This window comes from Hyposmocoma kahamanoa, unplaced genomic scaffold (genome assembly GCF_003589595.1).
Source record: "Hyposmocoma kahamanoa isolate Upper Pololo Valley unplaced genomic scaffold, ASM358959v1 93, whole genome shotgun sequence".
Lineage (NCBI taxonomy): Eukaryota > Metazoa > Arthropoda > Insecta > Lepidoptera > Cosmopterigidae > Hyposmocoma > Hyposmocoma kahamanoa.
The window spans coordinates 8,531,698-8,820,055 of NW_020654810.1; the positions used below are offsets into that span (position 1 = coordinate 8,531,698).

The 288,358-nt window shown below is 37.3% G+C and overlaps 12 protein-coding genes and 1 pseudogene across 18 annotated transcripts in view; 5 read left to right on the plus strand and 8 right to left on the minus strand.

Annotated features, from left to right (window-relative positions):
• Positions 1-3,504: 3,504 nt before the first annotated feature.
• Positions 3,505-28,481, minus strand: LOC113237316 (sodium- and chloride-dependent GABA transporter ine-like). Its single transcript, XM_026473719.1, has 9 exons — positions 27,952-28,481; positions 16,528-16,718; positions 9,257-9,391; positions 7,826-8,039; positions 6,669-7,165; positions 6,444-6,556; positions 5,913-6,192; positions 5,088-5,320; positions 3,505-4,886 (listed from the first exon to the last, which is right to left on the minus strand). The coding sequence occupies exons 1-9, from the start codon at positions 28,362-28,364 to the stop codon at positions 4,776-4,778; spliced, it is 2,187 nt and encodes a 728-aa protein (XP_026329504.1). The 5' UTR covers positions 28,365-28,481; the 3' UTR covers positions 3,505-4,775.
• A 1,132-nt stretch (positions 28,482-29,613) lies between these two features.
• Positions 29,614-30,776, plus strand: LOC113237655 (annotated as a pseudogene).
• Positions 30,777-31,153: 377 nt separating this feature from the next.
• Positions 31,154-32,469, plus strand: LOC113237656. Its single transcript, XM_026474268.1, has one exon. It carries the CDS (start codon positions 31,303-31,305, stop codon positions 32,467-32,469), a length of 1,167 nt encoding a protein of 388 aa, XP_026330053.1. The 5' UTR covers positions 31,154-31,302.
• A 3,641-nt stretch (positions 32,470-36,110) lies between these two features.
• On the minus strand, positions 36,111-152,695 carry LOC113237325. 2 transcript variants are annotated; one of them, XM_026473736.1, is made up of 134 exons: positions 152,365-152,695; positions 115,934-115,995; positions 115,363-115,564; positions 114,730-114,834; positions 114,269-114,385; positions 113,801-113,932; positions 113,605-113,720; positions 113,280-113,520; positions 112,018-112,283; positions 111,202-111,937; positions 109,915-111,087; positions 109,625-109,831; positions 109,249-109,542; positions 106,167-109,160; positions 105,418-106,086; positions 104,601-105,311; positions 104,215-104,403; positions 103,956-104,138; positions 103,744-103,875; positions 102,906-103,626; positions 102,612-102,787; positions 101,543-102,454; positions 101,290-101,427; positions 99,893-100,666; positions 99,006-99,149; positions 98,779-98,853; positions 98,515-98,589; positions 93,146-93,361; positions 92,291-92,473; positions 92,012-92,212; positions 91,631-91,921; positions 90,395-91,546; positions 89,953-90,288; positions 88,587-89,849; positions 88,191-88,496; positions 87,791-88,105; positions 87,362-87,679; positions 86,956-87,267; positions 86,559-86,870; positions 86,159-86,470; positions 85,769-86,080; positions 85,239-85,553; positions 84,827-85,153; positions 84,424-84,735; positions 83,911-84,231; positions 83,518-83,832; positions 82,804-83,439; positions 82,382-82,714; positions 81,975-82,274; positions 81,535-81,858; positions 80,513-81,451; positions 79,467-80,414; positions 79,066-79,377; positions 78,390-78,698; positions 77,985-78,299; positions 76,930-77,250; positions 76,534-76,848; positions 76,121-76,450; positions 75,732-76,040; positions 75,333-75,635; positions 74,613-75,251; positions 74,210-74,521; positions 73,767-74,099; positions 72,854-73,459; positions 72,117-72,743; positions 71,702-72,016; positions 71,303-71,629; positions 70,922-71,221; positions 70,526-70,831; positions 69,815-70,450; positions 69,413-69,727; positions 68,980-69,306; positions 68,606-68,899; positions 68,220-68,525; positions 67,495-68,127; positions 66,950-67,267; positions 66,549-66,872; positions 66,158-66,460; positions 65,769-66,077; positions 65,035-65,661; positions 64,634-64,948; positions 64,229-64,558; positions 63,832-64,131; positions 63,453-63,758; positions 62,731-63,366; positions 62,017-62,646; positions 61,575-61,883; positions 60,543-61,472; positions 60,113-60,427; positions 59,701-60,033; positions 59,328-59,627; positions 58,932-59,237; positions 58,219-58,851; positions 57,828-58,136; positions 57,413-57,748; positions 56,568-56,867; positions 56,167-56,469; positions 55,766-56,083; positions 55,348-55,668; positions 54,920-55,222; positions 54,518-54,847; positions 53,981-54,283; positions 53,549-53,860; positions 52,826-53,467; positions 52,116-52,748; positions 51,734-52,036; positions 51,266-51,562; positions 50,524-51,177; positions 50,132-50,440; positions 49,728-50,048; positions 49,338-49,643; positions 48,688-48,999; positions 48,267-48,581; positions 47,803-48,129; positions 47,073-47,693; positions 46,678-46,986; positions 46,269-46,574; positions 45,875-46,186; positions 45,276-45,590; positions 44,894-45,190; positions 44,330-44,809; positions 43,634-43,990; positions 43,328-43,531; positions 42,641-42,823; positions 42,367-42,555; positions 41,516-42,280; positions 41,203-41,400; positions 40,866-41,060; positions 38,630-40,735; positions 38,168-38,550; positions 37,885-38,067; positions 37,256-37,526; positions 36,935-37,179; positions 36,111-36,806 (listed from the first exon to the last, which is right to left on the minus strand). In XM_026473736.1, exons 2-134 carry the CDS (start codon positions 115,988-115,990, stop codon positions 36,426-36,428), a joined length of 54,606 nt encoding a protein of 18,201 aa, XP_026329521.1. In that variant the 5' UTR covers positions 115,991-115,995; positions 152,365-152,695; the 3' UTR covers positions 36,111-36,425. The 2 variants fall into 2 exon arrangements, with proteins under 2 accessions (XP_026329521.1, XP_026329522.1); XM_026473737.1 differs by lacking the exon at positions 93,146-93,361 and having other exon boundaries at positions 68,220-68,522.
• A 41,618-nt stretch (positions 152,696-194,313) lies between these two features.
• LOC113237261 (transmembrane protein 11-A, mitochondrial) lies at positions 194,314-195,484 on the plus strand. The gene is made up of 3 exons (XM_026473648.1): positions 194,314-194,336; positions 194,503-194,723; positions 195,035-195,484. Exons 1-3 carry the CDS (start codon positions 194,314-194,316, stop codon positions 195,313-195,315), a joined length of 525 nt encoding a protein of 174 aa, XP_026329433.1. The 3' UTR covers positions 195,316-195,484.
• A 33-nt stretch (positions 195,485-195,517) lies between these two features.
• Positions 195,518-201,120, minus strand: LOC113237260 (dehydrogenase/reductase SDR family protein 7-like). Its single transcript, XM_026473647.1, has 5 exons — positions 200,635-201,120; positions 200,188-200,331; positions 198,815-199,034; positions 197,840-198,085; positions 195,518-196,064 (listed from the first exon to the last, which is right to left on the minus strand). The coding sequence occupies exons 1-5, from the start codon at positions 200,773-200,775 to the stop codon at positions 195,877-195,879; spliced, it is 939 nt and encodes a 312-aa protein (XP_026329432.1). The 5' UTR covers positions 200,776-201,120; the 3' UTR covers positions 195,518-195,876.
• Positions 201,121-204,510: 3,390 nt separating this feature from the next.
• Positions 204,511-232,983, plus strand: LOC113237049 (nipped-B-like protein). Of its 3 annotated transcripts, XM_026473295.1 has the most exons (26): positions 204,511-204,549; positions 204,908-205,020; positions 206,209-206,377; positions 207,024-207,610; positions 207,686-207,894; positions 207,980-208,214; positions 208,646-208,807; positions 210,662-210,849; positions 211,491-211,734; positions 212,533-212,780; positions 213,268-213,510; positions 217,183-217,401; positions 217,634-218,566; positions 218,652-218,972; positions 219,051-219,189; positions 219,355-219,479; positions 220,538-220,772; positions 221,267-221,421; positions 222,888-223,152; positions 223,329-223,519; positions 224,049-224,245; positions 224,494-224,617; positions 227,997-228,143; positions 229,084-229,277; positions 231,289-231,472; positions 232,200-232,983. In XM_026473295.1, exons 2-26 carry the CDS (start codon positions 204,954-204,956, stop codon positions 232,377-232,379), a joined length of 5,961 nt encoding a protein of 1,986 aa, XP_026329080.1. In that variant the 5' UTR covers positions 204,511-204,549; positions 204,908-204,953; the 3' UTR covers positions 232,380-232,983. The 3 variants fall into 3 exon arrangements, with proteins under 3 accessions (XP_026329080.1, XP_026329079.1, XP_026329081.1); XM_026473294.1 differs by having other exon boundaries at positions 204,515-205,020; XM_026473296.1 differs by having other exon boundaries at positions 204,515-205,020; positions 207,686-207,888.
• Positions 232,984-233,135: 152 nt separating this feature from the next.
• On the minus strand, positions 233,136-241,875 carry LOC113237051. Its single transcript, XM_026473297.1, has 3 exons — positions 241,699-241,875; positions 237,501-237,695; positions 233,136-233,976 (listed from the first exon to the last, which is right to left on the minus strand). The coding sequence occupies exons 2-3, from the start codon at positions 237,687-237,689 to the stop codon at positions 233,812-233,814; spliced, it is 354 nt and encodes a 117-aa protein (XP_026329082.1). The 5' UTR covers positions 237,690-237,695; positions 241,699-241,875; the 3' UTR covers positions 233,136-233,811.
• A 355-nt stretch (positions 241,876-242,230) lies between these two features.
• Positions 242,231-244,925, minus strand: LOC113237435 (claspin). Of its 2 annotated transcripts, none has more exons than XM_026473905.1 (3): positions 244,777-244,925; positions 244,588-244,693; positions 242,231-243,922 (listed from the first exon to the last, which is right to left on the minus strand). In XM_026473905.1, exons 1-3 carry the CDS (start codon positions 244,795-244,797, stop codon positions 242,544-242,546), a joined length of 1,506 nt encoding a protein of 501 aa, XP_026329690.1. In that variant the 5' UTR covers positions 244,798-244,925; the 3' UTR covers positions 242,231-242,543. The 2 variants fall into 2 exon arrangements, with proteins under 2 accessions (XP_026329690.1, XP_026329689.1); XM_026473904.1 differs by having other exon boundaries at positions 242,231-244,456.
• A 3,153-nt stretch (positions 244,926-248,078) lies between these two features.
• On the minus strand, positions 248,079-273,653 carry LOC113237308 (UPF0505 protein C16orf62 homolog). Of its 2 annotated transcripts, none has more exons than XM_026473704.1 (18): positions 273,237-273,653; positions 272,766-272,856; positions 270,830-270,934; positions 268,755-268,896; positions 267,633-267,802; positions 267,028-267,200; positions 265,142-265,484; positions 263,762-263,937; positions 262,715-262,818; positions 262,020-262,201; positions 260,509-260,655; positions 259,586-259,755; positions 258,179-258,341; positions 257,227-257,398; positions 255,863-256,002; positions 254,314-254,482; positions 249,504-249,769; positions 248,079-248,319 (listed from the first exon to the last, which is right to left on the minus strand). In XM_026473704.1, the coding sequence occupies exons 1-18, from the start codon at positions 273,254-273,256 to the stop codon at positions 248,230-248,232; spliced, it is 2,823 nt and encodes a 940-aa protein (XP_026329489.1). In that variant the 5' UTR covers positions 273,257-273,653; the 3' UTR covers positions 248,079-248,229. The 2 variants fall into 2 exon arrangements, with proteins under 2 accessions (XP_026329489.1, XP_026329490.1); XM_026473705.1 differs by having other exon boundaries at positions 267,633-267,787; positions 273,237-273,652.
• Positions 273,654-274,691: 1,038 nt separating this feature from the next.
• On the minus strand, positions 274,692-282,258 carry LOC113237388 (mpv17-like protein 2). 2 transcript variants are annotated; one of them, XM_026473819.1, is made up of 4 exons: positions 276,964-277,167; positions 276,299-276,432; positions 275,982-276,113; positions 274,692-275,859 (listed from the first exon to the last, which is right to left on the minus strand). In XM_026473819.1, exons 1-4 carry the CDS (start codon positions 277,088-277,090, stop codon positions 275,665-275,667), a joined length of 588 nt encoding a protein of 195 aa, XP_026329604.1. In that variant the 5' UTR covers positions 277,091-277,167; the 3' UTR covers positions 274,692-275,664. The 2 variants fall into 2 exon arrangements, with proteins under 2 accessions (XP_026329604.1, XP_026329605.1); XM_026473820.1 differs by lacking the exon at positions 276,964-277,167 and adding an exon at positions 282,228-282,258 and having other exon boundaries at positions 274,693-275,859.
• Positions 277,753-283,163, plus strand: LOC113237387 (tectonin beta-propeller repeat-containing protein). Its single transcript, XM_026473818.1, has 5 exons — positions 277,753-280,755; positions 280,831-281,040; positions 281,217-281,303; positions 281,409-281,730; positions 282,254-283,163. Exons 1-5 carry the CDS (start codon positions 277,753-277,755, stop codon positions 282,430-282,432), a joined length of 3,801 nt encoding a protein of 1,266 aa, XP_026329603.1. The 3' UTR covers positions 282,433-283,163.
• A 630-nt stretch (positions 283,164-283,793) lies between these two features.
• The window catches only part of LOC113237145 (splicing factor 3B subunit 1), a 37,557-nt gene continuing 32,992 nt past the window's right edge, over positions 283,794-288,358 (minus strand). The window contains exons 14-21 of the mRNA XM_026473444.1: positions 287,980-288,138; positions 287,415-287,603; positions 286,994-287,176; positions 286,548-286,726; positions 286,043-286,288; positions 285,628-285,840; positions 285,147-285,363; positions 283,794-284,055 (exon numbers count right to left, since the gene is read on the minus strand). Coding sequence (XP_026329229.1) covers positions 283,897-284,055; positions 285,147-285,363; positions 285,628-285,840; positions 286,043-286,288; positions 286,548-286,726; positions 286,994-287,176; positions 287,415-287,603; positions 287,980-288,138 — 1,545 coding nt within the window. The 3' untranslated portion in view covers positions 283,794-283,896. The remainder of the gene's footprint in view (positions 284,056-285,146; positions 285,364-285,627; positions 285,841-286,042; positions 286,289-286,547; positions 286,727-286,993; positions 287,177-287,414; positions 287,604-287,979; positions 288,139-288,358) is intronic.

Consider the following 288,358-nt stretch of genomic DNA (forward strand, 5'->3'; position numbering starts at 1 on the left):
CCTAAACTTGTCTTGGGCACCAGTCTCACATAAACCAGCGTGCCCAATTTAGTTATATTCTATATGCTACTCCTAAGCCTGTTTGTGACGAGAAAACATAATTTAATATTTCATTCATTAGGTTTTCACGATTGATACAATTTGGAAATGAACTTATACATAGGTGGTGCATTTTCGAATCTTGTATGCAAGATATTTTATTATTAAATCACATTGCAGCTATGGATGCATTGATCTACTAAAAAATGGACCTCGGGTTCGCGCTAAAAAGTGTCCGCACTTAAAGGGCGTTAAAATCGCATACAGAGTGTCAATCGCGCAACAGTCTTTGTTTGTTCGACCGACAGCGCCGTTGTCAATCAAGTGTTAAAGCAGAATTTTGTATCGTATTTTCACTAAACAAATATATTGTGTTATCATAGTTATCATTTAGAAGTGTTATTTTGTACAGATAGATAGTATCATTTAATTTACGTATAAATTAATCATAAATATAAATTACAAAAGCAAACAAAATAATCAAATAGCTAACTGTCCTTCTTCTACACATTGCATGCGCAAAAGATGGAAAGAGACCCATTACGTCAATATCAAGAAGCTTATACAATTTCTTGGTCATTTTCAATTGTTTGAACAATAGGCGATTGAAATATTTGGAGCAAAGAAACTGAGAAGACGTGTTGATTTTAATCTTATTTTTAAAATTACTTTTTATTAAACGTTAGCAATAACTAACAAAATATTGTTGTACTTATTTTACGGCTTGGGATTACCTATCAGAAGTTGGAAAATACATGTGCCCGAAATAATGCTAGTTCGAATTTTCATAACGTCAAATGTATTTTTTTTAGCAATAGTACAAAACAAAAGCTAATTTTGGCTTTGTGTGAAACACCAAAATTACTTCAAAGTGTAACGATTTTATTATAAATCGGTTTTCGGAATTACGGATATTTGAGTTTACATTTAGTTGGAATATCGGTACATTTCTTATAGTACACGCTTATTTTCACATTTGTAATATTTGTGTGTATGTATCTGCCCAACTCTTTATTATTTCTTGAAGGGAATTTGTACAAAATTTGATGTAATAATATACATAAAAATTTATTCATATGTACAATAAAGGCCATTACTCTTGCGTTCAAGTAATTTTCAGTCGAAGCTAAATATGGCGCATTTTGTTAAGTTTCCAGTAGAAGCTGAATATGGTGTTTTTGGGCCCTTTACATTGTTGCAAGCAAAATTACGCAGCACTGCAATGACGTTACAATTTAAATTAAATGTTTTAATATTTTTTATATTTCGTTACATGTCACTATGTATGTATAGGTTAACTTCGGACATTTTTTCCTGGTTTTTGTATTAGACCCGACGTCCATTTCTTGGTAGGTCAATGTGTGGATGCTATTAATGGTGTGAACCTTTTACTATGTTACACCTTGTACGCCATTGTTGAATACGATTGAATTTCGACACATGACACTATCTTTCATAGTATTAAAAATTAAATTTATTTCTAGATAACATCATGGAAATAGAACATGAAGAACAGAGTGAAGATGATGATGATGACGAAGACAATATACCAATCAGTCCGAAAAAACAGAAAAAATAAATAACTATCTAGTTTTAGGTATGAGATTTTACAAGTAATACACTGTAGTATAGCAATTCACCAGACACAATTATTATGATTACTACATACAAATGGAGTTTCACTTATTTATCAGTTTTAAATAGACAATGGACTGCTGTGACACTTTGTTCTTATGAGTTACTTTAATAATCTTTGTAGAACAAAAGCACAAAAAATAGCATATTTATTATATGGGTGGAAAAATTACCAAAGGTCAACATTGTTGCTGCAATACTGCTCAAGTCATTTTTAATAATTTTAAGGGAGAATAAAAACTGTATTTATTGCTGTTTATACGATTTTTTAAGCTATTCTTAGTAATAGGGGCACCTATGTTTAAAGATAAAATGTATATATATGTCTATTGTTTGTATCATTTTCATTGATATTCACATTTGATTTTAGACTGGAACAGTGTTGTTTGCTAAGTGAAATATCTCAACCAGATTGATTTTTTTGATAAATACCTATCAATAGACCTGTCAATAGACACAAGAATACAAGTGTGTGTGAGAATACCGATGCTAGTGGAGGCAGCTAAAGAATGTCTGTAGCCTCTGCTACTAGCTGTTAGCTGAGGTATAGCTAATCATAACTTAAACAATCGTGTTAACATGTATATGTGTATATTAAGGTTAAAAACTTCATTGTGATTACACAATTATGCATACATAATATGTTTGTATTATAATATCAAATGACGGGACGAACAAGTCGCGTCTGATAGTAAGCTACACGCCTGTCCATAACAGTTGCAGTGCCAGTCAGAGCTGTAAATCGCAAAGATCTGAGGGGCACTGCCCATGCGCCCGTCATCGTCACCCTGAGACAAGTTGACAAGTCCCATGTGCTTGTAATTTCAGCAGCAGTCTTACCCTTCAAAACCGGAATGCAGTAATGCTGACATTACTGCTAGGCGGCAGAAATAGGTAACATGTATTTGGCGTTTAAAAGAAATACTGAAATATTGTTTAACACAACCATTATCGGCGCACATGTCTAAATGGTGTAATATTTGTTCTCGATATTTATTCGCGGTGAACTTTCTGTCTGATGTGTTGTTGTACTACAATAATGTAGCTATATATTGTTTGTTGTATTAATAATAAAATACAAATATATTTCGATACTTATTTATTTATCTCTTATCACTCTAATATTGCTACTGTTACCAGTAGAGTATTTACAAAGTAAATATTTACATTATCTATTCATAACCTTGTTGTCTCTGTATATTATTGATGTATTGTTTAGATTAGATTTCTTGTAGCTTGGTAGTTTTAGCAACCATTTGGTCATTTGAGTGTTCCACCTGGGAGTCCTCATTAGGATTTTTTTTCTAAATATATCAGAATGGTAAGCTAAACTAAAAAATAAATACTTATTCGACATATCACTTACATCTAAACATCTTACTGGAATGTCTTTGATCACAAAGTTTGGATTTGGATTTACAATAGCTATAAATATGCAATCTCATCAAATACTACACTTAAAACATTTAAACAATGGTAACTACGCCTTCAAATATACTTTGTAAACTTGGAACAAATGTTATGAGAGTATTTAAAAAGTATACAGTGTTTGCTTTACCACCTTTGTATTTTAAAACACTTAAACTTGTACATGAAAAATGGTAAAAAATCCACGACGATGTGGCAGTTCAATTGAGTAGTTTCTTATTTTATGGTTTTTTTTTGTAGTGCGCATGATGAATGACGTATATGTGTGCGCTCCCCCATCGCACCTTCCTCAGTAATAAACAAGCTTCTGTTACGAACGGTCTTATACTGTCTCTCCGCGAACTACCTATATGTTTTGTAACGATATTGTACATAGCATAATGAAATCTATAGTCTCGCATGCTGTCGTATGCTCGCGCATTCAGCGAATGATTTTGGCTCGTGTCTAGTTTGTTCGTTACACAATTGACCTTAAAGTTCATTATGCTATGTACAATATCGTTTCAAAAATTCGCTTGCATTCCGTTCCGCCGCAATATAAATTGAGCCTTAAAGACCGTTCGTAATAGAAGCTCGTTTATTATTGACGAAGGTGCGGTGGGGGAGTGGATACATATACGTCATATATATGTACATATAAAAGATCTGGCTCATCGAAGATACTCAATACTACTTCACTAAAATTCCATCAATTTCTGTCCAATACTTTTAGAGAGAAGAATGGTGACAGACAAATATCCACAAAATCGCATTGTCAAAATGTGTCACACATGTTTTCCGTTGTGGGTAAAACCTTCCGTGTTGTTTTTACGCTTTTACTCGTAAAGGAGTGACAGTTTCTCATTATCTTATCTTTGCAAATTTGAGGCTTTTTACTTAACCAAAACTGGGTTACATTGATGTCTTTCGCGATGTTTGTTCTCTCTTATATAATGGTAATACATTTTGCTACTAATTTAACTTCACAACACCTTGGGAATGTTCAATAATTTAATTAACTAATAATAACATAGTATTCGAACTCGTCGTTTATAATATAGATATCTATAAGCGTTAAATAATGTATACGTATAAATTGTACCATACAATATACTTCCCTCTAAGATAGGCCTTAGCAAAGTAGATACATGACTTTAGGTGTTATCAAATACGTAATATTCAATAAGTACACCTACAAAAAGGTATTTCAGTTTACTTCTTCGTGATTGTTATAGTCATTTATCAAGTAAAATCTTTCAATTATAATAATGTAGATACTTACAGATTTCGGTGTACAAAACACCTGTATGAATTATAGATAGATAACATTTTCATACGTAAGTGTAGCATGAAATGTCTCATTGTTTATTAACACGTGAATTCCATATAACTCGTTATCTTTTGGTACCTAATCTAACCAATGAGTGATCGGTGTGAAGTTGTCCGATGCACACATCGACTCCGGTCTACCTTGAGTTCTAAAACTGTGTCACCACTTCTCGACTAAATGGATTTTAGGTCGAGTGCGGCCTTTGCCTTATTGTAAATTAATGATAATAAGAATATCATCTTCTGTTATTTATTATCTTATTGTCTTGTTTATTATTGATATCATTTAAGTATAAAGTCTGTGTTCTTTGCGCATGAGCATATTTCATTACTAATATCTATCTAGCACAATTAAAATGTAGAGACTAGTGGATGGTTGTCTTGTCATCTGGAGGTTCTGACTCAGAACAACATATATCACAACCGTTGATACCGCACTCGCATATTGAAGTTGGACGTATTGATTGTCGCAGTTTCTGCAAAATATAAGCGAATTATTATATATACCAAAAAGCGAAACACTTGCAGGTTTAAAATACATTGTATTCTTGTTCTTACATGATAACATTAAGTATTGTTAGAGCAGATAGATCACACGCTTGTCTGTCAGAAAGATTGATAAATGAAGCAGATAAAACGTTTACGTCCAAGAGAAGTCTAAGATAAGAAATACGTACCTCCTTTAAGTTTTTTCCGGGAGATCTAATTACCACGACGACTGCATACACTGGTATGCAGAGGAGAGAGAGAGAGGCAATGGTCCAGCCCAGCGCTTGAGCCCAGGCTGGGTACTGGTATTGGCGGTAACTTGGCGGCCGGTAGTCCACTAGACTGGCGATCCAGAGTGCCAGCAGCAGTGCCGGTGCAGCTATCAGCCAGCATATCCGGAAATATAGCGATGGATAACGACCTGGAACATGTTGATTTAACGTTTAATACAAATGTATGCGTACAATTCCCAACGACATATGAATACCTGTAATTGCTAAAAACCTGCTAAAACAAAAGATTTTTACACCTAGATTATCACCTTTGTGGCCCTCTAACTATGAGTTTAGTAAGGTCCCCATAATTTAACCTCGAATAATCACAATAAAGGGCTTTAGGTCGTTGCGCAACGGTAGCTATTGTTGTAACAGCGTGTCAACTCTCGTATATATTATGTTAATTATACTTATATACAACAATAATCAAAATGCAGTTCATGTTATACGTAATGATAATCTTCATTTTGAAGTGTCAACGACTGGAATTTTGCGTCGGAGTTTTCAACTAGTCCGAGGCTAGAACTTGTCGTCGTCGGTGTGGATAATATAAATAGATGAAATAAATTGGGTACGCCTATTTCAGGGACTAGCCCACAAAATATAACATAGTGTGGAAAGAAAAATGAGGCCAACAGTTATATAATTAGCTGTGTGGAAGTCTGCAAGTCTGCCGTTGAATGGTGGGTTTTATAGTAGAAATTAATATTGAATATACGTACGATCGGTTGTACACACCTGTCATCTGTTTAATGTTCTTTGACAGTCTACCAACACCGTAGAACCAGGCGATGGCAACCATCTCAAAGAAGGCAAGGTAGGTAATGCTTAAGGATGCTGCGTAGTAGTCCATCAGCTGAAAGAAATATATTCCACTCTGGATGATGTGAGGCAGCCCAAACACCAGTGACACTGCGCATACGCAGAGGACGAGCAGCTCGTGGTACACTAGACGCTTGCGAATGAAATCCGGAAATCCGTCTTGTATTGATGTCACTACAACTTCCACGATTGCAAACTGGAAAAGAGTTTCAGAATGATTAGTGATTTTTAGACTTTCATCACTTTAGGACCAAATATGCAAGAATGGGCGAAGCTGTATCAAATTACTAAAAAAGCAACAAATATTTTCTTGATACCTATGTAGATAAAATAAAACGCAGAAATCATCATTCCTTATGAACACAAAGCGACTTTGGTCAAATTTTTACTTCCATTTCGCGCAGTGTTGGTAGATAATGTATAATGTTCCCATCCAATCTTACTTACCTGACTGTTTAATCCGAGACAGAGGAACATAAAGAAGAATAAAACAGCCCAAAACTGTGAGGCTGGCATTTTGGCAATTGCTTGGGGATATACTACGAACAGTAAACCGGGACCTGAAAAAAAGACATAGGGTTTATGTAGTAATGTTAATTTAAATTATTTGTGAAATGTTATGAAAAGTTGCATATATATTTTAAACATTAGCTAAGTGCACTTGTTACTTACTATCGGCAATGACGTCCTTCACTGCCGTGTTTTGTTCAAAAGCAATGTTGCCTATTGTGGCGAAGGTAAATATTCCGACGATTAGACTAGTGATTGCATTTACCAGTGACACGGCCAATGTGTCGTGGAGGAAATTATTATCAAATCGATTGTATGAAGCGAACATTATCATGGAGCCGAACGCTATGCCAATAGAGTTGAAGATTTGGGATGCAGCATTCACCCAAGGTCTTGAAGTCTTTAGTAATTCCCACTCAGGTTTGAAAAAAAATCTCAAGCCTTTATCAGCTCCTTCTAAAGTTAGAGATCTTCCAAGAAACACTATGATTAGTAAAAATGGAAGTGTTGTCGTGATGTAGCGGACTTTGGCGGATGACTTGATACTTTTCCAAAGGGCGAAATATACAAGCACCCAAGCACAGACAAGGCAAGCTGCTAGCTCCCATCGCATGCCTCCTGGGTATTCTATGCCATCACTCATGGCTAGTACTTTTTTCCTGTAATTAGAGAGAAAACAGCAAATTAATCAAGTATGTCAGTTTCTGTGAATAATAATTAGTTTTTATCGTGCTGTTGAAGCTGTTGATTACACTAAACGATTTGCTCTATAAAACGAAGTTATGTTACCTAAAAAATTATATACCTTCTTATGACATATGACAATATTGTTATGTCATATACAATATAGTATCTAAGTATATCGGATTATGTTGTGAATTAATAGAGAACCACGATTCTGTCGGAAGTGGTCAGTGGCTAGTAGTGTATTATTCAAAACGGAAGTGACAAAATCCGCCTAATAATGGGTATTGTCCTTTGTACAGTATTATGATATCATATATCCTGCGAAATTCCGTGTGTTTGTCCCTTTCGTTCATCGTTGAAATGATTTATTACAGTCAATACGTGTACTTGCGACTATTTATTAATAGGAGCTATTTTTAATATATCCAAGTGGTAAAAGGTTCTAATTATTATAGAAACATAATATGTGATATTGTACTGACTTATTCTTAGACGGTTGCATAACTTCATGTGCTTAGATGATGATAGTATTGTTAATGTGGAATATGTTTTCAAACATAAGGTGGTTGTTTCATAGATAAGAGCAAGAGCGTATAGGATTCCAGCGAAAAGCGTTAAAAATCAAACCTTACTCGAAGAATTGTTCCGTTGGCGTCTGGGATCCATTGGGTTTAGTATTGTTATGGTTCGGTACCCAACATTGGGGCGTATTCCAACGATTGGCGCAGCTTGCCCACGATCCTTCAGACTTGAACGATGTGAAAAAATAATATATCGCCCAGGCTATTATTGCGGCATAGTACGTGGACATTAGAAACGAGATCACCACGCTTGCAAGACCGGCACCTGTGAAAATACACTTTGTTAACCAAATGGTACTACAATTATTCACGAGGTTCACTGTCATTTATTCAATGCGTGATGTTTGTTTCAAAAAAATATAGACGATTTCTAGGTGCGATTGTTATTTTTATTAAATAATATTTATCTTTTATATATGCATAATCATCCAGACGCTGGTTATTTTTTACACTTTGGACCGTTCTTATCGTAAGTGGCATCGTGAATTTAAATCTCAAGTGAAAAATCCAACATGCTATTGACTACACAATTATACGCTCGGATAAAAGTGTGTGCCTGGTTTAGTTTGATGCTCGTCGTTTAGATTTGCATGCCCCTATATTAGCAGTAGAGCACCTTGTGTAAGAGTTCGTCCAGGACAGTACTGCCGCCTTACCTATATGTGCCGCCAAGCAGTTATGTGAGCATTACTGTGTTCCGGTTTGGAAAGGTAAGGGTGCTGGTGAGATTACAGGCACATGGGACTTGTCAACTTATGTCTCAGGGTAATGGGCGTAGTGGCAGTGCCCCTAAGATCCTTGTGATTTAAAGCTTTTAGTGGCACTGCAGCTGTTATGGATAGACGTGTCGCTTACCACCAAGTGCACGAGTCGTTCGTCCCGTCCTTGGTGTTATAAAAACAAAACATATATATTTAGATATTGATTGAAGTTAGCAGCCCTCAGTCTTTCTTTAGTTATTGTTATCAATTATTATCCGTTCCACGGTACAATGTTGAATATACGTTTTGCCTGTTGCAGTGTGAATGGCACGTGATTTTTCTTTCAGTAAACGTTCCATGTTGTGCGTATTCTTACGTACGTGGCTTGGCAACCCGTATGTGACGAATGATTTCATCACCGTGAATAATACAGTGACATTAGGATTAATTAAATGGCTTTTACGCTATGTAGTCATTAGAAGAGGCATGAGACTGTGTGTTGGGACCTTTTTAATGCTGGCTAGATGTGTACTATTTGCTGGTTGAACGCGGACAGACATGTCGGATCCTTTTGTTAAACTGATTAGTTCTAAAGAATGTGACCAGCCTGTCTAATAAGAAACCCTCAAACTTTATTTTTATTCCAAGTGATGGGACGAATAAGCCGTGCGTCTGGTGTTAAGCGTCACGCCTGTTCATAGCAGTTGCAGTGCCTCTTTCGGTATATGTTAAGTCAGTAAGTAGTAGGCTTAATGTACTTATTTATTTAGTTACTGCTTACCTTTGAAAAGTGGGCATATTTGGGAGAGTGCACCTATAGGTCCGTGTGCCGTATATTGTCCCACGGCCAGTTCCATGAACAACATAGGCACTCCACATACTAGGAGAATTATGAAGTAAGGTATCAGGAACGCCCCTGAAAAAATAAAAGGCATGAACATATAACATTTTCGTCAAGGAAATTATATCTTAAGGAAAATAAATCTTGTTTATTACTACATACTGCCTATTGCTTCTTAATAGAAACGAAATTTAAGTTGATGTAATCATAAACTTATCCTGTATATTTGTTGTGCAGGGTTAAGAGCGCGTCAAGGTTGACACTTAAGACTTAAATCCAACTCTATGCCGCTTACGATAAGATCGGTCCAAAGTACAAAGTGTTAAGCTTGATATGCTCTTTCTTAACCCTCGGCACAAAAAGAGTGGAGTTATAAGTTTGAAGCTTTAGTCTGTATGTCCGTCTGTGGCATCATAACTCTTAGGGCTCATTCAGAATGCAGGCGCGGGCGCGGCAGCGCGCCAGTCTTGGCATCTTCCCTTTCATGAGCGAGGAAATCCACACGTCGAAGTCGGAAACAGATGCGTCCGCGCCCGCCTCGAGTCAGGCGCCAGTGCGCGTGACCACTGTGAAAGCAGGCACATGGAACTTGTCAACTTATGTCTCATGGTGACGGGCGCAGTGGCAGTGCGCCTCAGATCTTTGCGATTTAAAGAGCTGAGTGGCACTGCAACTGTTATGGACAGGCGTATAGTTTGCCATTAGGCGCATGACTTGTTGGTCCCGTCACTTGATATGATAAAAATAAGTGAGTTAACCCGCGAGTCTTTGAAGTTCCGCGGGCCGCGGAATGGGTCACGCGCCGTGAGAAGCCGCCTTTAAACAGATGACTGATCTCAAAGCAGTTATTTTTGAAAGACTACTTATTATTGAATTCTTAGCTTGCTATGGGTGATGAACACTGTTGCTGTTTAAAAATTATCTGCTCTTTTCTCAGTGTAGGGATAGCCAATGTTTATTTTACTTCCTCATGTTCGATCGATATGAAATTTGATATACTATGGAAATCCCGTAACATTACATTAGTAGTGCAACCTTGATCTGAAGTTGCAGATTACCTAATTCCTCAACTATTTACAGTAAAACTATCGTAGGCTCATTAAATTGGTCTCGACGTGTTGTTGGTTTACAGATAGTGACTTTATTGACTTTTTGGAGAAGGATACACTGCGTTGTATCGGGGTTTTTTATAAATCTTCATTTAAGAGTCAATACTACCTCGCTCGAATTCAGATTTTGCGTCCCCGGACGGGGCGCGGTGCAGTGTAATAATCGCCTAAGTTTTTACACAAAAGTCACTCATTCGGATAGTTTAAGTTTGACAGGTCAACAAAATGTAGAGATTTTCATTTGGAATTAAATACTAGAAGATTTCTTTTCCTTTTAGACAATGTAAAAAAATTATGCATTATACCAAAAATTGTGACATTAATGCGGTTATCAATCTATGTCGCTTTCTTTATGTTCAAACACACGAAGGCATAATGTATGTTCAAATTTAACATAACGTAAAAATATAAGAATAATGTGAACTTTGAAAAACTATCAATAAAAATTTGAAAGATATTTCAGATAATTGTATCTTTATTTAACAGATAAGTTGGTTAACGTGCATTTGATTTTGAAATACATATTTATCTCTTGAGTGAAATCTCTATATTGTCTTTAGTAGTGTGCGGTGTTCTGTTTAAATTGTGACAAATAATTAGACCTACTTATTGGCACAACTCGCCAACACACATTAGGGGATCCTGGTGGACTCAACGCATCATATGGTACCAATGGCTACCTTATCTTCCGTTCGAAGTACATCATTGATGCAATGTCGTGTTTGAAACAAGTGCATGTAAGCGACCAGATGTAGGTACTTATTCCGTTATTGCAACGACCTTGATTTTAATGAAGTAACCCACTGGATCCGCTGTAATTAGCCTGGTGATTCGCTCAAACGATGATTTAGGAGTTTATGTAATTGTCGATTGTTTCTAGTCACTTGAACACTCTTGTTAACTACGCCAGTACTTTTTACGAGATTATTGCAAAGCCAAGGGAGAGTAAGGTTTTTCATGCATGTGTTATTCATGTACATGTATACTTGTTTACATAATGTGTTTATTTAGGTGAGTATGTGTGTGACGTTATGCAGCTTAAAAGTTCATAGATTCGATGTAAACCTGGGAGTATCATAGGTTATAATATGGCGTGGCGTCTTGAGAGAATTTTAATTATTGGCAAATACACTCGTTTTCGAATGTATTTAATTTAGGGAACCATTTTACTATTGTAAGATTTTGGTGAACTACTTTTTAATAATTACTAATACAAAGATCGAACACTTAGAAAAAATTCCTTCGATCCGGCCGGATTTGAACCGACGCGACGTCTCCTGGCAAACCGTGGCAGACGCTATACCAACTAAGCCACGGAGCGAACCAGCGGTCCTCATGAATTTTTCTATGACCTTGTTGTCGGATCTTTATTATTTCGTTTTCAACGACTTTTTAGCCGTAACGCCATCTATGAAAGTATTTCGTCACCCAGTTAGATAGATACCTTTAGAGCTACCCAGCTAGCTCTGGCTAGAGATGTCGCTATTAACCGTAATTATTATTTTATTGAAATGATATTCAGTTATTTTTTGTGAAAATACTCCACTAGTTTGTTATAATTGTTAATACAAAGATCGAACACAAAACCGAATGTACTAATTATATTTAACAGATAAAAATGAACTGTAGTTTACATACAATGTAGGTGTAGGCACGTACATCTGAAATGTTACGCGTAAAAAATTGTACTTTCATTTTCAACAATTTTAAGCACGAGTATGTCTTTGTTTACGTTTCTAAGCTCCTGTTGCTCATATCCGGTTAAGTAACTTGATTATCTTCAAGGAAATGCGAAAAATTATGCCGAAAATACCTAATACCTAATTTGTATATTTGTTCGATGTGTAATACATCTTATCCGTCTTTACTGGCGTTACGAGTATGTTTCAGATAAAGTGATGATTAACTCTTTATGAATTTATTTTAACAAATCTATAAATATATTTTTGATAAGTGTTCGCATAATAATCTGTGAATAGGATAGTAAAAAAAATTTAAAGAAACCATAAAAGTAATAATTTAGTTATATGTTCACCTAACATCTCGTCTATTAGGTATAGAATAACTTGTGTGTGTCATTTGATAAATTCTATAAGTAGATTCTAAGGCAAGTGTATGAGTATCCAATAATCATTTGATATCTGTAGCGGCCCTGTGTTTGTTGTGAAGTGTCAATTTACAGAAGGCATCATGTTAATTCACATCTTTTTGCAGTATCTTGGTCTTGTCCAGTGCCGTCTCTATTTATGCGGCTGAGTTTAGATCTGAGCCAGGCGTTGGGTCCTCTCTATTTATTTATCTATTTAGGGTCTCTTAACCTGTGATCCTTGAACCCCAAGAGGTCTGTGTAATGAACGCGGGGAATCCATGGCAAGCCCACCTAACAGAATGCATAAATATAAAAATTAATATAGGTTCAATAAGTTGTGAGTATATAAGTACAATGCGCGTGACCTTTTGAATTTTCGCGCCCTTTGACGGCCACCCATTATTAAAGCGAGCGAGATGCGCGTCAATGTAACCCGCGAGACTTACTTCTTCGTCACTTTTTAGGAAAGGGTCCGTCAGCTCTTTGAAATTTTGAGAGGTGTCCATCACTAGAAAAGGGTTATTATATAAGCCATTCGCTCCGCCTAAGAGCAATGGCAAAAGCGCTCGTAATACCTATGTGCGCGCCGTGGATGTTATTAAACCACTTATGCATTCATCGCGATCAAAATCATTCTCTTCACGGTTACAAACATTAGTACTTAAGAGTAGTCTTTTGCATAAACAATAATAAACGTGTAGGTCGACACTAACAATTCAACCACGGATTATTGTGTACGTTATCTAGTGTGCAGCGGTTTTTCGAACTTTGGTCGATTCACACGAGACGAGCAGTGAGCGAAATTTAGTTTTGTGGGTGTCCTATAACATTTTCGACCATTCTAATGGCCATCTCTAGAAGACTCATTATAATTTTTTTTTATTATATCAAACGATGAGACGGATAAGTCGTGCGCCTGGTGGTAAGCGACACGGCTATCCATTGCACTGCCACTGCGTCATTACTGCTTGGTGGCAGAAATAGGTAAGGTGGCAGTACTTCCTTCGATGAACTCTTTCACGTGGTGTTTTGCTGTTACTAAACTGTATTTATATTCTGCGACCACTTATCGTTCAGCTTTATCAGAATACTAAACCATTTTGTATTTATATAATATTTCTCTATGAATAAAACAAACCTTGCTCTAGTAATTTCTCATGTCGTTTGGTTTAAACAATACTCAATGTTAGAGGGTCTCAAGTCCAAGTTTTGGTCAAAGGCCCGTATTTATGCCCGTACAGCTTGAAACGGCGCTGATGTTGTCTTCTCACATTGAAGCTTAGGTGACAATTCAGTTAGCACTCGGGGACACAAACAGATAAGAGCACGATTTCACACGATCGTATTGTAGACATATATTATTTTCAGCCATTTATTGCATACTATCTATAGTTAGATAACAAGTACGTTATACTAGTACGTAGTAGATTACACCAATGACGTCTATTATATTTCTTATTCACTTTTCTTAATCAGTAATCTTTATTTTTAATGAGCGTAGTTACGATTTACACATGTTGGTTTTTGAGCAAATTAAAGTACATAGGTAATATGTTTATTGTTGCAACGCAAACTCTCATTATGCAAAGTATTTATAGAATAGGCCTGTTGGAATATCACTTATGTAAACCAATATAGTTTTAAGTACAAATACGAGTTAGAAATACCTACACAATATAAATTTATGGTACGTAATAAATATTTTATCCTATAATAATGTCCGCATAATTAGTCACTGGTTGTAGTGCTGAATAAATAGAGTAATGATGTTTTTACTTAACAAATATAAAATTTTTCGCAAGTTAAAAGCAAATCAAAACTTATTTTTACTCCTAATTTTGCAGACTACGTGGTAGGTATCGTATCCTCTTAAGAAGGAGAAAAAATTATGTAGGTATAGACCTATACGAAAAGGCTCTAATCAATTCTCTGAAGATGTTGCATCTCCAACCAATATTGGCCCAACGGCTTTCTTGATCTTACTCTACCCGTGACCAACAACTGGGCGAGAACTTAAATGAAACGAGCTGGAGTCTGTTCTGGTTGATCCTTTCAAACTAAACGAAAGTGATTATAAATAAATATGTTTAGAATAAATATAATAATAATAAATATTAGATAACATCACATAGGTTGCTCCATCCCAAAGTAAGTAACTAAGGCACTTGTGTCATGGAAATCGGAAACAACGACGGTACTACAAACACCCAGACCCGAGACAGTATAGAAGTTTTTCTACATTGACCCGGCTGGGGATCCAACCCGGGATCTCATAGATGAAAAATGAAACCATGAAAAATGGTTCCAAGATTACTGGGTCCAAGTTTACTTGGACTTTTAAGCAGAACGCTTGTGATACCATTCCGGACTTCTTTTTATGATACCAAGCGCCGGGACGAACAACACGTACGCCTGCTGGTAAGCGACGCGCTTGTTCATAGTAGATGCAGTGCCAATCAGAGCTTTAACCGCAAAGATTTGAGGGGCATTACCACTGCGCCCGTCACTCTGAGACATAAGTTCACAAGTCCCACTTGCCTGCAATTTCACCGGTACCTTTACCCTTCTAAACCGAGGAATGGTCGACATAGGATCTATTCGCAAAACGACTTGCTCTTAAAAAAAGTCCTGACTGAAAGAACTTTAAAAAAACAAAAAAGATTCTCTTGTACTAAATCTGCTTCTATTTATATGACTTATTATGTTTTCTACATCTTAATTGTTTACTTCAACAACATCTGGAGCATTTCGTGCCCTGGTAATTATTTCTAATGAAGTGCTAAATAGCGAATTGCTCTGCCCATATCCTATTTGTAAGACCAATGTCACTACGAGCACGATTCTTTTGTCACTGTAATGATTGAGTGCACGCTGACCGCGACGACATCTTATTAGTTACGACAGAATTTAGAATTTTAACAAATACGTACATATGTATGAATAAATATGTGTGCGAAGTCATGGTATTTGTGATCTGGACCAGTTTCATACCCTATAATTTTCTGTACTATTTGATTTCGAAGTTCTCACACATCATCTTGACAATCCTGATTAATGTGTTTTCGTTTTTGCTTAGTAGAAGTTATAAGTTAATTCAGGATATAACACAAGTGCTACCATTTGTGAGTTAGTGACTCAAAGTAGAAAAAATTGCAAATAAGAAGAACAATTTATATTCTCCGTAAACTATGGGCGCTGGTTTTTTTTTCTGTGGAAGCTAACTACTATTTTTTTCAATTTAATTTTATTTTTCAACTTTATTTGCTATACTGAGATAACAAGCGGTCCAAAAATAATATTATCGGTTACTAGAAACTGAACATAATGAAGTCTTATGTTAGTCATGTTTCTATTTCATAGTAGATACCGGTATATCTTTGCTTATAAAGATATAGATACGTAAAGGTGTGTCTCACCTGTTTGTACCATACGACACTTAGGTATTATTACTTCCTTATCGGTGTCTTTGAAGTCTATGTATGTCTTAATGGTGATTTCACACGCGCCTACTTTTTATTCTTCGAAGTAGCGCGCTCTTTTTAGTTTTGCCACTGTTTTTATCGTTAGTTGATTTGTTAACCAAAGCTATTTATAGCTGTATTTGTTTTATTTAACGTACAAATTTTCTTAAAATAATCCTTATGGATTTGTCGTTCACAGTTTATAATGAGATGACGCAAAACTTCTTTATGACGTAGGAACGTATTCTTAATCTTTTACATGTCTAATTTAATACTACAAAATCTTTAATTAAATTGAAAGTGTAATAAAAATCCGAAGTGAATTTGTCAAGTGTATAAAATAACGACTTGGAACATAATACATATTCTCTGTGTATTTGTAATCTTAGACATATGCATTGATTGCATTGATTTGTTGAACGTACCTATCATAGTTGTATCTACGATACTTATTGAGGTTACAAAAGTGCTTATCCCTTGTGTTTAAGAAAGTTTTTTAGATTTGCAAACATTTATTTAGACATATTCGAAGTGGTAAAGTAAATATCTCACCTCCGCCACTCTTATAGCATAAGTAAGGGAATCGCCAAACATTTCCTAGGCCGACGGAGTATCCCACACAGGCCAACACGAACTGAATCTTGTTCGCCCAAAATGGCCTTCTCGGCTTGAGGTGGTCCGTGTCGTCCTCTTCTTCTTCATCGCAGTCGCTTTCGTGGGACGCCGTGTCTTCATCCGGCGGACTGCAAAGCAATCAAACATTTTCATTCTGGGTCACAACTCCTTGAAAAGCTTTTAAATTATATGAGTCCAATTGGTTTTACCTTTCTTAGGGTGCATAAATAATTGGGTAGGTATTTCGGTACTATAAGTTGATGTCATAATGAAGTCGAACTATGACTTACTTTAAAACCAGTAATTATAAAATACTTTTATGTTTTCTATATTAAGATAGGAAATTGCTTCTAAATGTATTTAATTTTCGAAACATATGATGAGTGATGTGCTTTCTTAATTATATATTTAATTAGAAACTGCATACTGCGGTGTCTACAGCGATGAATATACTTCACTTGTAGTTCTACATTATATACAAGGTGAAGCCTGAAAACCAGCAAATTGCTGAAGCTGTTACCTTTTCTCCAACAGAGCCATTTATTTTATGCCGCTATTTTAAGCTTTTTATGTATCGTTGTAGTGTTGAAGAATAAGGTCTTTTTATTTATTTATATATTTCATTATAAAGATATATTTTAAACTAAACTACAGGTAAATCTAATAGAGCGAGAAATCTGCGTCCGTAATAAGGTGCCTACAGAGTTGGTCGTTTTTTTTACTATCAACACGTGTTGATCTACAAAAAATTGAGCAAATCTTAGGCACTTTTACGAAAAATAATTCAAAAATAATTTATTAATCTGTAAAAAATATAAAATATAATGTCTAGTAGACTAAATTTTCAGCGTCTCGACTAAGGTAAATGTTAGTAAATAAAAATTAATTTAACTTATGGACCAAATATTTAACATGTCTAAGATAATTATGTAGACACGGTGATGAGTTTTATAATGTGTGACATATTTGCAGGACAAATACAACACTAGTAGGCACTTACCTACTTACTAAAATACATAGTGTTAATTAGATAACATAATCTATTATAGAAAACTTGAGGTACGGTTATGCATTGCATTTTGTAGGGAAATCTATAGTCATAGGGTTTTCATGCAAAGCTCAAGCCGAAATTAAATGAGTAAATAGTTTATATTTAAATTTCATCTAGTTTGAATTGCAATCATATAGATAAACTCTGGTTCAGTGTCACATTAAACTACTGGTACATTATTTATTAAAATCCAACGATCCGTTTACAAATGTTTCTACACGCATAATATTGTACACAACGTCCCATATTATCGGTGTTTTGAGGAAAGGTCGTAAGCGACATTTCGAAAATTTTTTTAAGGCACTGTTTTAAATTAAATTTTGGTTTTAATTAAGTTTAAGTTTTATTATTATTTCTGCCGCCAAGCAGTAATGAGAGCATTACAATAGGTCATTGAGTCTGTCGAATAGCGAATGTGGCCAATCAAGAATCAGTCGAATCCAGAATTTGTCCTATATCGAACAAGGGATTCGGCGAACAGGATATTTTTTATGAGTAAGACGTTTTGCGAATAGATCTAAAACAGTCGTGACAACCATTGACTTGTGGTGAAAACCCAAAAATACTCCTCTGAAACAATTTTCCGAAATGTGGCTTACGCCCTTTCTACAAAACACCGAGGATATTATGCAGTGTTTTTATTTAATGTTTTTTTTTATATGTGCCAGACTTGTGTGGTTACACCAATTGCCTGGTGTCAAACAAGGGAATTTCCTGTACTACGAGTACCAGGGCAACGGAATTCACTTTGGGGCACTTCTCGAAACACCCAGACTAAATCAATTTAGAAATGTTAATTCCCAAATTGGTCCTATCGAACCCGAAACCTTCACATCCAGTGTCCACAGTGCAAACCGTTGGGCCACCGAGGTCGTCTATATTTTTAATGGGTCTGAATGGGATAATCTGAAACCATAGCAGATACATACAAACTGTAAAGTGGCCGTAGTATGGCAGTGTATCGTTTGCAATTAGTGATAAACGTTCTCGTGACGTATTTATTTCAGTTGATAAAGCTATGTTGCCATTATAATTTTTTTAATTGCGAATATTTAATAGGTAAAATACCGCACTAGAGTCATTCCTTCTTTTGTTTATTTGGTAATGAACTACTGTTATACATTTTGAAGAACAAGGATAGCGATATGAAATTGCGTGTATAGCTATCTTTATCGTTTAATCATCGCCGCGCAAACGACGAAACAAAATAGTCGGGTTTTTGTAGGTTTAGTTTGTACATTATATTAGTTATTATTTATGTATTACTAATTACTCTCCTCTATTGAACTGTATTAAAAATTTTCTCCTCACCTTTTTCCACTAATTTATATAGATCAATTTATTGATTTTCATTTATTTGTTCCCCATGTTAGCTATTGTGATAAAATTTTGAAAGGGCGGTTGTATCACTCGAATTTAATAGCTAAATATGGATTTAATAGCTTTTTCCATAATTATAATAAATTTTTCTATAATTCAGTATATTAATTTTATTGAATATCACGATGTTTTTAATTCCATGATATCCATATATTTTTTATCAGAATACCCTACTAGTTTGTTATTATTATGAACAAACACGAATAAGAATTCCTTCGATCCGACTGGACTCGAACCAGAGTCTGTGGCATTGCCGTTGCGCCCGTCACTCTGAGATACACATAAGATAACAAGTCTCATGTACCTGTAATTTCACCAGCACCCTTACCCTTCAAACCCGGAACATGTAGCCCACATTACTGTTTAGCGGCAGAAATAGGTTTGGTGGCAGTGCATACTTCCCTGGACGAACTCTTTCACTAAAAACTCCACTAAAATTTGACAGAATATTTTTCATACTATTGATACCTTACTGACTATGGCTTAATTAATTGTTCAAAGTGGCCTCCACTTTTATGGCCGGGTATAATGTTTCAGAGCTCCTCTCTCACACACTCCTCTATTAGCATTTGGCAAAGGCATGTGTGGTGAATACTGATTTAAAAAAACTATTACATCCAGTAAACGAATATCGAAGTGTTGTTCTAGTACTGCGAGTAAAATTTACGTTACAACCTAATAATTGCTGTATCTAATCGTGAAATGAAAACGTTTTTGTTAGAGCAACTAACTTCTGTCCAGATTTTTTCTCCCCGATGTAATATAATTGAATACGAATGTAGTATGAAACTGGGTGAATTCATGATATAGATTTTTTGTCGAACATAAATTTAATTATAACATAATTTGTTATAATTATTAATACAAAGATCGAACACTCACAAAAAATTTCTTCGATCCGGTCGGAAGGAATTTTTTCTGAGTGTTTGATCTTTGTATTAATAATTATAATAAACTAGTGGAGTAATTTCACAAAAAACAATTGAATATCAATTCAATAAAAATTTTATTATAACATAATTATTTTTATGTCCTAATGGTAAACTATGTCAGCTGACATAGTTAACCTGTATCTGGTATAGTTCCAAATTTCCCCATATCGTCTCAGTTAAAAAAATTATACTAAAAAGTGTGATTTTTTTAAAAAGAAATCATCTAAATCGAGTTACCATCTGTGTAGGTAATTATTGAGTAAAAAAACCTTAGTAGCCTAATGGTTTGACATGACGCCTCTCAGGTAGAGGCCGTGGGTTCGAACCGGGACTCGCACTTTTGAGTTTTTCGGAATTTAAGGGTTGTATTCTAGAACTCTACTCAATGCTCAAGTCAGGATTTGAGTGTGGTTTAAAGCACTCGAAATCATACTCAAGTCCCTGCCATTAGGGTCGTATTTCCAGTGCTTGAAATCATACTCAGATCCTGACTTGAGCATTGAGTAGAGTTCTGGAATACGACCCTAAGAGCGAAATTTAGTTTGAAATTTACCGTGAGGTTTTCGGTGAAGAAAAACATGGTGATGAAACCTGCACGTCGAAGAAGGTTCAGAAACACGGAAGAAAAAAGCAATGGAAGTGCCTTAAGACTCGATTACTATCAGAACCGATGTCGCCAAAACTAACACATTCTTAATTTGAAACACTACGAAATCTTGAAATTCATTGGACGTAGTTTAAAATTTAAAAAGATATAACAAGTTCTGGATTGTTAATATAAGTTAAACTTTATCTTGTTGGCATATCGTTGAAAGTTCACTACCATCAACACCCATTATTACAAGTTACGACGTTTTGATATTATATTGAAATTTCAATCAATGTGCTGACATCTAGCAGTTCATTGCTGAACGACGACGAATTGGAGTTATTAATTTAACTCTCCAAACAAAAAGCGACCATATTGCAGGAGTATAAGCGTTACTTTCGTTTCTTGTAACAAATACATTATTTCGATAAACAGAAAATTGAAAATTTATTAAAATTAGACTTTCTGATCATACGAAATACCTCCACGGGAAATACCATCATTTTTGCACTCCAAAACTGCACAATAAGGCATTTTTCTAGAATTTTAGAAAATTTGCATGAAAGAATGACACAACCATACCATACAGCGAAAATGGTGCGTCAACTATAGGTCTTTGGCACGCGTCAGACGCTAACTACTTCTACTGTATTTATTGTTCTGTGTTCATAACCCTCGGAAAACGTGTGAATTCCACAACCCGCATTGGGCCAGCGAGACGGACTAGGGCCTATTTGTACACTAACAATTGTTTTGTTTGTTAAAATTTGTTATTTACATACATACATATGGCTAAATATTTACGGTTGATTATATTTATGAAATAATTCAATCCAAGTTTTCCGTGGCAAGTCATTTACCACAACGATAGGTTGATAAAATTCCGTTCATACCGCAGCCTTGAAAAGTTGTTTGGATTAAAGATGGATGAACAGTGACAGGAGATTTATTTGATGGCGTTGTCTGATGCTCAAAGGATTTTAACATAATTACACAGGAACGTGTTCTCATTTCACTAGAAGTAAAGAAGATTTTCATGCAGTTTCTACAGTCATATTTTATGTCACTACATTAGTCATTAATAATATTGACAATGTGCCAGAGAAGCTCCCCAATTGCCTGACCTCACACTAGGGAATTCCCTGTATTATGACTACCAGAGCAACTGAATTTACTATAGGGCTATATTTCAGAACACCCAGATCAGAACCAATTTAGAAAAGTTCATTTCTAAAAACTGGTCCTACCGGAGTAGAACCCGGGACCTCTGTACTCAACTCCCACATTGTAAACCTTAGGCTATCGAGGTAATAAAAAATAAGATTCGTAATTTAAACGAAATCCCTTAAGAGTCCCGTACTAATACGGTTCATGTTCCTTAGGTCGAGTGGCAGATACACTGGCATTATTAATTAATTTTTGTTTTTGCAAACGAAATTAAAGCCATGACAAATGTATATCGTATAGTATATGTCTTGTATTTAGTTGAGATGATATAAAAAAATCATTGGTTTCATCATGTGGTCATGCGGTTTTCTTGAAAAATTTCGAGGTTTGAGTTTCTTTTCTATCGTGAATATTTTTAGGTTTCGTGTTGTCACACCGTGTAGTAATTAGTGTTTATCCTCAATTTTACTACTTTTTTTTCCAAATTGATTGATTCAACACTTTCAAAGTTGTGCGGAATCAACCAAAGCCATTTGAGGTAGATACATTCTTAACTGTCGGATTTTGTTTAATCTAACCAGGAGTTGTCATGATTTGTAACATGCTTTTGTAGATTTTTCTAAAAATAGTTTTCAAATAACGACAATTATCTTATTGTAAACATTTGATGACATTAAGAACATTAAGCCTTAGCTGTCATGGGGTAAACGGAACATAAGCGTAGCTATAATTTATCACGGTAGCGAGTGATAAGGCGGCCGCACGATCAATTGTATCTATCCCTTTACGTATGCGATGTTTGGGTACTGATAATGCTTACTTATCTGTTACTGCTCCAAGGGCAACCACGTCTTGACTATCATCACCTTCCGTCCTTACGGAACTTGTTTTGTAGATTAGCCACAGAAGTTCACTGTCACTACAACCACTTGACTTTGCATTACCGTCGCAAGCAAAAAGCTACGTTACAAGCATGCTTTTACAGATTATAACTTTGATAAGTGATTTGAATAATAAATATTTCTTTGTCGGAAATTAATACCTACATATTAGCACTTCTTGGAATGTAAATGATGAATCTAGTTATAAGTCTTTTTTGTGTTTATAATTTTGGTAGGTACATATTCTGATTACTTCCGCATAGACAATGATGCATGCAATAACAAGCGTAGTACTAGAGAGTTAATGAGATGTTTGTTAGCAAGTCATAGAGAATTTTAGAATGCACTTATGACTTTGTTTGACGATACATTGGTAAGTGAAGGAAATCCGTTTGTAACGGAAAACATAGGTGAACTAAGGACGAATAGAAAATGGTTTCATCCGGATTTAACTGCCTGATATAGGAACTCGTAATCTAAACCAGGGTCTGTCAGTTGTAAAGGTGGAAGTGGTTTATTTGTCCTAGGGTGGGAGAGATTAATATTACGTTACAAAATCGTATTTTATCCTTGTTAACCGACTTAAAAAATAGGAGGAGGTTTTCAATTCGACTGCATTTTTTTTGTAACCGATTTCAATGAAACTTGGCAAATAGATGTAATTCCATCAATTTTTGAGGTCGGTTTTTGATATAAAAAAGTTATAATTATAGTCGGTTTCAAAAAAGGAGGAGTCAATAGTGGTCCCATTAACTTGAATTTAAAGAAAATATTCTACCATTAAGGGTGGCCAAATAGGGTATGAATCTCGTTTACTGGATTTCACCCATTTTCCGTTAACAGGTTTCAATAAAACATGGCAAATAGATGTAAATTCACAAATATTTATAAAAAAGTTATAATTCTTAATATTGATAATAAATATTAATTGATTTTCCTCCTTATAATTTTTAATGTTTGCGACTTGGTCTTAGAATTTGTTGGCTTTGCCTTTGCGAGCAATACGGAATATAATAGACTGGTCTATTTGGTTCATTCCACTGAATAGTGGAGATAATAAATGTAACAGTGGAAATGAATGTAACCGGTAAACACATAAGTAATCTAAAAAATATTTTTTATTTGTTTAACCTTCAGTACCTATTTATCCATTGAGGTTATCCACGTTGAACTTTCTCAGCGTGATATCGATAACAAATGGTTTATGAACAACTATTATAGTTCATCATTGTTACAGGCGACACGTGGACACGCCATCAGGTGATGATTAGACTAAGAAACTTGCAAACTTCTAGGTATGTTTCTGCTATAATGGAGTGGGTATGGCCGCCGTACAGGCGACGGCGTCGTTGGTTTTCGTAAAAAAATATATAGTTACGTTTAGACGTATCTAATAGTCTAATATAATTATAGAATTAGATACTACTGTTTTATGCCTAAAGCACACCCATGTGATATTATTACACAATCAACATGTTTCACCTAGTTTATTCTGTTGAGGTGGATGTTAGTAAATACACAATATGTCTACAGTATATATTATGTAGCAGTAGAACGTCTTGTGAAGTACTGCCACTTTACCTATTTCTGCCGCCAAGCAGTAAGTAATGTGAGCATTACTGCGTTCCGGTTTCGAAGGATAAGGGTGCTGGTGAAATTACAGGCACATGGGACTTAGTGTTGGGCGCAGTGGCAGTGCTCGTCAGATCTGTGTGATTTAAAGCTTTGAGTGGCACTGCATTTGTTATGGACAGGCGTGTCGCTTAGTAAGTATTATATTTAAAAAAAATTGAAAAAAAAATTGCATGTCCACTCCCAGTTTTTTTACAAAGAAATAAGTGCGTGTTTGACCTCCATTCCACCTGATGGAAAGTGACGATGAGGTCGACTATGTAGCATGTACACCTAAATAGTGGGTACCTATTCACTCTCGCATTGCGAGATCGACTAAGTCTCCAGGTAGGTAATTCCACTCCTTAGCCGTTTTTTATATAAATGTGGAAGCGAAACGCTTTGTGCGAATGCTTGGAATATCCACAACATAGTGGTGGAACCCCAACCTACGTCTAGTCCCCAGATGATGGAACGGGGACGTTGCAATTCCATCGCATACTACGTTAGTTTGCGTTTCCATGAGTAAATGAGAACTTTATTTTTATTTTAACGGACTTCAAAAAATGAGGAGATTCTCAATTCGACTGTTTGATTTTTTTGTATGTATATTACGCGATAACTCCGGTATTTATCCACTTAACATCAGGTGGAGTGGAGTCATTTGCCTGTCAGGTATAAAAAAAAAAAAAAAAAATTGTGAACCGATTTTCATGATTCTTTTTTGTTGGAAAGAGGGTTCCATAGTGGTCCGATTTAATTTTGAACAAAATCATCCACCTCTAAGGGTGGCTGTTTACGCATGGATATTCATTTTTATAAATAGCACCAAAATTTTATTATAAGGAGCAATTATTTTAGTGGTTGATTTTGCTATTCTCCAAAATCTCTCTCAATATACTTTGAGTAAATAGTAAGAACTGATTTTTATTATCTCCTGTGTCAAGTCTCGTATAGTGGCGAACTAGGGGATGATACCGGGTTTGTGTACTTTCCGGTAACTGATTTCAATAAAACTTGGTAATTATATGTGATTCCACGTACTTTTGAGGTCGGTTTTATTTTAGCACTCTGTACTGAGATTATTTTTAAACATTGTGAATGGAACTTGCTTTACTTATGTTATTCTTCGGTTTCGCAATCTTTTTTATATATTTTTCTGTGAAACTGCTACTGAAAGACACGGTCGAAGTGTCTCCAGGCAATAAAGTGTTTTTGTTGTTATAAACACACATGTTCTAAAATATTTTGAGCGAAACGTTTTGGTTTGCTTGTTAGTTTTGTACGGAGTCAAGACCACGTCAAGCTGGACACTAAATACTTAAATTCAACTCTGTAATGCTTTTGATAACAACCGTACAAAGCCCAGAATGTCAAGTCCTGTTTTCTCTTACATGGTATTAGCATGTGTTTTATCACGATTAGATGACGATGATTACGGCCTTGCCATCTAACGATGATTAGGTTATGTGTGTGTACTTTAGTTCCTTTACTGAGTGACAGTTCTCAAATCCGTTCCTGAAAAGGATAGAGTAAGTAAGAACGTCTCTGAATAGTCATTATTTTTAACCGACTTTAAAAAAGGAGGAGGTTCTCAATTCGACTGCATGTTTTCACTTTCACTCCGACATTTGTGAACCGACATCGATGATGCTTTTTTGTTGGACCTTAGTCGTGGTCTAATTCAAATTTGAAGAAAATCTTCCACCTCTAATGGTGGCTAATTAGGTGATGAACCCGGTTTATTGCATTGCACCCACTTTCCGTTAATTGATTTCAATTAAAAAATGGCAAATAGATGTAATTCCATAAACTTTTGAGGTGTTTTTTTTATGTAGAAAAAGTTATAATTATTAATAATAATAATTACTAGACAACCATACCAATTACTTGGTCTCAAATTAGGGAATTTCCTGCAATGAGTACTAGAGCAACGGAATTCACTCCGGGGCACAACCCAGAACACTCAAACCAGAACCAATTTACAAAAGTTCATCTCCCCAATTGGGGAATCGGACGGATCGACCAGGAATCGGATTCGGGACCTTCTCACAACACTGTGCAAACCATTAGGCCAACAGTTGTCAAATTGTTTAAATCTTACTTCTCTTTATATACAAATATTCTAGAATATTCTCATAAAGTATTTATTCCAATGTAGTGTTCTGAAATTATAATAATTTCAAGATAATATTTTTAAACATTTAAATAATAAAAATTGCCGGCAAAACTAGGTAGAGAAAACTAATCTGAAAATTAACCAGGCCATCTTTCTACGCACCCAAGTTTTTTTCTATATTTCTAAACAGTTGAATGTTTTTTGTAATTTCAATTATTATAATTTATATATTTATGGGGTAAATGTGTATAAACGAAATTCAAACCTTTCCTAATCGCAAAATAATATTTAGGTATCTACTTATCTGAATGGAACGCATTGAATCAATCTTTTTAATGCAACTAGGGTTTTGTATTGTGTATTAAAGCCTAGTTTTCATTTTACGGAGGACACCGGTAACAACTATACGACGTGCAGGTTAATAAAGCACCTTTATTTCCAAATACCGACAGCTAAACTGTAAATGGTGAACCCAGATAAAAATTATTATATTTCTTGTTTATCTGTTATTAGTGATTCAAAAGATGTTTGAGTAATGTTTAACATAAAGGATGATAGCAGACAGGATGGACTCTGCTATCCTCAGCCGGTTTACATTGTTACATGTAAAAAAAAAAAATAGTCCCTTAGTGGTGTAGAATGTCAAATTATTTCACTAACATAGTTTTTAAGTATTCTTGTTGCTAACATTCTATGGATTGATTGGTCTGAAAATAAAGGATTTTTATTTTTTATTTATTTTTTATTTTATTTTATTATTTTATTTAACAACTTTCATAAAATAATTTTGTTAAGTAAATCGAATAAGTCAAATATATAAACTTATTGAATTGATACACCATAGTAGCGTAATTACAATTTAGACTCACTGATTTGAAATTGCCAAGGAGATTATATGCAATATACTTAATTTTGGACATAATATAATTAAGGATAAATAGAATTACATTGGATGTGTAAATATACGGTCCAATCTCATAATGTAAACGCAACGTCCGTTGTCTCTACTTATCCATATTGACGAACATAAACATGTCGGCTATGCTTTTATCTTTATGAGATTAATGATTATTGTGTGAAAACTTTACTGTGTTGGATTTTGGTTAACTCAGATGTATCGTCGATATCGCCTCTATGACGTACACCCAGGGCCATTGCCTCAATAACCTAAATTTAAATAGATTTCTGTGATGAGATATATGCCAATAAAAAAGCTGATTTACAACAACTCTATAGTTTTGTTATTATTACTTGCCAACTCTAACAGGAAATATGTGTACAATTCTATATTTATTCAAAATTAACTGTATATTATTATAATATCATTTGTTATGAAAGAATTTAGAATAACTTATTTTAACGATAGCCGATTTATCTGTACCTCACCCTTTTATCAACATGGATAGATAAAGTTAATAATAAGGTGGATGTTATCAAACAAAGTAGCAATTTGCTTCTCTGTGTTTAGAATGGGTAGATACACGGATAACTACACATTTTTATTTGAAGAGATTTGAAAAGACACGGGGTGGAATTCAAGTGAACAATAGATGAAGGATGGAGAAACAGTTGTTATTTGTGTCAATTGAATAATGACGCTGAGAGGATATATCACCCGCGTAAATACTCACGTAGGAGGACGTACTAGATGGAACAATTCGGTGGGCGATGTTGGTACCCGTCGAATGACCATTTTGCGACCGTCGGTGCAGCCCATACCAATCGAGGCGAGAGAACGTACCGATGGAGCGCCATAGTGGTTCGTTCCGCAGTCGGAACCTTCAGGGTTAAAAGCAACTTGGTCGTACGGACGCAGACACCGAGCAGACGCTGCTCCTGAAGCGGTACTCACATCGCGGATTCTGTGTGTATCGGTGAAGCTCTTCACTTTTCGCATTTGCCCAGAGGGCGTCACAATCGGTGGCGGTGAATGTAAATCAAGAAGTTTTGAGTGGTCCTCGTCTGCGTCCGGATCGTCATACTGGTCCACGTGGATCGCCACGCTCGGCGCGGCGACTTCCGTCGTTATGCCGGCTTTATTCATACTATCACGTCACTGGGTCATATCGCGGGCAATCAAGTCGCGTGCGACGCTGGCGGCGCGCGACTGCTGAATAACGTGCGAACGCGAGTGAGATCGGTTTGGCCACCCGACCGACTGGTTCGTCAATCGCAGCAATTGGTAAACAAAGTGCGATTCTGGTGGGTTGGAGTGGGGAGCATACAGGAAGGGGGGAGGGCAGGGGCAGCGCATGCGCGGTGTTGCCCACCTTATGCCGCGCTGCGCTTGCGACTGTCTCAGGGTCACAATGCTCATAACCCCGCCGTCAGAACGAGAAGTCAGACTTTATTCATGGTTTTTTTTCATCTACACATGCACACTCGCACTAATTACAATTGGGATTCATTATTTGGTGGCATTTTTGTGAAAGATGGAAAAGGCGACTAATTTTTATCACGACGGTAATAAACTTTTAAATTTTAAATGCAAGACTGCAGTAATAATCAGCCTTAAGTATCTCATCATTTGAGTATTTTGGCGCATTTTCATCGACTAGTTAGGCCATTGACATCAAACTATATGACAAAGCGGTCTCTATGAAATAAATGACAGACGGCCTAATTTTCAGCAGTTGTAACGCTAGGCATACATACATTCTGAATACAGATTGTTGTCGAGTCGATGAGGACAACAATTAAATCATAAAATTGAGTAACAAAGTCTGAGCGTGGTCTGACCGGTTCGGGTTAATCTACATTTTTATATATATCGTGTGTATTCAATATTTCGTAATTATTTTGTGATACCCTCGTAGACGATTTTTGCAATTGTAGTTTGTGACTGATTGCACTGATAACACACATTTTATAACCTTTATTTCTTTCTTTGTATGGACTGTATTTAATGATAAAAGACCCAGTTAATATAAGGTATCTGTAAAAGTCCCATCTCTGGGCATTGGACATCTCTACTTAAAGGGCTTAGGTTAAAGTACACTGCTGGTTATCCGAGGTAGTTTTCCTTCACTGTTAAAGCAAGTAACATTAAATAGTTTGTGACAATACGACCTCCTCCATCGTCATCCCACCTTTTTATCACCTTTTCTCTGGTTCCCGGCCACTTATTTTCAAATTTTGAATCGCTCTTTAATTCCTTTGCCTCGTCATTCTCACTTTGTTTTGTTCCGTCGTCACTCTCTACCCAACGTCTGAAGCGAGCACTCCTGCTCGTCGTCATCACAAATTTTGATCTGTTTTTACCAGTTTCCATTGTAAATCATTTGCCTATTTAATACAACACTGCAGTTCGGTGCGCGTTCAGAAACGGACGTGTCCTATTGGACGCAGTGAGAATTATTATAATTCGAGTTTCGCGCGGCATCGGCCGCTGCGCATAAGTGGCAATGGGTTCCCAACAACTCATAGCCAATGAGCTTTTGGCATTTATCCAACACGCCATCGATACCATGGACGAAGTCAGCATCGTGCAGATCTGTAAATCCAACTTCAACGAGGATGAGATTTGCAATGGCAAGATGCTGTTGTTCGAGAGCCTCGGCAAAGTTGAGCACATGCCATCTCGCCGGAGGGATGGAGGCGTGAAGAGTCTCCAGGATGTTATTACACTTCTGAAGGAGACTGACCCGGACGACATGCCTACATTTGTGGCGAAGGAGCTGCACAAACTGCCCCCGTCACGTTCGACCACGTAGATGTTATCAGGCTGCTGAAGGATATCACTTCCCTGAAGTCAAGCCTGGCCGAGTTGCAGTGTAGATTGGAGGCTTCAGATAACACCATAAGTGAGTTGCGTTATTAAGCAATGCTGCTTCTGTATGTAAGTCACCAGAAGTATCTAATGTAAACACGCATCGTGAGGCGCAAAATGAATCCATCAACAGTGTCGAGTCGGCACAAATGGTTGCGTCACCGATCGCTGCTGCTGTCGCGCGTGATGCACCGCGTCCTGCTGCCTGCGCCTCTGCCCCGGCAGAAACGTCACGCATATGCATGTCCGCCCCTGCATATGCTTACGCCGATGTAGCCGCTTCTACCAGCCCATCCGCCACTTCGAAACTCGAGAGGCGGCAATCGGCTAAGTAAAAGTAGTCCCCGTGTGCCTGTCTCCGAAGTTGCAAACCCACAGAGGCAGACGGATCAATGCGACGAGGACGGCTTCACAAAGGTGGTGAAGAGGAAGAGGAAGCCCACCAGCCGTAACCTGTGTGGCACAGCACCGACAGGATCGAACTTTATGCTCCGTTCGGCAACACCAACGACGCTGCTGTACCTGTCGCGACTACATTACTCCACGAAGTCTGAGGAGATAGTGGAGTACATCAGGCTAAAAGCCAAATACACCCGCCATAACGTAAATTTTAATTCGTTTGTAGTGAGAGTGGCGATCGAACATCTGTCGGCCTTCATGAAGGTAGAGTTTTGGCCGAAGGGTGTTATATACATAGGGCGCACTATAAGTTTCCGGAACTGGCCACTTACATAAACAATATTTTAAAAGTAATTACAACTTTTGAAAATGGAACTTTGGCTGTGGAATACAGTTTGTTTTATCTGACTGTCACTTGTTTTTACATTGTGGCGTCATTTTAGAAATTGGTTGTCCACATCACCAGGGATTTAACTCGTGAAAATTTTCGTAGTATGATTTTCTACGACTTTAAGTGTAATTTAACAGCTCAGCGGAGCTTCGTTAGGCTTCAAACTGCTTTTGGCGATGAAGCACCATGCAAGACGACTATTTATACCTGGTTTGCAGAATTCAAACGCGGTCGTCTGAATCTCACTGACGAATTTCGTGATGGTCGCCCGTCCACTGATGTGAACAAGAAAAACATCGATACACACGATATGATCAAAAGTCCATAGCAATGCGCGTTCGGAAACGGACGTGCCACTACGCAGTAAGTTAATTACACCTAACCGGCGTTTCGAGCGGCACAAGCCGCTGCGCGTAATTGACAATGAGTTCCCAGCAACTCATTGCCAATGAGCTCCTGGCGTTCATTATACACGTTATCGACACCATGGATGAAGTCAGCATAGTGCAGATATGCAAATCAAATTTCAGTGAAGATGAGATTTGCAGTGGCAAGATGCTGCTTTTCCAGCGTCTCGGTAAAGCCGAAGTGATGCCATCTCGCCGGAGGGATGGAGGCGTGAAGAGTCTCCAAGATATAATCACGCTGCTGAAGGAGACTGACCCGGACGACGTGCCTACATTCGTGGCGAAGGAGCTGCACAAGCTGCCCCCCGTCACGTTCGACCACATCGATGTTACTAGGCTGCTGAAGGACATTACGTCCCTGAAGTCTAGCCTAGCCGAAGTACAGTGTAAATTAGAGGCTTCGGATAACATCATAAGTGAGCTGTGTACCCAAGTTGCGTTATTAAACAATGCTGTTTCGGTATGTAGGTCACCAGAAGCCTCTAATGTAAACACACGACGCGGAGCAGCGCTGAATGCCTCGGTCAGCAGTTTCGAGTCGGCACATAATGCGTCACCATTCGTTGCTGCCACCGCGCATGATGCGCCGCGCCCCGCTGCCCGCCCCTCTGCCTCGGTGGAAATGTCACGCGTGTGCACGTCAACCCCGACACTTGCATACGCCGCTGTAGCCGCTTCAACCAGCCGTCCCGCCACTTCGAAATTCGAGCGGCGGCAATCGGCTAAGGATAAAACCAATCTCCGTGTGCCTGTCTCTGAAGTTGCAAAACTACAGAGGCAGACGGTCCAGTGCGACGAGGATGGCTTCACAAAGGTGGTGAAGAGGAAGAGGAAGCCCACCAGCCGTAACCAGTGTGGCACAGCTCCGACAGGACCGAACTACCTGCTGCGTCCGGCCGTACCGACGACGTTGATGTACCTGTCGCGGCTGCATTACTCCACGAAGTCTGAGGAGATAGTGGAGTATATCAGGCATAAAGCCAAATACACCCTGAGAGTCGAGCGGTTGGAGTCTCGCCGCAACGTGAACTTTAATTCGTTTGTGGTGAGAATACCGACCGAACATCTTTCGACCTTCATGAAAGAGGAATTTTGGCCGAAGGGTGTCATATATCGGCGATTCCGCGGCCGGTTACCTGACACCAGATTGCGCCGCACATCGCCGATAAGTGAAATCGTGTAGATTAGTTTTTATTATTATATTGTATGTATGTTAGTTTTAAGGTATATATAATATAGGTGTATTTTGTTTTTATATTGTTATGTATGTTAGTCTATAAGGTGTATATACACGGGTCTTTGTTACCTGATATAAATAAATAAATAAATAAAAAAATTAAAAAAATAGACTGGCATGTGACATACCATGAGATTCGGGCATCTTTAGGCATAGGCATGAGTCAAATACAGTGACTAAATACTACCCAAACATTTGGGTGTGAAAAAGCTTCTCCTGCTCTCGGTGGATCCCTCACAATTTGACTGAGGCTCCAAAAACGGATCGCGTCATTTGGTGCAATGCCATGCTTACCAGATTCAACGAAGTGGCGTCAAATTTGGTGTGGGACACAGTAACAGGTGACGAAACATGGATTTATAGTTACGATCCCAAAACAAAGTAGCAATCGAGTGTAAGGGTCTTACGAGATGAGCCGAAACCAACCAAAGTAGCGCGCGTGCAAAGTGCCTCTAAGTGGATGAATGCTTCTTTTTTAAATAAAACTGGTCACGTGGCTACTGTTGCTTTGGAGAATCATCCTACCGTGAATAGTGATTGGTACTCGACCATTTGTTTGCCGGAAGTTATTGACAAACTCCGTAAAAATAACCGTAAATGCCATATCATTTTGCCCCACCATAATGCCAGTTCTCACACTGCCAGACAGACAAATGAATTTTTGAAGGTGAACGACGTTGACTTTATGAACCATCCCGCATACAGTCCTGACCTGGGACCTGTGGCTTTTATTTATTTCCAAAAATTAAGAACCAATTACGCGGTCAACGATTTTCATCATCTGATGAGGCTGTCGAAGAGTATGAAAAATATGTTTCAGAGATTGTCTCGAAGGAGTGGAATAATGTTTTCAAAATTGGTTCATTCGTATGAAAAAGTGCATTAACGGTAACGAAGAATATTTCGAGAAACAATAAATTCATTTCTGACCATTTTATAGTATTTTTTTCTTATTCATTCCGGAAACTTATAGAGCGCCACACGTATCGGCGGTTCCGCGGCCGGTTACCTCACACCAGATTGCGCCACACGTTGCCGACAAGTGCAATACGTGTAGATTAGTTGTTAAGTTCATTTTATTGTCATATTATGTTGTATCTATATTAGTCCTTAAGGTTATATATAATAAATGTCTAAATTAAAAAAAAAACATTATAATCCCGTAAAATTTGTAAAAATACGGCCCTTTCGGGGTAAGTTTTACTGTCTCCAACCTTTTGTAGCATTTAAGTAGGGAGTGTTTTTGATATTGTACCTACGTGTGTTTTTTACTATTTTTTTTTTGTGATATCCTTTGCTCCCTACTGGCGGTTTACAACCTTTTCAAGTTTATTAATTGCATGTATAAGGCTCTACCACTGCACTAAGGCTCTAGCACTAGGTCGTATGGTTTTGCAATCTATCCAGTAGGTACCGTATTTCAAATGTCCTGGTAGTATTATCATCGAGAACTTCAAATGTACCATTGGCATAAAGACTATAATCGCAATAGCAAAACAGGCTTTCGATAGTAAAAAAACACATTTTTACCTCAAAAATACCCATGCGATTGAAAATATTTTTATCAAAACCGATATCTGTAGTACCGCATTGTATAGACGCGAGACCTGGACAATCACAAAGAAAAACACGGAGAGATTGGAGTTATTTCAAATGTGGTACTAGAGCGAATGAAGAAAACACCGCATTGAGAAAATCTCAAATGAAGAAATTTTAAAAAGGGTTAAGGCAGTGAGAAATCTTTTAAAAGATTGAGAGGAAGATGAAAGAAAAAGAGAGGGAGACCAAGAATAACGTAACATGAGCAAAAGAACGACATTAAAGTGAGCAGCTGTCAAGAGTCCACTACAAAAGTGAGTACACACCGACAAAAACGTGGCTCTTAAGTAGGACGATGGCCTATGCAGAAGTTACAAGAAAATAGGTGATCGAATTTTATCAATATGCGTAACCGCCATTCGAACAAGGATCGGCTGCACCCTACAACTTTAGTTATCATAAATAGGTTATTATCTTATTACCTCACGGTGATGGAATGTCACCATTACCTAGTGGTAATAGTATTAGTGTATTTGTACATGTAGGTACTTACGACATCAAATTGTACTTCTTTGTCACTACACGAGACATTTTCGTTCGATTTCAGCTGCGCTCAAGAGTCGACTGGATTATATTGTATGTAATTTTCCATCTAATGTAAGATACACACCTTCGCAAAAATTGTCCTCTCCTGCTCTGTTAATTTGCGACTCCCGACTTTTTCATTACCATCTGGTAATTTGTGTCATACCTCTAGTCATGTTATTTGCATAACGTTGTAAAATTTTGCTAAATATGTCATTTTTATCGTTGATAAATACTTAACTTGCTTTGATGTTAATTTTAACGGGACACAAATAAATTGTTACGTAAACGGAGAGCAATCAAAATTGGTACCTATGTAGCTAGGTATATCTAGGAGAAAATGTGAAGTATAATCTCTTTAGCTTTCTTTTAAATATCTTAGATTATACAAATATGAATAGCTTTGTATAGTGGACTTTGATATTGGAAATGAAACCATTTTGTTGTATTTGTTAATACAAAAATCAAACTCTCGAAAAAACCAAAAACAAAGTCACGACAACAAACACATAGAGAATGAAACACGTGAGGTCCGCTTTGTTAATTAGTGTTAGTTGGTATAGCGTCTGACACGGTATGCTAGATGACGTCGGTTCGAATCCGGCCGGATCGAAGGAATTTTTTCTGAGTGTTCGATCTTTGTATTAATAATTATAACAAACTAGCGGATTAATTTAACATAAAAAATAATTGAATATCAATTTAATAAAAATTTAAATGAAACTATTTTTTCTGATGTACATCGCATATATTTTCAACCAACTAACGTTAACCAACGTTTCGGGCCCTTTACAGGTCCTATGGTCACGACTGACTGAAATGATAAAGTCATCAACCAGTAGGGCTAGCATGAACAAGTGCTACTTGTACGAGAGTGACATGTCGCTTTCGCGCAAGTCGCGTCCTGTCGCGCTAGCCCTACCGTTATGTCTAGTATTAATGCTAACCACCCTACTCTGCATAATAGTTTCATTTCCACTGTGTAACAATCCCAAAAACCTTAGAACTATATAGTCTATAATATTTTGTTTATTATTTGAAATGAATTAATAAGAGCTGAATAAACTTAGAAGTCATTTCCAGGAGCTATGTGCCTATGAATGGGAGTTTACATAAGGATACTTGATAGACAATGACAGTTAAGCATCTGCCTGGATACATACAAACCTCGCATTGCTGTTTCTTATGTACAGTCAACCAAAAGTATGCTGGACTTAAATATTAAAATTCAAAATGGAACTTTATTATACCTACGATAATAACAGTCCATAGTGTAAAGTATAGCATGTTGTTGACTGTACATAACATATTAAATAATGCGTGCCTTAGTGATTGGAGTTTGCAAAATCAAATCTTTAAAAACACTGAATTTAAAAAGGTTCTCTCTCTTAAGATTTAAATGAAACAACACTTTTTCGATATTATTTCATTATTATTTATTAATTTATTTTATTATTAATATTCGTTTATTCTAAATAATAAAATCAATATTTATTTTACATAAAATTATGGTGTTTCGAATATTTATATTTATGAATATCACAAAATTCGAAGGAGGCGACGATTCCACATTAATATAGATACATTGTAAAAAGTAACCTAAACAGGGCGCAGCGAGCGTGAGCGAGGGACGCAGTTCGTAGTACTGCAGAGCGCTCGCGGCGCCCTCGCCCGACGGTCCTCCGACGGCACACACAAGTTTAAAGCTAAGTGAGTGAGAAGAAAGAGCCGACACCGCCCGGCGCCGGCGGAGGAGCGGGGCGCGGGACTAGTGTAGATCAGCGCTGGAACAGCGGGTTAGGGAAGTCGGGCGGATGCGGCAGGGGTGCGGGGGGCGGTCGCGCGCGTCTCCACGCCACGAGCCAACAGGCGACGGCGGCTGCCACCGCCACGAGGGCCAGCAGCGCCGTCAGCGCCAGCGCCACGGCCAGCCCCGCGGCTGACACACACACCTCGGCTGGCCCGGCCGCACCGTCCGCAGTTCCATCGCGTTGTCGGGCCACTCGGGATGGGTCACGCCGCTCCAGCGTTAAGATCTGGTTAGACTCGACGGTCACCTCCTCTCGAAGTTGGCCCTCATTGCCCGTTAGAGGGCCATCGTTGTCGATTGCTTCACGTTTTCTTCGTTTACCAAAAGCGTCGAATCCGCGACAATTTACCTGCAAAGTACGGAAGTTAAGGTTAAGTCAATCCGTGGAATATTTTCAACCTAGATTTTTTTATTATTATTATATTGTCGTATTAATATTTCACATATTCTACACACATGTAATCTTTTATTACTCACAGGTTGACATTTTCCAAAACAAACACGTATATTGCACTGGAATCTAATGTTGTCACTGCTGGGGAATTTGAATGCATTAAACGCAGCTCGTAGTGCCCCGCCATCTTCACTGCGCTCCCATTCCCCGAAGATGGCAGCGTCAGTAGCGCATCCATCTGCATCTGTTACCGTGTATTCGTTCTCTACATTTGTTGCAACTTCACTTGTCTTGGCTATGCAGCTGCGCGCAAATCCGCCGTATATGCCTAATAAAATAATCACAAACATTAGTATTACATCAACGATATTCACATAAGGTTTATTCACCATTGGTCAACTTACTTGATGGTTGGACATCAACTTGCAGAATGAGATTTTCTCCAATTTCCGCAGAGCTAACCTCATCTCCCGTTCGAGATACGATTCTCATAGAGCATGTTGGCGGAGGGCCGGTGTTGGCAATTGTTCCGGCTGTCGTCAACATAGATACGTTGAACGCAAGCGTCACATTTTGTTCGCCAGTCTGGTAGAAACATTTGATGTGGAACGCCTTTGCGTTTGATGTTACTAGTTTTGGATGTTTCTGCATTACAAGTACAAAGCTTGCCAAACCCTGCAACCAAAATTAATCGGTAAAGTATTTTTGCAATTAGAGTAAATTACGTACTCATTTTAATAATACCGAGAAATGACTCATTGAGAATATACAGTACGTTAAATGTAATGTAATGTATAACTCAGTCCTTTGATTGTATTCATCACACATAGAGCAATTTAGAGTGTAGTGACCGAGTGTTTGAGATTAATTGGATAAGTACGTATTACTCTTTCATGTCTAAAGAAAAAACAATTAAACAATGTAATAGGTATCTCATTTCATTGCTTATGAATTGTTACAACTTAATTTTCAAAAATAGATAAAGTTGATTCAGAAAAATGCAATGATGAAAAAAATATGGTGTATAACGTACGTTGACATGTACAAGACCACAATCTCCGAAGTGAACAGTGAAGTCGACAGGGCTTTCTTGATTCTCCAGTGTATGCACCACTAGGCGACATCGTTCGTCTTTGCTGTAACCCTTCACGTATAACACTCCATTGAAGTCCTTGATCTTAAGACTAACGCGTACTCCATCGGCCAGACAGTGTACCTGTAAAATAACGATATAGAAGTTTATTGAAATAAAATATGTTGACTCTATTGATAAATGAAAGTGAAATTATGCATAAGAAATATTGCATTTTACCGACCTGCATTTCTGGCAGAGGGAAGTCCGTTCGGTAATTCGTTTCTGGTGGAGATGAACATTGAATTCTAGGGTTGCCAACGTAGCCTGTGATACAAGTGCAATGAGAACGATGACCATAGGCATCACATGTTGCGTTAATGCCACATGGTTCAGCTTCGCATGCATTTACACAAGCTCCGTTAATACAACGTTCGCGATCGTCACACTCGTTGTCAGATCTGCAACCCAGTAACACACAGACGTCTCCTCGTGGTACGTATCCTCTTTCTGTGTCGCAAACGCAGCGTCTTCGACTGTCGACGATGCGGCCTTCCTCTTCAGAACACGGAACACATTCACCATTTCCGTCTACGCCTTGGCCAGGTATACATTTAGCGATAGGTGCTATAACAGAAAAATCAATAATGATTGATAGTTTGAAGAACATTTAATATAATATTCATATTCGTTGTAGTTTACTTACGATTGTTCGGGAGACATTCGATAAGGGCGTTTCCTTTGTAACCTGGTATACATTCGCATACCATTGTCCTGACTGGAAGTGTATCGATGACTTTGCATTCAGCGTTGACACCACATGGTTTTGTTTCAAGGCATGGGTTCACGCATTTGGAGTTCAAACAAGCAGTTCCTGATGGGCAGTCTACGTCTGATACGCACTGTGGTTCTGTAGTTAGAATACATCCAGTAGCTGTGCTTTCGTAGCCTGGAGGACAGATACAATGAGTCTCATGGAGATGTACTCTGCATTCTGCAGGTTTGTTGCATGTGGTATCCTTGCAAGGGTTAACGCATTTGGAGTTTATACAGGCTTTGTCTTGTGGGCACTCTGAATCCGCGCGACAGCCAATAGGTGTGCAAGCTATGGAAGGATTACCTACAGTGCCAATTTTACACCGACATGATGCTCTGTGTTCAACACCGTAACATTCAGCTGATTCTCCACAGATATCAGGATTAACGGAACACGCTGGAATGCATCGGTTGTTTATGCAACTTTCGTCATCCGAACATTGTGAATCTGATTGACATAGTATTTCGTAACATCCTGTTCGTGCATCTCCAATAAAACCTGGTTGGCATGCACATACTGGTTTATGATCTTTAATTTGACAGTCCGTGTTTGGTCCACACTCACATGGATTTTTGCACACTGAGGTTATGCAGGCATGGTTTGATGTACAGTCGTTATCCATCTCACATGTGACTTCTGAAAATGCTGTAACAGGGCGGCAAACACCACCCCCGCTGCTTACGTATCTTGGTGGACATGTGCATAGCATTGTACGTACTGGCAAAGTGGGCGAAACTTCGCAATGTGCAGGGGTGGCGCAAGGTCGTAAAGCTGTGCAAGGATTGACACATTTAGATAATAGACATGCTTGCTTCGATGGACAGTCGCCATCATTGTGACATTCTGCTGTAATTTGTGGTCTGCATTCGACGTATGGGCTTCCAACATAGCCTTGTTCACACTTGCAAACAGATATATGGTTTCGTACTAAACAGATTGCGTTGGTGCCACAAATGTTATCAGCGAGGCATGGATTGATGCATCTGTGTGCGCGACATTGTTTGTCTTGAGGGCAGTCACCATTAGAACGGCATTCAATGGCATTGCATCCTCTGTAAGCATCGCCTTCAAATCCAGAGCGACAGCGGCAAAGTGGATGGTTTCTTTCGACATAACATTCAGCGTTTGATCCGCACGTAGAATTTAGTAGGCATGGGTTAATACAGTTGCCGTTAATGCAGGCTTGACGTGATTCACATTCAGAGTTGGAACGACAGCCAACAATTCGGCATGTATGATAGGGGTCTCCATCAAAGCCAGCTTTACAAGAGCAAACTGGTCTGTGATCACGTACGAAACATTCGGCATTTTCTCCGCAGTTGCATGGATTGCGGCATATTCTATTGATACATGAATCCTGATCGCTGCAATCTTGGTCTGAAGAACAGCTTAGTGGCGGTAATTGCGCAGGTTTACATGCACCGCCTTCATCTGGGATGTAACCATCGGGACAGCGGCAAATCAATGTGCGGAACGGTGTACTGTCAGATACTGAACAACGAGCAATACCGGTACATGGTTTCAACGCAGCGCAGGCGTCGCGACATTCATCTCTGAGACATGCCTGACCACTAGGACACTCGCTGTCAATACGACATTCTGGCTCCCCGATTACTACTACCTTTTGACAATAGGTCAACGGATCTCCTTGCGGTAAAGCTGATGGGCACTTACAGGAGGCCGCGTGGTTTCTTGCAAAACATTCGGCATTACTGGCACAAGGGCTTCGTCCTTCAGCCGTACAAGCATTGCGGCAGACACCTCTTACGCAAACGCTATCATCGTTGCAGTCAGTATCTATTTCACATTCGGATGCTTGACATCTAATGTAAGGATTTCCGATAGTGCCAGCGAGACAGCGGCAGTTGGGTCGATGAGCTTTACCGTAACATTCAGCACTTATGGCACATGGAGCTTCGACTAAGCATGGATTAACACATGCACCGTTGTAGCAAGTGTCGCTGTCTGGGCACTCGGAATCAGAAGAACAGCCGACTGCAAGTAAAACACGGTCATTACTTATAACAGATAAATATTAGATCAATATTTTAGCTCTTTAATCAACTTGGAGTTGTGCTTTAAATTAATAAGCTGTTTTAAACAATATCAACTAGCACATTCTTACCTTTAACGCATCCTACATAAGGGTTGCCAGAATATCCACTTTCACAGAAGCACACTGGGTGGTGTCGTATAACATTGCACTCTGCGTGGGAGCCGCATGCGCAAGGATCTGCACACGCGTTGTTTACGCATGCTTGTGACAGCGGACAGTCTGAGTTTGCTCTGCATCCCACAGGTACTACGGACTTATCTGAAGCTGAAAATAAATAATAAGTGCGTTAAATATTTTAATTGGCGCCTTTTTTAAATTTAGTAAATGAAATTGAATTGTCAAGGGAAATAACTTTAATGTTTTGAATATGTGAGATTGGAATCGGTACGTATTCTAGGACACTTACGTGGTATACAGCGAATCGTAGCATCTCCTGTGTAACCTCTGGGACAAGAGCAAATTGCCTTATGGCTAATGACGCGACATAACGCTCCGAGCCCGCAAGAGTTGTCGCAAGGGTTAACGCAAATTCTGTCTATGCAAGCGCGTTCTTGTCCACAATCATCATCGCTGTAGCATTCCCATGTTGTTGGTTGTCTCGCTTCTGCAATGTTAAAATAAATAAATATTTGAACTCAATGCATATATCGATTAATAAACGATCATAAAATAAGGCACAATTAGTTCTGCCAAATGAAAAATTCAGAAATCAGACGTACCTGGATTGCACTCAAATCTTGGATTGCCGTTGTAGCCTGGTGGGCAAGTGCAACGGGATACATGATCGACACTGTCGCATATAGCATTGTGACCACAAGGGTCAGCTCGACATGCTTCAACGCAGGTTCCACGGCGGCAAGTCTGGCTATTGGCGCAGTCAGAGTCGGCAGAGCATTCCGCTTCAGGAGGAGCACGACATCCGCTGTCTGGGGCCATACGTCCTCCATCCGGACAGACACAAGCAACGGCGCGAAGCGGCAGAATGTCGACCGTTTTGCAAATCAAACCTTCTTCACATGGATTGCCAATACACAGATCAGCGCATCGTGAATTGACGCATGCCAGTGGGGAAGAGCAATCAGCGTCTGACATACATTCGGGAGTAATTTGTGTAGATGTGCAACCACGCAGGTATGGATCACCTGATCGGCCAGGTGGGCAACTACAAATTGGCCGATGATCTTTAGCAGTACAAAGGGCACCAGGAGCGCAAGCATTGTCAGAGCAGGCGGGCTGGCAAACGCGGTTAAGGCGATTGCAAAGTTGGTTGTCATCGCAATCTTCGTTGTAATGACATACTGCAGAGATGCAAGCTCTGTGCGGGTCACCTTGCGTTCCTGGTGGGCATCGACATGTTGGCGCATGAGCCACAACTTGGCATATTGCATCACGGCCGCACGGAGATCCAAGTGCGCATGGATCTTGGCAATATCTGTTGATACAACTCTTATCGAAGGGACAGTTGTCGTCTGATGTACATTCAGCTGTGAACAACGTTTAATTATTATGTATTGTTCCTATATTCTTACAGAGATTTGTGTTCTTAGTGAAATGAACATATTTCGCTTACGTGTGTAACAAGCTCGTGCTGGGTCGCCCGCGGTTCCGGGCGGGCAGCGGCAGCGAGCGCGGTGATCGATAGGCTCGCACAAGGCACCCGTGCCGCAGGCGCCAGCGCAGGCAGATACACAACGCTGCGCTACACATGCTTCTGCAGCTCCACACTGAGAGTCTACTGTACATTCTGGTCCAGGGGCTCCTGTAAATATATGTATAGATGCTGATGATACAATTTCGAAAATGCCAAATATACAAATAATTTCTTATCGTCAGATGCTACTTACCAGGCGTGCAAGCGACTTTAGGATTTCCTTGCAGCGGCGGCACGCACACGCAACTAGCGCGGTGGTTATTGGCACGGCACTCGGCGCCTACGCCGCACGCTGTCGCGTCGCACACTGGCACGCATCGCCCCTCCGAACAACGGTCTTCATCACCGCATTCTGAGTCCTCTCTACATTCGCTTCCTGCGTTCATCGGAAGGCACAATACAATATAGATACTGCTTCAATTGAACAGAAACAGCTAAACGTTGTAACTGTCGCTGAATTTGTTTTTTTTTTATCACAGGATCTTCTTTATAAATTGAACGTATCGCAAACTGATTTGAAACTTGTAGTTAAAAGTGTGATAGAACCGAGAATAGATCGAAGGTCACAGTTTGATAGTATATTTACACACTAGTGGTGTAGTACATATTTACATAAGTGCAACGTGAAGGAATACCACTTTAACTATACCCACTTAGTTGTAAGATTACATACCTACACTTGTTTTATTTCAAACATACCGAGTGTCCAATGTTGACGCTATCGTATTGTAACTGAAAAGTGCTTGATCACAAATGCTGTTTAAAAAGATACATCGTCATGTCATTATTCATTTTGTCAAAACATTTATGGACTTTCGCTTTTTGTTGTTAAAGAAATAATGCATGGAAATTGTAAAATACAGATGAAATTTAGACTTACTGGGATTACATTGTACTGACGCGTCACCAGTTAATGGTTTCGGACATTCGCACACCATTGTGCGGAATGGTAGTGTATTTGCGACTCTACACACGGCCCGTTGTCCACACGATGTGGAATCACATGGGTTTCTACAGTTGTTTTGAAGACATGCAAGCCCAGGGCCACATTCAGCATCAGTTTCGCATTCCACATTATCACGAACTGGAAGACATAGATATTGGGTTGCAAAATTCATTTTTACGTTTATAACATTTGACGAGAAAGGTAAATTGTTAGTAAGTTAAAAAACAAATAGGTTTATACCTGGTTGGCAGTTGATTTTGGGGTTGCCCTCGGTTCCTCTTGGGCACTCACATACAGGTATATGTCGTACAACACTGCATTGCGCTTCGGGTGCGCAAGCACCTGGGCAAGGATTTTGACATGTTCCACTTCGGCATGCTAACCATGAGGCACATTCCTCGTCTACAGTACATTCAGCTCGACGACATCCTATCCAAGGATTGCCGCGAGCTCCGGTGTCACATTCGCAAGATGCTGTATGACCCCGTGCCACGCAATGGGCGTCGTTTCCACAACGTACTCGTGAACATACTTTTATGCATGAACCACTTTCACAACTTTCATCGTCTGGACAATCATTGTTGCTGTGACACTGAACTGTAACCAATAAATTTCAAATTAGCATGGTGGTAAACGTATAGGAAATCGTTTTATAAGTTTAAGAAGTTCTATAAGAAATGAAACTATTTTTCCGGATTTAAATCGCGTATATTTGTTTTTTCAAACAAACTTTTGGCAAAGGTTTGAAAACTGAAACTATTTTTCCGAATTTAAATCGCGTATATTTATTTTTTAAAAAAACCAAAACCAAAGGTTTGTTTGAAAAAACAAATAAATATACGCGTTTTAAATCCGGAAAAATAGTTTCATTTCCTATGTGTAACAATCGCGAAAACCGAAGAATTCGTTAAGAAGTTCTAGTTTAAGTTTTCTTACCGGAATAACATCCAGCATCGGCGTTTCCTTCATATCCAGGCAGACAAGCACAACGTGCTCTATGCTGTCGTGCTATACATTTCGCATTGAGGCCGCAATTAGTAGGTCCACAGACCGGCGTGCAACGATTATCGATGCAAGCTGCATTATCGGCACATTCATTATCTCTGACACATTCTGGCTTAGGTGGCGGCGGAGTTGATATGATGACACGATCACAACGAACGAATGGTGAACCGGTGTAGCCGGCCGGACAAGAACACACAGCTGCATGTCTTACTCCGGCACAGATTGCGTTAAGGCCACAAGCGTTGATACAAGGATCAATACATTTTCTGTTGATACATGTGCGATCTCCCGGACAGTCGTCGTTAACGATACACTCGGGATATGTACAGAAGCCGTCGCGACAGGTCCCATGTGGTCCACATGGATTAGGATCACATGGGTCGTCGTATACGTTGGGTACTTGATCTGGAACTGAAATTTAAATTCGATTCGGTTCATTATTAAGTTGTTTAAAATAAATTTCATTTACATATACGTATGTACAGTTATACAAACCAGCGCGACAGTCTAGGAAAGGATCTCCGGTGGTAGATTGTGGACAGGAACAAATTGGAGCATGATCGAAAACGCGACATAATGCATTGTTGCCACAAGCACCGACACAGGGATCAATGCATTTGTTGCGTACGCAGGCACGGTCGCGTGGACACTCCGAGCTGACGATACATTCTGGCCGACAGCCCGTTGTCGCTGCATTGCCACTAGTGCCGGGTGGACATGAACATATTGCTCTATTCCCTGATTCTGTGCATAATGCGCCTGGACCGCATGGTGATGGTGTACATGGAGGAGCTATAAATTATAGAATTGACAATTGAAATTTCTCTTCATAAGAATTTTTTTGTTACGTCTCACGATTAAATATTTAATGACCTACCTGACATAATAACATCACATCTCACAAATGCATTTCCTCTAGTTCCTGGTGGACATGAGCAGAGAGGTATGTGGTTGACAGTTTCACATTCAGCCCCTATGCCGCAAGTGCCTTCACAAGGATCGCGACAACGAGACCGTATACACGCTCGTGAAGTTGAACAATCAGAATCGGCAAGACACTCTGGTCGGCACCCTGTGTAAGGGTCGCCGTGAAGACCAGGTTCGCACTCGCAGGATGCTCCTACTCCTCTAGTGCGACAGACGGCGCCTGGCCCACATGGTGATGGGTTGCATGGATCACTTGGTGGTTTCGCTGTGGGATATTAAAGTACAAAATGTACTGATGATTTCATAAATTGTAAACGATTTTAAAGCAAACACGTTAAGCTCTAATGGAGAAAGATATTTTGAGTCACGTCTGTTACATTCAGATAACGGCTCCCTTAAGTTTCACTAGTAAAACCCATGCCTAAGTTTTAAAAGCGAAAACATAAGTTCACCCACTATCTACTCTATACTTGAAAAATCCTATTAAGTATGTCTATGATCGTTTAAACTTTTGAAATAACAAAAAAAATCCAGGTGTGTCTGTCTTACGGAAGATGTTTTCGACGGGTCGACACGCTACGAGTGGATTTCCTCTAGTTCCTGGTGGACAATCGCAACGAGGCTCATGGGCTACTGGTGTACATGTTGCGCCTTGTCCACATGCTCCTGGGCATGGGTCTACACAACGTTTGTTTATACAGGTACGGGTCCAATCACAGTCGCTAGAACTGAGACATTCGTAATGACAGAACGGCGGCGATCCGAAGAAGAATGGTTTGCAACGACATTGGCTGTCGATACAGTCGGCATTTGGCCCACAATCCGAACATGGAACTTTTTGTTTGGCTTCGGAATTAAGAGCTGTTGAAAAATTGAAAGTGACTATTAGTTTACGAGTGTTACATAGAACATTTTCAATGCAAATAAAGGATATGCTTCTTACCTGGTACTTGACATCTAATGAATGGGTCTCCAAGGTAATTTTCGGGACATGTACAAATGGGTACATGCCGTTTGGTCTGGCATACTGCGTATGCACCACACGTGCCTGGGCAAGGGTCTCGGCATTTGTTATTGCGACAAGCGCGGTCCGACGGGCACTCGGAATCACTGCGACACTCTGGGCGGCAACTTGGAGGATCCTCGAACATTGGTGGTCGGCAAGAGCAGTGTGCAACGGTGCCGTCTGCTCGGCAAATACTATTGGGTCCGCAAGGGTTTGGCGTGCACGGATCCGATACAGCAGGAGCTATTAAATTAAATTATAATAATATTTATGTTACTACTTAAAGATTCCAAACAATAACTAATACGTAACTAACGCATTTTATAATAAAAATAAGAATAAGTACCTGTGACTCGGTGACAAGCAATAAATGCATCCCCTTGTAATGGTGCAGGACACTCGCATATCGCAATATGGTTGTAAACATTACATACAGCTTGTAGACCGCATGCATTTTTGCAAGGGTCTACGCATTTATAGTTAACACAAGCTAATTTCTTATCACAGTCATTATCGGTGGTACACTCTGGTCTGCATTTAATGTTCGGATTGCCGTGATATCCGGGTATGCAGGAGCATACGCCGTTATTACAAATCGAGTTTATTCCACATGGTGATTGACCACATGGATCTACAGGCACGGGTAGCTGAGGTTCTATAAATAGGAAATTGGTTAGTCAACAACGTATAAATAATACTGAAGTCATTTATAAAGCAATGAAAACTTTTACTTCTGCTTACCATCGAAAACGTAGCAGCTAGTGAATGGATTACCACTGTAGCCGCTTAAACATGTGCAAATGGCCAGATGATTCATTGCCCTACAGTTTGTATTTGAGCCGCAAGATCCTAAACAAGGATCTGAGCACTTTTCTCTAACACATGCTTTGTCATTAGGACAGTCTTCATTAATAGTACATTCTGGTGCACAGCGAGGTGGTACACCAATATAGCCTGGTTTACAATTGCATGTTGCTGACCCTCCAATATCTTTGCATGTGGAGAATGGACCACAGGGGCTGGGTTCACACGGTGATTTTAGCGACGGTGTCATAACTTTTTCTCTATTGCACTTAACAAATGGATCTCCTTCATAACCAGGTAAGCATGTGCAGTACGGGCTGTGATAATGGACACGACATTGCGCGTTCTCTCCGCAAGTCCCAACGCATGGGTCAACACATTTTTGTCTGACACATGCTTTTGTTAGCGGACACTCAGGGCTTGTTACACATTCTGGCCGGCAATTAGGCGGATTACCGATAAATTCTGGCAAGCAAGAGCACATGGCTTTATTATTTACTGTCTTGCAAGTGCTATACGGTCCACAAGGAGATGGAGTACATGGATCTATTGGTGGTTCTGAAAAACAAATGGATTGTAGCTACTAAAATTGGAAATAGTTGTACACTTCATTATTATGAAGCCAAAATGATAAACATTTCACCCACTGTAAAAGGTAAACGCTTACCTTCCCTCAATACGCAGTTCTCATATGGATTGCCTACATAACCAGTTACACAGATACAGTTCGGCAAATGACTGACTATTTGGCATCGTGCATTTAATCCACAAAGGCCTGGACAAGGATCTTGACACTTGTTGTTAATGCACGCCCGATTTTGTGGACAGTCAGAGTTAATTAAGCATTCTGGTCTGCAACCTTCGTAGGGATTTCCGAAATAGCCGCCAATGCAAGTACAGCTGCCTGCATTATTGCGTTCCTGACATACTGCATTTGGACCACAGGGGTTCGGTGAACATGCGTTCTGATGCAGTATTGGCCTCGGAGCAGGATCTGAAAGAGTTTTTAATTTGATTACTAAGCACCTACAAAATTATTGGGAAAATAATTTATCCAAACTCTGACTTACGGTTGTTTATTATATTTGTTTATTCGAACATATTTGTATTTTGTTCGTATTTGTTTCTTACCTCTGATTGGGATGCACTGGTCAAACGAATCACCTTGGTATCCACTTCTGCAAACGCATTGAGGTGAGTGGCTGATGACTCTACAGTCTGCATTCGGTCCACATGCTCCAAGGCATGGATCGGTACATTTATTGTTAATACACGCTTTGTCAAAGCTGCATTCGCTGTTTGTGACGCACTCCGGTCGACAATAAGGCGGAGAGCCAATGTATCCTGACAAGCATGTGCAGCTGGGCGATTCACCGACTACACGACACACAGAGTTTGGACCACAAGGTGATGGTTCACAAGGTGCCTTCTTTGATGGTGGTTCATCTGCATTAATACATAGTAAGTTGAACCAAGTGAAGTAGTAAAAATAACTGTTTAATTATTGTTTGATTAGATCCAAAATGGTACTGAATATAGGAGTAATACTTACATTGAATGATGGTACATTGTGTGAACGGATCACCAGAGTAGCCATTGGGACAATAACAAATAGCTTTATGATTGTGTACTTTACATTCTGCGTTAATTCCGCAAGCTCCCAAACAAGGATTGTTGCACTTTTGGTTTGAGCACGCCATTAGACTTGTGCAATCAGAGTCTACCAAACATTCTGGTCTGCAAGATGGTGGAACTCCTACGTAGCCAATGAGACACGAGCACATGGCTTGTTGATTCAATATGCGACAGATACTATAAGGTCCACATGGAGATGGTTCGCATGGATTCTTCGTAATAGGATCCGCTGAAAAAACGCAAGTGGCCGTGAATATATAAACTGCCTATATTTAGTTATCAAAAAAAAGTTATTAAAATTGGAATACACAAAATCTGACGATCATTACATTTCGTGTAAATATTAAGATACAATATAGAAATGTCTTGTTCGACTCTTAAATATATAAAATGTATTTATAAGTATGTTATATATATGTTATGTATATAATATTCGGGGATCGTGATGAAGCAAATAATAATTGTTATATAGCAAAATATTTTAAAGAAACAAACATATATACGTGCACTCTAAAATATTATCTTCCTGATGCAATAGCCTAGTAAAAGTATAGTCATAATACATACCTGTAATAGGCATACAAGAGAAGAAAGCATTTCCAGTGGTATTTGATGGACAACTACACATAGGGATGTGGTTATACACTTCGCACAAAGCGCCTTGCCCGCATAGATTGATACATGGGTTCACACATTTGTTATTCACACATGCTAGGTTTTGTGCACAGTCTGAATTGTGAGTACATTCAGGTCGGCAACTTAGGTACGGGTTGCCAAAATAATTCGACCTGCACGTGCATACTCCATCGTTACAGTCAGCGTTTGCGCCACAAGGACTTGGTTTGCATTTGTCGTAATCATTTGGAACGGGTTCTGAAAAATAATTGTTAAGTAGTTACTAGTACTTACTGTCATACATACATTACCAAAAATTAAAATGAATGTTAAAAAAAATACCGATATCTTCCTGAAGGTAGCAGCTTTGGAATGGATTGCCTGTAAATCCTTCTCTGCAGCTGCATACTGCGGCATGTTGGTAAACATGGCATTCCGTCTGCAGTCCACAAGACCCTGGACACGGGTCACGACATTTCTGATTAATGCAAGCTCGGTTACTAGCACAGTCTGAGTTTATAGTACATTCTGCTCTGCAGTTCGGAGGTGATCCAATGTAATTATCCATACAAGTGCATGACGGCGATTTATTTGCGATCTGACAGAGGGCATTGGGTCCACATGGAGATGGTATGCATGGGTTGATATCTGCTGGCGGTAGTTCTACAACAAATTGAAAGCATTCGTTAATAATCACTGCTACGTGAAATAAATAATATTTTCTAAAATATTTACAGGCAGCTTACTTTGTACTGGTAGACATCTGACAAATGGATCCCCTTCAAAACCTTGGCGGCATGAGCAAATTGGTGCATGATTAACGACTCTACATTCGGCGTCTACGCCACAGACATTGACACATGGATTAATGCATTTTTGATTTAGACAGCTCTTGCTGGCATCACATTCTGAATTTACTGTACATTCTGGGCGACAGTTCGGTGGAGAACCAAAGAATTTTTGAGCACACGAGCATATTGCTAAACCATTGTTATTTTTACAAATTGAGTTACTTCCACATGGATTTGGTATACAAGGATCAAGTGGTACTGGCGCTGCAAAATATTAAAATCAGTTAATGACAATGAAAACTATATAGAAAGTGATAGGACAACACTGAAGGAATTTTGATACTCACTAGGTTCGTTGATAATAATGTGACAGTACTGGTAAGGGTTACCAGTGTAACTAGGGGCACAACTACACGAAGGCACGTGATTGATAACTTGACATACAGCAGTAGAACCGCATGCACCTGGGCAAGGATCTTCACATTTGTTTCCTCTACAAGCCTTGTTATATGGACAATCAGTGTTTACAACACATTCAGGTCTGCAAATTTCATATGGATTTCCGAAATACCCTGGTTCACAGATACAAGCAGCTGCACCATTTCTCGAAACTTTGCATCGCGCATTAGTACCACAGGGTGTTGGATTGCAAGGGTCTACTGGTTCAATACTTTGTGACACTAAGTGGCACGACGTGAATGGATCTCCTACATAGCCTTCTTGGCAAGAGCACATAGGGCTGTGCAAACGAACCCCACATTGCGTATTACTTCCACAAGAACCTGGACACGGGTCCTTACATTTGTAATTAATACAGGCCTTGTCGGACGGACATTCGTCGTTTGTAGTACATTCCCTACGACAATTAGGTGGATTTCCTTCAAATGTTGGTTGACAACTACAAACAGATGAATTGGTACCAGGTGCTATATTACAAAGACCGTTTGGACCGCATGGAGATGGAATACAAGGATTGCTGGGCGGTTCTTGCAATGGTTGAACTGTAACATAAATTATTGTTATGTAGCATACAATTAGTTACCATAATATGTCTAGTAATATCAATATAAAATAATATAATATAATTACTGTAACAGTGAACAAACGGCGAGCCAGTGTATCTGGGAGGACAGCTGCATACGGGATTGTGATTATACACATTGCACACGGCATTATGTCCACATGACCCTGGACAGGGATCTTGGCATTTTCGGTTTATACATGCTAGGGAAGGAGAACAATCTGTGCTTTGTATGCATTCTGGTCGGCAATTTGGTGGATTTCCTATAAAGGTTTCTAAGCATGCACAGATCGCTTGACCATTTGCTTCTCTGCAAATACTATTTGGACCACATGGTGATGGTTCGCAAGGTTTGGTAACGGGTTCTGAAAGAAAAGACGGACTTTATTGCATTTGCTCTTACTTACAAGTGAATACAATATTAAATAATATTAAAATTTAAATAATATTAATAAATATTATTTCAATAATATTAATAAATATTATTTAAATAATATTAATAAATATTAAATTGGATGACCCAATATTTAACTTACGTTCAACTATTCTGCATTGCGTAAATGCATCGCCAGTCATGCCATCGGGACAGCTGCAAATAGCAACGTGGTTGTACACATTGCACTCTGCGTTTGTTCCACACATGCCTTGACAAGGATTCGTACATTTGAAACGAAGACAAGCTTTATCCAAGGGACAATCCGTGCTCAGTACACATTCAGGTCGACATTCGAAATATGGATCACCATGATATTCAGGTAAGCAAGTGCATACACCGTTGTTACATTCAGCATTAGGCCCACATGGTGATGGATTGCACGGGTCAGTCGCAAGTGGTGGTTCTGAAACAACAATAAGTCGTTTATGCAATGAATTCGTTATTCAAAATTTTAATTATGTGAATTGAATTATAGTACACACCTTTTGGTTTTACTGTACACATGACGAATGGATCACCAGTGTAGTCTGTGGGACATGTGCAAACCGGCACGTGGTTGATCACGTTACAAATTGCACTTATACCACAAGATCCTTGGCAAGGATTTTGACACTTCATATTCATACAGGCTTTGTCGTTACTGCAGTCAGTATTTACCACACATTCTGGTTTGCAATTGGGTGGGAAACCGAAGAACCCAATCATACAAGAACATGATGGTATCCCACCAACGTCTCGACACTGTGCATTCAGTCCACAAGGTGATGGAAGGCAAGGGTTTGTAGGTTCTGATAATACAGGTAATGGTTCTGGCATTACATAGCAATTAGTAAATGGATCTCCACTGTATCCTTGTTTACATGTGCAAATAGGACTATGTTTAATAACTCTGCAAATTGTGTTCACGCCGCAAGCCTTTGGACATGGCGAAATGCATTTCTGGTTTTCACACGCTTTGTCCATTGCACATTCAGAGCTGGTGGTACATTCTGGACGACACATAGGCGGAGATCCCTGATAACCTACTTGACAAGTGCAAATGGCTAACCCATTCTGAGATCTACATTGGCTGTTAGGTCCACAAGGTGATGGTTGGCAAGGATCAGTAATATCAGCTGAAAAAAGTAAAATATATTAAAAATCCACAAATGTGAAAGTAAATTTTGATAATTATTTTATTAATATTACTTACATTGAGGTTTGAAAGTACAAATCCTGTACGGATCACCATAATATTGATCGAGGCAGTTACAGGTTGCCACATTATTGATTACGTTACATTGTGCATTTATACCACATGTACCTGGGCAAGGATCGCGGCATTTGTTTTGATTACAAGCCATGTTTGAAGGACAGTCTGAATTCACTAAGCACTCTGGTTTACAATAATCGTAAGGATTTCCAAAATAACCAGGCAAGCAGGTACATGAACCAACACTATTTTGCTCCCTGCATTCTGCGTTAGTTCCACATGGTGATGGTACACAAGGTGTTGGGCGTTCTAACATTGTGGCTTCTACTTTGATGTTACATTGCAGGAATGCATCGCCAGTGTAACCGTTGGGACATAGACATATCGGTGTATGACTTACAACTTTACATTCAGCGTTTAGGCCGCAAGAACCAGGGCATGGGTCTTTACATTTTTTGTTTATGCATGCCTTGTCCATTGCACATTCAGAATTGCTGGTACATTCAGGTCGACAATTGGGCGGTGATCCAATGAAGTCCGGCAAGCAACTGCATTGAGCGTTATCGCCGTTTTCTATGCAATGTGAATTTGGTCCACATGGAGATGGTAGGCAAGGGTTTACTTTAACTGGTGGAGATGCAGCTACAATGGAAAATGATATTTATTTAGTGGTATGTGCAGAACAACGCAGCTGAAAATTGTATGTTAAAGGGCAGTACTTACGAATTAATTGACAAGTAGTGAATGGGTCGCCAGAGTATCCTGATAAACATGTGCAGACTGGGTTATGATTGACAACAATGCATTGAGCATTTCGTCCGCAAGCCCCTGGACATGGGTCAATACATTTCTGGTTTGAGCAAGCCTGATTCAGGTTGCAATCGGAGCTCACTGTACATTCCGGCCGGCAGTTGGGTGGATTGCCAATAAAACCTTGTACACAGACACACACGGCATGTCCATTTAATTCTCTACATTGGCTGTATGGTCCACACGGTGATGGTATACATAAATTGATTGGTTCTGGAGGTGATTCTGTAAATAATACACATAAAATTATTGAGAGACTTAATACACAACACAAAAAAACGAAAGAATAAAAAAGTTATATGTCGTCAAATTCATAAAATAATAAACAAGTTCTTCAGTAGTTACCTAAAACTTTTGTACAATAAAGGAAAGGTGATCCTGTGTATCCTGGTGGACAAGAACACATTGGTATATGATTGATAACCTCACAAATAGCTTCAGCGCCACAGGTGCCCTTACAGGGATCACCACATTTGTTTCTTATACAAGCTTTGTTTCGTGGACAATCCGAATTAAGTACACATTCCGGTTGACATCCTAAATAGGGGTCTCCGTGGTATTCAGGTATACATGAGCAAGCACCGTTCTGGCATATAGCATTAGCACCGCAAGGTGACGGTGAACAAGGATTTATCGGTGTCTCAATGTCTAAAACCAAAAAGTAAGAATTAATAACACAAAACTGGAAGCTCACATGATGATGGTACACAAGGTGTTGGACGTTCTACCACTGTGGCTGCTACTGTGATGTTACATTGCAGGAATGCATCGCCAGTGTAACCGTTGGGACAGAGACATATTGGTGTGTGACTTACAACTTTACATTCTGGAAGCTATTTGACAGATATATCAAATGTGAAAAGAAACAAAACTATTTATTACCTTGTGGTAGAAGACGACAGCTGGTAAACGGATCGCCAGTGTAGCCAACAATACAAGAGCAAATTGGCAAATGATTATTAACGATGCACTGTGCATTATTTCCGCACGCTCCAGGACATGGATCAGTACATTTATTGTTGATACAAGCTAATGTTGCTGTGCATTCCGAATTTATTGTACACTCTGGCCTGCATTGAGGTGGTGAGCCAATATAATTTGAAAGGCAAGTACAACGAGCCGTGCCACCGAATTCTTGACATTGCGAATTGGGTCCACAAGGTGATGGTATGCAAGGATTTATTGGAGTAGACGGTGGAATCGCAACAGGAACTGAAAAAAAAAATAAAAAAATAGTTATATCACAAATAAATATGCATAATAACTAATATTTAGTATACTTACTTGGCACACAATTGACAAATGAATCTCCAGTAAATCTGTCCTTGCACGTACAAATTGGACTGTGAGCAATGACTCTGCAGTTCGCATTTCTTGCACATTGGTTGACACATGGATCAACGCATTTGCGATTCACGCATGCTTTGTTACTGGCACATTCGCTATTGATTGTACATTCGGGTCTACAGTTGGGAGGAGTCCCTATGAATTCATTTTGGCAAGTGCATACAGCTTGTGAGTTCACCTCTCGGCATTGACTATTTGGACCACAAGGCGATGGCGTACATGGTGTTGGTTTTTCAACATCTGAAAATTAAATCTTAAAATTGTGAAACGGTCTTTACTAAGTAACTACTTATACTAATTTTGGTTAATTTTTAACTACTTTATTAGTAATGTATTTTTAATAGCGTAATTGTGGAATTGCTTACCTTGAATAACTTCTGAACAATAAGAGTAAGCATTTCCCGTGAGTCCCGGTGGACAATAACACGAAGGTAAATGATTGACTACTTGACAAATTCCGTTGCGGGCACAAACTCCTGGGCATGGATCTTTGCATTTGTTTTGTATGCAAGCTAACATAGGCGGACAGTCAGTGCTTATTACACACTCGGGTCGGCATCCTTCATATGGGTTACCCACAAATGATTCAGCACATTTGCAAGATCCGGCACCGTTTCTCTCTGTACATATGGCGTTGAGTCCACAAGGTGATGGGTCACATGGCGAATCGTACTCGATGCTTGTGTCTGCCCAAAAAACAGGGTAAAAGTAAACAATATTACCGGGAGCTAAAAATGATTAGTAATAATAATTTAGTAATAACTAAAGTGGTGAATTCGTTACCTTCAACTGGACTGCATGACACCAAAGGATCTCCTGTTTGCCCAAATGGACAAGAACATACTAGAGCGTGACTGATTATTTTGCAGTCGGCATTATAGCCACAACTTCCTGGACACGGGTCTTTGCATCTTTGGTTAACACACGCCATGTTGCTTGGACACTCAGAGTTGCTGACACACTCTGGTCGACAGTTGGGCGGAGCACCAATGTGGTCCGATTGACATGTGCAGGACGGTGATTCGCCAATTACCTTGCAAATTGAGTACGGGCCACAAGGTGATGGTGTACAAGGATCGACTGGTGGTAGTGGCGTCGCAACTGTAATGCAATAATATCAGATGTGAATAAGTCGGTTCTGACTATTATTACCTTGGAACTTAAATCGATTTGGTAATATTTACCTATGGGACTACAGCGTGCGAATGGGTCTCCGGTATATTGAGGCGGACAAGAGCAGATCGGATTATGATTAATAACTTCACATTTAGCTCCAACGCCGCAAGAACCCAAGCACGGGTTAATACATTTATGGTTGTTGCAAGCTTCGTTTAGTGGACATTCAGCGCTGATAGTACACTCCGGTCGGCAGGACGGCGGGGTTCCAATAAATGTTGGCAGACAAGAGCATACGGCTTGATTATTAATGGGTCTGCATTGACTGTTCGGTCCACATGGACTTGGACTGCAGGGTTGTGTTTGCACCACTGTAAAATAAAATGGTTATATAATTGCACGCGTTACGTCAACAGTCATAATAATACATCTTACTAGTTATTTCATGTCACATGTAGTGAAAGCTTACCATCAAATTGATGACATTCAACAAAAGCGTTCCCAGACATTCCTTCGGGACAAGAGCACATGGGGATGTGATTGTAAACATTACATATTGCGTTTATAGCACATATTCCAGGACATGGATTAGTGCACTTATTTCTAATGCATGCTTTGTCCATCGGACAGTCTGTATTGGTCACACATTCTGGGTTACACCCAATGTAAGGATCCCCGTGATATTCAATAATACAAGTACATATTCCGTCTCTGCATTCAGCGTTGAAACCACATGGCGATGGGTTACATGGATCTTTTGGTGTTTCATCTGTAAATAAAGATGTAAGATTATTGTTTAACTATTTTGAGGAACACATAATATTTTGTTTAGAATGCTTTACACTTCATGTCGCAATCACTTGCGCTCTTGCGCTTGTTTTTACGGGTTAAGTGACTTCATAATTAGCTCTAACCCATCTCAAAACATAATGAACCACGCGATTAAGCTGAGGATTTATGATATTGGAAGTAAATAATTATTTTAAGTACAAAATAAATGTCTATTTATGAAGATCAACCTCTAGAGTTTCTTACTCATTCATCTTAGGAGAATCTGCTTTATAAATGAATAATATATAGTGTTCAATCAGTGTGAGGATTTGTAGTGTATGTGTGTAATTTGCTTACTTATGAAATAAAATAAATATTAAATTGAATTTAGTTCTTTAAATTTTAAATTGTTAATAATAATATTGTAAGGTATACTTATTTCAATAGAAAATATCTTTAGAAGACTCAATATTCTAGTAAGTACTTTATGGCTATCGTGTAGTCTGTTTGCGGCAGTATTTTAATAATGTTTTAAAATCTTACCTTTGATTGGTTCAATTACAACACATCTTGTGAAGGGATCTCCTGTGAATCCTTGAGAGCAGGTACAGGCCGGCGAATGATTAAACACTGTACATTCTGCACTTTGTCCACAGCTTCCAGGACAGGGATCCCTACACTTCATATTCATGCAGGCTTTATTCGGTGGACAATCTTGGTTAATGGCGCACTCAGGTTTGCAATTTGGCGGGAGGCCAAGATAATTCGGCAAACAAGTGCATGATGGCGCTCCATTAATATCACGGCATATCGAGTTATCGCCACAGGGATTTGGTATGCATGGATTTTTGTACGGTTCTGGTATACTTTGTACGGCAACTACAATAGACGTTATACATTATTTAATAAATGCTACTAGCTTTTTTTTCATGCAGATAAATAAAGTGATATTACGTACTTGCATAGCAGCGAGTAAATGGATCCCCGGTGAAACCAGAGCTACAAGAGCACATTGGACTATGATTAACCACTCTACAATTTGCGTTGGTTCCACAGTGACCTGGACATGGATCTATACATTTGTGATTCAAGCATGCTTTATTTGCAGCGCATTCAGAGCTTATTGTGCATTCAGGCCGACATCCTGGCGGAGATCCGATGTAGTTAGGCATGCAGGAACATACGCTTTGACCGTTTACTGGACGACACATGCTATTTGGACCACATGGATTTGGCACGCATGGTGTTGTGATGTCAGGTACAGGATCTAAAAATGGGATAATTGTGTTATTACAAACTTTAAACACCTTTTCTATTATGTCCACTCTGGTTTATGTTTGGGTCCTTACCTTGCTGAACGTCACATCTTCTGTACGGATCTCCAGTATATCCAGGAGGACAAGAGCATGACGGTAAATGGGCTACTACGTTGCAACTAGCTAAAGAGCCGCATGCTCCAGGACAAGGGTCTTGACATTTGTTCCGTATACAGGCCTTATTTGGTGCGCAATCCGTATTTATAGTACATTCTGGACGACATCCCTCATAAGGATTTCCTATGTATTCAGGCAAGCAAGAGCACGAGCCAGCTAGGTTTTGCTCTTTACAGACAGCATTTGCGCCACACGGAGATGGTTCACATGGTGTAGGTTTTTCTTGAATAGGGTCTTGCTGCAGTGTGCACAATGAGAAAGGATCTCCTATATATCCGGTATCACAGAAGCACATTGGAGAATGGCTTATTGTTTTGCACTGAGCGTTAAGACCGCATACATTGATACACGGATCTTTACACTTTTGGTTGATGCAAGCCTGGTTAGATGGACATTCACTATTACTGGTGCATTCGGGTTTACAATATGGTGGTGATCCAAAGAAATTTGGCATACATGTGCAAGATGGTAAATCCGAAATTTCTTTACAAATAGAATTTGGTCCACATGGAGATGGAGTACAAGGTGAGACATCAGAAACCGGTGGTCCTAAAATAAATAATAATTTTATTATTTACTACTTTATTTGACTCTGTTGACAAATGAAGTGTGAAAAGAAAACCACTTACTATATGGTACACATCTAACGAATGGATCTCCGGTGTATTGAGGTGGACAAGTACAAATGGGGTTATGTTTCACAACATCGCATTTTGCTCCAGTGCCGCAAGATCCTTCACATGGATTGATACACTTTTGATTACTACACGCTCGGTTTAATGGGCAATCAGAACTAACGACGCACTCTGGTCGACATAGCGGAGGGCTGCCTCTATATCCCGATACACAGGTACATACAGCTTGACCATTTACTTCACGACATTGACTGTTCGGTCCACATGGCGATGGAAGGCAAGGGTTTGTTACGATTGGCGCTGTAAGATTATATAGGTGTGTTATGGATTGCAAAAATAGGTACATACAGGTAGTCCATACATAGAGAAACAATATTAACGTTATCTTACCTTGAATGCGGTCACAGTTGTAGAAAGCGTTACCAGTCATTCCTTGAGGACAGCTGCACATAGGAATGTGATTGATTACATCACAAATAGCATTGGCAGCGCAAGTTCCGAGACATGGGTCAACACACTTATTTTTAACACACGCTTTGTTTCTTGGACAGTCCGTATTCAAAACGCATTCCGGTCGGCAGCCAACATAAGGATCGCCTTGATGCTCTTCGTTGCAGTAACAATTACCATCTCTACAGATTGCGTTTGCACCACATGGTGATGGGTTACATTTGTCGAGTTCATCAAACACTATAAAAGTTACAAATGTTATAAGAAAAATAATACTTCAAATTTTAAGAAATTTTTGTAAAAAAACACCTACCTGGAGGTTTGGGGTTACAGACAGTAAATGCATCCCCAATGTATCCATCTGGGCAAGTACATATGGGCGTGTGATGAGATATGGAACATAGGGCACCAATACCGCAAGAACCAGGACAAGGATCTCGACATTTTTGCTGAATGCAAGCTTGTGAAGATGGACAGTCAGTGTTGATAGAGCACTCTGGTCGACAACTTGGTGGGCTTCCAATATAACTAGGCATGCAAGTGCAAGATGGTACATTTCCAATTTCTCGACATATTGAGTTCGGTCCACATGGTGATGGTACACAAGGGTTTCTGTATGGTTCCAATTCAGAATTTGCTACCGGTGCTAAAGAAAAAAAAATGTGTTTGAGTAACAATTAGTGATTTTTTTTGTCTATTTTTATTTTATGTGTAATTTTACTTACGAGGAATAGGGTTGCAACGAGTAAATGGATCTCCCGTGTAATGTAGTCGACACTGGCAAATTGGACTATGATTTATAACTCTACATTCAGCATTTAGTCCACATGCTTCAACACATGGATTTTCACATTTTTGGTTTATACACGCCTTATCTCTTGGGCACTCTGAGCTTACTACACATTCTGGATGACAACCAGGCGGAGACCCAATGTAATTCGGCATACAAGAGCACACGGCTTGTTTGTTTACTTCTTGACACCGGCTATTCGGGCCACAAGGCGATGGTTGACAACCGTCGACAGGTACTTCTAAATTTTCTGTAAACAAAATAGTAAAAAGGTAATACTCCACACAATGTTTAAGTGTTAATTTGGATTATAGGAACAAAACAAGAATTTTATTAAGTCGTATATTAAAATTACAGATACTCACGCTCTGGTGTACAGTAGCGGAATGGATCGCCAGTATAACCTCTTTCACAAATACAAGAAGGTGCGTGGGAAACCACCTGGCATACGGCATTTGGTGCACAAGCACCTGGACAAGGATCTTGGCATTTGTTTCGCAAACATGCTTTGTTAGAAGGACAGTCGGTGTTAATTGTACATTCCGGTCTACACCCTTCGTATGGATTACCGAAATATTCAGGTAAGCATGTGCATGATCCAGCGCCATTGAATTCTTTACAAATAGCATTAGAGCCGCATGGTGATGGTTGACAAGGTGTTGCCTCTTGTAAAATTTCTACTCCGTGGCATTCAATAAAAGGATTTCCTGTGTACTCTGCCATGCATGTACATACAGGTGAATGGCTTATAACATGACACACTGCATTTACTCCACAAGCTCCGCCTACACACGGATCTGTACATTTTTGGTTTATACACGCTTTATGCGTTGGACATTCTGAGTTACTAATACACTCTGGTTTGCAATACGGTGGAGATCCTACAAATCCACTTAGGCATGAACAAGATGGTGATCCAGAAATTTCTTTACATACTGAATTTGGTCCACATGGTGAAGGTGTGCAAGGATTTACTGGTTCAGGAGTAAAATTGTAAATAAGGCATCTCACGAAAGGATTGCCTGTATTTGATGGCGGGCAAGAACAGATTGGGTTGTGGTTGATAACTTGACATTTTGCTCCCACCCCACAAGTTCCTTGACAAGGGTTTACACATTTTCTATTGCTGCAAGCTTGATTTGGTAAACAATCAGTGCTGACAATGCATTCGGGTCTACATGATGGAGGACTGCCAATAAAGTCGGGCAAACAGGAACATACAGCCTGTCCATTGACGTCACGACATTGACTATTTGGTCCACATGGGCTCGGTTGACATGTTTGGGGTTTTTCAACTGTGAAATTATACAATTTTATAAATAAACGCCTAAATGCACCTAATAGAATATATTTGACATTGTTTGGATAGTACAAAATTATCTATAATTGTATCATACCTTCAAGAACGGAGCATTGAATGAAAGCGTTTCCTGTCATGCGTTCTGGACATCTACACATAGGAACGTGAAGTATAACTTCACAAATTGCATTAGGTGCACATACACCGCTGTTGCATGGGTTTACACATTTGTGGCGGTGACAAGCTTTGTCATGAGGACAGTCAGAACTAAGAACACATTCAGGTCGACATTCAAAATACGGATCTCCTTGATATTCAGGAAGGCAAGTACATTCGCCATTATTACTGCATACAGCGTTTGCTCCACATGGTGATGGATTGCAAGGATCAATATCTTGCGGTGGTTCTGTAAATAAAATCATATAATATAAAATAAATTATGGTATATCCTATTTTATATCCTATTTTTATATTAAATAACATTAAGTAATAATAATATTAAACAGTATTAAGTAATTATTAATATTCTTGCAAATTACCTTGGAATTTACATTCTGTGAAAGCATCTCCTACGTAGTTATCAAAACATGTGCAAATTGGCGTATGATTTTTAACAATACACTGTGCGTTTATACCGCAAGATCCAGGACAGGGGTCATCACATTTTTGATTAATACACGCTTGGTTGCTAGAACAATCTGCGTTAATCGTGCACTCCGGACGGCAATTCGGTGGCGCTCCTATATAGTTAGGTAGACAAGTGCATGATGGTACTTCGCCAATATCTCTGCATTGACTAAAAGGTCCACAAGGAGAAGGTACACATGGATTTTGTGGCGGTTCAGCAAGAACTGGAGATGTCATAAGAGTACATCGGCTGAAAGGATCGCCTGTATATTTTTCCATGCAGGAACATATTGGACTGTGATTAATTACGTAACATTTAGCATTTTGTCCGCACTGTCCAGCACATGGGTCGATACATTTCTGTGCTACACATGCTCTATTTTGCGGACATTCAGCACTAATAATACATTCGGGCCTACAATTAGGAGGCGAACCTCTGAATTCTGGCAAACAGCTGCAAACAGCTTGATCATTAACTACTCTGCAGGCGCTGTTTGGACCACAAGGCGATGGGAGACACGGGTCTTTTGGTAATTCTTCTTCTGAAAAAACAAGTTAAAATAAAATATACTATCACATAAAACATACTATTAAAAATATGTATCAGCAGCTATATCTATACTTACGTTGTATAAGTTTGCAATTATGGAATGGATTTCCAGTATATCCTTGGAAGCATGTACAGATTGGTGCATGGTTAACGGTTTGGCATTGTGCATTAATCGCGCAGGTACCTGGGCAAGGGTCTTGACATTTGTTTTGTTGACAAATTCTATTAGAGGGACAGTCAGTATTAACTGTACATTCAGGACGACAACCCTCATAAGGATTTCCAAAGTATCCAGGGGAACATATGCACGACCCCACTTTGTTACGCTCTTTGCAGATAGCATTGCTCCCACATGGTGAAGGCGTACAGGGTGTGGGTTTTTCAGTAAGTGTGAACTGCTGCAAGGAACATGATACGAATGGATCTCCTATGTAACCTGGTGGGCACACACAGTTTGGTGTATGACTGACTACTCGGCATTGCGCAGCGGACCCACAAGCTCCAACACATGGATCACCACATTTATTGTTTATGCAAGCCATATGATTCAGGCATTCGCTGTTACTCGTGCATTCGGGTCGACAATTTGGAGGTGCTCCGTAGAACTCTGACATACACGAACAAGATGGAGAGTCATTGATTGTTTTACAAATAGAGTTTGGTCCACAAGGTGATGGCACGCATGGGTTTATTTGAGGTGGTAGTGCAAGAGCTGAAATTTATCAATATTGTACATCGTTTATAAAATAAACTACATTATTACGTCGTCATAATAGGATAAGGAAATAGACAACTTACGTTTCGCAATGCATCTACTAAACGGATCTCCAATAAATCCATTTGGACATGAGCAAATTGGATTGTGATTTACAACCTCGCACAAGGAACTAACGCCACAGGCTCCTTTGCAAGGATTGATACATTTATAATTGTTACAAGCTTTCGTTAGTGGACATTCTGCACTTGTGGTACATTCGGGTCTGCAAGTTGGTGGGTTTCCGGAGTAGTTTGGTAAGCACGAACATACTGCTACATTATTAATTTCACGACATTGACTGTTTGGTCCACAGGGACTCGGGTTGCATGGATTCGATAGTATTGGTTCTGGAAAGTGAAAAATTAGATGTAATTTTAAAGTTGTAACTTTGTACTACAATAATTTAAATTAAATATTTACCTTGTAAAACATTGCAAGATACGAAAGAATTGCCAGTATAACCAGCAGGACAACTGCACATAGGTATGTGATTAACAACTTCACAGATTGCATTGGCGCCGCAAGTACTGGGACATGGGTTAACACATTTCTTCCTGACACAAATTTGATCTCTTTGACAATCTGAACTTAAGGTACACTCGGGCCGACAACCTATGAATGGATCTCCGTGATACTCAGGCAAACACGTACATTGTCCATTGTTACACTCTGCGTTAGACCCACATGGTGATGGATTACACAAATCTATAGGAACTGGATCTGGAAGCAATAATAAGTAAAATATAGTAAACTTACCTAGGTATATAATTTTTATTGTAAATCAAAGTAAATCTTTAAACCAAAATATGCGACATACCTAATTGCGGTTTTAAAACACACGATGTGAAGGGATCGCCTGTGTACCCTTCAAGGCAGGTACAAACAGCAACGTGATTGAAGACTGAGCAACGTGCGTTTAAACCGCAAGAACCTGGGCATGGATCTTTGCATTTTTCATTTATACACGCAAGTGAGCTTATACAGTCTTGATTGGTGATACATTCCGGACGACAATTTGGTGGACTTCCAAGGTAACCAGGAGAACAAGAACAGGAGGCTTGATCGCCTACATTTCGACATATTGAGTTCATGCCACAAGGAGAAGGTATGCACGGGTCTCTTGTTTCATCTAATTGTGGTTGTATCACTGAAAGAATACTTCATTGATATCTTGTCCGTCATTGACATAGAAAGGCGAAATAAGTGTAATAGTTTTATTTACCTGGCTTAGAATAGCATCTTGTGAAAGGATCTCCGGTGAAGCCAGTCGTACAACTGCATATGGGATTATGATTGAATACTCTACATTCTGCATTCTGACCACAAGGACCAGGACAGGGCTTCACACACTTTTTATTCATGCAAGCTTTGTCTACAGGACAATCAGAGTTTAGGAGACATTCAGGCTTGCACGACGGGGGCTGTCCCATATAGTCCGGTAAGCAACTACACACTGCCTGATTATTTACGTTTCGACATTGACTATTGGGACCACAAGGACTTGGATTACAAACGTTTATAGGTGTATTTATCTGAACTGAAACAAAAATATATATAAAATACTGTTGTCCAAAACAAATCGACATTAGAAAACGTTATGTACTCGAGTAGTGCTTTACTTACGGGGTATATGACTGCATCGTCGATATGCATCACCAGTGTAGCCGACAATACAAGTGCAAGTTGGAACGTGATTGATTGCAGTACATTCAGCATTTATTCCACACGTTCCTGGACAAGGATCTTGACATTTATTTCCTATACAAGCTCTATTTCCAGGGCAATCCGAATTAGAGACACATTCTGGCCGACAGCCTTCATAAGGATTTCCAAAGTAACCTTCATTGCAAATACACGCTCCAACTTTGTTTTGTTCTCGGCATACAGCGTTCGGCCCACAAGGCGATGGCGAACACGGCGTTAGAATTTCAGTAGGAGTTTGAAGTGTACATTGTGTGAATGGATCTCCAACGAAACCTTGAGCACATATGCACATAGCTGAGTGACTCACAACTTTACACTCAGCATTTGCGCCACACGCTCTAATACACGGATCTGAACATTTTTGGTTGACGCAAGCTAATTGCGGCGCGCATTCACTGTTGCTTATACACTCAGGTTTACAGTACGGTGGCTGTCCTTTGTATTCTGGGATACAACTGCATGAGGGACTACCATTTACATCCCTGCAAATCGAGTTTGGTCCACAAGGTGAAGGTTGGCAAGGATTGACCTCTATTGGTGGTGCATCTGAAATAATTAGTATACCCATGTAAGACATAGTACTTAATGAATAATACATACCAAAATAACACAGCTAGATTTAAGAACTACAAACAGAAGTATAATACACTTACTTGCTATAAAAGTACATTCTGTAAATGGATTACCGGAATGTGCAAGAGGACAAGTACAAATTGGGTTATGATTGAATACGTCACAAATAGCTCTAACACCACATGCACCAATACAGGGATTAACACATTTTTGCTGCATACAAGCTTGATTCTGTGGGCATTCTGAATTTACTACACATTCTGGTCTACAAGCCGGTGGTATTCCTAGATATGTTGGTAGACATGAACATACGGCTTGATTATTCATTACTCGACATTGACTATTAGGTCCACATACTGCTGTGTTACAAGGATTCTCATATGTTGGTGCTGTAAAATAAGATATGTAATTGAGTAAGTGGTTAACTGAGCATACGTAATAGTAAGCTAATAAAGTATTTAAATAGTACCTTTAACTGTGTTGCATACAACAAATGCATTTCCAGAAAATCCTTGAACGCAACTGCACATAGGGATGTGATTAACAACTTGACAAATGGCGTTTTGTCCACATGCGCCGACGCAAGGATCAACACATTTTCTTCGAACGCATGCTTTATTTTGATCACAGTCAGTACTGAGCACACATTCGGGGCGGCAATTGAAATAAGGATCACCGTGGTACTCTGGCAAACATTGACACTGGCCATTGATACATTCTGCATTTGGACCACATCGCACGTTTGTACATTCATCCATCAACACTGGTTCCACTTAAAACAACACAATATTTTTATTAATCAAGAGACATTACAATAATACAACTGTAAAAATTAAAACAATTATATAGAACTAAATTACCTTCTAAAGGTTTTGGTCTGCAGCTAGTGAATGGGTCACCGACATATCCTTCAATACATGTACAAATTGGTATATGATTCAAAACAGAGCAAGTGGCATACAAACCACAGGAACCTGGACAAGGATCTTGGCATTTGTAATTCATACAGGCTTTATTGCTTGCACAGTCAGAGTGGATAGTGCATTCTGGTCGGCAATTAGGTGGGTTTCCTATGTAATTAAGAAGACATGAGCAAGACGGGCTGTTGCCAATGTCTCGACATTCGGCATTGGGCCCACATGGTGAAGGCAAGCACGGATTCATTACTTCAGGTTGTGGTTCATCTGAAATGAATATTAGAATTAATGTTAAACGGTAATATAAATCTTGGATTCCCAAAAATCGTTTTTTCTTTACTTACATTGAATACGACTGCATACGGTGAAAGGATCTCCAGTAAATGATGATTGACAGGAGCAAATAGGATTGTGGTTAATGACTTTGCAAAGAGCGTTAATACCACATGGCTTAGGGCACGGATTTTGGCATTTGTTGTTAAGACATGCCAAATCATGCGGACACTCTGAGCTTACTACACATTCTGGTCGGCAGTTGGGCGGGGATCCTACATATTCAGCTAAACAAGAGCACACCGCTTGACCGTTAAGTGCCCTACATTGACTATTTGGCCCACATGGTGATGGATAACATGCGTCACTGGGAGCAGCTGGTGGTGATTCTAAAATTAAAATAATTGAATTGTAAATATCGCAAATGAAACTATCGTAACCATGTGACCTGTAATGAGCCCGAAACATTGTTTGTTTTAAACAAAGATACGTAGTATACTATAATTTTGATGCGAGAAAATTATTTGTTTTGCAATGTATAGCAATCGCGAAAACTTAACTCGATGTACATTGTAAATACTTGAAATCTGCCGACGTAAACAGTCACTATACTAACCTTGATATACACAATATCTGAATGGATCACCGGTATAACCCGTTATGCATGTGCACAATGGTACGTGACTAACTACTTGACATTCTGCATTAGATCCACAGGTGCCAGGACAGGGATCAGCGCATTTATTATTAACACAAGCTCTATTTGACGGACAATCTGTGTTCACAACACATTCTGGTCTGCAACCTTCGTACGGGTTTCCAATGTAGGTATCTAGACAGCTGCAGGATCCAGCATTATTCTTCTCTCTGCACACTGCATTCGCACCACAAGGAGATGGCGAACAAGGGTTGGATGGTGGCTCTATGTGAAAAGGTGTTTGTATGCATCCAGTGAATGGATCGCCAGTATAGCCGTATGAACATGAACAAATAGGAGAATGGCTAACGACTTTGCATTCTGCATTTGCTCCACAGGAACCTTCACAAGGATTTTTGCATTTCGTGTTGATACAGGACAAATGTATGGAACACTCTTCATTGCTGGTACATTCAGGCCTGCAGTAAGGTGGTTGGCCATGGTAGCCATCTTGACAAGTGCAGGTTGGTACTTCATTTACTTCACGGCATATAGAGTTCGGTCCACATGGTGATGGTATGCATGGGTTCACGGGTGTTGGCAACTTGTCAGCTAAAAAGTTACATCAAGTTAATGATCTTTTAAAATAAAGCATTCCTCGTCTGATTGACATTGCATAACATTACATTATAATCAATACTTACGAAGCCTGAAGCATCTTGAGAATGGGTCGCCAGAATAAAATACTGGACAAGTACAAATAGGATTATGGTTAACTACTTTGCATTCCGCGTTTACACCACATGAACCTATGCACGGGTTAACACATCGTTGGTTGCTACAAGCTTGACTCAATGGACATTCTGCACTTATAGTGCACTCAGGACGACAGGATGGTGGAGAGCCCATATAATTCGGAGCACATGAGCAAACTGCCTGTCCATTAACTTCTCTACACTGGCTGTTAGGACCGCAAGGAGATGGCTGGCATGGATTTGTAGTAACGGCTTCTGAAAAGATGACATTTTTTTTTTAATTCCTGCACCACAAAAATTTACTTTTTAACCATTTTAAAAGTTTATTCATTTACCTAAAACGGGGTGGCATTCAATAAATGCGTTACCAGTCATCCGCTCAGGACAACTACACATCGGTATATGATTCACAACACTGCAAATAGCTGTAGACGCACAAACTCCAGGACACGGGTCTTTGCATTTGTTACCGATACATGCTTTCGTGCGATCACAGTCCGAACTCATGACACATTCTGGACGACAGCCAGAATACGGATCTCCTTGGAATTCAGGCAAACATGTACATTGTCCTTTGAAACATTGAGCATTCGATCCACATGGTGAAGGATTGCAAGGATCGTCTTCGACTAAAATCAAGCAAGATAAATTGTGTAACTCTGAACATATACAGGTATTTAATAAATTGAATACATCTCCTATTACTTACCTTTAGGAGGAAGAAGGCTGCATTGTGTAAACGCATTACCTGTGAATCCTTCGATACAAGAACATATAGCCACATGTTTAAATACTTGACAATTAGCGTTAATTCCACAGGAACCAGGACAAGGATCCCTACATTTTTTATTGATACATGCTAAATTACTAGAGCAATCTTCATTAATGGTACACTCAGGTCTACAATTCGGCGGACTGCCTTCGAACTCTGGTAGACATGAGCATGATGGGAGATCTTGAATGTTTCTACATATTGCGCTTGGACCACAAGGTGACGGCACACATGGGTCGGTAACTGATGGCGGTAATGATGGCACTGAAATTTAATTACAGTTTTAAAATATTGTTTGAAATATTCATAATATATATTTTTTAATTGTTGTAAAATAAATTGTCAACTCTGTTGTATTTATGGTAATTACCTGCAAGAACATAGCACCTAGAGAAAGGATCTCCGGTGTACCGGTTTAGACAAGTACATATGGGACTGTGGTTGATTACTCGACAATCTGCATTTTGACCACAAGGACCAGGGCACGGTGACACACATTTTTGGTTTTTACAAGATTTATCAGCCGGGCATTCTGCGCTTACAACACATTCAGGTCTGCAATTCGGTGGTGAACCTTGGTACTCTGGTAAACAGGAACAAACACTCTGCCCGTTGGTAATTCGACATTGGCTGTTGGAGCCACAAGGTGATGGCTGACATGGATTTGTAACTACGTCGGTTTGTGCTAAAAATGTCAGAATATTATAATACTTGCAATTTTACAATTTTAAAACCGTTTATATTTAATAGTCAGATATAAGCAAAAACTTACGTGCTATTGTACACTGTGTGAAAGGATCACCCGTATATCCTTGTTGGCAAGTGCATTGTGGAGAATGATAAACTACTTGACAATCAGCGTTGGCTGCACAAGTGCCTGGGCAAGGATCGATGCACTTGTTTCTTGTGCAAGCTTTGTTGCTTGGACAATCTGAGTTTACTAGACACTCTGGATGGCAGCTTTCATAAGGGTTTCCAAAATAACCTTTTATACATATGCAGGCACCTGCTCCTGATTGTTCTCTGCACTCAGCGTTTGCTCCGCAAGGTGATGGGGTACAAGGGGACGTTGGCTCAGAAAATATTGAAATTTGAGTACATTGAACGGAAGCATCTCCTGTGTAGCCTTCTGGGCATAAGCATGTTGGTGTGTGACTAACGACTCTACATTCTGCATTTAAACCACATGTTTGAAGACAAGGGTTTTGACATTTCCTATTTATACAAGCCATTTGTGGGGCGCATTCACTGTTAGCTACGCACTCAGGTCGGCAATTTGGCGGTGATCCAATGAATTCAGTCATGCATTGACATGACGGGATTTCTCCATCTGTTGGTTGACAAATGGAATTGGGGCCACATGGAGACGGTTGACATGGATGTACCGGTACTGGTGGCGTAGCAGCCGCTGCAATGAGATGTCTCATAAGATTTTAGATGTCCTGCATATAAAAGGATATAATAAAAATTATGTTAAACTTACGGATTGGAGCGCATCTTGTGAAAGGATCGCCCGTGTAACCCGAGGGACACATGCATATTGGATTGTGATTGATCACTTGACATCTAGCTTGTACACCGCAGGTTCCTTGGCATGGGTTTACACATTTTTGATTATTGCATGCTTTGTCGAGAGAACAATCGGAACTTAATACACATTCAGGTCGACATGATGGTGGTGCGCCTCGATATCCAAGAAGACACGAACATACGGCTTGGCCGTTGAAATCTTTGCACTGACTATTTGATCCACAAGGATTCGGCTGGCATGGAGTTGTTGAAACGACATCTTAAATATGATTATAAAATAATTTATTACCTATTTAGAATGAAAATTAGTTACATATTATAACTAAAAAATTTGTAGTATCGCAATTACCTTTAACGGGACTACATTGTACAAATGCGTTGCCAGTAGTTCTTGGAGGACATGTACAAACAGCCATGTGTGTTACAACTTCACAGTTCGCATTTGTGCCACATGAGTTAATGCAAGGATTTACGCATCGGTTCCTAACACATGCCTTATCAAGAGGACAATCAGAACTAAGTGAGCATTCGGGACGACAACCAAAGTATGGATCACCGTGGTACTCGGGCAAACAAGTGCAAACACCGTTGTTACAGTTTGCATTTGGACCACATGGGGATGGATTGCAAGGATCTGTGGCTTGTGGTTCTGAAAATAAAGTCATTGCTTTTATGCTTTCAAGTATAGTAGAGTAGTTTAAAGAACGAAGTAGAAACAAGACTAGATTACCTATGTCAGGAATAATAGAGCAACTTGTAAAAGGATCTCCTTTATAGCCTGTTATGCATGTACAAATAGCTACGTGAGTCTGCACTCTACATTCTGCATTTATGCCGCACGAACCCGGGCAAGGATCGGTACATCTTTCGTTAATGCAAGCCTTGTCCGACGAGCAGTCAGAATTAATGGTACATTCAGGACGACAATTTGGAGGACTTCCGGTGTATTGCGGCAAACATGAACATGACGGTGAACCATTCAAGTCGCGGCATTGTGAAAACGGCCCACATGGAGAGGGCAGACATGGATTCGTTGGTACAGCTACTACATCGGCCACTGCAATATAAAGTACGTTCCATTAGATTTAAAAGTACATTAATTATAGCAACTTGTAAAATATATAATTACCCGGTATGTTGTAACATCTGCTAAATGGATCACCACTATAGCTCTGTTTGCACGTGCAGATAGGACTGTGATTTATAACTTTGCATTCTGCGTTTTGCCCGCATACACCTTCACAAGGGTTTCTACATTTCGAACGAATGCATGCTTGTTGTTGACTGCACTCAGAGCTTACGATGCACTCAGGTCTACATGACGGCGGCGTTCCAATAAATTCTGACTGACATGTACAAACTGCTTGTCCGTTTGAAACTTTGCAAATGCTATTTGGTCCACATGGCGAAGGAACACAGGGATCTCTATGTACTACAGGTACATCTATATGCAGAAAAAATATTAATTATATCAGTTGTCGTAACCAGGCCTTCGCGTTTATTGCGAATAGTAATAAAAAAATACATCCATTCCTTTTACTTACCTAATTGAGGCTCATAACAGTTTTGGTATGGGCTTCCTGTTAGTCCTGGTAAACATTCACATTTGGGTGTATGATTTATAACATTGCAAATGGCGTTCTGTCCACAAATATTTGTGCAAGGATTTTGACATTTATTTTGTATGCACGCTAAGTTTACTGCACAATCTGAGTTCACTGTACACTCGGGGCGGCAGCCTTCGTATGGGTTGCCGATATAGTCTTGTAAGCAGACACACGAGCCTGCCCCGTTTTGTTCTCTACATAAAGCATTAGTACCACAAGGTGATGGAGAACAAGGCGTAAGAGGTACGTCCATTATTCTACACCCAATAAATGCATCTCCAGTATAACCAGGTTGGCACAAACATTGCGGAGAATGGCTAACTACCCTACATTCAGCACTAGCGCCACACATCCCAATGCACGGATCTTTGCATTTACTATTTACGCACGCTAAATGATTAGGACATTCTGAATTAGCTATACATTCCGGACGACAGTTTGGGGGGCTTCCTATGTATGTGTCTAAACAAGCACACGATGGTTGGCTGCCGATTTCTTTACATAGGGAGTTAGGCCCACATGGTGAAGGTGTGCAAGGATTTACATAAGGCGGTGGTTCTATATCTGAAAAAGAGCAAAATATTTTAAAAATAATACTAGTAATCCGCCTATGTATTTAATAAACGGATAATCACCAAATAATGATGTACATGCCATTATGAAATTAAAATTACCTTCTATGACGCATCTACTGAAAGGATCGCCAGTAAAGCCAGATGGACATGAACAAATTGGATTGTGATTTATAACTTGGCATTGGGCTGCTGTACCACAATTTCCTTTGCAAGGATCTATGCAACGTTGATTAGAACACGCTCGATTTAGAGCGCACTCTGCGCTTTGAACACATTCCGGTCTGCATGTAGGCGGCGCTCCGATATAGCCAGATAAACAGGTACAGATTGCTTGACCGTTAGTTTCTCGGCACTGACTGTTAGGTCCGCATGGCGAAGGATTGCAAGGATTTATATTTTCGTTTATTGGTATTGGTCTGCATTCCAGGAAAGCGTTTCCAGTATAGCCTTGTCGACAAGTGCACATTGGTATGTGGTTAAATACATTACATATAGCTTCTCTTCCGCATGAACTAACACAAGGATCCACACATTTGTTTCTAACGCAAGCTTTGTTTTGTGGGCAATCTGAGCTCATTAAGCATTCAGGTCTGCAACCAAAGTAAGGGTCACCTTGGTATTCTGGCAAGCATTTACAAATTCCATTATCACAGTCGGCATTAGCACCACAGGGTGAAGGATTACACGGATCCGGTTCATAGACATCTGAAAGAAGCCGAAAAAGAAATGAAACACTAACAATCAGTTGGAAGAGCGACAGCCCCGGTATGAAGAGATCTCTGGTTCGTGTCCAGCCGAATCAAAAGAATTTTTCTTTGTGTACAATCTTTGTATTAATAATTATATAACAAATTAGTGGAGTAATTTCACAAAAATAATTGAATATCATGGTAGTAACACATCGTGATATTCAATAAAATTAATATTACTCTAAAAATTCGCTGTAACAATTGGAATCGATCAATTGCTTGTGATATAATTTTGTAAGCTATAATATATTATTTTTATTTACCGTCTTCTTTCATTAGACTACATCTTGTAAAAGGATCTCCAGTATATCGCTCAAGGCATCCACATTGAGCTACATGGTTAAACACCGTACATTGAGCATTTACACCACAGGCACCTGGACATGGGTCTCGACATTTTTCATTTATACAAGCTTGGTTACTGGGACATTCTGCATTTATAGTACATTCAGGCCTGCAATTTGGTGGAGTTCCAATATAACCTGGTCTGCAGGCACAAGACGGTGAGTTTCCTATATTGCGACAGTCGGCGTATACACCACAAGGAGACAGTGAACAGGGATCAGAGGGTAATGAATTATCTGGTGGTTGCGATACTGAAATAACAGAAAAACAAGATAATTAACAAACGAATTTGGGAGTGGTTTATTTTGTTTACAAGAACATATATTATCTTTCACATTTTTATAAACATTTGTAAACTTACCCATCATTGGATAACATCTTGTAAATGGATTTCCAGTTAAACCTTGCTTACAGACACATATTGGACTGTGATTAATCACATTACAGTTCGCATTTTCCCCACAAGTACCAATGCAAGAGTCTGCGCACTTTTGGTTCACACATGCTAAGTTAGAAGGGCATTCAGAGCTTACAACACATTCAGGTCGACAGCTGGGCGGTGAACCGACGAAACTTGGTAAGCACGAGCATACTGCTTGTTCGTTTACTTCTTTACACTGACTGTTTGCGCCACATGGCGATGGGGTGCAGGGATTTACTTCCATAATCACAGCTGAAAATTTTAAAAGTGGTTCGATTTATCACGCATTATAAGCTAAATATTTAACTCAATTATGAAATAACAATAGTTCATTAGAACTTACGTTCTTGCATTATAGTGCAGTAACTAAATGGATTGCCTGTATAACCGTTCTGGCACAAGCAAGTCGGCATGTGGTTATTTACTTGACACAACGCATTAGATCCGCAGGTTCCTGGACAAGGGTCAATACACTTCATTCTAGAGCAGGCTCTATTCAGAGCACAGTCTGAGTTGACAACACATTCTGGTCGACAACCTTCATAAGGATTGCCAGAATAACCTTCTAAACATTGACAAGAGCCAACACTCTTTTGTTCTCTGCAAATGGCGTTTGATCCACAAGGACTTGGGCTGCACGGTGTTAAAACTTCATTAGGTTCCATAATAGCTTGAGGACTGCAGTATGAAAATGGATCTCCAGTATAACCAACTTGACATATGCACATAGGAGCATGACTAACAACTCGACATTCTGCATTAGACCCACAAGTTCCCACACATGGGTCCGAACACTTTCTGTTCCGACAGGCTAGGTTGTAATCGCATTCGCTATTGCTTATACATTCCGGTCGGCAATTAGGCGGTGATCCCTTGTAGCCCGGCATACAAGCACATAACGGACTATTGCCATTAATCTTGCAAATAGAGTTCGGTCCACAAGGGCTTGGTTCACAACTGGTGACTTGTGGTTCTACAGACACTATGAAATAAAAGAATATGTTATAGATATAAAATGAACGTAAGTATAAAGAATCTGTTATAAGGTACTGGGGATGCTTACCTACAATAGTACATCTTACAAATGGATCCCCGGTAAACGACGGGGGACAAGTACATATGGGATTGTGATTTATGACGTCACACACAGCTGCATTACCACATGCACCTACGCAAGGATTGACACATTTTTGATTGTTACAAGCTTCTTTTAAAGGACACTCGAGGCTCACTATGCATTCCGGTCTACACGTTGGTGGACTACCACGATAACCTGGTACACAAGAACATATGGCCTGGCCATTTGACTCTCGACATTGGCTGTTAGGTCCACATGGTGAAGGGTTGCAAGGATTTGTAACAACAGCTGCAATAACACAGACGATAAATGAAACAAATAGGTACGCAGTACAATAGCTACGGTAATAAAGTTAAAATATCGGGGTGTCATCATTAAACATACCTAATGCAGGTCGACATTCTATAAATGCATTTCCACTCATGCTTTTTGGACACGTGCACATAGGTATGTGGTTGATAACGTCACAGATTGCATTTACACCGCATGTATTAATGCAAGGATTTATACATTTATTACGTTGACAGCCCTTGTCTAATGGACAGTCTGTATTATAAATGCATTCAGGTCGACAGCCTAGATTTGGGTCACCATGATAACCCTCTTCACAAGAGCAATAGCCATTGTTACACACTGTGTTCGGGCCACAAGGGCTAGGTTGGCATGGGTCAATTGGAATAGGTGGCGTTGTATCTGAAATTACGAGGAGAATTACTATATTTAAACTAGCCTTTAAATACATAGATAATCAATATTAGCTCATATGTACATACCTTCAATAGGTCGCTTTATGCACTGCCTAAAGGGGTCGCCAGTAAATCCTTCCGGACATAAGCAGACCGGTATGTGATTGTTAACGAAACATTTTGCGAATAGTCCACAAGAACCTTCGCATGGATCTCTGCATTTTTCTGCGACGCATGCTCGATCACTCGGACAGTCTGAATGGATCACACATTCTGGTTTGCAATAGGGAGGTGAACCGACATAAGACGGCAAACACGAGCACGATGCCAAACCATTGTTATTCCTACATTCTGCGTATTGACCACAAGGTGACGGCATGCAAGGTTCCGAAGGTGCCACTACACTAGGAGACGTTTCTGCAATGTTAGTTTTTCTATTAATATAAAATTGTATGTTATTTGATTTAAATTGAATTAGTTATTAAAAATGTATGACTTACGTAGCATCAACGAACATACGGTGAATGGATTTCCTGAGTACCCCTGTTTACAAGAACATACTGGACTGTGATTAATAACTTTACATTCGGTATTTTGACCACATGGCTTGGGGCATGGATTGATACATCGTTGATTGATACAAGCTCTATTTGGTTTGCATTCAGAATTGATCATACATTCCGGCTTGCAGTTAGGCGGTGCACCCATGTAATTAGACATACAAGAGCATACTGGTTGACTATTAATTTCTTTGCAAATCGCATTGGCACCACAAGGAGAAGGATTACATACATTAATTATTGCAACATCATAATCTGAAAATAATATTGTGGATATAATAATGTGATTACGTTGCCGGTTTTAAATTCGAATAAGGAAAACTTGCAAATACTTACCACGTACAATGGAGCACATGGACAGCGGATTTCCAGTAAAACCTGCCTTACAGTTACACACAGGTTTATGATTTGTAACGTAACAGTCTGCATTATATCCACAGACACCTGGACAAGGATCTTTACATTTGTTTCTGTTGCAGGCTAATGACAACGAGCAGTCCGAATCAGCTAAACATTCTGGCCGGCATCCTTGGTATGGATCGCCAAAATAATCAGGTAAACAAATACACGATCCAGCATTTCCTTGCACTCTACATTCAGCATTTGCTCCACAAGGTGAAGGTTCACAAGGGTTCAAGTACTCTATCATTGGTGAAGCTGAAACGTTTTATAATACGATGAAGTCACTTATCAATAAACGCAACAGTCACCGTAGAAGCACTTACTTGATCCGAAGCGTTAGTCGAAGCTTGCTGGGCTCGGCGACTTTTAGTGACTTCCATAATCCGCCGACAGCGTCACTATCTCTAGCGTACCGTCCAAAGCGACCGTCATGGCGGGCGGCCCAAGCTTACTGTAAGTGCTAGGTTATCTCCGCGTGCTCCGTTCTCAAGCAAAGGCATTATTTTAACATGAATAGTTATATCAAGATGTTACCCTTCTGGAAGCACTTCAAAATCTAGATTATTAATTTAATTTGTAACATCACCATCCGTATCCGAAGGCTTATATTTAAAGCTCATGAATGGTTACTAAACTTGAGAAATTACCTTTGAACCAAGCAGCGGGCATGGTCGCCACTCAGCTCTAAAGTAAAAACACCCATAAAGAACCATTCATATATTACATTAGTAAACCGTGTGAGGCGTGACTTTACTACCTAACTTTTCATTTATACAATAAGCACATCTTTATTTTGTAGCATGTATTATCACGCTTTGCAAAGCATAGGGGTTACATGCACTTTTTTCTTAAATATTTTGAACCTTTCGATAATTTTACTTCTTATTTTCACTTACGTACTTTAACCGTTTTATTTTTTAAATATTTCAAAACTGTGAAGATGTAGAACGTGTGTATTAGAATATAATTTAGCTTGATTTTGGTCTTACCTTTTGGTGGAGCACAACCCTGGAATGGGTCGCCTTCTAAGCCACGCTCACAAGCGCATGTAGCGCGGTGATCAACCACCGAGCACACGGCTCGTGGACCACATGCCTGCACGCATGGGTCCTTGCAACGCAATGCGACGCAAGCAAGCACAGCTGGACATTCAGCACTGATAGTACATTCGGGTCGACAATTTGGAGGGGCTCCTATAAAACTAGGTTGGCAACTACATGCTGGTGTCTCTCCTGATTGCACACATATCGAATTAGGTCCACAAGGTGACGGCTCACAAGGATTAACTGGAGTTGGTGGTAGTTCTGTAAACATATTAGCAAAGGCTGGCCTAAAATTGAAGCTTTCATGAAAATTTACGGAAGGCGAGTTTTATTGTAATAAATGTTACTTGCCTGGCTTCGGATAACAGTACGTGAAAGGATCTCCCGTGTAACCATCATTGCAAGTACATATGGGCGAGTGTGCTATTACTTGGCAACGCGCATCTCTGCCACAAGCTCCTTCACAAGGGTCACGGCATCGGCGCTCTATGCAAGCCAGTTGTAATTTACACTCGGAACTAACGAGACATTCTGGACGACATGATGGTGGAGATCCAATATGGCCTGGTCGACACGAGCAAGCAGCGGCACCGTTGGCACTTACTGTACATTCGCTGTAAGGACCGCATGGAGACGGCGAACAAGGCGATGTTGGATTTTCTGTGCAAAAGAGCAATACAAGCACATGTTATAATTTAATGACCGCCCAACTATTAAGACAGTTCAGTTCGAGAATCAAATCTCGATATCTAATTTGGGAAAAGTACTTTCAAAATCTGGTAACCCTGCAGCAAATTTCTTTAGTGTGGTACTTATGACTACGGGATTCCCTTGTTTGAGACCCAATAATTGATGTGGTAGTTTAGCACAATATTATATAAATTTAAAAATTATTCTTATAATGTACGGACAACAGCACATCAGACTAACCCTTTCTGTTCGAAAATCGCCTCCAGTGCAATGGAACAAGATACGTCAATGTGTAGCTTGATGTGCTGTTGACTGTACAATTATATTATGCACTTACTGTCTTTTATAATTTGTGTGCAGTATGAAAATGGATCTCCAGATGTTCCAGAAGGACAAGTACACGATGGAATATGATTGTTAACGGAGCACGTGGCACCGGTACCGCACGCACCGGGACAAGGATCGATACATTTTCCTCCCTGACAAGCTCGTGTAGGTGAACATTCGCCATTAGTACTGCATTCTAGACGACAATTCAGGTATGGGTCACCGAAATATCCTGGGGGGCACGAACAAGCTCCTGCGTTACACAGAGCGTTGCTACCGCACGGCGATGGATTACAAGGATCGGGTGAAGGTGTTGGAGTCACTGTAATAAATAAATGGTTTTCAAATTTAAGTTAAAGGAACAAATAACACTTCGCATTTTAAAGCATGAAGAAGCATAATCACACTTACCGACGACCTCTAAACATTGTATAAATGGATCGCCAGATAGTCCGTTAGGGCAGCTACAGATAGGTATGTGATCATGAACTCGACATTCTGCTCTAAATCCACAAGATCCATCACAGGGATTTATACATCTTTCTGCAATACAAGCTTGGTGTGATGGGCAGTCTGTGTTAACGAGACATTCTGGGTGGCAATTTGGCGGCGCCCCTTTATAACTTTGGAGACAAGAGCAGGATGGTTGTCCATTTATTGGCCGACATTCACTGTAGGGACCACAGGGGTTAGGCTGGCATGGATGAATGGGTCTATCGGGTTCGTATTCAGACTTTTGAATTTCAAGACATCTTGTGAATGGATCGCCACTTGTACCGGCTGGACAGCTACAGATGGGACTATGATTTATTACTTGACAATGAGCTCCTATTCCACAAGTTCCTTTGCATGGATCGGTGCATTTTAATCTATGACAAGCGCGATCAGATGGACATTCGTTGCTTACAGTGCACTCTGGTCGACAATCTGGTGGAGCACCGATGTAATCAGGAAGGCATTCACACGATGCTAGCCCACCATTTTCCCTGCATATACTATTAGATCCACATGGTGATGGTTGGCATGGTCTAATCTCTTTAGGTGGTTCTTCTCTGACACATTGTGCAAACGGGTTGCCTGAATAGCCTTTAATACAAGCACAACTGGGAACATGATTAATAACGGTGCACTCCGCATTTGTCCCACAAATACCTGGGCATGGATCTGCGCATTTGTTCCTGATACAAGCCTTATCAGCAGAGCAGTCAGAGCTAAGTACGCATTCTGGACGACAACCTTCATAAGGATTGCCTTGATATCCTTCTATACAAGAACAGGAGCCCGCTCCGTCGCGTTGATTACAAATAGCATTAGCTCCACATGGTGATGGATCACACGGCGATCGAGGTAATTCATTGTCTGAAATTATTTATTTTATTAGTTAATCATGCGTATAAAAAGGCAGGAATAAACTTAGACCTAAAATCATCGTACATTAATAAAGATCACAACATTACCTTGCTGTGGCGTACATTGCGTAAATGGATCTCCTGTGAATTTTTCTCTACAAGTGCAGGATACTGTGTGACTCACAACAATGCATTCTGCATTAATGCCGCAGGATCCAGGGCAAGGATCAATACATTTGTTTCGTACGCAAGCTTGGTTTGACGGGCAATCCGGGTTGATGACACATTCTGGTCTGCAGTTAGGTGGCTGACCTAAGTAATTGTCAGCGCATCTGCAATTAGCTTTTCCGTTTCTTTCTATACATAAAGAATTTGGTCCACATGGTGTAGGATTGCAAGCATCGACTGGTTCTGGAGGAGTCTCTATGACGTCGTAACAACTTTTAAATGGATCTCCTGTTTGTCCCGCATTGCAGCTACAGATTGGGCTATGATTAATAACTTCGCAACGAGCAGATACACCACATGCATTTATGCAAGGATTGATACATTTTTGATTTACACATGCTTTGGTCGATGGACATTCAGAGCTAACTACGCATTCAGGTCTGCAAGCTGGTGGAGAGCCTTGGAAACCTTCAATGCATGCACATACTGCTGTGCCATCAGTTGTTCTGCAAACACTATTAGGACCACATGGAGACGGATGGCAAGGGTCACTGGGCGGTAGTTTTGGTTTTTCTATTGGGTGGCACTGAGTAAATGGGTTGCCAGTATAATCCGTGATACAAGAACATGTTGGTATATGATTTATGACATCACATTTAGCACTTTGTCCACAAACACCTGGACAAGGGTCCCTGCATTTATTCCTAAAACACGCCTTATCTCTCGGACATTCTTGACTACCAGTACACTCTGGACGACATGATTCGTACGGGTTTCCGCTATATTCTGGTAGACACGTGCAAAAACCGTTGTCACATTGTGCGTTAGGTCCACAAGGGTTCGGATTACACGGGTCTGTAGGTTCGGGTGTTGGAGGTTCTGTTAAAAGATTTTTTTTATTACTAGACATTTAAAGGTGACTAATAAATTCGAGCCTGTACATAACTCAAAGTGGTCATTACCTTCCAATATTTGAACGCATCTTGAAAATGGATCTCCTGTAAAACCTTCGTTACAGACACAAACGGCAACATGATTTAACACATGGCAATTAGCATCAATACCACATGAACCTGGACATGGGTCATCGCATTTTTGCCTCACACATGCCAAGGAAGCTGGACATTCAGAATTGATGGTACATTCTGGACGACAAGAAGGTGGAGAGCCTACGTAACCAGGCAAACATGAGCATGCCGGTCCACTTGCAAGTAATTGGCAGCGAGAATGTGGCCCGCACGGTGATGGCGTACAAGACGGTGGTCGCTCAGTTGTCGGTTGTATGGCTAAAACATTTATCTTGTTTGAACATTTGTCTTTATGGTATTTTAGAAGAGATGTATTATTGTACAATTTAATTTTTAAAACAAAGTAAGTGAAACCCAATATTTTTTTTACTTACGATAACATTGCGAGAATGGATCTCCAGTCATACCGGTTGGGCAAGTACAGATAGGATTATGATTTTTCACTAAACAATGTGCTCTCAATCCACAAGTGTTCGGGCAAGGATCATCGCAACGTTGATTTATACAAGCCTTGGAAGTGTCGCATTCACTATTAACCACACATTGAGGTCTGCATGACGGTGGCGAACCAACATAGTTAGGGAGACAAGAGCATACTGCTTGCATGTTAACTTGTCTACACTGACTATTAGGTCCACAAGGAGTGGGCTCACATGGATTTTGCGGAGGAGCAGCTGAAAAACAACAATAAATTTATGCCATCAGTTTGTGTCATTCTTCAATACAATAAAGAAAGGAACTTTGTATTTCTTGACACGACATTTTGTAGTTTTGTACTTACGTGACATAAATATTTCTTTGCATTGGAAGAAAGGATCACCAGTGTAACCTCTCGGACATGTGCATACCGGGACGTGATTTTCGACAGTACATTGAGCCATTTTTCCACATGTCCTAGGGCAGGGATCGATACATTTGAATCGAGTGCAAGCCAAGACTGGGGCACAGTCGTCATTGCTTTCACATTCCCGCCGACATCCTTGTGGACTATAAGGATCACCTTCATATCCCTCTGAGCATGCGCAAGCTCCGGCACCGTTGTATTCTCTACATTCAGCGTTTGGTCCACAAGGTGACGGACTGCATGGGCTTGATGTTGGTGTTACTTCAGTAGCTGCAATATCAGAAGATTATAAGAACATAATAATATAAAATGTTTTTAAAATATAGTCTCATTTTATTCAAATAATAATTCATACTAACATGACATAATTATTTGTATACAACTTCTGGATGCGTCTCCAGTAAAACCTTGTTGACAACTACATATTGGCCTATGATTGACAGTCAGACATAATGCGTTAACGCCACATGCACCTAGGCATGGATCTTTGCATCTCTCGTTTACACAAGCTGTGTTGCTAGGACATTCAGCATCGATAGTACATTCCGGTCTACAATTAGGTACTCTACCGATGTAGTTCGGTAAGCAAGAACATGCAGCTTGATCTCCAATCACTCTACATTCTGAATTAGGTCCACAAGGTGAGGGTATACATGGATCAGTAGGAACAAAAGATTCCTCTGGATTGCATCTGGTAAACGGATCGCCAGTGAATCCTGGTGTACAGCTGCATATAGGATTGTGTGTGACGACCTGGCACCGAGCGTTAAGACCGCAAGTGTTAGGACAAGGATCTATACATTTCTTGTTAACGCAAGCTTTGTTTTGAGGACATTCTGAACTGACAATACATTCTGGTCGACACGACGGTGGGGTACCAATGTAGCCATTTTCACAAGTACACACACTATGACCGTTCACCGCTCGGCATAGGCTGTTAGGGCCACAAGGTGAGGGTTTGCATGGGTTTAGAGATTCCGATCTGTCTGGAATTACTGAAAGGAAAATTATACAATAAATTAAAATGCAAGCTGTTAGTAATAATATTCATCCGCTAATTATTTTAAACTTACTTTCAACTTCACATCTAACCAAAGGGTTTCCAGAATATCCAGGAAGACAAGTGCAAGTTGGAGAGTGATTAATAGTCCTACATTCGGCATTAATGCCACATGTTCCCGGACAAGGGTCCTTGCATCTGTTGTTCGAGCAAGCCTTATTTCGATCGCAATCAGAATTAGAAACACATTCTGGCCTGCATCCCGTGTATGGATCTCCAAAGTATTCTGGTAGACATGAACAAGAACCAACCCCATTTCGTTCCTTGCAAAGAGCATTTGCTCCACATGGTGACGGATTGCAAGGGTTTGGAGGTGGTTCCGTGGCATCTGTGAATATAAAATAATAATTTTTTTCTGCAATTTTGTGAGCTGCATTTTGATGCTGCTGTTTATCACAAAACTTACATTCAACCCTCGAACATCCGCTAAATGGATCGCCTGAAAATCCTGGTACGCAATTGCACAATGCAACATGATTGGCTACTGAACATTCTGCATTCAAACCACAAGAACCCGGACATGGGTTTACACATTTTTCATTCTGGCATGCAAGATTACCGGGACATTCAGCGTTGATAGAACATTCAGGTCTACAATTCGGTGCAAGACCGATATAGTTCGGTAAGCATGAACATGCAGGCGCTTCTCCAACTACTTTACATTGCGAATATGGACCACACGGTGATGGAATGCATGGATTTCCTTTAGGCCCCTCAAAGATAGGTTCTAAGAAAGAAAATACAAGTATAAGAAATAAAATAGCACAAAGACACGGAAAAGAAAAAATATAAGAAAGAAATAAATAAAGAATGATGGAGAAACATGCAAGAAAAATATTTTACACAAAAAAACAAAAACAGTTATTTCTTTTATATAAAAGAAAATCCTTTATTTCATTCTTACAATTGAAAATCTTACTTTGTTCTAACTGGCAAGTCACAAATGGATCGCCTGTAAATCCTGGTCTACATGTACAAATCGGGTTATGATTTATTACATGGCATCGAGCATTTATGCCACATGTTCCTGGACAAGGATCTTTACACTTCTGTTGTATACAAGCTTGATGTTGAGGACAATCAGTGCTAGTCACACATTCTGGCCGACACATGGGTGGCGAACCGCTATAACCTTCTTGGCAAGAACATACTCCATGTCCATTGATTTCCTTGCAAATGCTATACGGTCCGCAAGGTGATGGTATACATGGATTGATATCAGCTAGAGGAGCTAAAATGTTACGAAACACATTCGTTAATATGCGATCTATAATAACACCGTAACAAATTACAGTACTGGTTTATTTAAAAAAAATACTAACGTTTCCTTTGTGGGTGGCATGATACTACGGGGTTTCCTTCGTATCCGTCAAGACATAAGCACACAGGATTGTGATGTACCACCGTACATACTGCATTAATTCCGCATGCTCCTTGACAAGGATCAACGCATTTATTATTGGAACAAGCTCTATCAATTGGACAATCATTGTTTGTAACGCATTCAGGACGACATCCGAGGTAAGGATCGCCGAAATATCCTGGTTGACAAGTACATGCTCCGGCATAATTCCTTTCAGAACAGATAGCGTTTGGTCCACAAGGAGACGGATTACAAGGATTTGTTTCATCCTCACTTGGCACTGTCACTATATAAAAATTTTTACGTTAGCTTCAATTAGTGGTGAATAAATAAAATTTCATAGTGTATAATTATTATCGTCTCTCACTTACCAATAAAATAACAACCACTAAACGGATCGCCAGTATAACTTTCGCGGCAGTGACAAACCGCTTTGTGATTGATAACTGTACACTCAGCGTTTGACCCACAAGAGCCTTCACAAGGATTGACGCACTTTTCTCGAATGCACGCAAGGTTATTTGGACACTCCTCGTCATATATACATTCGGGGCGACAATTTGGCGCACGTCCAATATACCCAGGCAAACAAGAACATGCTGGCGTTTCTCCTACAATTCTGCATTGAGAGTTTGGACCGCACGGTGAAGGAATACAAGGATTTCCAGATGGTTTTGGTTTTGGCCCTAAAATATCAAAAATGTATATTTTGTTTATGTTATCCTAGTCCCGTCACAATAGCCATTGTGGTTAATTAAGCAGATTTGCTCTTTAGTGTTCTATTAGATAGCTATTGATCATGGTTCCTTAATTGCGAAAAAGTGTCAATACATTTAGTATGCATGTACATTTTCATCGTTAGTGAGACCTTCAAATTTTTTAAGCTCGTTAGTTCACTTACTTTCTTCATACGCGCAACGCACAAATGGATCACCAACATAATTCTGAGGACAGCTACATAATGCATTATGGTTGACAACGGTGCATTTAGCATTATTTCCACATGCACCAATACATGGGTCAACACATCTTTGATTAATACATGCTCTGTTTGGCATACATTCGCTGCTAACCATACATTCAGGTCGACAGGAAGGCGGTGAACCGAAATATTGTTCTTGACACGAACATATAGCATGTCCATTAGTTTCACGACATATACTGTAAGGACCGCAAGGAGATGGTATACATGGATTCACTGGGTCTTGGACACCTAAAATTTAGAGACAATTATAACCTAGTCCATCTCAACCTGTGATAAATATCGAAAAAAGAAGAAAGATTCACATACTTAAGTAACATGAAGTAAATGGATTTCCTTCATAACCCTGCAAGCACGCGCAAGCCGGTGCATGGTTATTAACTCGACATTCAGCGTTCATGCCACAAACTCCTGGACATGGATCTTTGCATTTGTTATTGATACAAGCCCTGTCTTTGGGGCAGTCTGAGTTGAGCACACACTCAGGTCTGCATTCAATGTATGGATCGCCATAATAATCTGGTAGACACGAACATGATCCAACACCATGTCTTTCTTTACATACTGCGTTAGCACCACAAGGTGATCGGGAACATGGACTTTCAATTTGAGGTTCAATTGCTACAAAATTAAAAATTCGATATCAATTTCAAAAAGTCTATTTTGACGATATTCGCAAAGATATTTCTTCATGATATGAAAAACTTACGTAGCATAACTGAGCATCCCGAAAATGGATCTCCTGTAAATCCTTGGTCGCAAGTACAAATTGGTACATGTTTCACTACCGTGCAAGTAGCATGAAGACCACATGAACCGGGACATGGGTCACTACATCTTTCGGATATACATGCCAAGTTTCCAGGACATTCCACATCTATCATACATTCTGGTCTACAATTTGGTGGTCGACCCACATAATTACCCAGACACGAACAGACAGGTACTCCGTTAATTTCTTTGCATTGAGAATGTGGACCACAAGGATTTGGAATGCAAGGATTGATTGGTATCATTGGTCCTGTAGAAATGAATTGTAATTAAAATCCAAGGTTTATCGTGAAATAATATATCGGAGTAAGTAAATTCAATCAACTGACACTTACTTTCTTCAATGAAACATCTTACAAAAGGATCCCCAGTAAAGCCACTCAGACAGCTGCATATAGGATTGTGGTTTACGATTTGACATTGCGCATTAAGACCACACATTCCAGGGCATGGATCTTTACACTTTTGATTAATACATGCTTTATCGGGTCGGCAATCGGAACTAACGATACATTCAGGTCGACAATTTGGTGGCGAACCAATGCACATTTCAAGACAAGTACAAACTGCGTGTCCGTTAAAAGTACGGCAAATACTATAGGGTCCACAAGGTGAAGGGTGGCAAGGGTCGACAGGTACCGGAATAGCTAAAGTAAAGATAAAAGTAAGTAAAGATACATATACAGTAGGAAATAAAGTAAGATTCAAAGTAAATAAGGAAATGTAGAATAAAGAGCTTACATAGAACAGGTGTACATGCATGCAGAGGATTTCCAGTATATCCAGGTAAGCAGTAACATGAAGGGGCGTAGTTTGCAACTCTACATTCCGCATTCTGTCCACATGTGCCAGGACATGGGTCCACACATTTATTATTGAAACATGATCGGTCTGTGTCACAATCATTGTTCATAACACACTCTGGACGACAGCCTAAGTATGGATCCCCGTGAAAATCATTTACACAAGTGCACGAACCAGCACCATTTCTTTCCCGACAGATAGCATTAGCTCCACAAGGCGAAGGATTACAAGGATGTCGTGGCTCGTCTTTTGGAACTGTAATGTATTTCATATAAAATGTGCTATAGACATACAACGATAACATGCAGTATGATAATATGTACATGCACATAATAATGTAGTCTTTACAAATAAAACTTGGCTTACCTTCAAAACGACTGCAACCAGCGAAAGGATCGCCTGAATAGCCGACATCACAGGTGCAAATAGGTTGATGATTTTGCACGCTGCAGCGAGTGTTGAACCCACACGATCCAACGCAGGGATTGACGCAGGTACCGGCAAGACAGGCAAGTGCTAATGGACAGTCTTGGTTGATAACACACTGAGGTCGACAAGCGGGCGGTGCGCCTAACATGCCTGCCTCACACGCACAAACAGCGCGACTACTGTCGGTGCGACAAGTCGAATGTGGTCCACAAGGTGAAGGAAGACATGGATCTGGATGTCTATTACTTATCACTGCGAAAACATAGTTCTGGTTTACTAACAAACGTAAATGTAAAAATTAAGATAAATTACAGAATTTATTTTTCAAAATACGCACCGTTTTTCTGACATTGAATAAAAGGATCACCATCAGGCATGTGGTCAGGGCATGTGCAAATTGGATTATGACCAATAACATGGCAACGAGCATCAAGGCCACAACTGTTTATACAGGGATCTTTACACTTAAGATTTATGCACGCCCTGTTAATCGGGCAATCGGAGCTAACCGCACATTCTGGACGGCAAGCAGTTGGCGCACCAATGTAACCAGGTTTACATGAACATGCTGCTCGGTCATTTACAATGTTACATTCACTGTTTGGTCCACATGGAGATGGTTCACATGGGTTATAAGGAACAGCTGTAAAAATAAAATATACGTACAACTACCTGTATACAAAATCACTTTGTGAAGATTTATGTTACTTCTATCGATTTATATATAACTTACGTGGCTTATACTCAGGACGACATGACGAAAACGGATTGCCTTCATAGCCTTTGAAACAAGTGCACACGGGGATATGATTTGTTACGGTACATTCAGCATTCACACCGCATAAATCTTTGCAAGGATCGCGACAATGATTTGACAAGCAGGCCAGGTGGTTAGGACAATCCGAATTTATGGTGCACTCAGGTCGACAGCCTCCGGCGTAAGGGTTACCGATGTTTGGTGGTATACATGAGCAACGAGCTGCATTGTTAACGACTGTACAAATTGTGTTTTCTCCACACGGCGATGGATTGCAAGGTGTACGAGTATCGTATTTTGATATTCCGACACATCCTATGAACGCATCTCCTCTGTATCCTTCTAAACAACTGCATAAGGGTGTATGATTTACGACATCGCATTTAGCATTATTTCCACATGCACCAATGCAAGGATCTACACATTTTTCGTTGATACACGCTTTATTTGCAGGGCACTCTTGACTAATAACACATTCTGGTCGGCAGTAAGGTGGAGTTCCCGAATAGTTTGGTTGACACGAACATACAGGGTGATTTGATTTAATTTCACAAATTGAATTAGGTCCACACGGAGATGGCGTACAGGGATTTTTAACGATAGGGTCAGGGACTTCAACGATTACAGCACATGCGGAAAATGGGTCTCCTGTTTTTCCTGGACCACAACTGCAAATGGGATTGTGATTTACGACTAAGCAATCAGCACCGATTCCGCAACTACCGTGGCATGGGTTGGAACATCTTTGATTTACACACGTTTCAGTTTGTTGACAATCAGAGTTGCTAACACATTCGGGCTGACACATTGGTGCTACTCCTCTAAAACCTGGTAAGCATGAACACACCGCAAAACTAGACGGTGTCACTAAGCAGCGACTGTAAGGACCGCATGGTGATGGATCGCAAGTAGATACCAGCGGAGGTGTTATAGGTATCACTTGACACCTAACGTAAGGATCACCAGTTTGGCCTGAAGCGCAGTAACACACTGCGTGATGATTTATTGTATCACATTGCGCTCCAACTCCACATACACCTCTGCAGGGGTTTTCGCATTTATTGTTTAAGCATGCTAAGTTGGGAGGGCAGTCACTGTTGGCGACACACTGAGGACGGCATGATATGTATGGGTTACCGAAGAATTCGGGCAAACATTGACAAGTGAGTGCTCCATTTAGGTTTTGGCATACAGCGTTAATTCCACATCGAACATTATCGCAAGTTTCATGTGTAATGGCTGTAAAGAAAGATTTTGTTTATTCATTATTTACTGATTAATTTGATAATCCCAAAGATTCAAAAATGTTTTTATTCTATTAAAAAATTTAAACAATACTTACGTTTAGTTGTAGGTTTGCAATGTTCATAAGGATTTCCTCCAAAACCTCGAACGCATTGACATATTGGGTCATGGTGATAGACTGTACACTCCGCGTTTATACCGCATGATCCAGGACATGGATCAACGCATCGGTTTCTTAGACAAGCTTTGTTAAATCCGCAATCGGAACTTAGAACACATTCTGGTCTGCAAGCTGGATTGTTTAATGCATTTGGTCCAACACAAGGATCGCAAATAGCAAACAGATCGCCATATGCATCGCATGCAGCATTGGGATCGCACGGGTTCGGTGAACAAGGTTGCGCAGTTGTATTGTCTGGAATTACCACTATGGCTGAAATAAGAATAGTAGTTCAGGTAAGTCATATACGTAAAATAAATAAGACTATTCGTTATTTCTTAGATTATACTGTTTAACAGTTATAAGATAAAACACTTACGTCTGGGCATGCACTGTATCAAAGGATCTCCAATGTACCCATCTCTGCATAAGCATGATACAGTGTGATCGGAGCAGATGCATTCTGCATTAATTCCACAAATATTATTAAAAGCGCATGGATCTGTGCACTTTTGATTAATACAGGCTGCGTTGGAAGGACAGTCGGAATTCATGACACATTCTGGTTTACACTCGACTGTTGGATCGCCGAAGAAATCAGAAGGACAAGAACATAAAGCTTTATCTCCGACATCCTGGCAAATGGCGTTGATACCACATTGTACTTTGTTACATGGACCAACATTTCTGGAGTCTTCTGGTGGCAAGCAACAGAGAAGAGGATTTCCTATAAATCCGATTTCACATACGCAAACTGGGTGGTGGGACTCCACGTGGCATCGGGCATTCAAACCACATGCCCCTGGGCAGGGATCACGGCAAGTGTAACCGATGCATGCTTTATTGGAAGCACACTCATCGTCCACTTCACACTCTCGAGAATGACAACCGTCTACTCCGTAGGGATCCCCTGTACTGCCTTCTGCGCAACTACAAATAGCTTGACCATCGTAGTTCGAGTTACATAATGCCTGTGGTCCACATGGATTAGGAATGCAAGAACTTCTAAGCGGTTGACAGCCACTATATGGGTTTCCAGTGAAACCCGCTTTACAGAAACACATTTCCATGTTACTGCTTACATAACAGTCTGCGTTTGACCCACAAGGCCCTGGTTTACAAAAACCATCAGGTGGTAGATAACCTTGTATGACACAAGATTTGTATGGATTACCGAGTGTGTTTTCGGGGCAGTAGCATGCCGGTTTCCTATTCGGGTCACATCTAGCTCCAATTCCACAAGTGTTTGGTTCGCATGGATTTCTTGCTTCAATACAACCTCTGATGGTATTGGGACTTTCGATGAACCCAGGCAAACAGGTGCATTTAGAGAATCCATTGGGCAGTACGGTACATTGTGTATTAGGCCCACAAGGTGATGGATTACAGGGGTTATTTGGTAATCTACATTGATGCCTAGGAGGGTTTCCTTCATAATTCGGTAAGCAAAAACAAGCAGGTTTGTTGTCTATTAATCTACAATCTGAGAATGGGCCGCATGGATTTGGTTCGCATTCATTTCCTTCCGGAACTAAAACAAACAAAAAAAACATAAATTACTTCACATTAAAATATGTTACGTAAACGAATATAAAAGCAATATTTAGATACTCACTGCAATTCTGGAAAGGATTTCCAGTCAATCCTATCGGACAATAGCAGACGGGTTTCCCATTTTCACTTTCACATAGAGCATTTGTTCCGCAAGGGTTTGGAGAACATGGGTTTGCTGGAGGCTCACATCCAAGTAGAGGGTTCCCGTTGTAACCTAACAGGCATTTGCATGAAGCGCGATGATTTAGAACTTCACAGACGGCATTTAAGCCACAGCGGCATGGAGATCCGCACTTTCCATTAATACAAGCTTCTGAATTGGCACATTCGTTATCGGATCGGCAGCCTTGTACTAAAAAATAACATATACATATAAACATATTAACAAAATCCTGTTAAGTTTATTATGTGTAGGTCACTGCACCAAATGAGCTGTTCTTACCTTGATAACATTCCAAAAACGGATTTCCTGTATAACCAGCATAGCATTTACACTCGATCCCATGGTTTGAAGGGACGCATTCAGCATTATCTCCACATTTATCCGCAGAACACGGATTGATACATACTCTGTTCAATCTATCACATAGTAACTCCGGTGGACAGTCTTCATTATATTGACATACTGAATGTGAATCCATTACTAAAAATAAGCATTTATTACACATTATTAATATGTTTGATCCTTAAGATGGGCTACGAATGATGAAAAATTAATTACCTGGTACACATCCAACGTATCCGTTTCCTTGGTATCCCTCGACGCAACTACAATCTGACCCATGATTCGTATTTATGCAGACTGCATTTGGTGCACATGGATTGTGTATGGCACATGGGTGTTGACATGCATTATTTATACAAGCCTCAGTCAAGTGACAATCTTCATTTCGAGTGCAACCAACTGAGTAAAACGTAAAATTTCATGTATTATACAAAGTTAATCATGCAATAAAAGTTAAAGTGCAATATACAAAAGATCTTATAAGTAATCTATTGGTTTTCTATATATTCTTTTATTTTCATACAGTGCTTATTGAATTTTTTTTAAATATATTAAAATAAGACATAAATCGACTCATCCGTAGAACAAAGGCATATGTGCAAGATAAGGCACATGTGCATATTCTCAGAAAATTATACATTTCGTTAGTTGTTCTTCGCTGTGGATATCAGATCGACCGGTGTTCGATTTTATAGGTATGTCCGAATCGAAATAAGATATAAAAATTATAACAAAAAACGTATATATAGGCCTTACTTTAAGTAACGAGATTATATATTTATCATATTTTCGCTGTATAATCAATCACATCAGACTCTGTTCTTCGGATGAGTGGAAATATTAAATTTTACAAATTACCACAACCATTTGTGGAGTCAGTTTTTAGTAATTTATTGAGTTATTAATTATAACATACGGTGCAATTATTTAACACTTCTCATATCGACAAATAATGAATGCTCCAAGTTTACATGTATTTTTATTAAATCTTAGAAAGGTAACGCTATTTCTTAAAGAAGGAGTTTTACAATTTGTCGACATAATTCATTAAATTAGTCAATTGTGGCTTACATATTTTGGGTGAACATTTAACAGCAGGATCTCCGTCGTGTCCGGCGGGACATGAACACATTGGCCTTTGTTTTATTGGATGGCACTTAGCTCCAATGCCACATACATTGTCAAACTCACAAGGGTTTTCACATAAACCCATGAAACAAGCTTCTGTTTCTATACAGTCACGATCAGAATGACAGGGTTCAGGTGTCTTAGCTGTCCCAGGTGATTCTATATATTACAGGTTATTAGTTAGTATACGTTAAATTATAAGACATGTTATAATGTGTAGGTAAAAAAAGATATTTATTTACATGAATTAAACCAATCTTTGAATTAATATTAATATATTACTTTATTATTTTTATTATGTACAATAACACTTGTCCGATAAAACGATTCTCAATTAAACAAATTTTTAGATACCACAAGGAATTATGAATATATACGTATCAAGAAAAAAATACTCAAATATGGTATGCAAATAAAAAATGCATACCTCGCACACAGTAGACACCAGCGACATCATCGCATACACAAACGGCAGTGTGGTTGACGACTTTACAGGCGACACTCTTTGGGCAAAGATTTCTGGCTGGCTCGCACGGATTTTGACATACTCCGTTCAAACAGGCTTTATTCATTGAACATTGTGAATTCACTTCACATTGTTTTAGGTTAGTAACAGTCTCAGAAGTTTGTACACTGCTTTCAGTCGAAGTCAAGTCAGTTGTCAAAGTAGAGTCAGTCCAAGCAGAAATATCAACATTCTCTCTTTGTCTAGGTGACATATTTTCAGTAGACGTACTAGCATCGGGCGATTTCTCGATATTTTCAGTCATAGTTATCGGAGTTGCCGTTATATCAAAGAGGTGGGATTTTGTAGGTATACTAGTTACAGGAGAGTAATGTACAGTAGTAGTTGCTTGCGGTTTTGACTTTGATTGGGTAGTCGTAATAAACATTTCAGTTTCTGATGTAATTTCTTGTGTTTTTGTAGAAGCTTCTGTAATTTTTGTAGTAGATGTACTAGGAGCAAAAGTGACTTGAGGTTTTGATTCAGATTCAGTAGTTGTAATAAATGTTTCAGTTTCTGATGTAGTTTCTTGTACATTTGTACTAACTTTTGTTATATCAGGATTATAGATATTTGTAGTAGATGTACTAGGTGTCATTGTTACAACATTATCCACAGTTGATTCAAATTGTGTCCCAGTATAATCCATGTCATAAGGCATATTATTATTTATGCTTACGGTCGTTGTATGAATTGCAGCGGTAGCGTCAGTTTCTTGTTTTGAAGGTACAGAACCAGGAAATTGTTCAGTTGTAGATTCGATACTTATTCTGGTGCCAGCCATAGGCTCAGGTGTAGTATCAGTGTGCGTGTTCATAGTGTAAGATTGAGAACTAATAGTAGAAGTAGTAACAGTACTAACACCTTCAGTATTATCATTTTGTTTCAAAGTTGTACTTTGATTATCAATGCTTTGAGATGTAACAATAACTACAGTATTTATAGGATACGAATCAGTGACAATTATATTTGAAGTGCTTCTATCAGTAGTGATAACTTCGTTGGATTCTGTAATACTATCATGCTCCGATTCTGATGAGTGAGCTGTAATACTTTCAGATGTCAAATCTGATATATGTATAGATTTATAGCTTGTGGTCGACGTAATTTCTAACCCCTCTTGTGTAGTTTGAGATGTTTCTTGAGTAAATATTTTGTCAATTTGATCAAAAGAACTATTGCTGGAAGTCACATCCAAACCACTAGTTGTTTGTGTTGTGGATTGTGCAAAATTTTCTTGCCTAATAGTACTATCACCAACTTCTTCTTTTATGGTACTAATATCTAATTCTGTGTCTTTATCGGTATAATCGCGCTTTGTAGTCTCTGTTACAGAAGGCGTTGAAATTTCATATGGTTTGGTAATATCTTCCTGAGAAAGTTTCGTATACGAAGTTATTGTACTGGTAGTTTCTTCATTCAAAACTGTATTTGTAAATGAGTTGCTTGTTGAAAAATCTAACATAGTCTCTGTTGTTTTTGATGGACCGGACATTGCAATAGTATATTCGTCGTAAACTGGATGAGTTGAAAATTGTGACTGAATTGTAGGCTTTGTAAAAGGCATTGTGTCTTTTATGTTTCGTGTGGTTTCTTTGTTGTTTTGTGTGGAATAATAATCGTCGGAAGCATGAGTTTGCTGGGTTGTTTTCCGAGAAGACGTCTGAATGTCTTCCCATAAAGTAGAAGATGGAATTATTTCTTTTTCAGTGGTATCAGCATTAGAGTAAGGAACTTCTGTAACTTTCTTCAAAGATTCTGCATTATTTGTAGTGATCACTATATCTTTCCTTGTTTCAGTTGTTTTTTCTAAATTAGAGATACCACTTGTGCTTTCTGTGACTATAATATCTTTCAAACCTGACGTGGTATCATCATTGGTACTGGGTTGCGTTCTGGCTTCTATTAAATATTCGGTTGTCAACGTCGAATTCAGACCAGCAGTTTGATCGTGGTCTTGTAATGTATTAGTAGTAATATCATCTTCAAACGTCTTAGTGGATATTTCATGTGATGTATCTATAGTAGTATTAGACATTTCCATTCGAGTTGTGTGTGTGAGTAAAGTACTTGTTTCTAATTTTACATCATACGATGTCGAAATTATATGATCAGTGGTAGTTTCATCGGTTACTTCGTTTTGTAACATAGGGCTAGTAACAGTTTCTATGTCTGTAATAACAGTATCAGACGTATGTGATACCGGAGATGTTATAAAATGTTGTGCACCTGTTGATGTTCTAAACATTGTTGTGTCTGTTGTAGTAAAATCACGAAATTCGCTAGTTGAACCTATATTATTCTTCTGTGTAAAACTTGTTGATTCTGTAGTATAGTCTGTTACGTGATTTCTGTGTAATTGGGTCGTTATTTCTGGTTCTTTGTCAGTTCTGATGTCAGGTAAAGTGGTACTTTCGTTTTCTTTTAAATTTATCTCATTCGTAAATAATCCTGTTTGTTCATTTTCTGTAACTTGAACCGTGGAAGCCGTTGAAACTGGTGATGAATTATTTTGCGAAAGTAAAATTTGATCAACTGTTACTTCAGCTGTCGATATTGTAACAACAGAAAATTCATTTTGTGTTGTTAATTTTTGAACAAGCGAAGTTGTCGTGCCAGTTGTAGTACCTATTTTAGATTGTATTGGAGTACTATCGGTTATAGTTTCTGTACTTTGTGCACTTTGTAGGGTACTGATTTTATCTGATTCAGTACTTGTCATCATACTTGATTCATGTACAATCGTTGATGGTAAATCTGTGCTAATAGATTCTGTTAACGCAGTTTTAGATTCAGTACTAGACGTGACTTCGAAGGTATCAGCCGTTACAACTTCGGCTGTATTACTTTCTGACGTCTCTGTTGATATCATAATATTGTTTGTGGTTTTGTCTACCAAAGTCTCAGTATCGATTTCATTTTTAGTCGTGAGTGTGGAAAATTGTGATGTAACTACTTGAATAGTTTCTGTTGTCAAAGCGGGAACTGTTGTATATAATTTACTACTAGTAGTAGTTGTAGTGGCATCGATATTAGAAGTAGTGGGTAAGGAAAGAGTGCTTAATTTAGTAGCCTGAGTAGGTTCTGTATAGTTATTATTTAACTGTCTCTGATTTTCAGGATTTTTGGTATTTTTGCTTTCTGTAGATGGTGTTGAAGATTCTGATGACTCATTGCGTTTTATATAAGGTTTCTCAGTACTCTCAATATGTATGGTACTGCTACTTTGTACTAGTTCATCCGAGTCCAGCGTGGTGGTGTAATTTTTACTACCAGTGTCGGTGTAGAATATAGTATTTTGTGTAACAAATTCTGTGCCATCATTGCCAGCAGCAGACGGGATATTAGTAGTAGTTTCATTTATATCTTTTGATTCTGTTGTAGCTTTAATCATCTCTGTAGGTAACATCTCTGTGGTGTACGATGTGGTGTCGGAAGTTGATATAGTTAGCGTTGTCTCGGTGTTAGTTTCCGGAATAGTTGTTCCAGTAGTGTGAGGTGCATTAGTGAACGCAATATGTTCCAAATCAATAAGTACCTTATCAGTTATTATATTATCGTCAGATTCCGTTCTAGCTTCAATACCATTTTCGGCAACTGTACTTAAAGGCGACGTGATGTCATTATTTTCTGTAAACATGTGTGTAAATTCTTTAGCGCTGGTAACATCGACGTTAGATTGCGTAGTCGTAGTTATAACAGCGCTGTGCTTTGTTGTTTTGGATTGTTCCATGGAATTTATGTCTGTTACATCTGTCATTATCGTTGGTCTATTTTCAGTTGTACTTTTAGTATTGTCTAAATTTGAAGTTAAAGTCATCGTTGTAGATTCTTTGTTAGTATAAAGGGCTGTGTCAGTGTATGTAGTTAAGACTGTAGTGAATTCATTTCTTTCCGACGTCTTGCTTGTGGTTGTTAAATCGGAGTATGTTTCTGTTATTGGGACATTTTTAGGTTGGTCATCTGTTAATAAGAACGTATAATAAAAAACGTTATATGCATAATAAAAAAAATATAATACAGAGAATGAAAATACTATTAAATTATGCAATACTAGCGTAATGCGATTATGTATGGATATAGATGTGTAAATAAAGACATAGTAGGTAGTCATGCTGTCACTTCCAGTATTGGAGGATAAACATCATGCAGTGTTGGTTACACGCCCCATAACCACTTGACCGAAGAATGAACGATAGGAATGAAGATGCTTTTAGGCTTAATATTTTTTAATTTATGCTTACTCAGTATCTGACTTAATAAATAATAACAAATAGAAATTAAATGCAAAGATTGCAAATATTAAGCCTATAATTGGGTAGGTTTGTTTTGAAATAGAAACTTATACAGTGTTCCTTAAAGATACAGCTGAAAATGTTTTGCGGTCCGAATCCTGTGAAACTACAAATAATTTCTACAAAAATATTTTTTGACAACAGCATATAAATTCGTTTTGCCTGCCGGGTCTGCCGTGCCGAGGTGAAATTGCCAGTATTTTGTGGCGTTTTATCGGACAAATGATACACTATAGCAACAACCAGTTCATCTGGAGTTAGTTTTGCTATTCACATGATAAGTAACCGCAGACTTGCTAGCTTTATGGTAGGAGTCCGCGATACGTCCATTGCGTGAATATGGCATGAGTATAAAGAAGCCTCAACGAAGTCCTGTATGTGTTTCATCAAAATTTGATAAAAGTTAGCTAAAACACATAAGGCATTAAAATAAATTAGCAAAGTTAAAACTATTAATATTAGCATTTTAAAGTTTGTTTTAAGTATGAGGTAGAAATATGATTTAGACTTACTTTCCATGCAGGCTCCGGAAAATGGATCACAGGGAACGCCGGGACGACAATGTGCACAGTTCGCGGTAGCTTTACCTACACCCCAGAAAACATTATTAGAAACCTAAATCACAGTAGCATTTTGAAGACGGATTTTCACTTTTGTACAAAAGATACATAAATAACATCTACAACAAGAATAAAACTAACCTATTTTGGAGCAGAAGTACATATACACGTGACCTCAGTGTAACTACAACAACAACAAATATGACTAAAACTTACCACCAACACAAGCACAGCCATCGCAGAACGTATTCGGATATCTCGCACAGTCAGACGATGTTTGACACTGACAAACTGGTAAATAGAAATAACATTGAATATTCTCGTATAACAAATTTAAATTGTATTAGATTAAAAATACGTAACCCTAAAGGTCGCTAAATTTTAGAACTGTTGAATTGGTTTCAGAAACGTTTCGCGAATTGTAGTGATGTATATATGCGTACCCTTCGAGCAAACAGGCTGATGGTCGACGACAGCGCAATGTTGCCCGGGCGTGCAGGGTCCGCCACGCGCGCATGGATCTGAGCATCGTCCCTCCATACACGCGAGTCCAGGCGCACAGTGCTCGTGGGCACCGCATTCTAAAGCTGTGCATGGAATAACTGCATTAGTCAATGCTCGTGTTCTACCAGCTGTAATCTAAAGTTGCCATTTATTTCATTATCATGTATTTGGATAAAAAAAAATTAAAACAAATGATACACGGGCAATAAATACACAATACGATCATATAAACTACAAATTAATAGGTCTCTCTTTTGGGATAGTCCAATTCGTTTCCGTTGTAGTAAGGAAACTAAAAGCGAATACAAAAGTATCTAGTAAGTACGTGCTTCAAGAAGTATTGTCTTAAAATACGTATACATTACAAGTTTATACATAGGTACTACGGAAACTGTATAATTAACAGTCAAATGTGACTTACAAATGACCAATATAATTAAATAATTGCAAACTCTGTCTCGTGGCAGTTTTATTGCACAACAGGTTAATGCATAGCATTACAAGCGTTAAGATTAAGACAAGCGCCCCGTCACCAAATGTCTAAGTGATAGTTATATCAAAGTGAATAAATATGTATTTACACAAATAACATAATACCATGCTTGAAAAACTACCTGATGCAGAAGAAGTTTCAAACTGTGGAAAAAGATAAATATTATAAACATGCTTGTATCATAAAGAGGAAAGATAGAAAAAGAGCCGCGTGAAGACATAAAGTAGAGAACTATCAACATTTCCTGTAATATGAAGAAAAATATTAATAAGATTCTGTCTAAATACATAATGGTACTGTAATGTTGGAACTCTGTGTTCACGGTGGAATTACCTTTAATGCAGCCGTGTTTGTCATCGTGTGTGAATCCTTGCGGACAAAACTTGCATACTGGATGGTGATCTTCCACTGAACAAGGTGCACCACCACACGCCCCTTTACAAGGATCTTTGCATTGGAAATCTTTGCAGGCCAAATTGTTTGGGCATCCATTGTCTCTCAAACATATCGACACCGTCGGGTTACAGTCTTCGACACACAAACATGTGGCGCGGTGCTCCACCACTTCGCATTGTTTGCCCTTGGGACACATTGGCACTTTAGATGCTAAACATGGATTCACACACTTCGAATTACGACAGGCCGCATTAGATGGACATTGTTCATCTCTCGTACATTCAGCGTGTTCCGGAGCGCAGGTTAATTCACCCTTCTCATTTAATGCGAATCCATTTCGACAAACACACACAGGTTTGTGATTTCGGACCTCACATTTCTGATTTCGCCTACAGTTGTGGTAATTGAGGCATGGGTTTCGGCATTGATTGGTGCTGAGATCGCAGGCTAGTTTCGAAGGGCATGCCTTTGTTTCAGAGCAGGTAAAGGTAGAGTTTAGGTCAGCTGTGGGTTTGCAGTTGGGATCCAGACGGCAGGCGAGTCGTGGTTGGCCGATGTAACATTGCGGACATGAGCATTGCGCGCGATGCATCAGTGACACGCAGAGCGCATCTTCGCCACACACACCTCGCACGGTGCACGGGTCCACGCAACGTAAGCTCAAACACGCTTTGTCTACAGGACAATCCTTGTCGCTCGTACATTCGATACCTAGGAAGATGTGAAAGAAGAAAGCAGAGTCGAAAGAGCGGTACCTTTAGCCGCGAAGAGGAAACTTTCTCACGAGACAGTGCATGCTCTTTGAAACTGAGAGTTTATGACTGAAAAATATGTATATAACGGTATATAATACAAGCGGTATGTACATGAAGCCGAACAAAATGTTACTGATTGATTGATAAATTCAAGCACAAACGGTGAGAATGCTTCCACTAACATCAATATAAAGTACAGATATGTTACACCATTACTACGTTGAATGGAAAACATATTTGCACGTTAAAGTACTTGATTCTACTATTGAAATCAGATTATTTTTAATATTTTGGTTTTATGAAGGTTCTAGAATTGCCGAAGGCGCCAAGATTTTCACTACATAGTTTGCCATATGAACCCTTTTGTATGTACATGAATGTGTGGGAAAAGACCCCAGATACGTACAATAGAATAAATCTTGACGGTAAACTTTATACACTGGAGAATTTGGTTACCAAAATTGAACAATACAATTATGGCTTAATCGTGTGAAGTATGTAAAATTGATATCGTGCATTTATACAGGTGTCAAAATATAGGTAACGGGTGATGATATGCGACGGTGTATGTATACTCACTGGTGTGACACTCGATGTCTGCTTGGCCTTCAGTACCGGGAACGCATCGACATACAAATTCGGCACCTTCTCTCAAACATTCTCCGTTGGTTCCACATCCTGTTGTTCTACAATCAACTACACTCCGTTCAAGAGCACCTAAAAATCAAAGAATTAATTTACTTCGCTGCGCAACCGTAACTCTAAATGGGTAAAGATATTTTTATGTACGTCTGGAATTAAAATAAAGTCGTTAGTATGAACAGTTACTTACATTCTATATTTGGGTCTCCGTTAGGATAATTACGGGGACAATAGCATTGTGCCTCGCCGTTCTGTCCTATACGGCACTGTGCATTCATTCCACACGGCTTATAAGCACATGGCTCCATAGTTCCACAGAAACATTGTCTTTGTGGGTTACCAGCGCAGCCAGGGGGGCATGTGCATTCGTAGCTACCATCGTCCAAGTCACGACAACGGGCGTTTACTCCACAAGGATTGCGTAAACAACTACCAGCTGATGATTTAGTGCATTCCACTTTTGAGTTGCCCAAATAATTGGGTGGGCAAGTACATTGTGGACTTCTGTTTACAGAGCGACAAATAGCGTTAAGTCCACATGCGCCTAAACAAACGTTCTTACATTTTCCATCTGGATTGCATTCTTCATCTGAGCCGCAATCTTCGTCGTGCAAACACTCATACGATTTACAATCTTTCATAGGGTCTCCCGAAAATCCGCTAGGACAACTGCATACAGCTCTGTGTCGAGTAGCTAGACATATAGCGTTTTTACCACAAGAGTTTTCACGGCATGCCTTAACACAAAGTTTAGATGAACACAACATGTCGTCACCACAATCTCTATCAGTGTTACAACCAGGCATACAAACTCCCTGAAGACATATTTGCCTTTCAGGACATTTATTTCTTGTTGAGCATAATGATCTGCAGCCTCCATTGAAACATTTTTCACCGCAGTTGCAGTGGGAATTGTCGTCACATAGTGATATGCAGTATCCACTATCGTCGCAAGGGCAATAGCCATCACATTGCAGTCGTTTTCTTTTACATTCCACGAGCGGGTTACCGCTATAATTGCTAGAGCAACTACACTGAGCGCGATGGTTTAAAACCTGACATTCTGAGCAAATACCACAGATTCCACTCTCTTTACACGGATCTGTATTAGAAAGAAAAACAAATATAAGTAATGGATAATAATATAAATAAATCATAAAATTTGTTTTTAGGCTAAAAGGCTATCGAACTGGTCAATCTAATACAAAATTTGGAACAGTAAATATTTTCATATTTTATCGTTCTTTCAAATGTCTCACCTTTGCATTGTCCGTTTAAACAAGCTTGAACTTCGTCACAAGCATTGTCATCTCTACAGCCTTGTTTACAAATCCTGTTCTCACAGATGTGACCCTCGTTACAAGCGTCATCACTGTTACATACGACTCTACATATACCTCTAATGCATTTTTCATTTGATAAACAAATATTGTCACTGGAAATAAAAAACATAACATTTATTAATATGTAAGAAGCAATAGCTAATTATAGCTGGATCGATATCTTATTTATCATAAAACTAAGAAAGGAACTCTTTCCTAGTATAATCGTACCTTCTACAAGATGGATAGCATATGTCTCCGTAGCAACTAAATCCATTAGGGCAGTTATTATCCGTATTGCACGACGATGAAATCCTTCTACATACAGATTTTGGATCTCCAACGAGATTACTAGGGCATGTACACACAGGTTGATGGTCATTGGTCGCGCATAATGCATTAGCACCGCAAGTGGCAGGAGTTGTGCAAGGGTCTACACATTGTCCTGATACACATGCTAGATGGCCGGGACAGTGATTGTTCGATCGGCAGCCCGTAACGCATATACGGCCATCACATACTTCATCGTCCGAGCAGTGCTCATCAGCTGTACAAGCAAATCGGCAAACTCCGGAATCACATCGTTCTCCTTGCAGGCATTCTGATCCATCAAGTGTACAAGCAGGTCTGCAACGATCGTCTTCACATCTCCAACCCACGGCACAATCAGTATGCATTCGACATGTTAGTGATTGTGTTCTGATACAGCCAATGTTAGGCGTTGGATTTGGTATGAGTCCTTCCGTACAGGAACATAAAGCTTTTCTATCTACAACTGAACATAAGGCGTTCGGACCACATGGATTTATATCGTTCGCACACGGATTTTGGCAGAAGTTGTTTTTACAGAATTCATTAGGTCCGCAGTCTTCGTCTTGTCGGCAACCGTATTGACAAGCGTTAGCTAGGCAGATATGCCCGAGGAAACAGTCGTTATCGACTCTGCATGTTACTGTAAAATAAATATAATTTCCATTAACTCAATTATATGTTAATGGTTTAAGTATTTTTTGATCATTACCATTTTAATGAATTCTTGAAATGAGTTGCCATTTATCAAATAACTTACAAAGACAAGCTCCCTTCGAACAGCGTTCATTTAGAGCACATTCTTCATCAGCTTTGCACTGAGGAATACACATAGAGTCACGACACATGTGACCATTTTCACATTCACCAGCAGCGCCACACAATCTCGGTACTGAAAATACATTATACGTTAATAGGTAATGAAAACACCTTATGTGTGTTTCTATTCTCTCCGGCTTATAAGACACTCACTTCTTACGCATTCGACGTCCTGATTTCCTGTGAAACTGTAAGGGCAACTGCATTGTGTAATATGATTATCGGTGCGGCACATTGCGTTTAAACCGCAAGCTTTCTCAGTTTTGCAAGGATCAATGCATTGACCATTGCTACATTTTTCATTAGATTCGCATTCTTCGTCTAGGAGACAAAGATCTACAAAAAAGATTGGGTTATTAATATATCACAATTTTTTTAGTGTGAATAATTCTTTGATATTCTATGTACTTACTCTTGCATATTCCCTTGTGACAGTAATAATCACCCGGACAGTCTACTTTGCCCGTACAAGTTATTTCACGTAAACGACAACCTTCAGCATCAGCATTTCCTACGTATCCTGCTTTGCATTTGCATTGACCAACATGTCTTGTGGCCACACATTCTGCACTAGAACCACATTTTATATTTTCACAGGCGTCTGCAAAAAGAAAATGGGATGCCAATAACAAATACAGGCTGGTAAAAAGTAAGTAAAATCTTATGGGGTTATTCTACATGTGATAGCTGACTTTAATATGATGTTAAAGACTTAAAAAAATTACAAACATACGTTTCTTAAAGCACTGTCTAAATTATACCGTTGTTATGTGTGCCGTTGAAAGAGTTCAAACTTACCAGTACATTTTCTAATGCCATCTACAACTGTACACCGGGCAACTGCAGGGCAGTCTCTGTTAAATCGACACTCTTGAGCTTTTCGACATCCTTCGTCATATGGGTCCCCAACAGTTCCCGCAGGACAAGCACATTGTGCCCGATTTCTCGCGTTTTTACATTCCGCGCCATTGCCACAAGGATTTGACGAACACCAATTGATTTGTGTACATCCTTTCACTGGATCACCAGTGTAGCCCGGTTGACAATAGCAAATATGTTTATGTTTTTCAGATGAACAGATCGAATTATCACCACAGTCATTTGTTAATAGACATGCGATTTTACACATATTCTTTTCACATAACTTGTCATCGGAACATTCTGCATCAGAATCGCATTCCTTGCGTTTGCAACCAGTCAAAGGATCTCCAAAGAATCCCCGCTTACATGAACAGGTAGCTTGGTGCGATTTACCAATACAAGTAGCTTGTCTACCACAAGGAAGTCTCTCGCAAACGTCTATACATTGCGGGATTCCATTTCTACCTATAGTGCACTGTTCATCATCAGCACAATCATCATTAGATATACATTGGACGTTTTTACTACATATTCTATTAAGACAGAATTGGAAATCTGGACAGGTGTTGTTTGAATTGCAAGTTATTCGACAAGTTCCTTGAATGCAAACTTGGTCATTAAGACAGTCTCTTGAATTTTTACAAAGGCCTGAAACAAAAATATTTATTATATTTATTAAAATATATATGTATACAAAAACGCCATTGGAAATAATCATAACATTATTATTCTTTAAAAGAATGTGCGAACTCACCTACACAAAGATTATCAACGCATTTAGTTCCGGACGAACATCGGGTATCATCTGTGCAGTACTGAATAGGAACACAACCTAAAACCGGATCTCCACTGTATCCCGGTGCACAAGAGCAATGCCCTATGTGGTTTCTAGAAAGGCATTCGGCATTTCTGCCACAAGCACGGGGAATGCTACAGGAGTTTTTGCATTTGTAGTTAACACAGGCTTCTTCTGACGGACAGTCGGCGTCTTTAACGCATTCAAATTTACTACACGATTTGTAAGGATCGCCTTGGCTATCTGGTGGACATTCACATATGGGATTGTGTTTTACAACAAGGCATTCTGCATTTTGACCGCAAGGTGAAAGTTTCTCACAGGGATCGATGCAATGATTGTTGTAGCACTTAGTTTTTTCAGAGCAGTCATTATCTGTTGTACAGTCACCTGGTATTCTGCAATTTCCACTACTTGAGTCCAAAACGGTTCCGTTGGCACAATTGCAAGTGTACGAACCAGGGGTATTAAAACAATTTGCATTTAGGGGACATGGATTGTTCAAACATTCATTAAGATCCTCACAAATGCTATTCATTAAATCGTATCCAGAAGGACAGATGCACATAGTTTTATGGCTTTCGATTTTGCACGTCCCGCCTTGGCAAGCGAAATCTTCACATTTATCTGTAAAAAATAGGCAAATTAGAATAGGTTTTCAAAATTATTTAAATAACAAAAAATGAAAACATTATCTTTTAACATACCTGTACATTTGTTGTTTCTACTATTGCAGTACTTATCGCTTGCGCAATCTGAATCCTCTACACATTCAACTTTGAAGCAGCCAATGTTTTTGTCAAACGGATTTCCCAGATAACCCTTTTCGCAGGCACATGTGACCCTGTGTTTCACCACTGAGCATATTGCATTCAACCCACAGCCATTCAATTGACAAGGATTCGAACATTTTCCTTTTATGCAAGCAAGTGTGTTTTCACATTGACTGTCACGACGGCATTGATTGGGAAGTAAGCAACCAGTTCTAAAAGGATCACCAACTGCTCCAATCGGACATATACATTTAAAAGAACCCAGTGTGTCAATACACTGGGCAGAAGGATGACACGGGTTGTTGATGCACTCATTAACATTAACGCATTCGTCTCCCGATAATTGGAATCCAGGTGAACATTCACATTTTGTTGATTTACATAATTGGTTAGTGTGACAATCTGAGTCTGTTTTACATCCTGGTATACATATACCTGAACTGCAGTGTTCGCCATGCAAGCAGTTACTACTAGAATGACAAATTTTATGGCATTTACTGTCGCTACATTTTTCTCCGATAGCGCAACCAGAATTATCTTCACATGGTACTTGGCATAAACGACCAATACACATGTGTTCCGGTGGACAATCCGATGTTTTAAGACATGAAGTAGGTTTTCGTACACATCCTTGTTGTGCACTTGGTGTGCCTTCAAATCCCAGGGGACATTCGCATCTAGTACTATGATTAATTCTTGAACAAATAGCATTAGGGCCACAAACTCTTGTCGCCAGACAAGGATTAACACATCTATTATTTACACATGCTTCATCACTGGGACAGTTTTCATTGCTTCTGCATCCAATTATACATTGCCCTCCTACGCAAGCTTGTCCGATACCACATTGGGTGTGTTTACTACACTGAGTAATGCAAAAGTTTTTTAGACATGAATCACCTGGGTCGCATTGGCTGGAGTCTTTACAGGCAGTGAAACATTGTCCATTAGAACATATATCTCCGTCACAGTCGCGTTCGGCAGAACAGGCCAATATTTTTTTTTTACATACATTTCCACCTTGAGTATTTTCATATCCATCTGGACAAATGCAAATTGCTTTTCTGTCTACAATTTTACAAAGTGAATTAATTCCACAAGCGCCGTCACATGGATTTACACAACGTCCATTAACACAAGTTGCCCCTGGAGGGCAATCGTTGTCCCCTTTAAAACACTCGCCCTGTTTTCTGCATCCTGTTTTATCTGGATCTCCAACGAACCCTGCGGGACATCTGCAGATATATGATGAAAGGCGTGGTTCACATATAGCTGTAGGATGGCAGGGATTGGGATTACATGATTCAATTTTTTTACAGTTGATTTCAGGTATAGGGTCCGCCTTAAATCCACTCGGACACTGACAACTGGTTTTGTGATTTTCAGCTATACATACGGCATTATCGCCACATGTATCTTCTTCACATGCATTCATACAAGAGTGTGTCATTCTATTACATAGTTCATTAGATAGGCAGTCTGTATTGTAAATGCAAGGTACTGATTGACAACCTTTTTCCAAGTCATTTGGATTTCCTGTAAAAGGTCCAGATGGACATTCACACTTCGCAGCGTGATTGTTAGTAATACACACAGCATTCGGCCCACATTGAATCTGTTGACAAGCTGGTACACACTTCTTGGCATTTCCTATAGTTTTGCAGACCTCATTTTCTCTGCACTGTACATCTTCGGAACACTGGTTTTTATTAAATGCTATGCAGCCATCTCGGTCGTTTGGGTTTCCAACAAAACCAGATAGACATTCGCATTGACTCTTATGATTTCTTGTAACACATCTTGCATTTTGAGGACATGTAAATACCAAGCAGTTATCCGTACATTTTTTCACATTAAGGACATCTCTTTCACAAGATTTATTGTCATCACAATCTTCGTCTACTTGACAATTTGGCGTAGAAGGTTGTTCGCATACAGATGTAACGGGATTCCATAAGAAGCCGCCTTTACATTCGCATCGAGCAGTATTGTCCACTACATTGCATACTTCATTGGCATCACATGCTATAGTCGAGCATAGATCTAAACATCTGTTAGTAGTACCGTCCACCATTACACAAACTTGCAACTCGTCGCAATCACTGTTTACGTTACATTCAACTTCATTCGGCTCTCTTTGTTGTAGATGGCATCCGGTTTTGATGTCACTAGGTTTTCCCACGTAGCCTTCGGAGCAAATGCAATGAGCTTGGTGATTAGCGCTCACACATAAAGAATTTGGACCACATTGAAGTTTACTGCATGAATCTACACATTTACGGACGTTATTAGCTATTTGGAAACAGATCTCTGAATCTTTGCAGTCCCCATCCATTGTACATTTGTTATCAGCTACACAACCACGCCGTAAGTCATTTGGATTTCCTTTATATCCTGGGAGACAAATACAATTACCCTCTTCACACATTGCTTTAGGGCCACACATCATAGTGCGGCATACGTCTACACATCTCGAGTTTTCGCAAATGTACCCTTCGGGGCATGTGGCATTGTGTGAACACGTACAAATACTACCTTCTGTGCATTTAGAAATCGAGACTTGAGAGCACAGCTCGTAAGGATTGCCAACATATCTACTTTTACATATACAACTGAAGCTGCCTGGCGTATTGATACAAATTGCGTTCTCTGCACATGGTTTAGAATTACATTCGTCTATATCGGTGCAAAGTAAATTGGGGTTTCCAACATATCCTGGTGGACATAAGCATTCGACATGTGATTTTGTTTGTTGACATACAGCATTTTGCCCACAAACTGATGTAATGCATGTTATCTGTCTTCGAGGCAAACATTTAATATAAGGATTTCCCGTAAAACCTTTGTCACACTTGCACACATTCGTCTGTCCATAAACACAGTGTGCGTTTTGACTACAACCGGGCTCACAGGCTGGCGGAGAAATAGCTGTAAAAAGAAAGAAATGTAAACCTTCGTTGAATGGATAATTTATAACTTGCCTATAATTACATTTCCTTCGTTTCATTACACTTACGTGGCATACACAACAAATCGGGGTTTCCAACAAAGAACGCATTACAAACGCATCGGCCGCTTTCCTCATCGCACGAGGCGCCCACTCCACAAACAACTCCCTCGCAACGTTGTCGACATCGACCCGCTACGCATGTTAGTGGCTCGTCACAAGGAGAACCGGGTCCACATACATCTCTTCTACATGTGCCGCCTGGGAATGGATTGCCCACCATCCCTTCGGGGCAAACGCATGTGGGACCGGTTTTGGATATTATGCATTGGGCTCCAGACGCGCATGAATATGAATCACATCCTAAAATAACATTGAATCTTGTAAAAAACGTATTAAAATATGCTCAAAATGGAAAATTATGGTACAGAACGTTTTAATTTACCTGAAATACATTTGCCACTCACTGGTTTAGTGTAACCTGGATTGCAACGACACCACGCAGCATGGTTATCGACTTCACAAAACGCATTCGAACCACAGGACAGAATATTACACGGTGAAATACAAGTACGGTTCATACAAGCAAGTGTATTTGGGCACTCATTATCTGAACTACACAATGAACGTGAAGGCCCTTCCTCGATGTAGCCTAAAACAAATAATTTATTATTGTTTTTATATATCCCGTGATTTTTTTAATTATTTATAAACCCAAAAACGTGAATTGCTTACATCCGGTTTTATATGGATCTCCAACCATATTTTGTGGGCAGTCGCATTGATATCCTCCTTTTTTATCATGACATATAGCACCATACGCACACGGCGCACTGTGGCATTCATTTCTATTTGTGCATCCAGTGTAAGGATCGCCTTCATAGCCCGTCATACACATACATCTCGGAGGGTCGCTTGGTGTGCATTTGGCATTAATGCCGCAAGTGAATCTTTCGCAGGGACTCTTACATTTTTGTCCATCTGATACATCTAAATAGAATGGTGGAGGACACACGCATTTACCGGGCTGTACGCATTTTTCATTCGGAAAGCAGTCGGAATCGCTTATACAGCGCTTTTGGTTTAGCGCACAATGGCCTGAAATTGGATCTTTACCGTAGCCAAGGGGACATTTACATAAGAAAGAGCCGACTGTATTCACACATTCCGCACCGAAACCGCAAACTGGTTGTCCGGATGTGCATTCGTTTATGTCTTCACACGCGCCATCTGTACTCTGTGTAAAACCGACTGGACAGGCACAATAACTAACACCATCAGAAATGACGATACATTCAGCTCCTTTTCCACACTTATTATCTTTATTGCAGCCTGATAAAACACAATTTCCGTCAACTACTTTGTAGGGTGGCTGGCACTGGCAACTTATATCGTTACATATTACGCAAAGTTTGTACGGATTGCCACTATATTCTGGTAGACATTTACATTCATAACTTCCTGGTAAATTTTTGCAAATAGCGTTTAATCCGCAAGGGGAACGTCCATGCTGCGTACATTCATTTATGTCTTCGCACAACCCCGTTTCTTTACTTCGTGAGAAACCTTGAGAGCAAATGCAAACATTTTCACCGTCGTGTAAAATACATTGTTCACCCTGAGGACATGGATTCATATCACTGCATTCATTTGGCATTTTTCCTGCCACACAACCGTCGACGTAAGGATCGCCGCTAAATCTACCGGGACATTCACACTGAAAGCGACCTGGGAGGTTCTTACAAACAGCACCTGGGCCACAAGGATTTGCCTCACATTCATTAATATCTTGACAACCGCTAGGAGATAACGGTTCACCGGTAAAGCCACTTTGGCAAGTGCATTGCGCTACATGATCACTTAGCAAACATTCTGATTTACTACCGCATTGCAAAGATTCACACGGATCTGTAATAAAAAAATATGTCATGAGGTTTATCACAAGCATTAATAAGAATAAGTACAATAAGATTATCTCATTATTATATAATTGTAATGTGAAACACACGGAAAAATACTCACGTCTACATTCATTGCCTACATTGGGTTCTGGACAGAGGCATCTTGAATTAGAATCACATAAAGCATTTCCAGGACAATCGTTGTCATTTTTGCAAGAGAGTATTTCAACACAACGCACTCTGGCATCAGGGTCTGGTATTGTTCCTTCGGGACACTCACAATTATAAGACCCATCTAAGTTTATGCATTCGGCGCCAATACCGCATGTACCGTCTAGGTGACACTCGTCTATATCTAAACATTGTTTGTATGCATCCCCAGTATATCCTTCAGGACACTGACAAGCGAAACTTCCGAGGGAATTAGTACATTTTGCGTTTCTGCCACAACGTTGCTCAGATTCAACAGCAGAGTCGCATTCGTCAATGTCTATACAACCAGCGGCGATGTCATTAGGGTCAAAAGTCCAACCATTCTCACAGACGCAGTAAGCTTCGTTACCGTCTGGCTTACAGTATGCATGGTCACCACATTTCACATCTTCACAAGGGGCGCGACAAGCTACGCGCGGGGGTGATCCTACAAATCCAGTAGCACATTCGCAACTATACCCTCCAGGTGTATTGACACACATTGCATTTTCTCCACATATTGCATTTTTAGAAGCACATTCATCATTGTCTACACATACAGATCCTCTAGCGTCAAATCCTTCTTTACAGAAACATTGATTTTCGATACATTCAGCGTTGTTAGTGCAATCAAAGTTAGTTTTACACAAGGTGTTAACATCGACCTGAAAGAAAATACATTTCACGTGTAACCTTAGACCGTTGTTATTTATTTGGACATTGTAGGCAACAATCTCAATATTACCTGTTCACATGCGATTTGTGGATTTGGTTTCGCTCTATATCCTTGAGGACAAACACAGTTGTATCCTGGTTCAGCATTCTCGCAAAGTGCGTGAGTTCCACAAGGGCGCTCGAGCACCTCGCACTCGTCAACGTCTCGGCAGCCGTTGGGCGCACGTGCATCCCCCGTATACTCGGGCTGGCACGTGCACACAAAACTGCCCACGGTGTTGGTGCATAAGGCGTGCGCACCGCACACTCGCTCGCTACCCTTACACTCATCCACGTCTGGTGTAACAAACAACTCACGTCTAATTACATCTGCCGCCTGCGGTATTATCGATTCATACGCACGCAGTAGGTATACGCCGACAGCCACTACGAAGAGGAAGAGACAGACACAAACGGCCGAACACATAAAGCTGTTACAGAAAGATAGAAGTAGAATTCAAGGCTCATTTAAAAACTGAAAGAGTATGCAGAGGAGTCCTTCAAATGAATGAGCATTTCAGTAACGACACACGATTATAACATTTTTAGAAAAGATCTATAAACACAATAGTGTTAATTAAGCTTCATCATTAATCATGGAAAATTTTCAGTTTGATCCGATCCGTGTTCCACACGAAATTCACCAAAGTGATCGATAGTATATAATCCGAGGTGTAATTTTTACACTTATTGTAATATGTCGCCGTACGCACATGTAACAATGTTATGTTATAACCCTACTGTACGCTAATTAACCGAAAACAAATTGATACTAACATAATCAAGGTCATGAAAATCTGCCCGACTTGTATTCAAAATTGAAAATTTGAACCTCCAAAAAGCGCTTAATGAAGCCGAGGTGGCCATCAAGCCGATGTTCCATAATTAATGCCTACAGACTGACCCTGCAAGTAAATTTTAAAAAAAATCAGCCATATTAATCAATATTACTGATGGAGCTTTTTTATTTAAATTTATAGATCGGGTGCCCTTTTGAAATACTCTATATATGTTGCCTAAAATTTGATATGAAATTATCGAAGATCACCTTCGTTGCCATCGTAATAGATGCGGCCGGTTGCTGAAAATTTTGATAACATTTATCGGTAAATATTTTAGATGTCGTGACCAGTTAAGACATTAGTAGAAGCGTGAAGCTACCGCGCGTCGCTTTGCGGCAGTGTTGAGCGCGATTCGTTACACATGAGCGAGTTATGTTGTCAAAAGCGTTAGACCACAAAGAGAATGAGTTAGCGTACGTCACACCTACTGGCGCTTCCTTGTAAGGCTTACCAGTGCACTGTACGCCAGGGTTGCCTTCGAAGCCCGGTGGACAAACACAGCGGAAGTCAGGGAGGGTTTCGCAGACAGCGTTTCGGCCGCAGGAGGCGCACCCATCGTGGTGGCGGCAGCCAACGCGCGGATCGCCTTCATACCCAACTGGACAGCTGCACTCGTAGCCGCCCTCTACGTTACGACACACCGCTCCCGGACCGCACGCGTTACCATTCGCACATTCGTCGACATCCACACACTGATCAACCGTAAAAGTTATCACTTAAAATCGTCACTTGAATATCCCACCTCAATTCTTTACAATATTATGTAAAATACTTACGCCATCGAATGGATTTCCAGTGTAACCAACTTGACATGCACACGTATAGTTTCCTGGGTAGTTCTGACATATGGCATTTATTCCGCAAGCGCCAGGTCGACGACATTCATCAATATCTATAATATGAAAATCCAATTATATTAAATTATAAAAAAAAAAGAATTTTGTTTATTTGGAATACTAGGAAAATTTGTACCTCGGCATTCTTCTTCCCCGTCGCCTTGAAAGCCTCTTTTACATTTGCAGATGAAATGAGCGGGCAAATTGCAGCACTCAGCATTTTCAACGCATCGTGATACTATTGCCGGGTCTTCGCACTCATTTATGTCTAACGGAAAAATAAACATTAGTCACCGTAACCTTACATAACGCAACATGTAATTAGTGATATGGTGTTTTTTGAAATACATTATAGTTATGAATGTTTGATTTGATCTTATGCTCACTGCTGTTACTAATGGGATATAATTAGAGTTGGCAAAAAAGTGTACTAATTTTTAAATCTTCGAGTAGGTACTATAAAAGCTCCCACTGCGCTCTTCGTTAATTGGATTAAACACGTTTAACATTCATGTTTACATTTGTAACAGTAAGTTAATTGTACAGCAACAACTTTCAAACGTGTTCATTACGATTTAGTAGCAAATATACAAAGTTGATTTACCTCTGCAAGTGAAACCATCACCTTCATAGCCTGGGAAACACGAACACTGGAAACTACCCACTATGTTAGTGCAATGAGCAAAAACATCGCAAGGCCTTTCTTTGCATTCATTTACATCTGAAAGTGAAAAAAATATTGCAATGCACATACGAGAGACGATATGAAAAACAGAAACTTTTTCTTTGCGAAAGAATAATTATATAAGTAGGTACAAATAATAAGCTTTTAAAACTACCTACCTATTTTTTTCTATTTTTTTATTATCTGATGCAGTCATTCGATCACATGATCGAAAGCAGATTGATTTATTTACTTACTGCGTGAGATTCGTATTTATTCAACTAAACTGATTCCTTTTAATTTGGATAATGGGCTTTCCATTGATGTTGAAAAAGAAACGTACCCACATGTTTCTTTTTTTCGTCTTGTTTTGTTACGTTTATACAGTGTTTATTACTCACCGTGTTCCTGGCAGTTACAGCCGCCGAAACCGTCATTACAATGGCACACACCGTTCAGACAAGCACCATTTATACAACGCGCGCCATCTTCTTTGGTACAATCATCTAAAACGAACACGTTTTGAAAATGTTTATTATCTATGTAAATGCTAAAGTATACCCATACTATTACACCATTTACCTGTTATTATAGAAAAGACAAAAATCAGTAAAAAAATTACATTATAGCTCTTTAACGGTAATCTATCACAAAGTCGAAAAATGTTTTGTCTGAAATAACGTTTGTTCGAATTTTCATTACACCAAAAACCGAATTATAACGAAACAGTTGTTCTTTCAGGATATGTTGAATGTTTATCGCAAAGACACGAATAGGTTCGGTCACATTAGGTCAAGTTAGGTTTAAAAGAAAAAACATTTTCCTCTCAAAAATACTTTCGAGGTTATGAAATTTCGATCAAACGTTATTATTTCTGGAAAATGTTATTTCGGACTACTGATAGGTAACCCTCTTAAACGACTTTGGTGCTGCAGTATTCATATTTTAAATAAATCAATGTAATTGTTCTTTATAATAGCTAGAGAGAGTGTATATATCTTATTAATTATAATTAATAAAGGTAATAAACTCACCTGTGCATTTTAAGTCTGACCTAAGCTCGTCGGAGGCCTTGTAACAGTCTGGCACACCGTCGCATAATTTTGATAATTCATATAATTGTAATATTTGTGTTGACTCATTTACTTGACAGCCAAAGTAGCCGTCTTCTAAATTTAAGAAAAATACTTCTCGTTTTATTCCTAAACCTATTCCATATTGCCCTTCTGTCGCTACCTGTGAAGCAAATTTATAAACTTTCATATTACGAAATCAGTTCTGACGCAGAAGAAGTCATTTCGTGTACAAACAGACAAAAGTTACTTAAAATAAAATATAACATACTTAACAACAAGCTACAATATGCCTGTTCGTCAATTAAATAAAAAAAAAACAATCGGCAACAAAATAAAATCATTATAATACTAAACACATGCACATAGGTAAACAATAAATTACATACAAAGTAAGGTAATTATTTATAACAGCTCGCGTATTATATTAAGATCCTGTAAAAACGCAGCACAAATAAACAAATAAGTTAGGTAACAAAAGTACCAATTACTTCTAATAAGAATATTAATAGAAAACTAATCTATTACTTACATGTGTCGTTGTGACTAAGAGCGTCCAAACCACGAGCGGTAAGGTTTCTATATACATGGTCTCTGTAACAAAAGAATATTTTACGTTAGACTATACAAATTTGTTTGTGTTACACAAATTTTTAGAAACACATGCTATTAAATAGACACGTTGACGAAGTCCGAAAAAAACTTCACAGATTGTTGTTAGTGCTTCAGAAGTAGGTGACAACTTAAATACATTTCAGTGAAAGAATTATCCAAATAGGTCAAGAGTTTTTTTGAAAAATTTCAAACAAACACATACTTTTTTGGTAAACAGTAGGGCTAGCACGATAAGACACGACTTGCGCAAAAACGCGAGATCTCTATTCGAGAATAGCAGTATCTCGCACTTTATGTCGCTCTCGCGCTAGTCGCACCCTAGTGTGCTGGCATTACTGGAATGAGAAACTTCTATTTGTTTTCAACAATTGATTATTATTCTTACAAGACTTTTTAAGCCACCTTCCACGGGAATTACTACTTTTTTATGATACCAAGTGACAATGACGGGACGAACTAGTCGTGCGCCTGGTGGTAAGCGACACGTCTGTCCACAGCAGTTGCAATGCCACTCTGAGACATATGTAAGTTGACAAATCCCACGTGAATGTAATTTCACCAGCACCCTTACCCTTCAAAACCGGAACACAGGAACGCTGACCTTATTGTTTGGCGGCAGAAATAGGTAAGGTGGCAGTATTTTCCTGGACAAACTCTTTCACAAGAAGCTCTACTAAAACTGAATTATAGTTATGGAATACCCACCCCAGATGATCACGCGATGGTAGCTATACATATACAACAAAAACTGGCTATAAGGCTCCTGTGCTTTAATAATTATTTTTTATTTCTTGAAATTATCTTAACATAAAGTCTAATAAACATGATTGGATTACTATATGGTGGATTTAGAACTAGGGAGGGTAGGTTTCACCTACTGAAATGTCCGTCTGGCTCCTCCCGTTCCTCCATAATACAACTTAAATTCGAAATATATGTTTGTTTTCAATTTATCTAATTTACAAAACACACAAGTACAAAACACAGAAAACAATTACGATAGAAAATGATTCAGGTGTGTTACTTCTCACCTTGAGTTTTTGAGTTTTTGAGTTTTTGCGTCAATCGAGAATGGTACAAAACAGGCAGACGTAGAAAAATAATAAAAAACTATATTCACGTAATTTGCAGCGAATGTATTGGCTGCAAAGTTTTTTATTATGGACTTGCCACTGAAGATGACTAGTCGACGTTACGTGAAGTCACTTTCACTGACCGATTTGTTTTTAATCTCAATATTCTATATGACTCTACATGAGACGAGTTTGGTGCTTTGACCGGACTAAAAATAGGAGGTTTCATATTTGTGTTCGTAATACGTACCAAAAGGTTTTTTTTTTATTTATATAAGTTATCTAAGTGTATACTTTCCATTGTAATATGTGTATATGAAGTTTTTTTTCCATCCTCTAAGATATGAGGGGAATGAACAACGAAGTGACGGGTGATTGATATGAATGGAAGAAGAATGTATACTGCGCTGACCCCAAATAATATAAGGGCAGGTGTATAAAGATGGAGTCAACTTTCAAAGTGGTTCAATCTAAAGAAGAATTTAGAAAAGAGGAATCTAAAGAAAGAATAATTTAAAATAAAGGTGAAAAAACTACTTTTTTATAATTACAAGTGACGGGACGAACATGTCGTACATCTGGTGTTAAGCGACACGCCTGCCGATGGCAGTTGCAGCGCTGTTCAGAGTTTTAAATCGCTAAGATCTGAGAGGCACTGCCACTGCGCCCGTCACCTTGAGACATACGTATGACAAGTCCTATTTTTCTGTAATTTCATCAGCACCCTTACCCTTCAAAAACGAAAGTAATGCTCACATTACTGCTTGCCGGCAGAAATAGGCAGCACTTTCCTGATTGAACTTTTTCGCAAGGAGCTCTAATTTTTTTATGATACCAAGTGACGGGATGAAGTGGTGCGTCTGGTATTAAGCGACACGGATGTCCATAGCAGTTGCAATGCCACTCAGAGTTTCAAAACGCAAAGATTCACAAAGGGGCACTGCCACTGCGCCTGTCACCCTAAGACATAAGTTGACATGCCTCATGTGCCCGTAATTTCACCTGCACCTTTACCCTTCAAAACTGGAACGCAGTAATGTTCACATTGCTGCTTGGCGGCAGAAATATGTAAGGTGGTAGTACTTCCTTGGACGAACTCTGTCACAAGCAGCGCTACCGCTACAGTAATACTACTGCGTATTAAAATCAGATTATAATTGAGTCTTACAGCGCAAAAGTAGTGTAACCCACATTCAATTTTTTCTACAGTATTAGGTACTTTAAATTACGGAATACAGTTAATTTGTACCAAACTATATAATTATTTTATATATGGATGCTATTTTCATACATAACAAATGGTATGGTATGCTGTAACGGACTGATTTGATTATAAATTTTCACTATTTTTTTACTGGGGTACACCACTTTTGCCCCGATAGCATCAATTATAATTTCTTTCAAAGTCTGTTTGGACTTATTACATTGAATCAGAAACAAAAAGATAAAGAAAGCAAAAGTAAACTTAACTATCAATCACTCATCACAATAATAACGAATGAATATTTACCCCATTGTTAGTTAATAGGCACCATTTAAATTTTCAAATAAATAGTAATTAATTTCCTCGTACTAATCCAATGTTAAATTCCTATTAGTGTCTATTTGTCCAATATTGTCAAGAAATATCTTATAAGAAGTATTTATAATATGTCGACACTCGAGCCTTTTAAGGGAATACACGCCCACGATCACACTTCGCGCCTTGTATGTGTTACCTCATACGGCAAGGAATGCAATAAAAAGCAATCACGTATTCATTACAAATAGAGTATTAATAAACTTTGTAACAAAAACCCTGTAGTAGATAAATTTTGATCGGTCACAATTTTGTTTCACGGCTTTTGGTAGTATCACTCGTAAGTTAACTTATAAGAATCGCACATCGCAAAATCATAATTATAAAACTTGTTTAAAAAGTGGATCTTTATCATAGTTTCTTTATAAATATTTCAAATTGATGTGAAAATTACACTGTTTTTCTATCTGATCCCAGATAATTATTTTAATTAGAATTTAATTAAAAATATTATTCGTGTTGACGCCGCCAAGCGTCCACTTCTGTTCTAATTTCCCATATTCCTTTATTAGTACCTACATATATAAATTCTTTTTATAAAAATATTTTTCTCAAACAAGCTCGCAATAAATATTCGCTTTACTTTTAAGCAAAGAATATACAAAGAGAGCGAGAGAAGCATTGACTTACAAATAAATGGACGACGGGTCTAATACAAAAACCACGAAAAAAATGTCCCAAGTCAACCTATTTAAACGTAGTGACATGTAAAGGAATATGAAAAAGTTAAAACGTTGAATTTAAATTGTAATGTCATTGCAGTACTGTCTAATTTTGCATGCTTCGCTGTCAGTCGAACAAACGAAGACTAAAGCGTGAATGACGCTCTGTATACGATTTTAACGCCCTATAAGTTCGGACACTTCTTAGCGCGGACCCACGTCCATATAATTGTAAGTCAATGGAGAGAAGAGATTTTTGCTCCGAAATTAAAAACAAATTACTTTCCGGTCTAAATCGGAAAATCCGTAGAGAAATCCATTTGCCATCGCTACGTTAATCTTTTTAATTTATTTGACCATTGCATTCAACATCGAAATGACTAAAAAATGTCACACAGCCAAGTCGCTCGCTCGTTTTAAATTCATATTTGTTTTCTGGCATTAATTACTTATTTAGGGTTAAGGGTTAGCTGGAAGAAATCCCTTTATGAGATAAGCTCGCTTTTGTACAATAAAGTTTTATTCCTTTGTTAAAAATTTGTGGTGTTGTACAATAAAGTGTTTACATACATACACACATATTTTTGTAAATATATTTGAATCATTTCTTGTATTTATTGAGAAAAGCATAACACAAGGCTGAGCACTTCCCGGCCTCTGCAGTAGTGTACTATTTTCTATTAAACTCCCACGATGTCACCATTAGCGTTTGTTATTTATCGTGGTCACATCGACCGGACAATAAGAATACCACGAATGTCTCGACTGTGTTTCAGCCTATAATTGCAAACGACAAAGGTAAAGGCTGCCACTGGAGGTCAAATAACTGTTAGCGGCATTTCGGTGGTTTACTATGACCAATATATAATGGTCTTAGACAGTTGAAGGCAATTTTCATGTAAGAAATTATCAATTAGAAATTCAAACGAAACGTGAGCTTTACACGGCGATCATCAATTTGCTTTGAATGCCTCAGTATAATCACCTTAATATAATCTGTATGGTAAATGCTGATTACTTGGAGGTTCAATGTATAAAATTAACATTACTCTAAACAGCCAATGCCACTACTAGCTTAGTATTAATCGAAGGGGTATATATAGTCTATAAGTTAATTTAGTTTTCCTACGCTTTTGGAACGGCACGGGATCTGTGAAATTTGATCTGTTTTTATCTTTTGCTTAGGGTATTCGGCTTCCAAGTGCAAATTGGGAAGTGCACAAAATTGTCCAAGTAGACTTCTCTTCAGACACCTAATAGTCGACGTTTGAGTTTACATTTTAAATAATAAGGGATCATCTTGCAGTGGACAGTTTCGTAGTATATCGTATTACAAACTTTTAAGAGCCCAATGGTTCCCATCTGTTTTTTTTTTTAAATATGGAACACTGTCTTGCTTTTTGACTTTATATCACAATAGCAACAGTGGTAGCACATTGTGTTATTTAATGAAACATGTCCCTATTACTTACGCTTTTTTTAAACATTAACAAAGAAATGAAACCTTAATATCCGAGTCTAAAATAAATTATCATATTTTACCCATTATCTAAAATCTCTTAGAAAATAGTTGTATTTTCTATAGTAAAGTTACGAAGCACCTAAACATAGTAAAATATCGAAAAAAAAAACACATCGAGTTATTGTAAGTTCAACGAGTTTTTGTGGTTACAGTTTTTACACGAATTAATTAGTACTTTACGGTTATTACGTATTGAGTTTCTTAATTATTAGTCACCTTTTTAATAAAACTTTTCCAATTTTATTTATTTATTTATTTATTAGATGTACAAAACAGTTTACATTCACTCCTTAACCAAAGCTTAAACATTACTACTAGTTCTACTCTTGAATGTAAACCTAAACATGTACATACAGCATGACCAATCATGAGTAAACAATATTGTTTGAAATATAAATTATTTGTAAATTAATATAAAATACTTAGGCATAAATAAAACTGTAACCTTAAATAAAAAATAATTACTATGACTATAACCATGAAAGAGAGAAACCGCGGTGGTTGTGGATTCGATTGCGAAATCTTTTAACATTACCATCAAATATATCCATCCCTAAATCATCGCCAGGGTCAGCCATAAGGTCATTGTAGGCCCGACACATTCTCGTCAAAGGGTTGTAAAAAGAAGTATTATTAGTATAAACATTCAATACGAATGGTCTAGGAAGGCGTCGTGGATTGCACTTGATGTTAAAATTAATATGGGACAGAAGCGTTGACGAGTTAAGGCTAATAAATAAACAATAACTATAATTGTAAGTTTATAAGAAATTCTATACACTCAATGATGACCTAAAAACACGAAGTCGATAAATAAACTTTAAAGTTTTAAATATGCTAATTAGTTAGTTCATTGAAAATCAAATACTACTCTATGTTGAGTTGAGTACGCTTGATTTCACTCTTGACTTTAATGTCGCTGGTTTGATTAATCCGACAGCCATTTTGTTATTACCATTAACGACATAATTTGGCCCTACAAAGTATGATGTCAAGAACACTTAATATAAAATAAATGATTAACATAAGGGGGACGAGTATGTTTAAATAGTAAAATGGTATTTTAAAAACTCATTATGGCAAATATTTTGCGATTTCTGTTGCTATTTCTATATTGTGACTTTGAGATGATTTTATGCTTTATTCTAAAAACTGAATGAACTAAATTTTAGCGTCGCTGACCGTAGCTTATTAAAATAAAATCGAGCTAGTTGAGGAAAATCGACTAATTGTTTACCTACATATTTTTTATTTTATGGTCGGTGACTCAAGTGAAAGTAGCTTTATAGAATACACAAACACCATCTGTATAAATTAAAATTAAGCATGTCAAATGTCTTGAAATTTATATTCTGGGACATTGATTTAAAATCAAACGAGTTCGTAGGCGTAACTTGAAAGCTCTTATAAAGGTATTTTAGACTACACTTTATAATAAAGTTCGCTACAATAATACTGGATGTAACTTTACGTTTTTTGTTACACGCATGGCTAGTTACACGGTGAGATACATTATAAAACACGTTACTAACACTTTTTGCACTGTTACACTTTGCTGCGGGTCGGGTCAATGCCGCCTTAGTCTGATTTTCTTACTAGAATAAAAGGAATTGCGATAGGGAATAACCCAACGCACTATTGTAAATAAGAACCATCACTTTTTTTATGGTACCAAATGACGGGACGAACAAGTCGTGGGCCTGGCAATAAGCGACACGCCTGTCCATAACAGTTTTTACCAGTTCTGCCGCCAAGCAGTAATGTGAGCATTACTGCGTTCAGGTTTTGACAAAAGTGACACTACAACTACTGTGACGGTTGCCACCAGTTTTTCGATATGGCCGTCGTAAGCGACACGTCAGTCCAGCAGTTACAGTGCCACTCACAGTGACTTTAAATCGCAAAGATTTGCGGGCACTGCCACTGTGCCCGCCACCCTTAGACTTAAGTTTATAAGACCCATGTGCCTGTAATTTCACCAGTAGGTACCCTTCAAAACTGTGACATATACTATGTCACAGTATGCTCATCTTAGAGGATGGAAAAAAATAAAGGAATAGTCTACTGCTTGGCGACAGAAATAGGTAAGGTAGCAGTACTTTCCTAGACGAACTCTTTTACAAGGAACTCTACTGCTTCTGTAGTAAAGTTACATACAGGGTGTAATCGTTAAGTGTGCCCAGACGATTATGCCATAAATATAAGAGATGTGAAAAAGCTTTAAACTGATATAGAAAGTATGTACAATGAGTAAATAACATTAGGTATAATTAGTAAATAACTTTTTAAAAATATAACTAGAAACTTCCAAAATTTGAACATTAAACGCTCCCATACATTTAAAATGATATTGATAGAAAGGCTTTAGTTGACCAACTCTAAGAGGTAACAATAAGTTTACAGATAATAAAACTGCTATAAATAAAGTAATAAAAGTCTTAAAATAAAAAGTATCTTAAAATTTAATAAAAATATAATGACATAATCAACTCTTAAAGTAGATCAACTAAAACCTCCCTACGAATGTCATATTTAATGTATATGTATATATTTCTAGTTTTATTTTTGAAAAGTTATTGATTCAATTTACTCATTAGGTAATATACTTTCAATATCAGTTTAAAGCTTTTTAATATCTCTTCTATTTATGGAATTATCGCCAGGGCACACTTAACGATTACACCCTGAATAAATAGTAATGTTTTACGTATAGAGTTGGACCTATTGATGCATTGTATAGCTTTGCGTGGCAAAACCCATTATAATTACAGATGAGCGATGATTAAAAACGAATCTCGGTGGATTATCCCACTTACCAAGGATTTTGTTGTTGAAACTGAGGTCAAACTAATACTAATGACAATAAAAACGATTGACAAAGCAATGAAAATGCTGTACTTCATCATACTTCATCTTATCGTCTTCATCATCTTTAGTTATAGGATATTATAATAATTAAAAATAAGAAAAGTTATTTTAATATGTGCTTGTTTGTCGGATCTTTGTATCTGGTTTTTAACGACTTTTTAGCGGTAGCGCCATCTATGAGAAATCTATGAACGTATTTCGTCACACAGTTAGGCACCTTTACAGCTACCAGCTCTGGCTCGAAATGTCGCTATTCACTGCAATTAAGTGTTTTTAATTGAATATCAAGATGTTTCACCAACATTATATTCAATTATTTTTTGTGAAATTACTCCACTTGTTTGTCACAATACAAAGATCGAACACTTACAAAAAAACCCTTCGATCCGGCCGTATTCGCATCGACGTCTTCTAGCTTACCGTGTCAGACGCTATACCAACTAAGCCACGGAACGAACCAGCGGATCTCACGTATTTTTCTATGTGCTTGTTTGTCGGATCTTTGTATCTGGTTTGTAACGACTTTTTAGTGGTTTTTAACGTATTTTAAGACGAAATAATAGACGACGAGAGAAATAGACGAAATTGTAATTATACTAGAAATGTCGTTTATTGTATTGTTTAGACAATTCAATAAATCTGCAAATGCTTCAAGATGTCACAAAATATTGTGCGAAACTGCATGACGCAAGCTCTCTGAGGCCGCACTCGCATAGTACAAGTCTAAATATTGTTTTTAGTTACCCTTGACATGCTAAACCTTAGCGACATGCGATTTTACTTCATTATTGTGTATAATTAGTTTTGCGAAGGTCTATATATCTATATTTACACATTTATTTGGCACTGATGCCTGTTGTATGTGCTTTTGGAGTAGATGTTTTAAAGTTAGTTGACAATAAATCGGTGTGTATAAAAAAAACACATAAGGGTCATAAAAGTCGTCATTTTCTTTTTTTTTGTGAAATTGGATTTTTTTTAGTTTCATTTTTTAAATGCGAATCAGGTTAGTTAAATAAATTGTCGTAACTGGTTATTGCTAACTGTTCGTGGAACGATAACACCGTGGTCACGAATCCGAATTGTACAGAACAGCGCAATAATGCCTAATGAGCATTACATGTTTCAACGTATTACTTTGTTTAAGAAATTACTGATTGTACCATTACATTAAAGGGTTTCAAAAGTCCAGACACGTAAGTGTCGACTCCTTTTTGTAACGGAATTTTTTTATATAATATGAAGTGACGGAACAAACGAGTCGTGCGCCTGGTGCTAAGCTATGCCCCTGTCTATAACAGTTGCAGTGCCACACATGAGCTTTAAATCGCAGAGATCTGGGGGACACTGACACTGCACCCGTCACACTGAGACATAAGTTGACAAGTCCCATGTGCCTGTAATTTCACCAGTACCTTTACTCTTCAAAACTAGAACACAGTAATGCTGACATTACTGCTTGGCGGCTGAAGTAGGTAGGGTGGTGGTAGGTATTACCCTGGACGAACTCTTTCACAAGGAGCTCTACTGCTATTAAAAAAGACTTCAAAAAAGGAGATTTTTTGTATGTTACAGTATTACTTCGACATTTATGAATTGATTATGACGATTCTTTTTTTTCGGAAGGGGAATATCTCGGTAGTGGTTCCATTCAAATTTTAAGACAATATTCCATCTCTAACGGTGCCAAATTAGAGGATGAATTTTGTTTATTTAATTTCATCCACTTTCCGTTAACAAATTTCAATAAAACTTGGCAAATATATTTAGATAGCTTCCACAAACATTTTAGTTCGGTTTTATTAATAAAAAGTAAACTTCAGACATAAGTGTCTGAAGTGGAAAGTGAAATGTGAAAAATGTGGAAAGATGCAGATATTAGAATAAATTTCCACAAAAATATTTCCACAATAATATCAATAACTCGTGGAAAGTGGAAGAAAGTCCAAAATCAATACCAGCCAAAAACTTCTTGTCTACGATTTTCAAAATACGCCGGACATAATAGCGCACTGTAACAGATCTTACGTCATGGGTGGTTGCAGACTGGCATCGCCATTGGCATGCAAGTTCGCGTGTACGCATGTGATGTCAAATCGGGCATGAAATCCGTCCGCGCGACCGCACCGCGCCGCGTCCGCACAAACTTGCGCCATTCACTTTCTCGTCACTCGCCCGCACTCCGCCCGTACGGAAAGTAGGTTTCGAACAATGCCTCCACTGCACGCCAGTTTCTCTCTTGAGAAACGATTCCCCATTAGTGATTGTGCCGCATCTTATCAATGTCCGCCAAGCGTGTTTGCCACAAAACAGCGCTTCTTTTCAACGTTTTGTTACAAGCTATACAATGAACGACATGTGTGCATTCCGGAATGTTTGTTTTATAATTTGTTTAACTTGTCAATATGTTAAACAACTAATTTCTCTTATGACTATGAATAGGTTTTGTTTAAATGTCTGATGTCATTTTGCACTGAGTATGGACGCGTAATACTCAGAGGAAATGGTTTAGTAAGTAGGTTCACTTCGGAGAACTACGAATGATTTACCCAATTCAGGTGAAATATTTAATTAAGTACGTTTGTTCGGACGAAAATTCCCAAAAATAATGAATCTTATTGTTGTGGACAGTGAAGGCAAAAATCAATTTAAAAGCAAATTTACTATGTGTCACTGTATCAACCTACTCATATTTGAAATTTTGTGGGTTTTGACCTAAAACGCGTATAAAAGTTTCCAAGGCACTAGCGTAAGCTTCAAGGCTTATCAAAATTAATAAAGTTAGAAATACTGTAGCTGAAGTACCAAGCAAGCAATAAGTATTATTAGCTCCTCCATTAGAGATAGTAAATAATTGTCGGTCGTTTACACTCTGATTCTGAAGAAAACATATATTATGTATTTTATTAACAGTATCATCATTAATCTTTATTACGCAACATTTATTTGTTTAAAATAAAAAGTTAAAAAAGAAAAATGTGTCGCAATAATACTTAAATCATGTAGCAACAATAATAAACAAAGTTTAAAAGGGTTTAAAAATAACTTTTATTGCAAATGGATCAAACTATGTAAGTAAATTCAGGCAAACGTCTGTAAAAACACATCCAGTATATCCAGTATTTATAATCGAAGATAAATTTAACAGTTATTGTTGTTCGTGTTTCCTATTAGAAAGTCAATATTGTCCTTGGTAGAGCAAGAGCGCGCTTGCAAATCGGTTAAGCTTGTTTCAATCGACGACAAGGTTATTAATTATTTTTAACATAACAGGTCCTTAGATTAAAAATTTGTGTATTCGTATTAGTTATTACAACAACTTTAAAATTCATAAATATTGAGGAAATACTTGTAATTTAATTTTTTTACGTTTACTTTTGTAAATTAAGGAAATCCTGTATTTAATGTCTTGCATTTTTTTGTATAGAAATTAACTCGTATTTATAGAGAACTCTAACATTTACAATATATAATAGACTTTTGCAATCTACTCGTGATTGTACTAACAAAACACTCTCGGCTTTAGTGACGAGCATCGTTAAAGCCTAATTTAATTACAAGGCATTGATAATTTAAATGATAATCTATCACTGGCACGAAGACGATCAATCTGCATAGGACGTCCGGTTACTGACATTTGCTTCCTCTGAATCATCTTGTATCCTGTGTTTATTTGAAAATGAATTTGCAAATATAGAAAGACTGTAGAATATCAATTCTGCACTGTCCGGTGTCGACTAGGGCTTGCAATTTTGCTGCATTTCCGCGTCTCGGGAAAAAAATATCGAGACTCGGTGCGGTCTCGAAAATCCCGTGAAAAATGAGTCTTTCAAGACCATTGCAAAAGTATGTTTTTGAATAATAATAATAATTCGTTTATTTGCTTAAAACATAGTATAACAGAAAATGTCATACGGGAGACAGTACCAGTATAAGCATGTTTTGCATATATTATGACATGCAAATGTCTAATAATATCAATTAGACTACCACAGATTTAAAAATGTTACAAACATGTCAAGTTACAATTTAATATAGTCAAGAATGATAATCCTCAAGATAATTTATAGGCTAGGCATTTAAACAGTCAATGCACAATATGTTTTTAACTCAAATCATAAAATGAAAAATTATTTATTAAGGTAATTTTTTAATTTTTATGGTGGATACGTAAGAAACAAAGGGCGTTTATTACAGTATTAGACAGCAAAAACCTGATTTTGTTACTACCGTTCTTCAATTTCCACAGGCTACACGAAGCTTTACTCTATAATGTTGCCATGTCCATGTAAGAAGAATTAAAAAATACTGTTGGTATAGTGGATTTTTAATACTTTTTAATTCAATTATTTAAGTCTCAAAAGTTTCGATATTCCAGAGACTAAAAACATCAATCTCGAATCTCGAAATTGCCAAAAAATTGACGAGACTCTAGAAATTTTCAAGACCGCGATTCCCGGTATGAAAGCCCTAGTGTCGACATATACAAACTTACGTAGGTGTAAATAATTTAATATTCTTACACTAGCGGCCACAGTACATTTATGAAAAATTTATTTATGTTAAAAATAATAGTATTTTTTAATGAAATATTGTGATAAACATAGCATTAATACGAAGAATATAAATAAACAGGCTGCTCTTGACAGACGTCTTCACAAAATCACAAATCCGATCCCGGATTATAATCCGGAATCATATTAAAGAATTTGCCACTTACGAGCTTTTAAACTATAGTGAAACAAAAATGTTACACTGATAGAGTTATTATATACTATAGTTGTGCGTACAGGGATGACGAAAAACCATAGTAGTGACCCATTCAGCTCTTGCAGGCTGTCTTGATCTATATTTAAAACAAATATTGTAAACTACAAATGACTATAAATATTTATTAGGTACAAATTAAGTCAGAACTTTTGAGGGTGAGGGAATGACGAAATCAAAATAAACCTATAAAAAATAGCGATATAAACTTACTTTTAGACTTAACATTTTGTATAAGATTACTGCTACCAATAACTCGTTTGAGTGAATAATTAATAAACAAAATCAAATGCTTAACTTCCTTTTATATGATGTGAGGGAATGATTATCAAAAATGTAATTTTTAGAATTTTAAAGTAAATCTTTTCGTAATAGAAACTTTTTACATACATAAATTATTGAATTTTAGCGTTTCATGAAGCGTTTATAGTGCTGCTAATTTTCAAAAACTTTCAAAATGCATTTACCAAAGATTAAAAAATGCGTTCACAAGTCGAGTGAAGGTAAAGTGTGAGGCAATTATTTTTTTGGTTGGGACATGAATAATAATATATTTTTTAAATTTATTTATTGCGTTTTTACCACTGGATAGCTTTAATTTTGCAAAAATATATTTGATCGAATGTTTAAAATTTAAAGGTTATTTTTGTTAATTAGGTTAATTTAAAGCACAGAATATGTTTGATTATGGAACTTGGGACAGTGAGGGAATGATTTTGGGGACATTTTTATATTATTATTATTTTATTGAAGTAATTGAATTATAATTTGATATTAAATATTAATTTTACGGCAAGAATGAAATACTTTTTTTTTTATAAACTTAAAGGACAAGAATTTCGAGATTTTGTAAGAATTACCCACCTATGAAATAGAAATTATTTGAGTTTGAGTAGGTGATACAGACGATAACAACAATGTTTTATGTTGATAGTGACTTTAAATAAACATATATACTTTTTTTATGATTCCAAGCAAAGGGACGAACAAGTCGTGCTTCTAGTGGCAAGCGTAGAGTACTGCCACCTTACCTATTTCTTCTTCTTAACCGCCAAGCAGTATTGAATGTTAGCATTACTGCATTCCGGTTTTGAAGAAATTACAGGCACATAGGACTTGTCAACTTAAGTCTCAGTGTGACGGGTGCAGTGGCAGTGCCCTTCAGATCTTTGCGATTTAAAGCTCTGTGTGGCACTGCAACTGTTTTGAACAGGCGTGTAGCTTATCATCAGGCACACGTCGTCCCGTCACATGATATTATAAAAAAGCGACCCGCCTGTCCACGACAGTTGCGGTACCAGTCAGAGCTTCAAATCTGAGGGGCACTACCACCTGCCCGCCACTCTGAGACACTAGTTGACAAGTCCCACGTGCCTGCAGTTCCAGTTTCATGTTCGTATATATGTTGTATTTATTGACAATCGCACGAGTCTCATTTTGTTACAAAGTGTTAGAAAGTAATCATACGCCTACTAAAGGACTATAGTATCATCCTATGCACAAATTGATTATTACATATGTATTTTAAAAAAGTTACTTTATGTAAAACATTTAAATTCTACAATAATGACAGTCGTGACGATTTTTTTCATAGTATGTAGGCAGCAAACAAACATATAGCCCGCCTGATGAAAAGCGGTCACCGTCGCCTATGAAAGACTGCAACGTCAGGGCCGCGACGAACACGTTGCCCACCTTTTAGGACTCTTCTCAAACCCCTTTTGAAGGACTCCATGCTACGGGAAAACCCCAACAGGGAGTTCATGCCACAACTTAAACTGGAAGCTCCTCTGAAACCGTACAATCTTGACTGCTCGACTACGCAAAGCTCCGAGTACTCAAAATTCGAAGAAAGCTTCCAATAAGGCCTCCAAGAAGTGCAAAAGTGTGTTACGCAGGGCCAAGTTCGACTATATGCACCGCATAGGGGCCAAGCTTGTCTCTTATCCAGCAGGCAGCAAATCCTTTTGGTCCCTGGCCAAAGCAGTCGAATCTAACTTTTGCCGCCCATTTCTGCCATCTCTGCTGGTGCCGGATGTCTCGCTGGCTCATACTGCGGAAGAGAAGGCGAATCTTTTTGCCTCACTCTTTGCAAAGAGTTCGCGTCTGCCACCTACTTTACCTCGGGCTGGCTGCACTATGACACCAGTTGGCATACGCCAAAAAAAGGTACTTAGAACTCTGCGAAATCTAGACGTGAATAAAGCTAGCGGGCCAGATGAAATTCCAGCGATAGTCCTGCGTAGCTGTGCGCCTGAGTTGTCTTCTGTTCTCATACACCTCTCACTTGAGAATGGTGTAGTTCCCAGGTCGTGGAAGCTTGCAAACGTGCAACCTGTGCCGAAAAAGGGAAGCAGAGCTCACCCTGTCAAATATAGACCTATCTCAGTCACTTCTATACTCTGCAAGACTATGGAACGCGTACTCAACAACCGTCTGCTGTCATACCATGAAGACAACGACCTCCCCAGTGATCGCCAGGACAGATCCGGCGAGGGCGATCGACTGGGGATCTTCTTGTGTATGACTGTCATATATGGAGCGAGGCTATAGAAAAGCAAGGCGAAGCACTTGCCGTGTCTTTGGACATTTCTAAAACCTTTGACAGAGTCTGGCACGCAAGCCTTTTAAGTAAGCTTCCCTCTTATGGGCTTCCCACTGATCTTTGCAATTGGATCTCGGATTTCTTGAGTGAACGTTCGATTCGAGTGGTCTTAAAAGGCTACACTTCCGAACATATGGCGATAGCTAGGCCGGAGTTCCTCAGGTTTCCGTACTGTCTGCAACTCTCTTTCTGCTGCATATGAATGATATGTTAATTCCAGGTACCTTTGCGTATGCTGATGACAGCACAGTTGTAGATAGGTACTTGACCAATACAAGGGTCAGTGGAGAGGAAATCCAGTCTTGGCGAGAGTCCATGGTTAGCCGTTTGGATTTGACACTCCAGGCAGTCTCCGATTGGGGCGATGCCAATCTTGTCAAATGTAACGCTACCAAAACTCAGGCGTATCTATTCTCCACAAAACGGAGTCCCTCCGAGCCGACTCCGACTTTTCGTGATATATCCATACCGATAGCCGACTGCCTCCAGCTACTTGGAATCGACCTGTCGTCCAATTTGAACTTCGGCAGATACATTGAATCCATGACTAAAAATGCAGCAAGGAAGCTTGGCATCCTTTCCAGGGAGAGGCGTTACTTTACACCGGGACAGTTGCTTCAGCTGTACCAAGCACAAGTCCGGTCGTGCATGGAGTACTGCAGCCACCTTTGGGATGGCTCTGCTACATATCAACTGGCCACTTTGGATTCTATTGACAATCATGCCAAGAGGCTTATTGGTGACTCGGAATTAGTGGATGCGAAGCTGCAAAGCCTTGAACACCACCGTAAAGTTGCCTGCTTGTCGGTATTTTACAGGATATATCACGGAGAGCGTGTGATAGAATTACACGATTTAATTACTCCTTCCCCTTTCCATCACCGGGGGACTAGGCGTAGGCTTGGGTTCCACCCCTATGTTGTGGATATTCCAAAGATTCGCACGAAGCGTTACGCTTCCACGTTTATATGGCGAACGGCTATGGAGTGGAATTCCCTGCCTGCAGACTTGTTCCCTGAACTTTATAACTTGGGTCTTTTCAAGGCGAGAGTGAATAATATTTTAGGCATTATCTAGGTGTGCATGCTCCATCGTCGACCTCATCATCACTTCCCATCAGGTGAGATGGAGGTCAAATGTGCACTTATATTTTATAACAAAAAAAAGTACGAGATGATTGTGCCATAATATAGGGTAATAACTTTCATATTATTAAGAGTGCATTGAAATAGCCTACCCGTAAAACGTACTATTCATAGTTCAATGCCTGCAACTGCAAAGTTATACCAACCCATGACAAAGTCAAGTACATGTCACTGGTAAGTGGAACAATTTTTTTACACCGACATACAAAAAACATACACCCATGATAAGCAAACCCGCGGAAAATCTAAAGCTATGCTCATTAAGTGTAAAACTAAGAATGAGTACGGTAAACGACAGACTAGCTATTTTCTTTATTCCCAACCTTATAAATAAATTACCAGTGTCAACACGATAATAAATAATAATAAGGTAACAACTAACGCTCTAGATTTCTGATTTCAGCAAAATTGTAACGATATTTTCGATATAATCGAGCGAGCGGCCGAGCCGTATCATTGCAACGGGATTAGTAGTAACACTAGCGGTACAATCCAACTGTTTCAAAAGCTAGCGGAATATAGCGATTATTCTGACCTCTCTTTTACGTCATCGTAAGTTTATCTTAATCTCGTACAAAGCTGCCTGTTTTGTTTATATTTGCTACTTTAAATCATGTCACGTACAGTAAAAGGAGTGGTTAGTTATAGTAATAGTATAGTACTACTAAAATGGAAACTTTAGTTATGTTTTTAACGTTATCTAACGTCCAGCCGGATCGAAGAAATTTTTCTTAGTCTTCCATTTTTCTATTGTGTGTGTATGTCCTAGCCGATTTCGGCTACAGCGCCTGCTGTTGTTTTGTATTAATAATTATAACAAACTAGTGGAGTAATTTCACAAAAAACGAATTGAATGACATGGTAGTAAAGTGTCGTACTATCCAATAAATTTAAAACTGTCATCTAACTTCCTACAATCACTTGGCCGGTCGTATTCGCCGGTCACCAATATAAAACTTATCATATTGATATTTTATGTAAATAAAATCCTTGACACAAATAAATTTATTATGATCTATATAAGTTATATATTGACTAAGCTTTGCCATATATTCAGAATGGAATTACAAGTTTTAATTCCGCCGTCCCCTTTCCATCATCGGGGAACGTGACGTTGGCTTGTGTTGTTTTTTATTTTTTCATTTATTGGTCATATGTTGGTACTGCAAATATTCGCGCGAAGCGTTACGCTTCCACATTTATGTGGCGAACGGAGTGGAATTCCCTGCCTGCAGACTCGTTCCCTGAACGTTATAACTTGGACCTTTTCTAGGCGAGAGTGAATAGGTATTATTTAGGCATTGTTTAGATACATGTAAATAAATTATGTATATAGCTGAGCTTTGCCATATACTCAGAAAATGTTTTAACCTATGGTCCTTTTTGGTCCTATGTACAACAATGGGATGCATAAATGTCTTGTGAACTCGCATAAAGCTTGTCATTGGCTCGCCTGTTTTGACGAATAATACGGAAGTGAAAATAGTTGTGTCATGATTTTTTTATAACATCAAGTGACCGGACGAACAGGACATGCGCCTGATGATAAGCTACACACCTATAACAATCGCAGTGCCACTCAAAGCTTTAAATCGCAAAGATCTGAGGGGCACTGCCACTGCGCCCGTCACCCGTAAGTTGACAAGTCCCATGTGCCTGTAATTTCCTCAATCAGCATCCTTACCCTTGACAACCGGAACACAGCAATGCTGACATTACTGCTTGGCGGCAGAAATCGGTATGGTGGCAGTACATCCATGGACGAACCTTTCACAGGGAGCTCTACTACTATTAAAAATCGTATGAATATACGATTTCCACGGTCTTACGACTACTTGGCCATGCAGATCGCCTGATGTTTATTAGGGCTTACTTCAGCTACAGCGGTTCAATAATAAGTTTTCTATGACGATTTATAAAATAAAACCATTATGAAAACTGTACCTTAATTTACAGATATAGTTAGGTATTGAATATACTCTTAATAATTAAAAAAAACGACCTGAAAAGTTTGTGGAATTATGTCTATTTACCAAATTTTATTGAAATCGGTTAAGGGAAAATGAGTGTAATCTAATAAACTAGATTAATTTACTATCAATAGAGGTGGAATATTCTCTTCTAATTTGAATGGGTGGTCCTATTAAGTTAAGGGAAAATGGGTGTAATCTAATAAACTAGATTAATTTACTATCAATAGAGGTGGAATATTCTCTTCTAATTTTAATAGGTGGTCCTATTCAAATTAGAAGAGACTGCTAAGACTACTACTACTAACCCTTTTAAGGTTTCACCGGTTTTCATGGTGTCGCCATATCTGAGATCTCGGGTTCGATCCCCGGCCGGGTCAGTGTAAAAAACTAACTTTTCTATATTGTCTCAGGTCTGGGTGTTTGTGGTTCCGTCATTGTTTCCGATTTCCATAACACACGTGCTTTAGCTACTTACTTTGGGATCAGAGCAACGTATGTGATGTTGTCTAATATACATATATGTAACCCCTTTCCAACAAAAAATAATCGTCGAAATCGGTTCACAAATGTCGGAGTAATCGCGTAATGTCTACAAAAAACACTCGGGTTCTGAACCTCCTTTTTTTTTGAAGTCGGTTGAAAATAATTAAAAATAGTTTATTTGCCAAGAAATGTAATATAGAGACAAGTAGTCAGAAATGAGTCTACATAGAACTATGAAGCACATTGCCCTGGCTGATATTTTGCCATAGCCTTTATAGTTAAGAACGCACAAAAAAACACACTTATACATACGTTATTATAACACATAGCAATTAGCTCTGTTTATTGAATGACTGATGACTGTATACCAACTCACATTTTCCACACCAATGAGATTCTAGACGAAGGCGTATGTTCCGTAACATATGAAAAAGCAAGTGATTTTTTACCGCCAATGCGTGGATATTAAAAACGTTGTGTTTGTATTGCACGTATCAATAAACTTCCAGTTAAACTCTCGGAAGACGCCAGACCTTTTACATAATATGCGTTTTTATAATAAGCATTGCAAATTATAATGTTAAGTAGTTTCATTACAGTTTTCACTAAATAATTATCACTACATATTGGAAATGAAACTTTTTTGTTGTTTAAATCGCGTATATTTGTTTTTTCAAACAATTTGATGGTTCCGACTGTAAAGAGCACGAAATGTTGATTTATAATATAGATCCGGAAAAATAGTTCTATTTTATGTGTAGTTTCATATTATTAAAAAGGGTAGCCGTAGATGATAGAGTGAAATATGTTGATTTAAAGAGACATGTTTATTGTTCGGTGTCCAGAATATAAGTGACAAAATTTACAATTTAAAATAAAACATAAACTTAATTGCTAATAAAGCAATATGTACCACATGTTGCAGTTAGACTATACATATAGTCTATCTATACTATAGTAGCAATCGCGGAAACCTAAGAAGTCGATATCAATACATACTCATAGTTACAGAAAATATCGGAAAAATAATAATAAGTCACACCGCGTTAAGAAACTTGTAACCAGTCATAATCAAATTCTGAAAACATGAAAATTATATGTGTGTCTCGTCCACTTAAGCCATACCCCACTTCTTTTTCGATTTACAACTCAGCAACTTAAATCGCAATAAAGCTCCCTGTGAAAGAGCTCGTCCTGGGCAGGACGGCCACATGGCCAAATTACCTATTTCTGCCGCCAAGATTTAATGTCAACATTGAGCAATGCATTTGAGCATTCCAATTTTGATGAATAATGATGAAACTATAGGCACATGGGACTTGTTAACTTTATGTCTCAGAGTGACGAGCACAGTGGCGGTATGATCACATTTTTGCTACTTAAAGTTTCACAGACTAGAACTGCAGTTGTTATGGATAGGCGGGTTGCTTGTCACCACTATTTCTTTCAATCCCACGACTACTTCATCCCGTCATTTGATATAAAAAAAAATGGAAAGTGCGTTGCCAAAAACGTTTGCACTGTATGCACCGGATGAGGAGAACCCAAGCTCAATTTCCAATACAACCAATTTTGGAAATTTACTTTTCTAAATTGGTTCTGGTCTGCGTGTTCTCTCCCGAAGTGAATCCCGTTGCTCTGGTGCTCACAGTACAGGGAGTTCTCTAGCATGAGACCAGGTAATGGGTGTGATTGTCTGTCACATAATTATTATTAAAAAGTAGAGAACGTATACAAGTATGTAAGGTCTTAAATGTCTGGTATCTGTAATTGCGCGACATTTCCTATGCTTAAATCCAGAATACAGCAGTGCTGCTTTAGCGTGAGCACAGAAGACCACTTTCGAATGTCCTTCTAATTAGCGGCATGTGATTTGGATAGCAAATTTCTGTTTCTACTCCAGTAAAAGGGAAAAAAGGCCTTTCGAAGAGAGTTTTACTAATAAGTGCAGTTTATTGATTGTCACTTTGTATAACGGTGAAGAAAACTTCGTAATACAATCTTCATGATGGGAAAAGTTAAAACGCTTCAAAAATTTATGTCCCCAAACAATCTTACTACAACCTAAATCCTTCATGGCGTCCTTAAATATAGTGGTGAATACAGTTGATGACTTTTATGTTTATCTAATGCACCCAGGTGATTTAAGTTTACTAAAAGTGTACTTAATGCACCTAGGTGAATTAATTCAGGGGAATTAAGTTAACGCACCCTTTTCGTATATGGAAAGAAGCATAGCTCCAGTAAAATTGTTATAAAATAGTATTCGTTTATTATTAACATTAGTACTCATAGTACAAATCTGTATTGGTATTCCAGTTGGTTGCTCTATTTGTGAACTACAACTGATATGAATGTGTGTGTTGTGAGTTTCATTACTTTTAATTTTTGTGTATGGTTTTGTGCGCGTGTTTTATATATAATGTTGTCCAAAATAGCGGTGATAAGCTGAAAATCAGTGCTGTGTATGCACTTATGCTCTACACAGTTTGCGCTTGCTCCCTTGGCACACAATAATTGTAGTTGTTGATGTTGTATATTGTAATTGAAGAGACCAGGAAAAGAATGGTCAAAGTCAAGACGTTTTAAGTTAATACCGCCATCCAGTACATTACCTAACTCAGAAAAAGGTTTATAGGTTTAATGTCCTTAAAAATTAGTTTTTACTTTTAATCATAAAAATGCTTGCGACTAAATAGTAGAAAAGTTAAAAATTATTTATTAATGTTTTTTTAGTTAAAATGGTTTACATAGCGTTACATTTATTTAAGATAGTATATACTTTTTTTCAGGTAGTAATTGTGTGTGTCTTTTTCATCAATATTTAAACGTTCTTTAAATTAAAAATTCTTTTTTCCTAAAATTGTGCTAAAGTGAATTTGATCATTCTTTCCTGGACTCTTCAATTGCTGTAATTTTTATATCATTGTATAAGAGTAAATTCTTTTTTTAAGTTAAATGTTTTGTGTGGTGAATAAATGGTTTAAATATATAGGACTGGCCTAAAATTGCGTCAAACTGAGGGTTGAGCTGTATAGGCTAGATAAAAAAAAATAAGACCGATATAGTGGTACTTGTAGATCAATCACATCGTAACGATTAAAAAAGTGTAGAGTCAGTTTTTATTGCGTTGCAAAGTGTACCACAGGGTTGCAAGTAAAACCTAGTAACCACTATAAGGCTCAACTCACACTGGCGCAGAGTCGAAGCGTCGACACTCGCATTAGTGTGCCGGGATCACAGTGTGGTTGGCGTCCGACGCTTCACTGCGCCCAAGAAACGCGCGTCGACGCGCGAAGCCGCTCGACTGCTACCAAGTGTCGACGAGTGTCGAGCCTCGATTCCATATTTGCATAACACATATTTGTACCTTAATAATGGGAAAATAGAGATGAATACGTTATAAGCGAAAACATGACTCGTCGCGACGCTTCGACTCTGCGTCAGTGTGAGTTGAGCCTAAGTATGTATATTTTAAGTACCATTCGGCTTAGTCCAGTAAAATGATAATAAAAACACTAATTAATGTAACTGCAATAAAACCGCAACATTGAATTTATTACTAAACATTTGTCAGCTGTCATCTATGATGTATGTCCGCCAAGTGAAAAGTGCAAATCATCGCTTTAGTGATTATTATGTAACAACGGGTAACAATTCATTAACACGAGTTTGTCCAAACTAGCGTACGTAACTACTAGCCAACTTAAGTTGAACCTGACCTACTCTTCCTGTCTCTAACGGAATCAGCAGTTACCATAGGTTTACAAAATTCTCTAACAGCATAGGAAATGTCAACCCGTAATGAGTTACGTATCTTCTCACTTGAGAAACACCGTACCTATCATATTTCGAGTAGTAATAAAAGCTGCGAAAAGTAATTTTAAAATGAACTTATTTAAAATATAAATATTTCTGCATCATTTCATAAGTTACTGAAATTTTTTGTTCAAATGGAAAAAAACGGAAACAACTGAATGAAATACTTTTACTTCCGAAATATTTTACTGACGTAATAATACTCTACCAACTTTTTATATTTTACCGTAAACTAAAAAATGAACGTTTATTCAACTTATTAAGACTTATACAGAAGAAGTTAATGATTACAATTATAAGCTGAAACGGTTCCAACACAGCATATGTCACAGCTCAACTGCTATAACGCTGATTTTCAGTTGGAGCCGCTTTTAAAGGATAAGATGACACGAAAGTACTGATGTTGTAAATTACTTATTAAACTATTTCATCTTACATTCTCCTGACCGTTTCGGCCAGGGCAACTGCTTCATCTCCGCTGTTGGTGGCGCTCGTGCTCTTTCACGTGGTTTACGTACCTAATCTTGTTAGTAAAAATCCGTGCGCACAAGGGGCACGTAAGCACACTGTCAAAGCAGTGGTAGCTGATCACCAAAGGTGGTCGGGTTTTCAGCTCGTCACGTCTAACTCAATTCGTCGACGGGTCTCAAATTGTGACATTTTTTGTTACAAAAGATCTACGATCGGCTGCCTGCTTCTCCCACTCTGTTGGGTCGATGTCACAATTTTTCATATGGTTCTTAAGTACATCTTTATAATACAAGGAGTTGTCCACCATGGTTTTGTTTGCCCCCTTAAGTTCCGAATAAAAGATGCTCTTTGCCACTCTGCCATCCTTGATACATGGCCGCTCTGACGAAGTTGTCGCCTCATAAGATATACTTCAATTCGACTTACTTTAGCTCTCCGTAAAACTTCGTTGTTCCGCACGCGGTTGAACCAGCTGATGTTTAATAATTTACGAAGGCACATCAGGTCAAATTAGGCTAAAGCGCGGATATGGCGACAATATACAGTCCATGTTTCAGCAGAATATAGGATGTTAGAAAGTACAACAGCCATGTAAATGGAGGCCTATTATAAGTGACATCGTTGGACATACATCGGTAAGTTAGTTTTTCTTTCGGAAGTTTAGTATGTTATTCGAAAATACCTTTGTTTTAATATAATTGTGATTTGAACATATTTTTGATTGTTTGTTTAATATGATTAATTGGTCGGTATGAGTTTATTTTTCAGTAGGTTCATTTTAACGCAGCTTAGTTAGTATTACAGTTGAAGCCTAAGTTCGCTATAATTTTATTAGTTTTTCGGAACCTCTATTATTTCCCTTATATTGACTACAATTCAATCACGGTTGAAAGCAATTTTATAATCCATTACTGACTATGTTCAAGGACATGTGAGGACCTCACACTACAAAGGGGCAAACGTAGAGCTTATCGGCTGAAATCATCTCACCAGAAGAGACACGCGCCCACCAGTTGTAGCATGAAGTATTTAGGTTTTCAAGAATAAGCAGTTATTTTGTGACCTGTATCACCGTAAGCGATGATACAGTATTTGCGGAAGTCACTTCCTAACAATCAAACGTATTATTCTATTCTACCCACTGTCATTCACAGACCAAGTTACATTGGTCTTCATAACATATGATTAAGTAGTTGAACGCTATAATTAGATGCAATACTTCTGTGCTAACAAGAATAGAGTCACGACTTCAGAATAACCAATGTGCCGTCGCTAAATGTAGTTAGAAAGTTAAAAAACATTAAATAGATTATATCATTTTCTATATCTATGGATTATATCAAAGTGGGCAAAAATTATTGCTCTGCACTTTCGAAGCGATAATAGTCGATAAAAAATTACTTTAGTTTTGTAAATAATATTTAAACTCGCAATATATGTGTATATATATTACACATGTATGTACGCGTATATTATATATACATCTGTGTATATCTCTTTGAGGAATAATCCGACGCCCTCGTATTTGGCTAATAAAGTAGTTTGGAATGATAGAACGGAGGACAGCAATCGCACGATACGCTGTCCGAGTATAAAATTGTCACCGACTCCTTGATTACATTCGTTTAGAGGCAGTTTCCGCTTTGCCGCTTCTAAATGTTGGAACGATATTCCACCGCTAATTATAACATGCAAATCGTCATATACATTCAAATATAAATATAAAGAATGACTGCTGAAACAACAGAAGACTTCGTGCTGTTGGTTGAAGGTAAAGTAGGTTCTCCTATGTTAATATAATAAATAAAAATATAATTATAATTAATAATATCAATTAAATTTCATTCTCTGCCTGTTCTATTCTATGTATGTAGTAAAATGCTTTTTACACTTTTTGCTGCATGGTCGGTGCGTGTATCATTTGTAGTTTGGTATAAAAATTTTAACTGGCGTTTCTATATATATATATATATATAATATTATACAATTATATAATAGTATATAATTGAGGTGAGTGAGATGCTTTCTTAATTATATATTTAATTAAAAACTGCGGTGTTTACAGCGACGAATACACTTCACTTGTAGTTGTACATTATGTACAAGGTGAAGCTTGAAAACCAGCAAATTGCTGAGGCTATTACCTTTTATTTACAGCTATTTATTTTGTTACCTTTTATTCACAGCTATTTACTTTAAGCCACTATTTTAAGTTTTTTATGTATCGTTGAAGTGTTGAAGAATAAAGTGGTTTTATTATTTTTTTATATAATTATGTATTGATTTAGTAGATATATTTTATATATCTTTAAACCGTAACTTTTTTACAACCGTAACGTTTCTTTAACCTATGGAATATCTAAGAAAAATCTAAAACAAGATGACTGTCATATTTTTCTACAATATTTCCGCTTCATTTAAAAAATGACACAGAGTATTTTTTAAACATAGGCTCTTTTACCCATGCTTTGGTATCAGTAATATGAAACCTAAATAACCTTACGCGTCTACTACTACTATTTCGCCGTAAGCTCAATCTCGATCGTAGCTCGACCTCAACATTTAATATCGACCCTTTCGCCATTCAAGTCTACCAGCATAATTGTGCAGCCGACATGGGATCTATGCATCGAATAAGTATCAGTTTTATCAGACTTTACCAAGTGTATTTAGTAACTTGGTAATATTCTATCAATTCAAACCGTTGCGCAGATAATAGCTATAATAATAAATCATATTACGTTCATGGAGTAACCTATGTATGTAACTAATTCGTAATGACAGTACGCCACGCATGTGCGCGTGCGATGATAGCATCTATAAAGAGAAAGAGCAGTTTGAATGCAAGTTCCGGTGGCGGCGGCAACCGAGCCGCGGAAGGAATATACAAGTAGTTACAATGGAGGTGTCTAATGTACCGTCCACTTTATAGTTTTTTTTATTTATGTTGTCGTACTTAAAACTTTAAGCTTACTAGTTTTGTGATTTCAATGGATATTTACAAAACTTGAGATTTATATTTTTAACTGATCATAAATCTGGAAAGCTATTTTTTAAATTGTAGCAAGATCTAACCAGTTCGGACGTCATTTAAAAATAAAATAAGATAAGAAATAGAGCTCCTTTTAAATGAGTTCGTCCAGAGAAGTACTGCTACCTTACCTATTTCTGCTGCCAAACAGTAATGTGTGCTTTACTACGTAGGGGTGCAGGTGAACTTACAGGTACATGAGACTTTTCAACTTATGTCTCAGGGTGGCGGGCGCAGTGGTAGTGCCCATCTGATCTTTGCGATTTAAAGCTCTGAGCGGCACTGTAACTATTATGGATAGGCGTGACTAATTGAGATTTACATCTATAACTGGTCCTAAATCTGGAGATCTTCTTTTATACATAACAAGATAGCATGTGTCTAATTAATTCGGATATGATTTACAAATAAAAAAGTTTAAATTATTTATCGAGTTCTTAGGTTTTCGCGATTGTTACACATAGGAAATGAAACTATTTTTCCGGATTTAAATCGCGTATATTTGTTTTTTCAAACAAACCGACATTTCGGGCGCTTTACAGGTCCCATGGTCACGGTTTAAATTATTTGTTAAAAATGCAAGTTATGTGCATGGTACCTTTAATACTTCCTTTTAAGTTATTTCAGAGTATTTTTCCTCGCAATGTTTTTGTTTCTTACCCCTACAAGAGCTAAGAAGCTAAGTGCTGCAGGTTTTTTATCTCATTGAGATAATAAATCAAGGGTGTTCAAAAATAATATAAATTTAAAATTTACCATATCTTAAAAAGTAGTTCGATCTACAAAAACAAATACTTATCGTCTGCAAATCGAAACAAATATGTCATAGGAAATTATTAGTATTCAGCTATGACTGACTCATTGATATTTATAAGGTATTCAACCGGGAAACGAATAAATTGATTTTCTTTTTTGCTAGAACAAAATTGGCTAGATTAGAGAGGTTGCCAGTCATAAAATATGGCATGTTTTTATGCGTTCTTCGATTTTCCCCATGACTAATAGTAAATTGAATTTACAATTATCTTAATTGGACAATCTATGTGTCTTTACAAACGCTACATTAATTTTAATTCAGCTCGTCCAAACATTATAATTTTGTTAACAGACTTCAAAAAAAGGAGGAGGTTCTCAATTCGACTATGTTACGCGATAACGGCATTTGTGAACCGATTTTGATGATTCTTTTTTTTATTGGAAAGAGTGACATCAGTATTGGTCCCATTTAAATTTGTAGAAAATATTCCATCTCTAAAGATGGCAATCTAGGGGATGAATCCGGTGTCGTTCGAATTTCGCGTAATTCTACGAACTTCTGAAGTCGGTTTTTTTAGTATTCTGTAAAGAGATTATTTTCTTTGTTTCCTTAAAATTTGGATACCATTTCCAGCGCTTTCAACAATAACATAACTTTTCTTGTACACCATGTTTTATTTATACCGCACATACTTATTAGGATATCCAATTGTACATTTGACTCTATAGTTTCGTGTCATAATTTCGTCATTTTGATGGATTCTATGATAGAGTTTGATACCGACATACTTTTGAATTTTACACTTTATTCATTTTCTCAGTCTGTATTCATAATAAAGTATAAGATCTCAAACATGTAATTGTCTAAGCAATCAAATTACATTATAAAGTGTACACCGTAAAATATACTTATTATATTATATTATATATATTATAAGTGCGTGCAAATGTTTCTTACTCAATCTTTTCAGGGGTAGAGTTTAATCAATGTGAGGATTTCAAATGCCATTTGCTTAACTATGACATTAAGATCATTTTAGTATGAGATGCAACTCATACAAGTCTATCTTCTGAAGATAGGTACATGTTAGAGGGTCAAACATTTTGTTTTATTAAATTAGGTTATTATTACAGACAAGAAACAATACGAACGGTCTGGAAGTTAAATATCGTATACATAAATCGATGTAGAAGACAAAGACATGACCAAAGTAATGGATAGGCCCATTGTTTAGTAACATTTTTCGTTTTTTTGCTAAATTGTTTTATTGCATAAATATATATATAATTCGTCTTTGACATTGTCCGACAGCCGAACGATGCGGACATGACTGTTTTGGATTATTTTCAGGCTTAATGATATTACAAAAGTTCGATAGTTTTATAAGAGCTGGAAAAAGCCGAGGTAATCGATGCTGCGGTCGTTATGTAAAATACCAATACATACCTCTTTTTTATGACCGTAATTATGCATAGGTGAGTAACCTTTCGTAAGAATTTTTGGGATGTACAATCAGTCCATCTTGTGTTACGTTTGATTTCACTTGCCTATGACGTCATGGCATAAGTTAAAGTTTTTTTATTTTTAAATTTATTACCAATTGATTTGTTTAATGGCGGTTTTTAGGGGAGGGCTATGTCCAATAATTATATACGTTAATACAAACGTATTATTTGTTACGTATTTGTGAATTATTAATTGACAACTTTTTTTATATTTTTTTGACGTTTTATCTTAGAATTTGTAGGCTTAACTTTTATTGGAGTTATAATTCTAGGAAATATGTCTGGTAATTTTCAAGAGACAAATAACAGACTACGTTTCAAAATACTTTATTTATTGACAATGTATTGTTTAATATACTAAACGAAATTATGTTGGTACGCAACAAAAATGCTGTCAAGGTATAACCTAGATAAAAGGAAGTGATAATTTACTCAAACGCAAAAGGTATTTATTACTCGGTTACCACTTAACAACAATTAGCTATAATGTACAAACATTATTGCCCACAAGTGGAATGTCGGATATTTTTCGTTTTAACATATCATACAAAAGTGTATACCATCGATACCATGAGACGAAGAAGAAGAACATAACACGGAAATGCGACGACATCGAAATTATTTATTTCGGAAATTCTTAGCATAAAAATGCTAAGAATTTCCGTTGTCATAATTATAATGGATTTTTTTACATTGTAGTTCCAGAAATCATTTTGAATCTTTATTTTGGCTAAAAACATGAATTGTCTATGTACGAACGGCGGCATTTCAAGCTACACATTGACGGATCTGCTTCCGTTTGATGTACCGTTCATTGTACTTATTCGTAACGACGTACTTATTTATTGATTAAGAAGTTTCCTGTAGTAATTTTATAGTTAGAATGTATTTGACTGTCATCTTATAATTTTTTAAAACGCTGTAGGCACATGACATGTTATTTTTCTAAATTAATTATGTCATTTATGTTGTACTTATTTGATTCGCGTCCACATTTTTTATATCCTTTTTAATTTTATTTCTTAATTTTTTGAAATCGGCTACTTCGAAAAGGGTCTGAATACCAGCGCTGTGATTCCGCCACAGTATTTGCTGAGTTGAGCTCTTTTCAGTGCTATATTCATAATATTGTACTCGTAATATGTAAGTACTATATTGAATTAAATATACTACATAAATATATAAATTTATTTTCATTCTTTCTTTCTAATATGTAATGGTAAAAAGATAAATGATAACAAAAGAAACAAACGACTGTGTTTACACCTCAAGCAATCATTACCAGATAAAGTCAATAGTGAATTGATGATCTCGCCACGAGTGGTGTGGCTGCAGACACAGCTTGACACTATATGGAATTATCGTGGAGAGATTGATGGCTAACGCGTGAGAGTATGGGATGGGGCCACGTATTATGCTGGTATGGAATGACATAACGGGCCGCGTCGCCGTCGTTATGTGTGCGGGTGCCGCGACAGGTGCAGCCATTAGTTCCCCTCTACCCGACCTGTCATCTGTGGCCGCCACGGCCACGACCGTCTAACGTTTCACATACCTGTTGCTCATAAAAACGGTATTCGCCACGTGAAACTCAAACAAACTATTTACCATCTTAACGATTTCTTTTACTTTGTTTTTTTAAAGAACAATGGTTTATTTTATACAGAGGTGTAATTAAAACTTCACTCAACTTTTTTCAAGAAAAACACTCGTTTTCGTACTAATTGGATTTCCTGTTTAGTTTCTTCATAAAGCACTACATGGCTATCAATTTCATGTGTGTTTCGTGTAAATCTAAAAACATTTCTGCATTACCTGAATTTTTTATTAACCTAAAAAAACATTTTACTATTACGCGTCAACATACACGCGTTTGTCTACATATATACATATTTGCACTTCTATACATATATTATTGATTAACTGTTACTTGCCGCTTTAGAATTAGGTTCATAACCGTCTTTTGTTCTATTTACACACAAATATACTCGTACGAAAACAAATAACTCGGGTTAATTATTACCTCGTAAGCCTAAAAAGTATATAAGTTTGATTATATATGTATATCATATTGCACACAAATTTTAGCAATGTCACTATTAGTTACATAGTTCAGAATCTCTTCTTGCGTCAATACCTACTCACATCCTACCTATTTTAGTCAAGCAAAAAAACACAAACAGTCGTCCATAAAGTTCTACTAAAAAAGTTAAACACGCACCGGTCACATTTATTTTGAAATTGTTAAAGTAACGTTTTTTTGTCCAAGCTCGAATTCCCAATTAACGCTAGGCTCAGCATCAAAGATACCGTGCGAAACGACAATGTTCTCGGTATAAAGAACAGTGTTTATTTCGAAATGTTAGAAAAACCTTTTGATCCGCTGATGCTGATTACAATTAACGGGTTGGTGGGAAGATTGCGTTGAGACAAAGAGGCCTTGGTGCGCGGGCGCAGGCGAGAGGCGCGGGCGCGGGGTGCGGGCGCCGACGACTGCCTCACCGTCGCGCTCGGGTGCAATCTCGCTTATTCCCTTTGTTAATTAAACCCAGTTTCCTTCACAACAAAAACCCTTTTTTGAATTTGGTTTTTTCTCTCAACATCCATCTTTTTCGATAAGTAGATATCGTACTGCGAGAAACTAAGTTATTAAAGTTAGGTGGATATTATTTTTTGTCTCTACCCTGGGGTTACCGGCGACCTCAAGTCATTTATCGTACAGTTGTTATTCGGAAACAACAAATCGAACCGAAGTATCAAATTGTCACACTAAAAAGTAAATATTACCTAACTTTATATGACTTTTTAGAAAGAGAGAAACAAACAAAAGTTCTATATTACATTGTACGCGGCTATATCTTTGTGTTTGCTAAATATGTGGAATTAAAAAATTATCATCAGTCGGTATACGACTAGGGTTTACGGTGGCTATTCATGGTTCGACCAATCATAACGATTTGAAGAATTTTGTATTGAGCTAACTTTGAACATCAAAATCGTTTCGGCGCCCTGCCCACCCTACTGATTTAATTTAATGATGCAACAAGCAGATAGATAAATTCGCAAGCGCCGGTAGTTCGTTCCGTGGCGTATTTGGCATAGCGTCTGACACGCTTACTGGAAGACGTTGGTTCGAATCCAGCCGAATTTTTTTCAGTCTTTTCTTATTGCGCGATCATATTAATAATTATTACAAACTAGTGCAGTAATTTCACAAATATAACTGAATACTATGGTGGTCATATATCGTGATATACAATAAACTTAAAAAATATAATTTACTTTTAGTATGTGAAACACGAAGTTTTCTCGTCACAGTTTGTTCCCAATGCTGCTACTACTGCCATTATAAATCGAAATGACACGTTGAAATGGAAATTTCGATCGAACAATAAAGTGGTCTCTACAGAATACTTTTCATTCACATTTTGTTCCTACAGCAACTCAAATGGGGAATACCAATATTATATTCATCATGTTAGTTTGGAATGAAGTGACACAATGGACAACAGAAAAATCCGATTAGAAGAATTTTTATTGGGTATCCATGGAAGAGCTCCGTAGACCTTTCTTCATAAACAAAGTAGTAATAGCATTCATTAGAACCATTATTCTATGAAATTATAATAATATACAAATTATTTAATATCTGTATCTGGATAATCTGTATATATTATGACGTGTAGGTTATTTTGTATGTCTGTATTTTTTTATAATCCCAAGTGATGGGACACAAGAGATTGGTCTTTTGTTAAGAGACTAAGCGAATCGTCCAATAAAATTGTGAATACAATATGAACTACATAATCATACTACTTTATGAGTGAAGTTTCAACGTTTTAAATAATAATTAGTTACTAAATTTTATTTAAATTTTATATCAGTCTTGTAAAAGTAGAGTAATTAATACAATGGTAAATTTATTAGTGGGCCCTTACTTGAGTACCGAAATGTTTAATATTATATTTATTTATTTATGTCTTACACCACTGAGATACAAAAATTTATAATGTGATCGAAATCATGAATATATACAGGAATATTTTTACTTTTCCATAATAAGATTGTATTCAATACTCATACTCAAACTTAAATAATCTTCATTTCATAGAAGCAAATTACACTTCAAGCAAATCGCACTAAGCGCTTTGCTTCCTCCTTTCTGATGCGTACGGCAAAGGAATGGAATACTCTATCAAATCTAATCTGTTTCCCGAAAAGTACAATTTGAGCTATTCAAGGCTAGAGTGAATAAGCATTTTTCAGGCACACGTGTACCATCGTCGGTCACATCGTTGCTTAACATCAGGTAAAATTGTGGCCAAGCGTTTGTCTATTATTTGTTACAAAAAAAACATTTGAAATCGTCACATTGACTAAACTTTACTACTCAGGCAGATTCCCATGAGAAAAATGAATAACAAACTCTAGGGGTTATACTATGCAAATAAACATTTGCATATCTTTATCATTTACAATATTTATTAGTAATCTATATAAGCTCAAGACATTCCGCAAGAGCTACACGATTCGTTACCATGGATTTTTGTGATCCAAGTACGCGAAAGCAGCATAAACACCTTTAGTGTAAATAAATAAATAAATAATGCACACACTCATAGCCCTGCACTAGTAAACATTGTATCGCGGATACCATGGACACACGCATACAATAGACACACACAAATTACACCCAAATTCATGCGAGAAATAAATGTAGGCCATACAAATATTTCGTCCGGCCCGGGACTCGAACCTGAGCCTTTGCGTGTCAGACCAGCAAGGCAACCGTTCCTTGTTATTTGTATAAAGAGACGGGACGAACAAGTCCTGCGCCTAATGATAAGCTACACGCCTGTCCATAACAGTTGAAGTGCCATTCAGAGCTTCAAATCGCAAAGATCTGTGGGGCATTGCCACTACGCCCATCACCCTGGGACATAAGTTGACAAGTCCCATGTGCTTGTAATTTCACCAGCACCTTTACCCTTCAAAACCGGGACAAAGTAATGCTAACATTACTGCTTGGCGGCAGAAATAGGTAAGGTGGCAGTACTTCCCTGGACGAACTCGTTCGGCTACGGAAACAGTAATGCTTTGTTTCACTATGTTCATTAAGTCAAAATTTAAATCTCGTAAATGACTTTACGAGATTTAAATTTCGTAAATGGCAAATTTTGAATATCAACCGGAATATATTGTTATAGAAGCGTATACGTTATCATTATCAACATCAACCCACTTATGCGAGGCCATAGTCCACCACCCTGGCCCAATGCGGGTTGGAATCTTCACAACTTTCCGAGGGTTCTGAACCTCCTTCGACGTAGAGGTGTCAACAATCGTGATGAAACCTGCGCGTTTTCCTTGCTTCCGAAAAGCTCATGGTAAATTTCAAATTAAATTTCGCACATAAATTCTGGAAAACTCAGCCCGGATTCGAACTCAAGGCCTGTACTTGAAAGGCGGTAGGTCAGCCATTAGGCTACCACGGCTTCTAATATACATTTCTCCTTAAACGAATGTCTGTGAAACCTAGATGTGAAAACGCAGTTCAAACAACAAACTAAAATATGATGACTACGGAACTCGAAAAGAGATCATGGTTACTATGGTCCATAAGTGAATATTCATTTATGGTAAATTGTAACCAAGGTTAGTAACCACGTCAACGAGCCAAGCTGTCGTGATTTTACGGCCTAAAGTTAATTGTATAAGTACACTTACCTTAAAGTCATCGTCAACTGTTTAGTAAAACGTGTAGGTTTTAGCTACTAAAATGTAGCACAACCTTATAAAGACTTTTTTCATTTGCATATTACTGCTGAGTTTTCCAAGTAAAATAACATTTATATGATGTAAATGTAATTGAGAATTACGACCACAGTCAAGCTAGATAAAACTTTATTCTATTGACGTTTTATAATAATAAAAGTAAATTACGTGCTAAAAATATGTTAAAATTCTCCTTCTTAATTTTTTAAAATCTTTATGAACATTTCTTGATTATGGTTTTGTTCGGAAATCAATGGTTTTTCCTTATCAAACATCTGTTTGCTACAGTTTACCACACCTTGTAGCGCTATAGAATCTACTCGTATGTGCACCATATTAATGAGTATTATACTCTTAGGAATGTATGTTATCTCACAAAGGAAATACGATACTTAACTATACAAATGAGCTAGTACTACGTAGATTATTCACCCTTCGCTTTTTTATTTTCTTTTTAGATTTCTTATTATTTATGTCTTTTTGTGACTTACAGTGAATGATATGAGATATCTATACTTTGAATACTTATTTGCCGGTGTTTGATAAATTAACAGTCCCCTAAGTGGTTTTTTCTAATCTTTACTGATCTTTTCGCTATTATCTTATAAATTCCGTTCATCAAATATAATTCCGTTTAATGAACAAATTCTGTTACAAACAAGTATGTGAGAAAGAGGTTCTGTTAGCTCTCATAGAACCTCTTAACGGTCGTTTTCATGAGATAGTAAGTCGACTCGGAAATATTATGTATTTTATTATCAGATAACAATGAGTCATAAATCTTATTGGAAATGTCCTTATTTTGTATAGTTTTGACCTTAACATCGTTGTGATTTGTCTTAACAAAATACTGGTCTCTTACATTGATATGTTTGTATGTCTATTGTACTGCCACGTCCAAGGTAGGCGACTATTCTGTACGACAGCCTACAGTAACTCATTTTGTAATTAAACATTTTATTACGACCTACGCATCGACCAGCCCGATGCGGTGTTATGTAGCCGTTCTAGTTCCATATTATGTCATAACTTAGGTTTAGATCACGAGCGAGATTTTGGAAAGTTATGAGTTCAAACTAGTTTTGTAGCTTTATTGGATATCGTAATCATTTAAATTAATCTACAAAATAACTTTAATATGTATATGTGCACTTTATTCATGTCTTTATTGGTATTTTAAAAGTAAATTGCTCCATGGGTGTTAAATATACTTTAAACAATATAAAGTTTCAACACCGTTCCTTCATCAATCAAAAAGTTTACAGAAGGAGAAAGTTAGAAGATCAAGCAACGAACATGAGATGCACCTTAAACGACGGCTCGAGAAAGTTGCGAATTAACAACACAAGCATGAACCGGTAATGAGATTAAAATGCGCTTACGCTTGTGATTGGTGCTCAATCACGATGAGCGTTTGACCGTATTTGCGGTACGATTGCTGTGATTGCATCACATATGCAACTACCGGATCCGAGTAAGGAAAATCAGCTTATCCCGCTTTGGGCATATGCACGCGTGTTTTGCGCAACTGGACGTGAGGCGCCACCTAGTGAAACTGACCACATCGTTTTGTAATACAATTACAAACAACGACAAAATGGGCTCTTGGACACTTCTTATGTAAGACTACCTTTAAGAATTTATTGGTTACTCTACCCGTGAGGTGCAAATAGATTCATTCACGATATGTTATCATTATCAACGATCTATGACTTTACCGTTACATTTGGTTCGTTGAATTCTGATTGTTTGATAGTTAATTGCTTAAATAACTAATGGGCTGAATGCCGGCAATTGTTGCTTATCACGATCGACAGAATGTTCAGTTAATTAATCTTCTTTTGCTATGTTAATCTTATACAATATGATGCATTAAAGTACAAAGCAGGTGTTAAGTGTAGCTAAAATTGCTGTCGGTTTTATCAGTTATAGATTATTCCCTAGTTAAATTTTTTTTAAATCTGAAGGCTTATTTAAGATTAAAAGTTTGTTCGATTAAAGGAAATAGTTCTTTCAGTGAATGTGTGCATTTACTCTGTAAAAACTGGCCTTAGTTAATACATAATAAGTTTGTTTACATTAATTCTAATAAGATTCCTAATAGAAATTTTCCGACTCGTTTGAGATATTTGTTGAAAATGTATTGTTAGAAGCAGGCCCGGTTCAAATGTTATTGAAATTAGATCAGATTAGAGTGTAGTAGAGGAGAATGAGAGAGCGGCCGCGGGGTCGTGCCGTGCGAAGTTGCGACACGATCGCGACTCCAAGTAACACCGCGTAGTATGTAAGGCAAAAATTCGAGCGAGAGCCAACCTTGAGATCATCGGTGAGTGCGGGACCGGTGGTGTGCGGGGCTCATTCCTCCCGGTAGAAGCGATCCGCCTTCCCTCGCCGGCAGGCGAACAGCCGTTAGATAACTAGTGGAACTAGCACCGCACAGTAGACAGTGATACTTTGTAGCGATACACTCGTTTTTGTATGGCTAAAAACACACCATCACTTCACACTGCACCTACACTCCAGGGTTCAGAGCGGACCGTTCAGATTAACGGGTACTCGTACGACTATCGAAGTAGCGACAAGGCCGGTCGGTTCGCATGTACGACCAGGGTATTGGTCGGACAATGACTGAGCGCGCGGCGGGCGGCGCAGGCTGCGGCGCGCGCGCAGGTTGCGCCTTCGCCCCCGCGCCCCCGCACTGCAGCCTCGCCCTCAAGCGCGTTTCCCAGAGTCCGAGCTTTTACCCTGCTTTACGTCAGATATAAAATCGCAAAAGGTGATAAAAGCCTTGACCACATTTTGTTACGATTTAATTTAAAAAGTGTTTAATTTAAAAGACGTACAAAAGTTCAATAAGTGAGTGCAGAGGGTACATAATATTGTGTAATTGCCTACACGTGAATTGCATTATTTGTTTGAATTGAAATATTAAAGAACATAAAGAAGCATAATATATTGGTCTTCAAACTTTCTTTGAATAAATCTATTACATTGAATCAAAAGTCATCCTTTTTAAATTGAAAGTGGATTCAATCTAAGTGCATTGTATGGCGCGATGGTGTGTGACGTGTGTATTTACGCGTAGTCATCGAAAGAACATAAAAAAGCGCGTGTAGCTTCTGTGTGGCTATTAACATCTTCGGTCGGCGGACGCGCGAAGCCAACCGGAGAGCCTCGCTCTATCCAATCCTCGTTTTTTTCTCTCCACCAATTACATCTATTTTTATAGGTCCATTGAAAAAACACAATCCCAATAACAACTCTACAATTCGATTGTGCCTCGAGACTGCGCCTGAGAGATTCAATTCAATACAAATTCAATACAGCTATAAACTTGATAAATGACTACAAAACAATGCTGGATACTTCGACTGCTTGTTTAACTAAATACCTACTCCATATAAGAAACAAAACACAAACACACGGGCAAATGGTTAAAGACGCTAAACGATTTATAATAATCAATTTGATGCCACTCATTTGAGTTCATTTGTATTAATGATTATTATTTTTAAGCAAACCACAACGGTTATACTACGAGACGGCTTAATAAGCGAGGAGAGTAATGAGAACGACGTGCAATTTGTTGTAATGACGGTGATTATAGTTGGCGACGATGTTTTTTTTAAAACACCGAGACACTATGGAAACTTTTCTAAGTGATATATATGAATGTCGTTGAAACATGAATTTAGCATAATTTTAAGAGCTTTCGTAATTTTGCTGCCACTTCAAATTCCTTGAAAAGATCTCGCAAAACTCAAACGACGTCCTAAATTTGTCTTAGGTCTTGCAAAACTCAAGAGCTACATAACACTATGTTCACAGGGTAATTTTGTCAATATCCTAAACTTCGTTATATAAAATTCCTATCAATAATAATTTCTAATTCCTATAATTTTATTTCCTAAAACAATTAATTACTGCGTGGAAAACGAAATATAGCCTGATTAAATTAGACTATGATGAATGGCTTGCATATCAGTTTTCACGGTGTCGCCATCTCTCAGGTCCCGGGTTCAATCCCCCGGTCGGGGCAATGTAGAAAAACAAGCTTTCATAGGTATATTGTTTCAGATCTGGGTGTTTGTAGTTCCGTTGTTGTTTCGGATTTCCATAGCACAAGTGCTTTAGTTATTTACTTTGGGATCAAAGCAACGTAAGTGATGTTGTCTAATATTTATTTATTTAGTTAAAAAAATACCCAATTAATTATTTCCCATGTTTAGTGATAAACTATTGCAACACCACGTTCATTTTGCTTATTCGAACGAATTATTACATCAGTGTAAAGCGCACATAGCTATCCGTACACTGTGTAAACCACACCTAGCGGTGCATTTCCGCGTTGCCCCATATAATAGACATCAACGCGGACGCCCTTGCCATATTTGTAGACCGATTTTATTTGGGAGTCATTTATATACCGTCCAATGTAAATGTGTTTTTGCATACAAATTATTAAGCCGTCACGCGATTTTGGTAAATTTTACATATTATATATATTTTTTTTAATAAATTGAAAACGGGATATGAAAATACAGCTTGCGCGCTATAAGCACTTGACTACAGTATCTAAATCGTTAAGGATACCGTGTGTCTCTAGCACACTTGACGGGTTAAATAATAACTATAAGGGACACATTCATTATTGACGATTTGTGTATGTTAAAAGTATTATACGAATTCATTTTTAATTTGTTACAAAATTACAGTCCCATATTTCTACATAAGTTTTGTTTATACTTATAGTGACCCTCCCTATTAACCTCTTGGTTATGCGGGACTATTACCTGTGCGAGCAAGACGTGCAGAAGGCAGTATCATTTTTTTAGTAGCAGTAGAGTTCCTTGTGAAAGAGTTTATCCAGGGAAGTACTCTTACCTTACCTATTTCTGCCGGCAAGCATCAACTTGAGCATTACTGCGTTCCGGTTTCGAAGGGTAAGGGGTGCTGGTGAAATTACAGGCACATGGGGCTTGTCAACTTATATCTCAGGATGTCGGGCGGAGTGGCAGTGCCCCTCAGATCTTTGTGATTTAAAGTCCTGGGTGGTACTGCAACTGTTATTGACTGGCGAGTCGCTTACCACCAGGCGCACGGCTTGTTCGATCCGTCACTTAATATTACAAAAAAAATCTTTTTATTTTAATTATATATATGAATACTCTATGTAATTTAAATACTATGTACACAAGTATATAGTCATTGAATAGTTACATAATTTTATAGAGTATTTAATTTAAGTACATTTGTTTTACATTTTTTACAACTACTGCTAACAATATCTGTTAAGATGTTTGTAATATTAACCAATGGATCCTAGCTATCTGAATAAATAATTTATATTATAATAATATTATATTACTATTAATAGCATTTACCTGTTTTAAGTAGATAAATATAAAAAGATGTTTTTAACAACACCTGTCCATCGTAAACTTTCAACTTTTTTATGATACCATGTGACGAGACGAACAAGCCATGCGCCTGGTGGTAAGTGACACGCTTGTCCATAACAGTTGCAGTGCAATTCAGAGTTTTAAATGGCAAAGATTTGAGGGTCGCTGCCACTACGCTCGACACCTTGAAACACAAGTTGACTAGTCCCATGTGCCTGTAATTTTACCAGCACCCTCACCTATCAAAACCGGAGCACAGTAGTGTGAACATTACTACTTGGCGGCAGAAATAGGTAGCAGTTTTTTCCCGGTCCAATTATTTCGTAAGGCTCTACTGCTATTGAAACTTAATAGGGCAGTTAAATAAGTAATCAGTTATGTCATTTCATCCTAATGAAAGAAGTATATTATATTATTAGGGGTTAAAGTATGAAATTGCCGTTTTATTGCAATAGGTTCTTTGAATTTTCATAGAATCTTCATGGTTTGAGGTTTTCGAATGAAACTTTTTTCAAATGGTTCCTGTGATTTTTTTTTTTTTTTAAATTTGAAACATTTGAATATCGACTTTCAATTGTTTTTGTTATTCAATTTAGACAAGAAAGATCGATACTGCGAAAATTCGAGTGATTTTTGAATACGAGTTCCGACGCGGAACTAACGCGGCAGAAACAGCCCGCAATATCAATGCTGCGTTTGGAGAGGGGTCTACTAATGAACGCACCGTGCGATTTTGGTTTAAACGCTTTCGTGATGGAAATTTCGACTTAAAGAACGAGCCACGAGGAAGACCGCCCACACAGGTGAATAACGATGAATTAAGAGAGATAGTGGAAGCCGATCCTAGTCAAACTACCCAGGAATTAGCGGCATGGTTTAACGTTACCTTACCCACAATATTGACTCACTTGCGTCAAATCAATAAAATAAAAAAATACGAAAAATGGGTGCCTCATGATTTGACTGCTCTGCAGAAAGAAACGCGTGTTGAAACTTGTGTTGCCTTGTTGAACCGGTACAGAAATGAAGGAATATTGGATCGAATTGTAACATGTGATGAAAAGTGGATTCTTTATGATAACCGTAAAAGAAAAATGCAATGGCTGACCCCAGGTCAAATGCCACAACAGTGTCCTAAAGCAAACCTTACCAATAAAAAGGTAATGGTAACTGTTTGGTGGTCTCAGCATGGTGTTATTCACTATAGTTTTCCCCGATCTGGTCAAGCAATAACGGCAGATGTCTATTGTGCCGAACTCCGAACCATGTTGACAAAACTAGCAGTAAAACAGCCCCGACTCATGAATCGATCTTCACCATTATTGCTCCACGACAACGCGAGACCTCACACAGCACGAGAAACCATTTTGACCCTTCAGGAACTGCAGTTAGAAACCATTCGTCATTCTCCGTATTCACCAGACCTTGCTCCAACGGACTACCATTTTTTTCGTGATTTGGACAATTATCTACGTGACAAGAAGTTTTCTTCCCAGGAGGCAGTACAAAATGCTTTCACACAGTTTGTGCAGTCTAGATCGTCGGAGTTCTATCGCAAAGGCATTAATAACCTTCCCATTAGATGGCAGCAATGTATAGATAATAATGGCAACTATTTTGATTAAATAAATTTGTTAAAAATTTAAAAAATAAACAATTTAGATTTTCAGTACAAATCGGCAATTTCATACTTTAACCCCTATTATTTACCTTACTAACATAATAGTCCGTAAATAAATGGCCAAAGTCACGTGCACACGTGTTCTTACTAGATGTTAGCTTTTAACCAAAATTCTAATCTGTTAAATTTAAATTAACGAAAAAGGGGTAGGGATGCGGAGACGTATCTCATTATATTGTGGGTTTATTTATTTGTTTATTCAGTAAATACAACATAACTGGATGCACTATGGCGTAACAGCAATTCAAAAAACAAGAATATGAAATAAAAGTAACGTTACTATTCTAAATTAAAAATATGAAATACACTGAAATCGCATTGTATTTGAGGTTACTTAATTAAATTAGTTTCCTCGTCAAACCTTTTTTTTTCCAAGATGTCAATTAAATGGGCAACGTGTGAAAAAACACAAACACCTCCTACACAAATAGAAAATAGTCCACAATGGAGCACAAGAGAAATGTTAGCGGATATTCGAAGGCGGTCTGTGAACCAATATTGGTTTATCGCCGCCATTTGGAACACAAGAGAGTCGTGACTGTGCCGCGATTGCGGCACGCAGCTTGCGCCCTCGCCTGCCCACTTCAGACCACATGACACTTGAACAAAAGGAAAATTATCTATCTTTCCTGTATTACAATCAATCCTTTAGATGTTACAAAATGATCACGTTGAAGTTCAAATGGTCATTCACCCTATGAAGAATAAATAATAATAATAGTTAGCCTATATATCGCACCACTCATGGAATAATGGCATAAGTGGAGTTACGTCAGAAACGTTTATTGTTCCATTAGATACAGAAAAATATAACCCACATCCTCTCCTAATCTTCTAACTCTATTTACAATATTAGTCGGTAGAATTACAAGAATTGGAGAGGATGTGGGTCATATTTTTCTGTATCTAATGGAGCAATAAACATGTTAGCGAAGCTCCACTTGTGCGATTCTTCCATGAGGGGTGCCATATAGTCCCAGTGCAGAGCACAGGCCTCCTCTCACAATCAGAAAGCTTAGACTGTAGTACATTGGGAACTTCACATTACATTTGAAGCTTATGGTAAATTTCACACATAAATTCCGAAATACTCAATGGTGCAAGCCAGATTCGAAGCCACGACCCTCTGCTTGAGAGGCGGTAGGTCAGGCTGTTAGGTTACTACTTTAAACAATCCACGAACACAAAACAAAACTTTGATTTTTTTTAAGTAAATGAACTTTATTTTTTTATTTATTTATTTTATTTATTTATTTACTTGCCCTTGACCACTACCTAGCCCTGAAGCAAAAATAGTCTACGATGGAACAATCACGCCCAGAAGATACCTATTCAGCACCTTTAAGATACTCGGTTTGTATGTTCTCAGAAACACAGTCGCAGGCAGGGAATTCCATTTATGATACCAGGTGACAGGACGAACAAGTCGTGCGCCTGGTGGTAAGCGACACGCCTGTACATAGCAGTTGTAGTGCCACTCAGAACTTTAAATTGCAAAGATCTCAGGGGCACTGGCACTCTGAGATATGAGTTGACATGTCCTATGTGAATATCACTGTAATTTTTCAAAACCGGAACGCAGTAACGCTCACATTATTGCTTGGCGGCAAAAATAGGTAAGGTGGTAGTACTTCCCTGGTGTACTCTATTATAATGAGCTCTACTGCTACTAGAACTACTTATGTTCGATATTTCTGAGGAGTAGGTTCAATGTATGGAAAAACAAAATGTACAAATCGTATAGGTCATAAATGGTTTCAAATAAATTCCATACAATGCAAAGTCATGTATTGCCCACCTTTAAACAAGAACTTTCAAAACTTGATTTAAAGGTCATATTTTGCAACTGCAAAATACGAGAAGAAAGTTTAATCTTAACTTTATTCCAAGAAACTTATTCTCATTTTTGGTTACATAATACCTCTGTCTTAATATATTCACATACCTGTATACAGTATATTCGATAGCTCTTTCCTTAACGAAAGATATACTAATTTCTTCATATTTTCCACGTTGATCACAACGTATTTTTTCTGATATGAAATTTTCTGTTGATCACGACGTTTAGCGTGGCGTTCAAAAAATTGAACCGATTTTGATGATTCTTTTTTTTGGAAAGAGATGACCTCAGTACTTATTGGTTCCATTCAAATTAGAAGAAATTATTCCACCGCTAAGGTTTGCAAACTAGAGGATGAACCCGGTTTCGCGCATTTTCCGGTAACCGATTTCAATAAAACTTTGCACATAGATGTAATTTCACGAACTTTTGAGGTCGATTTTTTTATAAAAAAGTTATTTTTTATCCGATGTCTTTTGCATCTATGACGACCACGTGTTTTAACGATGTCCTAGACAGCTAACTTTAAAAGTTTGAAAACGCCTACGGGTAGATGGTGTTAAACTTATTGGCAGAAAACTACATAATAATAATCTCAGTACAGAGTACTAAATATTTTTTTCAAATTGAAATGGGGCCATTTCGGAGGTACCCTCCTTCCAACAAAAAAAAGAATCATCAAAATCGGTTCACAAAAGTTATCGCGAAGCATACATAAAAAAGCATACAGTAGAATTGAGAACCTCCTCCTTTTTTGAAGTCCGTTAAAAAGTTGCATAAGTAAGTAGTCCCTTGCAAATCTATACCAAAGCACCGATGTTCTAAGTGCTGTTTTTACTTTCAAGTCATAATTACATCCCCAAATAAATTACGTTTTTTTAATCTGTTACAATGATATATCTATAGGTAATAAAAAATCATAGACTTAGTCATCATTGTTAACACAATGTGTAATGTGTAAAAGTTGAAAAGACCATTAAAAATTTAGAGTTCCAACAAACATTATGTTCTACATTATATTGTATCTATACATTCTCCATACATAGTAAAGAAACATACATTACTGTAAAGCGTAGGCGATTAACTCCATACATAATATTTCCTAAGACTACCTAGCAACACACTTACCTGCCATAAAAGTAAATCGTCGTTCTTAGTAGAGGAATAGCCTAATGCCAGTTTAACACTTTATGATCTAATTTATTGTTAACCGACTTCAAAAAAAGGAGGAGGTTCTCAATTCGACTGTATGTATGTTACATGATAACTCGTGAACCGATTTTGATGTTTCTTTTTCTATTGGAAAGAGGGTACCTCAGGAGGGGTCCCATTGAAATTTGAAGAAAATATTCCACTGATGAATGACTTTTGAGGTCGGTTTTTTTAGTACTCTGTATTGAGATTATGTTCTTTTATTTTTACGTTAGCTATTTTGTTTTTATATAATTTTACTACTTTCCACACTGTTGTAAAAATTATAAGCCTTTATAACAATGTTTCCTAAGGCAATGCTTCTTATACTCTACAGTATCATTCGATGCAATATCTATGGAATCTTTTACATGTTTGCACGTAAGACTTGCTTTATCATGCTGAAGTTCCCCGGCGAGATGATTATTGTCGCAGACGCCATGTACACTTTCCAACAAAGATTTGCCTACATATTGGTTGGCATCATTTATATTGGTATCATTGTAATATGTTTTAATTTGTTCTAAATTCCATTATCAATTAATATTATTGTAATTGAATAAAAATTGATGTTGTTAAAATAAAATAAACTATTACTGTTCACGAAAGTAAATCGTTAGCTATTTTTAAAATGAGAATTAAAGAGCATTATTTATCTACTATTCCATCCATATCCATTCATATATTATATTATGAAATATGAGTTTATCTAAGTATTTATATAGTTCATAATAAATTAATATATTGTTTTTATATTAATTTTTTATTTTGTTTTCGCACGTATGCCCGTTCTTTTAGTTATTATGTCGTGTAGTTAGGTCTGCAGGAAGAAATTTCTGTTAAAAATAAGCAGAACCTTTCGTTTGTATGTTCTTTGTATTAATTGTGACTTAGTATTTTTTCCTGTACAATAAACTATTAAATAAATAAATAAAATAATTGTAATACTTAATATGCAGCGTAAAATTGGGATGTTCTTTGGAAAATTAATGATAAAGTATTTAATTAAAATTTTCATTACTATATAATAATAAGAAGAAATTAAGAATTATAGTGGTTTGCACTAATCTTAGACATAAGTAACTGGTTGATGACTTTACCATCTCAGTTAGCCGTGACCTTGGGATCTGTAAAGAGCCCGAAATGTAAGTTTGTTTGAAAAAAAAATCAAATGTACGCCATACAGAGCCTAAAAAATTGTTTCGTTTCCTATTACAACGAGTACTCTGTATCATGCCTGTCGTTATTTTCTTACAAAATTAAAAGAACAATTTTCCTTAAAGAGAATGTTATTCAAAAGAAATTTTGGAAGCAATTACAAAACTAATATTAGTTTATTGGCTGTTCCGAGCACGACAGAAATCGTGACTCCGTGCTAAGGTCGCTGCACGAAACGGGCTCACAAGCACACAATGCTCCCAACAAATAATGTATTGCCGAAATTGTACTGGAAATGGGTAAACATACGACAAAGATCTTGATATGCTATTTATAGATTGTGATTCTTCGTATTTAGTACGTTGTTTTAAATGCTTTTTTTCCTTCAGAGTTTATGTTATTCAAAACAATTATCAGACTAAACAATGCCTATTTGCAGAAATACTTACTTAACGTTTCAGTAAAAAATTTCCGGCAATTTGCTCAACGTACGTCGCGGCCTTATCATTTCAATGCCAACCTGATTCTAGTTACCCCCATTTCCTATGATTTGCGAGCTGCAATTATTAAGCAGTGTTCAAAATATATGTTTTAGTTTTACCAATGTACATTTATCCCACTGATTTTCCGTGCAAGCGCAAAACCAGTAAAACGATTACAACCATACATGGTCCATAAGTACGTTAAACGAATGCTAAGTACGAATGCATGAGAAATATAACTGTCACCGCATGTTACGCCAGTTGCGTGAATTTTACGACAATGAAACATACCTAACTGGATATGGTAAGCTTCAAGAATCGAGTGTATAAAACTGTTCTTATTTCTAATTCCCAACGGTTTGAAAGTTGCAGTCATTTTCCGCGGCGTGCGGCGGCGTAGCGGTGACCGGATAACGGTCGCGGAGGTACTCGGGTACGGGTACTCAACTACTCACACTCAGAGGGCAGACACTCCCAGCGCGTTCACTACTCGACAATGGCTGCAAGAGTGCAAGCCGAGAGTCATTATCGTAACCCGCGCCAGTGTCACGGCCGCGCTGCGCTCGCGCCGCCGCCGACGCCGTGCCCGCCATCGCAAGGTTGCACTCCCATCAGAGTTCACACGTAACACTCCGTCGTGATACCATGCCCCGACGCGGAACTTTGTTAGCACTTTCGTGTACACTCTTTCGTGACTTACACTCTAGTTCCGGGACCGCTAAACTCATTTCTTATTTGAACTGGTTTAAATTTCATGTCTTTATCAATACGAAGGCGCTTCAATTATTGACAATCCATCACGCAATACTTAAATGCGTTTAGCAGTCTGATAAACCTAGTACTCGCGTGTTTCAGCAGTGTATTGACTTAACCTACTAAAATTTTGCTTTAAATGTGGGCGTTGTAGCTAATGTAGTAGTTATTTGTTAGCCAGCTAATTAAAATGCACATATACATTATTATGATTAGATCTTGCAAAAAACGCCCTCATTGATGTTCCAGACACATGATTTTCAACTCCTATTGGCGAAATCAACTTTTACTGGCGTCCGAATTAAGCTTCCATATAAGAAGAAGTGAGGGGTATTTATCGAAGATTTTGGCGCAACGGTTGTGGGTGTGGATTTCGCCAGACGAGTGCAACTTTCTCTGTGGCGCAACAGTCGCAGGCGACACGTCAGCGGCGTTCATTTTCATAAAGTGACATGTGTGCACCTTTTGTACAGTAGAGCATGGTAGATCAGCGTGGCATTTCAAACGGAATTCAACATCATAATATCAAGGCGGTCGACTTCTCACTCGCTCCGCCGTGTTTGGTTAATAATAACCGGATCCATGTCCAGTTTGGAAATGGCAAATAACCTGTGAATCACACAATTCTGTGGGGGTGTCATTTGTAATAGGAAACTTGTTATATGGATTGAAGTAATTAAAAGAAATAGAGACTTTCCGCTTTTGGTATAGTCGAATCAGTAGGAAAATTATTGTACTCCTACATATTACTCATTCGTCTTTGTAAGACGTCGTTAATGCGACAATTCATTTCTGTCTTCGAAAATGGATTTTATGGTGTCGATAAACTCTGGCTTACATATCATGCAACACCTTCAGACCGTTTAAAACTTCTGTCCCTAACAGGAGTGTTGAATTTTTTGTGAACAGAATTTACAACTTTTTTTTTATTTATTTTTTTGGTTAACAATTTATTTCAAATGTCATTTGAAGATATAGTCATTATTATACCGACCCCATAAATCGAAACAAACGGTAAGAGCTGAAGAGGTCACAACTACGGATTTTTCACGTCAACATACGCAGAAATACGGAATTGTTGTACTGCTTATGAAGAAATTTACGGTTTGTAAACATAGTAATTTGGAAACTAAACAATGAGGAAAATAAAATTCAACTACTTTCAGAATTAGTTTCCAAATTATGTCCACTGAATTGATGAGTCAACATGCAAAATAGGTACAAACAACGTCAGTATGAAGCGCACTCAAAGGATATAAAAATTCCTATAACCTTTGCTAAATACATTTCAGGTTATGCAAAATGTAAACAACCTAACAAGTTATGCAATAAACAGGACATCTGTTTAAAATTCAACCTGTTCGGTGTAACTTTAGACACGAGAAACAAGCTATTCACATAATATTTACATTATTTATGAATAGGGCTGAACGGAAAGGTTTGCTCAAATACTAGACGTATTATGTAGTGCGTCTAAGTACCTGTGGGCAGAGTCCTCGGCGCCCGCGTGGGCAGCAGCGCCTGACATTCACCACACGAACAGCAGCTGACAATTAAACAGCATCCGTGTAGGCGCAAGTGAAACCCACTATCGCAAAATCTCCTTGACAATATCCAAACGTCATACAACTCACGTATTATACTGTTACTTAAAGTAGATATTAAGCAACCATATGAGTAATCGACTGTAAACATCCATTCATAACACACAGGCCTCAATACCACTATGCTGATAAATCGAGGGAGCTAGGAGACTTACATCTATATAAGTAATTTAAAATGTACCACAGAATAAATAATAGTACGCACAAGGAAGCGAAATTTAATTTATAACTGTTAAGGTCAGAATAAATAAACAAGTAGCTACACAGGACGGAAAATAATATGGATTCCAATGTTGCGTCGCTGAGTGTGCGACCGACCAGCAAGAGCGGTCACTAGCGTAGGCCGCGATGTGCGTAACCAATCGATAAATGGAAGATGTGCCTCGAAGTCTAAATTAAGTTTTTTTGTTATTCGATATCCACATCAAATGTATTATCTCCTGTTATGCCAGCACAAGTCATCAGATGCCAATGACATCACGGTGGGTTAGTTACTGTTGCTATATGTACGTGATCACAATTTAAAAGCAAATTGTACGGTACTATCATACTTGCCTACTTTCCCGCTTCGTGCTGGCCGATGTATCTAGAAAATTGATTTTGTATATACACCAATTATTCAATATAAGCTTCGTCATAACTCTAATTTACTTTGATATTATTTTCTTGATCATTGAGTTTATAAATTTGGAAATACGAAATTCATTTTTACTATTGACATTGGTGAAAGCTAATTCAATACCAAGATAAAATGTATGCTCTGAATGAAGCGGCCTACCTGGCGACATAGTGTGAAGGATAAATCAGACATAAACTGGGTAAGTGCCTTTTGTGTTGTCAATGCACGCAATATGCGAGTTGAGGGCCACTTAAGTAACAATGTTGCATAATATTTCGCCTTTATCAGTAGTGTTTGAGGCAGTGAGGAGGATTCTATTTGCAAGGAGGAGAGTGCCTGTTCGCGGGTTGCAAGCGGTGACACAACGCTAAAAATAGAGTTCGCTCGATGCGGTGCAGTCCGCCGGCGCCGGCCCCGACCTGTCCCTCTCCCGGTACCCTCCCTTCCCGACAATCCCTGCGCCATCTTGTTGATGTGCAGACTGCGACATAAGTACCTACACAAGTCTACGCAGCAAGCTCGTCACTCAACTTTGACTTAATTCCTACGATGGAAACCTTGCTTCTGTCTAAACATTTACAACATTTAGTAATTATCATCAAACTGGTTTCCAGTTTCCGTCAACAAAGTCTCAATTGTAATAAATAAATGTAAACCCTAAATTAAAAAAAGAATACTAAATTAACCCTAAGTAACATAAAAAGACGCCGTAAAATGTAAAAAATAAACAGTGTAATAAGTAGACGTCGAGACTGTACTATTCTATCTGCATTTCCGTATTAAAAAGCGTCAACAAAATCGCAAGATTCACAGCAACATCATTAAAATGGATCCTGCTTTATAATTAAAGGCTCACTTATTCAAATTGCCGTATTTCTATCTTAGATCGCTATATATTGTTATTTAATTTAGCCAGCAAGGTCGAGATAGCTGGGTGGATGCGCGAGTTCATGCGTAGCTCATTGTTGTACAGCCTTAAAAAATAAAACAATGGACTCTACGTAATCTTTACTTGTTACAATAGTGGAATTGATGCAATATATATACGTACGTGAATTAAAATCTTAAAAACTGCGATTGCGAGAAAATACTAGAAGGTAGTAATAACATAAAATATGTATGATAAAATGTATTAATGAATGATTCAAACATAGAAATGTTTGATAAAATTGACATAAAATAATGATTAAAGCATATTATAGTGATATAGTATCTTGATAAATAACTTTCAAAATTATTAATGCAATAGATATTATTCCAAATTGGTATTAATGTAGGTGTAGATAAATAATTCGTAAAGGACACGGCCTCTTGCCGCACAGGAAGGTGATGTCACTGCTTCGACTGGTTTTGCTTATTATTCGAGCGATGTTTGGCAAAGAATCGAAAATGTTAGGTGGTCGACCCATGATTGGACCGCTATTTTAATATTTGTCTGGAGAATACCTCATTTATCAATAAAAATTTATCGATGGTCCCAAAAATGAACTGAGAAAATGTTTTATGTGAGATGCGAGAGAGCATATTATAAAGGTATAATCTGCAAGTCTTTAAGAGTATAATACAGTGTATAAGTAAGTCCATTTCTCATTCAATTTTATTCCATTGTCAGAAGAGGCCGGCGGCGGGCGGCGGAGAGCAGGCGATGCGAGCAACGTGTGCAGCGCTCCAACTAACATTCCAGGAACTTTAATTCCACTGTCTGCCCTCCTCCACATTAAGATCCTCCTCTACATTCTTCATCTCGCCGCCATCTTTTTGTTTTTTTCTCAACCCTTTACGCACTTAAAAATTTTAATAGTTATTTAATCGTGGGATTTGTCGTTCGGTGACCTCGAACCTGTCATCGCCTCAAGACCGACACCATAAAGACAACGGCGTGATTATATATTTTATTTTTTATTGTACATTACAAAACTGTTACTTAACTAGAAATACTTTTTCATGTGTTCAACTGTCATTTTACTTTCGTGGACCCGCAGCGACAGTATGCAAATCGTGTAATAATAAAGGCGATTATTCTTGCATACAATGATTTATCCATTACCTATTCAATACGATGTTTTTAGAGATTAGCTTCGCAACCTATACCTTTCAATTTAGCAAATAAGCTTTACAAAATTGTCTATCAATATTAGGAAGGTCTCGTAACGAATGAGATCATAAGACCTCGACTGATGACACAAGACATGATTCAATAATAGATGATCTCTTGAAACGTCAAACGATTCTCAGTCCCGAAGGCATCGGTCCATACAATGTCCTTGCAAAAAAACGGCTTAATATGCGGTTTTGTTCAATGACTGGCGCCTTACGTCCGCATGAATCTGGTAGTTAACGTTAATTGCAAAATTCTTATTGTATAGAAAAACATACAAAGCTTCTTCTTCTTCCTGTTCTTATTCCACGCTAGGTGGGGTCGGCACAACATACGAAAACATACAAATATGACCTAGAAACTAATTTTTTTTGTAATGAATGAGGCTTCTTACCTACGCACCTTGTCTGTTCACCCTTAGTAAGCAATCGCTCATTCTTACAAAATGAACTTAACAAATTCCGTCATATGATTATTAGTCTCTTACAATCTGATAATAATCTACTTAAATCTAACTCGTCGCTGTTTTTTCTCAATCTTTTGTATAAGCAATCATCTTGACGGCAACGCCAGACCTTGGCCGATGAACTTAAAACAATAACAGACAAAAAAGAGAGGCGCTATTAGAATGAAGGTACTATGTGTCAACTGATAACATGAGCTATTTCGAGTTTACGTTTAGTTTACTCAAACATTTAGCACGTGGTATATGCAGTGCTGTTCAAATAAGTGTAGGTGTGGGCTACGAAAGAGCGGCCCCGTGCTATATCCGCCGGCCGCTGTCGAAATCGCCGCTTACGCAACACATCTTTAGACGAACCGGTAACATGGTTAAACAGACACGATCGTCTTGTGAATGAGACACACTTCTTGAAAGCATTGCATACTTACATAGCAGCATGTTTACTAAAGTACGGTATAACCACGGAAATGTGGTCTGTGGGTATAACTATTTAAGTTAGTTATATCAGCTTAAATAATAAGCCACGGCCTTCTCTAATACAGAAGTTCTACTGTCAGAAAGACATTTTGGATCTTTTATCAGGCGCCATTTGATTCTGTAATTTTGTTAGCTGTCAATTTAATAAATACATTAAGTTTATGTAATTATTACGAATTATTACGATTCTTTTACTCATAATATTCGCGAAATATCGAATGAAAATTTTCTATCTGAGGACACTTAATCTATTTCAAAAAATTGCATTAAAAACAACTTAAAGGAACAGAGGTTAGGTACACACATTATACGGAAACTTTTCATAACATAAGAAACATATTATCATGTCATTTATAAATGTCTTTGTCATCAATTATCGTGATCTTTTTTCATTGTGATCAATATTAAAAGTTGAAGTTGTAGATTATTAACCTTAGAGGACGGAAAAAAAGAATATTAACTGTCTGCATTCTTCGAAACTGACACTGACCCAAGCCTAGTGGCCGCCATTAATAATAATATTGTAGTGTTTAACTGCCTCTGTGGCCGAACGGTTACCATGCCGGACTGCCACGCAGAGGTCCCAGGTTCGATTCCCGGGCCGGGAGAAATATTTGTATGGCCTACATTTATTTCTCTCGTGAGTTTGGGTGTAATTTGTGGTTGTCTATGTGTGTCCATGGCACCCGCGACACAGGGTTTCCCTAGTGCGGGGCTATGTTGAGTGTGTGCGTTATTATTATTATTATTATTATAATTTGTTGTATAAAGAAAAAGTTTATGATTACTGCTTCTTTGCTTACAGTTTTTCTAATTGTAAAAAAAAAGTATATAACTAGCGCCCTGCAAAGCAGCACTGTATGCGAGATCCCGAGTTAGAAGTTAGGAGAAAGACTTCAATATAATACATCAGAGCGACGTCAAAAAGGGACTTGAAAATTAGAATAGGTATAAAGTTATGCCTGTAGCATATAGAAATCAGCAGTGAGAAAGAAACAGCATAGCTATTGGTGACGTCAGACATAGTGACTCCACACAAGTTATACACTGATGATCATTTTGTAAAAAGGGACGTAACTTCCCCGAATTCTTCCTGCTGCAGGGCATTGGCCTCCGCCAACGATCTCCACGACGATCGGTCCTGCGCTGCCCGCATCCATCGGTTTCCCGCGACCTTTACCAGATCGTCGGTCCACTTGGTGGGGGGCCTACCCACTGAGTGTCATCTGGTGCGCGGTCGCCATTGAAGAACCTTTCCGCCCCAACGGCCATCGGTTCTCCTAGCTATGTGCCCCGCCCACTGCCCCTGATATACTACCACACTACACTACCACTAAATAGTTTAAAATTACATGGAACTAATAGAAATAATTATGACATGGTAAGGTTACAATTGTTCCACAAAGAACTGAGTACTTAGAACTACTGGGAATAAAAGTCATTTTCTGCATGTTCATGAGAGTTGATTAAGGAAATATTTATATTTGAGTTACGTGTTGATGTTAAATTCAGAAATTGATCACAAAAATGATCATGCAAGCGCTGAAGCAAGCAACAATTAAAATGTAAATTATATGCCTATTAAAGTATTCTGGCAACATCCTTCCAAAAAACATGAAGTCTACATACAGATGCAATTAAACATCAGAACAAAAAGCCTAATTCCGCTTAACGTATGTAAGTATTGCAAATTTTATTATTCAATGACCTAGGTAAAGGAAAATTAAATAAAACTTATCTATTTAAAGTTAGACCTCAGTTATGATGTACAATTTTAAGAGCAATTATTTGTAGGCATCTGATTCAGATACTGGAACATATTGGAATTAAGAGACCTTAGAATTATAACCAGTATCGTCGATGTTTTGTGGAAAGGGCGCAAGCAATATTTCGTAGATTGTTCAGGGTAGCATGTTTTAGATTCCATTTTAAAACTTAAATTTAATGAACACCAAAATTAAATTTTAAAATGGGACGTAAATAAAAACAGCCGTTAAGACCTAAATATGATGCCTTGAAAAATCTACGAAAAGTCGCTTACGCCCTTTGTACAAAACTCCGACGATAAGTATTGGGCTCAGAAAGCAATAGTAAAAGTAGAATACCAACTCGCCAAGGAAACTGAGATCAAACGTGGTGTAGCATATGGCTGCATATTATCAGCTGTTTTATTTAATATGTATGCAGAGAGAATAATGGCGGAGTATCTACATGAATCCGAGGATAAAAGGAGAGTGAAAAAAAGGAGAAGTCATTAATAATATATGTTACGCAGACGATATGATACTGATCGCGGAGGATATCGCGGACCTGCAAATATTGCTTGATCGTGTTAATGTACCAAGTAACAACCATGCCTTAAAAATCATTATAAAAACAACAAACTTGATAGTTTCAAAGACCCCTGTAACGTAAAATGATTATTTGACTTTGGAAATAATACAATAGAACACGTAAATCATTAAAAAATAATTAAATACGTACATTAATGCTCGTTGGAATAGCGTACAAGAAGTTCATACCCGCATCGAATAGGCACGAAATGCCTTCATGAAAATGAAAGAGATTTTGTGTTGTAGATTCAACCTTAAACTCCGCATGCGATTAGTCCGCTGTTTATGTCTTCAGTATCTTGCTTTATGGTATAGAGTTGGACTGTAAAAACAAGTATTCTTTGAGATGTGACTATATCCTCCTAAGGCCCTGAATACATCATAATGTACATAATATGTGCAGTGGTTGAGACTCAGACATTAATTGTTCCTACGACCACGTAAACGGTCTGTGTACATTATAATAAAATCTATGTAGGGTGTATATAGGGTATCTAGAAAAATACGTTTTTCGTACAGAACTGAGGGCTATTTTCTTGGGTCTAAAACAAGTGATTATATTTTTTCTTCTTAAGGAGCCATCTCGTACCGGAGGTCGTCTATCATCAGGGTTATCTGTATTTTGGATACATCTACACGGAACAAGGATTTAAGTGCTCTGATCGAACCATGTCCGGAGATTCTTAAGCCACGAAGTTCCAGGTGGTCGTTTTCCCTGTATCGTTCCTTGCGTAATTAGTCGGAGTATGTCGTATTTATCATTACTCATTATATGACCAAAGTACTGTAGTTTGCGTTTTTATCAAAAAACCTGTACTCAAGACCTCTAATTTCTTATTTACCATCTGCAATACTCTTTCATTGGACACTCTATCCGTCCACGATATTTTTAAAACTCTTCTGTAGACCCATATTTCAAAGGCTTCTAAGTGGTTGCTCATATTTTGAGTTAAGGTTCAGGACTCTACTCCATACAGAAGAACCGAAAACACGTAGCAACGTGCCAAACACACCATGGTAGAGATCTTCAAGGATCGATTGCAGAGTAGATGACTCAACTTTAGAAATGCGTTAGGTGCTTGTTCTATCCGACATTTGATCTCCACGCTATGATCACATTATACTTAGTAAATTTTAAGGTACATTTGGCCTTTAGCGATTTTTACGTTTAGTTTCACTGGGTCTTAGGACAACATAGATGTATGCTTGGTATGTCTTGGGTCCAAAAGGCTACAAATGTTGAAGTTCTGTGTCGAGTGGGGAAAAAGCTGGAAATACAATATAAATAATGAGGAAATAATGAGGGGCAATAAATATAACTTGCTGAAATTACAGGCACATGGGACTTGTCAACTTATGTCTCAGGGTGACGGACAGACGTGTCCCTTATAACCAGGGGCACGACTCGTTCATGCCGTTACCTAGTAGTTAAAAAAATATCAGATTCTTCAAGTAATAATGCTGGGAAAAATTTGACGAAAACGTGGTTGTGGCAGAAGAAAAATCTCGTGGTTGAAGATTCTGATCACACGCTCCCACATTCGTGCAGCAGCTTCGAAAATAAGCTATGATGGTCGCTAACCGTTCGAAAGAAGCGGTACGTTAAGAAGATTTGTTGGCACTCATAATACGAAGGTTAATAATAAAAGTAAATACTTGTGTCGTCATTTCTAGAACTTAGGAGCTTGTCAACATTTGAGTAGATATTAATCAATGTACAATGAATGTGTAGGCATTCATTAGCAGAAGTCTCGAGATAATAACGAGTCAAGGTTATCACAAAATCTAAAAGTCACAATGACTCATTTATCCCATTACTGTTAAATGACCAAAAGTTACAACAAAGACACAAGATGTTACAAACATAATTAGTAATTATACTTATTACGACAGCTTGAACGATAATAACGGGATAAATTAAATAATAAAATTGAGCATATAAAAAATACTACTGTCAACTGTTTAATATGGATTTAGTGCAAAAACGCGAGTCATTAATTTATAATTTCTAAATATATTTAAATTATTGAAAACTGCGTATTATTTTAATTGAAAAACAAATCTAATTCTAAAGAACTATGGCATAAAAACTGTCACAAGTTACAGAAGCTGCGCTTTATTTGTTTGTCATGATAAATTATTAAACATCTCTATATTAAACATTGCCATCTCCAAAACAACAACAAAAACCCCACATCGAATGCCCTGTCCGTCTCGGCAGTTCCTTGTCCCGCGCATAGCAAAGGGATAGAAAAGGTGAATACTTAAAAGGCCTGCATAATGCATAAGCTACGGTGCAATGGCCTCGGCATTCTGCTCGTAATTAGTTCACTGTATATACATAACCACAGTATACATAGAAGTGGCAACACAGCGGTCGAGCAAGATCTTCAGGTTGGGATCTCACGCGACATATCCTAGAGTTACTAAGTTAGACCACAACAACCATTATCTAAAGAGCTCTGAATGGAGAATTACGCTCAAATCGTAAACATTCAATTGTACGAAAAATCAAGCTTATTTAAATTATTTTTTTTAGAAAAACACATTATTATTCATCTGTATACTCGAAGTAGTATCTGCAAATGTATAACAGATGTTTTATATTCGGCTAATATTCCTGAGGCTACCTATTATCCATGTCACAGTTTTTAGAAACAGTAGAGCTCCTTGTGAAAGAGTTCGTCCAGGGTAGTCTGCCACCTAACCTTTTACTGACGCCAAGCAGTAATATCAGCATTACTGTGTTCCGGTTTTGAAGGGTAAGGCTGCTGGTGAAATTACAGACACATGGAACTTGTCATGTCTCAGGGTGACGGGCGCAGTGGTAGTGCCCCTCAGATCTTTACAATTTAAAGATTTGAATGGCACTGTAACTATTATGGACAGGCGTGTAGCTTCCCATCAGTCACGCGACTTGTTACTCCCGTCACAGTTGTTATAAAAAAAAATTATATCACAACTACTGAATGCTGTGATATTCCACGATGAATTTGTTTGAAATATATATTTATTAAATAAAATATGAAATATATATTTCAAACAAATGTCAGAGATCATGCGATGACAGTGTAGTGTAGCTGCCTAGCCACCACTGCCCCTATCAAGCTACTGTAGTAAATACGCTGGTACACAGAAGCATATTACGACGAACAAGAAGAGCATTTATTACGCCAGAATTTAAGATACTAAAGCAATGGTAATCTGAAAAAGTTCGTTGATTGTCTGAAAAAGTTTCGTATTATTAAATAATAGATTAATTTGATAACATATCCTATTTTAATTTATGACATCACTTACCTTGAGAACATTTTTTTTAACATTCGTAATGAAATTAAGTCATCCTTTATAATAAATAACGATATGTTGTTTTGTGTCGTAATTTGGGAAAAAAACAAAACCGCGAATCATCTAGCTTATTTTGTTATAGCTTATAAATTATTATAAGCTATGGATTGAATACCTAGATTTATTTTATCTATTTCTTTGTAAACACTTAAATAGTACAAAAGGTATAAAAAATCAGGAGAGAATAATTATGTGAATCTCAGGGAGCATTATCATGCAATGCAGCATGCAACTACTAACCGGACTGCCTCGACATTGTTCCATTGAGTTAACGAGAATAATGATCTAGATGTGCGCTTGCACATCCGCCGGCTTTTCGGAATAACGGAGGCCTGCTTCTAACAATCATATTGATTCTTTATTGCGAAACTTAAATTGCATAAGCTATGAACTGCCTCCGTGGCCAATATTTGTATGGCGTACATTTATTTCTCTCGTGAGTTTGGGTGTAATTTGTGGTTGTCTATGTGTGTCTCCATAGCATCCGCGATACAGGATTTCCCTAGTGCTGGGCTATGTTGAGTGTGTGCGTTATTATTACGCGGATTGTATACATATATTATTCATCTGACTATATAATTAAAATTACGGTCATATATGAAAAGAAATGCAATCTTGTAGAGCCGTATCTATGACTGATTGCACCTTTCAGCAAGTGGTCAATCCACCATAAATAATTGAATAGAATATTCTACTTTCCCTTGAAAGTAGAATATTTTAGTAGAATAAATTCAGGAAAAGTGTAAATGCATTCAACAATCAGCTAGGCGAAAAAATTTAGGTTTCATATACCTTCTTTTTTGTAAAGAATATGCCATCGTCCAATATGGATGATTGGCGACCTAAAGACCCGAAGATCTCTGAACACATAATTTTATCGCAAATAAGTTATCAACATATCGAGATAATTGTAATGAAGACTTCATATTAAAATTTTTGATATCGTTTTTTTAATGATATCAAAGGAAAACATGAACAAAGCGAGCGTCTGGTGGTAAGCGACGCGCCTACGCCAGATGCATTGCCACTCTAAGCTTAAAAAGAGCTGAGGGGCATTTTGGGGCACTGCCACTGCGCCTGTCACTTTGAAACATAAAGTTGACAAGTCCCATGTATCCGTAATTTTACAGACACTCTTCCCCTTCTAAACCGAATCGCACTAATGCTCACATTGCTGCTTGGCTGCAGAAATGGGTGTAGTACCTGTACTTTCCTGGACGAACTCTTTCACAAAGACTTTCTACTGCTTCTCAATTGCTTACGGTACTTTGTAATATTAATTACACTTTTACATGTACACAAATATTCCATTATGTTACGTACATTCATTATAAATACAAGTACTTACGTGACACATACAATCTAAGATGGTGGAAATAAATATTGTATAGATAAATGTATTCAAATGTATATTTACAAAGAGCAACTCCTACAGTTTCTTGCTCATTGTTCCCAGACGAACCTGCCTTACGAATGGGCAGTGCCGTTTAATCAATATGATTATTTCAAGTGTAATTCGCTTACCTAAGAAATAAAGATGATATGAGTTTGAGTTTGAGGGGTAAAATATAACATTTCAGTCTCTTAAATATTATTTTCATGACGCGGTTTCTTTTTTTTATTCTGACTTCTACAAGTATTGAAATAAAAGTTAACTACCAGTATGATGAGATAAACCGCTAAATAGCATTATAAATAATTCTTCAAATTACTTAGAACTAGGTAACACGTAGCACACATGTCTGACACACCGTTTTACCCTTCAGGCTTATACACAAACATTGCCTTATGATGTCATGTTAAGCGACAGCTTGTGTATCCGTTGGCAATACTGCCATCAAGGCTAACGCCTCTAAATGACCCACTAGGCTTCGTAATTTGAAGAGGAATGTATGTGCGCCAATTCAAAGCAATTTTATAACGTTAGAGTAAAACAACATTATTCAAAAACCTGTACTATAAGTTAAAAGACTCTTCGTTACAGATAGTTATGAACCAAATCCGTATTTTAAACGGTGTAAACTTGCACTATTTTATATATCAGATTGATTTTCAGGCAATTAAAAGAAAAGTATCTTGAATGTACAGAAAACACACCTCCAGCGATAGTGAAGGAGTTCATCCAGGGAAGTTACTGCCTTATATACTTCTCCCGTCAAGCAGTAATATGAGCATTACTGCATTCCGATTTTGAAGGGTAAGAGTGCTGATGAAATTACAGGTACATGGGACTTGTTTGTGTTACATTTCAGGGAGACAGAAAAAAACACTACTCATCTCAAAACATTGATACAGCAGCGACAAAATTCTTATGTAGGTACTTTACAAAAATCGTACTCCTTCTCATTTTTACAATGATCTTATCATTTGCGTTTGAAGTGAAAGCCGCTGTCATTGAAGCACAAATGCGTTATTAGTATCGACGAAGTAAATTAGGTGTAAGAACTAAGTTACTTTCGCTTTTTACAATTCTATTGCGCATAAATACAAATCCTTGTGACAATTTTTCACATCAGCGTATACAGGAAAATTAAGGCTTCCCACGGGAAATTGTAGGTAATCTTCAAGCAATGCCGAAGGGCGGAAAGCTGAGTTGTGATAGCACTAGTAGTAACTTGCTAAGCTATAAATATTGTAATAGGTACCGTCGTTAGCGTAGAGCGCTCAGAATCTGCATGCACATGTAATAGTCGTCAACATTCCGTAACTAGTTGGTAACCATGTCTTCTGAGTGGATTCCATTGCAACTTTTGACCCCACTGTAGGGTTCCATTTTCATATCTCCGGCTAATTTTAAGGACTTATCTATCGATGAAAGATATTTGATAATTTCGATTATCTAATTAGTTTCATTATTATTTTGAGAATTTTTTTGAGAGGCCATTCTGAAAAAACAATTTTTTTCATCTGCGGACCTTTCCTGTTTCTGTATAAAACATTATAAAGATCCACAAATATTTTTATGTAGTTTATACTTTTATCTAAAGATATTTTTAAGATTTTAACTCTGCTACTTAATTATGATACATACTTTATTTTTCAAGCCCTTGTTCTGCAATTACCGTAGCCTGTACGGACGCTACATTTGTCGCCAAATTTACTTTTCATTTTAGTCCGGAATGAATTACGCCAGTGCCATTTAAGATACTAGGAAGTGAAGTACTGCTCGTGTAATAACATAAATATATAACTCACGATCATTCTTTTCAAATCTACCACAAAATTTCCGAGTGTCAGGCCGAATGGTATAATTACCATCGCCATTCATTTTCAAAGTGCTCATCCCTAAACCACTAAATATTTGAAATTCACCATTGCCTGAATTGCGAACTGTCAGCCGTGTCTTGGCACTCGAATAGTGCGAATGTGCCAGTCTCGACGTGTTCGCTCGCAATTTACATAAATATCTAAGCATGGTACTTAGATATTTATGTAAATTGCTTTGGTTTTAAACTTTCTAATTCCTGTTCCCCTATTTGTAAATTACATTTTTCAAAGAAATGTGCTGTCGCTTATTGAAATAAAAGAGCTTAGAGGCCTTTATTTAGTACGATATTCGAGTATTTCCACCCCTTTCAGTTTTTGAAAATTTTAAGGAAATGGTCCATATTCTAAGTTCCGTGGTGTAAATTACCGTAGCTTTTCTTATTACCGTAGTATGAAAGTATTGAATATTTTTAAATATTACGTACTATTTTCTGGCAGTACAAAGCATATCCTAACATATTATGATACAAATGTAATATCAATAGGACCAAATATAAAAATAACGTAAGGCACACAAGCCAGCACAAAATATGTTATACAAATGTTAATGGTAAAACAAAGAGAAAGGAATAAAAAAAATTCGCACACTTGATAGCTCAAATGAGGCCACATCTGCCAAATGACAACTCATCTGGAGAGCCGTTTAAAGTTTCTATGAACAAAAGTAGGCGATAACGTTTCTATGGTTACATAGAAGAGTTACAAAATTTCACATTTTCATAATTTGTTTCATGTACTTAGTTCATATTATTTTTGTGTTTTTTGACGCGTGATCACTCGTCGTCGGGAATAGTGCAAATCCGCGAACGTAGTATTCGTAAAAAGCGCGTATCTGCACTAAACCAAATTACTACAGGAAAGGGATTTAACGTTACTACTTTGGTATTTCAATTGCTACGAATTTCATTCTTGCACAGTAAACATTAATTTATATAGTCTACGGCCTGATATAGATTCCTAACAATAGATAATTTAATATATAATTATAACAATAGATTCCCGTAAATCATACCAAATTTGGTTGCCACGACGACTTACGCGAATTTAATTTGGTCACTAAATTACCGAAATGGAAACTCATAATCCAATGCTGGTTACGCGTAATTACACTATCCCCGACGACGTGACTATATTGTACCAAGGGTACAAATTTATGTCTCAGAAAGTTCGACACCTTTTCTTTTTATATAGAAGAATAAAGGCACAAATGAATTAAATAAAATATCCTGCCTACAGCGAAGCAATGTAAAAAAATTCAAAATGCATAATGTTGCGTCCAAGACATTTGAACAACATTAGTGGAATACCGTAAGCAGAGAGAATGTTTATAGCGATCTCATCTTGATAAGTTAGCATCGTTGAGACAAACGTTGACACTTGGTAACATTTTATTACAGCATTACATTATTCAAGTTCAACGAACGTCGGATATTCTTCACAACTTCCAGATAGAAGGCAGCCATCACGAGCGCTAGTTTCACTCATCGACGGCGATGACTAAAACTAGTTTTTCTCTATAAAATTAGCAATAAAAGTTGATGCTCCTTTTTTATCAGTCTGAATTATGGCCTGTAGATAATGACACTTATATACCGAATGGAGGTAAAATGCAATAAATAATATTATGCAGTATTTAATAGCACTAAATCCGCAAATATTTATATTATATAATGGTTATGACGAACTTACGATTTCGAAATGTCGAACGATGGACATTAAATTTTATGAAATAAATTTTATAATGCGAAGTTCTACAATATTAGTAATATCTTATTAGTAAATATTTAAGTGAGATTAACTTAAAAACATATTACTGTAATGTAACAAAGTACCTGCGGTAATCTTATGCAGTAATTAATTCTAAAAATACATCTGTACATTTAATAAAAAATGCACGTTCTTTACTGCAGCGTTGCTTCTAATGATACAATGTTACACGCTAGCAGTTTTCAAGGACAATTGTATGTGTGCCTACTGACGAACCTGTCAACAAAAAAACGAAAATACACAACATTAGAAACCGTAAACTGTGAATAAAATAAAAACATCGTATAGGGACCTAATACAAAAACTGTCTTTTCGAAACAACAAACTCTCTCTGTGGCTATCCTCTATTTACATAGGTGCACATATTCTAAAACAAACCCAGCTAAGTGCAAATATTGCAACGGTCACATGTCGACCGTGCGAATGGGCGAAAAGGCCTCGACCGCTATTTTGTCGACTATCGCCCCGATACATAAAGCATTGGTGAACAATATGCGTTTCCCACTACAACACTACATAATGCCCAACACTCCAGTCTACAGCACGTTAATTAACTCGAAATAAAGCAACGTCCTTGTCAATGTAATTGTTAAGACCAGACTGTTGATTTTTGTCGGATAAAGTCCAGTTTAAGTTGTTTGGTGTTTGTAATCCTTTCCACTAAAGCGATACTAAAAATAAATAAATTACCACTACAATTAACGACTTCAAAGCACACTTAATTTACGATATGGGGTCCTTGAAACGAGGCATGAATAGGCATCTTGTAGACTTCCAGGATAGAGATGGCTAGGACAGTGATTGTATCAACACTGCACTAGGTACCGTCACATTTGGATTCCACTTTCTATTTAACATCAGGTGGAGTGGAGTCATCTGCCTGTCATGTATAAAACAAAATTAACCTCCAGTATTATAGGTAAGGTTCAATATTTTATGCAAATTGTATAATATTAATTTTGTAAGACTGAAGACAGTTGCATTTGGCAGTCACGTGATCAACACGCCTGTCCATAACAGATGCAGTGTCACTCCGTGCTTTAAATCACAAAGATCTAAAAAAAAATCTGAAGAACACTGCCACTGCGCCCGTCACCCTGAGACAAATTGAAAAGTCCCATGCGCCAGTAATTTCACCAGCAACCTTAACCCTTCAAACCTAAACGCAGCAAAGCTCACATTACTGCAGAAATAGGTAAAGTGCTACTTTACCTAGTTTTTCCCTGGACGAACTCTTTCACAATGAGCTCTACTCCTACTACATTTTATTTGTTTTCTCAAATAAAATAACGTTTCGGGCCATGGTTCCACTAAATAAAAAATAAGGTGGTCTCACTAACTAAAGAAAATAGTAGCGATGCGCGATTGTGAATGATTTCAATATTCGACTCGTTAGTAATCGCTAATCCTGTCATTCGAATGTCAAATTAGTAATCTACTAATTTTCGTATTCGAATTATTTGAATGATCATTCATTACTAATTAGTAGTACTAATCCATAGATTCCCTAGAGCATTTCTGCTCGTGATCACCTAGCCCTCTCTGACATAATGGTAAATACTGTATATGTGACGAGGACAGGGATATTTTGGTATGGACATGATGAATGAGGTGTTCCAATATAATAACCATTCGATTCGTGCACCCGACCGAATGACATTGGCATTCGGTATTGTTAATCATTCGACTCGAGTCGAATGATTGTGCTTGGATTCGACTTAGGCGAATGATTTGCGCATTCAAATGATTAGTATTAGTAACATTCAAAGTCGCGCATCGCTAGAAAATAGTTTCATTTTCAGTTGCATAATATTGAAGATAGAGAAATCATGAGACTACACTGTGAAAGTCTAGAAACTGGCCTGAAAACGCAATGAATATACTTATTGTATTGTTTACTAAAATGTGACAAACATTCTTCATTTTTAAAGAACTACGTAGAACACATCTTTGCCTTGTTAACCAACTTCAAAAAAAGGAGGAGGTTCGCAATTCGACTGTATTTTTTGTGTGTTTGTTATGCGATTACTTTGCCATTTGTAAACCGATTTTGATGATTCTTAGAAGGTTTTAGCTTAGCGGGGCTATGTTGAGTGTGTATATTATTATTATTTATTGCACACAGAATGATGCATGCAACTAACAAATCTGAAAACCGTATTTTACTTATCTGTTTTTTATTTCTCGACCATTTTCACTACAGTGTCCTACCATAGTATAAGTTTTTATGGTCTCTCTTGATATACGGTTCTGACTAATGTAACCATGAACTTCTTAAAATCTATTAAATCGCTATTTTCACAGCGAGGCGGCAAAAATATAACATTCCATGTAGTTAAGAAATTTTATAGATTCTGTCAATTGCCAAATAACCAAACATTTTGCCTTGTTCGGGGCTATGAGTGTGTGCGTTATTACTATTGTTATTATATGTAGGTCATATATAGGGCTAGAACGATAGGGTGCCTCTTTATGTCGCTCTCGCGCAAGTCGCGCCTTATTATATGAAGCCGCGGTAGCCTAATGGTTTGACCTACCTCCTCTGAAGCAGAGGCCGTTCGAATTCGGGCTCGCATCTCTGAGTTTCTCGGAAATGATGTGCGAAATTTAATTTGAAGTTCACCTGAGCTTTTTGGTGAAGGAAAACATCGTGAGGATCTCGAGATGCAGGCTTTAAGAAGTAGCTTACTATTAGTAATTGTTGCTTATGTCAAATTTTAGTCGCTTAGTGCCTAAATGTCTACAGTTATTTTAATTTTGTTTTTTGTTGCACGTAACATGTAACATATTTATTATTATTTGAATTGTGGTGTTCCATATTATTACGGGCCATGACAGAATAACAGCGAGGGCTATGTAATCAACATAGTCCTCAGAGCCTGAGTCATGGACCCTTTCGACATACTTTTATTTTATTTTATTTTATTTTATTTTTTATTTTATTTTTTTATTTTATTTTATTATTTTGTATGCTTCTTTTTTATTTTAATTTAATTTTTTGTTATTTTGTTTAAAATTTATGCATGTCAAATAAAGCCTATTTTATTTTTATTTTATTTTTTTTATGAAACGTTCACAACCCTCGGAAAACGTGTGAAGTTCCCATCCCGCGTTGGGCCAGCGTTACAGGCAATGGCCTGAACCCTCGCCTGAGAGGAGACCAGTGCCCAGCAGTAGGAAATATAAATGGGTTGATGGTGATATGGGTCATCCTTCTTATGGGATCCTGTAAAGTTTCATCTTCGTTTAATAATTATACTAGCGTAAGTATTCAGACATCATTTTACAGTGAGTACATTCCTAAGAACATACGTTCATCACCTATGTAAATTGCTTAGCCACGCGGATGTGGTTAAAATGACGAATTTTTTACTACATATTGTAAGTATGATGTCAACTAACAAGCAAAGAAACACGTTAGACAAGATGCTAACATAACAGCGCACCCGTGAAGTTTTATTCACTTCTATTTTTAGTGCCTTACCTGTTTCCTATTACACCTTGAAAATTAGTTATGGAATACGTGAACGCGCGGGTAATTACTTTTAAGTGAAAAAAAATACTAGTAAATTAATGGACGAACGTTTCAGTCTTGGACTCCTTTTACTTCATCTTGCCCTTATTAAACTGTGACAGGTAACGCATAACAAAGACTTTAGAAAAACTAATGAGCTTTATGTTTTTTATTGCATTTCAAGTTCGTGGACCTTAAGACGATATACTAGAAGTTAAAGCAGTTGAAGACACCGTTAGAATTTAGATTGCAATAATATATTGAATCAATATATGGAGGAAATGTGAATATGGCGGCGATCGTAAATCGTAATTAAAGAAACGAGTCTGATGGTGCGACCAGTTCTGTGGATATCACGGGGGTTCAACGCTCGCGTGTTTGCCCAGATGCGCCCGCGCACGCTGACCGTGTCACTCGCTTTGTCCACTATCTCTGCCTATATAAATCCTCAAACAATTGCTGAATTGAGCAACCTACTTGTAACTTATAGTTTACATTTACAAAATGTTTTACAGAAACATGTGTAACATTTACTTGTAGTCTAGAGTTAAGTAAAATTGTACATTTGTATAGTGGCCCAAATTAGGTGTTGTAACACAAATGTAAATATTCACAGCGTTCTTAAAACTAGTGACCAACCATATGCTTTCGTTTTACCACGTCGTGTTTCGAAAAAACGACAATCGAGCCGCCGTCGGCCACCCACACAATAGTAACACTGTGAAGTCTATAGAGTAGTTTTTCAAACACTTTATTGCATGGATTGCAGGAAATAAAAATGATACTTTCACATAAGTACTAGTTACGATTGACTTACAAAAATTATTGTTAGAAGAAACAAAACCTTTTATGTGCTAAGGAGGTAATGTGCACCTTTCTTTTCATATTTAATTAACGGTTACGGTTAATACCTGACATGGGAAGTGATTACGTTCCTTCTGGATTAGATATTACATACGTGCAAAAAACATTTCTGTGAGAAAATTTATGTTAGATCCAGTGGTTATAAACGGAAACCACACACACCACCTAGCTATAGCGGTCTAGTCGAGACACAACAGTTTGCTTGTAAGTTCCCCCAGGGAAGTACTGCCACCTTACCTATTTCTGCCGGCAAGCAGTAATGTGGGCATTAGTGTGTTACGGTTTTGAAGGGTAATGGCGCTGGTGTAATTACAAGCACATGGGAATTGTCAACTTATGTCTCAGGATGACGGGCGCAGTGATAGTGCACCTCAGATCTTTATGATTTAAAGCTCTGAGTTTCACTGCAACTGTTATTGACAGGCGTGTCGCTTACCACCACGACTTGTTCGTCCCGTCACTTGGTATTATAAAAAAAAATAATACAACTTTGTCGCTCTACCACTCTCTGTTAATATAAACAGCATGTCTGTCGCTTCATTTCAAAAATATAGGAAATTAACTTCGTACTAAAATGTTTCAAATTGTTTAATACCCTTTTAACTCGTTGAACAAGAAATATAATTAATTATCCTTCACTATCCTAAAGTTTTCTTTAACCGATATTCCTTAGATGCCGATCGCAGTCAATAGTTGGAATTAAAAAGATCATATTTTATCAATGTAGAACTATAATCCAGGCATATTTATTAGTTTAAGCCCTCCGGTAGCCTGTTGTAAAAAATATACACGCCTCACGACTTGCAGTAAAATTAAATCTCAGCCTTGCTCTACAAAAAACATATCTATAGTGTTTATACAGTTTTTTTTGGTACTTATAAAACTAATGTCAAGATATCTCCAGAAAACTATAATAAATGTGCCTTAAAAGTAAAGGTATCTCTTTCAACTTACCCTTTTGCTTAGAATAAACATCTGGCCTTTGACTTTTCTTCGAATACTTATAGAGCGCCGTTGTCGAGTGACTTACACACCAATTTTCATGGTGTTACCATCGCTGAGGTTCCGGGTTCGATCCCCGCCCAGGACAGTGTAGAAAAACTAACTTTTCTATATTGTCTTGGGTCTGGGGATTTGTGGTACCGTCGTTGTTTCCGATTTCGATAACACAAGTGCTTTAACTACTTACTTGGGATCAGAGCAACGTATGTGATGGTGTCTAATATTGTCGAATATTATTACTATTGTTAATTATTTATTTATTAAACTTTATTGATCACAACACGTAACGGTATATGTATATATGATACGTACGATAACAGAAGATGATAATGATTATCACTGTGACAAACTATTCAAAAGCTGCGCATGGACATTATTTTTGAAAGAATAAACTAGGAGACGTTCTGATAGAGTCCGGGAGACCATTCCAGCTTTATTATTACATACGTTTTTACATTTTTGTCGCATTAAATCATGATTAATTTTAACGTCTGAGGCAAATATGAAGTCCACAGATAAACGCGTTCCCTACTTATTTAATCAGCTATTGTATTATTTTAGTTACAAATCACATCTATCCACTGACAAAAAGTTCTCGAAAACTGAAATGTTGCACGATTTCAATACAATATACAATCTTTAATAAAATATTGTAATTCGTGCGGTGTCCCGTTGAATTCTTTCGTAGGGTGCACAGTTTCCTACCTGTGCTGCGCGTTAATGCGGCAAGTATACACAGTATAGTATAGTATAACAATGAAACATTATTAGGAAACTCCGTTTGATTACAGCCCAGATATCTCAGGGGGCACTTTAATCAACAACAGCTACAATTTATAGCGGGCCACGTTGCGAAAGAAAGCACGATTACAATCTCCAGCGCCATTATAAACGATTCTTTGCTCCAGATATTAATCTATTAGAACGCATTTTGAGCATCACGAGGAGAGCTTTTACCGTTAATACGGATAGTCATTTTGTTAACGAACCGTCATTTAAGAGGGAGTGTCTTCATAGTAGATAACATAACAATACGACCATTGTTGAATTTTGAACAAAACAATGTTTACCTCTTTTCCCATAGGATAATATTTGAACTTAGTATACCGCAATAAAACCGTTGTAGCAAATTCATTGAATTGTTAATGCACCTTCAAGTAGATAACTCTTAGCAATTATGTGACTTATCCAGATTCTAAACCAATTACAATTAACTTTAACCAATTAAGTCATTTCGGCTTGATCAAATACAAACATCCATTGAAGTTCCTAATATTCTATAATTGTAAGTGCAATTACTTGCTCATCAATTATTTAGAATTATAAAACAAATTCTCTCTACAGCACAAGATTATTTTTATTAAACAGTAGATTGCATTTATCACGATAATGACATAGACACTGCAGTCTCGCAGGTGCCTTTATTATATCATTTCTTGCACTCAGTGCTCCGTCCTTGCCTCTGTCAGATGCAATCTATAGTTATACTTACACGTTCATAATATGATAGCTGATTACTTCCTTTATACGGGTTGGCGTCTATATGATGATGTGACTAGTGAATTACGTAATATTAGCTGCGGAATACTGGCTAAAGGTCATGGTGTTCGCTGACCGTAGCGATGTAGCTACGCGGGGACTGAGGTGTAGCCGGGCTACACTGTCACTGACTCATGCCGTGACAACAACACCTTAATGTATTTGTCAAGTATGTAAACGAAATCGTGACTTGAACGCACTCCTTCGTGACGATGACTTCAAACACTTTAGTAAACAAAAGTATATTTATAAATGTCGATACTGCTTTTATGCTACCCGATTACCGTGCTATATTGTACTGTATCTTAGAGAACTGATATCTAGTTATTATGTCGCAGTGATTAGATGAGATGGCCCAGAAATTGGGCAACAATTTACCAATTAGGAAAACGAAGTTTTCTAGAGTTCTGTTGCAATAGTGTCACTGGATTCAATTCGACAATCTGAATCTGGTACGCGTAACATAGAAAATCATGTGTTTCGTGGTACATTATAATAATTACTTATTACACGATTCAGCACCTCAGGTTCAACTTTAGTTTTTCCTATTAATAGTTCGTAAATATAGTTGTAATGAGAAGGTGACATTGAGAAGAGCTTAATATAATAATAACGCACACACTCAACATAGCCCCGCACTAGGGAAATCCTGTGTCGCGGGTGCTATGGACACACACATAGACAACCACAAATTACACCCAAACTCACGAGAGAAATAAATTTAGGCCATATAAATATTTCTCCCGGCCCGGGAATCGAACCTGGGACCTCTGCGTGGCAGTCCGGCATGGTAACCGTTCGGCCACAGAGGCAGTCAAACCGGCATGGAGCTTAAATCTAGAATATCTTTTTCGCATTCAAATTTGAAGTCGGGATCAATCAATGTCTTTGATGATTATATTTAAATTTTAATGTAAGGAAATGCAAAGAACGTTAATAAAAAAACTTAACATCCTAATACAACCAAGTTTAGTTTCTCATTTTCCAATTTTATGTACTTTCTCAAATGTTCAATTAACTTAAGATTTGTTAAGCAATTACTAGAACTATGTTTATTGCTAACTCAGGAGACTACAGGTAATTGCAAACGAACACTAAGGAATAATGTATAGAAAGACTGGTTCAATGTACCTAAAGCATAAAACAGAAATTCAGAAAATAATTCATTTGTCAGTGATGCAATCTCCTACTATAGTGTAAAGGTTGAGGTACAATGAGTAACAAATTAGCAATGGCAAGGTGAATTCAGCGGGCGAGGCGAGGTGGCCGCAAGGGAGCTATTACTCGCTGATTATATGCAAGCGAGCACTCTGCCAGGATATGACTGCTTCCGCCGGCCACGGGGCTGCCCTAACGGTCACAGCAATCGCCTCGCAATTTGCTCCAACTCGAATCAAACTAATAGTGCCGGGAACCGCGTTCGCGATTGCTACAGCTAGAATTTGCAGCATGTCGCTGCCCGTGAGAGTAAACAATGCCGAGAGATTCTTGCCTGCATCAAAGGTAATCAAGTCACTTTTGCGTTCTTGCAGCCTTACTTATACAGTAATTTTTGCATGTGGACTTTATGACACAACAGTTAGAACTATAATCGCACATGCAATAAATAGTAAAAGGATTTATTTTCTTACATACTTCAAATTCGTGGATGTTGTATGTAGAATAAAATGTTTTAAGTTTCTTTGTCAGTTCAATATGTCATCATATATCTACCGATAATAAACAAGAGCCTCGGATTTTTGTTAACCTGAATGTTCAGGGATTTTTTATAGATATTTAATCCATGCTGGATGGTACGAGCTTTTAAATATACTACTTCATTATCTCTCGTAAAAATTCCATTCAGATTTCAAAACAAAAGTACCATACACAATCATTTACAGCACGAATTTGATTTAGCTCTCGAACGTGGCAATAAACCTCAATAAACTTAAATTACCCGCTTATAGGACTCTCGGCCAGTGCTGGCAATTTGCAGCTGTATTAACGTTTTATTTAAGGGTACAGAAAAGAAAGAAATTATTATTTTACTGGACTCTAGGACTCGGCTCAATGCGAGGTGTAAATGTATTTAACGCAAACGGATTAGGTAAAATTCCTATAAAACATGACACCCATTATACGAGATACATAAATGTTTTAAAACTTGGAAATTTCATCAGCGTAAATTCTAAAATTCTAAGAAACAGCCATGAATTTCTTAAAATGTCATAAATCATTTTAACCGCAGAAAAGGGCAACCTTCTCAACTCAAAAAGGAAGATAGTAACCACTTCTAAGAAATACTCTCATCTTGTACCTGGCTAACCTTAGCCCTAGGCAGGACGGGCGAAAGACCGGTTCTTTCTAATTCGACCTTCGATTCTGATGCGAATTTATGGAATTTCAGATATATACAGAGAAGACCGAATTGAATAGAAAAGCCATTTTATTACGTCTACCACAGCTCACATAAAGACAGTCGAGGTCGTAAATTGTTATTTCTAAAGTTTGAAGAGCCCGGAGGAATATCGTGGCGGGGAGGTAAGGGAGCGGGAGGAGGGACAGCGGCGCGGGCGCAGCACAGTCGTGAATCCCGCGGATGCTTGAGTTCATTACCCGCGCCCGTTCGATCGCAGACTATCCACAATGGGGGCTTACTTAGACACGGTATACCACCAAGAAAATTATAATAGGATTTATTAATGTTTGCATTACAATCGAATAATTACACATTTCCATAAGTAAGTATTTAATTTACTTTCTGGATATTATAGAACTTTTGTCAAAATATTTATTACTGAGTTTGTATTTACATAGTTACTTACCTGGATATTTTCATAAAACTAAACCAATAAAAACGTTTTCATTTCAATAGATAAATTTATATATAAAGCGATCCGAATAAGTAGGAGTATGCAGTCCTACTTATTCGGATCGCTTATATAATTCGAAAACCAGTATTGTATCTCAAATATACTGATCCAAAGGTACTAGAGTCTATCTAATTGTAATAAATTCAATATAAGCTACTAGAACAAATGTAGCATTTAGATCGAAAGAAATTGGAGCGTTATTTATAAAATCAATATGTTTCGCCAACACATTTGAACTAACAAATCGGCAGGTGTGTTATTGGGAACACAGTACTATGTAGGTATAATAAGATCCGTAACGCACATGCCTTCACGGATTATTATAATTTACTTTTTTATTAAGGATGAGCGATTGCAAAGTAAGGACACAAATTTACAAAGCAAATGTTGATGGGAATGGGAGCAAAGGTCGATTTCAACGTACATATCTCACCGAGACCGAGAATATCCTATCGCTACCGAGTCTACTAGGGTTTTTTTTCTATAACGCCTAGTGACGGGACGAACAAGTCGTGCGCTTGATGGTAAGCTACACGCCTGCTTATAACAGTTGCAGTGCCACTCAGAGCTTTAAATCGCAAAGATCTGAAAGGCCACTGCGCCCGACACCCTGAGACATAAGTTGACAAGTCTCATGTGCCTGCAAATTCACCAGCACCCTTCTAAACCGGAACACAGTAATGCTCACATTACCGCTTGGCGGCAGAAATAAGTAAGGTGGCAGTACCTACTTCCCTGGATGAACTCTTTCACAATGAGCTCTACAGCTACTAAATGCTACTACATGGTATTTATATTAATCTAGGATTTACCTTAATGCGTTGGCCCTAAAGAGGGTTTGCAAATTCAAATACCTAGGATATTACTTGACAGAGGATCTTAAAGACCAAACTGATATTGATCGGGAACGTAGGGCGTTGGCTGCCAGATGAAATATATTGACACATAGATTCGCCCGTAGTAGTGACCCAAAATAACTTTATTTAAGGCATATTGTCAATCCTTTTACACGGGTGGTCTGTGGGTTAACTATACGCAGAAGGTACTCGGCGCCATGCGCGCTCAATATAATAATGGTTTCAGGATGCTATTGGGACTACCGCGACACTGTAGTGCATCGTCGATATTTGCTCAAGAGGGAGTAGATGACTTTTTTACTGTGATGCGAAAAAAGACAGCATCACTACTCTCTTGACGGCGTTCTAGTCCTAACGGCATCCAGAAAACATTTTGTGGCTAAGCTCGATGCGCCGATGCTTCGTCATTTCATCCAGGTTCTGGTGAGGCGATGGGGTACTCAGCGCCTCGAGCGTAATAATGAGTTTTTATTAACAGTTTTTATTGAGGTTGTCAATCTGACTATATTTTTTTTATTTGTATGTGTGTTACGCGATAACTCGCTTTGTAAACCGATTTTGAGGATACTTTTGTTGTTGGAAAGAGGGTACCTCAGTAGTAATCCTATTTAAATTTGAAGAAAATATTCCACCTCTAAGGGTGGCAAAGTAGGGGATGTATCCAGTTTCGCACACTTTCCGGTAACCGATTTCAATAAAACTTGGCAAATAGATGTAATTCCACGAGCTTTTGAGGTCGGTTTTTTAATACTCTGTCCTTATGTTTTTGTGGTTTTTCTCTTTTTTTAGTTAAAGTTACGTCTATATTTACTAACAAGTGGGCCTTGGATGCGAAAAAAATTATTTATTTATTATTATGGCAAATCGTTATTTTGGTGGCCGGTAAGGACTCTTTCCACTTTGCCATGCGAATATATGTTATCCCGTTTAACTGTTTTCTACGAATATGTCGAGTTTTCCATATTTCCACGGTTTTCTATACCTACTATTATTACACAAAAAGTACAATGACGTTGCTATATATATATATATATTGTACGTATAATTATTGTACTTATTCTAAAAGAAATAAAAAGCTAGTCAACATACGCACCCTCATGGAAGAATGGCATAAGTGAAGTTACGTCATAAATGTTTGTACATATTTAGACAATATTAGTCGACAGAGTTACAAGAGTTGGAGAGGACGTGGGTTATATTTTTCTGTATCTAATGTAGCAATAAACATTTTTGACCTAACTTCACTTATGCCATTCTTCCATGAGGGGTACGTATATTGAAGGTAGGTAGAATAACCAATTACATATGTTCGAGGATAAGAACAACGTTCGTCGTAAATTCTTTTCTTCTCTGATCTTCGTATATTAGATTTCAACGACAGCAACTTCGTTAAAAAAAATATTCAGTTAATATTAATATTTTTCGCACTTATTATAACGTAAGTATGAAAAATAATTAATTAGTTAGGTAATTATAGAGACAATAATTATCGTGTAGATCTTGGGTACAAATATAATCACGCGAAACGATGACGTGGGTTGAACTTGTACTACTACAACTCTAACGCGTAGTACCTACGTACTAAGCGTTAGAAAGACAAAGTAAAGAGATGTAATTGTTAGCATCGTCTTCCTTGACATCAGATTGCAGCTTTGTTGCAATCGCAGCTCGCCTGCCCTAACATAAGAATTTGGCAATTCGTCCTTTTTGGAAAAGAATTAGATATAAGAAAGTTAATAATCAGTTAATGAATACTAATTATAATATACATATTGTAATTAATACTGAATGCATTAACACAACGTTATGCAATACCTATGCAAGTAAAGGTGTCATTTACACGATCGAAACCCGGTAGCCAGATTGAGGACACTCCCATGCGCTCAATTGTGTTTCAATTAATCAATACCAAAGACCTTCAATGCATAGTTTTTTGTCCTATCAATTTATGGTGATAATAGCTTTTTGGCGTGGGATGTCGGGAAATCATTCGAATGTTTAGCAAGCTGTGGGTAGCGCCTATAAGGTCAGCCTTGCACCCACACGCGCCTTTTATGTAGCAGCATAGTACTAATCAGAAAACTGTAGGGAACAAAATCGAACATAACGGCCAAGATCGTCGAAATTCGAGTTATACCCTAGTGGAACCGATATATGGTTGTAAATACCGTGGCAAATAAAACCGATTCTGCATTATTCACTCAGTCGAAGCACTGTTTGCAACATTCACCTTTGCCTAATCTGGCAAGCGGATTTTAGAACGGCACTAGTGGGCGACAAACGACAGTTGCGGAAAAATTTTTTCGAAATTATTCTGTAATATTAATGTCCCTGATATGATCATCCACGTAGGTCGACGCACGAGGTTAAGGCACGAATCAAAGACAATAGGATATTGCACACTTTACACATTTTTCTCGTTTTTAAAGATAATAGCAAAAAAGTTGCACGTTTTTATTTGGCAGGAGCTTTGTGAGTGATAGATAGACATAGATAGAGACAGATAGTGAGCGTTTTTCAGTTTTTCAAAATGTAGTGAGAATACCTTTAGTGACATAGACCAAATTTTAAATTTCGATCTGAGACCTGAGGTTATTAAGGTCAAAGGTCACCGTGCCGAATGTATGTGCAAAATAGACAACACAACAGAAATGTAATATTTTGCGCGCGCAAACTAACAGCTGTGAAAAAGAAAAAATAATGAAAGACTGCTGCTTATACTAAAATTTATATATATATATATATATATATATATATATATATATATATCTATATCTATATTACATAAATTAAGTGTTTTTTTACATTGACTGCAGTATATTTTTTTCCATTAAAAACTAAAGGATTTACGGAACCGATGTCAACTGCTTACTTAACTATTCTTGTTAATCTCTTCATTAAACGGCTTTATGAATTATCATATTAGAAACAGTGCATTGAAGGTGAATTGCGCAGCAATAAGTTGTTGATTACCAACGCTGTTATACAGAACAAGTAACTATTAATAATAATGTATTTTGTGGTGACAGTGAAATATTCCAATACAATTCTAGGGTCGGCGGATTATTGCACATAACTTCGGGAGTACTACGTGTGTGCAAAGCCGATTACCCGAATGACGATAGTGCGAAGAGGGTTGCACGAAAGCTTAAATGCGCGACAGTTCATTTGCGCGAATGACGATAGCACGAAGACAGATTAGGAAAGCTGGAAGGCAAGTTAATTGTTGCAAGTACGCCCATGACTGCAGGTTGTTGCAATTATTTGCAATGCAAAGCTTTCATAATAAATAATACGTTTGTTTTTGTAAAATTTTTATATAAATTAACCAAACAAAGTAATCTTTAATTACGATCAATCAAAAAAACATTATCGAAAATTATAAAAAATCATAACGGTTTTTTGTCCGAATTGCAACAACTGCAGACATGGAAGTACTTGCAACAAATAATTTGCCTTCCAGCTTTCGCAAATCTGTCTTCGTGCTATCGTCATTCGCGCAAATGTACCATCGCGCATTAAAACTTTCGCGCATCTGACCATTCGCGCAAATGCACTATCGCATCGCTACCGTCTTCGTACTATCATCATTCGCGTAATCGGCATTCGAACTCACGTAGTACACCCCATAACTTCACTTATGTCAAAAAAGTGCTTAATTTTTTAATATACAATCATAAGTCAATGTATACAATTATATATTTTTGCGTTGCTTATAATGTTTGAAAGATGTGAAGAGAATGATAAATTTGAAAAAGACGCAACAAATGAATTTGAATTTATTTACTCTGTATACAGATGCATTAATGTAGTTACATAGATGCTATATAGATGTATTATTTACACTAACGGCCTTCGCTCGTGGCCGAATGGTTACCATGCTGAATTGCCAAGCAGAGGTCCCGGATTCGACTCCCGGGACGGAAGAAATATTTGTATAGCCTACATTTATTTCTCTCGTGACTTTGGCTGTAATGTAATTTGTGGTTGTCTATGTGTATATCTATGGCACCCGCGATACAGAGTTTCCCTAGTGCGGGGTTATGAGTGTGTATTATTAAAATTTAAATGAATGATGTTGGTTTTTAACTTATTTGTATGTGCTTTAGTCCGCTGACCCTAGAATTAAGTAGTGCTCTCTAATCCTGATTGGCGAGAATTGAAATTGACCGTGTTATATTGCATTTTAGTAGCAGTAATTCTCCTTGTGAAAGAGTTCGCCCAGGGTAATACTGCCACGTCGTGGTGAATGTTCACTGATCCCACGGCGCCGACTCAACCGGCGAGAGGGAAACCCGGGGGGGTTTTAGTGGGGTAGGCCCTCCAGTCTGGAGGGAGAGTCCCCACATAACCCCTGAGTCTCCCTGGGCTCAGGGGTATCCATAAAGATTTCCCCCCCGACAAAAAAAAAAAAAAGGGTAATACTGCCACCTTACCTATTTCTGCCGCCAAACAGTAATGTCAGCATTACTGTGTTCCGGTTTTGTCTTGTCATTAGGCTTCAGGTTGACAGGCGCAGTGGTAGTGCCCCTCAGATCATTGCGATTTAAAGCTTTGAGTGGCACTGTAACTGTTATGGACAGGCGTGTAGGTTACCAACAGGCGCACGACTTGTTCGTCCCGTCACTTGACGTTACAAAAAAACTTACCGAATCCTCGGCCGTTTATCCTTAAAGTTCTATATGAAAATGAGTGAGAAATTGAGATTTAAATTTAACTCTATACCCTATACCGTTTGTGATAAGAGGAAACGGTCAAAAATTCAATGTGCGTGCGACTGTACGTCAAAAGTACCAAAACTAATAATAATATTGAAATTTCGACATTGTATGTTGTACATACATAAAACAAATTATAATCGAAAGCTAAAAAATGAGAAGAAAAATTACTCATAGCTTCAAAATGAACATTGCCAAATATTAAAAATGGCGAATAAAAGTAATTGTAATAAAATCTGTCGGTTTGTTGGATTTGCTGGCTACTGTACTTTACTCTTATCCATAGACAATGTACCGATGTTATTTATCGATAAATTAAGTATATAAGAGATCCATTGCCGTTTGCCGATAAATAAAAATTGATGCAAGAAGCAACAGTGGGCATCACTCGCCAGTTCCTCTAGCTAATGATATTTTGTCTATTGTTAAGATGGCGGCTGATGAAAGTGACAGGTTTGTAAATAATACAGTTTCTGATTTTATCCATTTTTTTTCGCTCTAAACTTTAAAAATTAGTACAATACCAGTGATAAAAATAATAAAAACTATGAATAAGTCTGGCTTCAGTAGCCTCTTGATATATTTGAATAATAAAAAAAAGTTGGACTTTGTTTTCCAGCGATCTTAAGCCATCGAGTGTTGCGATCATCAGAGAAGTATACGACAGTGAAAATGCCCACATCAAATTTGAAATGGAATTGGAAAGAGCACTTGAGGCCGGCGTGAGCGTGATCGTAATAGAACCAGAGCCACTAGGCGAAGAGACAGCTCGATGGATTTATGTAGGAAACCTATTGCATGAAGTCGCAGTATACAGTGGATTATGCAGCATCGCCTCAGGTACTATTGTTTTCTACCTTTGACACTCTTTCACTCTATACTAATAGACATCACTCGCAGGACTAGTACAACCAAATCATATGTTACTACTCTATCCTTTGTTGTTTGCAAACCAATGTTCAACAAAACAAAGTAACTGACCTCTGTAACCCTTAACCTAACTGTTTGTTCTTATCTAATTCACCAAAAGATCTATAGATATTATTTCCTCTCGCAGGGGAAATATAAAGTAATTGTAAGTTATTGTAAATGCATGTTAAAAACAGTATAAATAATGTTTGATTAGTAAATAATGTATTTTATAATTTCAGGTTTAGCTTGGAGTTCACTGGCGTGTGCTCCGTTCGGCGTAGTCTCAGTTCTCTGTTCAGGTTGTTACACACTGTCATGGCAATGGGATCCCTGTTGTAAATACCAAGAAGAAAAAGACCGTAGACATTTAGCCACTCTGCCAGTTATGAGTGATCTCACATCAGCCTCGCCAGTCGTACTTGTCCGCAAAGACAATAGAAGAAAGATACTAATACATAACTCAGTGTCCGTTGCAGCAGCTGCCATTTGCCTGTGGAGATTATATCAAACCTTCAAATAGGTGTGTAATCCCTTACAAGCAAGGACTTATGCAATAATGCCTTCTTAGAATCCAGTAGATTCTCAGTTGTGAAAAGAGTTAAAAGTAGAACTAATTTTTTAGTGCTTACTAATGCATTCTTTCTGAAGTCCAATACTGTAATTAAATAATTTGTAGGAAGCAGCCACTGTATAAATTGTTATAATTAAATATGTTATTGATAGTTTAATTAGATAGACAAGCCTGTACAAAAGATATTTTCTTTACATTGTAAGAAAGCTTTTAGTTAATCAAGTGTGATAGTAATTTGTTGAAAGATTCTGTTACACAACTGGTGACAGGGAACATTAAAGTATAAAAAACACTTGTCTCTGTTATCACGCAATAAATGAAATATAACATGAATTAAGTTTGATTTATTATATCCCCTTAACACACCATCTAGAAACAAATTGCCAATATTTATAGCACTGGCAATTCATTTATATTTTTGTTACTTTACGAAAATATAAAGAAACAACAAATGAACAAAAAGTAACATATTCATAAAATAAGCTGTATGAAAAATAAACTACAGATGCTTTATGTTTTGTTGGCCCTCCTGGCCATTACCCAAAAATACATCGAGGGTAGCGAATGTCTGAGCAAAATCGTTACTTTCGGTATAAATTGGCTCAAGACCAATTCTTTATCTTTCCTGACAATGGATTCCAACATTTTACGCGCTGTATACTCTGGACTGAACCCAGCAGCAGTATTTGGGTCCATAACTGCAAAGAAAAACATTTACTTTTTACATTATTTTAAACTGCTACAACAAGAAAACAAATTAACTTTACTGTCATATACCTGTACACTTTTATAGTACATATCAGAAAGAAATTAAGGTCATTGATAAAAGTTGTTACATAAAATTTACCACTTGATATTATAAAAAATTATAACTAACACACATTGCGATTTAGGCTCGAAATGAATTAAAATGATTGAGCTCTGCAATTTTGCCTTACAAAACTACAGTGTCCTACAAAGAACATTCACTCGCGAAACAACCGCCCAAAAACACTTCAGCAATTTCAGTAAAAACTACAATACTTAACGCGCACTATAAGTTTCCGGAACTTACATAAACAATATTTAAAAAGTAATTACAACATTTGAAAATGGAACTCTTTGGCTGTAAAATACAGTTTGTTTACGACTGTCACTTGTTTTTACATTGTGGCGTCATTTTGGAAATTGGTTGTCTACATCACCATGGATTTAAATCGTGAAAATTTTCGTAGTATGATTTTCTACGGCTTTAAGTGTAAGTGAACAGCTCAGCGGAGCTTCGCTCGGCTTCTAACTGCTTTTGGCGATGAAGCACCATGCAAGACGATTATTTATAGCTGGTGTGCAGAATTCAAACGCGGTCGTGTGAATCTCAGTGACGAATTTCGTGATGATCGCCCGTCCACTGCCGTAAACAACAAAAACATCGATTCTTTGCGCCGTATGATCAAAACAGACAGGCATATGCCATACCATGAGATTCGAGCATCTTTAGGCATAGGCATGAGTCAAATACAATCATTACTACACAAACATTTGGGTGTGAAAAAGCTGTGCTCTCGGTGGATCCCACACAATTTGACTAAGGCTCAAAAAACGGAACGCGTCACTTAGTGCAATGCCATGCTTACCAGATTCAACGAAGGGGCGTCAAATTTGGTGTGGGACATAGCAACAGGTGACGAAACATGGATTTATAGTTACGATCCCAAAACAAAGCAGCAATCGAGCGTATGGGTCGTCGAGATGAGCTGAAACCAACTAAAGTGGAGCACAACCAAAGTGCATCTAAGCGGATGATTGCTTCTTTTTTTAAAAAAATTGGACATGTGGCTACTGTCGCTTTGGAGAATCATTGTACCGTGAATAGTGATTGGTAATCAACCATTTGTTTGCCGGAAGGTATTGACAAACTCCGTAAAAATAACCATAAATGCCGTATCATCTGCACCACGACAATGCCAGTTCTCACATGGCCAGACAGACAAATGAATTTTTGAAGGTGAACAACGTTGACCTTATGAGCCAGCCCGCGTACAGTCCCGACCTGGCACCTTGTGACTTTTATTTATTTCCAAAAATTAAGAACCAAATCACCTGAAAGGGCTGTTGAAGAGTATGAAAAATATGTTTCAGAGATTGTCACATTGTTGGATGAGTGGCATAAATATTTTCAAAATTGGTTCATTCGTATGAAAAAGTGCATTAATCCTAACGGAGAATATTTTGAGGAACAATAAATTCATTTCTGACCATTTATAGTATTTTTTCTTATTCATTCCGGAAAGTTATAGTGCGCCCCGCATATTGTACTAAAATTTCCAGAATATTCTTCACAGGATCTTGAAAATTTCCTACAATTCAACTACAATTGAACTACAATTCAATTTTTTTATGTGTTCGAATTTTGTTATATTTGCCACAGTGATTGGCTATTTCTATCACAAAAGTTCCTGGCATGAACTGTGATTCAAATACAGAAAAGCATTACCTGCATGAGGCTCCCCACTGCCAGATAAAGCGTGAAGCGACACGGCAGTCCTGACATATCCAGGGCTCATAACAGTCACATCAATATTGTGCTGTTTCATCTCAGCTCTTAGGGAATCCCCAAAAGCCTGCATTGCGTGTTTTGATGCTGCATATGCTGAACGATCAGGAATTGCTATGAGACCTTGTACTGAGCTTACAAAGACTATGTGACCACTTCTTCTTTCCACCATCTTAGGTAGAGCAGCTGAAATTTTTTGTTATATAGTGTTTAATTAGGTAGGTAACAAACTAAATATTTACACTTGTACAAAACATGCAAAGACTGAAATAAAACTTATGTATAGTAAAAAAAACTATACAATTTAATGTAAATATGTTTCTCTTTAGATGGGAAGACGATCTTAAATATGTTGCTAGAGGAGCATAGAAGCAAATAGCAAAAGATAGGGAGAAATGGAAATCTCTGGAAGAAGTCTATGTCTTAGGACAAGCTGAAGGTACCGAGTCAATAAAATTGAGTAATAATAAGTAATATATAATAAGTACACATGTCATTCAATGTTTCTGTGCTAGATAAGTTAGTAAGTTATCAGCAATAATAGTTATAAAAAAAAAAAAAAAATAATGTTTCTCTTTGAATTCCTAGTCAATAGTCATAAAGAATTTTGATCTTTGTTTCTATAAAACTGACTTAAACCTATGTATGTTGTGAAGTTTTAAATAATTAATTTATTTTAATTATATTAAGCACATTCAATAATAAAGTATGATACTTCATGATATGATATGATATCATGAGATATGATAATCTAAAATGTTTTATTACAATTCTAGTATTGTTGCCTATTCTATTTCAAATTCTAGAAGATATCATTAGACCATTTCAGAGTTATATAAGCAACTTATGAGTCTGTAAAATTACATTATATTATAAATAAAATATACAAAGGGCACAACATTTAGCGGGTGATACCTTTAGTCAACACAACAGCTCCAAAGTAGTTAACAGACATAATTTTCTTGTCCACTTCAAATTTAGTATGCAGTATGGCGCCTCTGTGAGATATGCCTCCATTGTTGATTAGTATGTCAATACGGCCACACATATCATAAACTTTTTGAATAAAACCTTCTAGGGTCTCAAGATCGCTAAGATCCAGTAGTATTACCACTGGCTCTTCTGTTGGCAGGGTCTGTAATAAAACAAATTGTATAATATAGATGTGTTTCAGCATGCATAAATATAGTTTATGAAACCAAATGAGTATGGAAATATGAAGTATGATTGAATTGAAACTCGAAAAAATCTTTATTTCACCAGTTAACAAATTATTTAAACTAATTAAATCCTACTACTCATTTGTAAGGCACATTTCCCTGAAAAAATGAGTAAAAATTCTAGTGGTTGCTCTTTGTATATTGACTTTATTCACATTTATCAAACACAATACTTATTTCTAACACTAATATCATATGAATCTGAAAGAGCTAAACAGATCATTACTATGGATTTTTGTCATATAAATAAGCAGAAGCAATAAAACAAAAATTTTGTACAAAGTTTATGAGGTTTAGAAGTATAGCTAAACAATAGCTATACTTTTAAACCTCGTAAACTGACATTTTTAATAGTAACTGGAATCTTACGATGCACTGCCACTTAAATTAGTGTATGATTTTGTGAATACTATAGTCATGAACTGCCAGTTTATTTTTTTCCTCACTTCACACTGTCTATAACTATTTTACATCAAAAAAATTATTAATCTTCTAAACATAAATTGTAACAAAGTTATTTCTTTAGATTTATCTCTTAGAGACAAACTGGGGCTCAGTTTGTCTGAGCCTGTAAAATTGACCTAACAGCATGTCACAGGCCAAAGATTCTGTTAATATTGGCGGTATTATCAAAAGCAAAATGTTGATTATATAGATAGGTCTAAGAATAGTCAAACATATAAAGCACAATCTGCTTACCTAACAATTCAATACAATACACTTGCAAAAAAGAGCAATATAAAAGGCATGGATTAACAAGGGACCTTGTAACCAGGTAGATATTTTATTAAGAAAACTGTGCTATGTAAGTGTTATTTTCTGACTTTAATAAATTATATAAATAAATAACAATTATTGTGAAATCAAATTCATCTCATTATTGTGCAATAGATGCGCGCTTAATGTAGGTTGAGGATGTCACTCATTTTTATGAGGAGTTTTTTAAACCTTCTTCAATATGAAAGTTTCATCATAATGCTTTCCTGCACTGTTACACATAATTTAATTAGTAATGTTATGAAAAATTTATAAATAACTTAGTTAACAATTTTTTTACTCTATACTCACTAAGTTTTTGGAGATGAGATCATTTTTGACCCGATTGAGTTCAGTCTCCCTGCGAGCAGCCAAAACTACCTTGCTTCCCTGTTCATAGAAAGCATGAGCTAGTGCCTCTCCAATGCCTGAACTTGCACCAGTTATAACTACCACCTGAAAATTTTAATTACTTTTTCTACTAGTTTGTGACATTTTTTATCTGATGAAACAATGTATAGACAGAGTAGGTACCACATTATTAAATCACATAATACTGTTAGTCAATGAAAAATGTAACAAGATAGTATTGTACCATATGTATAACAAATGCTTACTATGACCTTTTGTAACAGATAGTGTAATGTAAGGTTATAACATAACTGTACATCAGTGAGATGTGATACTTTGAGAATCAAAGTGAATATCACACTAAGTATCCAAAGCTACTTTTATATTTGAGTATAAATCAAAACTTACCTTTCCTTCTAAAGCGGCTCTAAGCCGTCTTTGGGTACTTCTACATAAATTAAACATTATATTTATCACACCAACAGTTAACGGTATCCCCAAGTATTTGAAGTACCAAGAAGCGGAAACAAGACTAGAACGCGGAGTCATATTTAAATTAGAATACCGGTTTCCAACAAATTTAATACTTGTAATTACGACTCACTGGATTTGGGTTATTACTGATTACAAACAGTTATCGAATATTTGTATTTTGCAAATTTTGAAGGGCCCTGCAGGTAGACTTTCGTCTTGCAGATTTCTTTATTTACACAAGTGTACACAAGTTTCCTACTGTAACGTTACATTATACATAACTGTCCTTAAATCTAGGTGGGTATTAAAAATCGACGGGGCTACGACTTGGCCACCGACAAATAAATTCGAAATATGCAATTTACTAAATAAACTTTTCTTATATTTTTTCAAAAAAATATGAGTGTCAAAAATACTGTCACCGAAAAAGTTCATCGCATAGACTAATATATAATACTGGAGATAGACTGGCAACTGTCATTTCTTGACGCTGAGCGGCATCTATACGCTAAGCGGAGTACTAAATGACGTATATATAGCTACGTATCTATAGATAGGATATCATTCAATCATTTGATAATAATAAATACTTAAAACTTGCATGTTTTCATTGTTCTCGAAATATCAAAGGTATTCACGACTGCAATAAGAGATTAACTACTTTACTACAGAAAATGAAGTAAATGATTCTATACAAGTCGGTCAAACAAGTATAATATTTCGAGAACCATAAAAACACCCAAGTTTTAAGTATTTATTAGTACCAAATAATAAAAAAGTGTATGTAGTTAGGAACAGAGATAAATAAAACATATTAAGGTATTGATTTTTTTTAAACATTTATTTGTACACCGGTTTGCCGTTCTCGTTTTCTACCCTTTTTTTTATTATAATGTTCTCGAGCCCGTACGATAATGCGGTCCATTTCACTATCTGTTTTGGAAAAATTATAAAAGCTCTTGCCAGTAAGGACATTGCTGACTTCTCTGCACCAATTGTTTACGAAGAACACAACACTTTTATTCCATAAATACTTAGATAGTGTATTTTTCACATCTACAAAGTGCCGTCGACAAATTCTTCGGGTTTTGTAGATAGTGTTGTTGTCCAGGCTCGCAATACCACCTCCAATGATCTTGACCCAATTTTCAAACCTTACTGCATCTTTCTCAGGATTTGGAAAGTAATGTAGAGGTACACCTGAAAAAAAAATTAAAATTACTTGTACCGATACGCAATTTATTGACTATGAGTAGGTAATAATTCTTTACGTAAAAATATCAATGCTTGAAAGGCAAAATGGGATAAGCGACACGACACAAAATTTGCAAGAGAGCCATAAAATCGGCGAAACTATAAAAAAAATAATCACCATAACTTTTCTTGAATACTAATTTTTGAAACAAAGCTTTATATTATTTTAAAAAATTAGTCTCTAAGAAAAATTATGTGAATTTCATTCAATATTTCCGAGGTAGAAGGCTCTCTTAAGTTTCTTTCTTGTCGCTTATTCCATTTTGCCTTTCGAGCATCGATATAGTTGTAGTTATTTGTTATATCTGTGTATATTTCTTAAACCTTTAAACTCATTAAAAATGTCCGATAAATAAGATACCCTTTAGAAATTCATCGTTTTTTATTGATATAAAGATATCTTCTGACAGATTTATGTACATATCGATATGTTTAAGTTACCAGAGTAGGTACAGAATAATTGAAGATACAGATATGACATGAGGTTTAATTTTTAAATAACATAATTACACTTACCACCCTTTGCTACGACCAGACACCCAGGAACACAACAGACGTCTCGAGGCATTGTGTAAAACGTTCAACTATTACTACACTGAGATATATGGTCCAAACTCCGTAGGGAGGGCCTATCTTATGTATGTAACAAACACTTACACAATAGACACAGTCAATACTGAAATGATGGTATTTCGGAATATTATACGGAGGAACTGAAGCTCAACTCAACGTAAATATCAATAAAACACCAAAATTACGAGAAAATTGCGCACGAGTATACAAACACAACGGCAGAAAATTTTCTTGTGACGTTTAGTATGTGTTGCCATAATTTGCTAACAGATAATAACCCTATCATTCCAAAATTATCAAACATAAAAATAAAATAAATTATTTATAAATGAATTATTGCCGTTTTAAGCATAACTTCTGGTTCCTACAGATCAACCAGAAGTTATGTTAAGTTATATTATTAAATTATCTAAGAAAAATAGCATAATTGACAATTTATGTAATGTACTAAAATGTATAACGCGAGAAAGTGGTATCACTGATAAAAATAGTTCCCCGCGTACGGGATAGATGGCGTGCATCTTGAAAAAAAATTTTTGTTCTTAAGTTACCAGGGCATGGTTCATCGTACTCTAGGCTCTAGGGCTGTACCTTAGATAATGAAGGGTTGTACATATAAAAAACGTAGTACCTCATATTAGTTTGTGATATAAAATTATTTTTAGGCCAGATTTTTTTTAATATAGACATTATGTTTCTGCCTAGCGTTGACTCAGAAATACCATGGAAAATTATCTACAAAGAATCCAGAATAAAATGGAACTTTGAAACTAAATAATTATAAAAAAAGAACGTATCTAGTGTTGGGTCATGGACACCATTTTGAAAAAATCATGTTTTTCATCATAGAGTTGAAGACTAAACTTTATTACGAGAGATTGTAAACTAAACCTCAGGTTCGTATTCTAGAACGGGAGTTCTCAATGCTCAAGTCAGGACTTGAGTATGATTCAAGGCACTAGAAATCATACTCAAGTCCATGCCATTAGGGTCGTATTTCCAATGCTTGAAATCATACTCAAGTCTGCTCAAATCCTGACTTGAGCATTGAGTAGAAAACGATCCTTTAGTCTAGTAGTCGTATTTCAAAATACCTTCTGACATTTCTTGAAGCTTAATTCCTTTTTTTCTTCACCTTGAGCTTAGTACGTGATGTGTTTTAATATTCCTAATGCAGGATTTTGTCCTGCAGGAAAAACTCTCGTGTGCCAATTTTGTATTGTTTTGGAGAAAACTTACCTCAAAGTTCTTAAATTTTTGTACTTAGAAATTATAAAAAAAATTAAATCTCAAAAAATAATAATAATACTAAATATTTATGAACTTCAATTTAACAGGAACTTAAAACAATATTCGTTCAGCTTTGTCGCTTTCCTAAAATGCAAGCATAGTTCCAAAAAAAAAATCCATAAAATGGTTACAATTTCTTTTCTGTTATTTCACGTTAGTAACACCCAAAAATCATTTAAAAAAAACAGTTACCCATACAAACTGTTCTCACGAAAAAAAAAACACGGTACAGGGTCAAGAACGCATCAAGCTTGACACTTAAGATTTAAATCCAACTCTATGCCGCTTTCGATAAGAACGGTCCAAAGTGTCAATCTTGACGTGCTCTTGACGTACAGGGTCAAGAGCACATCAAGCTTGACACTTAAGCCTTAAATCCAACTCTATGCCGCTTATGTTAAAAACAGTCCAAAGTACATACAAAGTGTCAAGATTGATGTGCTCTTGACTGTACTTCGGCAATATGCGTATCTATATTTTTGCTGCAATAATTTTTCAAATATTTTTCTTAAACAACTGTTTGAATTTTTTTGGATAATTATGTGAAAATGTGAATGGCATATATTTTACGAGGGAAGCATCTGGCCATAGACAAGTAAGCATTTTCAGCATATTGCATAGTAAAACTAACTGGCAACACCAATACTAAAATCCACAAATTTCTTGATTACGATGTGGGATTATGTTTGATTTGCCCTGAATAATTTAGTAAAATAGTTTCATAATGTTTCAGTGAGTATTTAACGACAATTCTATGTGGACAACAACTGCAGTGCTCTAAAATACATTTCCTTCACTTGGCTGGGAGTGTCGCTCTGATGCGCTGACCTTCGTTTTGATGCACAACGCACAACAAAGCATCAAATTGACGGCTGCCCCATTTTCACAACAATCTTTCGATTTGTTATTACTTATATATTTGTGCAATGTGCATCTTATGATACATCGTCGGGAGATTAACACTGGAATTTATGTGCTGTGGTACATATGTGAGAAGCTAAACGATAATGGAATCGGCGGCTACGCAAACATCCATTGCAGTGTGTCACAGTCACAGTACAACAGTGAAGACTTTCTTTTTAACTTCTAGCGGACCTGGAAAAAAGTAATACCGTATTGATAGAACAACAATCAAAATGAACGAAAGGGACATTCCTAGTGTCCCTATCACCACTTTAGCAGGAGTAGCCAGTTTGACTGACTGTAAGTGTTACTACCATAGCATACTAATTTGTATAACCCAAATGATATGATCAGTAAGCACTGCTTAGAAGGTGCTTTGTATTCAAAATTCTACTGCACAATGCTTTCTTCACATATTAAACCTTTTATTTGCAATTACATTGCAATACAATAATTATGTATAAGTAGTTTAATTGTAAAATGTAAATGTTTCCAATTTATATAGCATTATAAGGAAGTAATCAGTGTTAATAGAGCAATTTTATTTTAAATTGATGCTGACTTATAACATTTGATAATTCACTAGATTATGGTTTTAATATAGTGCATTGTTATCCCATTAAATGCGTAAAGTAAGTAGAACACTTAAAGTTGCATTGCATGTAATATAACACTATAGACATTCAAATGTAATAGCTTGATTATTTGAAAATAAGTGTATAAAGTATTGCCTGTTTTTATACATGAAACTGATAAATTAAATGATATAAGATTACTCCATAATCATAATTTATGGTCAAACATAATTAATTACTGGCATTTTAATATTATTGTTCTATATATCTGATATGAAACTTATAAAAACTGAAAATTTTGTTAGAATTTGAGGTTATGTTTTTAAAACCTTTATTGAAAGGTACTTACACACTTATTGCACACCACAATACAGTACCTTAAAAAACTATGACTTTCTCTTGAGGTTGTTTATATTACCACCTATTTACATTATATAGCCACCTATAACTGTTACAAATTTGACTTGGCATGCAAGTGGTCATTAGAAATCAAGGATATTCGTTTTGAAGTTAAGAAACTACTGGTTCCTTGAATTACCCATAATTTTTCGTAACTAATGTATAGATTCATTTTTTATCTTTCATCCATAATATGTAGATGAAATCAACTAATCACTTTGACTGCGCAGTAGTTCTGTACCTCAAAAAAGAATGTGAGTCCTTGGTTAACCCATTGCCACACTGTTTCCTTCACAATTTTGATTCTGTAATGTCCTAAAGCCACACGGTGTGTCTAATATGCAGCTGTGTTTTCATTCTGCATTAAAAAAAATATATAAAACATTTTATAAAAATAAAAAAAATTCTCAACAATATTGTTATTGATACATTATGTCATACTGACATAATAATCAACATCCCACTAACTTATTTTGAACATAATGTTTTCATGCACAAAACCTTATTGTTTCAGTATTACCAGTGTTACCACTTCCAACACCTCTACCATCTACCCTTAACAATAAATCACAACTCTTCCACCCACGAGTCGCTGAAGAGGCCGCCATCTTACTTGCTACTCAAGATGACAACTTGGTTTCATTATTGCTGCAGTCTCTTATGCAAACATCTGTCCAACATATGTAAGAATCTGTTTAATATTACATATATGTTTATTATTTATTTTTAGAGAACATACATGATTTATAATTGGAGAAAAAGGTTGTTTGGTTGTTTTCTTCTTTTTACATTAAATGTCAATTTTTACAATATTTTTGATCACATGTGTGGCCACTTCACTATTTGGAATATTTCTATGGGGGATCTCTGCATGTGTTTCATCAATATTATCCTGGCCGTACTTCCCATGGGTTGGCAAGGGTACTAGTAAATAAGAAATGATTTTTTGACACATTGAGTAATTAATTTAAATAAAGTTAAATAACGCACACACTCATAGCCCTGCCCTAGGAAGACCCTGTATTGCGGGTGCCTTGAACACACACATAGAGAACCACAAATTACACCCAAACTCACAAGAGAAATAAATATAGGCTATGCAAATGTTTCTCCTGGCCTGTGAATTGAACCCAGGACCTTTGCGTGACAGCCCAGCATGGTATCCGTTCAGGCACAGGGCAGTCAATTAACACAATTAATTTCAACAAAATGATACTCGAAAGTTCAAGAATTTTTTAAATTCTATAGAAATAATTTAACACTTTTTGGGCAATGATTGTGAATGGTATTATACTTAAAGACATCTTTTTATACTCTTGTTAATTTCAGAGACCTCAAGGATGAAAGCATACCAAATGCAATCAGTCCTGCCCCTGAACAACAAACTCCAGAATTATTAAAAGCTATCTTACGTGTCAACCCAACTGTGTTTGAAAATCAAAGCCAGAGAAATCACTGGGGTAACCATGTGAATACCTCAAAGTTTAATGGATTGTCACCTTCTGCTTCTTACAACTATGCATCACACAGTAATGTCCACTCCAATCCTTCTTCACATGGTACAGCAGTGCACTCCGCCATTTTGAATCAACAGCTCCTGGCGCCGCCTTGCCAGTCCTCTCCTCACGTGAATATGGCTTCTCCCCCTTCGCAAGCCAGGCCAGGCAGCCAAGTAAACATTACTGCTCAGAACAATGTATCACCAGTCTGGAACCGTGGTAACTCTTCCAATGTGTACACCAGTCCAATATCAAACACGTCTACCCCACAAAATGGTGGTTTCTACAATAGCCTAATTCAGGACAGGAGTTTTGATACAAATATTGCTGAGGAGAAAGATCCATTGTCAATGTCGCCAAGAAACGTGACTGACCAGCAAAGGCTAATGATGCAATCTCAGGATAAAAGTTTTCAAGGTATGTTTGTCATCAGAAAAATACAACTTTATGCAAATTTGGATTGTAATATTATATGTACATTTAACATTACAGATGGCAATGTGATGACTGGCCAATCGCCTGCGCAAGCTAGTGTGGCGCCGTCGCCGCTGCGCCAAGAGCCACAAGTGCCTCAACCGTCAATGGGCGCACCGTATGCGCCAACGCAACCCCAAAATACCACTGACAAGGATCCTGCGAAAGGCGCAAATTCCGTTAATAGCAGATTTCCTGTTGTCAAAATTGGACGCCTTTCTGTAAGGGTACAATAAACTTTATACATATATTTTTTTATTCAATGTGTTGTTTTTCCATAACAATCTAATGAGTTTATTCTATCTATTGCAGGAAGGGATACTCAAGAAACATGAGTTTTCTTCTGGTGATGAGAGATCAAGGAAAAATAGTACAGTAGAATCAGACTCTGATGATAACATACCTCTGAAACCCAAGTCGAGTGTCTTAGTGCCACCTGTCGATAAGGAGAGAGAAGCTATAGACATCGCTAGAGAAAAGAACTGGGAAGCGGTTAAACGAAAACACGAGGAAGCCAGTAAAAAGGAAGAAGCCGAAGCTGCTATAGGTATTCATTTGCTACTGTTTTTTTGCCATCTAATTTTTAATAGCGAAAGAAGTAAATTCGATCTTCTTGGTAATCTATGCCTTTTCTTTTTAATTTTTGTAAATTTTTTACATTTCGAAAACATTACAGTTGTGCTATTCTTTTTTTAAAAAATGCTATTTATGAAAGAGTGTTTTGTAATTTTGATTTTCATTTGTTTTAATTTAATCTTGTGCAATTTTGCATTACATTACTGTGTAAGTTAGTTTCGATGTATTCAAATGTTAATATTTTAATTTAATATTAAAATAACAGTCATTTATCTTACAAGTTAAGACTGATAAATATATATTTAAAAATAAGTTCTTTTTTTCGCGCCTTTTTTTCATGTGATTAATTATTAATTTACACTGAATCTGAACATATCTTTAACAATTGGGCATTCATTTCAGTACGACCGAAACTCAGGAAGGTCGAACGAAGATTAGTACCTGTTCTAGAAATGTTGTCGGTAGATGAACTTATGGAGACCAACACTTATCAGAAATTTAACAAGTTGATTGAATCCGTCTTTGAAACTATTGAGGATGATGTCATTATTACTGATGAAATGGGTAAGCAAACAATACTATTAAAAATTAAACACATTATTTTGTTCACTTTTGAAGGCAGGTACCACCAAAGTCTATCTCCTCTTCTATTGTTTCTTAACCTCTTAACGCAAAAACACGAGATATAAGATTGAAGCCATCTTTGTGCGTCTATGGCATCGCAGTTCGCAAACAGATAGACTGATCTCAGTAGTTTTTTTTTATTGAAGGCTGATTGATTCGCGATTATTCTTAGCTGATTATTGTCACTTAGTATAAGAATCAGGGATTTTTTTTTAAATTTTATTTAAGTGTGGCTATGTTTGATTTTATACAACTTACACACACTTGCGTACGCACTTACACACGAACACACATTGTTTTCTTGTTATATGCTACGCTTTATTTTGTAATATGATCATATTTTTTAAAATAATATTAAGTTCTTTATACACTTAAAGGGAGTGAGCCTGGTGATCTGTAACACAGGTCCCCAACCTAGTACAGACTTCAGCTCTCAGTAAGGAACTTGTTATTATACATGAAATGTAACTACTTATACCTTTCAGAGAGAAATAAAGCATTTTGTATAGTATTGTATACAGTTAGCAACTAAAGTAGTATTTTAGTTGTATTCTAGACAATGACTGCATTTATCATAGAACAGTCACTGCCTTACACAAGGGTGCAGTTAAGCTCACAGAGTACTTAACGCATTTAAGCGATAGATTTAAAAACATCTGCTCCACTAGCTATCTAAGAGCTCCTGATGTGATTTTTTAAATGTATTGTTCATTTAAAGTTACTACAATGTTACATGCTATAAATTAATTTGGTGAAGATCTTATCTAATTGCACAACTAATTATATTTGCAAAAACAATGTAAAGATGAATGTAAACTTAAAATACAATAACTAATAAACAATACAAAAAAGAGCAATAAATACAAGAGAATTACTGTCTCGGGCAGTATCAAAGTGAATGGGAAAAAATTTATTTATTTAAAGTTTAATAGTCTTGTTTCACGAAATTTGTGTAGCCGAAATAGGTTTGTCTATGTAATTGTGTGTGAAGCCGGCAAATAATGACCCTTAATAATGATTACATTTAATGATTTAGTCATCAAAATGGAATGTCATAGATCTGTGTTTCTTCGTTATTTTTTACATTTCCATGGCGCTTAGTGGAAATAACAAATTGATATTAGTTTACACGCCAGCTAACAAATGAAAACAAATATCTTTATTTTGTATGTACTCAAATTACACTTGAAATCGTTATTTATATCAATTCAAAAACCACTACTCCTTAACAGGTCAATTTCAACTGAGAATATTTTTTTTTGTGTCATTCACAAATATTTCATAGGTGGAAGTATACCGTGCATTCGTATCATCCCTGTAATAATTGATTTTATAATAAGCTTTTCTTATAACTTTTTTCTGATAAATTTTGTACATTTTAAAATGTATATTAAGTCTAAGCATAGAGTCGCAAGTTTATTTTTGTTTCTAAGATTAAGGTTATGCCTGTCACTGTTTTTCGGAAATGATGCTACATTTTTACGAACATACGATATATTTTCAAATATAAAACAACTGAGTCAAAACGTTTGAATCTTTAAACCATTCCCTTAAAGTGTCATGGCATCCTAATTTATAAATTGCATGTACATCTCTTTTTTGTAGCACAAATATTGTTTGAATGTCTGCAGCTCTCCCCCCAACAATATGCTTAAACATGAATTGCGGATGCGTTGGGTAACATGGTCAACATCACTTGCATGTGGTCCTTCTCATCCGATCCAGATGACAAACACTTTTCGTCTGATTGTAGCCTCATGGTGTTACAGCTTATACATCTATTTAATCTTTTAGAGGGCACAGATATACCAGAAGAATTACTCCTACCACGTTATCAGCTTCAAGAACTATGTTCCGAAGCGGCAAAGCTGAAGAACCTGGGTGCTATGGGATCTATCCCTTCCGACAGATTAGTTCGGCTATTAAACTTGCTGGAGAAAAACATAAGGGCTGCGGAAAAGATGTCTTTGGTTGGAGACCCTGTGAGTACACTTTTGTAGAGACTACTTGTCTTTTTCTATGTATAAGCTAGCATTTTCTTACCTTCTCGAGCTACCCTATCCCTTTATCACTTCATCTTTTCACGATTGGCACATATTGTAAATGACATTGTTTTTTCGGATCTAACCGCGTGTATTTGTAATTTCAAACAAATCAACGTTACAAGCTCTTTACAGGTTAATCAGCTGTGATAGTAAAGAGCCCAAAACATTTGTTTGTTTAAAAAAAAAAGGCAGTTTACATCATAAATTTGTCCATTTCTAATTAATTTACAATGGTTTAAGTATCTACAATAACAATTTTCACGTCTATAATACTTAATCTGATTTAGTTCTTTTAATTATAGCATAAACATTTTATAAAAGTTAATTTATTAACATAAATTGGTCCTATTGGGAATCAAACCCGGGACCTCCTCATCGAGCGCCCACAGTGTAAACCGTAGAATCACCGAGATCGTCGAAATCTAATAAACTTTTACATGGTTCTACTTAGAATTTTGTGTTCATATGTTGTGGCTTAAATAATGCAATTTACTTAACATTGTACTTGTAATGCAATTTTCTTGCCCTTTGTATTGTAAAAAATGAAACGTAATTATATAACACAACTAATTTTACAGGAGGACAGTGAAGAAATGCGACAAATATGGATCGAATCAGCGCTCGAGCGAGTTATGTGTGCGTCTGATGCTTGCTTAACGGCCCTGTACATAATGACGTCACCGAGCATGCCCAAACGGGTGTTCCTAGAGGACGTGATAGATAGGATCGTTATGTTCATAAAATTCCAACTCAATAACACTATTTACTGTGTCTACGATCCCGTATATAGCATTCAGACCACTTCTAAAAAGAAAGGCAAAGGTAAGTAGTCAGTTCTCTTTGAAGTTTAATTTCTATTGTATGATTAGTGTTTATAGCAAACTTATTATTTACCTCTCTTATTGGAATATTAGGTTAATTATATCTTTATACAAGTATCATCATCAACTTACACGCCTCCACTGCTGGACATAAGCCTCCTCTAGAGCACGTCAACTGTCCCGGTCTTGTGCCGCCCGCATCCAGTCACTGCCGGCCACCTTGCTCAGGTCGTCCGTCCATGTTGCCGCAGGGCGTCCCACACTACGTTTTCCTTGATGTGGTCGCCATTCCAGAACAAGTCTGCTCCATCGCCGATCAACCCTCCTGCAGACATGCCCGACCCACTGCCACTTAAGCTTACTGATTTTGCGGGCTAAGTCGCACACTTTAGTTCTCTGATGTATGACCTCGTTAGGGATTCGGTCCATTAGAGAAACCCCAAGCAAAGCTCGCTCCATCGTACGCTGAGCGACCTTAAATTTGTGGACGAGGCCTGTTGTTAATGTTCACGTCTCGGCTGCGTAGGACATAACTGGTAGAACGCACTGGTATAAATGCCTTAGTTTTTAGGCTTTGTGGGGTTGACGACCTGAAGATGTGACTAAGCTTCCTAAATGCCGCCCAGCCCAATCGAATTACAATACATTACAAGTATATATAATTAATATTTATTTGTATGTATGTTTGCGTACGACATTGCCTTCAAATTACATTTGCAGTTGTCATCCCGTAAAAAGTCATAATAACTACACAATTACAAAATCTTGTTTCACTTTGCATATGACTATTCCTCCACAGTGGACGGTCGCAAGCGGCGCGGCGGCGGCGCCGGCAACGTCTCACGGCGGTACGGCGGCGGCTCAACGCGCGCTGTTCGAGAACTATACACTCACGCGCATGAATGTGTTACATTACTCGCCGAGTTGCTAGCCGCTCATCACTTAACAGATACCACCGTGCTCCATGCCTCGACGGTTGGAGTGTCCCCTTTCTTTGTAGAAAACGTCAGCGAGCTACAGTTGTCTGCGTTGAAGCTTGTTACAACAGTTTGTATACAATATTTTCAAATTAACACTGATTCGATAATATTACTATTCTAAGTATAAATGGTTACTTTGTATAGAGTTGCATGCTTATGAAAGTTCTACCGTGTCAAACCAAAACTCTAATATCATAAACAGTATTTTAAGAAAAAGCTGCAAAAAGGATTTATCTGTTTTTTGTAATTTTAACTTTATATATTAGATACGGAAGAATTCTATGTAGTCATTATAATTTTACTTAACAAAATAAGGTATTTCTATTTAAAACTGCGTAAATTTCTTTCCCTTGATAACAGTTGAAAGAGCCGAAAGTCTTTTTACGTTTCACATGATAGAGTTGTATGTATCTTACGAATCTTAACATTTACATTAATGGACGACACGATAGTTGTTCTTGATTGTTGCATTCTCATTACCATTCAACCCTTAAAATGCAGGGCGGTACCTATACCTCTTAGATGCTAGGTCTAATTAATAACATTATTTACAGATATTCACAAAATACGAGCAACACCGGCGTCTCCTGCTAGAAGACATTCTAGCCTCCATAGCGCGCATTCCAAGCTCGAAACACAATCTGCGATCGTTCCAACTCAACTCGGACCAGCACATCCAGATGTTGACAGCACTAGTGTTGCAACTCGTGCAGTGTGTTGTCACCCTGCCTGAGACACTTTGCAAGACTCAGGATAAGGCTAAAGATAAGGAACAAGGAGAAAGTGACAATAAAAAAGTAAGTTGTAATAATAGTTATAAAACATTCTAATTATGATTATATATTATTTACTAATAGTAGAGCTCCCTGTGAAAGAGTTCGTCCAGGGAATTACTGCCACCTTACCTATTTCTGCCGCCAAGCAGTAATGTCTGCATTATTGTGTTCCGGTTTTGATGGGTGCGGGTGCTGGTGAAATTACAGGCACATGGGACTTGTCAACTTATGCCTCAGGGTGACGAGCGCAGTGGCAGTGCCCCTCAGATTTTTGCGATTTAACTTTTATGGACAGGCATGTAGCTTACCATCATCTTATTATAAATATAAATATAGATGTAATGTCAAGATAGAAATCATAACTATATAGTAGTAGAAAAATAAAGAAACAACCAATTGGCTAATTTTTGGTTTTATAGAGCGTCATCTCTGTCAATCATACTTGTGTCACAGTATTACAGTATCTTCGTTGTTAAAGTTCGGCGAGACCGCCGCCTGTGTACGTACGTACTTGCGCTGTCGTACGCAGATATTCAATGGTTGTCACAAAACGGAAAAATAAAAAATGTGATTATTATTATAACGGAATCATTTATTAACAATCATTATTATTTATCAATACACAACACAATACTTATTAAATATTTACAAGTGTTGTACTTCCAAATATTACATGACACTTTACTTTTAGGTGTTTTTAATTTTCTATCATTATATTTTCACATTTGGATGAACAATTTAATCATAAAAGTCAAATAATTATTTTAAAACATTGTTGTAGATAGCCTCAAAAATATTTGAAAATAGTTGTTTGTTGCGTATATATTCCGTTATTATTCATCTGATTACGATAAAACTTTCGAAGTTCAGAATGCGGTCAGAACTCTGAGTGCTTAATAATTCCGGGTTGTATTCTTGGTAAAACCAATGTATAATCTGTTGTATAACCATTGTACAAGAAAGTATAAAACCGGTTAGGTTAAAATTCCAAAGCAATCACTTAATAAATGGAATAAGTAACTCTTTCACGCACATAATTTTAAAAATTTCCACTTGATATCTCACCACTTTTTTCAACAATATTCATTTAATAACGTCTTTAAATCGTATTTGAAAAATTTTAGTCAAAAGAGTGAGGTTGTTTTTAAATATAGCCAATAATATGTCCAGTAATATGACCAGTCTGTGGTTGCTCAGTGCTGTTTGGGAAAAATCATTTGGTTCATTCAATGCAAATTTTTGTAGACGAATAGTAATTCGTAAATTTTAGTCACAATCAGAGATGGACAAGCGCCCGGGTTTTTACTTGGCGCTTTGTTCACGCCGCCGGGTTTCAATACGGTTAAACAACTAAATATTTGTTATGGTTATTAATACAAAGATCAAACATTCAGAAAAAATTCCTTCGATCCGGCCGGATTCAAACCGACGTCTTCTAGCATATCGTGCCAGACGCTATACCAACTAAAACTAGAAAAAAGCCACGGAACGAACCAGCGGACCTCACGAATTTTTCTATGTGTTGGTTGTCGTGTCTTTGTATTTTGTTTTTCAACGACTTTTTAGTCGTAACGCCATTTATGAGAAATCTATGAAAGTTTTATCACCCAGTTAGATACCTTAAAATAGCTACCGGCCCTGGTGAGAGATGTCGCTATTCACTGTATTTTAAATTTTTATTGAATTGATATTCAATTATTTTTTGTGAAATTACTCTACTAGTTTGTTATGATTATTAATACAATAATGTTATTTCACATAAAATAATTGAATATCAATTCAATAAAAATTTAAATAACTAAATATTTGTTGTAAAACGAGTTTTGTTTGAATTATATGATATAAAATATTTATTTTTGATTCGATCTGATGAATCGATTCGCTAGAATATAGCGTTGAAATAAATCGATACAAAAAATCGTTAGATCATGTGCACTAGAGTCGATCTTCATAAAAATCGAATCGTGCAAATATACATCCTTAGTGGACAAAATCCACAGAATTGCAAGATGGGTATTGTGGAGAGTTGCTTTCTCGTCTAAAAAAGATTTTTTACATCGACATTTATGGATGAAATATAAGTATGGAATATAATACAAGTACCGTATTCGTCGACTCCGTCGACAATTTTGGGCCGAAATGAATTAAAACCAGGCACTACGGGTAAAAACCCCATTAGAACCCGGGTAAACCTGAGCCCACCGCTGAACACAGTTGAAGGAGTATTTAAGTGTAAAGTATTAAAGGAGGTTTAGAATCAAACTCCAACAGCAATGTTTCAATTGAAATAACGAATGTTTTACTCAACTCGATCCCTCGCCCAATCAAACACTTATCAGCCATTGCGGCAAGAGACACCACAAACACACTATTTGCAAGTCAATTGATTATTTCTTATTTGGAATCGACAACAACCGCGATTTAAGAATTTGATAAATTAAACTTTCGCACATATTTTGGAGTTTTTAAAACAAAGCTAACTATTGTATATAATCTTTACTTGTAGTAATTCTTTCATTTTAAAATGGGGAGTCCCGACCGACGCTAAGTCCACCATTTTGTTTATTCGTTTACCAGCCATTCATCACTGATTCTTGCATGTGTTTGGTTGCTCTGCTTCTTTCTATGCTTTTGTTCCAGAATTCTTCCCCTTACAATAATATTTTTCTAATTCTATGTATGAAATATCATCACTCAGTATCGAATCACATATTTTTTGATAGTGATCAGCAGCGAAATCGTAAAACGAACTGTTATTCCAACTGATTCAATTAAACAAATCGATTCATTCAATTAATTCATCGATTTGTAGTTGGCAGTACAATTTGGCCATCACTAAACCGTCTATGGCCGGACCAGCGATCTGTTTATTTACTTTTCTTCTAAAATAGATTGGAACGAAGTATAGGAAAAATATTTCTTCTGAATTGTTTCTTGTCCAGACAAGACGTGTTCTGGGTAGTGCCCCTGAAATTCATATCGTTACCCTGGCACTCGTAGTGCAGGGAACTTAGTATTAAGTCACAAGGAATTGGTGTGATGGTCTGGTGACGTTATTTTAATGTAAACAATTTGTTTCCAACCTCCCGCCATATAAAATTAATAAAATAAACAACACATGCGCGACTACAGTGACAAACTCCACCACCAAAAATATACCCGACACGTGTTTCGCCTCTACGAAGCTTCCTCAGGAGTTGTCGATTGTTCGACTCTCAGCTCAAGAATAAATTTCTTTTGGTGGGAAAATTAACTCCATGAAAAAAATATTCAAATATACGCAAGCCCAGCCTTTTAACCCGATTTGACTAGGTTGGCGGAGTAGCAAAATAATTTACTTCCATTTTTAACCGACTTCAAAAACAAGTGGAGGTTCTCAATTCTACTGTGTTTTTTTTTATATGTCACGCGATACTTATATGAGAACCGATTTTCATTATTCCTTTTTTTGTTGGAAAGAGGGTACCTCATTAGTGGTACCATTTAAGTTTGAAGGAAATATTCCACCTCCAATGTAGGAAACTAAAGGATGAATGCGGTTTCGCGCACTTCCCGGTAACCGGTTTCCATAAAACTTGGTAAACAGATGTAAGTCCATGAATTTTTGAGGTTGGTTTTTTTAGTATTTTGTAGTGAGATCATTATTAAACTTGATTTCAGCAAAGTAACGCCGTATCTATTTTTTTTTTACAGCACATGGACAAAGATCTCATGATAATATCAAAATACGAGGCAGCGATCAGCGTGGGTGGAACATTCCTCACGTCGTTCCTGAACAAGTGTCGCAGTCGCAACGAAGAGGTTGACTTCCGGCCCCTGTTCGAGAACTTCGTGCATGATCTTCTGACCACTGTCAATAAGCCCGAGTGGCCTGCCACCGAACTGCTGTTGAGCTTACTTGGGACTATGCTAGTAAGTGGCTTATCGTTACTTTGAACTCAAATGACAAACCCCATCTATAAATACACTGTTGTTGCTGTGCCTGTAGGTCAAGACATTATGTGAACTACTACAACTACTAAAAACAAGAATTCGCACTTATCACGACGTTAGGATGGTTAGAATGTTAGACACATCCAGCAGCTTTCATCGCTTATTGACACACCTGTTTATGTACTATAATAAAGGTTTTTGTCCCTACCAGGTGAAGTACATGTCCGACAAATCAATGGAGATGTCAGTACGGGTGGCGTCGTTGGAATATTTGGGTCTGGTTGCAGCGAGGCTGCGGCGGGACAGTGTCCACTCGCGTGCAAAGTTGTCCACCATGGACGCCGTCGTACGGGACATCCGCGCCGAAGAGGAGAAAGATGGAAACCAAGCACAAGGCCTTACCTCCGGTCTTGATGAGGACGAAGAAAGAACTGAATTCCTACAACGAGTACTCTTAGACTACCTGGCTATAAACGGTCAAAAAGACCAGGCGTGGAACTGTTCGCGGCATTTCTACATTACACAGTGGTACAGAGACATGGTAGTTCAACCAAAGAGCTCATCGCCGACTAAAAAGAAAAATAAATCCAAGAAACGGCATAAAGATGACACCAGCGAAGAAGAGTCTGACGCTGATGACGACAGCGATAGCGGCATCAAAGAATCCAAATCTGATAAAAAGCATGCCACGAGCGCTATTGTCTCAGCCGAGAAGTTCAAGATCATTCAACGGCGGAAACATTTCCTTTTAGACAAAATTCGACCGTTTAGGTATCAGGGTGGGACCCAAGTACAAGTTATGCAATCTTATATAGACTACAGTGGAGCAGAGTTGATCTCGCAATATTTGGCCTCTAAGAGGTCGTTCTCGCAGAGTTTCGATAAATATCTGCGGAAAATATTGGTGATATTATGTGAAAATACGATAGCGATTCGCACTAAGGCGATGAAGTGTCTCGCTATGATCGTGGAGGCGGATCCTTCAGTGTTGGCGAGACCTGATATGCAGATTGGTGTGAATCGATCGTTTCTAGACCAGTCGACCGCAGTGCGGGAGGCTGCCGTCGATTTGGTCGGGAAGTTCGTGCTCAGTCGGCCCGAACTCATCGACAAGTATTACGGAATGCTCTCGAATAGAATATTGGTGTGTTCTCCTTTACATTCATTTGAATACCTCCAAGCAAATAGTAAATTATTCACATAAATGTTTTACATCATTTCTTTCACAGGACACTGGTGTATCGGTGAGAAAGCGTGTGATAAAAATCCTCAAAGACATTTGTATAGAATGCCCCGAGTTCCCCAAAATCCCTGAGATTTGTGTGAAGATGATTCGGCGGGTGAATGATGAGGAGGGTATTAGAAAACTGGTGATGGAAGTATTCCAAAACATGTGGTTCAGTCCTTGTCCAAACTCGACACGGCCAGGCATGCTTGACATGACCGCAGCCGCCGCAGACCCGCTCACGAGGAAGGTCCTCAACATCACAGACGTCGTCATATCGTCCAGAGATATAGGGCTGGAATGGTTCCAGCAGCTACTTATGAGCGTGAGTGTTTACTATTCTTTCTTGTATTTAATGGTTCACATAATAGAAAAAAGACGTAAATTTTACATTTTCTTTTAGTTATTTAAACCAAAGGAGGACAAGGACGACTCTACAAAAATTATATATCAGCCGCCTAAATCGCTTTTAGTAGCGTGCCAGCAAATAGTGGATTGCCTTATTGAAAATTTGCTGCAGTTGGAAGAAAGCAGTGCTGAAGGTAAAATATCCTAATGTATATTAATTGTTATAAGACAAAGACGAGGTAACGACTGGGTGTAGAAGCGAGATAAGGGCGGCATAACTGCACCTCGCTTTGTCAGCACTGCATAATGTTACTATAGCATAGCTGGAGCAGAAAATATTTATGTGAGTTTTTTTCCAGGTTCTGGATCGTCACAACGCATTTTAGCGTGTCTGTCCACGCTGCATTTATTTGCGAAAATCAGGCCGCAGCTGCTCGTTAACCACGCGTTAACGTTGCAACCATACCTCAGTTTGAAATGCCAGGTGAGTGATAAACTTGTCATGTTTATTTGTGTATCTTCGTTTCCTTTAAACGTAAACGAATCTGTATTACGGGTATGAGGCGGATAATCTCCGCCAAGTCAAAAGTTAATCTGACTTTAATAGAGGATTGTTATCATTAGTCGTACGAGCTAAAAAAAAAATTTTTTTAAATGCTTACATTTTATATCAGTGTTTACTCTTACGACAACCTCGGTAGCCCGACAATTTATACTGTAGGCGCTGGATGAGTCTCGAATTCGATTCCCGGTAGGACCAATTTGGGAAACTTTTCTGAAATTGGTTCTGGCCAGGGTATTCTATGCTTCCTGGCTGCATTTTTTGGCCATAGATTCGATGTACCTGCCAAAATTAAAATTGGACGACAGGTCCATTCCAAGTAACTGGAGACGGTCAGCTATCGGTATGGATATATCATGAAAAGTCGGAGTCACCTCAATGGGACTCCGTTTTGTAGATAATACACACGCCTGCGTTTTGGCAGCATTAAATTTGACAAGATTGGCATCGCCCAAATCTGAGACTGCCTTGAGTGTCAAATTCAAACAGCTAACCATAGACTCTCGACAAGACTGAATTTCCTCTCCACTGACCCTTGCATTGGTCAAGTACCTAGCTACAACTGTGCTATCATCAGCATACGCATAGGTACTTGGAATTAACATATCATTGATATACAGCCGAAAGAGTTTTGCAGACAGTAAGGAACCTTGAGGAACTCTCTCTTTAGTATCTGTCGGCTGATGTTCGGAAAAGTAGCCTTCTAGAATAGAATAACAGTATCTCGCGTTTTATGTCGCTCTCTCGCAAGTCGCGCTCTGTCGTGCTAGCGCTACTGGGATCAGCGAGACAAGGTCCGCAACCTCTAAATTGGTTTTTTTAAATCTAATATAGTGTCAGTTTTATTATATTGAATTTTTCAGGTGACAATAAAACTTTAGGTGCCAATATCTTGAAAGTTACCTACCAAAATGCAAATGCTTAACTTATGAGAACAGTGTGATAGTCTGGCACATTTTAACTAGTTAATTTATTTCCAGAACCAGTATGAACAACAAATAATGTCAACGGTGGCGGCCACACTTGAGTTAGTTGTACCCCTTATGGAGCACCCTAGTGAAGTGTTTCTAGCTCAACTTGAAGAGGATGCAGTGAAATTGATATTACAACGGGGACAACTAGTAATCGCTTCGTGCATCGCCTGCCTTGCCGCCATTGTGAACACTCTTACGCACAACTACAAACTTATCAGGGATGTGTTTAACAAGTATCATGGTAAGTAAACTAGGTAGATTGTTACTAGAAAACCGCCTACTATACGTTGTCTTTTTTGTCGAATTTTGTTATTTGAGTGAGTGCAGTGAGTTCAGTTTTCATTTTAATTATGTTTTAAAATAGAATTCAAAGCATGACATACATATTTTAAAACAGTTGCGAAAACCTGGAACACTTTTCTACGAAACACCGACGGATATAATGTGTGTCATAGCTATTTTTTCATTGTGCCGTCGTCGTTTCATTGTTCTTATTCATCTGTGGGAAATTTGGATAAAAAAGGCAGTTCAAGAAGAGCGTACCTTATCGTACTTTTAGTACCTTTTGCTTGACTTCTATTTGTGAGGGGTTTACGTGAGGAAGTCTGTTCTTTGTTTAGCAACCGATTTTTACCATTTCCCATATGACGTGTTAAAAAGACGGTAGAAATTTTCGAAACGTCCAGTGGTCGTTGTATGGAGTGTAATCTGTAAGAATAAATTCCTACTCGCTAGGCGTCCTACTCCAATGGAAGCACAGTTGGCAACGCAACCCGGATGTGACGCGGACGGCGCACACGCGGCCGCATTTCCGGCGCGCGCTATTTATTGTAGGACTATTGCTGCGCTACTTCGACTTCACTGACCCTCAAGTCATAGAAGGGTTGCCGGTGAGTTATCATAACTAGATAGTTAAGTGTTCTAAGTTACCTGGGCTACAATAATGTCCACTTGCACTAAACTTAAGTATGTCTTAAACCAATGCTTGCAATGCAAAAGAAGCTCTTAATACACTCTTAGGGTCGTATTCTAGAACTCTACTCGATGCTCAAGTCAGGATTTGAGCAGACTTGAGTATGATTTCAAGCACTGGAAATACGACCCTAATGGCAAAAGGACTTGAGTATGATTTTCAGTGCTTACTGCAATACTCAAATCCTGACTTTAGTATTGAGTAGAGTTCTGGAATACGACCCTGAAACTGCCTTCGTGGCCGAACGGTTACCATGCTGGACTATCACGCAGAGGTCCCGGATTCGTATTATTATAGTGTTCGTATAATATTTGTATGGCCTACATTTATTTCTCCCGTAGGTTTGGGTGTAATTTGTGGTTTTGTTTTGTTGTGTCCATGGCACCCGCGATCCAGGGTTTCCCTAGTGCGGGGCTAAGAGTGTGTGCGTAAACAAAAACTTTGTGTTAAGAGATCAAATTAAGCATCGGTTTAAGACGTACTTAGGTTTAGTGCACGTTGACATTGGTATCTTTTAGCATGTCAATAGCGGTAATTCACCCCTTCCTACCACTGTGCGCTTTATTTGTGAAAACGATACTCTAAAGTGTTATCGTTAGCGTATAGTGGTAGAAATCACCTTGTATATCCGACCTCGGGGGTTGTAAACTTTTAATACTTTGTGGTAATGAAACATATTATGAATTACATACTTTACCTTTATTTTTTCGAAACATAATAAAAAACGTAATAATATAAATATTAAGCAGAACAGTCACTTTCAGAAACCGATTCCAGTCTCCAAACCTAAATTTGTATTTTGTATTGTCTTTTGTTATAATGTAATTTGTTATATCTAGCAAAAAAATTACAAATTAAATTAATAAAAAGAATTAACAAAACAACATCAAAATTGAAACCTGAATTTTTTCGAATCTCGATCGAACGCAAGCGTACTCCGACAGAAAGTGTAATAGATGTAAATAAAAAGGCGGAAAGGTGGATACGCTTCTGTTGTGAAAATAGTTAAAATGAAAGAAGGATAAGTTAAAATTTGCCTTTTTTAGAATGTAAAAAGGCAAATGTTTTTTATTATACATTTTAGGGGATAAAAGGAAAAAGCTGCTATTGAAATGTTTATAGGTACAAACTATAGATAAGTAACAGTAATGTACGCTTGAAATACACATGCATAGATTCTGTCCAATACCTACGCGATTGGTATAAAAAAATTAAATTCGTATTTTTTGTGAATTGGAACAGCATCACTTAAGTCAACGCTAAAGACGTTATAAAACAAAATTATCATTGAAATTCACGAAATTATGTTTTTGAGACTATGGTTTTTTATATAAACTTGGCATATTTTACGGACATCATTAAAACTTATAAACAATCTTACAGAGTGACATAAAGGAACAAGTGTACAACTCCCTTATGTTCTTCGTTGGCCTGGAAGACGAAGACTTTGTGTCCAACACACTTAAAGCTCTCGGCTCTGTATGCGTGCGGCATTACGAGTTCATGCTACGGCCAGAGTTAAAAGAGTTCTACCACCAACTACTGACGTCAGAACTGGCACCTGTTGAGATGAAAGTAGATGTTTTGCGGAACATTGAAATGTACTTGCAAGAAGAGGAACAAAGAATGATTAGACAGGATAAGGAATGTGAGTACCAAATGAATATTAAATATTTTTATAGTTTATTTTTTATATATATTTACAGTTCATTTCGCAAAAGTGTCAAATAATGCAATTCATTTACACTTACACCAGCGCACGACTTGTTCATCCCCATTAGTTGGTACCATAAAAATAAATTAAAACAATCTTATAAACTTCAGGGTCAAAACGATCGAAGCATGAGAACTTGAAGGAAATGGGTGACGTATCTTCCGGAATGGCGTCAACTGTGATTCAGTTATATCTGAAGGAGATCTTAGGGGCATCACTACACTCCAGCACTCTGGTCCGCTCCAGCGCTATGAAGGTCGTACAACTTGTACTGGCTCAGGGTCTTGTCCATCCTGTACAGGTAAGTCTTTCTCTATTAGTATTTTTTTTCATCTGGATTTTATTGACCATTAGTTGACAAGTTAACTGTTAACTTGTTATCGTTCAAAATTCCATCTTTTACCATGTCATAAATTCATAATGTTTTTAAATTTATTTATTTAAAATTTTTTGCACACAAGATAGCCATAATGGCCATTCTCCAGCAGTCAACTAGAGAGCTGGGTACAGAGTTATTAAGAGGGATGCATAACATGACCAATTAAAAATAGATAAGATAAATAATTATGATAGAAAGAAATATAAATATTAGACAACATCACATACTTTGCTCTAATCCCCAAGTAAGTAACTGTATTATGGCACACATTCAGTTTCCGATTGCCATAACACTTGTGTTACAAACACAAACCCAGACAGTGTGCAAGCCACGAGTGTCGTCAAAATGTCAATATACTGGTTGATTCATGTTGAGTGGCCCATACACACAATCCATATATAAAGTAAAATACATTTTTTTTGTCTACTCCAAATAATATGTGTAATTCCAGATCGTTCCGTACTTAATAGCAATGAGCACGGATTTAGAAGTGACAGTATCGCACGTCGCCGACAAAAACCTACAAGAGATCGATAAAAAGTACCCAGGCTTCATTCACATGAAGGCTCAACTCGGGATCAAGCTCTCCTACCAACTGCAGAAGATTCTGCAGACTGGGTCCAAGAACAAAGTTATACGTGGATTTAGGTATGTTATTTTTTAGCATAATTCTCTTCTTCCCGCAAAGTTGTATATCATGATATCGTACGTCTATGGGATTATGGATAAAATAGAGATTAATAATAAAAATCAAGTGTTTATAATTGCGTATACTCTTCTAAACGAAGTTAAAAAAGTTATATAGAGTAAAAGCACTTTGATACATAGAAAGAGACGAGTTGAAGTACAGTTGAGAACTATCCTTATATCGATTCTAATGTTGTTTCTTATAACAGGAAAAAGGAGCAAGATGATTTACCAAGCGCGCTCAACGGTTTCTTGTATTCGCTTCTACGGAACACGAGACCGCAGCGGCGGGCGCTCATCTTATCCTTACTTAAACAGTTCGACGATGTCTCCGTGAGTATATACCCTTCTAAAGCCTGGCAACTTTGTTTTGGACTCTCTTTCTAAAAAATTTTAAAAAATACTGACAAGCGAGTACTAGTGCCAACATTTCAGAGATCAAAAGTAATTTGTCAGCCTTTCATGCAGTTATAGAGACGTACGTCTTGGTAGGTTAATGCGTACGTCAGACTATTTCCTGTCTTGTATCAGGTTCTCTTGAATTCAGAATTCCACAACAACTTAATGTATGAAATGAAATTTAATGACCGTAAATTTTACTTCATCATCAACCCATTTATAAATATCATTGCTGGGTGCGGGTCTCCTCTCAGGCGAGGCCTGGTGAAATTACAGGCACATGGGACTTGTCAACTTAAGTCTCAAGATGACGGGCGCAGTGACAGTGCCACTAAGATCTGTGCGATTCAAAGGTCTGAGTGACACTGCAACTTTTATGGATAGGCGTGTTGCTTACCACCAGGGGCACGACTTGTTAGCCAACGTGTTGTTGTTGGTATTATAAAAAAAGTCTGATTTGTTTGATAGCACGATTGGATGTAAGATATAATGATGAGTGAATGTAAGAAAATGTTTGAACAAATGATGCCCGTTAGTACAATTCTGTAAATTTTATGTTAATGTTTTTGTTGTTGTTTCTGTGTTAGTAGCGACTTGTACTTTATGTTACAAATGTTTAATAACTCACACACTCAACGCAATGCAATAAATGCGGGTTGAGAACTCTGTTTTCCGAGGGTTGTGAACCTTCTTCGTGCGGGTTTGATCACGATGTTTTCCTTGGTCGAAAAGCTCATGGTAAATTTCGCACATAAATTACGAAAACTCACAAGTGCGAACCCGGATTCGGACCCACGGCCTCTGCTTTGGAAGCGGTAGGTCAAACCATTAGGCTACCACGGCAATTAATAATTTTGCATCATCAATTTCATAAACACTTATAAGAACAATAGAGGTGTCGCTCTACCAGCGAGAGCTATAAATCGAAAGTAAAATACCTACTTCACTATTGTCTGGTTTGGAACACAATAACAGCCGTATATCATTTCTTCTTTCTTACATAGATAGAGACACGGCGTTTAGCTATCAGGAGCATATTTACCGTGGCCATCGAGTATATAACCAGAAATAGAGACGAAATAAGGGCCATACATTCCTGGTAACTCATCAGTGATACATCACTTATAAATATCAACTCTCGTTTGCACTGAATTGTAGAAGCGCCAACAACTGACCTGTGATAATATCTCTAACAATGGCGTTCTGTTTCATTTGGTGGTGTGGGGAAAAACAGAAAAACATCTTATTACTGAACAAAAAAGAATCAAACTTCGTCGGTAATTAAATATGTCATTTTCGTCCATTATAGCAAATCTCAAGTTAACTGGACGATTTGAAGTGAAACAATCGACGACACCCATTGCCGACACCCGTCAATCGTTTCGAATTCGGGCTGGCCAATCAGAGCGCATTAGTCACAGTAATGATATGGCAGAATAGTTTTCAAACAAATTAGATGATATTTCGTCTCTATTTTTGGTTATATACTCGATGGCCGTTAGCGATGAAAGAGTCTTTTAAGACCTTTTAAATAACCTCGACTAATTTTCAACGCCTCACGACTAGTCTAGTCTTTCAAACCTCAAGTCTTGAGTCATAAGACTTAGGGTCGTATTCCAGAACTCTACTCAATACTCAAGTCAGAACTTGAGTATTGCAGCGAGCACTGAAAATCATACTCAAGTCCTTGCCATTAGGGTCATATTTCCAGTGCTTGAAATCATACTCAAGTCTGCTCAAATCCTGACTTGAGCATTGAGTAGAGTTCTGGAATACGACCCTAAAACTGAAAACGAATTCGAGTCGAAGTGTTTTAACCCTCCGAAGCTTTAAAGACTTATAGGACTAAAACGACTAAAACGACTGGCGCCTTATAACCTCGGGAGTCGCGAGTCATGAGCCGTATGGCGTGATTTTATTTCTACCCACAAGTTATTGTATTGTATTTTACGATTTTTGTTATAAGTAAACGTGATTATTTAAAACATACTAATTACGCCATTTTTATTTGTAAACTTCGGGTGTAATAAGATATAAAATAGGTATAAGTCTCTTACAAACAACTCGAGTCGTTTAAGTCTTTGAAGTCGTTAAGTCTTTTGAGTCTTTTAGTATAACGACTGAGTCTTATTAATAAAAACTCAACCTCCAGTCTTAATTTTAGAGTCGAGTCCTGTAAAATGGAGTCGCGTCGTTATAAAACGCCTTAAAAGACAGTCTCTTTCATCACTAATGGTCATAGCCCTTCCGACTTTTCTACATATAAATAAACAGATTCGCTCTGGGCCTTTTGGAGGGAAAAGTGTCGTTTTTATTTTGACTTTCAATTATTTTGTGAAATCTAGTTTAAAGTGGAATACGATAGTGTTATCGTGCCTTAATCGAAGATTAAAACGCGAAATTATACGAATCTCGAACTAAAATCCCGTATCGGCCCGTTCTAAGGAATCCCGAGTCAATCCAAGCACGCAATAATAGCAATTGCCTATCCTCTTTGTGGCGGCCATATTTACAGAAACATAATTAAACGAAGACATGGCTCAAAGGACTTGTATCCTAGCCAAAATTATTAATAAAAAATAAATAAATAAACATGTATAATACATTGATATACAGGAACTCTACCGTCCACATTGTTTTTTTTTTCTTTTATAATCCCAAGTGATAGGACGAACAAGTCGTGTTCCTGGTGTTAGCAACACGCCTGCCATAGCATTTGAAGTTGCCACTCAAAGCTTTAAATCGCAAAGATCCGAGGGACACTGGCACTGCGCCCGACACCCTGAGACAAGTTAACAAGTCCCATGTGCCTGTAATTTCACTAACACCCTTAACCTCCTAAACCAAAACACATTAATGGATTATATCATTTTTACTTTGAACTAGTGATGTTTCTATTAACTGTAACCGTAACCTTTTCACGAGTTGCTTTATCTCAAACTAGGAAGTTTCATTGACTAATAGTTATAGAAGCATTGTATAAAAAAAAGCTTCATTCCTAAATTTAGATACCTCCTAGGAACATTACGGCAACTTAATTTTTGGACTTGTTCTGTTTTTATTTTGTTTTATGTTTCTTTATTATTATTGTTTTCACAAAATTCGGGGAGCATAATATTAGTAAATAAATAGGACTGTTTTCAAAATAAACAGTAAATGACTAAAAAATAAGTTTGGCGCAATGTTCATTGAAGGTATAGATTTGCCCTTCCAAGTCTAACCACGTTTCGGAAATGAGATGTAGACATTTTGTATTTTATAGCTTACTTACTTACTCTTTAATTAAACAAATAATTTTGTTTTGTTATTCCAGACCGCGCCCTTGGATCAAATGTTGTATCTAGCAGATAACTTAGGATATTTCCCGTTTCAAGTGCAAGACGAACCCCTGTTCATAATACACCACATCGACATTATCATTTCCACCTCAGGATCTAATTTGCTGCAGCATTTTCGTGAAGTAAGTATATTTTATTTATTCTACGTTTATAAATTGAGAATTGCATCCGGCTTGTGATTGTCCCGGTGCAATATCCCTTACCCTATCACACGCAAAATAGCCCAGCAGGAAGTCAGCCCGTGACATAATACCATGCCATTCCTTATCCTACTATAGCACTCCAGCATCTCCTATAATAGGCTTTGATGCACGCAACATGAAAGGTTTTTTGTATCGCAAACTATGCCAACGTATTCTAAATTTAGAAATATTTTCTGCGTTAAGTGTTTTTCGCGTTTCCTTGTAAAGTTAGATTTTTTTACTTGTACCTCTTTTCACAGAGCCACAGATTTAATCCATAGGTAAAATAAATTACACTTGAAAACATTGACTTACAATTATATGGACATCGGGTCCGCGCTAAAAAGTGTCCAAACTTATAGGGCGTTAAAATCGTATACAGAGCGTCATTCACGCTTTTGTCTTCGTTTGTTCGACTGACAGCGAAGCAAGCAAAATTAGACAGTACTGTGATGACATTACAATTTAAGTTCAACGTTTTAGCTTTTTCATATTCCTTTACATGTCATTACGTTTAAATAGGTTGACTTGGGACATTTCTTTCGTGGTTTTTGTATTAAACCCGTCGTCCATTTATTTGTAAGTCAATGCTTGAAAACGTCCTTTTTATAAGTTAATGTTCATTCCCTGTGCTGACTTCCCTGAGAAGAACGAGCAGTAAACTCTGGCTGAAGCTTTTGTATTATGGAACTCTGAAACAACGACGCTACCGCAAACACCCAGACCCGAGACAAAATAGAAAAGTTAGTTTTCTACACTGGCCGGGATGTGCAAGCCTGGCGACCACCGAGGCCGTCAATTTCATTTCCATTGTATAACAATCGCAAAAACCTAAGAACTTATGATGAATGATTGATTTGTTAATATAAATCTGCCACAGGGACTGAACAAACCTCAAGCAGAAGAGCGCGAGCCGTTAGACGAAGAAGAGGACGACGAAGTGGCGGAGACGTTGCTGGCTCAGCTGCCGGCCGACACGCGGCCCCTGCGCGACGCCATGCGACAAGCGCGCGGCTGTCTGCTGCTGCTCGTGCTGAAGCAGCATCTCAAGCAGTTGTATGGATTCACCGACGCGTAAGTGTTACTTACATTCACTATCACTATTATTTGGTGCCCTTATGTACAACGTCCACATGGAACGAATTGAGTCTGTTCGACGTCGATTCTTGAGATGTAAGTGCAAAATTCGGACTACGACGTAAGCTGCCTAATTAGTGTTGATCGCTTACGCAAATTCAACATGATCAGTCTCGAGGATCGTAGACAAGTGTCAGACCTATCTACTTTGCATAAAATTGTTAATTCTACCCTGGATTCTCAGCTGATCGAATTGTTTAGTTTACTTCACAAAATGGACCATTATGCAGAATGTGTCGATTGTATAACAGCATATGTTCCCACCATTACATTTTTTTCTGTGGTATTAAATGCTTCAAAACAACACTGTACTCCAGTATAAGCAAAAAATGCCGTCCTTATTTTGTTTAACGTTTCCTTTTATATTATGTATTGTCTTAATGTGAATGTTGTGTACAATAATAATTGGATATCAGATTTATAATGATACATATGTAGCACGTCTAAGTATTATTGGTAGTCTGTTATCTGTTGTTGTACCATATAAAATAAAAAACACAGAGCAAAACACCCATTCATCTACAAACACACAACTCCTTGCTCACACGCATACACGTAGCACTTTTTTCTTTTCTTTCCAATTACCGCTTCCACCTTTTATTATTATTAAGTTATTATTGATACAAAATTCGAATATACACAAAGAAAAACTCCTTCGATCCTGCTGGACACGAACCAGCGACTGTTTGCCAGACCGGGGCTACATCCATCATCATGCTTATCCAGCCGGATCGAAGGATTTTTTCTTTGTGTTTGTCCGATATTTATATCAATAATAGCTAGAGATGGGAAAACTTTAGAATCGACGGCTTAGTGGTGGCAACCGCTAGTTGTGCAACGCGCAACGGGAAGTGAGCGTGTCTACAGCTCCGGTACCTATCTGGAAAATTGGGTGGGTACTGTACGTGCACCCGGGGTGGCTCACCCGAGGCACTAGGCTCTCGAGAACCGAATGAAGTCAAGTGACAGAGGTCTGTGACAAACTGTACACTGGCTGATCTGGGGTCAGAACCTGAACTTATAAGGTTATTGTGCGCGAACAGGTTATAGTGCCTTTCTCGTATGCTCAGGGTAGGTAGAGAGGGTCACTATAATCAAAACTAATGTAGAAAGATATGGGCCTGTACCTGTCATAAGTTGTTTGTAATGTACTGTGATTCAGTACATAAACAAGTTATCTATCTTAAACATCTAAGGCTGGTTTCACAGCAATGCAGATCGTCCGCGTGGAGCACCTGCTACCTGTGTGGCGTTAGAACATCATTTTACAGCGACGCAGATTGCTCCGTACTGAACACGCTCCGTGTGAACTCCGCAAAAGCCATCCGTGCGTTCATTATAGGCGACTGTCTTATCTCCGTGGATATCCGCACTAAATTAAAAGCTCGATTCAGAGCAGTGCGGATTCTACTGCGAATGGCCCGCATGCGGACAGTCCGTACGGACCATACACACAGCTGTGAAACCAGCCTTAAACTCTCTATAGCCACATTGGCTCATGACGAGCCACTTGGAAACATTGCAGCGACAACTATTGATTTTGATTCATAGAAGATTTAAATTTAAACTACTTTAAGTTGCTCTATTCACGATAGTGACCATTTTTACGTAAGGATTGAACTATTTTTTTTGTTCCCTTATAAAGCGGACGTTGGGACCGCGCCCGCGCTCGGTGTGATGTTGTCCCGTATAAATTCACGGAATTAGACCCGCCGCGGTCCCGACACGACCCGCACCCGCTGTCTTTGTGTTTCACGCTTTAGCACACAAACAGCGATCCGACAATCTGTATGGAAATTTTAAACATGTTGTTGCGAATTGCTTACGCATGCTTTTGGGAAAAATTTTCATTATCGTGTTATCTTGAAATTTGAAACTGTTTTTTTAACTTGTAATTGACTTATGGTTCTATGATATTCATCTGCTTTAAATCCTACTTGTCTTTCAGAAAAATCAATCAATATTCTCCGTCGGAGGCGGCAAAGGTGTACGAGAAAGCGATATCGCGGCGGCATGCGCCCGTGTTCGAGCCAAAGGCCACGATCGCACAGCTCAAGGAGTCCAACGAGGACGACGAGTTCGACGAGCTCGACGAACGCGGCCGCCGGCGGCTCGTCGACGACTACCTCGAGGTACGAAAGCAACACACTGTTTCTACAACAAACAGTCGAACATGTACATGTACTAGAACTGCGCGGCTCTCGGTTTGTGGAGTTCATTAGAATCAAAGAGATGTATCGTGTTGAATGAAAGAAGATTCCGGAGCATATATAAGATTATCTTATCCTAAGTTTAAAACTTACAATAAAGTATTTTAATTCAAAACTCATATATTACAAAATTAAAGAGTATGTGTTGGATAAGGATGTATGGAAAGACACCATGAGTCTAGATTCCACACAATTATGGTTTATGGTTTTTGAACCATAATTGTGTGCAATCTAGATTAGTGTATTCCACAGCATTTAAGTTTATTTGAAAAGAATTTGTTACTCGTTACTTCTCAGGGAGGTCAGCGTAGTGAACGAGCAGTAGCTTAAAAAAATGACGTTTTCAAGTGTAAACAATTATATACACGAACGGTTACCGTGGCCGAACGGTTACGATGCCGGACTGCCACGTAGAGGTCCCAGGTTTGATTCCCGGGCCGGGAGAAATATTTGTATGGCCTACATTTATTTCTCTCGTGAGTTTGGGTGTAATTTGTGTTTGTCTATGTGTGTGTCCATGGCACCCGCGACACAGGGTTTCCCTAGTGCGGGGCTATGTTGAGTGTGTGCGTTATTAATTTTGCCTATGGAATAAACGATTCTTTGACTTTGTATGGTTGCAGTATTTTGACACCTCGTTTTATTGCAGTTGAAGCAGCTTATGCTAAAGTTCGACCCCGAGGAGGAGGAGGACGAGGAGGCCCAGGCCGGCGGGGCCACTGCCACCGCTACCGCCAACGCCAGCGCCGGCACGAGCTTGGGCGCGGGAGCCGCAGGGGGCGCGAAGGGCGGGGGCGCCGACCCCGCGCCGCCCCCGCCCGCCACCTAGCCGACGCCCCGCGGCACCGCCCGATAGACTCAATACTTATACAGTGTATTATAGTGCTTGCCGGCGTTGCTCCGATGAGAGCTAGGTGTCGCCCGGCTTCTTTCGTTGAGAAGACTCGATTTATGTTCTGGATTATTTATTTCCGTCGGGGCCCCGCACAGGCGGAGGCGCCGCGGCAGGCGACCGCTAAGACCGTTGTTGTACATTATACCGGCGGCCCGCCGGCCGCGCCCGCCTCCCGCGGCGATCTTAAATACTTTATATTAGTTATATTTGAGAAACTCGATTTGTTTTTATATTAAAGTCTTGTGTGTAGATAATTTTTATGAAGAATATAAAGTATATGTAACAACAGTGATGTCTGTCTTTCGCATTCGATTATTCCAGTTTGTGTTGTTTGAATGTCGTATAGTTGCTGAATCTATTTTGTCATTCGATTGGTGTAAGAGATTTTTTCGGTGGTTATACCGGTATCCGGTTGGATGAAAAGAACGTGTGTGAGTGTTGGGCGAAGTGCGAATGATTTGCCCCTGCTGACACAGAATTAGAACAAATTCTGCATAATTTATGCACATTATAATTTTGTGTACCGGAAATTAATTTATATGTGTTAAAAATGTAGATTTTGCAATTATCTGCATTTCTTATGAATAAGAGGAAACATTAAAGTTGCAAAGATAGATTTTTTACAAATATTATTTTTCTATTTATAACCCTATAATGAGTATTTTAGATATCACGAGTACAAAGTATATAATACAAGTTTACATTTCTAAAAATGATGGGTTCGTACAACTCTAAACTTATATTCAAGTGCGTGTCACAAGTAATACATTTCTTTCAATGTCTATTTGTATGATCCCACCATTTTACCTTGTACAAAATAATTTAAACCTAAAGTACTGTTTTGAAATGCGACTGTAAAACGTTACGATAAATAACCTAAACAATGTGTTGCAAGTTGATAGAAACCAAGCATTAAATGTAATGAATCCAGTTACTATCGCATGTCAAAACTGCACTCTATAAATAAATCAATTTATAACACAGTACCAAGGTTTTTATGCGTTGTCCTAAAATGAAGTCAATACTGTTAACCAAGGACAAAAACGAAACTGATTACAAAGACCTAATTCGTTTCCCTGCCTCGTACCCCCAGATATAATAAACCCTTTTCTACCTAAGCACCACGCTTTTGTAAAGACAAAAACTGCCCGTCATCAAGGTCTCATATTTACATGATTTTTGCTTTAGCAATGCAACTGGCCGTTTGAAACTGAGCAGAATATTTTTTTTGTGAAACGCATCCTAAACATTAGGAATGTAGCATAAATTTGTCAACCTGCTACTGTAAACCAGTTTATAAACTTTGTATGGGCTTGTTATATATATAGTATAACCCGCCAGCGTTTATAATAAATAATAAGAAATATTAGCAAGAGACTTTTTTCTCCCGTTCGTCGGAGACGGCGAACTTGTTGCAAAGGAAGAAAATGAGCATCTCTGAGTCCGGCTTCACTTTGCCCTGCTCAATCAGACGCCGAAGATTGCGTATGCGCTGCTTATGGGGGTATTCGCGCTGCTGAGTTGTTTGTCTCTGAAAAAAAAAAGTACGTTTCTGGTCATCTTCAAGATGATATTACAGCGTGAGAGTCAGAACGGCGGATCCTGACAAATTTGATATGAAAAAAATGTACCAAAATTGTACTATTTAGAACTTATTCTTAAAAAATTTGTACCTCTATCATAACCATACATTTAGTATATAGGTACAAAATCTATGATCATAACGAAATTATAGCGAAATCAAAATTGTAAACATTTTTGTAATTTTTTCAAATAAATTTCCGCCATTTATTTGGGTACCTAGGCAAAGGTTATATACCATACAGCCTCTTTATATGTCAGTATCTTTCCTTGTTTTGAGGGAAAAGGTGACAAGCGTCTTATATAGTTTATTTCATGCAAGCAATGGTCGGAAAGATACTGACAAATGAAGAGGCTGAATGGTGGAATCTTTGCCTAGGTAACCAAATAAATGGCGGATTTTTGTTTAAAAAAAATTGCGAAAATATTTACAATTTTGATTTCGCTATAACTTCGTTATGATAGAGGTACAATTTTTTTAAGAATAAGTACTAGATAGTACAATTTTGGTACTTTTTTTGGTACCAAATATGTCAGGATTCGCTAAGATGCACACGGCACTCTGAAATCTCAACATATTTTGTCTTATATCTCAGAAACTAACCAGCAGATCGAGCTGGGTTTCCTTTACTTCAGAGTACTATTGAGGTACAAATTTTTGGAATAAGAAGTTTTTATAGTTATTAAATAAATACTAGTCATTCGAGGTGCCATATTGACAGTCAATACGGCGGCTGTACCTTTGATATTGCTATAACTTCGTTCTGATTGAGGTACAAATTTTTTAAACAGAAGTACCTACTAAATAGTTCAAATTAGGTACATTTTATGATTATCACTAGTATCAGGTTTCTTACCACGGTATGACTTCTTATTATTTTCCCGATATTTCGGAACGGTTGCACGCTCCATGATCACGGGTTGACTGATTCAGTCAGACATTTTTTTGATACCAAATTTGTCAGGATCCATTAAGGTACACCCGCCATTCTGACTCTCACTATTATAGGGTGTTATTATGACGAGCTATTGCTCATTCCATGGCATCTATTCTGCCCACCTTGTCATAACTAACATAATCGAAATTTTCAGCAGTTATGGGTAATTTTCAGCTTAGTTTTCTCTACCCAATTTTTATTATTTAAGTATTCGAGTTGCTACACTTGAACATTAAATAATACTTCATGATAATATTCGAGAATACTTAAACACCACTGTAATTAGGTACAAAAGACTAACCTGAAACTTACCCTTATAAACTTTTCTGGGATCAGTGAAACGAGATCTACAACCAACCCCCTCTAATCAGTTTTTTAATATCTTATTAAATTTAATTTCAATTCAATTTCTATTGAATTGATATTCAATTATTCTTTGTGAAATTACTCCACTAGATTGTAATATATTATCAATACAAAGATCGAACACTTAGAAAAAATTCCTTCGATCCGGCCGGATTCGAACTGACGTCTCCTAGCAAACCGTGCCAGACGCTATGCCAACTAAGCAACGGAACGAACCTTATTACCTATTAATAATTAGTTTCAATTATTAATACAAAGATCGAACACAAGGAAAAATTCCTTCGACCTGACAGGACTTGAACCTGCGACTACGCTATACCGTAGCGTCGTTCTACCAACTAAGACACAGTCGACAAAATTCTTCTATGTGTCGGTTATGGCTCTTTGTATAGGGTTTTTTCAGTTTTCAACGCCGTAAGGTTCAAGTCCGGTCAGATTCAGTCAGGAGTCAGGAGTTTTTTTTGTGTTCGATCTTTATTATTACAAAATTAGTGGAGCAATTTCACAAAAAAATATATGAATATCACGGTGGTAAAACATCGTCAAATTAAATAAAAAATCAATTAATTATTTAGATTCAATTTTATTGGTAAGCATAATCAGCGTAATAGACATTTGATAAGGTGACAATAAAACTAGTGTCAGTATCTCGTAAGTTACCGAAATGCAAATACAAGTTCTGACAAGGAGGGCAGTATTGACCATTACTAAGGGTCTTATTCTAGAACTCTACTTAATGCCCAAGTCAGGATTGCACTGGAAATACGACCCTAATGGCAGGGACTTGAGTATGATTTCGAGTGCTTTAAACCATACTCAAATCCTGACTAGAGCACTAAGTAGAGGAGTCGTATTCTAGAACTCTACTCAATGCTTAAGTCAGGATTGCACTGGAAACACAAGCACTGGAAATACGACCCTAATGTCAGGGACTTGAGTATGATTTCGAGTGCTTTAAACCATACTCAAATACTGACTTGAGCATTGAGTAGAGTTCTAGAATACGACCCTTAGTGTCGTATTCCAGAACTCTACTCAAGTCAGGACTTGAGTATTGCAGTGAGCACTGAAAATCATACTCAAGTCCTTGCCATTAGGGTCGTATTTCCAGTGCTTCAAATCACACTCAAGTCTGCTCAAATCCTGACTTGAGCATTGAGTAGAGGTCTGGAATACGACACTCAGACTTGTTAGCGGACATTTTGAAAACTACTTCAATAACAAAATAATGAATGAAACGTGGAATGCTATTAAATCTAATAATAAAGTTGCTTTTGTCATTGGCGTCGTATTTCTAGATTGTCGTAATACTTGGCTCAAACGTTGTTTTGATATTCAAAAAGCACATGTAACGAATAACTTAAATGAGGCGTATCGTCAACGGGACGAACTATCGATTTGTATGAAATGCTATTTTGGCGTATTGCCAGATGTAGACAAAATCTGTTCGAGTTGAATAACTATCTGTCAATGTTTGCTTTATATGAAGTCACGGACACCTAATTAAGAATTTGGCACGTTGAGTTTCAGAAGGAAAGAATTTAAGTCTAAAGTCTTCTACTACATCAAATGGCTTTGGTTAATTCCGCATAACAGTGAAAGCGTTGAATCAATAACTTTGGAAAAAATATATAGTAAAATTAATATACGCTGATTACTATACGTTGTGATAATACGACTCCTAAAAATTTTCACGATGGAAAAAATAACACAAACTTCTACATTTTACAAGAAAACCGCTGTATTCAATGCATACATATACCAAGGTTTTTTTTATATCAAAATTAAATTGAACACGTATACTATACGATATAAATTGTTCAAATGGCTTTTCGTTTGTAAAAAAAAATCTGAAATAAAGCCAAAGAAAATGAACCGATTAGTATGGGACAAATTGGAATTCGAGCTGAGGCATTATAGACTCTTTAAGAAACCTTTATAATGCAGAACGTTAGCAACACTGAATAAGAACGAAAATAAGTCGCTAGCTGTTAACAGAGCACTATGTAAATAACTTTCTAAGAAGAATCTGTAATCGCCATGCTTACTGTGAGAGTTAGCGACATTAAGTAAGGACGCAGTCACATACAGGGTGACCACTGCTATTGAGGATCTTTTAGCCCGTTTTCTAGAACACTCTGTAGCATGTGGTTTGTACATACAAATTTACCTTTTTCTCCTGGTCAGTGAGCTCCTGGTCAGGCGTAGGCAATCCGATGATGGAGTTGTCCCACATGACGGGGTGCCACGGGCGGCGTGAAGCACGCTCGGGCTGCAGCTGCGGCTGTGGCGGTTTCAGCGGCAGTGACCGGACATCTACGTACTCTTCCTCTTCAAATTCTGTCTGTTCCTTGCTCATTTTTTGCTAGAAAGAAATGAAATAAAGGCTCTTAGGCTCTTACGATATTAATGCTCGCGCATTCGCGAGAATTCCGCAAAAGGTTTTGGCTCGTATCTAGTTTATACGTTACACAATTGACCATAAAGTTCATTATGTTGTACAATGTCGTTACAAAAATTCGCTGCAATTCCGTACCGCCGCAATATAAATTAAGCCTTAAGTTCGATGGTAAGTGCGTATCGACTGAGATGCCACTCAGATGGTGCATCTCCAACTCGAAATGTACGAATGTGTATGTAAACACTTTATTATATGTTGCAACAAAACAAATTACACATTTTAACATAGAATTTAAGACGTTCAAAGGCGAGCTTATCCCATAAAGCGATTTATTCCAGCTAATCTTTTCGTGTATTACAAATAAATAAACATTAGACAACATCACATGCGTTGCTCAGATCTAAAGTAAGTAGGTAAGCAAAGCACTTGTGTTATGGAAATAGGGAAACTACGACGGTACGACAAACAGCCAGACCCGAGACAATATAAAAAAGTTTTGACCCGGCCGGTGATTGAACCTGGGACCTCAGAGGTGGCACCACCATGAAAACCGACGTGCAAGCCACTGGACAACGAAAGTCGTCAAAATTTATAATCCTTTACCATCGTGGATCATACCAACTCAAATGATCAAGACTCTTTTAATACTTAGTAGCGATCTTAAATCATTACAAGACGACGTTTATGAATAAGCTGAAATTTTGTAAATTCAAATTATCGAATTGATCAGTGATGAACCTATCCATTGATGTGACCAATGGCGGTTTTGCAGTCTTGGCCGCCCTAGGCCCCAGGCCTTGAACTCAGTACCAGCCGCCCCTTCCTCAGCACTTATCATGTACTGGTAGAAATCGATTCAGAACTTTAGTTAACTATAATAGCTGCTAGTTTTAATTATTTTCGGAGGTTTCAAATTTAAATAAAACATTTAAAACGGTTTTAGATTTAATTTATTTAAGTATGGGTTCATTCTCATACAAAATTAGATATAATAAGTGTTTTACAATGTGTTACAAAACTCGTCTGCACTTAGCTCAGCCAAATCATTAATTAAATCCTCACAAGCAAATTTTTTTAAATTTTCTTTAAAAATTAGCTTCTGTGTTAAGCAAAGCAAGATCGTTTAATCTTTGCTCCGTCATTGTTTTGTAGTTTTTGAGTTTACCGCGCTCAGACAGATACGGTAGTGAGAATATGTAGTGATGTGGTGGTTGTACATTAAGGTAATCTTACAACCACCACATCTTCAAAGATTTGTTACATAGATATGTAACAAATCTTTATTTTATACATAAAATATACGAAAGTGATTTAGGAAGAATTATTGTTATACGATGCGGTGCAGTGCGGCCCGCCATAATGTGCGTGAGCCTTTAGATTATTTAGGTACTTTGAGTTATTTCTTGATATCATCAGTGAATTCTTTTTAATACTCAATGAGTGTTAAAAACAAACAAAAAACGGTAGAAAACAACGTTACATCCATGGTATGTTATGTTACGTCCAATTAGATAGATGGCGATTTGACAAATTAGTTCTAGTAGTAAACGGCCCGTCTCCCTTAACCTAGTAAGTTGTCCCGGAAATGATAAGTCAGTATCTGGCAAGCTTTGGCCCAGTAGTTTGGTCGAATATTCCGCTGTTCGGCCACCCTCCGGGCCGAATTATAGGTAGGCCTATTTGTAGCAAAACTAGTCTCTATAAATAAATAAATAAACATTTCATACAAAACACTATTTACAAATACCACTGTAGGTAAGCAACATTGGTACAATAATGTTCGCATCAAAATAAATTTATCTAATATGGTAATTAGGTAGTTAATTACGAAATACCGTGAATGAGAAGCGTGTAAAATCTAAGAGCTCTAATGAAACTAAAGAAATTTGATCGAAGGTCAAGGTTCGCCAAATTATATTCTAGCTTTTTGATTCTTCATTACATTTGCAAGTTGTATACTTAGTAAATGGGTATTTCTTTCAATTTAGCTCCTAAACGGCGGCAACGTATCCAAAATGCTGGAAGTATATCTTTTTAACTCTTTAAATTAAATACAAAAAGCGACTGCATCACCATCCTAAATTGCTGGCAGGGCAACTGACGATCTCAGATTCAATGAGACGTCTTAAGAGGCACATAATCTTAAACTGGATCAACTAATTTGAAAATCCAGCTACAATCCAATCGGGCTGCTGCTGGAGAGTTAACTCTACATGAATCACGCAACCCATAAGCTCACAGTCATTTGACTGATCGCATGATTACACGATGAACAAAAACCCTTTATATGAGAATGCAAATAAACTGGACAAGGTAGCTACCAGCACCTGGGACTCTCAGGGTCGTATTCTAGAACTCTACTCAATGCTCAAGTCAGGACTTGAGCAGACTTGAGTATGATTTCAAACACTGGAAATACGACCCTAATGGCAAGGACTTGAGTATGATTTTCAGTGCTTTAAATCATACTCAAGTCCTGACTTCAGCATTGAGTAGAGTTCTGGAATAAGACCCTCAGTCGGTCCTTTAATTTTTTAGATATCATTTTATAGCAAGAAAGTGCATTAACTTTGACTTATAGGGAATTACCAAGTAGAAAGCTGAGGTCCTGGTGCTTTTCACTGTTTAATCTTTAGAATCTTGGGAAAGATTGTGATGACCCAGCCTGTTTACGTTTCTGCTAACGGATAACAGTGTTCAATAGCAGTAAAGCTCCTTGTGAAAGGGTTAGTCCAGGGAAGTACTGGCAACTTACCTATTTCTGCCGTCAAGCAGTAATGCAAGGATTACTGCGTTCCGGTTTAGAAGAGCAAGAGTGCTGGTGAAATTACAGGCATATGAGACTTGTCAACTTATGTCTCAGGGTGACAGGCGCAGAGACCTTTGAAACTCTGAATGGCACTGCAACTGTTATAGATAGGCATGTGTGTCCTTTACTATCATGCACCTGACTTATTCGTCCCATCACTTGATATATTATTTTAAAAAATGTTGAAGATAGAGTTCCGGTATATTTTATGTATATGTAGAAAAGCCGGAAGGGTTAAGGCAAAATATACTCTTGATAGCTACACCGACGCGTCTCTATGTAGGTAAGGTAGAAGAATTGAATACGACTTATTATGTTCCAAACCAGACTTAGTAAAGTAGGTATTTTACCTTCGATTTGTTTTTTTAATTAATTGCAATAATTTGCAAAACGCACCACGCACAACCACAACAGTAGTTATGGTTGCGGTGTAATGGACCGCACGTGCACGAAATTGTACAATTGTTTTCATTTAATTTGAGTAGGTACGTAAGTATTAATTCTTTTAGACTTGTTGTTTTGAAACCTTGTGTTTAACTAGGTTCATTAATTTTGAAATACGTAATAGTATATTATATTTGCCTCGTGGTTTCTGATTATATTTGTACTGTTACTAATTTTCTATTTCATAAAATCTTTTATTAATAACCTTCGTTTTCACTATTTCGTACTATATTTTTGCGAAATGACTAGTGTATCTAATGAAAGTAACATGGTTGTACAAATATCTACACTCCCGGCTTTTTATAGCTTGTTTTGGAACGAAAATAAAAATCAGATGGACTGTACAAAATCGCTACGCAATAATAGTTTTTATTGAATCGGTTACTTGGCAAAGGCACAAAAAGCAATTTTTTCTACGCCGTTTTATTTATACTGTTTTAATATACATAATACATTCTAGATCGCTAATATTCTAATAAAAATTGCTTCCTGTAAACAGTCTGGAGGTCAAAAAGGAAAAGATATATGTGTTCATTTGAATGTGTTCCTTGTTTTTAGGAACTTTGGCTTCAAAAGCTTAGTCTGATATTTGTATATGACCTACTTTAAAAATATCATTGACATAAATAGATAGGTACTCGCTCTTGGTATTCGATCTTATTGACAGGATTGAAGTTTGGATGAGAAATTATAATACATATGATTTGCACTTACTGATATCGAAGTCTCTCCGATAAACAAAAAAGATCGTAGTAATCTCACTTTTAAATAAAACAATGTGCCGGTTTCGCACAAAACAACAGTCTGTTTCTGGCGCGTTTACAACAGTTGCGCGGTTTATCTATCGGCTTTATTACTGGCGCTTACGAAATTATTTATAATTCGCTCTATGTGAACAGATGCATGAGCAGTATACGACTGAATTCATTACTTTCTCTCCCGACTGCGGGAGCATGTGATTACCCATACTGTTCCTGGTGACGTACGAGTTTTGGACAATTACCAGCCGAAATAAGAACATCAGACACCGTATTGACATCTAGGACACTGACCGAAATCCATGCCAACAATTGAGCCACGTTAAACGGCTTTCTTAATTAAATCAATTTTAAATACATGTATTGTGCGTTTTTTATAATGTATGATGCGTAAGTAATAAGTAGGTAAAACAACAGAAAACATCAATAACAAAATAATATCAAATTTATTAACTTCAACAATTATAACTAGATAACAAAGAAAGGAACAGTCCTCGTTCAGAATCTGTATCAATTAAATCCATTTTTGGCAAGAGCTGAATAATTCTAAAAACTTCAACAGACAACTTTTTGTTAAATCGTTCAAGGCAGATTTCTATTGTTTTTTACTATTGACTTGTTTAGAAACTTTTAGAGTCTGATTTATAGCGCGACAAACTGTGAAATCTCATTTTGTTACGCAACGGATACTTTTTTACAAACCGTTAACTTTTGATCAGGCTTTTATCTAAACGGTGTTGTACAACGGACACGCTCTACTAACACTGTTTGTGTTGGCTAATATCACCAGCTACAACTATCTTACGCGCCCGCCACCATCTCGTCGAAGGAAGCTTCGTGTTCCGACCTCGCTAGCATGAATTCAGGTAGAGTTACGCCCAAAGCTGCGCTATAACGCGGCCTAGTCTCGGCCCAAAAAGCACCGTTAGAATTAGATCCTGCAAATTCTTCAGGAGGTGCTACATTGGTTTCGTCTACAATGTCTGCTTGAGATTCAGCCTCAGAGTCAACGCTTCTCTTGATTTTTGATTTCACTGGCGATTGAGTAGCCGGTACTGCCGTCGACACAGTGCTAGTGGCTGCTGTGACTTGCTTTTTTGGCTGACGAGCTTTCTTGCGTTTCAGTTTTTTGCCGTAGCCGGGGTTAGACACAACCAATGCGGCAGGCTTGAATGCAGGTGGTGCGCTCGTGCTTACAGTTCGACTCTCGGCTCCTTCGTGTCCTGCGTCTATGCTCGGTGGTTTGGACGTGAATTCTTTAACTTCTTGATAAGCTAAGTGGCTGCGTTTCGGGGCTGATTCAGACACAAACATACACTCTTCATTTTTCAAACCGTTGTTATCAATGCACTGGAAGCAGGTCATGCCGTTCTTTTGCACTTTTTTACAAGCGGATCTATCCTTTTTTTTAAATTCTGCTAAAACATGCTCTACATCTTTTTTAGGTTCAGTGTTACTGTAGAACCCAGGCAAAGCCTGTTTGTAGTTGTAAGGTTTGGTAAGCGAATCTGACTTTTCTTCAGAACTGTCGCTTTCTGACGACTCGCTTCGCAAAGCTTCGCTTGGTGCTGATTTAGGTGCATAATAGGTTTTATATTTATCATCAGATTCTACGTCTCCTTTTTTATAGTCACTATGAGTTTTATCTGACTCTGAAGGAGAGGAGTACTCACCGGCATCGTCTTTAGCTTCGTGGTATTTTTCGGATTTTTTCGGTTGCTCGCCTTGTTGTTCAGGTTCATCGGGTTCATCATTGCTGTCAAATTTCTTTTCTTTGGAGTACGCATATTTATTGTTCTTAGGCTCGGCTACATAAGAACAAGATTCATAATTACCGCCTGTTTTAGGGTCCTTGCAGGTCATGCAGGTCATTCCATCTCTCAGCACTTCTTTGCAATTTCCTGGATTTTGTTTGATTTCAGCGGCCTGCTTTTCTGAAAGAGATTTTATCCTTTCATACTCCTTGTGGTCGTAACCGGAATCGTATCCGCTACCAAATGGATATTCATAATCTTTGTTGGGATCTTTACGTTCCTTATAACTGGCGCTGTAGAAGTCGCTATCAAAAGCCTTGGGCCTGAAACGGTAGTCTTTGTAGTCATAAGAGTCATCATCGTCCTCACTACTTTTGCTTAATCTCTCGCTTCGTCCTCTTGCATATCGACGAATACGAGCTGGTCCTGTAACGTAAGCATTAGGCTTGTAATTGTATTGATCAATTTCACTATTTTCATCCAATTCTTCTCTACGATATTTCAATGGGTGAGCCACCTCTAAATTCGTTACGGCGGGTTTAAAATACGAAGACACACTAGGGTTTTGTTTCAAGGCAGAAAGTATATCTTCCCCTTGTTCGTTTTCTTCTTCAGGCTTGTACACTTTATAGTCAGCATCGTGTATTTGCCTGATATCATATCGTAAGGGACTGGAAATTTGCTGGCGGATCGGCAAGTGAGTGTACGATTGGTGTTGCTGGTGCTGTTGCGGTGGTGGTTGGACAAGCCTGGCTGCTTGCCCGGGAGGATGAAAGCCTTGACTTGGTATCGGATTAAACCCGAAGTGTTCAGAGGAGAAAATATTTTCTTTAGGTGCTATACTTCTTTGCAATGAATCTATAGAACTACTGACAATAGTGTCAAATAATTGTGGGTATTGACTCTTATCTACTTTAAGCATTGCTGCGGCAATTGGACTTGAAGCCAACGCGGCTACTCCTGAAAAAACCATATCACCATTAGGTATATAAATATTATAATTATATATAATAAGATGTTAAAAATTTAAAAGTGCATGCAAAAAGCCTTGTGTTAAGTGACAATAGTGAGTGTCCTTATTAAATACTAACCAAACTCTCCATCTCCGAAAATGGGACCGAAATCCAAAGGTTGGACAAATCCGTTATGTTTCTCTTCTTTAGCAAACACTCCCTCACATATCGCCCATATTAACAACTGCAACAGGAATTATGTTTTTAAATGTATGATTAGCGTCAAAATATAACTTGAGCAAATTGTATAAGTTCATCACTTCGTACCAAATAACAGAGTCTAGACATTTTTGTTATATGGGTATACACCCAAGTAAATAGGTAAACGTCCACTACTTCTCACTGTATGGAGTTGTATTTCTCGTTTGCGTCGGGATGAAAGTAACGTCATATTATTGCAATGACAAGGTTTTATAGGCGTCAATATTGCGCAGGTGAAAGATCGGTGCAACAGAGCGCGCGCACCACTCAAGCGTGTCTGGCCGGACAATGTCCGCTTACCCCATCCGGTCAGCGACTGCAAGTTTCTGTATATGCCAGCCGTCGGCAACGACATTGTGGACGTCGAAGACTGGAACAGCTTTTTCTCCCGCGAACAAATCATGTTTGTAGCCACACTACTTATAGTAGTTTTTTTTTAGCGAATGTTAGAAAACTTTAAAAATCTTTCAGTCGATGTAATGAAATCCCTAGTTTCTATTGAGCCAACGCGATGTTACTGTCATTTTAGACACCCAAACCAAACAGTAGGACATCAAATGACAGCCTACGTGACCGAACGGTTACCATGCTGCTCTGCCACGCAAAGGTCCCGGGTTTTACTCCTGGGCCGGAAGAAATATTTCTATGGCCTACAGTTATTTGTCTCGTGAGCTTGGATGTAATTTGTGGTTGTCGATACATGTCCATGGCACCCGCGATACAGGGTTTCCCTAGTGCGAGGGTATGTGTTTTTTTTTACTTTTTGTACTTTACTTATTACTAATTATAGTAGGTATTTGCGAGTTCACATTGCCGCATTTTTTACAGAGTTCGTATGCAAGTCTGGTAACTTTATTGGTGAAGTTGTAAAAAAAATCCATTTCCACTTCCTTTAGTTATAACTACGGAAGTTATTTTGCAGTTTAATGAAACTGATCAACCAGTTGCATAGCCGTCATTTGCGGTTGCTGCTTTATTTTAGAAGCCAGTGCGGAACCATTGAGTAAGCTCATAGTAGTACAGATAAGATACAAATTAAATTTATAAAATTCCACAAAGATTTGTTTTATTAGACAAAAATTGAAAAGCAGTTGTGACTATTTGTATTGAGTAATGGAGAATCATTACAATTCCTTTGTACGTACATTCCTTAAAGGCTCAATACTCAACTTTATTGATCTCCGTGAGCAAAAAAGACGTTACAATCATTTTAAGTGCTTTGTGGGCTTATTAGGGCATGATGATAGTTGAGAGTTAGTTATTACTCGCACATGAGGATATAAAAATGGGATAAGTGGAGTTACATGTTTATTGCTCCGTTAGATACAAAAAATTATAATCCACATCCTCTCCAATTCTTGTAACTCTATCTACAATATTAAGCACTAGAGTTACAAGATTTGGAGAGGATGTGGGTTATATTTTTCTGTATCTAATGGAGCAATACACGTTAACATATACACTTATGCCATTCTTCCATGATGGGTGCGACATAATCACATAAAATATCTGTATATCTGTGTATCGGTAACAAATGCCACAATATTCATTTATTTTTTTAGAAATTACTACACTAATTTCTTATGATTATTAACGCAAATATCGAACACAACAACTGAGCTACTAGATCGAGACAGCACACCCTACTTTCTTACTACCTTCTGTATTATACCTAGGCAAGCCGTAGGCAGCTATTCTGGTGATGCAAATGTCCATGGGCAACGATTACCGAGTAGGAATAATTTGTTAAACCAAAACACTGCAAGTCCCAGTACGGTGTTTTGTAATTTCCTTACAACAAGAATCTACCGGCGGTTATTAATGAAAAACTAATTTATTCATTTACAATAGCAAAATTGGGTGGTGTATGTCGTTCCTTCGTCGAACGAAGCAAAGATACTGTACAAAGTACATTTAAGTAGTCTGAATCTACGTTAGAATATGTAAATTAAGCATCATTGCAAAGCGATATTTCAATTTTGTTATACGGTAAAGCTCCTTAAAATTAGATTAAAAAAAAAGAAATTACTTTTTTCAAAAGTACAATTTATAATGGCTAGATATAATTATTTAACACTCTCAGCGTCATAGAACAAACGATTTTTCTGAAGCAGCAGCCCTAGTGGGCGGCGCGCGAGACGCACTTTTTTTCACTGCACGCCATGCCTGGGTCCTGATTTCGAGACTACCAAATCGGATTCGATCCGGTCGGGTAGTCTCGAAATCAGATGGGTTTCTGAGCGAGAAGACCAACCTTATTCCTACTATATCTTTCTAATTTGTGAGTTAAATCAACTGTGGTTCCGATTTCGAAATATCAAAAGGTTCGCAATTATGCGCCTCGACTCGGAAAAGACGCAGTTTCCGATCGGAAGAGGCAATCAACACCAAGTTGCTGATGTTAAGGAATTTTTCTAGCAGGCCATGTGGGCTGCCGGCGTGACACGCGTTTTTTTTCACAGCACGCCAGGCCTGATCTCGAGTAACTTTTGTAGCGGACCATGTGCGACACATCTTCAAACTTTACTAGCAGGCCGCGAATTACAATCCCACCAAAAACAGACGAATGTCACCACTAGAGACGGGATCGATACTTGATTACGATCTGGATCAGTTGTAAGAGAATAGCCAACCAACTGGCTGTGTTCGCCGAACACACAACTTTACAACTTAACTGTACAAAATAAGGTAACGTGTCTTTTTATACCATTAACATGAAAATAAAAAAATGGCGTTTTTGTAGTTAGTTTTTTCAAAAATTAGTTTTTTTGTTAATTATTATTACGTTTTGAGTTTCTTAATTATTTGTTACTTGTTTAAGCTGATGGCTCTATAGCAAATGCTCTACAAATAAATAATAATAAAAGTTAACATGAAAAATTACAAAATATAAAAAAAAATTTGCAACCTTTTCTGAAAATGCTGTGTTTGATATTACAGAGTATATATATGAATAAATGAAATACTATTTATTGCACATTAGAATTACAATGACAACACAGAACAGTAATGTAAGTATCACAGAGTAAGCTAATGCACAACGGGTGACCTTATTGATAAGTACCAATTTCTGCCAATCTTAGGATTTGCAACTGTAGGATAGAAATTTAAGAGTTGGAAAGGTTTGACACGGTTGATAGACATGCTGTTCGTTGGCCTCCTACCTTATATTTCAAAAAAATTTCGTGCGAACGAAAAAGAAACTTTTATAATTAGGATAAATTTCACGTTTAATTTGCATGACGACAATTTTATATCAAGCATAAAAAAACAATTTTCTACAGATTCATAGTGATTGTATGCCCAAAATAAAACAACGAATTTTAAAAAGGATTATAATCTTATAAATCATACTAAACTTAATACAGTAGTAAATAATCTTACTCTATGAATTATAACATGCAACAAATTCTACACATTCGAGGGCGAAATAACGAAATTGCATTAAAATCGCACCGCGATTGCTTAGAGCTCGTTTTACAAATGTTACACTTAACTATTTGCCTTATGGAATGCAGTTCAATTAGTTCTAACATTGTCCGTTAGTTTCTGGTACAGTTGTTGACTAACCGGCTTACTGTCCTTTTCTAAAGCTAACAATATCGCCTTCTGAAATAAATTAAAAGACATGATAATATCGACAGTGGAAATTTAAAATATCGTAAGGAACATTTTGTCGTAATGGAAAATGTCCCTACTACAAAATATCGCTTACAACATTTCAAAATTCGATACATCGACGAAATTATTATCCTTATATCGACGGTGGAAATTTGAAATGTCGTAAGGAATATTTTGACGTAATGGAAAATGTCTCCTACTACAAAATGTCTCTTACAACATTTCAAAATTCGATACATCGACGAAATTATAATCCTTATATCGACGGTGGAAATTTGAAACGTCCTAAGCCTTTTAAAGTAAGGTCATTTTCCCTTACGACATTTCAAATTTCCACCATCGATTGTAAAGTAAAAAAAAGCCGGTTTCGAAGACAAATGGCTTAGGTTAAAGTAAATGTTCAATTAGTTAGTAAGTCATAAACTTCTCAGGTCGAAACCACGTAAAACGCGGAAATGAGAAAATATTTTTTTGAGATATCATAAAAACCGTAACCCAGTTTTAATTTTGAAATTGTTTAACGGTATTTCATCTACGCATCGTTAGAGTAACTTCCGAAAGTCGAACATGTTAACTAATTTTAACAGTTTTCAAAAGATAATTTTGTGCTGTATCGTTGCTGTCTAAAACGGATATTTGACCATTTGTCACTTAGCCGCTTTTTAGTTTTTAGTGGACGGCAGAGATATCTAGAAAACATTCGAAGCGTACAGTTCGACTGCGACGCAACTTCGTTTTATTCGCTGTGGTAGAGACAATCCTGTATCCTTTCGTAACTTGGTTGCGTTACGAAAGGATGAGTCGTCAACCTTATCCAGTACAAAATTGTTTATGAAATAATAATATACGATAGGCTATAATAGTCCCTAATAATTTAACAGTCCACTGCTCGGCACAGACCTGCGCTCACAATGGCTGACCTTGAGCTGTAGTTCCCATGCGGGCGATTTAGGAACTTCACACAGATAATTAAATGTTTTCCCTCACCGCAACACTCTTGTAAATATCAAATTAAATGTCGCAGATAAATTCCGAAAATCTCAGAGGTGCAAGTCCGTATTCGAACCCACGTCCCTCTGCTTGTAAGGTGATAAGTCAAACCTCTAGTGGGTTTGCACACTACGTCGTATTCGTTATCAGTTTAAAACAGACATTTTAAATCATGTACTTACTGAAATTTTATTATTAGAATCCTGCAATTTCTGTGACAACATCCACAAATTGGCAGCTAAGTTCATCATCGTGCCTTTCTCCAAATTACCACGTCTTATAACCCTCCAAAACAGTTCCATGGCCAAGTTGTATTGTTTCCTGGTCTCCTTAGCATTTCCAAGTTGCTTTAACACGATTAATAGTTCTTGGCATATATTTGTAGCATACTTTTCCAATGTCTCTATGAATTCCGCTTCCGATCCGTATAGTTTGTCATTTGACAGTACTGTAAATAGAAATCGTAATTAAATGTCGGATATTCAGTTACTTTTTAACCGACTTTAAAAAAGAGAATGTTCTTAATTCGACTGTATATTTTTTACGTATGTTACGCGATAACTCCGTTAATTTGTGAACCGATTTGATTTTTTTTTGTTGGAAAGAACGTACCTCTGTATTGGTCCCGTTTAAATTTGAAGAAAATATTCGAATTCTAAGTGTGGCAAACTAGGGGATGAATCCGGTTTCACGGACTTTCCGGTAATCGATTGCAATAAAACTTGGCAAATATATGTAATTACACTTACTTTTCAGGTCGGTTTTTTTAAGTTACAATTATTTAGAAATAAATTTACTTTTTCATAGAATCTCGAAATATAGATTTTAAGACTATAGTGGTTATTCACTCAATGATTATCACTAGTATCAGGTTTCTTACCACGGTATGACTTCTTTTTATTTTCCCGATATTTCGCAACGATTATTTCGGAATGACGAACGTCCTTAACCAAAATAGGAAAAATGTTACGTTCACCAAAAGACCACCTTCCTTTACAAAGACCGGGTGTCTATAAAGTGAACTGCAGTTGTGGGAGCTCGTATATCAGTCAGACTAAACGAACAATTGGCGATCGTATGAAGGAACACATCCGAGCAGTAAAAAACAATGATGCACAGGAGTCGGCTATAGCACATCTCACACAGACTGACACTAACCACTGGATCGAGTTGCATAGCCCCCAGGTACTCTCGACAGAACGTCACTACATACCACGTTTGGTACGAGAAGCCATCGAGATCACGAAGTACAAAACATTTAACCGTGATGATGGTTTTAAACTGTCCAGTGCATGGAATCCGGTCCTTAGTGCGTGCAGTAATAAAAACAAAAACACCTCGAGTTCAGTTTCGCGTGTGGATACAGTGAGTGTGGTTTGTGTGAAAAAAGTGAGTGACAATGGTAACGCCACAACAAATCGCGATGAAGGTAGTCGTCGACAGCGCAAGAGGGTAGACAGATATGTCTGCTCATAAAGCTGTCATCTGCCGCCGTCCAGTCAACCCGTGACCATGGAACATGCAACCGTTCCGAAATATCGGGAAAATAAAAAGAAGTCATACCGTGGTAAGAAACCTGATACTAGTGATAATCATTTAGAATCTCGAAATGTTTGGCCAGCCCGAATTCGAAACAATTGACGAAAACAATTGACAGGTGTCGTCAATTGTTTCACTTCAAATTGACCAGTTAACTTGAGCTTTGCTATAATGGACTAAAATTGCAAAATTACATATTTAATTACCGATGAAATTTGATTCCGTTTGTTTTGTAATTAGATGTTTTGTTTTGTTGTTTTTTCCCCACAACACTTTTCGCTACTTTGTAGTCAGAGCATTAATATTATGGTAACGTAGACCTATTTTGTGATGATAGGAATGGCAGACAGATGAAAAGGATTCCTCAATAGTGTACAACAGCTACCTTGTTTGGGCTAACATATGAGCCAAATTTTTGGGCTCATATGTTCGTTTTTACTAGGGCTTCTGTTTTCGTTTGCGTTTCAGTCATCATAGATATGGCCGTTAATGAGCACAGCGAAAACGGATAAGCATCATTTCACAAACAGGTCGGTTTATTTAAATAAAAAAAAGTTATAATTATTCCGGAACGAACCTAGGTTTCTTTGAAAAAAAAATTGGTTTTTTTTTTATCTTTTAATTAGATCCGAACAAATAGTTTAACTTAAGAGTAACAATCGCGAAAACGTAAGAACTCAATATCCAACATATTTATCTATACTCCCGTGTATTTTCTTTTTAATTTGTGGCAACAATCAGTCATACATGAAATAATACTTGTTTTCACAGGCTGGCCTGGATGTGATAATCAAAACGAAATCTGAATGTAAGGTTGAGTATTTCCGGTCGATTTGTCTACTACATTGTGGTTCGGAAAAGTATGGTTTAAAATAATAACTCAACCTTTTGAACTACTTTGAACTTATTTCTAATAATAACATCATATTCGTTATTAGAGATTTAGAGAAATTCTACTTTAGGTGTTTTTTTTTTTTTGTAATAATTATAATAGCTTTTTTTTTAAGAAACAGCACTATACATAATTATATATGTCAAGTAAACTAATCACTATTGATATATGTTTAAAAACATAAGGTATTTCAAATTTAAAGACACACTTCCCTAAATATATATTCCCGATAATAATAATAATAATAATAATAATAATAACGCACACACTCAACATAGCCCCGCACTAGGGAAACCCTGTGTCGCGGGTGCCATGGACACACACATAGACAACCACAAATTACATCCAAACTCACGAGAGAAATAATTGTAGGCCATACAACTATTTCTCCCGGCCCGGGAATCGAACCTGGGACCTCTGCGTGGCAGTCCGGCATGGTAACCATTAGGCCACGGAGGCAGTTTAGAGGAGGAGTAGGACGCGAGTTGAGTACAACGAATCATGTAGACTTTTATTCAAGCAGCTCAATATCTACTCACCCTACTGATCTGCGAGGTTCGTATGTTTGTCAAAAGAAATCTAACCATGTTCGAATAAAAACAGTACTCAAGCATTTGCCTCAAAGGGAATTTAAAAATTATGTATATAAAGTACTATTAGATAATTGTTTTTACAGTTTAGATGAATATCTCATTTTAAAATTTATTCCAATTATTATGATCAGAATACATTAAACATTGTAAATTAAATTGTAATTGACATAGAGACGATAAAACAATATTGTAAGTATTTATTATAACGACTGATATGATTATATTGTTAAAAAAAATTGTATGTCAGAAATGGCGCGACACGCTTGTACGCCAGCATATCAAGCTACACATTGACGTATCTTGTCCCGTTGCAATGGAGGCGATTTTCGAAAAAAAAATGTAGTCTAATGTGCCGTTGTCCGTACATACTTATGAGACCAAGTATTATTCACTTTTACCATCACCAATACCGTGTTTGCTTGCAAATAAACTACTTTCATTTCATTTCTTTAAAATGTCGATCCATACCGTCCATCCATACCATCACCCTATGTTAGTTATGATGCCTGACATGCTGAGAGGACATTTCAAAAAAAGTTTCCAAATCGAAATCATAGTCTCTTATTTTTCTCTTCTACAATCATATCAATATAATTTTCCAATAAAAGTAAAGAACAAACTCTTCTACTTTGCAACGTCGTAAGTTTTTTCTTGCTACGGAGATCTATCTTTAAGCAATCACGTCTGAAGTCAGTACGTGATCAAGCTCCCCGCCGCTAGTCGGTAGTAATTTTAATAGGATGAATTGCGTAGCAATAACGTTTAAATGAAGTTTCGAAAGGGACTGTAGAACGGATAGATACAAACTATTGATTCTTTTTTATTCATGACTCTAAAAGGGTGATGTCCTGGTGAACTTGGATTACCTAGTCTCAAAAATTATCTGAACACTCAGTATTTTTTTATTTATATATAGATACCTCCAATGAGCACTACGCCAGCTTAATTTTTGAACCCATTCTGTTATTTTGTTTTTAACCGACTTCAAAAAAGGAGGAGGTTCTCAATTCGTCTGTTTTTTGTGTGTATGTCACGCGATAACTCATTTGTGAACCGATTTTGATGATTGTTTTTTTGTTGTAAAGAGAGTAACATAACATTCTACCTACGTAAACTCGCTGTTAAATCACACCGTCGTCGTCGCTTTATGATTAAAACTTTCTATATATACGTTTTAAAATTTTACAGTCCAAAAATTATGTTTTCTAACCGACTTTAAAAAGAAAGGAGGTTCTCAATTAGACTGTTTTTTTTAATGTATGTTACGCGATAACTCTTGTAAACTGATTTTGATGATCCGAGTGGTCCCATTTAAATATTCCACCTCTAAGGGTGGCAAACTAGGGGATGAGTCCAGTTTCGCTCACTTTCCGGTATTCCACGAACTTTTGACTTTTGAGGTTGGTTTTTTAGTATTCTGTGCCGAGATTATTGTTTCTTTTTTATAACAAAATTCGATTTTAAATTTTTATTCAATAGATATTCAATTATTTTTTGTGAAATTACTCCACTAGTTTGTTATAATTATTAATACAAAGATCGAACACTCAGAAAAAAGTCCTATGATCCGGCCGGATTCGAACCGACGACGCCTTCTAGCTTACCGTGCCAGACGCTATACCAACTAAGCCACGGAACGAACCAGCGGACCTCACGAATTTTTCTATGTGCTTGTGTCGTGTCTTTGTATTTGGTTTTTCAACTACTTTTTAGTATGAGAAATCTATGAAAGATTTATCACCCAGTTAGTACCTTTACAGCTACCAGTCCCTGCGAGAGATGTCGCTATTCGCTGTATTTTACATTTTTATTGAATTGATATTCAATTATTTATACTTATATTTATTATACCTCCAATACCGATTTTTAACCTAAAGTGTCATACTGCTAGGCAAAAGTTTCAATATCCAGTGACCATAGGGCAAATCGGTACCGAGGACTGATAAAAGTATGAAATAAAATTCTTACCTGCGTCTATATGATACGCGTAGCTCTCCTGTGTCATATGGCAAAGCAAGTCGAGAGTTCGAAGTAACGTAGCATAGTACAAAGGTTCAGTCTTCTTCCAGTGTATTCTCTCCATGGTCTTTATGAAGCCGCTTAATATGTACGCTTTGCAATTACTGTCTACATTGTCCTAAAATTGATTGTTGTTGTAAATTTATTCATAATAAAATTACCGAATATACTGTACTTTACACACGCACATCTTCCTATAGTAACCAAAGTACAGTATTACTTATTTATTTCTTTATTTATTTAAAGATACACCATTCACTTAACACAAAACAATATTAAAAAAAAAATACACACAGGTTCACTATACAAGGTGCCAAGTCACTACAGGTGTATACATCACTAAACTAAACTTTGGTTACTATAGGAAGAGTTGCGTGTGGCGGCTGAAAATATTAGATATAATATATATTAGACAACATCACATACGCTGCTCTGCTCCCAAAGCAAGCAGCTAAAGCACTTGTGTTATGGAAATTGGAAATACGACGGTACCACAAACGCCCAGACCCGAGACAATACAGAAAAAATAGTTTTGCGCACCGACCCGTCCGGGGATCGAACCCGGGTCTTCAGAGATGGCGACACCATAAAAACCGGTGTGCAAGCCACTCGACCACGGAGGCCGTGAAAAGTAATCTACCAAAGTATATGAAGCAAAAGACGACCATGGCTACTTTTTCAGTATGAAATGTACATAGAAATAGGAAATGCGTTTATTTTTGCGTTAAGAAAGAGACATTAATCTGTCAAAAAAAGTAGTTGCTCATTTGTAAATATTTTGCTTTTTTCTTCCGCCATTTTGCCCATTCAAAGTTACACGTAATAAACAAACGAGTGTCACAAATTTTGAAAAAAAAAAATAACGAATGCCTGACGATGGTGGCCAGTATTATTTTTTAATTGAAAATAGTCAAAGGAGATTACTTTTCAGCCTCCCTTCGTGTGTCAAGTCACATTTAAACATTTAAAATACGTTATGCATTGTTATAAATAGAAGTTAAAACAAATACAAAAAATAACAGTTTAGGTTTGAAGACATCATTCGTTTTATTAAGATTTCAAGTGACGGGACGAACAGGCCATGGACCTGGTGGTAACAGACACGCCTATCCATAACCGTTACGGCACCACTCAAAGCTTAAATCGCAAAGATCTGAATGAGACTGCCACTGCGCCCGTCACCTTGAGATATAAAGTTATCTAGTCCCATGTGCCTGTAGTGTCACCAGCAACGTCACCCTTCAAAACCGGAACGCAATAATGCCCACATTACTGCTTGGCGGCAGAAATAAGTAAGGTGGCAGTTGGCACAGCTTTTTATATAAAAAAAATGCTTTGCAAAATTAATAGTGTAAACACGTATACATAAAGCACAACTTGACCGAGGTGAAAAGTTGTTCTCAACAATTTGTGAAGTAATTTAATTCTGAAATTAATTTTCATACCAGCTTTTTTATTCAAGTTTACTAAGCTATATTTGAATGTAATTAAGACCTACCGGTAATACCAATAGTGTAGACAAAAAATTACTGAGCAAGCCTTCAACTTTGATGTGTGTCGGTTTCTTTTGCTCGTTTTCTATTAAGAATTCGGGTATGTCCGGAATTAAACTTACGAACGCCTTAAAGTTTGCTTCAGCTGAAAAAAATCATGTAATATTTATTTAGGTATATGATCTGAACATTATAATATGTATGTTGTTTTTAGTTTCATTGTACCTATATGTGTATAATTGTATCAGTTTGCCCGGTTATCCTCATGTTTTATTTAAAGTATATTTAGGGGACTATAGGTTTAGATATTGTTAATTTTAAATGTGTATTTTTTCTCATGTGTAACTGTTTGTCCCTCACGATATACGACACTACGTCTTTAGTAGGACTTTGACTTGCATCAACAATCGACAAGCCTTTACGATGTGAGCGATTTCATACAAACTAATGCTGTGATAAATTTGTAATATCGTGTGTCGATGGCCTATGAAAAATTTTATGATATATAATACATGCTGCCTAATTTCACTAAGTAATTATAAATTTATTAAACAAAATACTTGGAAACTGTCAACAACACGGAAAAATCAATGGAAGGGCCTTGAGCGTCGATTACTATTAGCCTCAATTTATATTGCGGCGGAAAGGAGTGGAAGCTCGCATTATCGAGCAAGCATTCCGCGGAAGATTTGGGTCGTATCTAGTTTGTACGTTACACAATTGACCACAAAGTTCCAATTACTATGTACAATATCGTTACAAAAATTCGCTTCCATTCCGTTCCGCCGCAATATAAATTAAGCCTTAAGACCACTGTCACAAAAACTCACGTTTTTGACATGTTCTTGCATGATATACTGAAGGTAATTATGCCTTTTGTTGTTATACCACTTATTGATTATATTCTATGAGTGACTATATCCTTGGGAATTATATAAATTTTCGTTGACGTTTCGGAGACGATCCATTGAATTAGAAATATATATTAGAAAGGTATCCTTGGCAACCATTGAATGCAGAACACGGTGTCTAGGAAATCGATCGCCAAATCCTTTATCTTACCAAGTGACGGGATGAACAAGTCGTGCGCCTGCTGGAAAGCGATACGCCTGTCCATAACTGTTGCCGAGCCGATCGAGTACCCTTGCCCTTCGAAACCGGAACGCAGTAATGCTCACATTACTGATTGGTGACAGAAATAATTAAGGCGGCAGCACTTCCCAGGACAAACTCTTTCACAAGAAGCTCTACTGCTACTAGGACAAATAAATGTTATACCAAGTGAAAATAGATGAACCCTACCTCCATTGAAATCAAACGACCTCCTTATAAAAAAAAAACTGAGTTATCAACAGTATGTAAAACTCACCCTGTCCAACACAGTTGTTCATCAAGGCCACTTGACCACATACAAGGTACAGTTGCGCTTTAGTAAGTGCACATCTCAACGACGGCACTGTGACAAAGCTGTAAGCCGCGCATGCGCGCTGCAGCCATTTCCCTTGCGCTGCGTCGGGTTTTGTTGCAAGTGTGTTCACTGCCTGTTGACAGAAAAATTAAATTTTACCATAAAGATCATCCTTGAAGGTTTACCAAATTTCGATTAAAAGGGTGACGAATAGACGCACAAGGATTTGATATTGTCTTCCCAGTTCAGTGCTGCCGTTTAAAATATTCAAACTCAAACAATATTTATTTCATAGGTAACTAAACTACACTTAATAATAATATCGCGCGCACACTCAATACGCCGCACTAGGGAAACCCTGTATCCCGTGTGCAATGGACACAATCACAAATTACACCCAAACTCACGAGAGAAATAAATGTAGTCCATACAAATATTTCTCCCGACACGGGTATCGAAGCCGGGAACCTCTGCGTATTAATCCGTCATGGTAACCGTTCGGCCACAGAGGTAGTTTGAAATAGTCACATTGATCTACTATTCATTCGTAAGGCAGATTCCCTGAAAATAATTAGTAACAAGCTCCAGCGGTTGTCCTTTGTAAATAAACTAACTGCCTCCGCGGCCGAAAGAAAATCTTCACCATACTACATATATTGTAAATGATAAATGTATATATTTTTTATAGCCCCTGATACACACATAGACAAACCACAAATTACACCCAGACTCACGAGAGAAATAAATGTAGACCATACAAATATTTCTCCTGGCCTGGAAAATCGAGCCCGAGACCTCTGCGTGACAGGCCAGCATGGTAACTGTTTGGCCACTGAGGCAGTTAATCTTGAATTAATCTAATGTTTTCGCGCGTCTAAAAGAAATTAAATTATCTGATATCAAATCAACTTACATGCACAAGTGCAATGAGCACAACGTCAAGCTTAATGAAGGCCGAACGACATTCAACGTAGAAGTTCAGCTGTTGCTCCAAGTCGTCATGGTAATTGACCGCCTGCACGAATTTCGTGATCAGTTCGGCGCAAAGCTTGACTTCGTCATCCACTGTCACCGCGCTTAATAACAAATTATATAAGTAGGTCATATTGTTGAAAAGTTTCAAATATTATAATACTTTTTTTAAATGAAAATTTTCAAAAAGTATATATTATTAACCGACTTCAAAAAAAGGAGGAGGTTGTCAAATTACGCGATTATGGCATTTCGTCGCCTTACTTTCTCAAACTCGTATGTTAAAGCACAAAGTAACTGAAATGCTTTGTTTTCATTTCATTTCACATCACATTTCCTTCATATTCACAAACAGGCTTTTACCTATTCTCAAAGTAATGCATGCAAATCAATCAACACCTTTGACAAGAAATTTAAAATAAATAGACATTTTTATTTTTTATATTATTATTTTTATAATACTTGTTTGAGAAAGTAAGGAGTCGATATGACAATCTTAACACTAGATAGTAAAAATAATAAAATTAACGAAACAGTTTAATTACAGCTATGAATCACTAAATGGCATAGTAAAAATTATAGCTATATCAATTAATGGCAAAATCAAAATTATCTTTATTCCGTAGGTAATCATATTACACTTGAAATCGTCACATTTACACAATTTTTAAAACCATATTTTTATGATACTTGTTTGAGAAAGTAAGGAGTCGATATGACAATCTTAACACTAGATAGTAAAAATAACAAAATTAATGAAACAGTTTAATTACAGCTATGAATCACTAAATGGCATAGTAAAAATTATAGCTATATCAATTAATGGCAAAATCAAAATCAAAATTATCTTTATTCCGTAGGTAAGCATATTACACTTGAAATCGTCACATTTACACAATTTTTAAAACCATACTGTCTTGTCGTTTATATAATCCCTAGCAGAATAATATCCTCTCTTTAGTAGAGTTGCCTTTACATGATTTTTGAACTTATCAAAGGATAAGTCCAAAACAGCTTTTGGAATCTTATTATAATACTGAATTCCTTGCCCCACAAAAGAACCGAGAACCCTCTGAAATCTTAACTTCGGTAAAACGAGCTCCCATTTATGTCCATGTATGAATGTGTACGTGTAAAATTATGTACGTCACTCCGTTTATTATACAATTCATTATTCAAACGCACAAAAAGTATAAAATTGAAAATAAACTATGATGCAGTGCTCAATATGCCAAATTCCTTAAAAATCTCCCTAAATGAGGTACGTGAGCTTAATAGGCTCAACTCGAGTTGCCAGCGTGAAAAAATGTAGTCGGAGGTGAAATCTAGAGAATTAAAGAAAACTTACTTGATAGAGTCATGCAATATACAACATAGCCTCATGAGACTGGAGATGACGATGTGGTCCTCGATCTGAACTCCGTTGTACCTCTCGAAGAACAGAGAGAGAACCGTCTTGGCCATCATCGTTCGCGCGCTTATAGTTTGCACTAGCTCCAACAGCGGCATAAATGCATCCTGGAGGGAAGAATCATGCTTGCGAGACAAAACTTAAACAATTTTCGGCAATATAATTTCCTACTAAACGCGAATTACGATTAGTACAATAACACAGAACAATAGATACAGTAGAAGTGCTTAGTGAAGTAAACCTTACACGGCTGCAATATGATCGCTTCTTTTTTGGAGAACTTAGTAGATATTTAGAATTTTTATATGAATTTAGTAACAGTAGAGCTCTTTGTGAAAGTGTCCAGGGAAGTACTGCCACCTTACCTATGCAAGCAGGAATGTCAGCATTACTGCGTCCGGTTTTGAAAGGTAAGGGAGCTAGTGAAATTACAGACACATAGGACTTGTCAACTTATGTCTCTAGGTGACGGGCGCAAGGGGAGTGCCCCTCAGATTTGCGGTTTAAAGCTCTGAGTGGCACTGCAACTGTTATGGACAGGCATGTCGCTTTCTCTTCTCTGTTCGTCCCGTCACTTCGTATCATAAAAAAATCATCGTCGTTCAACTATTAACCTGCGGTAAAGCGGTATACAATAAGCAAATATACATTAATAAATTTAATTCTCACTCATCCTGTCTGCCAGTTGGTACTAGCACTAAAATCAATTCAGAAGAATTCATTTCTTTGGAAAGGCTTTATTATATTATACTTTTGTGAGGTCATCATAGTTATACAAACTATTTTAAGAAGCTACTATTTGAAATTGAGTATGTATCTGTGGACGACACGGCGATGAAAATAAATACCCAATGACTTACCATTAAAAACAATTCCTCAACATCAGGAATAGATTTGAGCATCCGCTTCAGTACAAACTGAAAGTTTCCAGAGAAATCGTCCGCAGGTTTACCGCACTTGATCATGTAGCGGATCGTGCCACGCAGGATTATATTTACGTGTTGCGTCTGTGATAAGAAATGTAACATTTTCATTGTGCCAAGTTAATACCTGAATGTAAAATTTTCATTGTGCCAAGTTGAGACCTGCCGACTCCGGTACAAAATGCTAAACCGATATGTATTTTCAAAAAAATGCATAAACAATGGCTCCTGTCTGTGCAGAAAGCGAGTAGCAATCGGTTGATGGTTAGTTCCCCTAACAACACTAAATAAATAAATAAAATTTTAGAATATTTTTAAGTACAATTTTTCAATTTTTATACATTTTACAATACAGTGCAACACAAACAGCCTCTATTAATTGGCTGGTGTTTAGTATACATTCCGCTTGCCGGCTTGATGCAGCAAGCTATTAGCCTTAAGTGAAGCCTGAAAATCAGAAATGCTAATGTCCACTTGCACTAAACTTAAGTATGTCTTAAACCAATGCTTAAATTGATAAGACACTCTTAAACCAATGTATTAAGAGTCTCTTTGGCATTGCAATTATTGGTTTAAGACGTACCTAGGTTTAGTGCAAGTGGACATCAGTCTTCATCCTTTTTGTCCACACTACTGTTCTTTGGTTTTAATTGTTCAATTTCGACGGCCTCCGTGGTCGAGTGGCTTGCACACCGGTTTTCATGGTGTCGCCATCTCGGAGGTCCCGGATTCGATCCCCGGCCGGGTCAGAGTAGAAACTAACTTGTCTATATTGTCTCGGGTCTGGGTGTTCATGGTACCGTCGTTGTTTCCGATTTCCATAATACAAGTGCTTTAGCTACTTACATTGGTGTTCAGAAGAACGTATGTGATGTTGTCTAATATTTATTTATTATTTATTTGATTGTTCCCTTATGTTTCGAGGATAAATAAATGTCATTTTATTTATTATTATTTATTCGTAATGTTGTATTTTTAACTCATTACAGGTACTATTTAAATGAAGGAACGAATGAAATATTCTTTATTACACATACGTAGAATGTACGGTGGCAACACAGAACAGTATCTTACGTATAAAAATAATAGGTTAAGGTGCGACAGGCGGCCTTTTTATAAGTATTAAAAAATATATATTCTTTTTATGTTTATTTAAATTTATTATACTTTTAATTGCGGAATCGTAATAGAGTCATATTTGTACTATTTAAATTTGAAGATATATATATAACACAAGAAAGCAACAAATACTTTGGATTTATTGCTATGTAGCAAATATTTGTGTATGTATTTACTGTCACAAAACCATCTATCTATTCACATAGTATTTTAAATCAATACACTTGTATGCGTTTTGTGAATTTCCATCTTCAGTTTTATGTACACAGGTTGATTTATTCAGACGTGAAATGGACTAACTAAAAGAAATCAAATAAAAATCAACTTACTGATAAATGTGTGCAAGCATACTGCAACCACGGTTCCAAAACTTGTAAGAAATGATACGTCGATTTGATATTACTGGCGATCTTCCACCAGGTCTGTATAAGTGTTTCGGAAGACTGCTGTCTGTAGTTGTCAGCTGAGCAAAGGTGTTCTCCAAGTGACGTTAGGATTTCATTTAGAAGTACTGGAATTTAGGATCTTTATGTAAGTTTCTATTTTAAAACGCATAAGTTAACCATTTAAGGTAATGAGACCTACATTACGACATAGGACAGCATCAACACATTATTAACAATCATTGACCTAGGTCAATGTTGACAGTTTAAGGAATTATGCAAGATGGCAAAGGGATGATAGTTTAGATAGCAAAAATGATGACATCAGTGGTCCATTGATTTGAACCGTGGGTGTTGTATAAGAAGGTCCCGATTTCGATTCCCGGTAAGACTAATTTGGTAAATGAACTTTCTAAGCGGTTTCTGGTCTGGGTGTTCTGGGTACTAACATTAGTATTAAGCGGTTTACAAATTAATAAAAAAAAAAAATATGAATGTTACTTGAAATAAATAAATAATTATTATATAAAACGTTTATAAATCGGTTGCGTATCACTCGTCTTGGAAACTTTATGGTTTGGTATTTACGTCTTTTCTTCCCCGAAGTATCGATATATTAGTATAGGTATAGATATAGTTACCCATTTTCTCGGCAGAATTCTGCACCATATCCAAAATGATTGACGTCTTTTTGTTAACGTACATAGAATCGAAGGCCGATACAACACAAGACAGCAACAATTCACTGAAAAAATATCATGGGCATTCAACACGGTAAAATTATTAGTTTGACGCTACATTAAGGGTCGCTACTACCTGAAAAATTCAAATTTCGAATTGTCGAATTCAAATTTTTCCGCTACTAATACGGTTCATTTTGATTAGGTCCAGCGGCAGGGACACTGCCTTTATTTCAGAATTTATTTTTTACAAACGAAATTAAAGCCATTTGAAAAATGTATACCGTATAGTATACGTGTTATATTTAGTTCAGTTGATATTGAAAAGAGATGAGAGATATATTGATTTGTAAGCATACACAGTAAATACAGTTCAAAAGTTTAAGATTACACTTATAGTTGAACGTGTTGCGCCAGTAACTGGCATACACAGATTCTCACATACAGACAGATTCAGATTATTAATCAAATATTATACATTGTTCGCATTTATGACACATAGTCATATTACTTATATAATTAAAATCATATCGTATTCCATTATAAAATTAATTTTTTTATTTAAATAATTTAATTAAAGAAAAATTATGATTTAATAAAAAAGAGGAACTCATGTCAAAGCAATAAATAAGTATAGGGTCGCAGGCTTCAAAATTTAAATGTGAAAAACTCATTTACATTATAAAAACAATTTGTCACAAGCAATTCAAATAGTATTTTCTTAAATCTAGACGTAGGTAATATTTTTATATCGTCAGGTAATAATTATATAATTTATTAATAATAATTATAAAATCATTGGTATTATATAATTTATTAATAATAATTATAAAATCATTGGTATATGTAAAATACCTATTGAATACAGAATACATTTACCCATCAGGGTAGGCAGAGACCACAGCCTTCCACTTGCTACGATCCTGACACATATCACAGTACATTTCTCCAAAATATTTTTACAACACAGAAAAACTGGGATCATAAAGGAAGATTGTAAATACTTGCTTGTTTTCTATTTGTTCACATTCATTCAATAATTCTTCGAGTAGACTTAGTTTGCATCTATTGGAGTTTAATGTGCCGAATAATAGCCAATCCACAGCCGGCACGAACAAGCTCAAATATTTATCCAGTGTTAGTAACTGACCTTCGTATTTTTTGCGCATTATAGGGTGGAATATCTGAAATCAAAGTAATCTCTTTGTAAAAATTGTCGCCTCAAATTAGCGCAGAAGCTAATTGTACATTGCATGGCCTGTGGTAGCGATGCGCGATTGTGAATGATTTCATTATTCGGCTTGTGACGGTGCGACCTCCTTACACCGTCATCTCACCTCTTTGTATCGCCTCTCTCCTCTTGTATCTTATCATTTTTTTTATTTTACTTGTATTTAAATTTTAAATTTGAATTGTTCCATCTTCCTTCACTTTCTCATTTTGTTTTCGTACCACAGTCACTCCCAGCTCGACCGCCACGACAGTCAGAGCTGTTAATAAGCTAATCACGTGTAATAATTTATAAGTCTACAGCCTTTATGTATCTATTTCTGTAATTCAGTTTCTCGGCCCATTTAGGGGTAAGTGCCTTAATAATAAAGTGTAGGGAGTGTTTTATACAGTTATACCTGTTTTTTTTTACATTTACCTTTATATTGTTACAGCCTTTCTTTAAACTTTACTTCTTTAATAAATTTACTAGCCGTGAACTGAACCTGTTCACGGCTAGTTAGGGTTACAACCCTTTCAGACTCGCTAGTAATTAAATTACTAATCCTAAGCTGAATGACAAATTGGTAATCTACTAATTTTCGTATTCGAATGATCTGAATGATTATTCATTACTAATTAGTTTTTTTTTTATAATATTAAGTGACGGGACGAACAAGCCGGGCGTCTGACTGTAAGCTATACGCCCGTAACAGTTGCAGTGCCACTCAGAGCTTTAAATCGGAACGATCAGAGGGGCACTGCTACTGCGGCCGTCACCCTGAGACATAAGTTGACAAGTCCCATGTGCCTGTAATTTCACCAGCACCCTTACTCTAGTGCCGGGACGAACAAGTCGTGCGCCTAGTGGTAAGCGACTCGCCTGTCCATAATAGTGCCACTCAGAGCATTAAAACACAAAGATCTGAGAAGCACGGCTACTGCGCCCGACATCCTGAGACAAGTTGACAAGTCCTATGTGCCTGTAATTTTACCAGCATCCTTACCTTTCAAAACCGGAACACTGTAATGCTGACATTACGGCTTGGCGGCAGAAATAGATAAGGTGGCAGTACTTCTCTGGACGAACTCTTTCACAAGGAACTAACATAAGGGACATATTGCATAGAAAGTAAAAAATTCAACATTTTACAGGCCCAAAAACTGTAAACAAAATACCTGTTGATATTCTCCAAGAAACTCTTTAAGATTATCATAGAAATATTCTTCACTATTCCTATCCAACAACTTGGAAGCGACTCGACATAGGTAAAGTCTTAAATAAATCGCGACCAGCGGGTTACCGATGCCTCTGATCATTTTCGTCAACCGCGCTATTGCTGGCCTTATTTCATCTTTGTTTATGAAAACGTAGCACTTGAGTAAAGTCATTTCCATGTACAGACGAGGGAGTAGTTCTCTGATAGAGGCCATTTTGAACATCCAATTTTGACAGGTTTCTTTTGCTGTTTCAGGCACTGATGAGGAATTTATTTCGAAAATGTTTTTAATATCAACTTTGCTGTAAAGAAATAATAGACATATTTTGTAAAAATTACAAAAAACCAATGCCATCTTCTTAAGTCAATATCAATTTATTGGCAACAAGCACGGCTATCGCCAACATCAGAAACTATGTCTATAAACTTAAAATACATTGCCAGATTTTGCCTAACCACTAATATCGTACATATTGTACAAAATTCCTAGAAACTTCTAGAAGGTTTTTCACGTCGCAGATAAAAATGTCGTACATTTTTTTGCAACAGTAAACAATACCTGCATATGTATCTGAGTTCATTCGAATAGTTTAAAAGTTGTTTATTATAGCTTGTTTTAAACGTCTTTGTACCTTTCATACAATCATTAATCAATGCTTTCATACCTTGTCTGCTTTTAAAAACCGATGTAAGCATTGGCTCCTATCTGTACAAAAATCTAGCAACAACTGATCCCCAATTAAAACTCCTAAGCAGCACAAAATTTTAAATTTTAGGTTAAATGTATAAAAAAAATATATAAGGAGTTCTTAGGTTTTCGCGATTGTTACACAGCAAATGAAATTATTTTTCCGGATTTAAAACGCGTATATTTGTTTTTTCAAACAAACCGACGTTTCGGGCCTTGTACATGTCCCATAGTCAACCGTGACCTGTAAAGGGCCCGAAACGTCGGTATGTTTGAAAAAACAAATATACGAGATTTAAATCCAGAAAAATAGTTTCATTTCCTAAAAATATATAAATTTACACGGACAGATATTAAACTTTTACTATTACTAAAGGTAGGTTATTACGCAGAAGACAATCAACGCCTTGCGCGTTCAGTACAACAACGCGTTCAGGGTTTTATTGGGTTCGCCACGGTACTGCAGCGCATCAGGCACGTTCGCCCACACGGACGGTTTCCATGCTATCCTTAGAAAGAGAGCTGCCTCATTAATAAGTCGTATCCGTTGCGGCACGAATGAGATTATGCGCGTTGTGGCTGGTAGAGTGGATTGCCCAATCATGCTACATTGCATGAAACTGCATTTAAAACCATGTCGATGATTTATTTGATATTTAATTTAATTTGTTTAATTATTCTATGTTTTTAAGTTGCCTTTTGTTTATTTTAATGTGTGTAAACCTATTGAATTATCTAAGCTAATATTATAACTGTAAAATATGGACTGTAGTTGTTTGAGAATAAATTATTTTTGATTTGATTTTTGATTACTTAGTGTACACTCCGCATATTAGCTTGGTGCAGCAAGCGAACAGTTAGCTAGGTGAAGACTGAAAATCTGCAATGCTGAGCTTTAAACTTTTTGTCCGCATCACTCAATTGTTCTTTTTTTCTATTCGTTTTTTAAGTATAGTGTTCCTTATGTTTTGTGCAGAAATAAATACTTTTTATTTTAATCTCTGACATTCCTGGCATTATATTTGTACAGCTATTAAATACGGTATGGTTTCTGATCAAAGCAAAAAGGTGAAGGAACCTACGAAGCAGCGCCAATCTAACACAATCAGAACGTAAGCATAGAGCCATCTTGCATTCAAAATAGACATCATCCTTACCCAAAGCTTTTCCCTTTGAGTCGGTCAAACACCAAATTACCAAAAGTATCAAGAATATCAGTAATCAATACAAATTTGCTTGGATAAAATTGCATTACATTAACATCTGATAATAATTTTGAACACTGTATTCCAATTTTAAATGCTCGCACCCTTTGTTCGGAGTTCCATGCCTGTAGAAATTTAAAAAGTTACAATATTGCAGAATATTGCTGAAAACACTGCACTACATATGGCAAAGTCCCACACGACGTCAATTTCAGATGGTAATTCCCCATAATCCTAGTTAGATCTTAATTCATCCCCAAATAATTGTAGCTGTATCTATATTTCAAATGTTAAGTAATAAGAAAATGGCGGGTTTTTCTAGTTAATAGTTTTAAACAAATTAATTTTTTGTTTACGTATATTACGTTTTCAGTTTCTTAATTATTTGTTACCTTTTTGAGCTGATAGCTCTATAGCCAATACGTTTAATAAATAATAATAATTAAGCAATGAAAAAATCGTTGTATATTTAAATTAATTAATTTAAATAATTTTGTATATATAAAATGAAGTGTTCACTTCAACAATTGTTTTAACATTTTATGGACTCACTATACCTTTTTTATTTCATCACCCAACATGTTAATTTTCGTCACGAATTCCTGCTGACTCAAACCCTGTGTTTTCCGAACAGAGCCTTCCTCAAAATCATCCAATTGTTCCAATCTGTGCTTTACTTTCTCATTTAAATTTGAAACCTGTCTGATTAGGGCTGAAAATGAACTAACTTAAAAAAACGAACCAAAAATAAACAAAAAAAAAATGGCAAATTAGTGCATGTTGATAAATAATTACGTCAATGAATAAAGACAGAGACCTCAATATACTGTGATAACAGTTAATTATTGTAATAATTTACGGTTCAGACATTACTTTGCAGAAAAAAAATGGAAGTAATTTATTTTGGGACTCCGCGAATACAGAGCAAAGTAGCTAAGCTTGTATTGAATATTTTTTCAAGCAGTTAAGTTACTCTACCTCCCTCTGCGTAAAATGAATAACACAAATGCGACTACTATCACAAACACAATCACTAAAATTATAGGGGAGGACTTAAAGGAGAACCTTCCAAATTGTTTTACATATGTGCTACATGCACATATGTAAAACAATTTGGAAGGTCCTAAATCATTATTTATTTATTTACTAATCAATTAGTTTTGTTTGCTGCATCCTCAGGAGACGTTCGATTGTTTGTCGCTCAGACAAAACGCACCCATTTTGCAAACCTCAACCTTCACTGGGTTAGCAAAGTAATTTACTTCAATTTTTTGAGAAAATGTAAATTTCATAAAATTCATTAATTATTGTAAAACGATTTCATTGGTATACTAACATATCGACACCAGCAATTCACATTTCGCTAACCCGACTTTTATAAATGTTGCGTTTTAATGCCATATTATTTAGCTAATTTAAATTAAATTCAAACTTAAGAAAATAATACAAAAATTGATAAATATATTTTATAATCTATGATGAATAACTTGTAGTAAAAAATTCTTGATATATGTTTGAAAATTAAAAACACATCGCAAGTTATCGCAAAAGGTGCAATTTTTAAATTAACCTAGTGTTAATTGCTGGTGTCGAAATAAAAATTAAAAAATAAACACTGATGCAATTGAAAAATTTTTAAATTTTTGATACAAAAATTTTTATATTATGATAATTCATACTTTTTTCACCACCCGGTAGAAAACTACTAACAATAGTCAGCTTTTCTCCAGTAGTGTATTTGTTAAGTATTGCAGTCTTTCTAGAGGACCAAGCTTTGGAGTAGTTCACTGACATATCTGTCACTGCAAGGGCACATATGTCCTGTAAATAAATTTTTTAGCATTTAACTTTCTCGCATGTCAATAAAATTGTACTAAATCATTTAATGGAAAATGAATCTATTTTTCGGTTCTAAATCGCGTATATTTGTTTTCTCTGAAAGTGCTATCACGGCTGACTGATGACGATTTGTTAGAAAAAAACAAATATACGCAATTTAGATCAGAAAAAATAGTTTAATTTCAATGTTTAGCAACTTCGAAAACCTAAGAAATCATATTATCTATCTTTTATAATAACAAAAATACAAAGAGAATTTCTCGAAATTTTTGAGAGCTTTTTCATAATCCTATGTAATTTAATATACTGGATTATTTGTAAAATACTAACCACCTCGTAGGACAGTATATTACTAACATCATAAACAATAACTTTTGTTCCATGACTTTTTACCAAAAATAAACTTTTAAGTTTCTGTTGTAGTATCTGACACTTTTTAGTTCAAACGACGACTCGCGCCCGCGCTCCTGTGGTTTGCATAGAGTTATCACCGTTTAATGAGATGTATTTCAATATTTACATTTTTATAAGAAAATAAAATGTAACGAATTGTTAAAAGTCATGGAACGGTTGTCCTTTATGATGGTAGTACTACAAATAACCCTGACTTGTAATTTTCATAAACTAAGTAGAAACTGTTTTTTAGCCTATAATGCTGATTAACAAGAATAGGTAAAAGCGAGTGTGTGAATATGAAGGTAATGTGATGTGAAGTCAGCCTGCAAAATATACAATCTACTTTTTGCATTTCAGTAACTTAGTGCTTTAAGATATGAGTTTGAAAAAGTATGACGACGATTTCTCTTTATATCTTGCTATTTGCCTCCATGCATTGCAAAATATTTAAAATCATCTTGACTTAGGCACCATTTAGTATCTTTTGTCCATTAATAATTTTTTTCTCTCATCATGTCGATACCATCAATGAACACTACACCAACTTTGTTTCTTTGTCCTTTTCTGTCATTTTTGTAACAGCCATATTTATTTACTAATATGAGCTCCCTGAATTTTGTGAAAAAAAAATAAAAAACAAAACACAAAGTAAAAACAGAACAGGTCCAAAAATTTACTTAGTGAAGTGTTATTTTTTTATAACATTAAGTGACGGGACCATCGAGTATATAACCAGAAATAGATACGAAATAAGGGCCATATATTCATGGTAACACATTAGCGATACAGCTCTTATAAATATCAACTCTCGTTTCCACTGAAATATAGACAGACCAACTAATGACCTGTGTGTACGTCTCCATATATTCCAAAAAATATTCTGTATTTATTGAAATAAAGATAATATCTCTAACAACACTGTGCTGTTCTATTTGGTGGTGTGGAAAAACAGCAAATCATCTAATTACAAAACAAACGGAATCACATTTCATCGGTAATTAAATATTAAATATGTAATTTTGCAATTTCGTCCATTATAGAAAAGCTCAAGTTAACTGGTCAATTTGAAGTGAAACAGTTGACGACACCCGTCAATTGTTTCGAACTCGGGCTAGTCAATCGGAGCGCTGTTGTCACAGTAACGATATGGCAGAATAGTTTTCAAACAAATTAAATGACATTTCATCTCTATTTCAATTTATATACTCGATGGACGGGACGAACAGGTCGTGCGCCTGACGGTAAGCTACACGCCTGTCCATGACAGTTCCAGTGCCACTCAGAGCTTTAAATTGCAAAGATCTGAGGGGTACTACCACTGCGCCCGTCACGCTGAGACATAAGTTGACAAGTCCCATGTGCCTGTAATTTCATCATGTTCATTGGAGGTATGGATGTGTCCTTTCCAACGCCATTTTTGTTGTTTTATCATTTCTGCGACTTTTTTAGTCTTTGACTTGCTTTTAATTATTAGCTAGTTATACTTTATCTTTCAATTTTATGTTGTATACAAACTTACCTCCTCTAAATTTATCTGTTCAAATCTTAACAATGGGTCGACCTCCTCGAATCCTGAGCTCCATTTGTTAAGACTTTCCATAAAAGTCTTGCTAGAGCTTTGTTTCTGCAAATTGCGTTGAGTTTTAGATCATTTCAGCTAGACAATCATGTCAACTACTAGAGTGGTCTCAAACAAGATATGGGCAGTTCTCATGAAATTTCGAAATTCGTGCTTTTGATTTTTATGAAAATTTTTAGGAAGAATTTGTATTTATTTTTTGTCAATTTCATAGTACTTGTGTAAATAGTTTTTAATGATATAGTGGTCCCCAAAATAAATTACTCTTAAGACATTGTCTTAGTGCAATCAGAACATTTGAGGGCGAATGGGAATGACGGTGAGGGAATAATGAAATCAAAATAAACCAAAAAAAAAGCGATATAAACTTACTTTTAGACTTAATATTTTGGGTAAACTTACTGCTACCAATAACTCCTGAATGAGTAATCTCTGAATGAATAATTAACAAACAAAATCAAATGCTTAACTTCTTTATATATGATGTGAAGATATGACTGTCAAAAAAAGGTCAAAAATGTAACTTTTAGAATTTTAAATTAAATCTTTTCGTAGTAGAAACTTTTTACACACACAAGTTGAATTTCGTCATTTTGAAATGTTTACAGCGCTGTTAACTTTCATGAACTTACAAAATGCATTTACCAAAGATTAAAACTGCATTACACAAATCGAATGAAGGTAAAAGTGTGAGGGAATGATTATTTTGGTTGGGACATGAATAATAATGCATTCCAAAAATTTATTTATTGTGTTTTTACCACTAGATAGCTTTAATTTTGCAAAAACATATTTTATTTCATTGAATGTTTAAAATTTAAAGGTTATTTTTGTTAAATGTGTTGATTTAAAGCACAGAACATGTTTGATTGTGGAACTTGGGACATGGTGAGGGAATGATTTTGGGGACATTTTTATATTATTATTTTTTTATTTAAATCGACTAATCAATATTTTATGTAGGCATTAGTAGCAATTGAATTATAATTTGATTTTAAATATTAATTTTATGGGAAGAATACTATTTTTTAAAAACCTAAAGGGCAAGAATTTCGAGATTTTGTAAGAATTAGCCATATATGATTGCACATTTGTATTAGCTTTATAAAGAACATCTAGTGTAAATTTTAATATGAAATTTTGAAAAAGATAACCACAGGCATCTAGTTAGATTCATATTATTCTAATAACAATTTAGTTATTTTTGACACGAGCGTTTGGCACGAACCAGAGGCGAGGGTCAAGACTCGAGACAAGTGAAAATGACAAATCCGCACGTGTATCAAATGACGTTTTTTAAAACATTTGTGAAAAAACTACATTGAAAGTAAAATAAAACAGTATATTTTAGGGGCATGTTGTGCAGCGGTCTCCCGTAATACTCACCTCCAGTCATTATTAATACTCAATCAGCCATGTTTATAGAAAATATTTTGGTATTTTTAAATGTAACCCGTTGCTTTATAAAACACCTATGCAATTTAAACAAATAAGATGTTTGTAAGTAAATATAACTTTTAATGACGAATGGCTTACATCACAAAGCACATAAATATTAAATAAATAAATAATCATACTCAAGTCTGCTCAGGATTTGAGCAGACTTGAGTATGATTTCAAGCACTGGAAATACGACCCTAATGACAAGAACTTGAGTATGATTTTCAGTGCTCACTGTCAACAACATACAAGTCCTGACTTGAGTATTGAGTAGAGTTCTGGAATACGACCCTAAGACTTGAAATAACAGTAAATTAAAAAAAAAAATGCAAAAGTAAAAATCACTAGTGCGAAAAATCCAACTTTCGGCATGATTTGATGTACGAAAAATACCACGTTTTGAGCAACTGTATTAAAAAATTCATTAGCAACTTACAATTGTAACAGTGTTGATTTTCAAGGGATGACAGTTTACTTCAAACTTTGGACATTCTTGAGCATCCCGTTTCTCTTTCTTCAATGACGACCTACCAAAGAAGATGGCCAAGTAAAAAGTGATAACTTTTAGCGATTAAAAAAATGTACGTAAATATATAAATTGGCATTAAATCAAATTTCTTATAGTTTGGAAATTTATTCAGAGCTTTATGTGAACCAAAACTACCCTCATAAAATTACATACTTCCAAATAGAAGTCAGCTGTTGCGTAGTTATAAGGCACCCAGACTAGCACAGAAAGAAACTCATTTCATCGACCTAAGTGGTATTTTAAACTATTATAGTATCATCACGAAGTTGAGCACCTCACTTTTGAACGCAACTAATGAACAATGTTCAAAATACTTCTAGAAATATCTAAACGGAGCGCGGAGTAACTAAGAAAATACAATACTAAAGAAATCCTCACCATTCGTAATAGGTCGGCATTATTGAAAGTATATACTTATTCGCTGTTAAAATGTTAACAAATTATCTTCTTTGCATTGCTGAATATTGTTATTACTCCTCATAATTCAGCGTATTTCTATAATACCACCCATAATTTGACTTCGTCCGTGTAATTTGCCCCACTGTCCTTTTGTTTTCGTGCACTCACTCTGTCACTCTCTCACTGTCACTATCACTTATGGATAGTGTTGAGTTGTGGAAAAATTTCCATTGTGCATTCCTCGCAAGAAGCTTTGGATTTAAGCTTCTTGATACCTCGCCATGTCCGGGTTTGGTGAGAGAGCTATTGCTAGTATTGGGTAATGGAAAAATTGCCGCTTTGAAAAATAAGTATTTTTACCGAATATTCATCCCTTAGAGGATGAATTTTCCTATAATTTCCACATTTGACGTCGGCACCTGTCAAAAGTTGAAGTTACTGAACGAAAACAGGGAGCAAAGTTTTTTTTTCGCTAAAGTAAATTTATTTCTGTAGCTATACAAGTAAATTTTATAATTCACGCTAAATAGAACTTCAAAACTTATTTTTAGACGAAGAACATATTAATTAAGAGCATTCGAAATTATATTTTTCCAAAATTTTTGGGAATTTTCAAAAAAAAAAATATCCACTATTGAAATTTTTCGAAAAATTAACCAACAGTATTCTTTCACGAAAACCGAAAACATTTCACTTTCAGAACGTAAACGGACTTTGTTTTACTCAGCTTCATCAATAGTGTTGCCATAATTAGATAGAACAATTTTGCTAACATTGTGTATAGTGAAGATATGCGCTTAAAGGCTACATATGTATAATGTCACGGATTATATATATTATGTGTGAATTTACAGTACGATTGATTCTTCATTGCTTACAGTAACTGCAATGTGCAACTTCAACTTCAATTTAACCAAAACAAAAGCGAAATGAAGCGTAGCAGTCTTTCTTATTTCACAGTTTTCAAGTGCGCGCAAAATTTTACAATTTGATATTTTTCCCATATACTTAACGTGGTGACTTTTTACCTCAATTATCTCAGGTCACTGGTCGAAATTCAAAAGTTGAGCTTATAGTTGTTGTTGAGTTGTATTTTTTTACATGCATATCGGTTGAGAAACGTCCTCACTAGCTGCGCTTCAATAACATAGACTTCAAAGTATTTGAATTTAAATATTACTTTAAATTCAAATACTCAGTCTACTTCAGGTGTGAATAATTAATAACTCAATAAATTTTTTGTTAAAATCTCATGCCGAAAAAGTCAAAAACTAACTTTTTAACAGTAATCTAAATGGAAATAAGAACATTTCATAAAATTTTCGTTTAATTTACCATTATATAATACAAAACCCGTACTACTTTAAACATAGGTTTTCTGACAAGTTACTAATATTAATTCAATAAATATTTTAATAATAGTCACTACTAGTATTTTACTATAGGGATTGTGATAAATTAACACAACATTAATGTTATGCAAATGGTACAATTTGTTAAATATATACTTACTAATAATTAATTTAAAACAATACTGTCGCAAATACTGAACAGAAAAACATCAACACACACTTCCGTTATATACATTTTATCAATGAGCTTTAACATCATTACATTTTATTAAAACTTCAGCATATTTTGTGGTGGGTACTTAATTTATCCCTTTAACAAAATACTGTTTTCATACAATTGTCTTTTATCAATCATGTTTTCCTTTTCTAAATCAAAGAGAGCATTTAGAAACAATACTCAAATAATAAAAATAAGTACTGAGATAGGTAGATAGATAAATAATAGATACTAATACGCAAAATAGGCGCTTTGTCGTCGAGTTGCGGATACCAGCCCGTTGCACCAAGTACCAAGTACTGAGATTGTTTGATTGTCAACATTACAATCTACAATACTTTTTTACTTTTTATATCTTTGATCATGTCATGATAAATATTTATGTTCAAAAATAGGTAGATATCTACCTTAGTTCACAAATAAATTACAACATGGTGAGATATCACAGTGTATCCTATAACATAACAACTATTTTATAGTAATAATAAATAGGAAAAATAAACAAGATGTAAAAACTATGACCAACGTAAAATATTCGAAAATGTAAACTGCATTTCTTACATAAATATCACAAGTGTTTCAGATGGAATCAAGATAGCCGATATATTTAATACAGTCTGTTAATATTGGCTTCGGTTTCGTTATAGTAGTATTTGTCATATATCATAACTTTCTGCAGTCGAAAGTTGAGGCAAAACTACAATATTCCTATTAACCAATCACCACTGACTCATTACTGACAGACTGATTGACTGACACATTAGGAAATTATGTTACTAAAAAATTGTAAAAAAAAAAATAGATTTTGCTAATAAAATTATTCAACAGATTGGCACCTTCATATATTCATTTTCATTAATTGCACAGGGCTTTGTCCTGCCTTAGCGGCAACTTTTTCCTTGTCCAAATGTTTCATATAAGCAAGAAAACAAGTCCACACTAAGCTGCATAGACTTATAAATGGAACCCTGTTTTTTGGACGTATGAGACAAAAATTTACCATAGCTACAGCTGGCCAAACAGACGCTCCAACCTGAAATGTATATATTAAAAAGTTAAAAATTATGAGAATATTGCTCAAATGGTCTTTAATACTATGAAAATGGAATTGAAACTGACTAATCATTAACATGTACGTAGTTACTGAGTATCTACCTTGTATGTGGGCCAAAACTTTGCTTGAACCTCAGCAGCAGCTTCATTAACTGGTTTCATTTCCAAAAGACTCATACCAAAATAGAAACTGCACATCGCAAATGGTGTGTATGTAACAGTTTCCACAAATGTCTGGGAACGAGAATTCACAATTAATCTTGAATATGAATTAAGTAATTTAAAAAAATCAAATTTATATAAGTTCAACAATGGTAAATAGAAGCAAATGTATACTTGTGTTGGGAATGTAAAAAAATGTAATTGTTTAAGCATTCAACTACAACATTAGCAAACTGATCACAAGTTGTGTTTCTTACCTTGATAATTCCAACCCGTATAGATGAGCCAGGCCACATTATATTAGCTATAGTTAACCAGCTATACAACGTCGGAGCTACATAACAAGACCCATATAGACCAAAACGGGCACACCGTAACCAATCATAGTTTTCTGGAATAGGTAATACATTCATAGCTGCAGTTTAACCCGTTTTTGGACAGTACTTAAATGGTACTTAACAGTACTTACTGTACACAAAAATGTCACTACTTTTCTTTGTGCTATAGTGGTTATATTGAATCATCATAAATGTTCAATGTAAGTCATTGAATTTTGTTAGCATGCTATATATACTTCTCTGTCGAGAAGTCTTGAAACAGCAGACGGTAATTGCACAAAAAGTGTTCGGAAATCGAACTGTAAAGCCTATAATTGGTTTTTCAGATCCATATATATAGCGAAACAGGGTACCACGTACTACCATGTTCTTATATTTAATTTTACGGTAAACGCCGTAACTGTCTACGAACAGATAATTTAATCCATATATATATGGTCCATAATTATCCATATTCATTAGTCCATGACTAAACAAAATAGAAAACTACTTATTTTTGTATGATTTAAGGCATATAAGTAATATCCTATTTAATAAAACTTAATTTTTTTTTAAAGAAAACATTATATGTAATTACCACTTACCTACATTTTTCCCTTCGAATGTTTGTTGAATTAAACTAGAAATTGGCCAAATAATACCATACGAAGCCATTCCTCTTAAAAGAGGATACTTTTTAAAAGCAACTCTAATTTTACTGAAAGCACCCATTTTATTGCTTATATAAATCGCTTAGAGTGTTAATTATTACTATTATATAAGAAGCTTATTTCCATATTAATGCACGAGCACGGTCTGACCTTACATTTTTATGTTATATACGTCAATTGAATTTTGGCGTTTTTCCAAAAGGAAGCAGACGCGCAGACTGCGCAATCTGCGCACGAGTTCCTATGAATTTTTTACCGATCAGTGGTTTATTAGCAATGACATTGACATTGCAGTAAGTCACTGTGTTGCCAAAACTTAAATAATTTTATTACTTTGGTTCGAATTTTCTGCAGAAATGTATGTACGATATTTTTTGACATTCGTTTAATGCTTAGAGGATGGAAAAAAATAAAAGAAGTTTCCATAGTCTAAGGTTTAATGCTAAGTCGACTTTTAATAGTCTGTGATGCAATTTGATGTCATGATTGTCATGTCAAATCCTAAAAAAGTCTAAAATCGAAATTGAATAAAAATTGCCACAAAACATTTCGTTAACGCTGTTTCCTGTTAATTCTATATAACAAAATAACTTGTAATTTGGGAAAAAAAAACGTTTTGCTCACGTTGCACTGTGGAGTGAGTGGTAGTTTTCATAATGAATAAACTTGAAGTGACAATAGGATAGTTTAGTTTCTGTCGGAAAATAGATTAAGTGCATTACGATGTCCAGTAATTCCTTGTTGTTTTCTATCAATAATGAAGGTAAAGTTTACGCATTATCAACGAGTGGATCATGTTGGAGAGAGTTCATGTACCTTGGTTTGGAATTTAAGACGTTATCAGCTGTTCCGCATTTTCTGTGGGCAGTCGGCGGCGACCGGCAAATATACCTTCACGTACACGGATTAGAAATACCTATACGCGTAAAAGAAGAATCTTATGAGAACGAGAGATGGTTGCCTTTGGAAGGCTTCAGTAGTAGACTTCTACCTACAGACAGGTACCATTTCTCATCTCAGGATGGCACAAAGGACAGGTGCATTGATCGAATCAGATTACCTTCTATGGCTTGGCAGTGGGAGGGAGATTGGCAGCTAGAACTAACCCTAGATGGCCAGCCATTAGATCATGATGGGTGGAGCTATGCAGTAGATTTTCCTGCACAATTTGGGCCTGTCAAAAAATGGAAGTCCTGTGTGAGGAGAAGGAAATGGATAAGATACAGAAAGTTCAGTGCAATGAACTCATGGTGTGCAATAGCTCCATTGCATAAAGATCCAACACAAGAGCCTTTCATAGATATTAGCATTGGAGGGAATCAAATACCTTATGCCTCACCAGGGACATTATCGGTATGGGCAATTACAGCTCATGGCCGTGTTATGTACAGATCTGGTGTCAGTACAACTTCACCTGAAGGTCTAAAATGGATGAATGTAAGTATTCCACCTAACTGTGACATCAAACAGATTTCTGTAGGCCCTACTGGCTTGGTTTGGGCGTTGCTGTGGACAGGAAGGGCTATTGTAAGGAAAGGTATCACAAAAGATTGTCTTACAGGAGAAGCATGGTTAGAAGTTAAGTCACCAAGTGAAGCTAAACTTACAGTAATATCAGTTGGATTTAATGCTGTATGGGCTATAAGCTCTGATACACGGGTTTGGTTCCGAAAAGGTGTGGATGGAAATTCAGCAGGCTCCTCTGAAGTATCAGCCATGGGAATTGGTTGGTTAGAGATCACCGGAAATATGATCCACATATCAGTGGGAATCAATGACCAAGTTTTTGCTATTGGAGAGATAGATAAATGCATCTACTGGAGAAGTGGAATCACACCAGCAGAACAGACCGGCAAGAGATGGAGAATGGTGCAAGCCAACATGCAATTAAGCCGCACTTCTAGTACAGTTAGTGTGATCTCCTCTGCCTCTAACAGTAATAAACATCACAGCCTCAACACCCTAAATGAAGCTGCACCAGAGCTGAAGTCAAATATTAATTTGAGGAATTCTTGGGAGGAATCTCACTCTGCACCTATTGAACATACACTTCCAATAAAACCTCCAAGAGAATCCCGACCAAAAGGACAAACAAATGTTGAAAATATAGATTTAACTGGTAAGAGCTATGAGACCACTTTGAAGAATCCTAGAGCATGGAGTCCAGTAAGGAGTGTAGGGTCAGTTGTTGGCATGGAAGCACAGCCTGATAGTGATAGCAGTGTGTTTGATGTTGATTCAGGAATGTACTTTGATGATGATGTAGGACAAACGGCTTGGGGCACCTGTGACACAACATGGGCATTTGTTGATGCTGGAGCTTGCTCAGTAGATGTTATGCAAGTACCACATTGGTTTACAGATTCTCATAATGTTAGCAATACAGATCTTTCTGCTAAATGGAGACTACAAATATTAGACCTGTTAAAGAACAGAAATAATACCCATGACTTAGACATGTCACAATATGGAGTAGCTATTGAAGAGAAGGGATGGACTAGAAGTTGTGAAGCCAGATTAGTTAGTGCTATTCATTCATATGAGGATTGCATTCTATCCTTATATTGGCATGAACTAGAAAACACTGGAACTTTGTCTGTTTTCCAACCAGATGGCACAATCAAATTTATTTTAAATTTGAGAGAAGTGACCTGCATAACGTCGACATCAGAGCCAGGAAGTCCCAGAATTACCCTTTCTATTCCACATCAGAATAAAGACTCCATTACAATACAATTTATCTCTGAAATGGAACAGGAAGAATGGCTTTGTGTTCTTGTGGGTATTACATCACAAATTAACGGACTTTCAGGCAGACCATCAGCTAATTCTGTGTGGGCAGTTTCGGGTTCTGGAGACATACTCAATTGGGATCCAAAATCAAAGCAAAATCCAGAAAATGATTCACATATTAAAGAATTTCAAGTGCTTGGAAAAGACATTGTGTCTGGTTTTTCAACTGACTTGCACAATAATTTTCCTCCTGGCAGCTCTCTTAAACTCACAGGCAGCTTATTTGATGAAATACACAGATTACATGTCAACTTACAAGGTCCAGAAGTTAAGAAACAAAGACATAAAATAGAGACTGAAGTTACTGAGATACCATTCCATTTTAATATTAGATTTGATCAGAATACTGTTGTTTGTAACACAAAGATTTTTGGCAGCTGGGGTACAGAAGAGCGTCACCCATTGCCTTTAACCCGTGGTCAAGAATTTTCTATAAAGATAATATGTGATGTTCAAGGTTTTAGAGTACTTCTAAATGATAAGAGTTTCTGCTTTTATGAGCACAGACTCAGTCCAGAAAGAATAACAACTGTATCAGTGCTTGGAGCTGTGAAACTATATACTATGGAATATTGCACAACTAATCCAATCATAGGACCAGAAGATATGTATTGGCGATTGATGGGAGGTTATTTAAAGAAGGTGGAATGTTGCCAAAACGGAGTAGTTTGGGGCATATCTCATGATCATAGAGTTTGGGTTTACACTGGTGGATGGGGTGGTGGAGTTCTTAAGGGCCTTGGTGGAAATGACGGCATACATTCAATGACAGATACGCAAACCTACTGTGTGTATGAAAATCAACGCTGGAATCCTATTTCTGGTTATACATCAACTGGTTTGCCTACTGATCGTTACATGTGGAGTGATGTAACAGGGAAACTTAAACGCACCCGGGAACATACAAAATTGCTTAATCGCAATTGGCACTGGGTAAGATTTCATGAAAGCGTGTGTTGTAAATGTACTTATCAAATACACCTACTATAAAATTTATCAAATTTTTAGATATCAGAGTGGATGGTGGATTACAACACTCCAGGTGGAGTAGACAGTGATGGATGGCAATATGCAACAGATTTCCCTGCTCCATATCATGGCAAAAAAATTTTTACCGATTGCGTGCGCCGGCGACGGTGGTACAGAAAGGCACAAGTCGTCACGGAAGGCCCTTGGTCACGAGCAGGCAGCACTGCTTTATTGGATATTACTTTATGGGTAACGCCAACTAATATAGAACAAAACATCTCTCACGTCCAGTAGTGGTATCGCTTTCATTACTGCAGGATAAAACGAAATTGTCTTAAGCATTTATGCTAAAACATGAGCACTGAACACGAAATGCTGAATTAAATTTTTTTTTTCAGTAGTTTCAAATTGATTCTGCATTTCAGAGTGAAAATGACGAAGTCGCAATCTGGGCTATCACGTTAGGTGGTGAAGCTATTTTTCGAACTGGGGTAACCACTGCCACACCTGCCGTAAGTATTTCCATCCATATTCTGTTAAAGCGTGATTGATAAAGCAAGCACCTTACTATAAAAAGCTTAGTAACTGACGTATGAATTTCCTTGTATGAATTTTAGGGTGTACACTGGGAACATGTAAACAGCCCGCAAGCTCTAGTTGCAATCAGTATATGCAACAACATTATATGGTCGATTGGTCGAAAAGGAGAACTATACTATCGAGATGGCGTATCCAAGGATAATCCAGGCGGCACTGTCTGGAAGCTTATAGAGGCACCAAATTGCAATATTCCATATGTACATAAAACAAGTGGAGGCGTTAAATCTGTTTCGCTGACAAATTGCGCCGCCTGGGTCGTACTTTCCAATGGTGCTGTTGCTGTAAGAACTGACATAACAAAGCAGCAGCAAGACGGCAAGCAGTGGAAGTGTTTGTCAGGTAATAATGTACTGATGCTGCTGAAGACCCTTGCTTTACAAGGTCAGTTAAAAGGGTCAAAGGGTGTGAACAAGCGGAAGGATAGTCATTCCCAAAGATATGATAGAGGTACAGTACTTGCATGAAATGTAGTTTAGGTGTCATAGGCATATATGCTATTCAAGAGCGTGGTTAAGCAATATGATACGTTGTTATTGACTGGATGGATAACTGGTATTAAAACAAAATATAAGTTTCGAATGAAACTAATAGACTATTGTGAAGTATGACAGCAATAGTGAAGTAGAATTCTAAAATAGTATTGCATGTTTATTTATAATAACTAATAAATGAGAAAGAAAATGAATGATTATCCTTTTGGCGCGCGTTAAAATATATTTGTAGTATATTTAAATTTCTTTGCTAATGTTTGTTTGTGTATGTACCCGACACCCTCGTGGAAATTGCTAAACGACCTTCTATTGACTTTATTATTACTAATAATAGCAGTTACATACCTATTATAATGTACATGTGTTTTTAGATTGCGAAATGACTTTCAAGCACGTGTCTTGTATGGATCACGAAGTGTGGGCGGTGAGTTCCGACGGGGCGATTCAAAGACGGCTCGGCGTCACCGCAGACAACCCCGTCGGCATTGCGTGGCAGCGTGTACTTTCCGGTTCATTTGTACACGTCACTTCAAGAGGTTATCCTCAATAACCAAAGACTTTCTAATACGTTTAGTGCTAACTTATCCTGAAGTACTCAAATAAGATATTTATGAGACGGCAGCTCTCAAGAATTGCGTGTATATTGCTGAAAGGCTAACAGCGACCACTTTGAAGGATTGTATTAGCTGTTGTAACTAAATTGCATAAATCATCCAATCGTGTCGACAGCGTTTCGGAGAAGTATCAGCAGATTCAAAATCTTTATTCTGTTCGAACCAGATTGTGGTATATGATATTCGACGATTAGGTACTACCGCAATTGTACATACAAAAGGATGAACATACCATCTTGCGCCTACAGCGCACCATTTGCTCAGTGCTCTATCTCACCTCCTTCGTACTCTAGTGCTCTGCTAACATCTTGTGGTCGCATAATCATATGTATCATGGGAAGGCGACGGAATTTATCGTTCGAATATAAAACTATGTTCATTTTCAGTATTGGATCATGTCTTAATAATACTCTGTATAAATGTGAAGGCTGGTTTGTGTAATTATAATTTTACGTACAAAAATAATTATCACACAAACTTATGATCTGCTTATGTTGATGAATCTTCCGAATAAAGTATTTTTCGAGGCATTTTTAAAAATTACGTGTGATATTAAGTTACATAAACATTCGATTTAAAACATTCCTTTTTTCAATTAAGTTTTAAGGACAAGTTAATCGTAATATTAAGAATTAGCGTTAAGAGTTTAATTTTCTAGTCAATCTTATGTTTCATTATAAAAACTTTTACTAGAATAAATTTAAGTGAAAATGTAGCAGTCATATACCAAGATTATAAAGCTTGTGCTTGGGGAAATAAATGATATTATATAATATTGATATACTTTATTTATAATGTATTTTATTGGAATAGCTCAACACACCAGTCGTAAAATCAATTCATCAAAAACAATTTTAAGGAAAAATGGACAGCAAATTTGGAACTATACATTTCGGTATTGCTTCCACGTAATAGCAAGCCACAGTTTCCAATATTTAAGGCTTAACGAACGTATTATTACAGGACGTAACGAAAAACATTATTCTATCAATAAACTGAAGTATAATGAAAATCTAGTATTTACTACGGTGTGGTCAAATTGATCCACTAGAAAGCAAAGGTCTCCTCAAAATCACTCCCAAACTTTACGATACAAGTGTTCCCATTAGCAAACATGTGTGCTGTTAGTTACAACTGTTCACAAGGAATGTATAGATATGTCAACCGATATTTTTACAAAAAGTATTTGATGACGTAAATTACGTGCTAATATTGATATTGTAAAAGGAATGGAGAAGGCTCTTTTCCGTTAATAGAAATTCCCAAACTAAATTAACAATATAATAAGCCAATAACAGGAGTTCTTTCAAGATATACAAACCTGGCAAAGACAAAACGACAGAAATGAAACGAATCCGTCGTACCACGCTCTAATTTAATATTGATAGTACATAATAAAATTACAACATATAATCTAGCTCATATCTAACATAGTGGTTGTTAGGGTCGTTTTGTAACCGCGGGTAACCGGCCACGAGCGCGTCTTGCCCGCCAATGTAAAGGGTGTTGTAGATTTTCCAGTACACATCGCGAACTTTACGAGCTGGATGGAATAGACCCTGGAAATAATAAAATAGAAAATTAGCCGATTGAAGTTTGTTACGAATGATATACGAAATGAACTTTGTAATTTTATCTATACTTGTAAATTAGTTTAAATTTCAGCCTAAGATTACAGGAAAACACAAAAGTGGGCATGCAGAACTTCTGATTTTTCTCGGCCGTTGAGAAAATCTTTTTGTATTTTTATGTAAAGTAGGAAGCAAACGAGCAGAGGAACCACTTGATGGGAGGTGCTCATCGTCGCCCATGGACATCTGCAACATCAGAGTAACTGCCTACGCCTTGCCAACCTTGGAGAGGCCTGTTGACTCGCTCTTTGAAGAACCCCACGTCACGGTGCAAGAAAATACTTCAGTGGGGACACCATTCCACATCTTGCGGGTCTGAACGTGATGCCTGCGTGGTCTTAGAGCGCTTTCAAATTAGTGGCGCCACTACTCATTTTCATAAAATATTTAGAAGTGCAGTTGCAGCGCCAATGTCGACCTTGAAAGTTCGTGGAATTAAATCTATTTGCCAAGTTTTATTGAAAGCTGTCACCAGAAAGTGCGCGAAACCGGATTCATCTACTACTTTGCCACCCTTAGAAGTGGAATATTTTTAGGCAACGCAAGTAGGTAATTGTTTGTAATAAACTATAACCTATACATACATTATAATTATCTTTCACGGGAAACGAGTAATTCGTTTTTCGATTCTGAGACAATACACTTTTTGACTTAATGCACTATTGTATTAGCAGTGCGATAGTGTTCAAATTTAAATGGGACTAATGAGGTACCGTCTTTCCAACAAAAAAAGAACCATCAAAATCGGTTCACAAATGCGGGAGTTATCGCGTAACAGTACATACAAAAAAAAAGACGAATTAAGAACCTCCAGTTTTTTGAAGCCTGTTATAAATTATTGAAGCGCTGTAGACGTGCGGCTGAAGCGCCACAGTCGCGCCTCTGCAGCGCTTCTACGAGTGTCTAATTTGAAGGTGCTCTTAGAATGCCAGGCATCAAGGACGTGGGGATGGGCTCTACTGGTTTGCTTTGCGTATTCTAGCAATTTCCGGTAAATAAGACTGAAGGAGGTAACCTACCTGTAAAGCATACTGCAGTATCTTGATAGGACCGAGTGCGACTCGCATGCCTTCAACGGCGTCCATAAACGCTTGTACAAGATGCGGCGAAGTCTCAAATATATTGGGCCACACGTGGTTCAATAAGTGCACCAGCGCGTCTTCGCAACCGAACCCGAACACGCCGAGAGCCATGTGTTTTATCGCTGCGCACGCCGTTTGCCGGTGCACTAGATCTCTAAAAAATTTGTAATTAATGTAAATTAGTTTAGTGGTTACTCAAATATATTACCTACAATATACAAGTTGTACTAAAAATATGTAATTCTCAAAAAAAAGTTTTTTTACTTATAGACCCTTGTAAAACACACTACTTGTACACTTGTAAAATGCAAATGGATTTTCAGATAGGTTTATGAAGTTATATTTGTTTAATTAGTAGAGCCAGAATGGACACAAATGTTAATAAAAGCGTATCAGAAATAAGTAAAAATATACACACCTGTCCATAAGGGCATCTTCAAGCAACGGACATACAGCGTAAATATAGTCCTTGCCCATTTCGCCGATGTACTCGAACAAGAACGACAGTGATTTCAGTACACCATTTTGCACGTTTAATTCTGGTACTCTGTACTCGTTCATCAGAGCCGGAAGGACTGTGAACGGGGAACACGTTTCCGCTACTATGGCAATGGCGACTGTTGTACATACTCTGTGAAAGATAAATAAAAAATATTAATTTATAGCCAAAATTGCACTGATACATGTAAATAATTATTTACATTACATTATTTATGAGCCCAATTGGGCGCTTGGAATAACTGAAATCAGCATTAGGTTGATATTGGTGAATATTAATCATTAGTTCTACTGTGAATAAAAGATTAGAATAATTGCGGTCAACAATAGTCTACCTGTTTTGTCGTTCTTGTACTTTCAAGTTATTGAGTAAAGTTGCCAAAACATCGTGTGGGCCGATGGCTTTGGCGATGTAGCCGAAAGTATTGACAGTAGCTCGTCTGATGGCCTTTTTGTGCGCCTTGAGAAGCTCCAATAACTCGAAGCATATTCTCATCCACTCCCTGGCTGACACAAACTCAGGCCCTCGATCTGCGATGCGACCGACTAGGTCAATGCAATTCTCTTGTACTTTCTCGTGTCTGTGAAAGGTAAATGACACGTTAAAGTTGTATAGTCAATGTGGCTAAAAACATATTTAAAGTTTGATAAAGATTCCAGTTTGCATAAATATAGTATATAAAAGAAGTATTTATATAAATCAGTATTATTTACTTATTAATAGTAAAAAAATGGGATAGAGGTGCTTGGATTGAAATTTTTCGACAAAAGAAAATCACCTAAAAGTCGCTAAAGAAATAATCGGCGCCGTGATGAAATTACGCAAAAAAAGTAACTCACCTGTTCTTAAGAATCGGTGTAAGCCTGGGCAAAAGATCTTTAATAGGCGGTGTCATCTTAGTCATACCGATGACGTTGACAATTGCTTTGAGAGCGCCCAAGATCGATCCCAGAACTTCGGGATATTCTTCTCCGAGGTACTCGTATAGCACGACTCCGAGATGTCCCATGAGTTTTTCCTGTTAGAAAAGAGGTAGACTGTTTTAACCAATGTGTTTATTGTAAATCCATTATTATTAAAGATTTAAAGAAAGTAAAATAATAATAATAATATTTAGTAAAATAAATAATGCTGAAAAATCCTAAATCCAAAAAAGGTTATTAAATAAGTAGCTGCTTTTACAAATATTTTATTCGAGAAAAAACGATGAACCAAAAACAGGACCAATGATTTGTCAACATATGATTATACATACATATGATATGATTCACAGTTACGTCCTTACCTCCTGACAAGTTTTCATGACGACAGCAATCCGCGAAATCAAGTCCGCGGCCTGCTGGCGCACCTTAGCGGATTTGTTGTTCATCCGCCACAAAATAATACCGCAGATTTGCGGCAGGTACGGCTTCACGCGCTTGCCTAGCTGATTCACGATCGTGCCGAATCCGTTCAGCATAACTACGTCCTGCGAATTGAAATATATGCTACAATTATTTTACGTTGCAATCTTAATAAATTAAAAAATCAATATATAGCTATAGGACAACAACCAGAGTCATACCCAGCTAGATATTAATCTAACCTGCATCTAAATGACAAACAACATTGGAAATTGAGACCCAGGAATAAAGCATTAACGGCTAACCCTGCCGTTAGCCGTTAATGTGTTATTATTTATACACTACAACATACTAAACACTCACCTCCGTAGTCTGTTCTTGGAATGCATAAAGTATGCCGTCAATGAGCGCCTCCTCGAGCTTGGAATCGATGTCTGCTGCACCGAGGTTAGCGAGGATCTTCTCGATCGATTCCATCACCATCTTCCTGTACTGTTCATTATCGTCCTTCAAGTCGTCAACGATGCGGTTTATTATTTCTGATGCGCCCACCTGAATTACAAATAAAACTTTAGACTTCAAAAAAGGGACCTTCTCGGTTTTCCTCATGTGTACATGCGTATGTTTTTCTGCTACTCTCTATTATTTTAAAAGTAATAAAAATAACTTTTTTGGACGAGAATATAACGGGAGAAAACTGTCGATATGTACAAAATAGTTAGATCGAAACTACAACAGTGGCTTTTCCGACCATAATCACTTCTGTTTTAAATTTAAGTATAATGACGAAGAACAGCTATCCCTGGCGACTATAAGTCAAATTTTTTGGATCCAATCAAAAGTGATTTAAAAATAGATCACAACATTTGATTCTCTTGTTACATGCAATGGGTTTAGAGCTTAATAAGTTTAAAAAAAACTAACGTACTTTGTTTGCAATCTCAACCGTAGTATCAACAAGCTGGCGGTAGTTACGCCTGTCCAATGCCATTCGGTGGTTCCAGAAATGTTTGAAGAAGTGTGGTAGGATCTCGTCCATGATGTACTGGGGTTCCACGCCGTCGGTGCCACAGCACTGCTTCACTACCTGTGATTTATCAATAATCACATAATTCAGTTAATTATGAACTTTTCGACGCAGAAATCAGAACAACAAACAGTAGACAATGAAAGGAAATGTTTGTATTGTCGATAGAGGTTTAAAAATAGACATATACTTTAACTGTATTTAAAAATCTCAAATCTTAAACTAATAGTTAATAGCCTTTAACCACTTCCACGCAGGTACGGAGTCATGATAGAAATAA

Coding starts and splice junctions, on each gene's coding strand:
- LOC113237316 (XM_026473719.1), bottom strand. CDS start 28,364: ATGAATAAAGCCGGCATAACGACGGAAGTCGCCGCGCCGAGCGTGGCG. Junction 16,719..27,951: donor CATCTAGTACGTCCTCCTAC/GTGAGTATTTAC, acceptor ATTGCTTTGCAG/TCCGCCGGATGAAGACACGG. Junction 4,887..5,087: donor CCGGAAAAAACTTAAAGGAG/GTACGTATTTCT, acceptor TATATTTTGCAG/AAACTGCGACAATCAATACG.
- LOC113237656 (XM_026474268.1), top strand. CDS start 31,303: ATGAGTTCCCAGCAACTCATTGCCAATGAGCTCCTGGCGTTCATTATA.
- LOC113237325 (XM_026473736.1), bottom strand. CDS start 115,990: ATGTATATAGAAACCTTACCGCTCGTGGTTTGGACGCTCTTAGTCACA. Junction 64,949..65,034: donor ACGATGCAGTCATATACCCC/GTAAGTAAAGCA, acceptor TTTTTGTTTCAG/TTCAGATAAATACACCTATA. Junction 40,736..40,865: donor TTATGTAGGATGCGTTAAAG/GTAAGAATGTGC, acceptor TTTTACTTGCAG/TCGGCTGTTCTTCTGATTCC.
- LOC113237261 (XM_026473648.1), top strand. CDS start 194,314: ATGGCGGCTGATGAAAGTGACAG. Junction 194,337..194,502: donor GCGGCTGATGAAAGTGACAG/GTTTGTAAATAA, acceptor TTTGTTTTCCAG/CGATCTTAAGCCATCGAGTG. Junction 194,724..195,034: donor ATTATGCAGCATCGCCTCAG/GTACTATTGTTT, acceptor TTATAATTTCAG/GTTTAGCTTGGAGTTCACTG.
- LOC113237260 (XM_026473647.1), bottom strand. CDS start 200,775: ATGACTCCGCGTTCTAGTCTTGTTTCCGCTTCTTGGTACTTCAAATAC. Junction 199,035..200,187: donor ATCTCATCTCCAAAAACTTA/GTGAGTATAGAG, acceptor GTTTTATTACAG/ACCCTGCCAACAGAAGAGCC. Junction 196,065..197,839: donor CAGTGGGGAGCCTCATGCAG/GTAATGCTTTTC, acceptor TTTTCTTTGCAG/TTATGGACCCAAATACTGCT.
- LOC113237049 (XM_026473295.1), top strand. CDS start 204,954: ATGAACGAAAGGGACATTCCTAGTGTCCCTATCACCACTTTAGCAGGA. Junction 213,511..217,182: donor GAGAAAGTGACAATAAAAAA/GTAAGTTGTAAT, acceptor TTTTTTTTACAG/CACATGGACAAAGATCTCAT. Junction 221,422..222,887: donor AAGTCATAGAAGGGTTGCCG/GTGAGTTATCAT, acceptor ACAATCTTACAG/AGTGACATAAAGGAACAAGT.
- LOC113237051 (XM_026473297.1), bottom strand. CDS start 237,689: ATGAGCAAGGAACAGACAGAATTTGAAGAGGAAGAGTACGTAGATGTC. Junction 233,977..237,500: donor TCACTGACCAGGAGAAAAAG/GTAAATTTGTAT, acceptor TTTTTTTTTCAG/AGACAAACAACTCAGCAGCG.
- LOC113237435 (XM_026473904.1), bottom strand. CDS start 244,797: ATGTCTAGACTCTGTTATTTG. Junction 244,694..244,776: donor TGTCTAGACTCTGTTATTTG/GTACGAAGTGAT, acceptor TTCCTGTTGCAG/TTGTTAATATGGGCGATATG. Junction 244,457..244,587: donor TTTCGGAGATGGAGAGTTTG/GTTAGTATTTAA, acceptor TGGTTTTTTCAG/GAGTAGCCGCGTTGGCTTCA.
- LOC113237308 (XM_026473704.1), bottom strand. CDS start 273,256: ATGCCGACCTATTACGAATG. Junction 263,938..265,141: donor TTCTTGGAGAATATCAACAG/GTATTTTGTTTA, acceptor CTTTGATTTCAG/ATATTCCACCCTATAATGCG. Junction 256,003..257,226: donor GAACAACTGTGTTGGACAGG/GTGAGTTTTACA, acceptor GATTTTTTTCAG/CTGAAGCAAACTTTAAGGCG.
- LOC113237388 (XM_026473819.1), bottom strand. CDS start 277,090: ATGGGTGCTTTCAGTAAAATTAGAGTTGCTTTTAAAAAGTATCCTCTT. Junction 276,433..276,963: donor ATTCGAAGGGAAAAATGTAG/GTAAGTGGTAAT, acceptor TACCTATTCCAG/AAAACTATGATTGGTTACGG. Junction 276,114..276,298: donor TACGGGTTGGAATTATCAAG/GTAAGAAACACA, acceptor TCTCGTTCCCAG/ACATTTGTGGAAACTGTTAC.
- LOC113237387 (XM_026473818.1), top strand. CDS start 277,753: ATGTCCAGTAATTCCTTGTTGTTTTCTATCAATAATGAAGGTAAAGTT. Junction 280,756..280,830: donor TTAATCGCAATTGGCACTGG/GTAAGATTTCAT, acceptor TCAAATTTTTAG/ATATCAGAGTGGATGGTGGA. Junction 281,041..281,216: donor TATTGGATATTACTTTATGG/GTAACGCCAACT, acceptor TCTGCATTTCAG/AGTGAAAATGACGAAGTCGC.